This window comes from Lynx canadensis, chromosome C1 (genome assembly GCF_007474595.2).
Source record: "Lynx canadensis isolate LIC74 chromosome C1, mLynCan4.pri.v2, whole genome shotgun sequence".
NCBI classification, from domain to species: Eukaryota; Metazoa; Chordata; class Mammalia; order Carnivora; family Felidae; genus Lynx; species Lynx canadensis.
In genome coordinates, this window is record NC_044310.1 from 186,933,636 (window position 1) to 187,170,920 (window position 237,285).

General features: G+C 38.6%; 4 protein-coding genes and 1 pseudogene across 11 annotated transcripts; 2 read left to right on the top strand and 3 right to left on the bottom strand.

Annotated features, from left to right (window-relative positions):
- Positions 1–14,890: 14,890 nt before the first annotated feature.
- LOC115520939 lies at positions 14,891–15,354 on the bottom strand (annotated as a pseudogene).
- A 16,337-nt stretch (positions 15,355–31,691) lies between these two features.
- CASP8 (caspase 8) lies at positions 31,692–57,461 on the top strand. Of its 6 annotated transcripts, none has more exons than XM_030325758.1 (10): positions 31,692–31,796; positions 33,319–33,438; positions 42,108–42,446; positions 47,125–47,230; positions 48,042–48,180; positions 48,289–48,333; positions 48,730–48,794; positions 50,508–50,649; positions 54,192–54,693; positions 55,825–56,310. In XM_030325758.1, exons 3-10 carry the CDS (start codon positions 42,142–42,144, stop codon positions 55,958–55,960), a joined length of 1,440 nt encoding a protein of 479 aa, XP_030181618.1. In that variant the 5' UTR covers positions 31,692–31,796; positions 33,319–33,438; positions 42,108–42,141; the 3' UTR covers positions 55,961–56,310. The 6 variants fall into 6 exon arrangements, with proteins under 6 accessions (XP_030181618.1, XP_030181623.1, XP_030181620.1 ...); XM_030325760.1 differs by lacking the exons at positions 31,692–31,796; positions 33,319–33,438 and adding exons at positions 34,164–34,278; positions 36,662–36,720; XM_030325763.1 differs by lacking the exon at positions 33,319–33,438 and having other exon boundaries at positions 31,694–31,796.
- Positions 57,462–59,516: 2,055 nt separating this feature from the next.
- On the bottom strand, positions 59,517–103,754 carry FLACC1 (flagellum associated containing coiled-coil domains 1). The gene is made up of 15 exons (XM_030326178.1): positions 103,288–103,754; positions 95,542–95,680; positions 93,068–93,142; positions 81,542–81,590; positions 79,893–80,026; positions 78,565–78,658; positions 76,825–76,886; positions 75,212–75,309; positions 73,854–73,906; positions 72,112–72,211; positions 70,248–70,351; positions 65,064–65,126; positions 61,835–61,924; positions 61,594–61,703; positions 59,517–59,637 (listed from the first exon to the last, which is right to left on the bottom strand). Exons 2-15 carry the CDS (start codon positions 95,652–95,654, stop codon positions 59,517–59,519), a joined length of 1,266 nt encoding a protein of 421 aa, XP_030182038.1. The 5' UTR covers positions 95,655–95,680; positions 103,288–103,754.
- Positions 103,755–116,342: 12,588 nt separating this feature from the next.
- TRAK2 (trafficking kinesin protein 2) lies at positions 116,343–182,200 on the bottom strand. 3 transcript variants are annotated; one of them, XM_030324105.1, is made up of 17 exons: positions 181,922–182,200; positions 180,550–180,662; positions 153,758–154,047; positions 148,234–148,428; positions 140,709–140,785; positions 138,866–138,982; positions 137,629–137,838; positions 136,673–136,751; positions 135,075–135,205; positions 134,328–134,402; positions 133,138–133,275; positions 130,538–130,617; positions 129,795–129,998; positions 127,587–127,885; positions 125,988–126,236; positions 123,986–124,091; positions 116,343–120,335 (listed from the first exon to the last, which is right to left on the bottom strand). In XM_030324105.1, exons 3-17 carry the CDS (start codon positions 153,846–153,848, stop codon positions 119,657–119,659), a joined length of 2,730 nt encoding a protein of 909 aa, XP_030179965.1. In that variant the 5' UTR covers positions 153,849–154,047; positions 180,550–180,662; positions 181,922–182,200; the 3' UTR covers positions 116,343–119,656. The 3 variants fall into 3 exon arrangements, with proteins under 3 accessions (XP_030179965.1, XP_030179963.1, XP_030179964.1); XM_030324103.1 differs by lacking the exon at positions 180,550–180,662; XM_030324104.1 differs by lacking the exons at positions 180,550–180,662; positions 181,922–182,200 and adding an exon at positions 163,651–163,766.
- Positions 182,201–182,343: 143 nt separating this feature from the next.
- STRADB (STE20 related adaptor beta) lies at positions 182,344–218,682 on the top strand. Its single transcript, XM_030324107.1, has 12 exons — positions 182,344–182,546; positions 185,568–185,665; positions 190,701–190,781; positions 206,444–206,543; positions 210,636–210,757; positions 213,302–213,410; positions 214,460–214,583; positions 215,778–215,949; positions 216,246–216,350; positions 216,502–216,746; positions 217,364–217,406; positions 217,875–218,682. Exons 2-12 carry the CDS (start codon positions 185,654–185,656, stop codon positions 218,007–218,009), a joined length of 1,248 nt encoding a protein of 415 aa, XP_030179967.1. The 5' UTR covers positions 182,344–182,546; positions 185,568–185,653; the 3' UTR covers positions 218,010–218,682.
- Positions 218,683–237,285: the final 18,603 nt, after the last annotated feature.

Sequence of the window (237,285 nt, forward strand, 5' to 3'; positions counted from 1 at the left end):
CCACACTTTTGTGGGTCCATTTCTGGGTTCTCTATTCTGTTCCATTGATCTGAGTGTCTGTTCTTGTGCCAGTATCATACTGTCTTGATGATTATAACTTTGTAGTATAGCTTGAAGTCTGGGATTGTGATGCTTCCTGCTTTGGTTTTCTTTTTCAAGATCGCTTTGGCTATTCAGGATCTTTTCTGGTTCCATACAAATTTTAGGATTATTTGTTCTAGCTCTGTGAAGAATGCTGGTGTTACTTTGATAGGGATCACATTGAATATGTAGATTGCTTTGGGTAGTATGACATTTTAACAATATTTGTTCTTCCTATCCAGGAACATAGAATCTTTTTCCATTTCTTTGTGTCTTCTTCAATTTCTTTCATAAGCTTTCTATAGTTTTCAGTGTATAGATTTTTCACCTCTTTGGTTAGATTTATTCCTAGGTATTTTATGGTTTTTGGTGCAACTGTAAACGGGATCAATTCCTTGATTTCTCTTTCTGTTGCTTCATTGTTGGTGTATAGGAATGCAACCGATTTCTGTGCATTGATTTTATATCCTGCCACTTTGCTGAATTCATGGATCAGTTCTAGCAGTTTTTTGGTGGAATCTTTTGAATTTTCCATATAGAGTATCATGTCACCTGCAAAGAGTGAAAGTTTGACCTCCTCCTGGCTGATTTGGATGCCTTTTATTTCTTTGTGTTGTCTGATTGCAGAGGCTAAGACTTCCAATACTTTGTTGAATAACAGTGGCAGTAGTGGACATCCCTGTCTTGTCCCTGACCTTAGGGGGAAAGCTCTCAGTTTTTCCCCATTGAGGATGATATTAGTGTTGGGTCATTCATATATGGCTTTTATCATGTCGAGGTATGCTACTTCTATCCCTACTTTCCTGAGGGTTTTTTATCAAGAAAGGATGCTGTATTTTGTCAAATGCCTTCTCTGCATCTATTGAGAGGATCATATGGTTCTTGTCCTTTCTTTTATTGATGCGATGAATCACATTAATTGTTTTGCAGATACTGAACCAGCCCTGCATCCCAGGTATAAATCCCACTTGGTCGTGGTGAATAATTTTTTTAATATATTGTTGATCTGGTTGGCTAATATCTTGTTGAGGATTTTTGTATCCATGTTCATCCGGGAAATTGGTCTATAGTTCTCCTTTTTAGTGGGGTCTCTGTCTAGTTTTGGAATCAAGGTAATGCTGGCTTCATAGAAAGAGTTTGGAAGTTTTCCTTCCATTTCTATTTTTTGGAACAGTTTCAAGAGAATAGGTGTTAACTCTTTCTTAAATGTTTGATAGAGTTCTCCTGGGAAGCCATCTGGCCCTGGACTCTTGTTTTTTGGCAGATTTTTGATTACTAATTCAATTTCCTTACTGGTTATGGGTCTGTTCAAATTTTCCCATTTCTTCCTGTTTTCAGTTTTGGTAGTGTATATGTTTCTAGGAATTTGTCAATTTCTTCCAGATTGCCCATTTTGTTGGCATGTAATTGCTCATAATATTCTCTTATTATTGTTTTTATTTCTGTTGTGTTGGTTGTGATTTCTTCTCTTTCATTCTTGATTTTACTTATTTGGGTCCTTTCCTTTTTCTTCTTGATCAAACTGGCTAGTGGTTTATCAATTTTGTTAATTCTTTCAAAGAACCAGCTTCTGGTTTCATTGATCTGTTCTACTGTTTTTTGGTTTTGATAGCATTGATTTCTGCTCTAATCTTTATTATTTCCTGTCTTCTGCTGGTTTTGGGATTTATTTGCTGTTCTTTTCCCAGCTCATTAAGGTGTAAGGTTAAGTTGTGTATCTGAGATCTTTCTTCCTTCTTTAGGAAGGCCTGGATTGCTATATACTTTCCTCTTATGACTGCCTTTGCTGTGTCCCAGAGGTTTTGGGTTGTGGTGCTATCATTTTCATTGACTTCCATATACTTTTTAATTTCCCCTTTAACTGCTTGTTTAGCCCATTCATTATTTAGTAGGATGTTCTTCAGTCTCCAAGTATTTGTTACCTTTCCAAATTTTTTCTTGTGGTTGATTTTGAGTTTCATAGCGTTGTGGTCTGAAAATATGCATGGTATGATCTCGATCTTTTTGTACTTACTTAGGGCTGATTTGTGTCCCAGTATATGGTCTATTCTGGAGAAGGTTCCATGTGCACTGGAGAAGAATGTATATTCTGGTGCTTTAGGGTGAAATGTTCTGAATATATCTGTTAAGTCCATCTGGTCCGATGTGTCATTCAAAGCCCTTGTTTTCTTGTTGATTTTTTGATTAGATGATCTGTCCATTGCTGTGAGTGGGGTGTTGAAGTCTCCTACTATTATGGTATTACTATGGATGAGTTTCTTTATGTTTGTGATTAATTGATTTATATATTTGGGTGTTTTCACATTTGGCGCATAAATGTTTACAATTGTTAGGTCTTCTTGGTGGATAGACTCTTTAGTTATGATATAATACCCTTCTGCATCTCTTGATACAGTCTTTATTTTAAAGTCTAGATTTAAAGTCTGAAACAAGTATGGCTATTCTGGCTTTCTTTGTTGACCATTAGCATGATAGATGGTTCTCCATCCCCTTAATTTCAATCTGAAAGTGTCGTTAGGTCTAATGTGGGTCTCTTGTAAACAGCATATAGATGGATCTTGTTTTCTTATCCATTCTGTTACCCTATGTCTTTTGATTGGAGCATTGAGTCCATTGACGTTTAGAGTGACTACTGAAAGATATGAATTTATTGCCATTATGTTGCTTGTAGAGTTGGAATTTCTGGTGGTGTTCTCTGGTCCTTTCTAATCTTTGTTGCTTTTGCTATTTATTTATCTATCTATCTATCTATCTATCTATCTATTTATTTATTATGTTTTCTCCCTTCAGAGAATCCCCCTTAAAATTTCTTGCAGGGCTGGTTTAGTAATCACAAAGTCCTTTAATTTTTGTTTGTCTGGGAAACTTTTCATCTTTCCTTCTAGTTTGAATGATAGCCTTACTGGATAAAGAATTCTTGGCTGCATATTTTTTCTGATTCAGCACATTGAATATATCCTGCCACTCCTTTCTGGCCTGCCAAGTTTCTGTGGATAGGTCTGCTGCAAGCCTGATCTGTCTTTCCTTGTAGGTTAAGGACTTTTTTTCCTTTGCTGCTTTCATGATTCTCTCCTTGCCTGAGTATTTTGGGAATTTGACTATGATATGCCTTGTTGATGGTTGGTGTTTGTTGAATCCCATTGGGGTCCTCTGTGCTTCCTGGATTTCGATGTCTGTGTCTTTCCCCAGGCTAGGGAAGTTTTCCACTATGATTTGCTCACATAACCCTTTTATCCCTATTTCTCTGCCTTCCTCTTCTGGGACCCCTATGATTATGATGTTGTTTCCTTTTTAATGAGTCACTGATTTCTCAAATTCTTAAATCGTGCTCTTTTGCCTTAATCCCCCTCTTTTTTTATGCTTTGTTATTCTCCGTAAGTTTGTCCTCTATATCACTGATTCTCTGTTCTGCCTCATCCATCCTTGCTGCCACGGCATCCATTTGAGATTGCAGCTCAGTTACAGCATTTTTTATTTCATCCCAACTAGGTTTTACTTCTTTTAACTGCACAGAAAGGGATTCTAATCTATTTTTGACTCCAGCTAGTATTCTTATTATCTTGATTCTAAATTCTGGTTCAGACATCTTGCTTGTATCTGTTTTGGTTAAGTCCCTGGCTGCTGTTTCTTCTGCTCTTTCTTTTGGGGTAAATTCCTTTGTTTCATCATTTTGAAGGAAGAAAAGGAATTAATGAGGTAAAAAAATTACAATTAAAAATATTAAAATTTAAAAATTAAACACACCCACACACAGACACACACACAAAATCGAATAAATGATGCTAGATCCTAAGTGTCTTTTGGTCTGGGTGTTGAAAGGGGCTTGATAGATTAGAGAAAAAGGTGTAAAGAAGAGAACAAGGAAGTATTTTGAAAATTTGAAAAAATGAATACACTGAAGTAAACTAAAATGAAATGATGAAAGTAAAAAAGAATTTGAAAAAACTTACACAAAATTAAAAAATGTAGTACAAAAAATTAAAGAAAAATATTTTTAATAAGGATTCAAAATAAAAATGAATTTTTTCTCTTTCTGTTCAAGAAAAAGAAAAGAAATAAAAAAGAAAAAAGGAAAAAGGAAACAGAAAGAAAGAAAATTGAATAGATGGACCGGTGAACATACTGAAATACGACTGAAATTACTTTGTTTTCCCCTAGAAGTCAAACTATGAAGCGCTTTATAGTCCATAAACTAAGCAGGCGGAGAGACTTGTGTTCCTGAAGAGCGAGGTTGGCCCAGTTGGGCAGGGCTTAGTGTAACGGCTCTGTTTTCCACTAGATGGCGCTGCTTGGCTTACTGGGTGGATCGTTGTGGCGCTTGTAGGTCCATATGTGCATGCGCGGGAGCAGTGAAAATGGCATCACCTAGCTACCCAGTCTCTAGTATCAGAACTCTGTTCTCCCTGATCAGCAATCATGCACCTGTCCTTTGTCTTCAGCTTCCGTCCACTCCCCGCTCTTACACAGTCCGTGACCAAGTCCCAGGCAGCACCTCCGTCCTGAGTTTTGTCTCAGATGTGGCTGTTTTTCCTGACCCCTTACCTCTGAGGGACTGTGGCTTTGACCCGTGCTGCCCCTCTGCAGGAGGGTCTCACAGAGCAATGGCTGGGTGCCGGCCACACCCAGGAATGTTTGTGGGACCACGTTGCTGCCAATGCCCAGAGACTGCCGCTGGGTGCCAGCCTGTCCCAGAAAAAGTTCGCGAGATAGTGTAGCAGCAGCATTTCAGGGATTATGGAAAATTACAACCCACATCTGGCACCAGGCTTCACCTTTAATGACCTTGTTCCAGCACCAGCAAATATGGTTGTTCTCCCAGGTCCACTGGGGCCTTGCTTTTGGGGGACCCACACAGACTTTACCAAGTGTCCTCCTAGCAGGGAACCGCCTCTCCCCGTGTGGCCTGAAGAACTCTGGACTCCACTCTGCTCCTGGGGATTCACCCTTCCCACCAGAGCACCACCAGGTATCGAGTTGTGGAGTTTCAGTCTCTGCCTTCTCACTGTTTATAGTCTTTATGGAATTTAAACCATCTCCTTTCTCCCTTTTTAGTTCAGTCCCTGCGGCTGTTTCCACTTTTCCACTTTCTCTCCAGCTGCTTTTGCGGTGGGAGGAGGGGGGGAAGCTTTTCCCATATTCCACCCCCCCCGCCCCCGTCTCCATCCTCTCTCTGCATGCAAAAGCGGCTCCCTGCCCTCTGTGGCTGCTCTCTTCCCCAGTTCACCTCTCTGCACTGCATACCTGCTGAATTCTGTGGTTCAGGTTGTGCAGATTGTTGTGTTAATTCTCAGATCACTTTTCTAGGTGTGCAGGATGGTTTAGTGTTGGTCTGGCTGTATTTCATGGACGCGAGATGCACAAAAAACTTCTATGCTGTTCTGCCATCTTGGCTCCTTCCCCCTCAGCTAGTATCTTTATAATTGTAGTTTTAAATTCTAGTTCAGACATCTTATTTATGTATTTAAAAATTTTTTAAATGTTTATTCATTTTTGAGAGAGAGAAAAAGAGTGCAAGTGAGGGCGGCAGAGAGAGAGGGAGACACAGAATCCAAAGCAGACTCCAGGCTCTGAGCTGTCACCATAGACAGCTCAAATTGACAGAACCATGAGATCACGACTTGAGCTGACGTGGGACATTTAACCAACTGAGCCACCCAGGCACTCCTTATTTATGAATGTATTGATTAAAGCTCTGGCCGTACTTCATTCTGTTCTTTCTTTTGGGGTGAATTCCTCCATCTTGTCATTTGTCAAGAGAAAAAAAAAGGAAGCTAGGTCCTAGGTGTGTTTTTGTCTGCTTGTTAAAAGAAACTAGATCAAATATATATAATTTAAAAAATATTAAAAATAAATTTTTAAAAATTGCTTTTTCTGCATCCCAAGAGGGAAAAAAAGAAACACAAAAGAAGCTACATCCTTTTTACCCTAGAGCTGAAGCTTTGTAGCACTCTATGATCAATAGAGTTGGTGTGTGCAAGAGGTTTGTGGTGGTCTTCTGGAGGTGAGGCCTGCTGTGCTGATTCTTGGGTGGACTTGCCCTAATGGAGATGCACCTGTAGGGTGCATGGGGGTGGGCAGAGCTTGGTGTAAGTGGCTCCAGCTTCCACTTGGTGGCACTGTTTTGCTCACAAAGTCTGTCAGTGCTGATGAGCATGGTGAAAATTGTGTTGCCCTGCTCTCTCCTCCTGGAGTAGGGAGCTTGCACCTGCAACTCTTCAGGGAGCCCTGGCAGAAGAGCAAATAATCACCTCTCTTGTGTCCCCAGCATCTGCCAGATCCCTGCCTTCACCCTTCTGCATCTCAGTTCTGTCTGCCAAGTCGCACAGTACTCCTGTGTTTTGTCTCAGGCATGTGGCTAGGTTTCAAAAGTCCAAATTTTAGAGATTTGCGCAACACAGAGCCGAGCAGATCCTCTGGGGGAGCGACTTGCTGTACTGTGGCTGGTTTTGGCTTGTCCCAGAAATTGGTTGTGTGACTGCACAGAGCTTTAGAGTTTATGGTAAAGCACTGCAGAATGCTGGCACCAAGGCTCGCTGCCCCCAGCCAACATCCCCATTCCTATGTTAGTGACTGAGGCAGCTCATTGGTGCCCACTGGGTCTTTTGCTCCCAGAGAGGCCATTTTACATCTCCCAAATGCAGCCCAAGCAGGGAAACTGCTTCTCCCGGTACAACCTAGGGGATCCTCAGACCATGCTGCCTGATCCTGGGTCTCCCTCAGCCCTTCTTCCCCAATGGAACATTGCTAAGACCACCAGGTGTAACTCTGGTGATGGTGCAGACCTCCAAAATTTCAGGGTTTGTACTCCACTGTTCATAAAAACTTGCAGTATCCAACCCTTCTCCTTCTCCCAGTCAGTGGTTTTGGGGAAGAGTTTTTCTTGTGCAATTCGCTGTATGCACTTTCACTCTTTCTCTCTCTCTCTTTCCCTCTTGCTCCTCTCTCTGTGATTAGGGCTCCCTCCACATTGCAGTATCCACTGCTCTTCTCTCCTCCAAATCAACTCTCCACAGCTCCTACCTTCCACAATGTGGCAGTTTTTTCACTTCTAGTTGTGCATTTTTGCTCTCTCAGTCCTCAGATTGATTTCTTGAGTGTTCAAAATGATTTGATATTTATCTAGCTGTGTTTGAAGGATGAGGCAAACCTAGGGTCTTCCTCTGCCATCTTAATTCCTCTGCCATCTTAATTTCTCTCCATGTTGGTTTTTTTAAATGTAAAGTTTTCTTTTCTTTACTTTTTCCTTTCCTTTCCTTTCCTTGTCTTCTTTCTTTCTTTCTTTCTTAAGTGGGCTTCACCCCCAATGTGGCTCTTGAAGTCATGACCCTGAGATCGAGAGTCACGTGCTCTACTGACTGAGCCAGTCAGGTGTCCCTAAAAGTAAACTTTTCATTGAAATATTACATAAATACTGAAGATGCACAAGAGTCATAAATGTATAGTTTAAATCATTTTGATTTTTAAGCGTATTTTTTTTCACTTTCTTTTCTTCTCCAAATCTAGAGTTCACTTTTTCCACCAAGTACATTGTTCCCTGTTTTAGTTTGGGGACAAATTAATAACAGAGACTGAGATTATCTTTGCCAATAGTTTATTTAACACAGGTTCACTATGGGAATTTCACAAGCCAATAATAGCATACAGGATAATATCTCTTAATAAGCCAATAAAGAAATAACATACTCCAAATTAATGATAGTTTAGTCACATTATTGCTTCAGGCAAGGGAGATGAAAGGGAGAGACTTCAAATGTAGTTGAGGTGTACCTTTATTCAAGTTGGTACTAGGGAGGGACAGAGTAGCCAACTGAAAGCTGACATCTACCTACCATGGCAAAGGGTAAAAGTCCCTATTGGTAGAACATGTCCCTAGGGAACATTGGCATTGGTATTGGTGGATAAGATCACTGCTTGGTTTTCACCACTGCTGGTAAGAGTTGCCTTTATTGCAGCAGGAACTAATGCCCCAAGGTCTTTGAAGCACTTTTTAGTTATTTATTTATTTTTATTTTTTATTTTTTTATTATATGAAATTTATTGTCAAATTAGTTTCCATACAACACCCAGTGAAGCACTTTTTAGATTAGCAGAATCATCTTGCCCAGAATGAACCATCTCAGTCCTCACAAACTCTCAGTATTTAAAGTTTAAATGTTCTCTTGCCATAGTTGCTTCCTCAAATGTTTTAGTCCCCAGCAACACTCCTCAGGAGCTGAGTTACTGAGTGCTCAGTACCACAGATAAGATAAGGATATCCTGACACAGCTTACGTCAGTTTTATTTTTTTTTGTCTTTGCCATAAATAAATGGATTTGAAATCATATCAAACCAATCCACAACATCCCCTAAGAAAGTATGCTAGTTGGTAAAGTCTTTAGCTTATTTGTGCATCAATGGGTGGTTCTGTCATCTGGCTTCATCCTGGCTTAGAAAGACAGAAGTTAGAGTTGAAAATAATACTCTTTGGTTCTGTGCCAAAGCCACCTGTGGGCCAGCTCTTTTTGATGATGAAGCAACAGCGTTAGATGTCACGCATGACAAGAGTTAAAAGGTTAGCCTGGGAACAATGGAAAGAGGCATTTTGCATTTTCATTAAACAACTTTGGGAGCAGCCTGTGGGGTCCTGAATAAACATGTAAGAAGAACTTGGACAATAAAGATCTAGGCTGGAGTAGTCAGAGCTGGCTTCCTGGAGGAAGTGGATAGTGTTGTCTGGATTCACACTTTATTTTTCTTTTCTTTTCTTTTCTTTTCTTTTCTTTTCTTCTTTTCTTTTCTTCTTTTCTTTTCTTTTCTAAGATTTTATTTAAATTCTAGTTAACATACAAGTACAATATTGGTTTCAGGGGTAGAATTCAGTGATTCATCACTTACATGCAACACCTAGTGCTCATCATAACAAGTGCCTTCCTTAATGCCTATCACCCATCCTGCCCATCCTCCACCCACCTCTCTCCATCAATTCTGTTTGTTCTCTATCTTTAAGAGTGTCTTATGGTTTGTTTCACCTCTCTTTCTTTTCCCCCCTCCCATATGTTCAACTGTTTTGTTTCTTAAATTCCACATATGAGTGAAATCATACGGTGTTTGTCTTTTTCTGCTTGACTTATTTCACTTAGCATAATACACTCCAGCTCCATCCACATCATTGTAAATAACAAGATTTCATGCTTTTTGATGGCTGAGTAATATTCCAGTGTGTGTGTGTGTGTGTGTGTGTGTGTGTGTCACATCTTTTTTGAGAGAGAGAGTGAGAATGGGAGAGGGGCAGAGGGAGAGAGAGAGAGAGAGAGACAGGGAGAGAGAGAGAGAAAGACAATCCCAAGCAGACATTACACCCAGCGTGGAGTCTGACATGGGGCTTGATCCCATGACCATAAGATCATGACCCGAGCTGAAATCAAGAGTTGGACACTCAACTGATTGAGCCACCCAGATGCCCCCATATCTTTTTTTTCCATTCATCAGTTGATGGACATTTGGGCTCTCTCCATAGTCTGGCTATTGATAATGCTGCTATGAACATTGGGATGCATGTACTCCTTTGTGGATTCACACTTTGGAGTATCGGATGGAGAGTGTTCCAAGATGGGGCAACAAATAACAGGGGGGCAAAAATGAGAAAAGTGGGTGGAATAGCATGATATTATCAAGGACCCAATGCTGAGCTGGACTTGAGATACTGTAAAAAAGAGCCTTGAGAGGGCTTGTGGTGTCTTTTGGGAAAAGCAGAGAACTTGTTCTATTTGAAAAAGGTCCCTTGAATGTGTGGACTATCACTTAAGTATCCAAAGGTTATTTATGAGGTAATTTCAGGGAATAGTCACTCCCATTCCCACACAGGGGCACTTGAACTTTTATTCTCTTTTCTCTTCTGAAATGCATTTCTCCTCAACTATTAGGTATCTTCATCTAATTTCTTTATTTTGTTGCCTGATGTTTTTCACTTTTTGGTTAATAACACACCTTTTTTAGGAGTTCATAGATTCCCATCAGCTTACTTTTCTGTGATGTTTCCTCCTTGAATCTCTGGTATCTTGGGCTGATTGTGCTTTGGTCTTATTTGCTTTCCCTTATGATCACATGTTTCTGTTTTCCTTCCGTCCTGGCTTGGCAATTTTCACCCTTTTTAAGCAAGAGAATCCTACCAGTTCAAATGTCACCAGTAATGGGCAGTGGCAGTCATTGCCCCATTGTCTGTGAGCTTACTCTTATGAAGCTCCCACTGCAGCAAGAATTGTGAAGCTTTTGACATTTCCCTGGTGGCTTCAGATAGAATCTGGTACAGCATTTGCCTATTGATAATTGAACCCAAACACATGAAACTAGGCTTTCTTCTGCTTTTCTTTCCAATACCAGCTAGACCCTACTCTCAGAGCAGTGGGGAGACTTTTGATCCCTTTTAGCCTATTTACTTGTCTCTCTTGCCTTCCTGAGAAGTGAGTCCATAAATTTTTGCATAGATATTCCTGAGGTCCCCATATTACTGAAGCCAGGTCTGTTTCTAGCATGTGGGAGGTAAGGCTTAGACCTGCAATGTTTCATAAGCCAAACAGACCCATTCCTACTATGTAAAGAATTCATATACCTAACAAAGCCAATACTTCACATTCATTTAATAAGGGGCAAAATAGATGAACAGTCAATTTATATACAAGAAAATTTCTGTTGTTGAAGCAATTACAGGATATAGAAAAAGAAATTTTTTCCAACTCATTTTGCAAGGCTCAATTAGCCCTAAATCTACAACCACCATGTAAGCAACTTTTTAGGAAACTTAGATAAGAAAATCTTATAATCAACACCAAAATTTTTTTCCTTGATAATTTAATACCCCTTCCTGATTAAAAAAATACTAGGGAGCTTAAGTTGAAAAGAAGAATCTCTAACTTGATAAAAATAATTGTCAGATCCAGATGGCCAACAGACACATGAAAAGATGCTCAACATCATTCATCATCAGGGAAATGCAAAAGAAAATGACAATGAGATATCACCCCACACCTGTCAGAATGGCTAAAATAAAAAACACAAGAAACAACAAGTGTTGGTGAAGATGTGGGAAATAAAGAACCCTCTTGCGCTATTGCTGGGAATGCAAACTGGTGCAGCCAATTTGGAAAACAGTATGGAAGTTCCTCAAAAAGTTAAAAATAGAACTACCTTATGATCCAGTAATTGTACTACTGGGTGTTTATCCAAAAGATACAAAAACATTAATTCAAAGGGATACATGCATCTCAATGTTTATAGCAACATTATTTACAATAGCTAAATTATGGAAGAAGCCCAAGTGTCCATCGATTGATTAGTGGCTAAAGAAGATGTGGCATATATATATATATATATACACACACAATAGACTATTAGTCAGCCATCAAAAAGAATGAAATATTGCCATTTGCAATGACATGGATAGAGCTAGACAGTATTATGCTAAACAAAATAAGAGAAAGACAAATACCATATAATTTCACTCATATGTGGAATTTAAGAAACAAAAAAAAAATGAGCAAAGGAAAAAAGAGAGAGAGAGACAAACCAAGAAACAGATTCATAACTATAGAGAACAAACTGATGGTTACCAGAGGGGAGGGAGGTGAGTGGATGGGTTAAATAGGAGATGGGGATTAAGGAATGTACTTGTCATGATGAGCACTGGGTGATGTATGGAATTGTTGAATCAACATATTGTATAACTGAAACTAGCATAACACTGTCAACTATACTGGCATTAACATTAAAAAAAATAACTGTCAGAAACCTAAGTAAAAAATCATACTAGGAAAACTTTGTAGGCATTCTCATTAAACTCAAGAACATGATAAAGTTTTCCACACTGTTCTGGAGGACCTTGACAATTTAATGATCTAGACAACTTAACAAGTTAATTTAACATGTATATCCAGTGTAGGGAGGGCAGCTTACCTGTGCTCTTGAAGAGGAAAAGCCTTTGTAATTGCATATGGCCAGGCCTGAAAGATCACACATAGGATTTTGGCCTCAACTCTATCTTTTGATTTTTTACAGCCCAAGGAATAAACATAGACTATCCCATCATGGGCCTGAATGAGTCAGATTTTGAGGGACTGTGTTAAGAACCAGGTAATTAGTCTGAGGTCAGAATCAATACCACTCAAAGGAGGATGATTGCACTTGCCTAGAGGATTAAATGTAATCATGAACCTCAATCATTGCCAAGCTAGGGCAAGATGTCCCATATTCCATTTGGGATTACTGTAGAGATCCTGGAGGTTTTTTTTCCTAAGGCTGGTGATGGATTGTTCTATTCTGCCAGTCTCATTGATCCAGGTACAACACAAAGTGCCAGCAGTTGCACAGACCTCATCTTGGCTGGCTATAAGGAGTCAAGAGCTATGTAGTTATCCAACACTACTTGGGCCAAGGAACTGAGACTGATATGTTGTGCTTTGAAAGCTGAAGTAGTGCCGTTGATGACCTCAGGTGGTTCCTGACCCTTTCTGATTGAAGGACTCTGACAGTAGAAATAATAACTTGGAGTTGGTAATGCCTCCTGGTAAATCTCCTGAGTAACCAGAGTCTGCCTGGTTTTGGAGTTTCCATCCTAGTTGGTGTAGTATGATATGTCTAGCCTGGGTTGGGGGGAGGCTGTTTTGACTATTTATAAGTTTCTTATTATGAAATGCATGCTTCATTGCTAGGAGGAAGGCAGGTGAAGGCCTGATATTTACTAAAGAAATAACATTCTAAAGGGGTGCAGAAAGTGCTGTGAGTGGGCAGAGTCCTTGAATAGAATTGAAAAGTCTGTGTAAGTTGGGGCATGTGTAGAGGAGAAGGCCTTCACTACTGAGGTCAAAAATAGTCCCAGTGGTGGATCCCAGGTCTCTTTGCCAAGATGTTCCTAATGTCCCATTTCTGACAAGTTGACACCTAGGGAGACATTTTTGCGCTTTCAGTGTCAGATTCAATTGCAGCAATACTTTGGGTTCAGAGTAATATGGTAGGAGTACCTGGGGTAACAGAAAGGTCCATATTTAGAGAAATGCCCATTTGTAGTATTTAGCAGCATAGCAGTCAGATGCTTATCTATGTGGTCAGGTGGTGGGTGACACATCCAGCAATTTGTCAAACGTAGGACAGGGAAAACTTCCTGGGATGAGCGTGGCAATAAATTTGGTGATATGGAAGTCACACAAGCTACTCTGTGGCAGAGGAGAGAGGTTAGATTTTCATCTCTCCCTTCTGCATAACCAAGCTCATAGGTCCAAAGGGGCTCACATCCTATCAGTTGGAGGGACTTCTCACTGACTATGAAGCAGGCAGTCTGTTCTGTACCATGAGCAAAGCTGACACCATTTACCCATCCCCCAAATGAATCCCAAATCTTCTGGTTTGGATCCTCTTGTGACTCAACAAAAATTTCTATTCTATATACAATACTCATTCCATGGGGCTACTAGGGGCAAAGTGGCAGGGCCAACTTAAGGAAAATATTGGGTTAAAAATGATAGGTTAATGGAGATTCTCTTCAAAGACCTTGTAGACAAAGACCCATGCTTTGTACCCTGGAGGGTAAATGAAGAAGGGGCTACTGACTCCCACTCCTTGTTTAATTTCTCTTCCAAATTCCCATCTATGTGAGTCTTCAGAAAGGGGTTGAAGGGAATAGAAGGACCTTGCACTGTTCCTCACAGAGACCAAAAGTGTAAAATTAGAGGAAAGGGCTAAACAGCCTGATCAAACATATGGTGCAAATAACAAGTGCCCTTTCAGGAAATTGCTGCCCTGAGGCCCAGACTTCTCCCCTGCTCACCCCTCACCATAGTACAGCCTGGGGTTATCTTACCCCCTCCTACCAGCTGCTTAAGCCTGTCCTTTAAATGTCCATTAAAATGCTCAATCAGCCCTGTCACTTGGAGATGATATGGGGGCTTGGAAGCTCCATTATATGCCACATGATATGTGGCTTTGGGCTGTTATTAGATTCAGTGTGCTCAGGAAACCTGAGGAAGAAACAAATGTGGGCTTGTAGGTCCTGGATAGTGTGGCCTGAGTCAATGGAATACATGGGAATGTCTAGGCCAAATCCAGAGAGTGTCAACTGCAGTCAGGATCCAGCAAAACCCTCTGGATGAGATGAGAGGTTCAATATGATTTACCTGCAACATCTGACCCATTGGCTCAGGAATATGTCTCTGGGCAGGGTTTTTTGCCTTGTCTGTGATATGGCAGTCAGGACAGCTTTTCTATGCAGTTTCAAAGTCTTCTGAACACAGTCCATGTGTGTAGTCTTAGTCTAGTGTGAATTCCCATGGGCCACCCTCTCATGGATCCAGAATCCACAACATCTGCTTGTTCTGGGGTAAAGGACATTTTAGTTCCTGTGTTTAGTTGACAAGCATGGTTTGCCCATTGGTTTATGTTTCTCATTGTCAGGTTAGGAGGTGTTCTGGTGAACATCTATGTGGGTAACAAAAAGCATATTAAGAGCAAATTGATCTTTATCCAAATGTTTTGTTTCTACAATGGGGCTTATTTTATATACTAGTTTGAGGCTTGCCAGTGGCCTGACCAAATAGCCAGGCTGTTAGCACAGCCCATAAATCAATGAAATATAGTAGGACTCTTTCACTGAAGAGGACTAGAGAGCCATCCATACTGCATGAGGCTCTTCCCATTGTGCTGAACATTCCTTCTGCACTTGCTAAGGGACAAAATCTTTCAGGTTGGAAGTCAGGTGCACTGTCTTCTAGCCAGATAGAAGCTAACTGTAAAGGACCATCAGTGAACTAAGTCCATGCAGTTCTGAGAGGTTGGTTTTTTTTCACCATAATCAAAACTTTATTGAAAAACTGACACCAAAATAGGAGATGACTATTGTATACCTTACAAAATTAAACATAATTACATTATCTTGGTAGATTAACTGGAATTATTGAACTGATAATGCTTTCTGCAATATAACACAAATTCAAGAGGTTGTGTGATCATTAGTGTTGCTTTCTTCCAAATGAACACCCTTCTGTGAGTCTGGCCTTTCCTTACGTTTGTTGGCACAACACTGTTGAACAGCCCACACAAAGAACCACCATCTGAGCATGGCTTAAAACTGTGGTAATCTTGTAGCTACCTGGGCATTTTACATCCATAAAATAGGAATTTGAGCTTTGAACTAGCCATTTCTTTTTATGTTTTTTCTTTTCCTCTTCCAAGGACGGGTGGAGTAAATCTCTAGCCAAAGTCATGTTGATCCTTTCGCCACCCCAGCCAGTCCCGATCTCTAAGGCGACACCCCTCCTGAGAGGTCTTTATATCTGGGCCAGTGGCTCCTCTACCAATATGCCTGGTGGGCAGAGGGGGATTCTTGAGACCATTTTATTAGTTGTGAGGCCCCAAGTGGCCCCAAGTGGTTTTGTCCACACATGTATATACAATTTCTACTTTACTACGGATGATCCTGAGCCACCCATACCCAGCAGTTTGAGACCTCTGCTCAGACTCACAACATGATTTGGATTTCTGGTCTTAAGATTATTTCACAGCTATGGATCATATACTTAGTATCCACCAATATCCAACAACAGGGCAACAATTATCTCTCAAAGGGTGTGTAATTTTTGGCCAAATTCAGGAGCTCATGGGTCCAAAAGCCCAACAAGAGCTTATGACTTGTAGCAGTGTCCTTTTGCCATAGGCTCCAATTCACAAGTGGGGAGGTTGCTGAGATCTGTAACTCAAATGGAATATGTGGTTCTGTGTGGCCCAGATTACACCTGAGAATTTCAGTGGGGTATTAGGACTTTGTATTTATCTGAGTTAATAGCCTAACTGTGTTGCCCCATGAAGGTCAACAGGATGTTCAGTCCTTGCTGTGTGGTGTCCTTGTTTGGGCCCACCAGGAAGAGGCATTAAGAAAGCCTCCAGGAACAGGGCTTTTTCCAAATCATGGCCTACCAGTTGATGGTAGATAGCTGGGGAGTTTAGGTGGCCTTGTGCAATGACATTAAAGATACGTTGTAACTCATTTCACATGAAGGAAAAATAATCCTGATAATCAGATGGAAAGATGCTGAAAAAGGCATTTGCAATGTCAACTGTCACATACTAAATTCTCTCAGCCTAGTCAGTAGCCTCTGTAGCAGTCACAATGTCAGGTATCATCAGTGTAAGGGCAGTGCTATGGCATTCAGTCACCTGTAATCAATGGTAAGTTTCCAGGCATCCCAAGTTTTACACAAAGACAGAGTATTGAATGAAGAGTCTCACAGAGCACTTTGGCTTCCTTAAGCTCAGGCAGCCAACATTGTTTTGGGGAGACAAGAGCACTAAGTGCTGGTAGTTGGGCAGATTCATGGTCTTCTACATGCCCCAGTAAGATAGATTGCTCTAACAGTAGCAGTTCCTATCTAGATAGAGGGTGAAGATGATTGGGGATACACAGAGACAATACATCAATACCATTAATGTATTTAGTAGTGAAGGTGTAACAATGGAGGTTGGTATGGGATCAAAAGGACCATCCATAGTTGGGCTTGGACCGAGGTCCTGATGGTAGTGGCTTCAGTTCCAAATCCAGAGCACATTGTCTGTTTGGTGGTCAAATTGGTGTCAGGGGTTGGGAGACCATAGTCACCAGTGCATCAGTATCTAAAAGACCCCTGAAGTGAAATTCTTGCCCATTTTCTCATCAAACTAACCTTGCATATGGCCTCTAGTATCCCCTGAGGACAGAGAGACTTCATCTAACCCCTAATCTTGTTTACTTTTGAAAATGGAGAGGTTTGGGTAAAAGCTTCTGGGACTCTATGATTCATCTAGGTCATCAGGAGGGATAGAATAGTCTGTATTTGTCATAGATCGGTCAGCATGAGATCCTCGTGGTCTGTCAAGCCCCCTATGGCTTGCTGCCTGCTCATAAGTTCCTTGGTGCCTATCCATCAATTTCTTCTTTTGAGACCTAGTTATTGAGTAACCCAACTCAGAGATCTCTTAGGGAAGACCCTCACCTGATTGTCCAGATCATTTTTGCCTTTCTTTCTGTTGATCAAGTTGTGCTATTTTGGTAGTAGCTGCTTTTTCCATGCCTGAGAATTTGTCAGTTATGATCTGAATTGTGTCTCAGATCAATTCACCTGACCTCATGAGGAGGTTTAATTGGGTTTGGAAACCAGCAGGAGAGGCACTAACAAACCCAGAATTCTGAGTATGGTTAACAGTGTTGTCATCTGCTATTCAAAATTCCTCATTGTACATCCAAGGAACCATCAGGATAGGAACCACTGCTTGGGTTTGGAGTGAGGCATGGGCCTCCAGCTGCCACAGCAGCTGCCACAGATGTTGGGCAGGGATCTCCTCTGACACTGCCACTATGGCAAATAAGCTGTCACTGCTGGTGTGTGAATTGGGCTATGTCCCTGCTAGTTTTCTGGTTGGCTGCTCCTTTCTCAGACCTTTGGCCAAACAGAGCAGGTTTTTCTTTTTGCTGTTGTTGTTTCTCTTTATTTTGTTCTATATAAGAAATGTTCATTGATGGTTCTATATTTGTAGCCCTGTCCAGTTCTCAGTCTGGCATATATGGGAGATAAAAGAAAACTTACGGGATAAAGCACAGAGTGTCCTTTTTCAAACCTCGAGACCTCTCCCTAGTCTGCTACTTTTTTTGTACCTCTGAGAGTCATTGTGTAATTGCTGAATTATCCTCAGGGTATTTGGCTACACTTGGGGAAGAGCAGGGAAGAGTGAACCTATGCAATTGTGTCTCAGAACTCAAAGTTCCTCCTCATTTTAACCAAGAAAAAATTCAAACTGAATCACATTACAAGGGCAGGATTTTTTTCTGTGTCCATCTCTGCTTTATACCAGAATAGTATCTGGCTTATAATAAAGCCTTCTTCCCCCACATAATAACAAATAATATATATATATATATATATATATATATATATATATATATATATTTACCCTACCCAATGAATGAATGTCTTAACTGGAACCTTGGAAGAAAAATAAGACACTGAATGAAAAAAAAAGCATATCATCACATACTCATTAAATATTTGAACTGCAGGTATATTTTCTTATTTTATTTTAGAGAGAGAGAGAGAGAGAGAGAGAGCACGAGTGGGGGGGGGGCGAGAGAGAGAGAGAGAGAGAGAGAAAGAGAGAGAGAGAGAGAAAGAGAGAATTAAACAGGCTCCATGCTCTGTGAGAGCCCGACACAGGGCTCAATCCTACAATCCTGAGATCATGACCTGAGCTGAAGTCAGGAGTCAGACACTCAACCTACTGAGCCACCCAGGTGCCCCTGGACTGCAAGTATTCATAATGATTGGCTAGTCTAACTCCCTAACTCCCTTATTTGGGAATGTGGACATTAGACTGAAAACTGAATTGTGCAACACAGACTCAAGATGGGGTACCTCACTTTCTGGCCTGTGCTCTCTCCACTTTGCATCATGGCCTATCCTGCTGCCATGGCATAGAAAAAGGTGTGTCTCATTTACTTCTTGGGTCCTCACTTTCTTCACGTTGATTTGCTGGGTCTGCTTTGCTTGTGGAAATTTCAGAGGCTGTGTTCATAGGGTATGCTAGCCAAATGTTCTTTATTTGACTTTCATTATATTTTTGGAGGAGTTTCTTGGCAAGAACACATCCCAGAAAGAAACACCTGCATTTGCCCTCTGGTAAGGTTTATTTAGGATTGTAAGAAGGAACCGATTTATTCTAGAATTTCCTAGGCTGGTAGCCTCTGGGACATCCAGAAGATACTTTTCCTTGAACTGAATATGTATAAATTACACGTTGCTCTTGATATCAACTGAGAATCCAGTTGAGTTCTTGTAGTTTTCAGGTTGAAGGTCCTTCCTTCTGGCTCTGTCCTTTGCCCTCAGCTCCACTTTCCCCCAGGGGTTGCTGGATTTCTCAGAATTCCCTTGCACAATAAATTAATGAATAACAGCCTCAATTTTTAAGGTCTAGATACCCTACTTTCTTAGTCATGGTAATTACTTTTCTCTTTTTCCCCACTATTTAAATAATTAACAAGATAAAGACAAATATCCAGAACAACGGGTTCAATTAATTTGTTAGAGTGGCTCACAGAACTTAGGGAAACACCTATTTATGTTTACCAGTTTATTAAAGAATATGATAAAGAATACATATGAACAGCCAGATGAAGAGATATATAGGGTGAGGTCTGGGAGGGTCCCAAGCACAAGAGCTTCTGTCTCCATGACATTGGGATGCATCACCCTCCTGGTGTGGATGTGTTTGCCAGCCTGGAAGTTCCCAGAACCGCACTACTGGGATTTTATGGAGTCTTCCTCATGGCATGATCAATTGTTAAGTCCATTTCCAGTCCCTCTCCCCTTTCTGGAGGATGGGGGAGGGGGTGAGACTAAAAACTCCAAGCTTCTAATCATGGCTTGGTCTTTCTGGGGATAGGCCCCCACCCAGCAGCCCACCCAGAGTCACCTCATCAGAACAAAAGATGCTCCTAGTGCTCATAGCACTTAGGGATCTCTAAGGTTTTAGGACCTCTGTGCCAGGAACTGGGGCAGAGACCAAAATATATGTTTTCTAGTACCTCACAGATGGGGACATGGCTGAATGAGGTGGCTGTGACAATGATCACAAGTGGCAACATTATCAGTTTAGGTTTTCAGCTTGAGTGAATCTGTCCGTTAATAGTCACCTCAAGGAAAGATGCAAATTTTCCCTCAGAAGATCATGTGAAGGTTTTTCACTTCAGAGCTATGGCATCAAATGGGGCTGGGCTGCAGAGGAGATGCCAGCCTGTTTTCTGGTGACTGCCCTGTGTGTAACACCCCTTCTTGTTATCAACGCATCTTGGAGATTGCTCCACATCCTAACATTTCTTCCCCTGTTCGCTGGCCTGCCTTCGTGCTGCTGAGCAGAGGCTCTTAATTATTTTTTTTTTAAGTTTGTTTTTATGTATTTATTTATTTAGTGCAAGTGGAGGAGGGGCAGAGAGAGAGGGAGAGAGAATCCCAGGCAGGCTCTGCACTGGCAGTTCAGGGCCCAATGCAAGGCTCGAGCTCACGAACCATGAGACCATGACCCAAACTGAAGTCAGACACTTAACTGACTGAGCCACCCAGGTGCCCCTGGAAGCTCTTAATTCTAAAACATCCTAGCCTATCAGGTTTTGCCTTGTGGTCAGTACTTTTAGGTCCTATAAGAGCCTTCGTTTACTTCAGTATCAGGAAGATATTCTCTTAGGGTTTCTTATAAAAGCTTTATTGCTTTCCCTTTCATATTTAGATTTATGATCCATGTGGGTGTGAGTTTTCTGTAGGAAAGAGATAAAGGCTCATTTTATTTTTATACAGCTGGATCTAGTTGATCTGTCATTATTCAATATAAAGATTATCCTTTTTTCAATTTACTGCAGTGTCATCTTTATCCATTAATTAGGGATCATAAATCTGTGAGAACTTTTTTTTTTTTAAGTAATAGACTTTTTTTTAAGGAACAGTTTTAGGTTTATAGAAAAATAGAGCAGAAAGTACAGAGTGTCTATATATCTCTTCCCAGACTCTCTCTCCACACACTTTCCTCTATTACTAACATCTTGTATTAGTGTGGTACATTTGTTTACAATTGATGAACCAATATTGACATATTAATTTTTTTGATTGTTTAAATTTATTTTTAATGTTTATTTCTGAGAAAGAGAGAGAGAAAGAGCATGAGTGGGGGAGGAGCAGAGACAGAGGGAGACACAGAATCCAAAGCAGGCTCCAGGCTCTGAGCTGGAGAGTCAGATGCAGGGTTGGAACTCAGAACTGTGAGACCATGACCTGAGCTGAAGTTGGATGCTTAACTGACTGAGTCACCCAGGTGCCCCTATTATTATTAACTAATGTCCATACTTTACATTAGGATTTAGTCTTTGCAGTTATTGTGCACTTCTATTGGTTTTGTCAAATACAAAATGTCATGCATCCACTATCACAGTATCATATAGAATAGTTTCACTGCCATAAAAATCCCCTGTGTTCCACCTACTCATCCTCCTTTCCTCAAGTTCTAGCAAACACTGATCTTTTTACACCACCCCACCACCCCACCACCCCAAAAACTAGTGTTTATTTTACTGATTGGCCTGAACTCACTGGCCTACCAATAGGAACTGCCTTTATTTTTCTTGTATCACTTTATTTATTTAGAGAGCATGTGAGTGGGGGGAGGGAGAGAGAGGGAGAGACAGAATCCCAAGCAGGCCCTGTGCTGCCAGTGCAGAGCCCAATGTGGGGCTTGAAGCCACGAACTGTGAGATCATGACCTGAGTCAAAGTCAAGAGCTGGATGCTTAACCGACTGAACCACCCAGGCACCCCAATTTATTTATTTATTTTTAATTGAAGTATAGTTGACACACAATGTTACCATCTTCTCTTCTACATTACTTTCAGTGATGGTATGAGACATCTCCTGTGACAACCCTGACTAAACATTGGGCAGATCCCACAGTTTTTGGTTCTCTTTTGGTTAGAAGAAAGATATTATTTAGTAATTATGACCCATTTTCACCTACTAAAAATTTAGTTCAGATATTCTAAAATTTCCATCTCAACAGAAGTCAAAGGATCTCCATTACCTTTAGCTCAAGGGTGAGTCCTGGCTAGGGGACCTTCAGTAGGGGAAGGGACTTTTTTCTTTGTCATTTCAGTCTCCACCCACTCCATAGTTTCTGGCACCCCCAGAGTGGTGCAGGGGGACAAGGGAAAGAGGCAAAAGTCATTCTACTTAACTGTAGATCTCTCTTGGCAGTTGATGTCTACTGTCATAACAGGTATCCAGGTTCTGACACATCACACACAGATGTGTGGGGAAATTCCAACTTTCCACAGTTACAGTGGAGTTTTTGAGTTAATACAGAATCCTGCTCATCACAATCAAGCTCCTAGCCATAGGGATGACCTCCACAATATCAAGGATCTGGCAACCAGTTATTCTGGGTGGGATCCAACCAGAGATTTTGAGCCAGGCAACTTTTGTCCAATAAGAAAATCCTGAATTGTACCTTATTTCCTTCCTAGCTTCCCTCTGCTGAATAGTGGTAACATCAATAATTTTCTTACCTTCTTCATGTTCCAAGTCAGATGCAGGCAGCAGTCTGCATGTTCCTACCGCTCCCAAATACCAGGGATTGCAAGTGAGACTCTTTCAAGAACTTTCTCAAAGCATTCCACTTCAATGGGCTTACTGTAATGGTCCTCTGAGCATCTGTGGTTCATCAAGCCTTCTGTTAGGAAGTACAGTGCAAGTCTTATCTTCTTTCAAGCACCCTGATCAATTTAAGTATCTAATAAAAAATTGAACTTTGCCCCAAAAGAGGGCTGACTTTTGCCTTTGGGAGGTAATCTCTGTGACTTGTAATGTCCTTTTCTTCCCTGGGGGAGCTGGACTATGCCAGAAAGTTTAAAGATGTGATTTATGGTGGGGGCTTTGGGTATCAGCTCAATCTCCCAGAAGGACTGGAGAGGCAGGCAGGCTGATCACCACAGATCCCCAGTAAAGACTCTGGACACCAAGGCTCAGATGAACTTCCCTCAATGGCAGTATTCAGTGCATATTGTCACATCTCATCGCAGAGAGGAGTTAATGTTCTCCATGACTCCATGGGGAGGAGACAACTGAAAAGTCAGCTTTTAGAATCCTTCTGGACTCTGCCTCATCTGTCTCTTCCCTTGGCTAATTTTAATCTGTATCCTTTATAAGATACACACAATCACAACCATGTAATAATACCACAACCATGAATATAACAGCTTTCAATGATCAAACCTGAGGGCATTTTGGGGAACCCCCCTAAAGGTACAATTGCATCAGAAGTGAGGGTGGTTTGTGGACAGTTGCCTAACTCTGTTGTGGTCCCCCCACTCCCCACACCACCAAGCCATTGACTCCACTTTCTGTGGATACTGATTGGATGTTCCATAAATTTAACTCAATTCTGACACTACTTACCTGAAGATAGGGTCAGATCCCACAGGTTAAGGGCTCAGTTCCACAAGACTGCTCCTCCCACCTTCTACTTCAGTTGCCAATAGCAAGTTCAAGTTGTTACCTGTACTTCTGACTGGTTATAAACTGGAGGTTCTCACAATCCCTTCTTTAGGTCCAACTGACTTGTTAGAGGAGCTTACAAAACCCAGAGAAACATTTTACTTACTAGATTGCCAGTTTATTACAGAGGATATTAAAGGAAATAAATGAACACCAAATAAAGAGATACACAAGGTGAGGTCCAGAAGGATCTTAAACACCAGGACTTCTGTGTCCATGGAATTTAGGGCCTGACATATGGATGCATCTTCACTAACCTGGCAGTTCTTCAAACCCCTTCTTTTTCGGGTTTTTATGGAAGCTCCATTATATAAGTATGAATGATTAGATTATTGGCCTTTGGTGATTAATTCAAAATTCAACCTCTCCCTCCTCCCCAGAGGTCAAGAGGTGGGACTCCAACTCCAACTCTCTATTCATGGTTGGTTCCCCTGTCAACCAGTTCCCCCATTCTTAGGGGATTTCCAAAAGTCATCTCATTAACTAAACTCAGTTGTGGTTGAAAGGGGTTTGTTACGAATAACAAGACATCCATTTCACCATTATGGCTCTGACGCAATTTCAGAACAAATGAAAAAAGACCAAATATTATAACAAAAGAAGCTCTAATCATTGTTATCAGAACTTCCAAATGTTTTGGGTGCTGTGAGCCAGGAAGAGTGAATGAAGACCAAAGTATATATTTATTATAAATCATAACATCATACTAACTTTACACTAAGTATTTTTCCCCATCTCCTTCCTTACTAGGACACCGTGGACAAGTGCAAGTCCTTTCTGTCCCACTGGACCCCCTCTTACCTATGCTTCAGTTGTCCTTTGTTAACCTTAAAAACAAAACTGTTATTTTACCAGCAAAAGATGGGTTTATTCAAGAATAGAGAAGTGCAATCCAGAAAAAGCAAGCTATAACAAAACCATAGGCAAGTCTGCAGAACAAAGGAGAGAAACACTCTTTTATGGAGGAAAGGGGGGAAGTTGGGAGGGTCTTTATAAACAAAGAGCCCATTGCAGTAAATTAGGAGTTAGGAGTACAGTGGCTTCTCATTGGCTGAATTGTGACAGTCTCTCATTGACTGGGCTGTTGCTGGGGAAGGAGGAAAGCCTTCCTTTCTCCTGCTGTGGTGGTAAAGTAATATCCATGTGCAAGATCTTTCTCTACTTGTTGGATTTGCAGTTAACAATGTGTAGTAGGGGGTGAGAGCTCTCCCAACCTGCTGACTGCATTCTTTTTTTTTTTTTTTTAAGATTCCTAAGTTTCATGAGATTAAAAAAAATTTTTTTTTAACATTTATTCATTTTTTTGAGAAACAGAGCGTGAGCAGGGGAGGGGCAGAGAAAGGGGGAGACACAGAATCTGAAGCAGGCTCCAGGCTCTGAGCTGTCAGCACAGAACCGAACTTGGGGCTTGAACCCATGAACCATGAGATCATGAACTGAGCCAAAGCTGAACGCTTAACCTACTTATCCACCCAGGCGCCCCCTGACTCCATTCAGAATGAGGTTCCCTTTTGTTAATTTTCACACCTTCTGCTCTGATTTTCTCTCAAGGAACTTCATCTTCTGCTCCTGTAGACTATGCAGAATGGGATTGAAAATGTCAGAAAAGCAGTGTGGCTGTTTTAAGGGTAACTGCAATTTGTTTTAATAAGGTATGGTAAGACATGCAGATATGGAAATGACTGTCTTGAGGAGAGAGTTTATATTCATGGATCCCAAGACGAGTGGCACACTATTTGGGTCCACATGGAAAAGCACCAGCTTGGTCAGGAGGCAGAGGGAGTGAGGGGGAAATGCAGGCATATTGTGATTTCTTAGGCAAGGAGTGGGTGAGATAGGGTAATCAGGCTTAGGATGAATTTGTTTCCATAATTTCAGTGAGCCCTGGAATATAAGGGGCTGTCCCTAGTCATTTGGTACCTGGCCTAGAGTATTAGGGCAGGGGAATAGTGGCCTGGAGTAAGAGATCTCATAAAAGAGGTGGTTGGGGATATGGACTCCGGGTTAATTGATTTGCATATGAAAGACTTGCTCACAGGCAGCTCGTTTGCTCTCTCTAGGAATTAACTAGCTCTGGGAGCGGCAGTCTTTCCAGGATCAGCAAGGCTTCAAAATGTCAAAGCATCAAAAGTACAAAATAAAAGACATGACTAATACGTTGTCTTTTCTTATTACTATGAGGATGTGTTTAGCATATCCTCTATTATTTGGAGATACAACTGTCCTGACTTGTGGATATTTTGCTGAAAGTCTGAACTATCAGGAAAATTTCATTTACTGCCCTTGCACAAAGAAAGAGGAAACAACAGGCCTGGCCATGATACTTTGCATCTCCTCTGATCTGTCCTTGGGGTCTTTCCTGACACTGTAGAGAAGGAAAAACTTTTCCCCTTTACCACCCCTACCTTCTCTGAGTCCCTGAAAACTAGACCAATAAAAGACAGATGAAAAAGAGGAAAAACAGTTTATTAATGCATCAGAGCACACCAAGTGGGAGAAATCTCTGTGATGGGTAACTCAAAAAGGTTAAAACTTGGGCTTTTATAGCATCTCAGCAAAGAATATTATGTACAGAAGCGATAAAACAAAGGCAAAGGCTTTTAGGCTTCTAAGAGCAGCAAACTGGGAAGGTAACTCTATGGAGCAAACTAAGTTGGTGCCAACTTTCCTTCTTTTTCTTGGTCATAAAAATTCCCTGGGAGAGGGGATTGTGGCCGTTTTCATTTCTCAAAAGTTTCTACTTTTAATCAGATAAGGGATGCTCCAGAAGTCTTCTTTCTTCATCTGTTGATTCTCATTTGCCTCTAACACAAAATAATCCTTACGCCAAACGGGCATATTTTGGGGTGGCATGTTCTGATCTCCTATATGTCGTGTCACATGAGAAGTGACTCATTTTCTCAGAAACCAGAAGTTTGTAAAACCCTATGGTAAATTACAAAAGAATTAATTTTATAACCTAGCTTCTATGTCTACTCATGACCTTTTCTTTTTATTTTCTAACACAGTTAACTGTCACTGGGTGTTTATCCAATGTTTGTTTAATAATGAGTGAATATGAATGTTACCAACACCTCTAATATGTTATGTAGAATGAATATTATCAGGACTCTTTCATTTAATCTCCTTCTGAATACCTTTAGAGAAAAGAAAAAGTCTAAAAGAAAAAATAACATGCCGAACCCTAGTGGCAGAAGACCCATTTCTAAAATCTAGCCCTTTTGCTCACAAACTGCCACTGATTGTGAGTGAATCAAACAGCCACAGCTCCCAGGGTCAGCCTCAGGGTCAACACGGCATTTTTACTCTTCAGCATTGTTGTTCTAAGAAGCCAAAATGGGCTTCAGAGTTCTTAAGAACTCTGACTTAAACGCACATTGTCCCAAGCGGTATTAAACTTTAGCCTAGATGCAGAGAGTGGTAATAGAGGATTGAGGTGGTTCATAAAGTACTGATGTGAAGAGAGCTACAAGATGGGTTTAGATGAAAAAGTTGTAGAACACATAAACGTTTATACAAATATGCAAATCATTTGTGCACAAACTAAAGTTAAGGTAAATATATGTTTACTTTTGGTTTTGTATAGAATATCCCAAGAAAGATAAATAAGAACTACATTAACCCTCCTAACACAGCACACAGATAATACAGAGTTATCATTCTGGTTGAATGTCTGTTGAGAGCAGGATTTGTAGGAACAGACTATGGACTCTGAGCCTGAGACAATACCTCTGGGGGAAGAAAGAGTGTCCTGTGTGGGGGAAGATACCAAACACACACTTTGCCTTCTTGACAGTCTCACCTGGGGCTTGCCTATGCCTGCACAGTAGCTGTCCTACTGAGGATGTGTATATTTTTATTATTTTCACTAATAGTTTTGAGGGGAAAAAAAATCATTGCCCATTTAGAAAAAATGAATGCTTTGCAGTTGTTACTATTACAGATGTTCTTGAAATCCTTCTATATTGGGAACAAATAAAATGAATGTCCTTTGTGGAAAGTGAGAAATGACTTCTTTTAAAATAGAGAAAATATATGTTTTGGAGAACAATTCACCCATCTATTTTAAGAAGCAGTCGCTAGGGCTGTATGTAGATGCAGGAGCTGTGTAGGCCCAGCTCAGTCACTGCATCTTTCTGAGAGCTTCAGTTTCCTAAATGTTTTTGTAACACCTGCTCTGCCTGCCTTGGACCAAAAAATGTGGTTACCGACAAGGATCAAATGAGATAAAGTAAGAAAATGCTTTAAATTAAAGAAATTTAAATTTAAATTTAAGGAAACTGCATTGTGCCTAAAGAATATATTGTTATGTCATTAAAAGTGGCTCTTGGATTGTGGTGATGGTTGTACCGCTATGTGAATGTACCTAATGCCACTGAACTGTACACTTAAAAATGGTTAGGATGGTAAATTTTATGTTACACATATTTTACCATAATAATTTTTTTAAATTTTTTTTAAGTTCTTTTTTTTTAAAAATTTTTTTTTAACGTTTATTTATTTTTGAGACAGAGGGAGACAGAGCATGAGTGGGGGGAGGTCAGAGAGAGAGGGAGACACAGAATCGGAAGCAGGCTCCAGGATCTGAGCCGTCAACCCAGAGCCTGATGCGGGGCTTGAACCCACGAACCATGAGATCGTGACCTGAGCCGAAGTTGGTCGCTTAACCGACTGAACCACCCAGGTGCCCCACCATAATAATTTTTTTTAAATGGCTCTTGACATTTGTCTGTAGGGTTTGAGGTGCTGCATTTCTTGGGAAGCAAGACAAGGACCCTCACCTTGTCTAGGCTCAGGCCTTCAAGAAAATATAGAAAAAGTTAGGTTGATGACATAAATATTGGCCCAACATTGACCTCAGTTTCCTCCTTTCTAGATCAGTGGTACATATTCCTCTCTGCAGTAGTTTCTTTTAGAAAGTAGAGGGGGCAGGTATTGGTAACCAGCAAGTTGCAGAATATACATATTGAAATCAGTGACTATAAACTCTTCCGTCTGCCCATGACTGTCTAATCATCTCAATATTGAAACAAAAATCAAAAGACTTAAAATCCCAACTGTTAAAAACTTTTAGATAGCTAGTTTTAGATAGCTAGTTTTAGTTTTAGATAGCTCGTTGAAGGGAATGAAATAAATTGATTGGAATGCAATCTCTTTTCCTTTCTCTTACCACTCCCTAAAAGGAGTCTAGCGCCAGAGCCAAGGCTGGCTGCCAGAGCCAAAAAGGGCTAAGAGGTGGGGTGCCTGGGTAGCTCAGTTGGTTAAGCCTCAGACTTCGGCTCAAATCATGATCTCACAGGTTTGTGGGTTTGGGCCCACGTTGCGCTCTGTGCTGACAGATGGCTCAGAGCCTGGAGCCTGCTTCAGTTTCTGTCTCTATTTCTCTCTGCTCCTCCCCTGGTCACACTCTGTCTCTCTGTCTCTCAAAAATAAATAAAATGTAAAAAAAAAAAAAAAAAAAGGCTAAGAGGGGTCCACAAACCAGACCGCCTGGACTGTGGGTCAGTTATATACAACTTTTTAATAAAGAAGCAACAAAAGAATATGCACATTCCAGGGATTTTTGTTTCGTGGTTAGTATTTGTCTTTGACTAATGTCCTCTAGTTCAAGTCCGGATCAATGGCAAGGGTGTGCTTCAGTTACTTGAAAGGAAAGGAGGTTAATCCTTCTAGCCTTTCTTAGGAAGAGTTATAGATCCAAATTTGCTTTTAGCAGATTAGTAGACATGAGTCTGGAGTAGGCCTTCAGGTGGGAGCTGAGATTCAGGAAGGTGGAAAGCACTAAGGCAAGCTAGGCTGTCCTTACCCTGCCCTGGGTGGGGACCAGCTCCCCCAAGCCCTGCTGCAGCTGCAACATTTCCAGGTCTCCCAGCTTCCCTGGGACAAAGGACCATGCACATTACTCATTTTGATACAAATAATCACACACACACACACGTATCTCAAGATTGAAGTGAGAAACTAGGTAAAGCATGTGAATTAATAATGATCCTTATAGATCACAGCAAGAGTTTAACCAGCTTGAGGTTCACATTTCACTTGTTAGTTATTCATCTTTGTTTTTAGCAAAAGCTAAGACTGGGAGACCCTAGGATCAATACTTTACAAATGACAATGAGACCTCTTGAGTCATTCTCAGCATAGCCCCCTGGATATTTCCAGTAACTCATCCATTTCTAACAGGCAGGGCCTGATTGCAGACAGGGGTGGGGGGGAGGAAGATGAGCCCAAACTCTCAAGTGAGACATTCCTGAGTTTGTGTTCTGGCCCTGCCATTTGTCAGCTGATTGACACAGAATTCTTTCCTTATCTGTACTATATGTCTAATAATTCATACCCATTATACAGATGTTGTGAACTTAAGTAGCAATGGTAGGAGATGTTTGTTGACAACTGTTGAACTCTTAAATGCTTGATCTGTTTTATCCCTTGTGATTCTGCTCAGTTAGGAATTCCAAAGCTGGGGTCTGAAGATTGGTATATTTTTAAACCTCCCCAGTTAATTCTCAGATCAGTTGAGAACCATGGTGGGGTATTAATATTTAGACAATGATTAACTGCTCAGGGTCTGAGAGATTAACAGACCTCATTCCATCACCCACTAGCTGTATGCACTCGGCCAAGTCTCTCAACCCATTCAAGCCTCAGTTTCCTCATCCATAAAATGGGAGCAAAATATAGCATTCACTTTTGAGAATTGTTCAGAAGGTAAAATAAGTTAGGCGACTTATTTTAGGTTAAGTGACTAACCTAAAGTTAGGTGACTATGCCTGGCATGCACAAAATGTTTGATAAATGTTAGCTTGTGCCATTAGGCCAACTCACTTTTCTTAGGTGACTGAGAACTCAAAGACCTTTTGACCTTTGTGCATAAGTGACTCTGTTTTAGTTTAAATTTATTGCTCTTCCATCTACATTGTTCATTTCAAATTCTAAGTGTTAGGGAAGGCAGACTAGTATGTTACAGTGGAAAAATCCTTGTGTTTGGTCCAACAAGATTGAGTTTGAATCTATGTATCCATTTGAGCCTCATGGGAAAACAATCTCCTCCATTGTGGTGAGAATTGGAGATAATTCATGTAAAGGGTACAACATATAGGTATTGCATTATTGCCAGCGTTTTGGTTCTAAAATGCACAAGATTTTGCAAAAGGGAAGAAAGCCCTTAAAAAAATTCAAACAGGAAACAGAGGGTGAGAAGGAGATAGAGGATGAGGAAACCCCTCATGGGGTTTGAAGCTCCGAGTCCTGGGGGACAAATCTCCATGTTACCACCACTCCGGGCTTAGGGATGGAGGAGGCACTGGTTACTAAACCTAAGAGCATGGCCAAGGAGCAAATAGTGTTGTTATCCCTACTCAGGACTGGGCCAGACCCACCTGTTTCCTTGTGCAGGATTTCCCATTTCAGCTAGAGGCTGGCTTTGACCCTAGAAGAGCCTCTGCCATATGAACTCATGGGTGGTCTATGGTTTCAGCATTGAGATTGGAGAACAGAGGGACAATTCCTCTCCCTGGACTTCTTGAGAAGGAGAGTGACATTTTACTTGATACAGGCAGTCTTAGACTTATCTTTGGAAATTACAGGGGTTATTAATACTAAATGTAGTCAATGTAAATGCTTCCCAATAAAACATGCCCAACTTCTAGGTGCAGCAGCAGGGAAATTTTTCCCTTCTTCCCTTCTAGGTTCTTTGGCTAGTCTAATAATTAAATTGACACAGATAGATTAACAAGAGAAGAACAAATTTAATTTCATACCTATGGGAGTTCGTAGAAATATCAGACTCAAAGAAATGACCAAAACAGGCAGCTTTTATAACTTGTAGGCAAACAATAAATTTGTGAAAAATTGACAAGAGAAAGAAGTTTGGGATTGGAGTAGTAAATTGGTGAGGAAATAACAAGGTTTGCTCATTCAAACTTCTCAGCTCTAAATTCTCTGTCCCTTGTAAGGATAAGGATATCTTTCTACCTCCTGGTACAGGGAGGGTACCTTTCACATGACAGATTTATATCCTGCTTTCAGGGGGAAAAGGAGGGTCAAAGAGTCTTTCTTGCATTGATTATTTCTTAAGAAAGTCTAATTAAAAATAATCCATATGCAAAGTGGTATATTTTGGGGTGGCATATTCTGCCCGCCCCCCTCACTAACCAGTTAGTTCAAATGGTGACACATTGTCTCCGTCCCTCTTCTGAATGGCTGGAAATGGGGCATCTGTTCCTTTAAGAAACACTTCTTCTTAGAGTGAGTCATCTCTGTCCTCTTGCTTTAGGAATCAAGTTTATTTTCTAATTCTTTCTGTTGAGGAATTTTCTTTTTGGCTTGCCGAATACCAGATGCTGCTCTTGTCCCTTGTGATTTTTTTCAAGCCTTGCTGAATTTGCTAATAAGTTCTGAATGGCGAGAACAGGAAGTGAATCCCCTGGGGAGGCAGAAAGTGGAGTTATCGAAAGTAAAAGAAAACTTCTTCCTGGAGGTGTTTCCATCCCCACCCCCCCTCATCCCCACCCTGTTTCATGGGAATTTTCTCTGGTTGTGTGGAAAAGCCTTAGGAATTTGTATGAAATTAGGCAGTTCAGGGGTCTTGGCATCGGCACTTGGTGACTGCGATGTCGCTGGGACAGGGTGGAGCAGGTGAGTGGCTGGTACAGAGGTGGCTTCTGAATACCATGTTTCCGGGACTCACTCAGGGGGCAGAGTGGGCACACCTCAGGGTGCTGCCAGGGCCCCAGACCTCTGAGCAGGGTTTCCCTCTGAACCATAGCCTGTGGCCTTGCTACTTTTCATTCCTGAAGGATCTCCAATTCCTCTGCTACATTTCTGTTCTTAGTGTCTCTCCCCCCCTCCCCCGGCCTTGAATACAGACACAGTGTCTCTTTCCTGCTGGGTCAGTTTGGAGATTCATTTTTTTACCTACTTAATTTGTTTTCTTTTCTATTTGGGCAGAGGGTTGAGTTAATTGTCAGATTCTCCCCTGCCCTGTTCTAGGTACTCTCTTCCCATTCCTCTCCCACCCCACTTCCTACCCTCCCTACTGCCTCCCAAAGGCTGCTCTAAATCTTTTGATAATATCCCTGACTTGATCTGTATCTTTGCAAAACATATCATTGTTTTGTGTATATACCCAATTTCTTAACTATGAACTGGAACTAGTACATAAGTTTCCTCATCATTAAATGGGATTCATACTACCTCATGAGGATTCAAGGAAATAATACAAGTTAACTACTTACAACAGTGACTGGTACTACTAAATTCCCAGGAAGTATTAGCAATTATTACTAAGTATTAGTATTATTTAAATTGTATTTTGCTCGTTCTGTTTCTTTTTTTAAAGAGCAAGCACTCTGGGGCACCTGGGTGGCTTAGTCGGTTAAGCATCCGACTTCAGCTTAGGTAATGATCTCACAGTTTGTGGGTTCAAGCCCTGCATCAGGCTCTTTGCTGACAGCTCAGAGCCTGGAGCCTGCTTCAGATTCTGTATCTCCCTCTCTCTCTTTCCCTCCCCCGCTCGCACTCTGTCTCTCAAAAATGAATAAATGTTAAAAAAATATTTTTAATTAAAAAAATTAAAAAAATAATAAAATAAAAAGCAAGCACTCTGGCACTTGAAATTCTAGGTTTTGCCAGGTCCCACTTTCTAACTCCTACATACTATTACATGATGGATAGTGTTCACAGTCCTATAGAAGGACTACATAAATTGCCCACCAATCCTCGGGCTGATCCAACCGGCAAACCTTGGCCAATATCTGATAGGTACAAAGTGGGTATCATGTTGCTTTATTTTGCATTTCTCGGGTCATTAAAACTTTTGAGCATCACCTTGTACACTTTGGCTGTTTAAGCATCCCTGTCAAGGAACTCCATGTTCATAGCCATTGTCCCTTTATGGGGTTTCTTCTTCTCCTTGATTTGCAGGAAATATTTGTAGGTTATAGATATTGCTACTCCTGTGGCAGGTTCTGGGAACACAGGCATGAGAGATATGGTTCCTGCCCTTCTGAAGCTCACAGCCTAGCACAGGGACTGGTCACAAAACAGTGGAACAAATGCTGGGGTGGATGCTCAGAAAGCATCAAGAATCAGGGAATACCTCCTAGGCTATGATTGAGCTACTAATAGGATTTCCCTCTGTTCTTATGTTCTCACTCAGACTTTATGGGCAGAATCAAATGGTAGTGAAGGGCATCGATATTACCACGGCAACTGTACCTAGCCCTCTACAGGTGAGAAGGAACTTTCAGATACTTTGTGTAATCCGCTCAGCCCTAAGGTGAGTCTCTGCCTTCTGAAAGCTTATATTCTATTTGGGGAAAGAAAAAGGAAGGGAAATGTTTGATTTTTTTTCTTCTTTTAACCTCAAAAAACATTTCAACTGACTCACAGCAAAAAGGCTGGGCTAATGTTGTGTTTTGTTCAGTTATATCTCCAGGGCCCAGACTATGGTAAGGACCCCAGAATTCTTCTCTTTGGTAAGGTCATCTGGGCCTTTCAGGTGAAGGGCCTTTGATTCTAGAGTTTTCTAGGCTACTGAGGGTGGGGTCTGGTGGCCTCCTGACCCATGAAGGTGATCTTTGTATTCTGTGTAGATGGGAAACCAGGAGAGTTAGCTGTGGGGGTTAGCAGACCCTCTCAGAGCCATGATGAGGGCTTTGCAGTTATCAGATCTCTCAGAAGTGCTCAACTGATATTTATTGAGTGAAAACATTAAAATCTTCATAATGAACCCCGAAAAATCTGTGAATTCCTGAAATATGGAAAGAAAGGGTTCGTAGTTATCATTCAGTCCAAACTTTCTCATTTTGGAAGGTGGTAATGAGGTCCCAAAGGCAAAATGACCCATCCAAAATCTCGCAGAGTCAAAGCTCAGGGGGCCAGGTTCCCCACCCAGCCCCCTGTCCCATGTTCCTCTAGGACTCTTTTGAGCTCTGGGAGGAGGTGCTACTCGGAGGCGAGTCGGCCTCAGTAAGCCTATGTGACTCAGATATTTCAAAACAGGAAGTAGAGCGAGCTGTGCCTCGTTCTTCCTCAGTTCTTTCTTTAGAAACATCAGGAAACAGGGGTCTGTGAAGAAGCTGCTGCCACTGTGAGGGTCCCAGGATTCGCTTCTTTGGTAAGGTTGGTTGGGCCTGCAAGGAGAAAGGGCCTTTGATTCTGGAGTTTTCTAGGCTGCAGAGGGTGGGGAAACCGCAAGAATTAGCAAGCAGTCCTTTTGAGACCCACGGTGAGGGCTCTACAGATTCTAGATCTCAAGGCCCCCTCCAGCTTAGGTTCGGTTTTTCTGGAATGATCCAGGTATAACTATACAGGGAACCTCATCCTTAATCAAATTGTGACATAAACAGTGGTAGGGTTGGGACCCTGGAATGAGATCACACCATCTAAGTCCAGGTTCTAGCACATACCGGTTTGATTTATAAGGTTCTGATCCGTTCTGTGCCAAAGTGGATTTATTAAGAATTCCTGGTTTTGTGTTTTGGGAGGTTTTTTTTGCCTTAAATTTTTTTTTATTATTTTAATCTTTAAACATATTATGATTACATGCCTTTTGTGGTTACATTCCTTCACTGGCTTCCATCTGCAAGTAGAATAAAATCTAAATCTTTGCACGGCTTGTCATTGAAGCCCTCAAGTGAGATGTTCAAATCTGAGCTTTCCACCTCTCTTACTAGCTTCTTTCTAAACTTTTTATTTTTTTACAATAGTAACATGAAGATGATAATACCAATTTCTTCAGAGGCTTGTAGTACAATGAGTCAAAAAATATTTTTATGTTTATATGCATATGTTATAAGCGCCTGTATATCATAATAAACATTTATATCAAATACTCTGGGACATAAATTTATCATTGAAAATATTAAAGATACTTATATGTTGTATAATACAAATATACTTACGTGGATTTATTATTTAACAGATATTATATAATCAAAAGTAAAAGAAAACTTCCTGAAGGCCATTCCTTTCTTCTGGCTTATATATATTATTCATGAAAATATTCAAATTTATGTATTTCATGTATGTATATAAATACATTACATATATGCATTTATACACACACACACACACACACACACGTGAATATAGTTGGAAGGAAACCAAATGTAACCAAAGAGTTATCTAAATGGTGAGTTTCTAAGTAATTTTTCTTTTTCTTTTTATACTTTTCGGTACTTTCTCTAAGGGGTAAGTGTGACTTTTACTATTTTAAGATCAGAAAAATACAATGATAAAAGTTCTTTTAAAAATATTACTGTAACAAAGTTTCTAGCTCCTGATCTTATGTGGTAAACCTAGGTCCCATAAAACAAGGACCATCCCCCAGTCCCTGTATCTACCGATCTCAGTGTCTAGAGGTGGCTTCTTGGCCAGTAGTGTAAAATTCTGTTGCAGCTGATTCTTTTCCAGGCACTATGACTAGAGAGATGTATGACCTAAACAAAGACTGAATATTATGCCATAGTGTGTCCTGTAAAACCTTGGCCAGAAAAGAAGCCTCTCCAGCATTTTTCCAATGAACTCTCCATTTTGATGTGATGCAAAAATCATTTAGAAAGCATTGTCTAATTATTGCAAAGATAAGAAAATGAATGCGATGAGGCAGCTACAGAGGACAGGAGCCAAGGGCCAATCATATTATAATCAACCTCAGGTCATCCTGGCCTTGTATTGTATGATTATTATTATTTATATACTGTCAGAAAATGCTATTAAATATGTAACAGACGCCTTAAGAAGGCTTCAGTAGTTAGTACTTCTAGGAAATTATTGTAAGAAAATAATCAGAGTTGTATATGGAGACAGACATTTTAAGATCTTATTCTATATGTAAGCAGAGACTGTTATATAAATTATGGCCCAATCATATGATTAGGTACTTGACAAATTTTAAAATCCGTGCAGTAGAAGAAAAAATGAAGATATCAAGATGTACTTACAATATTACCATTGGAAATATCCACTTATACCTCAGAAATATGGTATGATAAAATACAAGGGAAAATATAAATACGTAAAATATTTGGTAGGAAAGATAGTAAAATATTAGATAAAATATCGATTATTTCGATATTAAAATATTATTGTCTTTGGATGGTGAATTATAGACAATTTTTATTTTCTTTTTTATCTTTTCTGTATTTTCTAAAATGAATATAATGAGCATTGTTATCAAAAAATTTGTAGAGGGAAGAAAAGAGATTCTGCTTTCATTTGATTCTTTGGTTCATTTGACTGTGTAAAATGAGATTTTAACAGTGGTTAGAACTGATAAAATTTTTAAGGACATTGGAGCTAATGGTGCTAAACAGGGCTGGACCTAGTTTAGATCCTTTCCAACTTATGAATGAAAATGAGTCTTTAAGAGGTGATTTTAATTTAAATATAAGTTCTTGTAGAATAAGTAATACATGCACCTAGTAAAATCCAAACCGTAAGCCTTATTTTCTGCCTACCCCCTGGCTTCGTCGTCCACTCCACCCCTGGGCGTCTAGTTCGTCTCCTCTGAGGCAAACCGCTGAAGCAGCTGCTTGTGTATTCTATTCAAAGATCTGTGAGTACACAAATCCATGCACCACTTGATAATACATTGTATAGATCTTCCCATTCTTTAAAAATATCTGAGTAGAGTTTCATTGAGCTTCTGATATTGATAAACAGTTGTTTCTGCCCTTTTGTTCTTTCAAGCAGTACAGACATGAATAGCTTTGTACATATTTTTAAGTACATGGCGTTTAAGCTAATGTAGGAAAAACTCCTAGAAGTTAAATTGTGAAGTCATTTTATATTTTTACCGATATGACCAAATTACCTACCTACCTGTTTTTATTTCTACCATCTCGCAACACTGTGTATTGCAAGTTTTGTACCTCACCAATTTGGCAGTTGAAAAATGGTCTTTTGTAATTTCAACTTGCTTTTTTTTTTTTTTTCTTGGTGAATGAGGTTGAATACGTTTTCAAATGTTTGAAAGCCATTGGTTTAAAAAAATAAAGCCACTGGTACTTACTTTTCTCTGAACTCTGTGCTTATGATGCTTATGAACTGTGTGCTTACCTGTTTATGCATTGGATTGGATCTCTTTATCTCTTTTATCTCTTTTTCAAAAAAAATGGACTTACGGGAGCCTTATTTTAAGAAAATAGGTCCTTTTTCTACTTTTTTCCCTAAGTGCAAGATTTATTAATTTTTAAGTTTTGCTTGGCTTATTGTTACAGGATATTTTGGTTATTATTTAAGGACATTTATCAACCTTTATTTGTTGGTTTCCAGGTTTTCTGTTGTACTTAAAAAGGTTCTTCACCACGGCATGATTATTTTAAAAAATTGTCCTGTATTTCTTTCCTGAGTATTTTAATTTTTGGGTTTGAATCTCTGGTCCATCTGCAGCTTATTTTAATGTAAGGAGTTCAGTTATGGTCCATTTGTTTGTTCTAGAAGTCTGCCCAGTTGTTTTAACACCATGTGTTGAAAAAGACACCTAAACGTGGATAGCCCTTTCTGTAGTATGTTTGGCTTGGCCATTTTTCATTGTTAACTTCTAATTAACACATTAATTTCTAATTTCATTGCTAACTTCTAAAAAAAGAATATGGACTGCACTATTTCTGCTCTTTGGAAATCTCACATTAAGATTTTCTTTGTGGACAATCTTCGTGACTATTTGATACGTGTTTGTTTTTTTTTTTTTTAATTTTTTTTTTCAACGTTTATTTATTTTGGGACAGAGAGAGACAGAGCATGAATGGGGGAGGGGCAGAGAGAGAGGGAGACACAGAATCGGAAACAGGCTCCAGGCTCTGAGCCATCAGCCCAGAGCCCGACGCGGGGCTCGAACTCACGGACCGCGAGATCGTGACCTGGCTGAAGTCGGACGCTTAACCGACTGTGATACGTGTTTGAAAGGACGTGCATTTGCTACTGGGAGGAAATACTGTTACAGTTTGTCATTTGTACCACCTGGATATTCCAGTCTTCTACTTAGTCTATTAGACTTTTTATTTTCTAAGAAGGGTGTGTGTGGAAGTTTCCTTCTCCTTTGGGGGCAAATAAGGTCTCTGAGTTCTCTTAAAGCTCTTTTTTTAACGTTCAAGTTCTTCTAATACGTCTTTTCTTTCAAGAACACACATGTGGTAGTGCCGCTCCTCTCCCTGGTCTCCTTTCCTGGTTAATCTGCCCTTGGCATCCCAGACAGCCTCGTTTCCTGCTCCTCCTTCACTTACTCTCTTACAGTACCTTAAACCCAAGAACACACCCAAGTGTTTTTACAGTAGTTTCATTTTCACAGACACTATCTGCATACATTCTTCATAACATATTACAGGAAAAGGGCAATTCTCCTTCCTCACGTCTTCACCCCCAAGTCCTAGTTTTCTCCTTCATTTCCCAGAAGAAACTTTTGAATTTGGTATGTCTCTTCCCAGAACCTCCTTACCTTTTTCTTTTCCGCTTTTGTATGTGTATCTGTAACCACTGAAAGTGTAATAGTATTGTTTTGAGTATTTTTTAAAAAGTGGATGTATGATTTTTAAACATTTTTAAATGTTTATTTATTTATTTTGAGAGAGAGGGAGAGAGAGAGAGAGGGCTAGCACAAGCACCAGAGAGAGGCAGAGAGAAAGAGGGAGATAGAGAATCCCAAAACGGCTCCATACTCTGAACTGTGAGATCATGACCTGAGCCGAAATCCAGAGTTGTCTGCTTAACCGACTGAGCCGCCCAGGTGCCCTGATGTATGATTTTTTTTTTAAATATTGCAATTTCTTTTTCTGTTTTTTTTTTTTTTTTTGTACTGTCATAATAACACATCTTGGATAGCTATCGTTTTTATTTCAGAAGATGGAGTACATTTTCTTAACTGCTGCATAATATTCTGTAGTATGACCATACCTTGTTTTATTTAGACATTTCTTTATTGATGGACATTTGGGGTGTTTCCAGTTGTTCAGGGTTACACATTGTGTGGTGGTGACACTCCATGCACATATCCTGTTTAGCACACGTGTGTTTCTATGGAGTGTGGTTTAAGGAATGAGCTTGCTAGTTTGTTCCCTTATATATCCAGTGAAGTTTGCTGCATTAAAAAAAAATTTTTTTTTAATGTTTTATTTTTTGAGAGAGGAGAGACACACACACAGAAAGTGAGCAGGGAGGGGCAGAGAGAGGGAGACACAGAATCCAAAGCAGGCTCCAGGCTCCAAGCTGTCAGCACAGAGCTCAACACGAGGCTCGAACCCATGAACCCTGAGATCATGACCCGAGCTGAAGTTGGACACCCAACCGACCGAGCCACTCAGGTGCCTCTGCTGCATTTCGAACATATGCTGTTAGATGGTGGGTATATATTTAAGATATCTTTTCTAAATAAAATAATTTTCATGATAATTGATTGCTTTTGTGAAAGATGGAGGCTCTGGAGCCTTTGTGAATCCAGTGCAAAGTGTATCTTCCTAAGAGATTTCTAGTTTCCTGAATCAAGAAAACTTGTCTAAACAAGGATGTAAGCCCTGGGGCGCCTGAGTGGCTCAGTCCGTTGAGCGTCTGACTTCAGCTCAGGTCATGATCTCACAGTTTGTGGGTTTGAGCCCCGCGTGGGGCTCTGTGCTGACAGCTCTGAACCTGAAGCCTACTAAGGATTCTGTGTCTCCCCCCCTCTCTGCCCCTCCCCCACTCATGCCCTGTCTCTCTCTCAAAAATTAACATTAAAAAAAAGTTATAAACAATAATGTAAGCTCTAGGTTAAAAGGGAGAAAAAAGGTTTTGCCCCATAATTCCAATTCTAAGAGTGAGGTAATCAGAATTATGCACAGGATATATAAAAAAGCTTCTCAATACAATATTATTTTTAAGAGTAAAGAAATTGAAAATTCTTAAAATAAATTTCGAGACATCTGGATGGCCAACAGGCACATGAAAAGATGCTCAACGTCGCTCCTCATCAGGGAAATACAAATCAAAACCACACTCAGATATCACCTCACGCCAGTCAGAGTGGCCAAAATGAACAAATCAGAAGACTATAGGTGCTGGAGAGGATGTGGAGAAACGGGAACCCTCTTGCACTGTTGGTGGGAATGCAAATTGGTGCAGCCGCTCTGGAAAGCAGTGTGGAGGTTCCTCAGAAAATTAAAAATAGACCTACCCTATGACCCAGCAATAGCACTGCTAGGAATTTACCCAAGGGATACAGGAGTACTGATGCATAGGGGCACTTGTACCCCAATGTTTATAGCAGCACTCTCAACAATAGCCAAATGATGGAAAGAGCCTAAATGTCCATCAACTGATAAATGGATAAAGAGATTATGGTTTATATACACAATGGAGTACTACATGGCAATGAGAAAGAATGAAATATGGCCCTTTGTAGCAACATGGATGGAACTGGAGAGTGTGATGCCAAGTGAAATAAGCCATACAGAGAAAGACAGATACCATATGTTTTCACTCTTAGGTGGATCCTGAGAAACTTAACAGAAACCCATGGGGGAGGGGAAGGAAAAAAAAAAGAGGTTAGAGTGGGAGACAGCCAAAGCATAAGAGACTCTTAAAAACTGAGAACAAACTGAGGGTTGATGGGGGGTGGGAGGGAGGGGAGGGTGGGTGATGGGTATTGAGGAGGGCACCTTTTGGGATGAGCATTGGGTGTTATATGGAAGCCAATTTGACAATAAATTTCATATATTGAAAATAAAATAAAATAAAATAAAATAAAATAAATTTCGATATATCTGCATGCAAGAGATCAAGAAATAAATAAAAATATGCCCAAGAAGAATATTTAGGGGCACCTGGGTGACTCAGTTTGTTAAGCATCTGACTTTGGCTCAGCTCAAGATCTCACGGTTCATGGGTATGGGCCCTGCATCCAGCTCTGCATTGACAGCTCAGAGCCTGGAGCCTGCCTTGGATTCCGTATCTCCCTCTCTCTGTGCCCTGTCCCCTGCTTGTGCTCTCTCTCTGTCAAAAAATAAATAAATAAACATAAAAAAAAAGAATATTTAATAGTTGGGGTAAATGTTTATTCTAAATATTAAGTGGGGGAAAATAGATGTATACACCTAGATATGCAACCTGATTCTAATTTTTATATAAATATTTCTGTGTGTGTGTGGTGTGTGAATTATCATAACTCTGAGCATGTTATAATTTACCGTGTTTTCAATTTTCACACATACAAAAACCACTGATTTAGAAACTGAATTGAAAGGCTGACAGAGCCGACTTGGTTCATTTCCAGTCATGGATTCTTGATCAGCTGTGGCTGCTGGTCCTGAGGTCTTTGGGGCGCAACAATACATCATGTCTTCCTAGCACTATTATTTCAGTCAGACCTCATCACTTCTCTGGTAGCAGCTCTTCCCATCTATTCTCCACACTTTTATTGTCAGTCCCAGACTGGATGACATTACAGTCTTTTCTTAGTTCCCTGTCACCTCTAGGACAAAGCCTGAGACGTTGCCCCACAGTGTGAGGCCCTTTGTAACAGTCCCTGTTCACAGCTTCATCCCTTTTCCCACCACCCCCACCCCCAAATACTTCATGCTTTACTTTATTGAGCTCCTTGTGCCAGCCTGAATTGACTTGAACATCCTTGCCTCCATCTTTCGCATAAATTACTTCTTGCCAAGAATTGTCCTTTCTTACCTCCTTCCTGAAAGTGTCTTCCCTTTAGGAAGCCCTTCCCCTGGGCTGAGTTGGGCCTCTTTCCTCTGTATTCCTACTGTACCCTGGTCACAACTCTCTGACGGTTGGCTAATTTGTATATCTACTTTACAAAGTAGTGAGCTACTTGAGAACAGAAACTTGTCCCTGTGTTTTGTTTTTTGCTTTTTTGTTTTTTGCCTTCTGTCCACAGTAGAATATCTGATGTGTGGTAGAAATAATAGTTTTGATGAAGTTTTATTCCTCATCTGAATGTACTATTGTATTTTGTCCTAGGCTACAATTAACATTCTCCTGACACTTGACCAACATGGATTTCAGTAAATGTCTGTATAATATTGGGGAACAGCTGGGCAGTGACGAGCTGGCCTCCCTCAAATTCCTGAGCCTGGACTACATCCCACAAAAGAAACAAGAACCCATCAAAGATGCCTTGATGTTATTCCAGAGACTCCAGGAAAAGAGAATGTTGGAGGAAAGCAACCTGTCCTTCTTGAAGGAGCTGCTTTTCCGAATTAATAGACTGGACCTGCTGTTCAACTACCTGAACACCAGCAAGGAAGCGATGGAGCAGGAGCTTCAGATACCAGGCAGAGCCCAGATCCCTCCCTACAGGTGGGGAGAACCTTCACAATTCAGACACTGGGAGGTGTGGGTGCAGTGGACATATCTTTGTGGGCAGGGCTGATGGCAGGTGTCTGTGTGGTATGACTTTGGAAGTTCCTTGAAGATGTCCCACCAGGGTCAGATTAAGACATTTAGAGACCCTATATATAATTCAGGAAAAAAAGTTAAACCATAAAATAAAAACACTTTTGTTTCCAAAGTGAAATATTACCTATAGGTATGCTGAAATTAAAACAGACATCTTCTGGGGCGCCTGGGTGGCGCAGTCGGTTAAGCGTCCGACTTCAGCCAGGTCACGATCTCGCGGTCCGTGAGTTCGAGCCCCGCGTCAGGCTCTGGGCTGATGGCTCAGAGCCTGGAGCCTGTTTCCGATTCTGTGTCTCCCTCTCTCTCTGCCCCTCCCCCATTCATGCTCTGTCTCTCTCTGTCCCAAAAATAAATAAACGTTGAAAAAAAAAAATTTTAAAACAGACATCTTCTGAATGTTGTCTCTCTCTGTTCTGTCTCCTCTTTTGTTGCCTCTGCTCTGCCTCTGTCCATAGCATGTGCTTATTTTGCCTATTATTGGATAAAGCGTCACTACTTCTTACATGAAATCCCCCTCCTGCCTGCTTGTGGATGACTATGGATATTCTCAGTGGGGTGTTAGGCTTTTATTCCACACTGAAAGACTTGTATCACAAAGTTCTCCAATGAGGGGTGTATGCTGCCATTCTGGACAGGTCAGGCTGGACCCCACGAAGACTGTCTGGCCCCTGTGTGCTTAGCTTCTGCCAGGAGAACAGTGGAGACTTTGGTCGTCTGTCCTGCCAAACGCCTCACAGCTAGGCCTTTCCCCACCTGTGGGAGAGTGGGTACCCAGGGCTGATAACAAGCCATGTTCTGTTACCTCTTGATGAGTTGGTAACAGACTTTTAAAATAGAAACACATTACCAACTTCTCTATTTCAATATCCCCTCTGTAAAGTTCTTTTTAGCTTTCCTTCTGGAAACTTCTACTCAAGCCTTGGCTGTGGCCCATTTCTCAGTCTGTTCTTTCTTGTCATTAACAATGACATGTGTGACAGTAAGTCCTCACAGCCAGGGCTGAAAGCCACTATCTTCTACTGGCCTGTCTATTTATGAACACCCTGGTCCTTAATCTCAGAGATCTGAGATTCTGGCATGTTCCTTATCATATGTTTCTCTACTCGAAGCTTGAGCATTTTGAAAGAGAGATATTCTGGGTATACGAGTTTCCTAGGGATGCTGTAACAAACTACCACAGACTGAGTGCCTTAGTGCAGTAGAGACATTTATACACTCATAGTTCTGGGGGTTAAGAGTTTGAAGTCAAGGTGTCAACAGGCTTGGATCCTTTCAGAGCTCTAGGGAGAATCTGTTTTATGTTTCTTTCTCCCCTAGCTTCTGGCACTGGCAGGCAATCCTTGGTGTTCCTTGTCTTTTAGATGAATCACTCTAAGCTCTGTCTCCTCTCTGTGCCTGTTTGTTGGAATTTCCCTCTTCTTGTAAAGACACCAGTCATTGGGTTAGGGCATACCCTAATTTAGTGTGACCTCATCTTAACAAGATTACATCAGCAAAGACCCTTTTTCCAAATAAAGTTGCATTCCCACATCCAGGATGGGCATGAATTTAGGAGAAGCATTGGGGGAGGACATTATTTAATACTGGATAACTTTGGCTTAATGGAATTGTGACATCTCTATAACAATTTTTTCCATTAAGGCACAAATTAGTTCTAAAAACAACAACCCTAGAATGAGGAAAGCTGGAGAGTCTCATCTTAGGCCCACCATCTTGGTCTTCTGAAAGTTGCACTCCTTCTGCCACGTAAGCAAAGTTGAAGCATATTATCAATGCCACACAATGAGCTGTAACTCTCTGTTGGAGGGCTAAGAGTCCCTACAAGGGAGGATCTATCTGTTAAACTCTTTAACATGTTAGCTTGGGAACAAAAGGTCAGCACAAGTTCTACAGTTAATCATTGTTGGATGTTAGCCAGGAAATAAAAAGTATGCTAGTGTGGCCACTTTCCACTTATAAGAAAGCCCTAGACATTTTTATTTTCAAATTATAATTGCTACCTATAAAATAAGTATCTTATGAACTACCCAGATTTGTTTCTAGATGGTGATGGAAGCTAGTAAGTTTTAGTAATGAGGAAAGTAAAAGGGAAAATACTTTGTAATAAAGTTAAAAGGGACAGTAGCTTTTGATTGGACCTAATCTCAGCCAAACTTAGAAAGCTTTGGAGAAATACTTCTAGGGTAGAATCCATGAGAGGGAGGATGAAGCAGATGATAATACTGAGTAACTTCCAGTTCCACACTAAATTTATTTTCAGAATTTTCATTTTCTTTTTTTTTTTAAATTTTTTTAACCTTTATTTATTTTTGAGACAGAGAGAGACAGAGCATGAACGGGGGAGGGTCAGAGAGAGGGAGACACAGAATCTGAAACAGGCTCCAGGCTCTGAGCTGTCAGCACAGAGCCTGACGCGGGGCTCGAACTCACGGACTGTGAGATCACGACCTGAGCCGAAGTCGGACGCTAACCGACTGAGCCACCCAGGCGCCCTAGAATTTTCATTTTCTGATTTGAAGTTAGCATGTTTTTGTGTTAACGTTATTTTCCTTTACACCATAATAGTGAAAGGTTTTCTGAATTATTAAACATTCCTTTGTTCGTTCAATAAACATATCCTGAGAACCTATCATGGATTAAGAAATAATAATGCCTGGGGCACCTGGGTGACTCAGTTGGTTGAGCCTTTGACTCTTGATTTCAGCTTGGGTCCTGATCTCACTGTTGGTGGTGTGGAGCCCTGCAATGGGCTCCGCCCTGACAGCACAGAGACTTGTTGGGATTTTCTCTCTCTCCCTCTTTCTTTGCCCCTCCCTGGCTCTCTCTCTCTCTCTCTCTCTCACTCTCTTCCAAAATAAATAAACTTAAAAAAAGAAAAAAGAAACAATAAGGGTGTCTGGGTGCCTCAATCATTTGAGCGTCCAACTTCAGCTCAGGCCATGATCTCACCATACATGAGTTCAAGCCCCAAGTCAGGCTCTGTGCTGACAGCTCAGAGCTTGAAAACTGCTTAAGATTCTGTGTGTGTGTGTGTGTGTGTCTCTCTCTCTCTCTGCCCCTCCCCCATTCACACTTGGTCTCTCAAAAATGAATAAATGTTAAAAAAAAAAGTTAAAAAAAAAGAAATAATAATGCCTATTGTGTATTGAATACTTAGTATGTTGCCAAAGATTGGTTTAAGCACTTCAGATAAATATATTCATGTCATTCTCAATATATCCCAGTGGTATATAGAATTATCTACAAGTTTATAGGTGAGGGAAAAAGTACATAACATGTCTATAGTCACACAGCTCTGAGATGGTGGAACCAAGCTTCCAATACCTCAGTAGTCTGGGGCCTCTGCACTTACTGTACCTCATGACTCACTGGGCTTATGGAAACAAAAAGGACATGGACTCTGCTCTCAGGGGACTCAGAGAGCTTCATAAACAATTATAACATTGTGTGTAAACCTTCTGCTGTGGCAAAGGCACAGTGGGTTGAATGCAGCTCTGAAGACACTCAGGTGGTCCCTGAGCTGTTAGTGGATGAGTGGTTGGCTGTCTGCAGATGGACAAGGGAATGTGGGTGTGGGGAGCACAGCATAAGGGGTGAGGAGCAGGGCAGCCAGGTGTGTTTAAAGAGGAGATGAGGGTGGGTGGTGAGGAGTGGCCTGAGAAGCTGAAGGGTAGGCTGGGCTTCATAAAGGTCCGTATTCCAGAACCATGTGTTTGCCCTTTGTATGGGAGAGCACTGGCAAGTTTTAATTAAGGAAGTGACGATCCAGTTTGCATTTAAAAAAAAAAATTTTTTTTAACGTTTATTTATTTTTGAGACAGAGAGAGACAGAGCATGAATGGGGGAGGGTCAGAGAGAGGGAGACACAGAATCTGAAACAGGCTCCAGGTTCTGAGCTGTCAGCACAGAGCCTGACGCGGGGCTCAAACTCATGGACCGCGAGATCATGACCTGAGCTGAAGTCAGCTGCTTAACCGACAGCCACCCAGGCACCCCATCCAGTTTGCATTTTGAAAAGCATAATTTCCTAAGTAAAAACTTTTTTCTACTGAAACAAACTCTTGATTTTATAGTGAGGGACCAAGGAAAAACACACTTCACTTAACTGAAATGAACTGAATGACAAAATTAGTGGAACTTTAAATTATGTTAAGGGGAGAATAGTTGGGCATGAGTCAATAGCCTTCTGTGCCATCACAGCAGCCTCTTTGCAAGAACTCCACTCATAAATTATGTCATTAGCTATCTTTGTTTTAAGGGGAAGTGAACAGAATCAAGTCTCCACTGTGACTCCTTTTATCAAATTGGAAATTATTTATGAAAACATTTCTTTGATGTCTGTTTGTTTGTGTATATATGTATGTATGTATGTATTTAAAGAGCCCATGCACAAGCCGAGAAGAGGCAGAGAGAGAAGAGAGAGAATCCCAAGCAGGCTCTGTGCTGTCAGTGCAGACCCCCATATGGGGCTTGAACTTACGAACCGTGAGATCATGACCTGAGCCAAAATCAAGAACTGAATGCTTAACTTACTGACCCTAAGAAACCATTTCTAAAGTGTCTCCATTTCCCACCACAGGGTCATGCTTTTTCAGATTTCAGAAGATGTAAACAAATTGGAATTGAGGTCGTTTAAGTTTCTTTTGAGCCAGGAGATCTCCAGATGTAAAGTGGATGATGATATGGTAAGACCCGGTGGTTCACCAAGATTTGGTCCTGAGGTTGAGTCAGCCAGTGAGAACTGCTGAGACTGGAGAGAGGGCTAGTCTAGTAAAAACAACTTGGACTCTCACTTTTCAACTGGGGGAGAAGAAAAAAGTTGTCAGGTAGCAGTGTTGTAGATAGAATTCCTTTGTATACTGGGAAATGCTTCTCACATTAATTATCAGGAGCATGACAGAGTCAGGAGCTACAGAGGAAGATTGTGGAGGTACAGCCTGGTGTGGGACCTTACAGAGCCAGGAAAGACAGTGGTGAGCTGGAGACACCTTCCCACTTGTGTAGTCTCTGAAATCAACTGGGATCTGGAACTCTATGCGTGTGTATGCATGCGTGCATGTGTGTGAACGCGGGACTGGAGGTGAATCAGGTACCAGAGGCAGTGTTGGGAGAGAGACAGTCCCCAGGGCTGTCACCATGGAGACCAGGGTACTGTGTCTTAGCCATGCATCTCAGGCTGTTTCACAAACTTCACACGAAGGTGCCCACAGGTAGTTTCAGCATAGGGCTTGGGGCCTAGGGCCTAGGGCCTGGATGCCATCTGATGTCATTTCTCTATCTTCTCACTTCTGTCTGACTGATCCAGAAAACACAGAATTGCTTTTCTAGTGCTATGTGGGTTTTATAAGACCAGGCAGGATGTCCTCTCAGGAGGGTCAGCTTGGGAAGCTAGGGTGGGCTCTTTGTTTGGAGAGAATGGAATTAAAAAAAGAAAATCTAATCTAAAAGCCAGTATGTATCAATCCAGTCTTCCAACTTCATTTCTTTTCCTTTTAGAACTTGCTTGATATTTTCATAGAGATGGAAAAGAGGGTCATCCTAGGGGAAAGAAATTTGGACACTCTGAAAAGAATCTGTGACCAAATCAACAAGAGCCTGCTGAAGAAAATCACTGATTATGAAGAATTAAGCAGAGGTAGAAATAACTTGACAGCTGTGAATTAGCAAAATGTATTCTTAAATTGGCAAGTCCCTCTATGTCATGATTGTTTCTAATCAAATATGTGTTTATTTTTTAATTCAGAGGGAAGAATGAGCCTTCAAAGAAGTCCAGATGAATTGTCAAATGGTAATATTGGAAATACGGTTTTAAGACTTACTTAATTTACTATCTGACACCCCTATTGCCTCCTCTCCACACCTTTCTACCACATCTACATCTTAATGGTCTTGCTCTCCTAGTATCAAGAAGTAGGCTCAGTGCCTGCTTGTCACCTCTACACATTGAAAAACATAAAAAAGTTGTCAAAAGACATACACCTTGCAGCCCCAGTGTGGCAAGTTCGAAATAGATGAAGAGTTAGTCAGTAAAAAGATTTTTACTTATTCTGTGGACTGCAAGGATATTGCATTCAAGGCAGTCTGTGAATTTTCATTTTAAAGGGGACCTTATGATGTCCTGGGTGCTTTGTGTTTCTTTACCAAAGTATCGTCCCTGCCATGTCTCATTCTCCGTTGCTTGTAGGGGAGGAATCCCTGGCAATGATGGCATTATCGGACTCTCTAGAAGAACAGGACAGTGAGTCACAGGTATGGAGAAATCCCGGTTCCTTTTTTCTCTTCACATTGTAGATTCTAGTTCTTATATTCCTTAGCTTTTAAGCTTCTTAGATAAACTACTAAGGGGCAGACACTTGTGGGAAATTTTGAGAACTATAGAAAATTTTCACAAAAGGACAAATTTTAAAATGTTATTTTTTAAGTTTTAATGTTAACAAGTGTTGACATCTTATTTCAAAACCAAAGACAAAGGCATTGGAATAGTTGGTGGGCAGAGTAAGTGAGAAGCCTCCTATGCAATTCTTTCAGCAGCTGCCTCAGCCTGAGTGGGAGAAAGCTTTGGGGGGAAAAGTCTAGAAGGACTGGGAAAAGCAAGCTTTTCTTTTAGCTTGATATTTCAAAAACTGTTTCTAGTTAGTGATTTAGGTGTAAGCAGCAAATGCTCATGATCTTGCCGGCTCTATATTTTTGTCTCAAGGAGCCGGTGCATGAGTTGCCTTTCTAGACATAATTTCTTCGATTTATTAACCTTCAAAGACTCACCAGCTACATTCTGTTTCATTAGCCTGTTTCCTACTCTCTTTGGCGGGAAGCAAAGGAAACCCTGAAGGTTATCAGTCTAGTGGGAGACTTGAAAGTAAGCTGAGAGAGACCAGTTAAAAGTGGGCTCCTGAGCAGATTACCAGATCTAAGTCTGAAAATCAAAGAGTAACCAAAGTCATGTGGCACTTTGCAAATAGCAAAGTAAGTGTGGTCCCTATTGAACTGCTAAACGTACTAAGTGCAAGAGAGCTCTGGTAACTTGCACAAAGTCTTAAGGTTATTCAGTAGTAGAGCCAGGAACTTGAGCCCTTAGTGTGGAGCCCTTTTCTCTACCTCGAGGAGCTGCATAGATTTCCCAATACGTGCTGAATATCTCAGCACTGAGACAGCCCTGGGAGAGTCAGAACACAGGGCCATCTCTGACTGATGCTGTCAGGTACTAGAATCTGGATCCTGTAACCTGCAGCATAGCCAAGACCTGCCTGACTAGTGCATCTCTCTCCTCCAATTGCTGTGGTCCTGAGAGCCAAACTAAGTCATCGGCTTTCAAAATCCAGGAACCACAGAAGGGCAGACCCTCAACTGTTAGCCCAGAAACATAGATGAGTTGAATGGCTAGCCAAGGGAATCACAAGGTGACAGACAGGCAACCCAAAGACAGCATTAGGATGTTCATTCATTCATCAACTCCTGACAGAGTTTTCACAAATTAATAAATTCTAGGGTGGGAGGGAGGAGAAAGTGGGTGATGCGCATTGAGGAAGGCACCTGTTGGGATGAGCACTGGGTGTTGTATGGAAACCAATTTGACAATAAATTTCACATTAAAAAATTTAATAAATTCTAGTTCCTGGTGCAGATGTTAGCCACCTTGAGCGTAAACTAAAACAAATAATGAAAATATGCTCTGATGAAAACCATATTCATATATGTGCAAAGTGCTCAGGAGGCCCAAGTACTGGGACACTGATTTTACACACTAACTGTGGGGCAGAAGTCTGGGGAATCATGTGTCCAGAGAACAGGTGGAAACCAGTTCACCAGAGAAACAATGTCAAGTTGGGGTAGGGACATTGTAAGTACACTTGGGTCCCAGTTTGGCTAAGGGGACAGACTGGCTTCTTACTAGGGAGTCATCTATTCACATCTCAAGTGTTTGACCCACAGAGTCAGCTCCTGGGTTGGATTTTTGTTTTCCAGACATCGGACAAAGTTTACCGAATGAAAAGCAAACCTCGCGGATATTGTTTGATCTTTAACAATTATGATTTTAGCAGAGCACGGAAGGATGTGCCCAAACTTCAGAACATTAAGGATAGGAATGGAACAAACTTCGATGCAGGTACAGTAGGACCCTGAAAAGAAGTGAAATATTTCTAATACCTATGTTTTTATCAAAAGGAAAGAACAAAATTGTACCAACAGGGCCACATGTTTCAGAAAAAAAAATAGATATATTTCCTGGTGGAAGTGAAGAACATTCTTATGTATTCGTTAGTTTTCTGCGTTTGGTTTTTAATTTCTTAATTTCATTTTTTGAAGTGTTTATTTATTTTTGAGAGAGAGAGAGAGAGCATGAGCAGGGGAGAGAGGGGAGTACAGAGGATCTGAAGCAGGCTCTGTGCTGACAGCCGAGAGAGCCCGATGTGGGGCTCGAACTGACAAACCATGAGATCATGACCTGAGCCGAAGTTGGATGTTCAACTGACTAAGCCACCCAGGTGACCCTGCTTTTGTTTTTTTAAATTAATTTTTAATCAAAGTAATGTATCTAGGGTAAAATATTGAGTCTTAATAAAAGACTAATAATAAAAAGCAACAACAAGCTTTGCTTTTAATTCAACTAAACTAATACTGCTTCTGTAGAATGTATTAATTATTAGGTGTAAACATTGCTTTGGGATCAAGACCATATATAGGAGTTGCATTTATAGGGGCATCTGGGTGGTTCATTTGGTCAAGCGTCCAACTTTTGGTTTCCGGTCAGGTTGTGATCTCGCAGTTTTGTGGGTTTGAGCCCCGCATCAGGCTGTGCATGACAGTGCAGAGCCTGCTTGGGATTCTCTTTCTCTCTCCCTCTCTCTCTGCCACTCCCCTATTCATGCTGTCTCTTTTAGCTTGATATTTCAAAAACTGTTTCTAGTTAGTGATTTAGGTGTAAGCAGCAAATGCTCATGATCTTGCTGGCTCTATATTTTTGTCTCAAGGAGCCTGTGCATGAATTGCCTTTCTAGACATAATTGCTTCGATTTATTAACCTTCAAAGACTCATCAGCTACATTGTTTCATTAGCCTGTTCCCTACTTTCTTTGGTGGGAAGCAAAGGAAACCCTGAAGGTTATCAGTCTAGTTAGCTGTTAACTGTTACCTGTCTCTGTCTCTCTCAAAATAATAAACTTAAAAAAAATTTTAGGGGCACCTGGGTGGCTCAGTTGGTTAAGCGTCTGACTTTGGCTCAGGTCATGATCTTATAGTTCATGACTTTGAGCCTGCATCGGGCTCTATGCTGACAGCTCAGAGCCTGGAGCCTGCTTCAGAGTCTGTGTCTCCCTCTCTCTCTGCTCCTCCCCTGCTCGTGCTCTTTCTCAAAAATAAACATTAAAAAAAAATTAAAAATATTTTTAGAAGTTGCATTTATTAAAGTTGGGCTATAAGCGTAGATGAAATTGTCAGTCTTTAATAGAAATGGTCTTTTCAAATATTAAACTAGCCAGAAATTCTTTTGCTCAGCCTATTTAGGATAAGATTGAGAACTTATAGGTTAAATGAAAAAATAATTGGCAGCATGTGAAAATAGAAATGGTTACTACTAAAAGTGATAATAGAGATAATCCAACCCAACAACTGTATTTTTGAAAATGCCCTTAGCAGGGCCCTTAGTGTGGCTCAATTGGTTGACATTATGAGTCATAATGTCAGGTAATGATATATATTTTTTTAACTGAATAAAGTTTGGAAAATTAATGTAGGTTGATTTTAATCATCAAGATTCTGCTAATGGTCTCTGTTAACAGTTGTTTATTCAAGCAAATCCATTCTAAGATTTCAAAAGCCACAGAGCTGAAGTCCACTGACTGTATCACTCATCATCATATACCTTGGTATTGGAGAAACAGGCCTTTGATTTTCATTAATTTTCTGTTAAAACACTTTTATTAAAATAATATTTGATTGTATTTCTGGGTTTTTGGTCAAAGGGTAGGTGTAAATTTGCAGATCTCTAGGGTGAAAAAGTCTAGAGATCTAATGTATGACATAATGACTATAGTTAATAAGACTGTATTGAATACTAGTATTTCAGGTGAACTCATCACACACACACTCACAGTAATTAAGTATGTGAGGAGATATGTTATCAGCTTGACTGTGGTAATAACTTCATGCTGTACACCTTAAATATATATAATTTTTAGTTTTAAAAAAAGAATCAAGCAGCCTGAAAACGTTGAGAGACTTTTACTAGATCTTAGAGCACTAGGGGGAAAAATAATGTTATGCATATAGAAAACAAAGCAATGAAAAAATAATGCGATTACTAATTCCAGGAAAGAAAAAACTTAATAAGAAAAGAAGCATAATTAAGGTATATTTTCATCTTACTATTGATTCAACTAAAAGTTGTAAACAACTGGGGCACCTGGGTGGCTCAGTCAGTTAAGTGTCTGACTTCAGCTCAGGTCCTGATATTGTGGTCTGCAGTCCATGGGTTCGAGCCCCATGTCAGGTTCTGTGCTGACCCTCAGAGCCTGCTTCGGATTCTGTGTCTCCCTCTCTCTGCCCCTTCCCCACTACTCTCTCTCTCTCTGTCAAAATAATAAATAAACATCAAAAATTTTAAAAGTTGTAAACAACTGAATAAGAGTTCATACGCTCATCCTGTGGGGTGCCTGGCTGGCTCAGTTGGTTGAGTGTCTGGACTCGATTTTGGCTTCAGTCATGATCTCATGGTTAGTGAGTTTGAGCACTGACAGTGCAGAACCTGCTTGGGATTCTCTCTCCCTCTTTCTCTGCCCCTTCTCTGCATGTGCATGCACTCTCTCTCTCTCTCTTAAAATAAATAAACTTAAAAAAATGCTCATCTTCCATAATAGGAACTCAATACATAAGTTACATAAGGCTAAAATTTATAAAATAGTAAATAACAAAGTGCCCAAATTCGTTACAAGATGGAGGCTAATACCAAAAAAAAAAAGTAGTTAAAAGTTGAAAGTGGTTGCATTCGTGGAACATGATTGGGTAAAAGGGAGAAGTAGAAAAGGGATAGCTTTTTTGTAATAGGACTTTCAGTTCTACTTGACTTTTGAAAGGTTCATATCTTGCATTTTGGTAAACAATTTTTGAGAGTGCTTGAGATAAAATAAATATGGATCTTTTATTAAAAAGTGTTTTGGGGTGCTCCTGTGTGGCTCAATTGGTTGAGCATCTGACTCTTGATTTTGGCTCAGGTTATGATCCCAAAGTCATGGAATTGAGCCCTGCTTAAATTCTCTTTCTCTCTCTCAAAAAAATAAACATTTTAAAAAGTAAAATAAATTTAAAAATTTTAAAAATGTTTTTGCTTTTTGTTCTATGTAAGTAATACAATTATTATTTAGATTGGTTTGGTAGTAAGCCTATATAATAGCTTACCCATCTTATAGCCTAGTTGAGAAAAGACAAAAGGCCAACAATAGCACTCTCCCCTTTCTCATTTGCCTCAGGACTAGAAATGTTTTCTGCTAAGGGCAATAAATATTAGAAAACTATGGAATTCAGCCAGGTGATATAAATGGCCTTGCTCTTCAGTTCTGTTTCACATTCTTTATCTGATCAATGTTCTCTCTATTGGGCTGTGGTCTGGGAATTACTGTGGTGTAATATGACTTTTCTTATTTCACTTTTCAGAAGCTTTGAGTAAGACCTTTAGTGAGCTTCATTTTGAGATTGTGAATTTCAAAGACTCTACAGCAAAGACAATCTGTGAAGTTCTGAAATCCTACCAAAGAATGGACCATAATAACAAAGATTGCTTCATCTGCTGTATCCTCTCCCATGGAGACAAAGGCATTATTTATGGCTCTGATGGGCAGGAAGCCCCCATCTATGAGCTGACTTCTTACTTCACTGGTTCAAAGTGCCCTTCCCTTGCAGGCAAGCCCAAAATCTTTTTTATTCAGGCTTGTCAAGGGGATAACTACCAGAGAGGTATAGCTGTTGAGACTGACTCCGAACAGAAGGAAGACTACTTAGAAATGGACTCATCATTTCAGAAGAGATATATCCCAGATGAGGCTGATTTTCTGCTGGGGATGGCCACTGTGAACAACTGTGTTTCCTACCGAAACCCTACGGAGGGGACCTGGTATATCCAGTCACTTTGCCAGAGCCTAAGAGAAAGATGTCCTAGGTAATTTTTGCTTGCTCTGCCTTTCATTCATTTCTAAATTTCTAGCTATGGATTACATAGTTGTACTTTCCAGGTTAGTTGCAAAATGGGAGAGGGGGCAAGTGTTAATATCTTCAGCTCACAGATGGAAAAAAACTGAGGTACTTACTGCAGAGTTTCTTTTATTTAGCATCTGAAATGATAGGGTATCATAGAGCAGGGAATGATGGTAAAGTCAGCTCAGCTTTGTTTTTAGGTAGAACATGACTGAGCCAACTTAACTGGTTTTGGGAGTCTTCCAAGAAGGTACAATAACCCATTTCAATTTTTAACATCCTCCAACTCTGTCAAAGTTGTATAATAGCTAACCAACCTTAAACCCTCTTGGTGTGTTGTGGGAGATAAGTACCAAAGAGTAGAAACCCTTTATATTCCCACTAATTTGGCCTAATTTGAAGCCACAAAATGTGGGAAAATATTCGTCCTTCATTTATTATACCCTAAATGATGGTTTTGTAGTCACAGTTCACACAAATGCACATGTAATGGGTGAATAGCAAGAAATCTTCTAGCTCTATATCTCACCATGCTTTAAGTGTATGAAGAGTGGGAATTTCCCATGGTAGACAAAGGAGTGAATCATAACATCAACACCATGTTTTTCTTTTGTAACCTTGACTACGAATGAGCAGGTTGCCCAGCTGACCTGAGAAGAGAGGCTGGTGAGAAAGGGGTGGAGCAACTGTAGGAGACATTGGGTTTTCCCTTGCCCCAAAGTGATCATTAGATGATCACAGAAGCAATGTTGATCTGAGGCAGAGGATGTTTGGGGGGCACTGAAGCAATTATGGTGGCAAGTGACATAGTACATAGAAGAGTAAGGTACAAACAGATCAGGAGGGAAAGAACTCAAATCTGATGTTGACACCGAGGTTTCTGATGGTCAGTAGAGATCTTGAGTAAACCAAAGATAAGTTATTAAGCTCTGAAGCAACTCCTTTACCTGGAAATCTTTGATACAAATTAGTTTAGCAACTTATGATTTCCAATGCCTGATGTTTTGAGGGAAAGAACTGTCCCTGAGTACAGCAGATGAGAAGGGTTTGCCAGTGTTGTTTCCCCACAGATGGTCACAATGTTGTTGTTTTTCAGGGGCGAAGATATCCTCACCATCCTTACTGAGGTGAACTTTGAAGTGAGCAATAAGGATGACAAGAAAAACATGGGGAAACAAATGCCACAACCTACTTTCACACTGAGGAAAAAACTCTTCTTCCCTCTTAATTGATGCTGTTTAGTTGCATAACACTATGCTTAATTTATTTGTTAGTAAAATGCTGCTATCAGCTTATTTTTTTTCTTTTGGATGGCAGGAAGGGGAGAGAATGGAAGTCAGGAAAACTTAATTCCTATGCAAATTCAAGCCTAAACCTCTGGCTTTGCAATAATAACTATTGGAGATTGATAGCCACAGGCATGGTTTTAATTTTATTTTTGATTCAATTAAAAAGTTCCTAAAAAACTTACAGTAGATAAAAAATACAATAAGTATAAATGAAATGTAACATCATAAAGTTCAAAAGCAGTGGCAGAATGTTCTTTGTACATCTCTCATCTGCTTTCAACCTAGAATCATTTTTCTAAATGTTTGTGAGAGACACAGAGCATGAGTGTGGGGGTGGGGTTGGGCAGAGAGAAAGACACACACACAGAATCTGAAGCAGGCTCCAGGCTCTGAGCTGTCAGCCCAGAGCCCCACCCAGGGCTTGAACTCATGAACTGTGAGGTGATGACGTGGGCCAAAGTTGGGCGCTTAGCCAGCAGAGCTACCCAGGTGCCTCTCAACCTAGAGTCATTTGATTCCCTTCAAATTGTTAAGCATTAAATAAATAAAAAATAAAATAAAATAAAAAGGATGTTATTCCAAAGCTTTAACCTGGGACACAGAGTTAATGGTGGTGCAGAGATTTCATAAGGCATAAGAAGACTGGAAGTGGAGAAAGCAATTTCCCACTTGAGGACTCAGAATTAAGTGAATGTTGTTCAAGTATTGGGAGAGGATGTCAAGAAAACCATAATTCTCCTCCTTTCCGTGAAAGAACTAATTCCTCATTCTTGGTTCCTATGAGAATTTGTTAGGCTTACATTCCTGCTAACTGGGTGTGATTCTATGGGGCAGAATGTGAGGTACAACTATAAAAGGTGTTGTTAAAAAGGAGACAGTAGGCCCCAAATGGAGTCCCTTGTGCTAAACTCCATGTCAGCAAGTTAAGACTTAATACCTAACCAAAATGCAATTCCCCAGGAATATAATCTTTAGTCAATCAACATGGAATCACCTGGTTAGCACTGGTGAAATAATCCTGATTAACTCTTTCCATTCCCCTTAGGAGAGTGACCTAATTCAATTTGATCTTTAAATTTACTCAGTTGAATTTCTGTTGTTTAACAGTATGCAGGGGGATGCCAGTGACCTCCTCTCAAAGGTCACTGAGGGAGATTTTGTGATCTGACCCAGCTAAGAAAACAAACAAACGAACAAAAACCTACCTCATGTGTAATGCTCCCACATCCAACCTGAGCTCTTCTGGCATGTGTGCTGGGCAATCTCAGAAACATGTGAGCCTCCTCTCCTGAGTTATGAGGAAACCCTGATTTCAGACACCATGACTCTGTCTAGATTTAGATTATACAAAACTGAGGAATGATTTTCCTTGTTCTTATTATTTTAAGTACAATTAACCTCACTTTTGAAGGAACTGATGTTAATGGCATGAGTTTTATTTTTTGTACTTCCAGTCTCTCCCTTTCCAAGCCATCCTCTACACTAATTTATAAGTTTTTAAAAAATTTTTTTAACGTTTATTCATTTTTTGATAGAAACAGAGAGTGAATGGGGGAGGGGAAGAGAGAGAGGGAGACATAGAATCCCTAGCAGGCTTCAGGCTCTGAACTGACAGCACAGAACCTGATGCAGGGCTCGAACTCACGGACCTTGAGATCATGACCTGAGCTGAAGTCGGACGCTTAACCGACTGAGCCACCCTGGCGCCCCTGTAAGTTTTTTTAAATATAAATTTGAAGATGTAATTTCTTATGTTAAAAGCTTTTTTACCAATTGATTTGCTTTTGTTCTAACAATATTGTATCCCTTTCATGTATTTGCATTTGCTCTTTATGTGTTAATTCTAAATCTTTATAAACTTAAAAAAAAACTGTTTCTTTAAAGAATGTTTTTTGAATAGTATTTCTTTTCAATAATATTTTTAACATTATAAAATAGAATTTTAACTTACTGTTGGTTGGAGATTGTTTTGTTCATTTTGTGTTTGTTTTTTGTCATTGACCTCTCACAGGTGGAAAATGTTTGGATCATAGATATGTTTTACTTTAGTTCCCCAGTGTCGGCTCATACAGTTGTAAATTTTAAAAATTTATTGCCCATCTTTTCACGTGTCTGTTGGCCATCTGGATGTTTTCTTTGGAAAAGTGTCTATTTATGCCTTCTGCTCATTTCTTCACTGGATTCTTTGTTTTTCAGGTGTTGACTTTGGTAAGTTCTTTATAGATTTTGGGTCTGAGTGGCTAAAATTAACAACTCAGAAACAACAGATGTTGGCGAGGATGTGAAGAAATGGGAGCCCTCTTGCACTCCTGGTGGGAATGCAAACTGGTGCAGCTGCTCTGGAAAATAGTGTGGAGGTTCCTCAAAAAATTAAAAATAGAATTACCCTACAACCCAGCAATAGCACTACTAGGAATTTATCTAAAAGATACAGGAGTGCTGATGCATAGGGGCACTCGTACCCCAATGTTTATAGCAGTGTTTTCAACAATAGCCAAATTATGCAAAGAGCCCATATGTCCATCAACTGATGAAAGGATAAAGAAGATGTGGTTTATATATACAATGGAATACTACTTGGCAATGAGAAAGAATGAAATCCTGCCATTTGCAGCAATGTGGATGGAATTGGAGGGTATTATGCTAAGTGAAATAAGTCAGTCAGAGAAAGACAGATATCATATGTTTTCACTCATATGTGGAACTTAAGAAACTTAACAGAAGACCAGGGGGGAAGGGAAGGAGAAAAATAGTTTCAAATAGAGAGGGAGGCAAACCATAAGAGATTCTTAAATACAGAGAACAAACTGAGGGTTGATGGGGATTGGGGGGGGGGGAGAGGGGAAAATGGGTGATGGGCATTGAGGAGGGCACTTGTTGGGATGAGCACTGGTGTTGTATGTAAGCGATGAATCATGGGAATCTACCCCCAAAACCAGTTGCCTGCCCTGTGGGGATTTGAATTCTGATGATTGTTTAGAGAAGGTGGCAAGGATCATCAGACACTTTTTCCAAAATCATAGTATAGGGAACACGATTGAGAAGTGGAGCAGTGGGGACACATGTAAGAGAGAAAGGATTTTTGGAATTGAATCAACAAATTACATTTTTGCTAGGTAAATGCCCCAGGGGGACAAAAGGTGTATTTCAAAATATAGTCAATATTTAATAGGAACAAGTTCTTCGGATCAGTGTTTTCATAATGAAATGTGTAAATGTGGAAGAGAAAATAGTATAATACCCAGAGAAAGTTTAGATCCAGGTATAGGGAACATCACTTTACAATGAAGAGTCTTGAAAGCCTGTATAACTGAGATGAGAATTCAAACATTCCCAACCACTTAGAAGAAAGGAAATTTTGAAAAGGCAAAAGTAGAACCCAGGCAACCCAAGAACTAAACTCATAATATACATTTCTCAAGAAACTCTCACAGGAGTTGTCTAAGCCTATGGAGATGGTGTTCCTAACATCTTTTGTATTGGAGAACAACTTTTCTGCTCATAGTTCTTGTTTTTCATTGCTATCATCTTCTAAATTATCAGAATCATTCTCATACATAGAGAGAAACCTCCCAGATCGTTCCTTATAAATTTCTTCATTCTTCACAATTATTTTTTGCCTATAGAGAAAAAGAACATGTATCACTATAGACTCAAGGATAGAAGGGGATGTAGGATATCTGAGGGGAGAGAAATGTGGTTTCATTACTTCACTGGGGGCAGCTGCACACATTACTTATAGGTTTTTTTTTTTTAATGTTTATTTATTTTGAGAGAGAGAGTCCCAAGCAGGCTCCACGCTGTCAGAACAGAGCCTGATGTGGGGCTTGATCCCATGAACCATGAGATGATGACCTGAACTGAAATCGAGTCAGACGCTCAACCAACCGAGCCACCAAGGCACCCCATACTTGCAGTCGTTTTGAATTTAATGAGAAATGATATTTAGGTTACCAAATTCTCAAATGAGGAATATTCTGCTGAGGGGAAACAGAGTATGCCATCCCAATATACCTTGCATATTGATTACTTGAGTTAAAGTTACTTAAGCAACAGCCAGTGCAAGAAAGGCATTCTGACCCTCTTTGTTCCCCTGAAAGTAGGAAATATATTTTTCATATGAATATACCTTCCCTATACCAGAAGGTAAAGAGATATCCCTATCAGCAGAAATAGGGAATTTAAAGCTAAGAAGTCTGTATACAAAAAACCTGGGTGGCTTAGTTGGTTGAGTGTCTGACTTGGGCTCAGGTCATGATCTTGTGGTTTGTGAGTTCAAGGCTCACATTGGGCTTACTGCTGTCAGCACAGAGCCCATTTCAGATCCTCTCTTCCCCTCCCCTGCCTGTTCTCTCTCTCAAAAATAAATAAACCATTAAAAAAAACCCCAACAACTCTGTTACTTACTTACTAATTTAGTACCCCAACCCCAAACTTCTTTGTCTTGTCAATTCTTTACAAATTTATTGTTACTTTGTCTAAAAGGTATAACTGCCTGATTTGTTCACTTCTTTGAGTCTCATATTTTACTGAGCTCCTATACATACAAAATTAAATTTGTTTTTTCCTGTTAATCTGTTTTATGCCAATTTAACTATTAGATCAAAGAACCTAGACAAGAAGGGATAAGTTTTACTACCAAATCAATACAATGAATAACTTCCCTTTATTGAAGTATCTACCAAAAATTTATCCCAATGATTTAAAATGCATTTCCAGTTAACAGTATTATTTCTGACCTAAAGTTGACTTCCACATGAACTAAACGCAGATGTATCTAAGTGTAAACCACTGACACCTAAACCCATAACCCCTCAGGGGACATGGTAAAAACTCAGAACTCAGATGGGTTGTTACAATAGCTTCCAATCGTTCATTCATTAAATATTTATTAAATATCTCTTAAAGATTCCAACTGTATGACATTCTGGAAAAGGCAAAACTACAGAGACTGTGAAAAGATCCGTAATTTCCAGGAGTTGGGAGGGGAAGCAAAAAATGAATAGGTGGAGGGCAGAGGACTTTAGGGATTTAAAATTTATTCACAGAACTGAATAAACTCAAAGACCCTCAGATAGGGGCATCTGGGTGGCTTAGTCAGTTGAGTGTCTGACTTTGGCTCACATCATGATCTTGCAGTTCACGAGTTGGAGCCCTGCATCGGGTACTGTCGGTGTGGAGCCTGCTACAGATCCTCTGCTCCTCTCTCTCTCTCTCTCTCTCTCTCTCTCTCTCTCTCTCCTCCCCTACTTACTCTGTCTCTCTCAAAATAAATAAATTAATTAAAAAATAAAGATCCACAGGTAAATTTCATGTGCTGTTTTGGATAAAAACTAAGATGTAATAACGGAGAGGAGTCTAGACACATGCCCAGCACCACTTCAGATGAACTGTCTGTCCTTAGCAGGTGACTTCCGTGGCCAGGCTTTGAATGACTATTTCCCTACTGGAAGTGCCTGTGCCTTGACTTTATTAAGAAATACCTGGGTTCATCTTCATATCTATTCCTCACCCAAACTCCCTTCCACTTTCTAAAGATAACTCAGCCATGTCTTTTTGAGCAGCATCATGCACACCTTAGATGAATGTTTTCTTCTGTCAGAAGCTGTATGGTGTATTTAAACTTTTCTTCAGTCTCGGCAAGCTTGGTCTGGAGTGTTTTCTCCAGATTTCCCACTGTAGCTTTCTGAAAGACATGTAAATTTTAATTGCTCTCTTTCCCAAGCCAGAGTCATCCAGAGCAAAGCTACATGGCAGAACCATACAGAGACCTGGATTCCTCTGCACAACCCTATCCCCACTCCAGCCAGGACTCACCTCTCTCTGGAGTTCCATCTGGGTTTGGTAGAGGGTTGTGTTAAGTGATTCTAAGATAACAGATTGTGCATTCAACTCTTCCTCCATGACCTGTTTAAGAAGACAACAATGTCTATCTATTTATTCTCTTCTGCAGGGTGCCTGGACTAGAATGTGAAGCGTCAACTTTAGCTACTCCTTCTCCTTCACTGTTCAGTCACTGTGCCCTCTTACTTCTATCTCCTTTATGTCTTGCCCATCTATATCCTCATATGCAGACTCACTATCACTGCCCCAGAGCCAGCCCTCACCAGAGCTCCCGTGGTTGTCACAATAGCTACCAATCATTCATTTATTAAACAAATATTTATCAAATATCTACTCCAGATTCCAACTATATGACATTGGGGAAAATGCAAAACTATAGAGACAGTAAAAAGATCAGTTGTTGCCAGGGATTGGGAAGGGAAGCAGGGATAAATAGGTGGAGGACAGAGGAGTTTTAGGTAAAGAAAATATTCTGTATGATATTGCAGTGGTGGGTACATGGCATGATGCATTTGATAAAACCTATAGAATGCATAACACAAAGAGTGAGCCCTAATGTAAACTACGGACTTTAATTAAAAATGATGTATCAATATTGGTTCATCAGCTGTAACAAATGTACCGCACTAATGCAAGATGTTAATAATAGAGTATATTGTATGTTTGTGTTGGGGGGAGGATATGGGCACTCTCTGCACTTGTTTAATTTTTCAGTAAACCTAACATTGCTCTAAAAAATAGCCTTTAAGAAAAGTTGGTTTGAGAGAGAGAGAGAGAGCACGCTAGTAGGGAAAAGGGGGCAGAAGAGACAGAATCTTAAGCAGGTGCTGTACTCAACACAGAGGTCATGACCTGAGCAGAAATCAAGAGTCAGATGCTCAACCGACTGATCCACCCAGGCACTCCTTAAAAATAGTCTTTTAATTAGGAAAAACACCTACTATTATAGGCACTAGGAATATTATGATGAATAAGAAAAATATAATTTCTACTCTTATGGAGATACACCCTAGTGAAGGGGATGAAAAAAATTAAATAAAAGTCAATAAAATAATTACAATAATAAATTAAAAACAAACCAAGGATGAAGATAGAAGATGCAGTGTTAGTGTGGGGAAGGGATAAATGTGGAATCTACTACATTAGATAAATGCTGAAGAGACAATAAAAATGATCCAGATGGCTCTGTGCTTTCAGATGTCAGCCTCATTTAACTCCTACATGTCTTCAGAGCTCTTCCCATGGAATAAGCATCTTCTCAAGATATAAACTAGAGAGGTACCATCTCTCACTGTATTTGCATTGTACAAAGCACTGTACTAGGTCATTTAGCATTCTTTTGTTTGCTTATTCATTCAAAAAAATCAGCTGGTATTTACTAAATGTCTGTGATGTGCCAGGTACTGTTCTAGAAACTGGAGATTAGTGGTAGAAAAAACAGACAAAAATCTCTGCTTTCATTCATTGAGTTTATCAGGTTAGACAGTTATAAATCTGTATAGAGGAGCGCCTGGGTGGCTCAGTCAGTTGAGCATCCAACTCTTGATTTCAGCTCGGGTCTTGATCTCACAGTTTGGAGAGCCCCTCATCAGGCTCTGTACTGAGTATGAAACCTGCTTAAGATTCTCTCTCTTCTTTCTGTCCCTCTTCCCTACTCATGTGCTTGCTCTCTCTCTTAAAATAAATAAATAAATAAATGTAAAAAATCTGTATAGAAAAATAAAACAAGGAAATGGAAGTGTTGGGGAGGGTGTTAAGCCTTTAAATAGAGTGGCCCTTCAGAAATGGCGTTTGAACAAAACCAGAAAGAGGTAAGGAAGTTAGTTGTGTGGATATCTAGGAAAGAGCTTCCCAAGAAGAGTGAATGTCAAGTGCAAAGACCCCAAGTAAAGGATCCTTGACTGTTAAAAATACAGCAAGGAGTCCAGTGCCATTGCAGTTGTGTAATGAAGGGGAAGAAATAGAAGGAGATAAGGTTAGGGGAAAGAATCATGAGCACAGAGCAGGTAGAATAATCCCCAGCCTCAACACAGGACTGGGAATAGTTATATTCCCACCAACCAGAGTACACAGAGTATTGGGTAGACTACTCAGAAGGGTATTATCTCTGTAGGGGGGAAAATTAGCCTTAAACTAAAGACTGCTTTAACTTAACTGCATCCCAGAACAAAGTCCAACAATATTTAAAGAAATACAAAAATATTCAGCACCCAACAAGGTAGTTTGCAATCCACCTTTTTGGTTTGTTTGTTTTGATTACGCTTATGCTCAAGGTGGGGGTTGAACTCACAACCCAGAGATCAAGAGTCGCATGCTCTATGGACTGAGCCAGCCAGGCACCCCCCCGCACCCAACAAGGTAAACTTCACAATGGCAGGCCTCCAAAAAAAAAAAAAAATTACCAGGCATGTAAACAAGTGAGAAAATATGACCACAAATGAGGAGCAAAATCAATTAACAGAACCAGAAAGGAATGATAGAATTAGTAGACAAGCTCATTAAAGCAGCTATTACAATGCACTGGGTTTTCCTTGCTCCAAAGCCTATCTGTCTACCATGCAGGACATTGAGGCTTGTTGACCCAACAATGCTGAAGCCTTGCCTAAGCTCTAAGATATAATTCCATGATTTTATAATGGCTAGTCTTTTCCCAAACATGTCCATTCTGGATCCTAGTGTAAGAAGAATCAGAAGGCAGTTCATGGGTTTGAACAGTTTCCCTTCAGGTATCTCCCACATGGAAGTGCCATAATTTGTCCCAGAAGAACAGAATTCTTTGAGGAAGCTGTTGGGGTTGAGGCACATTTGGAATATCAAGGAGAGGCTTGGAATTAGAGTTCCCAGGGTCAGTATTGTACTTTTTAGAGCTTAAGGGAAGAATTTGGTATTTTACAAATCAAGACTCTTTTGTGGTTTGAGCCTTACTAGAAATGGAACGCATTTGACACTGAAGACCACACAGCATATTGCTCATATATTTGCTCAAATTGCTCTAAAAAAACACAAAGGCTCTGTTTTACAAATGACTTTGTATTATAGTTATAAAGTTCTATTTGACTTGTTGAATCCAGCAAACTCAGCTTTGGGTCTTCCTTTTGTTTTGTTTTGGAAAATTATAATAGATTCTATTTTATTGAGGGTATATAATTTTACTGGTGCATTTGTAAGATGCTAATTCCACAAGAAAAATGAAAGAGCTTACCTGTTTGGTCTTTCTCAGCTCCTCTAATTGCAAGGTGTCCTTTTCATGTTGTTTCAGTAGCTCCTAAAAACAATTTTATTCGGAAAAGGTCAGCACTGGGGTTTCTGGCACTTCTTTCAGAGACTTGAGAAAGCCAGAATAGGATTCCAGAATGTAGTATTCACCAAAGTTTAGATATTGGTGTAATGAAGCACACATTTAATTTGTTGAAGGTAAATTTTGAAAATCTTAACTTATGTGCAATATATATATATGTTTAAATATATATTATATATAAATATATAATATATAAATATATATAATATATAATATATAATACATAAGATAAAAATATATAATATATAAATATATATAATATAATATATAAATATATATTATATAACTCTATATATATTTTTTAAAACTCAAGTTAGTTAATATACGGTGTAGTCTTGGCTTCAGCAGAACCCAGTGATCAATCTCTTACATAGAACACCCAGTGCTCATCCCAACAAGTGCCCTCCTTAATGCCCATCACCCATTTAACCCATCCCCACACCTATGTCCCCTCCAGCAACCCTCAATTTGTTCTCTGTATTTAAGAGTCTCTTATGGTTTGCCTCCCTCTCTGTTTTTATCTTATTTTTCTTTCCCTTCCCCTATGTACACTATACACACACAAAAAATCAAAATGGATGAAAGACTTAAATGTGAGCAGGAAACCATCAAAATCCTACAGGAGAAAGCAGGCAGCACCCTCTTTGACTTCAGCTGCAGCAAGTTCTTATATGACCTGTCTCCAGAGGCAAGGGAAATAAAAGCAAAAATGAACTATTGGGACCTCATCAAGATAAAAAGCTTCTGCACAGCAAAGTAAACAATCAACAAAACCAAAAAGGCAACCGATGGAATGGGAGAAGATATTTGTAAATGATATATCGGATAAAGGCTTAGTATCCAAAATCTATAAAGAACTCACCAAACTCAACACTCAAAAAAACAAGTAACCTAGTGAAGATCACAATTTCAGACTTTAAGCTACATTACAAACCTGTAATCATTAAGACAATATGGTATTGGCACAAAACAAGACACATAGATCAATGGAAAAGAATAGAAAACCCAGAAATAGACCCACAAATATATGGCCAACTAATCTTTGACAAAGCAGGAAAGAGCATCCAATGGAAAAAAGACAGTCTCTTCAGCAAATGGTGCTGGGAAAACTGGACAGTGACATGCAGAAGAATGAACCTGGACCACTTTCTTACACCATATCACATCAACAAATATTAAAAAGACACCATATTTTCATCAAGGACTTTGTTGTTAATGTACATATTTAATATTGTTGAATATTCATTTATCCACAGATTTATCTTTATATTCAATGCAATCTCAGTTAGAATACCAGCAAGCTTTCTTGACAAACTAATTCTGAAATTTATGTAGAAATATAAGTGATTAGAGGCACCTGGGTAGCTCAGTCAGTTAAGCGTCTAACTCTCGATTTTGGCTCAGGTCATGATCTGACAGTTCATGGCATTTGGCCCTGCATTGGGCTCTGTGCTGACAGTCCAGAGTCTGCTTGGGATTCTCTCTCTCTCTCTCTCTCTCTCTTTTTCTCTCTTTCCCACTTGCGCTTTCTCTCCCTTCTCTCTCAAACACAAATAAATAAACTTAAAAGAATGTAAATGATATAGAAGAGTCAAAATAACATTGAAACACAAGAGCAAAGCTAGATTTTTACTCCCTGATTTCAAGCTACAATAATTAAGATGATGGTTGTCTTGGCCTTGGTATGGACAAATAATTCAATGGAACAGAACAGAGTCTATTCCCCCTCACCCCACCCCTCAAAACACAGCAAAAACATCACGGCAACTTAATGGAGAATGGAAAGTTTTTTTCTATAAATCATGCTCAAACAACTAGATACTTATACAGAAAAAAGTGACCTATGACCTCTATCTCACTCTATACATAAAAATTATTCAAAATGGATCACAGAATCATAAAAATTAAAATTACAAAGCTTTTCAAAAGATAGAATATCTTTGTATCCTTGGACTAGGCAACAATTTCATAGAAAGGACACAAAATTTTCCTGTGAAAAGGAAAAAATTAATAATTTGGTTTTCATCAAAATAAAAAAATTCTGCACATCAGAAGACAACATAAGTAAAATGAAAAGGCAAACCACAGGCTAGGAGACAGTATCTGTAACACATATATCTGACAAGGAACTTGTATCCATATTATGTAAAGGTCTCCTACATATCAATAATAAAAAGATAAAGAATCCAAGTTTTTTCAAATGACAAAAGACTTAAACCAAAAGACTTAAACATTTCACAAAAGAAGACATATAAATTGTCTGATAAGCATATAAAAAATTGCCCAACATAATAGTCAGGGAAATTAAAACTGTAATGAAATACCATTTCATACCATTTCATACCATTGGAAGGGTCAAAATTAAAAAGGATGTCAATACTAATTGTTGATGATAAGGAGCAACTGGAATTCTCATAGATTTAAGGTGCAAGAGTAAAATGATACAACTACTATGGAAAATAGCTTGGTATTTTCTTATAAAGTTAAACCTATAACTACCCGAGAGACCAATAATAATACTGCTAGGTATATACCCAAAGGAAATGAAAGCTTGTGCCTATGGAAATATTTGTACAAGGGTGGTTACAAAAGCCTTAATTATAAAATAGGGAGGACAAAAAACGGAAACAACCCAAACCTCCAAAAACAGGGAAATGGTAAACACATTGTGTGATATTCCTACAAAAGAATACTACTAGATATAAAAAGTAAGAAATTACTGATATAAACAAAAAATAGATAAATTTCACAGGCACTGTAGTGTGGAAAAAGAAACTATATACAAAAGAGCATACACTACATGATTACATTTATATGAAACTTAAAAACAGGTGGAACTAATCTATGATGGGAGGAATCAAAACAGTGGTTGTCTTGGGTCAAGTTTTGAGGGAGATAGGGCTTAACTGGGAAGGAACACAAGACTGATTTCTGGATTGCTGAAATGCTCTAGATTTTTTTTTAAATTTATATCCAAGTTAGTTAGCATATAGTGCAATAATGATTTCAGGAGTAGAATCCAGTGATTCATCTCCTACATATGACACCCAGCGCTCATCCCAACGAGTGTCTTCCTTAACACCCCTTAACCATTTAGCCCATTCCCCCTCCGGTAACCCTCAGTTTGTTCTCTGTATTTAAGAGTCTCTTACATTTTGTTGCCCTCCCCGTTTTTATGTTATTTTTGTTTTCCTTCCCTTATGTTCATCTGTTTTGTATCTTAAATTCCACATGAGTGAAGTCATAATGATATTTGTCTTTCTCTAACTGACTAATTTCACTTAGCATAATACACTGTAGTTCCATCCACGTTTTTACAAATGGCAAGATTTCATTCTTTTTTGATTGCCGAGTAATACTCCATTGTATATATATGCCACATCTTCTGTATCCATTCATCTGTCGATGGACATTTGGGCTCTTTCCATACTTTGGTTGTTGTCGATAGCATTGCTATAAACATTAGGGTTCATGTGCCCCTTCAAAACAGTGCTTTTGCTAAGTGTAAATTATGCTTCATGAGAGAGACAGAGAGAGTACCATTTACAGATTCATAGTCAGCATCATTGGAGAAAAAATAGAAGAGAGGAAAGGATGCATGCAGATGATCAACTCTCTCCCCACTAGAGGAATTGCTACTTCTTATTCAGATGTCTGAGCTCTCTATACCCCAGAAGAACTGGACACACTGCACAGCATGTCCCACACCTACATTACTGTTTTGCTCAGTTATAGTGAATGTCAGAAATGGGCTTTTATTGGTGAAATTAGTGTTTTTTTAATTAGCATGATAGTTGGAAATGTACTCTTAAAAATGGAATATTGAAGGTAGATACTATTTAAATTTTTTTTTTTTACATTTTTATTTATTTTTGAGAGACAGAGACAGAGCACAGTGGGGGAGGGGCAGAGAGAGAATGAGACACAGAATCCGAAGCAGGCTCCAGGCTCTGAGCTGTCAGCACAGAGCCCGATGCGGGGCTCGAGCTCACAAACTGTGAGATCGTGACCTGAGCCAAAGTCAGACACTTAACCGACTGAGCCACCCAGGCACCCTGAAGGTAGATACTATTTTAGAGACACTGTCCACTTTGCAAGAAAAAAGTACAGGAATCTAACAAAGCCTATAGCCTACACACTCAGGAATGGTGTCTAAGGTTTGATCCCTAAATGGTCCTGTGTCTGCTTAGGAGGAGCTCCAGCTGCCAGATGCTGACTACAGTGGTTACAGAATCCTACCTCTGTACTACCCTTGCATACACCTCTGATGAGTCTTTCATGTACCTAAAAGTTCAGAGAGCTGGTGGTATAACCACTTGGGGCCTGCTTGCTAGTAATGCATGTTTATTTAGTAAATGTCTGTATGTCTGAGACCTGTTTTCACTATGATCTGGCATCAGTATCAAGGTTGTAGGGGAGTGATTAACAAGAGTAGCTACATTTTAACCCCTCTAACTTTTGTTTTTCTTTCAATGTTTATTTATTTTTGAGAGACAGAGACAGAGAGTGAGTGGGGGAGGGGCAGAGAGAGAGAGGGAGACACAGAATCTGAAGCAGGCTCCAGGCTCTGAGCTGTTAGCACAGAGCCCAACTTGGGGCTCAAACTCACAAACCGTGAGATCATGACCTGAGCCTAAGTCCCATGCTTAACTGACTAAGCCACCCAGGCGCCCTTACCCCCTCTAACTTTTAGATAGATCCTCTTAATTACTAAGAGCTATACATGACCAACTTGCTTAGTTTAGTTTGCTACACTGCCCTTTCTCTTCAGCTACAGTCAAGAATGAGGAGGACATTCAGAAACTGGGAAAATTTGGCAAAATAGGGAATTTCACGTTTTGTATGTGTTTAGCATTCTGTTATTTCCCACTAGTTTCAGTTTTCATTCCACAGTGACCCTGTGGTAAGACCATGTAGATAAAGGACAGCAAGACTGCCAGTCTACTTGCATATATTTCCAAGGAAGCTGGGAAAGGAAGAATATGCCCATAAAGGCAAAATTGTGCCTAATTACAGAGGCACACCTAGGAACCAGATGTCCCACCTAGGCTTCATGCTCAACCACTCATGTGCTTTGGGCTAAGTTACCTCCTTCTCTCGATTGAAGTTCTCAAAGACGGTACTGTAGGAGTCATTTATTTTCTTCTTTTCTTCTTCTGACTCTAATTCAAACCTTTTTGTCATATTATGTTCTGGGGGTGAGAAGAAATTATGTATATGAGTAAATGTGGGGAAAGCACATGCAGAGAGAAACTGAGAATATCTGAAGGTAATAAAAATTCCAGACTGGGTCAAACTCAAGTTCCTTTCAGCCTGTCATTCAGCCTCTGATGCTCACCTAGAAATGCTTGGGAATCAGGTGAACATGGTGGCAGTTTTCAGTGATATCAGCCATATGGTTTTACTCCTAATGTCTCTGATTTTTGTGTGTGTGTAATTTTAGATCTGTTGCTTATTATTTTGTCCATTCCCTCTGCTGAAGTAACTACGTTTTCTTGGGTATTCTTACCTTAAAATATAGCTCTTGACTAATGTGAATTTTCCAGCAATAAAATTTATTCTGTACTTAACCCTGGGGTAGAGGAAGGCTTAAAATGTTTCTGGTGCAGGAGAACTTACCAACTGAGCCCCAAAACCAAAGAGGAGAAAGGAGGGGTGAGGGGCTGACACAGATTTCTTCTTCAGCTTCATGGTGCTGGGAATTATAGGGAGGCAACCCCTAGGCTCATCCTGTGAATAAGCTGGGAATGATAGGAGGCTACCCCTAGAGGGCTGAGCTACACTATGCACAGCTGAAGTCTGCTCTTTCAAAATTGGGTGTAACATCTTACTTAGATTTTGAAAACATGGGATGAGTGTGGTATGGGTGGCCAGAAGTCTGGAAGAAGACCTGGGTTATGTTACACCAGGCTTCTGAGTAAAGCCTCAGATAGGTGCAGCTCCTCATTCCTTTCCTCACCCTTAGTTCCAGGGTCTTCATGCTGCCTTCCTGCAGTCAAGAGTCCCGACCAGAGTGGGAATAGCCTTGAAGATTAACTTACCCAGGGAGTTTCTGCATTTAAATGAGTAATTTGTTGAAAACAACCAAGTTTGATATGAACTGGGGTGAGGTAGGATGTGGTATAGGTTTGTAGAGGCTCCACTCCTACCTCAACCAGTCCTCTAGGTCAGGGAGCAAAGTCTCCATAAATTCCTTTCTTCTTTTTCCACTTAGGAAGATGCTTGCTGAGGGTAGGAGGCTCATCCATAACACACTTTTTTTAAAGTGGGCTCTACTCCCAGTGTGGAGTCCAACATAGGGCTTGAACTCACAACCCTGAGATCAAGACCTGAGCTGAGATCAAGGGTCGGACACTTAACTGACTGAACCATCCAGGGCCTCCATAAAACACTTTCTATGATCCAAACTCTGTGCTAGGTGTTGGAAATACTAAAAATATATAGTAGTATATAAATGTATCAAATCAACATGTTGTACTCTTTAAACATATGCAGTGTTATATGCCAATTGTACCTGAAAAATGGAGATCCTCTGGGGGGATATGGGAATACAGAGGCTCTCAGTATGATTGTGTTGTCACTCTCCCAACAAGTGAATATTTGAAACTCTAATTCCAGAACATTTTTCTGGAAATTTGGGGTCACTTGTATCTGGGTAACAAGTCAATGCTCCTACAGATGTCCCAGAGCTTGTTCCAGACCATGATGGCTAAGCTTGGAATTGGAGAGCTTTGGAAGGTACGGGCTTATACCCTCAAATAGCTGAGTTTTATAAAAGACTCCATCCTTGTTGTCACTTGTTGAAAACTCCATGTACTCTTGATTCAGGAATCCAGCCCTGTGGCCATCACCTTTAGTGAATCTAAAGCTGATGTTCTCAAGCTAAGACCAAACTTAATGGCAGGTTTTTTTTGGTACACGTGCCATCAAAAAGAGAAGTTCTTGTACTCACTTTGCTGTAGCAAGATCTTTTCCCGCTCCAACTTCTCATCCTTCTCCCATTCTGCCTTCTTCTTTAACCACTTATCTTCCATTTCATCATAAATGCTGTCCTGCAGAGGTACAAAGGCACTATGAAAAGAATCCTGGAGAAGACTGCACACTGGCTCCAGGCACAGCATTGGGCCCTTTAAAGCTTCCCTCACTAGAATGCTTGCTGGGAGTCCCTCTGTGGGTGGTTGGTGGGAGTAAATTCTAGCCCAGCCCATCCAAGGGCCTGTAGAACCCTAAAGTCAAAGGCAAGTTCTGCATGTGTTTGCCCCACTGGAACTGGGTTTCCTTTGAAGACAGGTAGGACTCCCCTGCTGCAAATTCACATGTCAGCTCCCTCTGAATCATGAATCACTTATCAACAGCCCATGAAGAAACAAGGGAAATGCCTAGTAGTTAATTTGAACACTTAGAAAACAATGGTATGTTTTTCAGACAGTGTCTATTTTTAACTCAGCAAATCTAACTTCCTTTGTGGGTGAGGTTAAATAAGCCTAACCTGATGCCAATCCTGTTGGTTGGTTCAGACTTCATGGGGGTGGGACTCCAGGAGGAGGAAGGCCTAGGACCTGGATGCTGCTAGTAATGTCTCAGTACCCTGACCTCCTTTTTTTCCCCAGGCTAGCAGCATAACTCACACTGGGGCCAGACATCAGAGCTCATTTGTAAGTGTTTATGGCCATTTAGATAAAGGTTCTCGTTTATCATTTTCAAGACTGGTGGGCAGCTCAGTTTCCATAGAGGTCAAACTCTCTGGAGAGGTACAGACTGAAGCAAACGTAAGGGGCAGCTTACCCACACATCAGTCTGATGCTTCTCCTAGGCTTTGCTCTAAGATGTTTTCCCTCACTGTATCAAGATACATCTTGAAAAACAAGTTTTAGATACAAGCTCGAAACTGAAACTGTGGATGGCAAATAGAATTTCAGAGGTGGTGCTGGTGCTTGACTTGGTTTCCTTCTTTAAGGGGGTGGTCAACTGTCTTTGTTTGAGACTGAGTTGTGTCCCAGGACTCTGAACTTTTGATGCTAAAACCTGGAAAGTCCTGCGCAAACCACAACTAGCTGCTCACCAATAGGATGGGGGTTTGCTGCCTCAGCCTGTTCATTCCTCATCTCCTACTCTCTCATCCCACTAAGAAGAAATCATGGCCTGTTTCCCCAGGCCTCCCTCAAATTAGCTGATTCAATGAATGAGTTACATTCTGAGATGGCTAGAGCATCCCAGGCCCAGCTGGTGGGGGTGCAGTGAGAGTCTTTTTTGGACGGCAATTTGGCCAAATGTATCAAAGGCCTTTAAAATGTTTATCCCTTTTGGCCCTGCACTCTACTAAAATCAAAGATGTTACAAAGTGCAAATGCTAACAGCAGATTGTCTTGCGGTGGTAATTCTCTTTTGTTGCTGTTGTAGTTGGTTTTTGTATTTCAATTTTTTAGAAACCATGAGCAGGTATTACTTTTGTAATTACAAACATATTGGTCAGTGGGCTTCTTTAGGGACTGGGTGACTGATTCACACATGGAAGCCACCACGGTCTGAAGGTCACTCTTCTCCCTGGGTGTACTTAGTGCCACCTAGAACCAAGGATGCTGGGAATCTGAGGAAATTATTTTCTAGACAAGAGCTGTAGATTCAGCCTGATGTCATCAGCCAGGAATGAGCCTTGCCTCTTACTTTCATAATCCAAGGAGCTCTGAATCTCACCTGATACATATGAAACATATTCTTCAAATACTTATACTCCTTTCCCATTTCATCTGGACAAAAGGAAAACAACAGGGTCATCATTATTCCTCTGAAATGAATGTTTTCACACTCAAGTGTGAGCTCTCCTGTACTCTTCCTCCATCTCCAACTCATCCTCTAGGTGCTAAAACCATGTTGCACCTCAAGAATAACCCTGGAGGCTTATTATAAATCCAGACGCCTGTCTTCTTTTCCTACTCCCCACCTCCACCCAGCCAAACCCACTGGATTCAGGTCTCAGAGGAGAGGCCTAGTGTCTGTGGATAATATGCTTCTCAAGTGATTCTGATGCATACCAAATGTGAGAACTAATCCCTGGGGGTAAACCTACATCTGTGGGGAAAAGAGGAGCAAAACCTTGTAGTATGCACCTGCTTCCCTCTTTTTAAAGCAGTTTTATTTATTTTTTAATGTTTACTTTTGAAAGAGAGAGAGACAGAGTGCAAGCAGGGTGAGGGGGCAGAGAGAGAGGGAGAGAAAGGATCCAAATCAGGCTCTGTGCTGTCAGTACAGAGTCCAATGTGGGGCTCAAACCCACGAACTGTGAGATCATGACCTGAGTCAAAGTTGGATGCTTAACCACCTAGGTGCCCCTGCTTCTCTCTTTTTAAAGCAATGTTTCCAGTGTACACTGATTTTGAAAATGATACATGTTTTCTTTAGAAAATTGGAAAATCAGCAAGCTATAAATACCCTCTTTTTAAAAAGTAAGGCAAAATAAAGGGAGAAGATTATAGAATTTCTCCTTCTCCCTATGGAGATTAGTCTATAATCTCAGAATTCTGAAGGATACACATTTTGCCCTTCCCGAGGACAGCATAAATAATGGGATAAATGGCCAACACAACTCTTATGCATTATAAGGCCATATAAATCATAGTGTGCTATTATAATATAATGAAACACCACCATTTTACAGATGATGTAACTTGCTGGATTACAATAATATTATATTTGTAGAGTTAAAAATATATTTTAAAAAGCTGCTTTCACATTCTTATCTCTCTGATAAAGGCAGGTATTATAGTCCTCAATTCTTAGACAGAATAAATGAGACTCAAGGAGATTAAGGACTTGCTCAGATCCTAACACTTGGTTGCAGGCCAGTCTATCACCTGGGCATAGGAGGGACACTGATGACATGGTTTCCCTCTTTTCAGTTTCATTCTCAGTCACTCCCTGTCTCTGAGCTTCAGGAGGACATCTGGAGAGCATAGTCCCAGCCCATCCATGACCACGGGAGTTCTTTGGTCCTAGACCCCCATGGTCAGCCTCTCACCCTTCCCCAGGGTCATTCTCCCCAGTCCAGACCATACCTAGTTTTTCTTGGGCAGCCAGCTTCTCTGCCTTCAGTGCGGCTTTGTAGTTGTTCTCCAAACGACTGAGCTCTGCTGCGTGAGCCTCTTTGAGCTCTCTGTGTGACCCCGGGAGAAGGCCACAATCAGTGAAAAAAAGTCCAGAGCTGAGCTGTTACACTCAGTTGATCCCACCTTTCCCCATCACACAGGCAGTTGTGGGCAGCCTGCAGGGCCTTCACTTCCTGACTCATTCTCCTGGCATCCACCCAAAGAAGGTGAGAAGACCCATTTTTACCAACTATTATTTTGAATGGAGCTGGTGGAGACCATAGACTCCTGTGCTAATAGCACAGTATTTGTTTATGGCTGTTTTGGGAAACTGTAGGCTGCATTAGCATCCAGGATAATTTAAGAGCCCAGGGTCTTTTCAGCCTCCATTCCAGGGGGCAGAAGCTGGCAGTGTTCAAGATGAATGTCAAAAAGAAAGGCTATATGAGCTGTGAAGCCAAGAGAAGACATGGAGGAACATTAAATGCATAATAGTAAGTGACCAAAGTCAATACATAAAGCCTACACACTATATGATTCCTACTATATGATATTCTGGAAAATGCACAGCTGTGGAGACAGTAAAAAGATCAGTGTTTGCCAGAGGTTAGTGGGGAGGGAGGGATGAATGAGCAGGGCACAGAGGATTTTTCAGGGCGGTGAAACTACTCTGTATGATACAATAATGGTGGACACATGTCATTATACATTTGTCAAAACCCATAGGATGTACAACACCAAGAGTGAACCCTAATGTAAACTATGCACTTCGGGTGATGGTAATTTATCAATGTAGGTTCATTGATTGTGACAAATGCATCACAATAGTGCAGGAGTTAATGATTACTTGGGGTGTGCAGGTGTGGGGTCAGGCTGTCTGTACTTTATGCTCTATTTTACTATGAACCTAAAACTGCTCTAAAAATAATGAAAGCTATTATATAACAAATATGTTACTTATTTATTATAATCTTTTGGAAGCAAGTCTATGACTCAGTGAGGGATACTTCTCTCTGCTGGGACTTCTGAGGCTGCTCTGGTGCCCAGCAGGTAGCCTGGAAGGAGGTTTTGAAGGTTTCCTCACCCACATAGGCAACACACTTCCTTTTACTTCCCCTTGGCTTGTCTTTGTGGCTCTGGCTCCTGCTCCTCCCATACCTTCTTCCCATTCTGCCCAGGTCCCGGGAGTAGCCAGGAGAGTAGAAATGACAGGACAAAAATGAGGAAGAGAAAGAGGGGGGAGGAAGTGAAGAGGCAGGGGAAATAGGAGGAGGCTGGGCTGAGAACAATAGTTGTCTGTCACAGAAATCTCATAGAGAATGAAAACTGGCTCTCCTCAGCAATCAACAGAAAGGGAGATTATACTTGAAACAAAGTAATTGGATCAGAAAGTGCAAAACTAGGAATGACCTTCTCTGTGCTACATTTTGGTGGCTTCACATCAAACCATCTTGCCCATTTCCCCCATCCCCACCTACCCAACTCCATTTGGCACTATCTGAAATCCCAGTGAAACGAAATCTTGCAAGGAAGCAAGAGTCTTAGGGCCTTCAGCACACAGGAGCTTGTGCTAGAACGCTTACCTGTTTTTGTTTTCGAAGTTCTGCTGCATCTCAGCACAGCGGACAGCCATTTCATTGGAGAGCTGGGAGCAACATGGCATTAACGATATAGGATCAAGGATCCCACTCCCACTGCAGTCTGCAATTTCTGAGAAGCCTTCACGTTCATAGGGTGTGCTCTACTCCCCACACTCTCTTCTTTGTGTTCTCCAATCCCAGAGAGCACATCACTACTCAGGGAATGGAGCAATCCTTGCCTTGGTCTATTGCTGTTTGGTATGTAATCAGTTCATAATGTTGGTGTACAGAAACCATCTCTTTCACTAACTGGTTTTATAGGCAGGTCTGGTCTTTTTGCTGGACAGCAATCTCTAAGATCTTGGTCTTTGGATTTCTTTGATACATAATTCAATTAAGTTATCATCTATTGAGCAAAGAGCTTGCCCTGGAAGAGCCAAAGAGGCCCAAGACTCAAACTCCACACTTTCAATGAACTTAAAATCTGGTGTTAATAAAGCCTCTTTGTCAGAAAGGTATGTTACCGCAGGCAACATTTGCTCATTTCCAGGTGACCTTCCATTTTAACCATCAGATTCCCTGGTTAGTGTCTCAGGAGGAAAGGACACTTCCAGAACAGTCAGCACCCACTGCAAACTGAGACAAAAGGGTTCAGGGCTCTCCCTGTCCCTCTCTGTCTACACACTGGCAGCCAGCACTACAGCCTTCCACAGGGTCACACAACAATTTGGGATGTTCACAGGTGGGAGAATTTTAAGTATCACAATATGAGGTCCCTGCACGGAAATAATCTCTAAATAGGTCTTTAGCAGGGCCAATGATTCAGTGAGTGAAAATGTGCATTTTGCAACAATAATCCACCATTGATGACTGATCTCATAGAACTTATTTAACTTCCTGAGCCTTAATTTCCTATCTGTAGAAGCAGACCACAAACCTGGCAGGGTTTTCAGGTAAATATAGTAATGAACCAACAGTAGGGGAGGTCTCAGTGTGAGTCACAAGCCAGGTCACTGTAGGATTCAGACACATCTGGGGCATGTCAGAGGGTGAGGGGTAGGACTGGTGGGAAGTCGACCTTCACAAGTGGGTTTCAATAACAACAGGCAAGTGGGATGTGGGGGAGGCTGTTTCTGAGCATTGCTCTGGTTTATCACTCCAGCCCAGGCCAGCAGGCACCCCTGCTTGAGGTGGGGAAGAAGAGACTATGATAAAGCAGATGGTAAAATCTAAAGGAGTTGTCACCAAAATCCCCAGGAAACACAGAGTGCAGACTGATCTCAGCAAATTCTGAAGTGGTTGTTTCACAGCAACAGGAAGTGCGTACTGAAGGGTTCTGGGTAGCTTTGAACCACACTGAGTGCATTAACCACACTATTGCCATTAGGAAGAGACTCGGCACCCTCTGAAGTTTAACTCTCCACAGCAAGCCTGACGTGAGATGGCTGGCACCCCTTGGTGTGGTGAGTTCAGTAGCAATGTACACACTGCAGGCACATAAAGAACTCCTGGAAATTGACTTAGGCTTTGAGAAAAGATTTAAGTTCTTGCAGTCATGGATAAGGATGGAGTCAGAGAAATCCTACTGTGTAGCCACAGTCCTATCTTCAGAGCTGTCACCTAGACAACATGGCTCCCGCGAGTAAAGCGCTTGGCATCTTGCCTGGAACATAGCAGGTGATCTGAAAAAAACCAGTCTTTCCCCTACCCATAGAGATGTCAGCTAACTCAAGGATCACTCACCAATTTCTGGGCAGATTGATGGTCTCTGTTCATTTGCTCAATGATCACTGTCAATTCTGAGATCTGCTCTTGCAGGTCAGTAATGATATCAGTCCTATGGGACAAGGAATCCTTCTATCATCCACAGAGCTTCCATTCTGTGCCAGTCAGGCACCTCCCTGTACGTGACTATCTCTGGCTTGGTGACAGTCAGGCCATGTTCTGCATCTGCTCCATCATCATGGGGGTCATGGGAAGGGTGGAAGAGTAGTCTGGGAGAAGGAATTAGGCAGCAGGGTGGTTGAGCCTCAGATCAGACCTTTTGGGTAAGCTAGCCTGCAGTGGGGGGTGTGAGTAGGTGGAGGAGTGGATTGGTTACCCGTTGAATAGAAGGGGAAGAGGAATATGTCAGAGATCTATCAGGGTTTGACCTTGATTCAGTAATGACAGTTGAAATGGAGGAGGAAAAATTCAGAGGATTAGGAAATGGGAAGGTGGGAGATGGATTGATGCTGACAGTGAATCATAGACAAGGAATGGCCCAGACACAGGACAAAGAGGGGATTTCAGAGCATGGCTTGCAGAATAGATAACAATTTTCTGTGTTTCTGGGTTTGGAGCCTCCATGATGTCTGTAAGTTATTTAGCTCTATTTGGTTGAGCTGGAGTAGACAGGGTGGCAGGTAGTGACGTGTGCAGTGCAGCAGAGATGGTCCTCCATTCAACAAGGTGAGGGAACAAGAGAGAGGATGTAGGAGGAGACAAGGAGAGAGAGACATGAATGAGAGATCTAGGAAGTAGAATGGATAAGATGTGGGAGCTGACTTTATATGGCATTGGAGGATAGAGTGGGTAGGGCCTGAATGACAGAGAGGATGCACTGTGCTCAACTGGGGTAGACTCAGCCAGAATCTTCCATGCTATGCCTCTCAGAAGCATGAACTGAGTGACATCTTTGGGCAAAATGAGAAAGAGATGCATACTCAGCTCCCCAAAAACTCTGACTTTACTCTTACTTTACACCCTCCAAATTCAGACTATTTTATGAATATTTCATCTGTTCATCACCTCTAAGAATAATTGCTTTCCTTTAGTACAAATTATACTATACCCAATCACTTTTCAGGTCAGCTGCCTGACCTGACCTTTGTCCTGTTTCAAATGGGATCAGGGCAGAGAGATGGGTGTGGAGAGGAGCAGCACAGGGATGAGGAGTGAAGTGACTTTATAGCACCTTCAGAACAGAGACCCTGTGCATTGGGCATGGAAGTTAGGAGCTTCTCCTTGAGGCCAGGCCAAGCCCAATAGTGATAGCTCTGAGGAGCTGGATATAGGTCCAAGGGCATTACCTGGAAATCTGGACTCTGTCCATGATCTCTGATTGCGACCGCTTTTTCTTATCAAACATTTCATCTCCCAAGGTGACAGAAATCTGCTCCCTATTTCGAATGAGGCGATAACCAGGTGACACGTTTATCACTTCCTGGGCATCAAGGTGGAAGGTAAGATAATATTGCAGACCTGGAGTGCAGAGATTCCCCCAAATCTTCCACTAGAGTGCTACTCACATCTTAGACACAGAGACATGAGGTGGGATCCCAGAGCCCAAGTCCCTCCTGTGCATTCCCCAGTTACCACTCACCCTCATACTCCAGCCCAGATTTCTCTCCTGAGATCTGGTCTCAAGACTCAAATGGTTCCTGGATGTTCCCAAAGACCTCTCAAGCTCAACATGTGCAACCCTAAATGCTGACACTTCACTCGGCACTCAGCCCCAAGCCCTGCACCTCGTCTGCATTCTCCACACAGCCAGAGGCCAGAAGGCAGTCAGACACCACGGAAATTGCTAAGTTTTGGGAATTAGACAGGCCTGAGTTCAAATGCTGGCTCTGCCACCAACTATAGTTATTCAATATCTGTGTGCCTCAGTTTCCTCATTAGAAAATTAGGGTAACTCTTCCTCAAAGGGCTTTTATGAGGAAAGCCAAAATAACAGGAGAAAGTGTCTAGCACGGTTATGAAAACAAACAAACACATCTATTTTAGTCAGTTCTTCCTCTATTCCCCACTAGACCCAAGTCAGAAATCTGGCAGGGCTACCAGCCTGCATAGACCAGGATAAGATTGTGCCTTCTAGGTTGTGTAGGGCACCCCTAAGGCAACACAAGTCCTGTCTTTGTTATTGCCTAATTGTATCCCAGCTTCATCTTCTCCTCTCCACACTCCTGCCCCTGGAACAGCCCAAAGCCACCCTCCTCTTTCTCTTTGGCTTTGGCCATACCTGCCCAGCTGGCCTCCCTGCCTTCATTCTGGCTCCCCTAAAGTTCATCATCCTCTCTGTCTGGAGGGCAATAACATTTTTGGTTTTTTTCCTGACTGTTAAGGAAATGCATGATCCTTGTTTAAGGGGAAAAAAAGAAAATAGATAAAAATCCCATAGTAAAAAGCACCAGTATTATCCCATCAGACAATGTTTTTTCTAGAATGTAAATCTTACCTGGTACTGTGCCTGTGTCAGACCCATGAAGGTTCCCAGACACTGGAAGGATTAGGCCCAAACTCCTAGGCAGCTATTGAGATCTTCCTGGGTTTAGTTCCCATCTCTTTCTCCAGTGTGGTCCTGGCCCTGCTCCCTTCCTCTGTTGTCCCTCCATTTGTGGGTTCCCCAGTGTGACAGTGGGGGGTTTCTGGCACGTGGGCATGAGCTGTACCCTAGCCTGGACTGGTGGTCAGTGTCTGGTTTCCTTGGCACAGTCTTCTTGCCATGCACAAGGCAGTAGAGAGTGGCAGTTACATGCCCTCTCTGAGGTCTGGCTCAGCTGAGTTCAAGTCCTTTTTCTGCCACTTACCAGTTACGCTATGTGCAATAACGATAGCCCCTCCTCATAGGATCATTGCAAAGATCCAATGAGGTACGTACATGTAAAAGGCCTGTGCTTGCACAAAGTAGGCACTCAGTAAATGTTAGTCCCGCTGCCCCCTTCATGTTTTTACTCACATAAGGTGGTTTATTGCTCTCCTCTTGTTTTCCTAAATGGAGTTTCCCTCTGCAAGAGAAAGACGTGCTCAGAAAGCAACCAGGGAGCAAAGAGAAGTTCAAAGCTTAGAAGCTGCTCCCTGATCCCAATTGCTCATCTGTAAAAAGTGACATTACTGGGATGATCTCTGAGGCCCCTTTCAGCTCTGACATATTCTACTCAGGAACTAAGGAATGTTCAATGGTCCCGAGATCATCACAGGTCCCTGTGATAAAAAGGCAGGAAGTAAAAAAGTGGGGAGTTGACTATCATGCCTATTAGAACCACTCCTAAAATAAGGGTCAAGAGACTTGGCCTGAGAATCCAAAGGGCTCTCCTATGTTGCATAATCTCAAATGAGCACACTAGTGACATTTACATTGTCTGCACAAAAGCCTTTCTTATTTGCACCAGAAATTAGTGATATGGGACCCGAAATGGTCAGTATCATAAATTCAGGATAAGTAAATGGTTAATCCTGGTCATTAGTTGTTGTTTTCAGGTGTAGAAATGTGAACATATCAGGTATCCAAATATCAAGCGTATTTGTAAGGGACCTCACCTGGAAAGTTGAAAGATTGGAATAAGAGTAAACAGTTTCTGATATGCTGACAACAAGACTAGTTAGGCTTAGGTATATGAAGCTAGGGCATTTTCCCTCTGCTTCAGCAAACACTAACACCCATATACATACAATCAGGCCAACTGCTGTGAAAAGAAACAACCAAAACTGATCTAGGAGTTCCATTTTCCCTATGATCAAAATAACCACAATATCTTTAAGGGTTGTGGAGTGGTTACCAGGGTGAGACTGTTCCAAAGTCAGCTGGGTATGGGGGTGTGGGGTTGAGAGGATTTTTCTTGGTGGAGGCAGTTCTACCTTGGCTAATAAAGTCTGGTTTTGATCCCACATCTCCCACCCCCCAAATGAGGCCTCCAGAGAGGAACTGAAGACTCCCTTGAGAAAACTAGCCCAAGGATTTGGCTACTGTAGATACTATTATTTTAAATGGCGAAAACATGACTCTGTGTGTTAAAAAACAGACATGCGTGCACCATATACTTTGATAATACAATGGGACTCATATGTAATTGAAAAGATTTAAAACCACTTAAAATACAACTCAGTTCATAGCAACCATATGCTCGCATTCATAAACCAGGAACTCTTTACAATGCTAATTTTGTTTACTTTCTCTGAATTTAGGAAAGCCTTGGGGTGGTGGTGGTGGGGAAATCACTGAGTAACCTGGATCTCTTTAAAAAGCTGGCCATGGAGACAGAGAGGAAGATGGAGGCATAGGAGGATGCTGGGCTCACCGCGCGTCCTGCTGATCACTTAGATTCCACCTACACCTGCCTAAATAACCCAGAAAACCGCCAAAGGATTAGCAGAACGGAGTCTCCAGAGCCAAGCGCAGACGAGAGGCCCACGGAAGAGGGTAGGAAGGGCGGTGAGGCGGTGCGCTCCACGGACTGGTGGGAGGGAGCCAGGGTGGAGTGGCGGCCCGCCGGCCAAGCAGAGGCCCCAAGTCTGGCTTGCAAAAGCGGAGGGGCAGGATGGAGTGTGTTCCGACAGCAAGTGGGACTTAGCATCTGGGAGGTCATAAGTTAACAGCTCTGCTCAGAAAGCCGGAAGGGTGGAGGACAACGGGAGGGAGAGTTGCTGAGCCCCCGGACGACAGAGCTCAGTTTGGCAGGGAATAAAGGTGTTTGCCAGCGCCATCTCCCTCCCCCATCCCCCAGCCAAAATCCCAAAGGGAACCAGTTCCTGCCAGGGAACATGCTGGCTCCGCCCAAATGCCCAACGCTGTGCTTCTGCGGAGCCACCCCTCTGGCAGCTGGTCTGACTCCCTCCCGCTGCCACAGGGCCCCTCCTGAAGTGTATCACCTAAGGAGAAGCGAGCTAAGCCTGCCCCTCCTGCCCCCGTGCACCTTGCCTACCCACCCCAGCTAATACGCCAGATCCCCAGCACCACAAGCCTGGCAGTGTGCAAGTAGCCCAGACGGGCCATGCCACCCCACAGTGAATCCCGCCCCTAGGAGAGGGGAAGAGAAGGCACACACCAGTCTGACTGTGGCCCCAGCGGTGGGCTGGGGGCAGACATCAGGTCTGACTGCGGCCCCGCCCACCAACTCCAGTTATACACCACAGCACAGGGGAAGTGCCCTACAGGTCCGCACCACTCCAGGGACTATCCAAAATGACCAAACGGAAGAATTCCCCTCAAAAGAATCTCCAGGAAGTAACAACAGCTAATGAACTGATCAAAAAGTATTCAAACAATATAACAGAAAGTGAATTTAGAATAATAGTCATAAAATTAATAGCTGGGCTTCAAAACAGTATAGAAGACAGCAGAGAATCTATTGCTACAGAGATCAAGGGACTAAGGAACAGCCAGCTAAAAGATGATATAAATGAGTGGCAAAATAAAATGGAGACGACCACGGCTCGGATTGAAGAGGCAGAGGAGAGAATAGGGGAATTAGAAGATAAAATTATGGAAAAAGAAGCTGAGAAAAAGAGAGAGAAAAAAAATCCAGGAGTATGAGGGGAAAATTAGAGAACTAAGTAATGCACTAAAGAGAAATAATCTGCGCGTAATTGGTATTCCAGAGGAGGAAGAAAGAGGGAAAGGTGCTGAAGGTGTACTTGAAGAAATAATAGCTGAGAACTTCCCTGATCTGGGGAAGGAAAAAGGCATTGAAATCCAAGAGGCACAGAGAACTCCCTTCAGACGTACCTTGAATCGATATTCTGCATGACATATCATAGTGAAACTGGTAAAATATACGGATAAAGAGAAAATTCTGAAAGCAGCTAGGGAAAAACATGCTCTAACATATAAAGGGAGACCGATAAGACTCGTGACGGATCTCTCTAATGAAACTTGACAGGCCAGAAAGGAATGGGAGGAAATCTTCAATGTGATGAACAGAAAAAATATGCAGCCGAGAATCCTCTATCCAGCAAATCTGTCATTTAGAATAGAAGGAGAGATAAAGGTCTTCCCAAACAAACAAAAACTAAGGAATTCGTCACCACTAAACCAGCCCTACAAGAGATCCTAAGAGGGATCCTGTGAGACAAAGTACCAGAGACATCGCTACAAGCATGAAACCTACAGACATCACAATGACTCTAAACCCATATCTTTCTATAATAACACTGGTAAATGGACTAAATGTGCCAACCAAAAGATACAGGGTATCAGAATGGATAAAAAATAAGACCCATCTATTTGCTGTCTACAAGAGACTCATTTTAGAACTGAGGACACTTTCAGATTGAAAGTGAGGGGATGGAGAACTATTTATCAAGCTACTGGAAGTCAAAAGAAAGCTGGAGTAGCCATACTTATATCAGACAAACTAGACGTTAAATTAAAGGCTGTAACAAGAGATGAAGAAGGGCATTACATAATAATTACAGGGTCTATCCATCAGGAAGAGCTAACAATTATAAATGTCTATGTGCCGAATACGGGAGCCCCCAAATATATAAAACAATTACTCACAAACATAAGCAACCTCATTGACAAGAATGTGGTACTTGCAGGGGACTTTAACACTCCACTTACAACAATGGATAGATCATCTAGACACACGTTCAATAAAGAAACAAGGGCCCTGAATGATACATTGGATCAGATGACCTTGACAGACATATTTAGAACTCTGCATCCCAAAGAAACAGAATATACTTTCTTCTCGAGTGCACATGAACATTCTCCAAGATAGATCATATACTGGGTCACAAAACAGCCCTTCATAAGTATATAAGAATTGAGATCATACTATGCATACTTTCAGACCACAATGCTATGAAGCTTGAAATCAACCACAGGAAAAAGTCTGGAAAACCTCCAAAAGCATGGAGGTTAAAGAACACCTTACTAAAGAATGAATGGGTTAACCAGGCAATTAGAGAAGAAATTAAAAAATACATGGAAACAAAAATGAAAATACAACAATCCAAACGCTTTGGGATGCAGCGAAGGCAGTCCTGAGAGGAAAATACATTGCAATCCAGGCCTATCTCAAGAAACAAGAAAAATCCCAAAAACAAAATCTAACAGCACACCTAAAGGAAATAGAAGCAGAGCAGCAAAGACAGCCTAAACCCAGTAGAAGAGAAATAATAAAGAGCAGAAATAAACAATATAGAATCTAAAAAAACTGTAGAGCAGATCAATGAAACCAAGAGTTGGTTTTTTGAAAAAATAAACAGAACTGATAAACCTCTAGCCAGGCTTCTCAAAAAGAAAAGGGAGATGACCCAAATAGGTAAAATCATGAATGAAAATGGAACTGTTACAACCAATCCCTCAGAAATACAAGCAATTACCAGGGAATACTATGAAAAATTATATGCCAACAAACTGGACAACCTGGAAGAAATGGACAAATTCCTGAACACGCCGTACTTCCAAAACTCAATCAGGAAGAAATAGAAAGCTTGAACAGACCCATAACCAGCGAGGAAATTGAATCAGTTATCAAAAATCTCCCAACAAATAAGAATCCAGGATCAGATGGCTTCCTAGGGGAATTCTACCAGACGTTTAAAGCAGAGATAATACCTATCCTTCTCAAGCTATTCCAAAAAAAAAAAGAAAGGGAAGGAAAACTTCCAGACTCATTCTATGAAGTTAGTATTACTTTGATTCCTAAACCAGACAGAGACCCAGCAGAAAAGAGAACTACAGTCCAATATCCCTGATGAATAAGGATGCAAAAATTCTCAATAAGATACTAGCAAATCGAATTCAACAGCATATAAAAAGAATTATTCACCATGATCAAGTGGGATTCATTCCTGGGCTGCAGGGCTGGTTCAACATTCACAAATCAATCAACGTGATACATCACATTAATAAAAGAAAAGATAAGAACCATATGATCCTGTCAATCGATGCAGAAAAAGCATTTGGCAAAATTCAGCATCCTTTCTTAACAAAAACCCTCGAGAAAGTCGGGATAGAAAGGAACATACTTAAACATCATAAAAGCCACTTATGAAAAGCCCACAGCTAACATCATCCTCAATGGGGAAAAACTGAGAGCTTTTTCCCTGAGATCAGGAACACGATAGGGATGTCCACTCTCACCGCTGTTGTTTAACATAGTGTTGGAAGTGCTAGCATCAGCAATCAGACAACAAAAGGAAATCAAAGGCATCAAAATTGGCAAAGATGAAGTCAAGCTTTCGCTTTTTGCAGATGACATGATATTATGCATGGAAAATCCGACAGACTCCACCAAAAGTCTGCTAGAACTGATATATGAATTCAGCAAAGTTGCAGGATACAAAATCAACGTACAGAAATCAGTTGCATTCTTATACACTAAAAATGAAGCAACAGAAAGACAAATAAAGACACTGATCCCATTCACAATTGCAGCAAGAAGCATAAAATACCTAGGAATAAATCTAACCAAAGATGTAAAAGATCTGTATGCTGAAAACTATAGAAAGCTTATGAAGGAAATTGAAGAAGACATAAAGAAATGGAAAAACATTCCATGCTCATGGATTGAAAGAATAAATGTTGTCAAAATGTCAATACTAGCCAAAGCTATCTACACATTCAATGCAATCCCAATCAAAATTGCACCAGCATTCTTCTCGAAGATAGAACAAGCAATCCTAATATTCATATGGAACCACAAAAGACCCCGAGTAGCCAAAGTAATTTTGAAGAAGACCAAAGCAGGAGGCATCACAATCCCAGACTTTAGCCTCTACTACAAAGCTGTCATCATCAAGACAGCATGGTATTGGCACAAAAACAGACACATAGCCCAATGGAATAGAATAGAAACCCCAGAACCAAACCCACAAACATATGGCCAACTAATCTTTGACAAAGCAGGAAAGAATATCCAATGGAAAAAAGGCAGTCTCTTTAACAAATGGTGCTGGAAGAACTGGACAGCAACATGCAGAAGGTTGAAATTAGACCACTTTCTCACACCATTCACAAAAATAAACTCAAAATGGATAAAGGACCTGAATGTGAGACAGGAAACCACCAAAACCCTAGAGGAGAAAGCAGGAAAAGACCTCTCTGACCTCAGCCGTAGCAATCTCTTACTTGACACATCCCCAAAGGCAAGGCAATTAAAAGCAAAAAGTAACTACTGGGACCTCAGGAAGATACAAAGCTTCTGCACAGAAAGGAAACAATCAACAATACTAAAAGGCAACCAATGGAATGGGAAAAGATATTTGCAAATGACATATCAGACAAAGGGCTAGTATCCAAAATCTATAAAGAGCTTACCAAACTCCACACCCGAAAAACAAATAACCCAGTGAAGAAATGGGCAGAAAACATGAATAGACACTTCTCTAAAGAAGACATCCAGATAGCCAACAGGCACATGAAAAGATGCTCAACATCGCTCCTCATCAGGAAAATACAAATCAAAACCACACCCAGATATCACCTCACGCCAGTCAGAGTGGCCAAAATGAACAAATCAAGAGACTATAGATGCTGGAGAGGATGTGGAGAAACGGGAACCCTCTTGCACTGTTGGTAGGAATGCAAATTGGTGCAGCCACTCTGGAAAGCAGTGTGGAGGTTCCTCAAAAAATTAAAAATAGACCTACCCTATGACCCAGCAATAGCACTGCTAGGAATTGACCCAAGGGATACAGGAGTACTGATGCATAGGGGCACTTGTACCCCAATGTTTATAGCAGCACTCTCAACAATAACCAAATGATGGAAAGAGCCTAAATGTCCATCATCTGATGAATGGATAAAGAAATTGTGGTTATATACACAATGGAGTACTACGTGGCAATGAGAAGAAAGAAATATGGCCCTTTGTAGCAACGTGGATGGAACTGGAGAGTGTGATGCTAAGTGAAATAAGCCAGCAGAGAAAGACAGATACCATATGATTTCACTCTTACTGTGGATCCTGAGAAACTTGACAGAAACCCATGGGGGGGGAAGGAAAAAAAAAAAGAGTAAGAGTGGGAGAGAGCCAAAGCATAAGAGACTCTTAAAAACTGAGAACTGAGGTTGATGGGTGGTGGGAGGGAGGAGAGGGTGGGTGATGGGTATCGGGGAGGGCACATTTTGGGAGTGGCACGGGGTGTTGTAGGAAACCATCTTGACAATAAATTTCATATATTGAAAAAAAAAAAGCTGGCGATGGATTTAAGCTTATGTCTTTTTTTGTTCTTCGTAGATCTCGTTGAGCAAACGGAGACCTTCCACAGTACTGCATTCACCTCTGAACTGCTCCAAGTGTCAGAGTGCAGCTCCTGGGTACTAATTTTGTTGTAATTGTATTTCTCACTCTGAAAAGTAAAAGGTATGGTTGATCCAGAATGATTCTCCTTGACTCCTTTTTCCCTTGTCAACCTACTCAGATTACTCTGATTACACTAACCAAAGTTTGATACTTCATTGATGTCAGTCAAAGCACTTCACATTTTCTCATTTAATGAATTCAATGAGTGGTTAATGGATGCAAACCACAGTGCTCCATACTAAGAGAAATGGAATGAGATGTGATGCTTTTTATTTAAGAAGAGAAAAATAGAGGCGCGTAAATACTGAAATTAGAAGAAGAAAAAGTTAAGTGCTACAAAGAATTGCAGATAAAGCAATTTGCCAACTGTGTCTCCCAGGACAGTTGAGAGCACTGGGCCTACTGCCATTTTTCAAGGCTTCTGAGAAATTAAAAAAAAAAAAAAAGTTACCCAAACATGGTTAAAACAGTTATGTTGTAGTTCATATTTAAGAATTAAGACTTTCGAAATAACAAAAAGTACATTGTATGTTTGCAAAAGAATAAGAGGATTCACAAAAAGGATGTAATTTACAGAGGCCGTATGTTTGTGACTGGAGGCCCAAGTTAACAGTTGGCTGGTGAACAGATTCTTCACGTCCCCATTTGTGGGTCATATCAGTATCTACCCGAGCCCCTTCCTGATGGTGAGGCCATCCCAGCTGCTCCGTTTCCCAGCCTCAGTCAGTGCTGACTCAATAGGACATAGAGACTGGGTGATGTGGAGTCCCAGTAGGGTCTCACTGGAAAGTTATAAATACAATGAACAGGTCTTTGAATTGTAGGGGCCCCAGGTGGCTCAGTAGGTTGAGCGTCCGACTTTGGCTCAGGTCATGATCTCATGGTTCGTGAGTTCAAGCCCTGCATCAGGCTGTGTGCTAACAGCTCAGAGCCTGGAGCCTAATTCAGATTCTGTCTCTGTCTCTCTCTCTCTCTCTGCCCCTTTCCTGTTAGCGCTTTCTCAAAAATAAATAAACATTAAAAAAAATAAAAATAAAAAAAATAATAAAAGTACCCACAAAGTGTTCCTCACCATATTGCAAAAGACTAGGACAGTGTTAGCAGGGGCTAATTGGCGGGCAGAGTGGAGCTGTGGTGTGAGTGATGTTGCTCCCAATAAGAGGTACTGGGAGACTGAGACCTTGAGCTTGACCATTAATATGGGTCAGATAAGACCCACAGGTGTGATCATGCCAGCAGTGTGCTGTCACACAGAAGGCAGGCACTAAGGAACTGTTTCACCTACACAGCCATTCAACAGATCCCTTGTTATGAATGGATCCCACTCCAATCAGGCTTTATCACCACTACCATTGACACTATGCTCTTCATGTCACTGATGACCCACAGGCCACTTGAACTCAACAGTATTTCTTGGCCCTCATCTAATTACTTATCAGCAGTTGTTGACACAGATAATTAGAATCCTCCTTCTTGGAACATTTTTGTCATTTTCCTTCCAGGATACCAGGTAGATGATTTGTCATCTACCTCACTGACCACTCCCTGTCATTCTCCTTTTCGGGGTTTCTCCAACCTCTCAACATTGGAGTGCTCTGGGTCTCCGTTCTCCCACCTCTTCCTACCTCTGGCTCTACTCCCTGTCTTGGAGATCTCATCTGATCTGAGGGCTCTAAGTATCATGTATATGCCAACGACTGTCAAATGTATATCTGCAGCCCAGAGCTCTCTCTCAGACCCACTTATCCAACTGCTAACTTGACATTGCCACTTGATAGTAAGAAGCATCTTGAACTTCCTATGCTCAGCTCCTGACAAATGTGTACCTCCCTGCATAGTCTGCCCCAATCGCAGAAAATGGAAATTCCATCCTTCCTGTTGCTCAGCTCCAAATCTTGAAGTCATCCTTGACCCCTCTTTTGTTTTGTTCTCATACTTAACACCCAACCCATTAGCAGATCCTACCGGTTTCTACCTTCAGAATATATCCCCAATGGGACCACTCCTCACCACCTCTGCTATTTCTACCAGGTCAAAGCACCATCTTCTCTTGCTTGGGTCCTTACGATTACATCTTAACTGGACTCTGCTTCTACCCTTGGTCACTGTAGTCCATTCTCAATGCAGTAGCCAGATTCATCCTTTTGCAGGGTCAGGTGGCTCAGTTGGTTAAGCATCTGACTCTTGATTTTGGCTCAGGTCATGATCTCACAGTTTGTGGGATCGAGCCCAGCACAGGGCTCTGTGCTGACAGCGTGAAACCTACTTGGGTTCTCTCTCTCTCCTTTCTCTGTCCCTCCCCTGCTCATGCTCTCTCTCTCTCAAAATAAATAAATAAACATTAAAAAATTAAAAAAAAAGATTAGTCATTTCCAAGTGCAAGTTGGATCATGTCACTCTTCTCAGAACCCTCTGATGGCTTCCCATCTCTTATGGGCTAAATTGTGTCCCCCCAACATTTATATGTTGAAGCCCTAACTCCCAGTACCTCAGAATGTGACAGTATTGAAGACAGAGCCTTACAGGGGGATTAAGTTAAAATGAGGCCATTATGGTGGGCACTAATCCAACCTTACTGGTGTACTTATAAGAGAGATAGGACACACAGAGAGACACCAGGGATGTGCATACACAAAGAAAAGACCATGTGAAGGAGCAGAAAGTAGGTGGCCATTTGCAAGCGAGGGAGAGAGTCCTGAGAGGAAACCAACACTGTGGGCACCTTGGTCTTGAATTTTAGTCTCTAGTACTGTGAGAAAATAAATTTCTGTTGCTTAAGCCACAGTGTCTGTGTTTTTTTTCTGTTTTTTTGTTGTTGTTGTTGTTGTTGTTTGTTTGTTTGTTTTGTTATGGCAGCCCTATAGGCTGTGTCTTTCAAAGTAAAAGCCAAAGTCCTTATACTGGTAGCAAGCTTTACTGTATGAGTTTCCTATTGCTGCTGTAACGAATTACTACAAGCTCAGTGGCTTAACACAAAACCAACTCATTATCTTACAGTTCTAGAGGTCAAAGTCTGGAATGGGTCTCACTGAGATAAAAAATTAAGGTGTTGGCAGGGTGATATTCCTCCTGGAGGCTCCACAGGCAAATCTGTTTTCTTGACTTTCCTGTTCTTAGAAGCTTCCTGTGTTTGTAGCGGCATTTTTTTCTCCATCAAAGCCAACAACTGTATCACTCAGCTTCAATTGTCACATCTCTTCTTTCATGAATAAGGACCTTTGTGATTACACTGGGCCCATCCAATAATTCAGGATGATCTGTCCATCTCAACGTCCCCTGATTAGCAAGCATAATTCTATCTACAACCTTAATTCCCCCTTGATGAGTAATAGAACAGAATCATAGTTTCCAGGGATTAGGATGTATCTTTGGGGGGCCATTATTCTGCCAACTACATTCATCATCTCTGCTACTTCTCTGACCTCACCTCTCCCCATTCTCTGCTCACATCCTCCACTCCTGCCACATGGGCCTCTTTGCTTTCCTGGAAAAGACCAAATGTGCCAAGCAGGTTCCCACTCAGGGGGAATTTGTATTTGCTGTTCCCTCTGCCAGGAGTGCTAGTCTCAGATATCAGCAGTCTCCTGCTGCCCCCTTTACATAAGGATTTTCCCTGAAATACCCATAGAAAATAACAACCCTGCCTTCACTATCCCCTCCTCCCTTTGCCTGTGTTATATTCTACATAGCACTGGGATGCACTGGGATGTATTAACTTCTTTATGGTCATTTCCCCCCTAGAATGTAAGCTCTGGAGCAGGGACTCTTCTATGTTCACTGCTGTCTCCTGGCACCTGAAATAATGCCAAACAAATAGTAGGGGCTCAATAAATATTTTCCAAATAAATTGAATACACAGATACATGCCTAGACTAAGTTATACTTCTAAGCTTAACAAAATATGGATAAAAATTTAATTTATGAATAAAAATAGAGCTGCCATCTACCAAAAACCTTAGACATAGAACAGTAATCAGTAAAAAGGTAAGCCACCACCATAAATGCCTGGGAGTTTCCCCAAGGCTCTTTGCCTATGACATGCATCATGTATTGTTCCCTTTTAGGGCAGGAAATAGTGGCTGTCAGGGGCACCCCTAATTGAGAGCTTGTTTGTTGTGACTTTGAAAGTGGGTGCAGAGCACCACACAATTTGCATGCAGGATCTGAGGTTTGGGGGAAATCATTGTAGGTTCTGGTAATTCCTTCCCCATGAACATAAAAATACTTACTTTGGGGCAACAACAGGTTTTGCTGTGGGTTGGACACAATTTTGTTTTTTTGCAGCTGAAGGAAGAGGAGTTAGCCTGAAAATGCAAAATAGATAACAAAAAAGAGAAAATTAGAAATTCAGAAACCTGTTTTAGCATTCCCAGATTAGGTAGATGCCCATCATGACCCCAAAATGGGAATACATGCTCTGACTGCTGAAATCTTTAAAGTCAGGAAGGTCTTGGGGAGTCTCTAGAAGAAGACTTGAGAAGGTTCATTTCCCAGGGGACCCTGGGTTGGCAGCTTGTCCCCCAGAGCCCAAAGCTCTTTTTCTCCCGAGGGGGGCTATCAGGTCCTTTCTTTGGAAGCTGACCTTTCCCTGCTGCACAAACTCTGAGATATTCTCATTTATTTTTATTCTTTCTTTCTTTCTTTCTTTCTTTCTTTCTTTCTTTCTTTCTTTCTTTCGAGAGGTGCAGGAAGGGGCAGAGAGAGATGGAGAGAGAGAGAGAATTCCAAGCAGTCTCCATACTGTCAGCACAGAGTCCAATGTGGGGCTCAAACCCACAAACTGTGAGACCATGACCTGAGCCAAAATCAAGAGTCGGATGCTTAAACAAGTGAGCCACCCAGGCACCCCTGAGACTTCCTCATTTAAAATGACACTGAGTCCGAAATTAGAACAAGCAATCCTAAAATTCATATGGAACCACAAAAGGCCCCGAATAGCCAAAGGAATTTTGAAGAAGAAGACCAAAGCAGGAGGCATCACAATCCCAGACTTTAGCCTCTACTACAAAGCTGTCATCATCAAGACAGCATGGTATTGGCACAAAAACAGACACACAGACCAATGGAAGAGAATAGAAACCCCAGAACTAGACCCACAAACGTATGGCCAACTCATCTTTGACAAAGCAGGAAAGAACATCCAATGGAAAAAAGACAGCCTCTTTAACAAATGGTGCTGGGAGAACTGGACAGCAACATGCAGAAGGTTGAAACTAGACCACTTTCTCACACCATTTACAAAAATAACTCAAAATGGATAAAGGACCTAAATGTGAGACAGGAAACCATCAGAACCTTAGAGGAGAAAGCAGGAAAAGACCTCTCTGACCTCAGCCGTAGCAATCTCTTACTCGACACATCCCCAAAGGCAAGGGAATTAAAAGCAAAAGTGAATTACTGGGACCTTATGAAGATAAAAAGCTTCTGCACAGCAAAGGAAACAACCAACAAAACTAAAAGGCAACCAACGGAATGGGAAAAGATATTTGCAAATGACATATCAGACAAAGGGCTAGTATCTAAAATCTATAAAGAGCTCACCAAACTCCACACCCGAAAAACAAATAACCCAGTGAAGAAATGGGCAGAAAACATGAATAGACACTTCTCTAAAGAAGACATCCAGATGGCCAACAGGCACATGAAAAGATGTTCAGCGTCGCTCCTTATCAGGGAAATACAAATCAAAACCACACTCAGGTATCACCTCACGCCAGTCAGAGTGGCCAAAATGAACAAATCAGGAGACTATAGATGCTGGAGAGGATGTGGAGAAACGGGAACCCTCTTGCACTGTTGGTGGGAATGCAAATTGGTGCAGCCACTCTGGAAAGCAGTGTGGAGGCTCCTCAGAAAATTAAAAATAGACCTACCCTATGACCCAGCAATAGCACTGCTAGGAATTTATCCAAGGGATACAGGAGTACTGATGCATAGGGGCACTTGTACCCCAATGTTCATAGCAGCACTCTCAACAATAGCCAAATGATGGAAAGAGCCTAAATGGCCATCAACTGATGAATGGATAAAGAAATTGTGGTATATATACACAATGGAATACTATGTGGCAATGAGAAAAAATGAAATATGGCCTTTTGTAGCAACGTGGATGGAACTGGAGAGTGTAATGCTAAGTGAAATAAGCCATACAGAGAAAGACAGATACCATATGGTTTCACTCTTATGTGGATCCTGAGAAACTTAACAGGAACCCATGGGGGAGGGGAAGGGAAAAAAAAAAAAAAAAGAGGTTAGAGTGGGAGAGAGCCAAAGCATAAGAGACTGTTAAAAACTGAGAACAAACTGAGGGTTGATGGGGGGTGGGAGGGAGGGGAGGGTGGGTGATGGGTATTGAGGAGGGCACCTTTTGGGATGAGCACTGGGTGTTGTATGGAAACCAATTTGTCAATAAATTTCATATATATAAAAAAAATAAAATAAAATCCATTAATCAATGTAAAAAAAATAAAAAAAAAATAAAAAAAAAATAAAATAAAAAAAAAATAAAATGACACTGAGTCTAAGCAGGACTGGCAAGAGCAATGTGCTGCCAACAGGCTGGCTGGGAAAGCTGTGTAAAGCTAGGCTTTCTGGCCTTCTTGGTATTTTGTTGCCTAGTTGATTATTTGGATATATTGAAGAGAAAGAAGGCTGCAAATGGAATTCAAGGGCCCTTGTTCTACTCCATCCACATAATCCTTACTTGGGCTTCCCTGTGGAGGTCTTGCTTGGTGGCTGAGGGGTCTTGATTAGCTTCTGTGGTCCCAAGTTCCAAGGGTCCCAGCAGGTACAGTAGATGAGAGGGTTGGGGTACATGGCAGGAGCTGCTAGATCAGGAGGTCCTGGTTGAAGTGGGAAAGTAACTTCAGAGAGTTACACCATTCAGAGTCAAAGCAATGATACTTAAGAGACAAATTAGGAAGGACCCAGCAAAAGCCCAAAGCACACATGGTAAATTCTGGGAGCTGTTGATCTGGTGCAGGGTCTTGACTATGGAATAACATCTCACTCCTTGGCACCCACTGGACTTGACTTGAAAGCGATTTAAAATTTGTCACCATTGAGTGCATACTGTGATCCAAGCACACAATAAGTGATCAATTATTGTTATCTCAATTTTACAGATGAGGATACTGAGGTTCAGAATGATCACAGGGGTAGCAAAAATCTCCTAGGCCCTTCTTCCATCAGGCCACATTAGCTCTCACTGAAATGAGGAGAAATCCCTACAGTAGATCTTGCACAGAACTTCCTGAAAAATTAACTCTGTTACTCAAATTACAGCGCAAGTGAATGTCTCAATTTCTCATCCCTGTTCACCTGCCCGAATTATAGATCAAAATCCTTCCTTCTTAGCTCCATGAAAACAAAACCAAAAAATCCCTATTACAAAGGTCTGCGTGAAAGACAACTATCAGATAAACATGGAAACTTGACCACATTTGTTTATTTTATTTTCCAGAACCCCACAAAAATGATAGTACAAGATTGTGAGAGTAGAAAAAATATATTGGTCTCTGCCCCCAGTTCCTGATACAGGGCTCCTGAAAACCTTGTGAATCCCTAAGTGATAAGAGCACTAGGAACATCTGCTGTTCTAATGAGGCAACTGTGGGTGGGCTCTGGGATGGAGGCTGGTCACCAGAAAAACCAAGACATGTTTAAAAACTTGGAGATATCAGCCTCAGCCCCTGCCCCTATCTTCCCAGGAGGGGAGAGGGGCTGGAAATGGAGTTAATAACTGATCATACCATGAGGAAGCCTCCATAAAACTCCCAGCAGTATGGGATTCAGTGAATTTGGGGTTGGCAAAGACATCCACACTCAGGGGGATGACACACCCTGACTCCATGAGGACAGAAGCTCCTATGCTCAGGACCCTCCCAGACCTCACCATATGTATTGCTTCATCTGGCTGCTCATCTGTATCCTTTATCATAGCTTTTAATAAACTGGTAAATGCAAGTAACTGTTTTCCTGAGTTCTGTGAGCTGTTCTGGTAAGTTAATTAACCCAAGGAAGGGTCACAGAAACCTCTGATTTCTAGCTTATGGGTCAGACACACAGATGACAACCTGAATTTGCGATTGGCATCTCTGGTGGGGGTGGTGAGTGCAGTCATGTGGGACTGAGTACTTACCTGTGGTATCTGGTGCTATCTCCAGTTAGAGGGGGTCAGAATTGAGGTAAATTGTAGGATACCCAGTTGGTGTTACAGAGAATTGCTTGGTGGGGGGAAAGCCCACACACATCTGGTGTCACAAGTGTTATGAGTATGGTAGTCATGAGAGAGCAAAGGAGACACACAGGAGGAAGGACTGGCTTTTTTCCTAATTCAAGGATTAAAAGAGGTTTAATTTGACAAGAACAGGGAGAGTGGGAAAGGAGATGGAATTGCACAAGGGCTGTCCATGCAAGTTTGACACACTAACTCCCCCTATCAGCACACCATAGGAAGATGCAGCCTACACACCTGCAAAATGGGTATGAACCAGAAGGGGCCAATTCCCACAGTGAAGGCCCCCAAAGACTCAGGACATGGAACTGATGGATTACTGGATAACACTGACAGACCTCTGGCAGATCTGTTGGAGCACGTAGTAGGCAGATAATGCACCCTCCTCCCAGACATGTCCGTGCCCCCATCCCTGGAACCTATAAATATGTGCAATAAGAGGACTTGCAGCTGTGATTAAGTTAATGGTTTTGAGAAGGGAGATTATCCCAGATTATCTATGTGGGCCCAAGGTAATCATAAACCTTATAAAAGGGAGGGTAAGAGTCAGAGAAGAGAATATGATGGTGGAAAAGGAGGTAGGAGTGGTCGTGGAAAGGCCACAAGTCAAGGAATGTGGGCACCTCTAGAAGCTGGAAAAGGCAAGGAAATGATTCTCTACTAGAGCCTCCAGAAGGAACCAAGTCTTTCCAACACCTTGATTTTATCCCAGTAAGAGCTATTTCAGACATCTCACTTCAGAACTAGTAAGAGAATAAATTGCTATTGTTTTAAGCCACTAAATTTGTTACAGAGCAGTTGTAATAGGAAACAGAGCAATTGAGGTGATATTACCAATAGAAACATAGAAACCTGGGGTGCCTGGGTGGCTCAGTCAGTTAAGTGTTCAACTCTTGATTTCAGCTCAGGTCATGATCTCACAGTTTGTGAGATTGAGCCTGGAGTCAGGCTCTGCACTCAGAATGGAGCCTGCTTGGGATTCTCTGTCTCCCACTCCCTCTGCCCCTCCCCTGCTCATGTTCTCACCCGCTCTCTCAAAATAAATAAATGAACATTAAAAAAAAAAAAAAAGAAGAAACAAAGAAGCCTAAGAAAATAAAAATTATATAATGACTCTGGGTTAAAAAAATATTATGTGAGAAAGTAAACATAGTTATAGTAAGGTACACTCTCATATATATTAATATAAACACTTGATAATTACTTTTAAAAAAGTTAATTGTGACTAAATTGGAAGAGCAGAGGAGGGAATGGAGGAAGGATATATAAGTGCTAAAACCTCATCTACCACACCTGGAAGTCAACAGACAATGTCTAAAGCTGAAAAATTAACAAATGGGGTGAAGGCAATTATTCAGACATTAAATTCCAAAAGAAATAGTTACAAGAGCTGAAAATAGTTGCCACTAAGGAGCGTGATGAAGAGTAGAACTGAGAAGTGAGGGGCAGGGGGGTGGTGGCAGAAACTCTAACTTTTCATTAATAAACTTGGAACACAATTTAAATTTTAAATGTTATCAGTGGATTATTTGATAAAAAATAAAAGCCAATGACAAAAAATGTTAGGAGAACCAAGAGACCAATGGAAGGATTACAATGATAGCAGAGTTCACTCAAATTTCCAAGTCAGTGACTGGTTTCCAATAGTATACTAGAATAAATTTGCTTAAGAATCAACTGAAAAATGAAACAAATGTTTTTCTGTAACATGACTGATACTTGAGAAACCCGGTTATATGGCCTAATGATTTTAGAGCTAAAGGGAATCATAACTTGAGTCCATTATACAGATGAGGAAATTGAAACTCAAAGAGATGAAGTGATTCCTGGGCCACCTGTAAATGCTTATTTAACAACAAAAATACTTACAGACTCTTGCTGTGAGCACTGCGCTAGATGCTGGGGAATATGTAACACTTGTACTGTGCCCTTAGGGAACTTGTGGTCAGGAGGGTAGCCATCAGAAAGGGAGCTAAGTTGGGTATGTAAGCTGGTGCAGCCACTCCGGAAAACAGTATGGAGGTTCCTCAAAAAACTAAAAATAGAACTCCCCTGTGACCCAGCAATTGCACTACTAGGCATTTATCCAAGGGATACAGGTGTGCTGTTTTGAAGGGACAAATGCACCCCCATGTTTATAGCAGCACTATCAACAATAGCCAAAGTATGGAAAGAGCCCAAATGTCCATTGAGGGATGAATGGATAAAGAAGATGTGGTATATATATGCAATGGAATATTACTCGGCAATCAAAAAGAATGAAATCTTGCCATTTGCAACTACGTGGATGGAACTGGAGGATATTACACTAAGTGAAATTAGTCAGTCAGAGAAAGACAAAAATCATATGACTTCACTCAACAGATGAACATAAGGGAAGGGAAACAAAAATAATATAAAAACAGGGAGGGGTACAAAACATAAGAGACTCATACATATGGAGAACAAACTGAGGGTTACTGGAGGGGTTGTGGGAGGGGAAGTGGGCTAAATGGGTAAGGGGGACTAAGGTATCTACTCCTGAAATCATTGTTGCACTATATGCTAACTAATTTGGGTGTAAATTTAAAAAAAATAAAAAATAAAACAAGTTAAAAAAAAAAAGAAAGGGAGCTGAGTGAGCTGTGCAGAGACTTCGCCTTGGAAGAAAGACAGGATGTGCAGGTGGAGGCAGGTACAGGACGGACTGGGTCCTGGTGCTTGGTGGCACTAAGGTCAGGGCTAGAAAGGAGGCCTCCTAGAAAGGAGGCCAAGAGACTGGGTAAACAGTGAAGGCCTAAAGACCAGATGACAAGGCTACCATATGTAACTGTTTGCATTCTGCTGTGCATGGGGACCTAGTCAGGAGATCTCAGGGAGACAGGGTCAGGGAAGCAGTTGGGGTGGAGCGCCCTAGCCAAGAAGATGATGCCACAGGGGCTAGGATTCAGGGCAGAGTCTGAAAGGAGGATGCAGCGAGAGCAAGAGGTGCTTTGGACCTTGTATCTGCTTTCTGCGAGGACAGGGGCCAATCGTGAACTTGGAGGACTTAGCGGGAGTTCCTGGCACAGGAAGTGAGAGTCTGAGGAGGCCAGCTCCCAGCAACTGCCTTCTTTATTCAATTTCTTTCCTGCCCAACCGGACTGTATGGTTCTTGAAGGGCAGGACTCCACTATGTCATTCTCTGTGTCCCCATGGAGCCTGGCAAAGTGACTTGTCCACAATGGGTACTTGATAAATATTTGTTGCCTAATAAACTGAGTGGCTGTAACCACAGGGACCGAGTCAACAAGGAGAAAGGAGATCCACAGATAAACTGCAAAAATGTAATCACTTTTACAATGTTATGGATAATATTAAAAATTAGAATTAAAAAAACAAAATGATTGGTAAATTATTGAAGAGTAATGGAGTTTTACACAGATTTTAACTGATTAAAGCCTGTGAGAACGTGAAGAAATGCTTAAGAACAAAGATATTAAGTGGTATATATGCAATGGATACAATTACATACAAGTATGTACCTATATGTACAAAAGCTAGAAAATAATAAAAAGTGAAAATTGGGCTAGAATATCAGGATTATGTTTTTTTCTCCCTTCCCAATTTTGTTAATTTGTTTTTTATTTTAAAGTTTATTCATTTTGAGAGAGAGAGAGAGAGAGCAAATGGGGGAAGGAAAGAGGGAGAGAAAGAATTCCAAACAGGCTCCGACATGGGGCTTGAATTCACAAACCGTGAGATCCTGACCTGAGCCAAAATCAAGAGTTGGATGCTTAACCAACTGAGCCACCCAAGCGCCCCCCTCAACATCCTTTACTAAAATTTTCCTTGTGTTTTTGAGTCAGGTGGGCATGATTTTGCATAACAGCTCCTCTGCTCCACTGCTTGTGGGACCTCAAGACATTTACTTTTACTTTTCTGAGTCTCAGTCTCATTTGCAAAATGGGGACATGGAAGTTCATGCCTCACTGGGCTGTCATGCACAAGAAATGAGGCCATGTCAGAAAAGCTCTTGGCACACTGCCTCGTACACATTAGGTTCTCAAAACCTGGTAACTGAGTTTAGGAATATTATAAACCCTAGTGATTTTTTGTATACTGAAGCTTTTATCCCTAATATTTGGAGATAATAGGTTTATTTGTGTGTGTGTGTTAAATTGAAATGGGCTTACTGTAAAGAAAATCATAATACAGGAAAGCCTAAGGGAGCAAAAATTATCTGAAGTACTAACACCTAGAGATGACCACTGAAAATATTTTGGTTAATAACTTCTAGAATTCTCTCTAGACTAAAGAAACAGACTTAAATAATGGGAAAAACTATACATGCATTCTATATATGCATGAACTTCTTTTAATGTCAATAACTGTAGAGATATCTTTTTTTATAGATTTAAAAAAATGTTTATTTTTGTGTGTGAGAGAGAGAAAGCAGGGGAGGGAGAGAGAGAGAGAAAAAAAAAAAAAAAGAGAGAGAATCTCAAGCAGGCTCCACACTGCTAGCACAGAGCCTGGTGGGGAGCTTGAACTCACAAACTGTGAGATCATGACCTGAGCCAAAACCAAGAGTTGGACTCTTAACTGATTGAGTCACACAGGCACCCTGATGTATTGTCATTTTTTTAAACTGAAGTTTACTGTGGAGAAATTTTTTAAATGCACAAAAGTAGAGAAAACAGTATAATGAACTCACCCATCATCCATCATAAATTAGCAATTTATGGCTAATCTCACTCATTTATACTCAGTCCATTCCTCTAATAACATATTATTTTTAAATAAATTTAAAACAAATCCATAATTCAAATTATACTTAAGGCAAATCTATAAAACAAGTCTAAGATGTATTTCTATATCATTATGGTTGTGTGAATTTCTATCCTACAAACATATCCATTTATATTTTTAGCCAGTTTTGTATTGATGAACATTTGGGTGTTGCCTTTTTTTTTCTATCGTAAACAATGCCTTGGTGTATATTCTTTTGCTTTTAAAAAGTACAGGCCTCTCCTTCCAAACACTTATAGGGATAAATATTCAAAATATTTAACAACTAGTATAGACATGGCTATTGAACAATCAAAAAAGGCATGGCTATAGGGCTGGAACAGGGTCCTGCAGCACTCCACTCCTACCCTTGTGCCAGGCATTAACCTTTGGTTGCCTAATCATGAGGAGGTCTGGGGGTACCAGAGGAGGAGCTGGAGCAACCAAGGTGGCAAGGAGGACATTTGAATGGCTTGGAAAATGTATATAGTTGATCCTTGAATAAAAACAGTTTGAACTGTGCAGGTCCACTTATACGCTGATTTTTTCCAATAAATATATTGGAAAATCTTTTGGAGATTTGTGACAATTTGAAAAAACTTGCAGCTGAACCATGTAGCCTAGGATACCAAAACAAATTAAGAGAAAGTTAGGTATTAAAGTAAGACTACAGTATATAATACATACAAGATAAAAATATATCTTAATTGACCGTATGTTATGGGTAAAGCTTCTGGTCAACAGTAGGCTGTTAGTAATGTTTTTGAGGAATCAAAAGTTATACCAGGATTTTTGACTGCATGGGGGTCAGTGCCCCTATCCCCTGGCATTGTTCAAGGCTCAACTGTATATATATCCAGTATGGCAGTATTTTAATATTTCAATGACTACATACCAGCTAAACATCAGCCCTCTACTTCCAGTACTCTCCCACGAGGAAACCACTGTTAACAGGCTTTTTTGAGGCGTATACTTCCAGAAAAGTTCTATGAATATGAATATATATGTACATAAATATATTATACATAAAATCTCAAAAAAATTTTACATAAATCAGAGGTATACTTTATATACTACACCATGTATTTGCTCTTTTTACATAACAGGATATCTAGTAGCTATTTCCGTATCAGCATACGTAGATCTACTGTATCCACAAGTGGCTTGATGTTGCGTTGTAAGGTTTTAAGACTATAGAGGGGTGTGTGTGTGTGTGTGTGTGTGTGTGTGTGTGTGTGTGTATCTATGCAGGCACACCCATGTGTGATGTAGGATTCTTTCTCCCTATTCTTTTCCTTTCCTGTATTTCTCCTTGATGATTTTACCCAAGGCTCAGGGGACTGAATGTGTCAATTGGTGATACTGTAGTCACCAGTGAGCCAGCTGAGCTTTCAGAAAGGTCACTGGTTAGTGCTAATAACCAGACACAGAAAGTATATAAAACGACTTTTCCAAAGAGCTTACCTGGAACTTCTCAAAGATTTGTTTCTCCCATGTGGTCCTTTTCCAAGTCAAGAGTCTTAAAGACATCACAATTTTATAGAGAAACTGTTTCTCATCGACATAAAATTAGCATTCATTTTAGATGAAATCCAGAAGTTCCAGAACTTGAGACTTTGGTTGTTCCAAGTGACTGAAATGCCGAAACAGAAAATCCGCAGTACGTGTAGGGCAGACAGACAGACTTGCAGTGAATTCAGTCAAAGGCTTTTACAAAGGCTGAACGGGCGTCAGCACAAATTTTCTTTCTAAAGACAGTCCGGTTTGAATCTTTCAGTATTGCCATGAAAGTCAAACTAGAGGAGAAAGTCAACCTTTCATTCAGACTCTCTTGACTTGGGCCTTGAGTTGTGAGATTTGTCCTTGGGAGATGGCAGGTGAAGGTTTGTTTCTTTTATTGCTATGGAAACAGAATGGCAGCACCTCATTGGCTCAAGCACTCAGCTCTTAAAAAGAAGGCTGGAGAAGCAGCCAGCTAACAAATTCTCTAAGACACAAGACAAAATATGCTTCAGATATACTTTCAGAGGGGGGCACCTGGGTGGCTCAGTCGGTTAAGCGTCTGACTTAGGCTCAGGTCATGATCTCGCAGTTTGTGAGTTCAAGCCCCATGTCGGGATATATGCTGACAGCTCAGAGCGTGGAGCCTGCTTCAGATTCTGTGTCTCACCTTCTCTCTGCCCCTCCCATGCTCATGCTCTGTCCCTCTCTGTTTCTCAATACGTTAAAAAAAGAAAAAGAAAAAAAAGTAGGACGCTTAACCTATTAAAAAAAAAAAGATATACTTTCAGAGGAAATAGAATTAAACTGCACTCCTAAACTTAATTGGCCTATGGCAGTAGTTGCCAGACAGGAGGAGGGTTTTATGTTCTTCTGTCATTTGCTTACAGAAACCTAAAACTCTGAAGTAGGCAGTTTCTTTTTTGAATTTCAGGCTTTGAAATCTGTGAAAGTATAAATCCCCTAGGGCAGGAATCCTTTTCAGTTGCCAAGGAGTTCGAAATTTTTCCCCCTTAAGTTTTCCTAAGCAGAAAAGCTGCTTTTTCTCATTATAAGAAAGAAATATGCCTGCTTATGATAGACCAGGGGCTTTCATTTTTATTCTACTGCAATTCACTATAAGAAATATATTTTACATTTTATGATAAAAAGTTGCATGAAATAGTACCTTTATTACATGCTATTCTCATCTATTTTTTTCTTCAATTTAAAATGAAAGCTCATTATAAATCCATTTGATTGATTTCATGATCCACTGTTAGGTCACAACCCATAGTTTACAAAACATTGTTATACATTCATCCATTCATTTGACTTCACATTTATTATCTACTGTGTGCCAGGTACTGTTGTAAGGTGTGGGGATATATTCAGTTTGTGTGCCCACAGAGCTTAGAGACTAATGGGAAAGCAGATAATAAATTCAATAAAAGCACAATGAAACTTAAGGGCCTCACCAGATGCAGTGGAAGTGTACAGCAGGGACTTCTAATGAGTCAGACAACAATTTTAGTCACAGAAGGGATTTGATTAGTGTTGCATATTAGAAAGATCAATTTGACTGCAATGTTGAGAAACAATTGGAGAGGCCAAGTCAGGAGGCAGGGAAACCAGTTAGGAGTCTGTGGCAGTGGTCAAATGAGAACAATGGTGGCTTTGGCTGAGGGAGCTGCAGTAGGGATGGAGAAGGGAGGAGAAGTAAGACTTGGTGATTGATCAAATGTCACAGGAAAAAGGAGGAGGCAATGATGGTTCATGGGTTTTTAGCTCAAGCAATTGAGTAGATGGCAGTGCCAGTTTATTGAGATGAGAAAGTCTCGGGGATAAACAGGCTCAAGGGAACAGATCATGACTTTGGGCTTGGATATGTTGAGTTTGAGGTGCCAGGGAGAAACTCAAGTGGTGATGTCCATTACAGAGTTTGTTCCATGATTTGGGAGTTCAAAAGAAGAGTCTGGGCCAGAAACACTTTAGGAGTCTTCGGGGTAGATTTAAAGGAAAGGGATGGATGAGATCACACAGGTAAAGGGTGTAAGAAGAGAATAGGTTCTACAACAGAGCCCTGAGAAATATCACCAACACTTACGACAGTATTTCTTAAAGCTAAGTTAGAGTTCAAATGTGTATAACCATCATTTGAATGAAAGAAAAAGGTTCATTAGTTTCATGAAACATGAAGTGTGTAAGTAGTGCTACCAAATTGATGCATACTCAGCAATGTCATTGGAGAATTGGGCATTTTTCATCTTTCTATCATGCCAATCTCAGTGTGTCAAGCACCATGGGCAGACTAGATGGAGACAAACTTCAAAAACAAAGAGGGAGGGAAAGAAGTTACAAAGATAACAATGAGTAGATTTGACTCATCTGGTCAAATCCATCTCCATCTAGAGACTGGATTTACTTCAAGTCTGTTTGTGTGAAATTTTATATTCAAATGCTTTCCTACAATAAAAAAAAAAGCAGGATTTGGGTCTTGTGTAGAGAGTGGCTAACAGCAAAGATACAAAGGAAGCAGGCACAGAAGGAAGTCACTTGACTAGGCCAAGGCTTAGCACTAATTACCACTACTTTAGGATTTTTGTTTCCTCCTTTCTTCTCTTTAGACATGAGTACAATTTTGTCAGATTCAAAATAGCAGAAGGGAAGGAAATGAAGGCTTTTAGGGACTAAGTGTTAACTGCTCTTTTCTTTGACTTAATTTAGGGAAACTGTGGCATTGCAAAAAAGTCTCTTTCCAAAGACCCAGGAAGGGGACTGATGCTAAGAACATTCTCAGTAACTTTCCCCAAGCAATGCTCCTTATTATTTGGAATGGAGGTGTAGGAGGCCAGAATATCAACAGTATAAGAAAGTAGACGTTGAATAAATGAATGAGAGAAACTGTGACTTAAGAATCCAAGTATATCATCAAAATTAGCTTGCACACTGGGTTGGGAAACGGGCCTTGTGTGATGCTGTAGCCCTAATGAAGTGACAAAAGTGATCAGCCAGTGTGTACTTAGAGGCTTTCCATTTGGGTAGCCCTATTTGTGGCTTTCTGAGAATACTCCCAGTGTGGAAAAGTCAGTGTTCTTTTAGGAAGCTTATCATTATCTCCAAGTTGCTCAATTTCCTTTGATAATTTCTTGTCTATCAAGATCTCATTTTAGGGTGCTAAGTTCCACTGACTCATTCAGCTTTTTCCAAGTGGCCCCTCACCAGGGAGCCACAGGAATTATATAAGCACCTGCAGTGCCACTCTCACATCTAGAAAGAGGGGCCACCGCCCTGAGCCCTGGGCTTTAGAGAGTTCTGCATATCACAGGTATACCCAAAAACCTGAGTTTATTAAAGAACACATAGGCACTTGATCTGCAGCTCAGCGCTGGAACAGCAGGACCCACAACCCAAACATCTGTTGTTCTCATCAGTAACATCATTCAGGATCCAGGGAAATGCTTCTCCACACCTCTTGTCCTTTCTCTTCAAAACAAAAGATGACTGTGTCAAAATGCTATTTGTCTTTCTTTGTCTGCCTTATTTCCCTTAGCATAATACCCTCTAGGTCCATCTATGTTGTCCTAAATGGTAAGATTTCATTCTTTTTTTTTTAATGGCTAATATTTCATCGCATTCTTTACCCTTTCATCTATGGATGGACACTTGGGTGGTTTCCATATCTTGGCAATTGTAAACAAAGCTGCAATAAGCAAAGGATGCATATATATTTTCAAATTGGTGTTTTCATTTTCTTTGGGTAGGTACTCAGTAGAATTACTGGATCATATGGCATTTCTAATTTGTTGAGGAGCCTCTATACTGTTTTCCACAATGGCTGCACCAATTTATATTCCAACCCACAAGACATGAGGGTTCCCTTTACTCCACATCCTTGCCAACACTTACTTCTTTTTTATAACAGTCATTCTGACAGGTGTGAGGTGATATCTCATTGTGATTTTGACTTTCATTTCCCTAATGACCAGTGAGGCTGACAATCTTTTCAGAGAAAGGCAAATACTATATGATTTCGCTTATCTGTGGAATCTAAAAAACAAAAGAAACATACAAAAACAGAAACAGACTCATAAATACAGAAAACAAGCTGGTGGTTGCCAGAGGGGTGGGGATGTGGAATGGGTGAAATAGAGGAAGGGGATTAAGAGGTACAAACTTCTAGATATAAAATAATCATGGAGATATAAAGTACAGTATAGGGCATATAGCCATTAATATTGTGATAACATTGTATGGTGACAGATGATGACTACACTTCTGGTGAGCATTGTATAATGTATAGGATTGTCAGATCACTGTGCTGTATGCCTAAAACTAATATAATACTGTATGTCAACTACACTTTGATAATAAAAATTTTTTTTTTTAATTTTTTTTTCAACGTTTATTTATTTTTGGGACAGAGAGAGACAGAGCATGAATGGGGGAGGGGCAGAGAGAGAGGGAGACACAGAACCGGAAACAGGCTCCAGGCTCTGAGCCATCAGCCCAGAGCCCGACGCGGGGCTCGAACTCACGGACCGCGAGATCGTGACCTGGCTGAAGTCGGACGCTTAACCGACTGCGCCACCCAGGCGCCCCAATAAAAATTTTTTTTAAATACTAGGAAAGTTTCTGGTTTGTGCTGTTGCTAAGGTCAGAGACAGACACTGCTTTGGAATTCAGGAGGGATGAGGGCAGTAGTAGTGAGGTGAGAGGAAAGGTAACTTGTAGAAAGTTCTCAGCAGGGATGCATAGATTCATGCATAATGAAATACTATTTTCCAGTGGTGCTGAGCACCCATTTTTCACTTCTTTTAATGTTTTCATTTATAATTCCACAGGTACTTATTTATTAAAGCAATACTTGGAAGACTTGCATGTTGTGACTGAAGAATATTTTACAATATGAAGTCTGATTACCTTAAGATTTATGTATACGTATGTATAGGCCTAGATATAACACAAAAAAGGTAGGGTGCTAATTCTTCACATTATTGTGTGGAATTGTGTGGATCTAGAGATTCCCTTGAAAGATGGTGAAATAGCTTTTTAAGTGGTAGCGAATTACCTAACATTATTTTGTAAAACTTCCTGGCCCTTTGTTGTAATGCTTAAATGTAATGTAAAAATCTTACTTTTAAACAACTTTGTGATTTTTCTAAGAAGGCAAGAAAAATAAATTTTATGGAATACTCTTTAAATTATTTGACTTTTGTATTTTTCTCTAATCTCACATTACATTTGGTGTGCTTTACTTACATTTTCTTAAAGAATAAAACTCTTCATGCCTGCCAGCAGCTGTATTTTGTCATATTTGCCAAAAATGCACAGCAACATTTGTTCCTTTGAAAATTCTATGGCATTTGGGGCCTTATTTTATAAAAACTAATGAAAAACAAAACTCACTACTAGCATAACTCCAACTTAATATAGTAAAAACAGAGATGGAAGTCAACAGAACACCCTCAATTGTTGCCCTCATCAGAAGGTTTTGGGACTTAAACGCATCTACTGCTCATCATTTGTGAAAGAAAACAGAATTAAAGATATTGGGAGGGATGCCTGGGTGGCTTAGTTGGCTAAGCGACCAACTTTTGATGTCAGCTAAGGTCATGATCTCACGGTTCATGGGATCAAGCCCCATGTTAGGTTCTGTGCTGACAGCATGGACCCTGCTTGGGATTCTCTCTCTCTCTCCTCTCTCTCTCTGCCTCTCCCCTACTCAATCTCTCTCTCTCTCTCTCTCAAAATAAATAAACTTAAATAAAAAAGATGCTGGGGATATCACTAAATTTTGTATCAAAGAAAAACAAACAGAAAAAAATGTATCAAGGAATTAGAGATTCATACTTCATTTACTTATCATAAAATGCTCAGAATTCTAAATGGATATAAAATGCATTTTTCAAAAAAAAAACCCCAACAATTAAATTGTGATAGAGAAAAGAGAACATTAAAGAACTTTTCTATCAGAGTCCAACAATTTTCAAATTTAGTTTTTTGGAAATAGCTTTTCTTTTTTCTCTTTTCTTCTTCTTTTAAAGTAGACTCCACACCCAGTGCAGGGCTTGAACTCACAACCCTGAGATCAAGACCTGAGATTGAGTCAAATGGTCCACCGATGGAGCCACCCAGGTGCCCTTTTTCTTCCTTCTTTCCTTCCTTCCTTTCCTTTTTCTTTTTTTTCTTTTCTTTCTTTCTTTCTTTCTTTCTTTCTTTCTTTCTTTCTCTTTCTCTCTTTCTCTTTCTTCTTTTAAGAGATAGAAGTTTATTGAATACACTGCAAAGGAGTGTTGGGCATGACATCAAAGGAGAGACTGTCTGCAGTGAGGCAGTGGTGAGGAGTCACAGTTACAGGGTGAAGTGAGGGAGTATGGGAACATACGGAATTTTCCCTTTTTTTTGGTAATCTCAGGGACCAGTGCCTGGTAATTGATCAGTTAGGGCCTATGGCTATTTCAAGGTGGGATGCTTAATGAGACTCTGTGCATTCAGCTTGGTGATTGCTGTGAGCCCTTTTGCCTTGCTCAAGCTGTTCCTAAAAGGGGCCTCTATATTCCTCCCTGATAGACTGACAATAACAAATCTTTGGCATTTGGGTGGTCTTATCTTTAGTGGCTTCTTTCTGCTAAATGAGGGGCACTGAGATGTCTCTACCTATGGGTCAACATTGGTCAGTTGGGAATTTATATGTAGGAATTATGAAAGGCAGAGGCAGCTGAATCCAAGGTAGACAACATACATGAATTTCTGAGTAGAAAGGGTCATTTGTTGGCTTAAAGTTAAGGCAGTGAAGGAATCTTGGCACCAGGTGGAGAGACATCAGAAAAAACAATGAAATAAGATTATTATTATTATGAGAAAGGAAGCCTGAATAAAAGGCCTTTGATAGTTGACCAAAATCTTCCTCCAGTCCAGGAGTTTAACCAATTAAAGAAGAGACAGATTGATCTTTCAAAGTGCCACTTTGAGTATTCATGTCTTCTAGTAATCCTGTCACATTAATGTGGTAATCTGGCGTAGCATAACATTCTGTTTTAATAAGGCAGAATAATAGAAATAATAGGATAATAGAATAAAGGAATAATAGATTCTTCCATGACATGCAGTCAGGATATCAAGGGCCATTTGGTTTTGGAGGGCTACCTTTTGAATTTATTGGTGATGGCATGTTGGGCTTAGTTAAATGTGGCCACCGTATGTTTGGCTAAAGCCTCTTTTTGCAATTTTATATCAATAGAGGCAGCTCTTGGGACAAATAAGGCTAAGGGAGCCCTCTTTATTTGATGTCTAACCTTAGCAATATCCCAATTATGAGGAATCACTGGCAAGTGGGAGACCTGTCTGGGGGTATTGGCATCCCCAAGTACATCATCCAATCCAATCACAAGGAAAGTGGGGCCATCAATTATTTCCATAAGTCCATATTTAACCCCATGGAGTGGAGACCATTCTGGCTCTTAAGGAGCAATTTTGTCATCCCAGACATACAGAATTTGTTAAGGTGATAGTTGGGTTAAACAATTCTTAGGGAGTCCATCCCATTTTCCAGTTGTTCAAATAACCATATGCCCATTATTCTGTTATTATCCCCACAGAATAACAAGCATGAAGACTGTCTATACATGAGCTATTGTGACACTTTCTCTGAAGTTTATCTCAAGTTGTCTAGCTTAGGTAAACAACAAACATTTAAAGACAATCAGAACTAGAATTCAACATCTGCAGAAGTGTTATTAAAATATACTTTCTCTCTAAATTCACACTTATTTCTAGAAGTAGTCAAATCAAGACTAATTCATTTAAGAAACAAGTCCAATTTTAATGAACTTGGCCTAATTATTTACATAAGCTCAGCAAGAATAGAGATTGATCATATAGACCTTTTTAAAATTTGCTTTGCTGGAACTTTTCTATTTTTCTTTTTTAAAAAAATGTTTATTTATTTAGAGAGACAGAGAGCATACACGTCAGCAGGGTAAGGGTAGAGAGAGACAGAGAGAGAGAATCCCAAGCAGGCTCTGTGCTGTCAGCACAGAGCTGGACGTGGGGTTTTGATCTCACGAACCATGAGATCAAGACCTGAGCTGGAATCAAGAGTTGGTTGCTTAACCAACTGAGCCACCCAAGTGCCCCTGCTGGAACTTTTCATAAGGAATCTTGAGATTGAACTTTTAATGCACTTTTTTTCCCACTACTTTTCAAAATTTATTTTTTAAATTTACATCCAACTTAGCATATAATGCAACAATTTCAGGAGTAGATTCCTTAATGTCCCTTACCCATTTAGCCTATCCCCCCTCCCACAACCCCTCCAGTAACCCTCTGTTTGTTGTCCATATTTAAGAGTCTCTTGTTTTGTCCCCCTCCCTGTTTTTATATTATTTTTGCTTCCCTTTCCTTATGTTCATCTGTTCTGTGTCTTAAAGTCCTCATATGAGTTAAGTCATATATTTGTCATTCTCTGACTAATTTTGCTTAGCATAATACCCTCCAATTCCATCCACGTAGTTGCAAATGGCAAGATTTCATTCTTTTTGATTGCCGAGTAATACTCCATTGTGTATAATACTCCATTGTGTTTATCCATTCATCCATTGATGGACATTTGGGCTCTTTCCATATTTTGGCTATTGTTGATAGTGCTGCTATAAACATTGGGGTGCATGTGCCCCTTTGAAACAGCATACCTGTATCCCTTGGATAAATACCTAGTAGTGCAATTGCTGGGTCGTAGGGTAGTTCAAGTTTTAGTTTTTTGAGGAACGTCCATTTGGAACCATTTTCCAGAGGGGCTGCACCAGCTTGCCTTCTCCCCAACAATGCAAAAGGGATCATCTTTCTCCTTATCCTCACCAACATCTGTTGTGGCCCGAGTTGTTAATGTTAGCCATTCTGACAGGTGTGAGGTAGTATCTCATTGTGGTTTTGATTTGTATTTCCCTGATGAGGAGTGACGTTGAGCATTTTTTCATGTGTCGGTTGGCCATCTGGATGTCTTCCTTGGAGAAGTGTCTATTCATGTCTTTTACCCATTCCTTCACTGGATTATTTTTTTGGGGGGGTGTTGAGTTTGATAAGTTCTTTATAGATTTTAGATACTCACCCTTTATCTGTTATGTTGTTTGCAAATATCTTCTCCCATTCTATTGGTTGCCTTTTAGTTTTGCTGATTTGAACTTTTAATACACTCTTGAAGCCAGAAGCCAAGCCAAATACTTGCCATCAGACATGCCTGCAATACCTGTAGATTTGGGCAAATTCCCCTTCTTGAGATCCCCAAAATATCCTGAGGCTCCTGCCTCTGCCAGGAAGTGATGTTCCTTACTTACCTGATAAGGCTGCTGAGAACTCTGGAAGCAAGGTATCAGGCCAACATTCCCATGGGACTCTACTGGCTTCATAAAGTCAACCTTAATTCCTTATAGCAGTCTGGTTATATCTGAGTCTATGCATGTCTCTTGCAAATATGACATTCCAGTGAAAGCCTTGGTAATATAACCAGTGTTTCCAATGGTGTCTTGTTGCAAGGAGAATAGATTCTCATTGAACTTATGCAACTAATTATAATTGCTATGGAACAAAGAATACTCACCGAGAGTTTCTGAATTTCAGAGGGTTCAGGTAGGGAGAAGAGTTAAATGTTTCAATTTGTCCTTAAAGGACTACTTTATCACATTTCTGTAAGTCATAGATATTTTAAGAGAAAACTTTCTCAATCTGGAAGAGCAAACATTAGAGAACTAGCAATGCTTCAAACAAAAATCACAAAAACTATAATCTTCCATAATTCGTTCAGTCCCATGTTATTAATTCTAGTTATTTGGATGCAGCTTTTTTTGTTAGTTCTGGAAATTCTTACCCAGTTCAGTTTTACAATCTTAAAGATATCAAATACCTGTACTTGTCCCCTGAAAAAGTCCTTTTCATGAATTTCTTTACAGAAAAAACTCATTTCACAAGAGCATCAGAACAATAACTATAAATGACAAAAAAAAACCCCACAAAACCTTAGAAATGGACATGGTTAAAGATCTGAGAGTTCATTATAATGCAACTGACACGGAAATCCAGTTATTTCTGTGGCACAGAACATTTCAATACTTCAAGTAATGACCTTATGACAGAACATATTAAAACTTTAGGGATTTTATGTAGTTTCTAAGACAGTTATAGCATTTACCCATACAATACAACCTAAGGCTTAACATCATTTATTTGACAGTGCTTCCCAAGTAACTTAGCATACCAAATAAACAAGCCTAATTAGTAAAAAACAAAAACAAAATAAACCCACTTCATTTACAACTTAAACCTATGGGAAGTTTATTAAAAACCCTTAGAAAGTTTTAAAGCACATACCAAACAGAATTATAGATCATTAAAGAACTGATAAAGATAACAACATAAAAACTTTGGTTTTCTGGGCAGCTAAAGAAAAGAAAAAAACAACTTTGTTTCATTTTCTTATCAAGAGCAGACCAACAATCTGAGGAAACTTTGTCTTCTAACAGAAAAGGAGAATTTTAATCGCCTACCAGTGTACTTTTAAAACCCATTCATTTCAACCTTAGTTTGTCCTGACCGCACATAAAATTCTTTTCTAGAGCTTTGACTTCACAGATCCTCTACAACTTTTTTGCATTCAGATTTTTGTCCTAAGTCTTTTCTCTCCAAACAAGTAGTCTCATTTTAGGACAAAATTACCTTCTTTTTCCCCTAAACAAAAACGTGTTCTCATTCCTTATACCTTTCTTACATGTCTCCTACTTTCCTACACAGAGTTGCTTTCCTTATCATTTCCATCAGTCTTAATTACATACAGCAGAATTCTAATTCTTAGAACTTTAGTCTCCAGTGAAAACTAAATAGTAACCAGTTGTGAACTATTACATTAGAATTCTTTAGACTGGCAAATTTATAAATATATTTCATGATTTTTAGGAACATGCATTTTTCATAGTACAATCTTTTTTAAAAGTTTATTTTTATTTATTTTGAGAGAGAGAGATAGACAGCAAGCATGGGGGAGGAGTCAGAGAGAAAGAGAGAGACAGAGAGAGAGAGAGAGGAGAGAGAGAGAGAGAGAATCCTAAGCAGGTTCCATGCCACCAGTGCAGAGCCCAATGTGGGGCTCAAACTCATGAACCTTGAGATCATGATCTGAGTTGAAGAGTTGGATGCTTAACCAACTGAGTCACTCAGGTGCCCCCATAGAACTTTCAGTAAGAAACAAAACATGTTTTCCAACAGACCCAAGTATCTTTAGTTTCTCTGTAAGAAGAAATCAAAAGCAGATAAACCTATATTTAATAACAATTGCTTTAGTATTCTACCTTATTTGGAAAAGACTTAGATGTCCAATGAATTCAATTCAACTTATCATTTAACTTAGCATACCTCAAAGTATCAGGTTTGATAGCCTTCCACAGGGTCAGATGGCCATGAAACCAAGCAAGACACATTCTACAGTTATTGAAGAGATTGGGATTTGGGGACAATGCCATGAAGTCTTGAATACGTGGGACTTTTGGTCATTTGGAGGAATTCCAGCAAAAGAGGTCAAGCTGGAAAATAGTATTATATGAAAGGATTCCATGAACGGGTCATACCTTTTGATCTGGGAGTTTTTATTAAGGCCAGGAAATATTACATAAAAAAGATGAGACATTTTTCTCAGGATTTGGGTGTCAAATTTATTCCAGTTCTTAAGAATATAGCCCAAGGGTGAGTCCAAAGGGATAGAGGGGGGTTTGTCTCACAGTCAAAAAGACTGACTGTTGATTCCCAAAGGGGTGCTCCACCACAGGGAATGGAGCTCCAATTCGTGGTCACGATTTCAGTTAGGGCATCCCAATGACCTGAAAAAGGACTGGACCTTAAATGGGGCAACCGACTCTACTGGGGTGTTCCACCAAGGAGAGGGTTGCAGCAAGGGGCAACAGCAATCCCTGCTGGGGTGTTCCTGTAACAGAGAAAGCTGGACATGTGGTGGCCAGTTAGGGTCAGAAAAAAGGAGAGGGAAGGACTCACCATTCAGATGCACAGGAATATGTTTTGCTATAGATCAAGATGGCAGCTGGATCTGTGGGAACAAAAAAGGGAGGGGGGAATTCCAAAATAAGCAAGTTGGGAATAGAGACCTAAGAAGAGACAGAGTTGGGGGAGAAGAAAGGGGTCCATTGCCCTCACAGGCACCAGCAGCCTGACTTGTTCATCCTCACACCTTTAGACCATACCAGGGAGTTGCCCTGGCCAGATATCTTCAGTTGTCTGAGGAGTACTAGGGTTAGACGACCAAAGGGCTAAAAAAGAGAAAGGAGAGGGAGGGAAGGGTCCTTATGAAGGACAAGAGGGAAAATCCATCACTCTTTTGGGCAAGGACAGTCCAGTGGGCTCCCCGTGGGTCTTCTGATCCTCACTGAGGAGTAACCTCTGCCAGAGGAGGTTGTCAGTTTCCCAAGGGGTACTAGAATTGGTCCACTGAGGAGGGAAAGTCCCGAGAAATTCCTAAGGAATCCAGTAAGAGTCCTGGGCCAGCAGAGGCTCACCAAATATGGGGTGCTACAATTGGGTGGGGCCAGTGGCATGGGCAGTGAAAGCATTCACCCAAGGCAGAACAAAAGAGAAAGAAGTTAACTGAATACACCACAAGGGAGCGCAGGCAGGACAGCAAAGGAGAGACTGTCTGCTGGAAACAGTTTCTAAATAGCTAAGAGTATCAACAGTAAATTGTGGACTATAGGAAAAGAATTGCTTTGGTCTTTTTCAAATTAAAGATCTGCAATGATGTTTTGTTGCTGTTACTTTGCTAAGGAAACAATATGGCATATATAACACTCCCTTTATTCTTTTTAAACATATCTCAGAAAATATAATAAGACCTATTTACTACATATGACTTATAATTGGTTTGTCTTGTATTGCTTTGGCAACAGAGGTTGTCTTCTGTACCAAAACCAACATAATGGAAAGGAAAGCCTCAATGCAGGATAATCTGTGAAGAGCACTGGGACAAAAACACCAAAAGACAAAAATTTAAGAAGATATTCATGTTTATTATTTGATTTACATTTGACAAAGCAAAGGTAGGTGCACAAAGAGCTGTTTGACAAAGTCAAGCCCTAGATATCAAACAACAGAATTTCCCTGGCTGCCCCAGAGGGCACTTCCAACACCACTCCTGGGCAGCTGTGCTCCACAATGCAACCACTCAGCTGTAGACACTGTGGTGTTGCACTTGGGACTGCAGGCCTGTGGGATCTGACATCAAAGGGGTGGGCCATTAAACACTTGAGAGCTCTAGTTCCAGATGTCAAAAGTCAATATTAGTAACCAAGTATCAGAACGGTCAACAACAACAACAAAAAAATAGCAGACTTTGAATGAATACTGTACAAAATACACCTTTTATAGAGAATAGGCTCTTGTTGTGAGCTGCCTCTTATTTCCTCCCTTTGCCAAAGTCTGTTCATTCATGTCAAATCAAGAACACAGAGTATAAAACTTAAAAAAAAACCAACAGCTACTTTAACGATGGTCATGAAGTTCTCCCTAAGACCAACGCCTAAGGCTATTACATAAGATTTGAGATCATCATAATTCAGGGAAACTTTTCATTCTGAGCCCACGAAGGTATCCCTCCTATAGAGAGTAGGATACTTAGAAATACCTGAGGTATAATCACTGAGAATCTTCCTAAAGGAGAAAAAAAAGATTGGAGTTTCTTATATTGGCATAAAAGTACATACACAGTTGATACAGAAAAACTAAAATGTGAACAGTACTCAAGTGTAACAGATAAAGTGAGGAGAAACTTACTACAAGGCTCCAGGTCTTCTTCCTATAATTTGCACACTTTTGTTAGAATAGAGATTCTCAGGCTGTACCAAAAATGATTTTAGATGGAATCTTTAAAAACAGTAAAACCCAATTTCAAAACATTCATTTTTAGAGACAAGCATGTGCCAGTATACAAATCATTATGTTTCTGGTGAAACAGTAACATCAATCTAGTTTTCAAAAACTGAAACTTCAATTAGATGTGCTTATTTGGCTGTGAATATGCCCTCACCCTGCCTCCAAAATGATCATTTTAGCATCAGTTATTAAAAAAGTATACTAATTATACAGAACACTCCAAAATCTAGCTTAGTTTACAGCTATTTATATAGTATACATAAATCTGATAATTTCATAACTTTGTACTACTCTCTGGCTGTACATTTGCCCATTTCCCGATGTTTCTTGGAAACTGGTAACAGCAAGATTATTTTCTTAGAGAATAAATAAAAAGCTTTAAGAATTTGCTAAAATAAGCACCCCAGAGTTATTTTATGAAGTAGAACTCAAATACTATTTTTTAGAAGTGAATTGGAATATTCTGGAAATTTACACATCTTTAAACATGGAATTCTTCTGGTTAATGCCTACCACATTCAGGGACACTTATGTTCACTTATGGGAGACCTGCTAGAATCCTTTCTGAACATGTCAATGTAAGGTCTGCTGATGTCAGCATGACTAACAAAAGGGGAGAGAAGGCGGAAAGGGCACTTTCACTTTTTGTTTTTAAGAAATTTAGAAAAGTTTTATTAAGCTTCTAAAAAGCATGGTAAACTCACACATTCTTACCATGCACACATGTGGGTTTTTCTACCCTTTTGAACACACAGCTCTTTATGTAGGAGAGGCACCACAAGAGGAGAAAGTAAGGATCCTCTGCAGGCATGAGAATAGGTGTATGTATGGGAATCAGAGCAAGACTCTCATCAAGAATGCTTCACAAAACTGCCTTCCGGTTAAGTCAGAAGTAAGGAGCAAAACATTTGCAAATTAACCATCAAAAAGATCACGTAATATGCCTCCCATTTTTAATAACAAAATAATTAGCCTCCACCCTCATCTCTTCTCTATCATGCCTTTCATATAATGGTTTTTTTTTTTCTGAACTGTACTGCCTAGAGAAAGCCATGTCATGATGAGGAATAGGCCTTGATTAGCGACAGTTTGTAAAACAGATCTGTTTCTTCCCAATTCACAGCCTTGTGTCACACTGATGAATGCTGAAACCGAATTCCCGAGTTTCACTTTGCCATTTCATAGAATCTGTACAAAAAAAAAAAAAAAAAAAGATTCCCAGAAAAAAAGCAAAAACTTTGACTTCCCCATTAAAAAGTTCATTCTCTAATTCTACAGATACCAAGAAAAAGACGATGTATTTTAATTTTACAGTGAAAAAAAACCACAATCTCAAAGCAAGCACCTGGGTTTTACTTCAGCTTATAATAATTTAATATGCCTGAGAAATTTTGTGCAAATACATGTCATCTTTAATGAAAAATATGCATAGCACTTTGGAAAAAGTTTAGTTGCAACTAACTTTACTTACAAAAAAACGTACAGACATAAATACACAACATTCCCTAATTCCTATTGATTGCACTTCTGGTTTAACCTCTTCCAGTCTCCAAGGAAATTTGAAAGCCATGTAATTATGTTCATATTTCTTGGCCACTGTACTTATCTAAATAAAATATTTTGAAAACAAGTTTCCTTGGTTCCAACTTACCCATATTTTCCTTCTTAAAGGACATCATTATCCCCCAATTCATGTTGTTTTTTGGGAGGTGTTGTATAAAAATACAAATTTAAAAATGAATTTTTATTAATCACAAATACAAAAGGAATTTGGGTGGTTTGGGCTCCCAGTGGCTCAAAGGCTTGAAAACAGAAAGCAAAAAGAGAGTCTCCACTATTCTGATTTTATGAAAAAGATAAAATTCCTTTCTTGCTAACGCTGTGTACATACCATTTGATGGATATGTAATTTATCCAGACATTAACAGGGTAAAACATAAAAGCATCTTCCTTGTCTCAGTAACAGACAGGGCTTACCTCAGCAACCCTGCAGTACAGCTTTTTATAGGCAATGGTCAAGGCTTCTCCCTTTTTCTTCCCATCTCCTAACCTGGGTTCTTCCTGCTTTTGTTTACTAGGAATAAATGTTCTAGCAAGTTTAGTATCTCTGGCATATTTCGGTATTACTGAATTTATTGTCTAGTCACTTTTTATTTTCAAGATAGGAACATTCAACTGAAGGAGTATATTAAACCTTTCTTCCTTTTCTGCCTCCAAACACTCATGACTCATTCATCTATACTTGCAATTTATTAGACCTCATTCATTAGGGGCTCATCTCAATTCTGTTTCCATTCTTCCACTTCCCCTTTCCACATTCACAATCCTTCTGCAACATTCCTTATCTCTCAGTCAGACCAGACTACATGTATCAGTGCAAATCTATCCTTCATGTGCTAATTTGTTTAAGAGATCAGTTAATTGCTGAACTTCAGTCTTCCTTCAGGACATCCATTTTTGGCGAGGATGTGCATACAGGCGTGCCAAAGCTACCCATCATGACTGGAAGACTCTGATTCCTCCTCAGTCCACTCAATAAATTGCTACCTGAATTTAAATAAATAGCAGAGTCTGGTCTTTGAAGACCAATTTCTGCCTCTCGGCTTCTTCCATTTTCCTGTGCATTAGGGGTTTTGATTACTCTGGCTATCCCCAGTCTCTTCAGCCTGTCCACTAAGTTCATCTTCAACTGGCCAACATCAGGAGGGTTCCGGGAAGGTCTCAAACCATACATCTCCTGGAGGAATGTTTCAGCTGGTCGGGAGGCCAAAAAATTTTCAGAGAGATGCACTCGAGGCTCAAAGGGTAAAGGAGAAGGGCAGGGTGAGTGAGATGGTGAATTTGGTGGTGTGGAAGGAATAGCCAGGGATTTGGGGACAGGCTGGAAGATGGCGTTCTCTGAAATTGGGCTGTGATACACTTTAGCAGAAATGCCTCGTTCCTGTAGAAGTTTGGCCAAGCTCATGGTGCTGCTGAATGTTATAGTAGAATCTCGTCTGTTGGTAATAGATTCACCAATGCTGAGTCTATAGGACATAGCAGGAGAATTCACCGCTGTGTTTGATGAACTGCTACCAGTACTTCCACAGGATAATGAAGGGAACCCAGAACTTTGAAAAGAAAGAAAGAAAGAAAGAAAGAAAGAAAGAAAGAAAGAAAGAAAGAAAGAAAGAAAGAAAAAAGAGGTTTAAAAATAAAAGTAATTTCTAAACAGCATTTAAAGTAATCACATTAGTTATCCACAGTAAATATAGAGGCACAGGCAATGTATCAATAACAAAAACTCTGTGGAAAGATCTGAAGAGTAAGACTTTTGATGTTACTTCAATGACTGGTTAATTATTTGTAATTTGTAACAATGAAACATACTTCTTTTCATAGGTTATGAAAAAGTTTACTGTACTCTAACTTTATTCTTAAATTTTAATTCAAAATATATATTTTTGGGAATATGACTAAATTTTATGATAGAAATAAAAGAAATTAGGGCACCTGCGTGGCTCAGTCAGTTAAGTGTCTGACTTGGCTCAGGTCATGATCTCACGGTTCGTGAGTCTGATCCCTGCGTCAGGCTCTGTGCTGACAGCTCAGAGCCTGGAGCTTGCTTCGGATTCTGTGTCACCCTCTCTCTCTGCTCCTCCCCTACTCACTTTCTCTCTCTCTCTCTCTCTCTCTCTCTCTCTCTCTCTCTCTCTCTCTCTCCCTCCCTCCCTCCCTCCCTCAAATAAATAAACATTTAAAAAAAGTTTAAAAAAAAAGAAATAAAAGAAATTAAAATATTAGTCATTCATTGGTTGATGACCATTTGGGCTCTTTCCATAATTTGCCTATTGTTGAAAGCACTGTTATAAACATTGGGGTACATGTGCCCTTATGAATCAGCACTCCTGTATCCTTTGGATAAATTCCTAGTTGTGCTATTGCTGGGTCGTAGGGTGATTCTATTTTTAATTTTTTGAGGAACCTCCACACTATTTTCCAGAGCAGCTGCACCATTTTGCATTCCCACCAGCAGTGCAAGAGGGTTCCTGTTTCTCCACATCCTCACCAGCATCTGTTGTTTCCTGAGTTGTTAATTTTAGCCACTCTAACCAACGTGAGGTGGTATCTCAATGTGGTTTTGATTTGTATTTCCCTGATGAGCATCTTTTCATGTGTATGTTAGCTAATTGACAATAAATGATATTTAAAAAATAAATAAATAGACAATAAATTATATTTAAAAATATTTCATAGAATTTACCTGTGGAGCTGAAAATAAAATAAATAAAATAAAATTGAAAGCAAAAAAACTTTAAAATATTAAAGGAAGTAAATTTCAGAAATTTTTACTACTATATCCATTCTATAAAGTGAAAGACACCAGAGACAACAATCCATAAATAAATAATTCTCTAACCTTTTAGAAAATACAATCTTTTATATTAAACCTAAGACGCTCTTCTAAAGAGAAATTTATTTCCTTTTAATCTTTCAATTTTATATTACTAAAAACTAATAAAAGTTGAAATGATTAAACTTCCATTTTTGGGGCGCCTGGGTGGCTTAGTCGGTTAAGCGTCCGACTTAAGCTCAAGTCATGATCTCATGGTTCATGAGTTCTAGCCCGTGTTGGGCTTTGTGCTAACAGCTTGGAGCCTGGGGCCTGCTTCAGATTCTGTGTCCCCCTCCCTCTCTGCCCTTCCTCTGCTCATGCTCTGGCTCTCTCTCTCAAAAATAAATAAACATTAAAAAAAAAATATTTTTTAAATGTCCGTTTTCAAGAATGTTAATTCCAAACAAAAGTAGTATAAGGATACCCATGGAACAAATGTTTCTTAACCTTGACTTAGAACATATGTTTCTTGGAAAATAAAAATAATTAAAAGCTTTAACAACTATTAGAAACTTTCTTATTTTATGTTTTGTTAGAAAGGAAGAAAAAAACTAAGAAATCATGTACTCGAGGAAATGGTGATAGAATGGAGAAGCGACTTCTGTAGACAATTTTCCTCCCTTAAGCAAATGTTACCAGTATTTAATAGACAAACTTTCACTTAACATAAAATACTCAGTATATCAAGGTAACAAAATTCTAATGATTATGAACAAAATTATTAAAATTCATAATTTATTAATGAACTTTCTAAAGTACCAACTAGTATAAAAGAAATAAACTAAAAACATATTTGGCTTCTTGATTAAACAAGTCCAACTAAGAATCTCTAATAGGATGCCATCTACAGACTATTCCTAGTTTTCCACCTCCCTGTCCCTACTTTACTGTAGAACTGCCAGTCCTTTCCCAAACTGTACACTTCATATGATGGTATCAACTTGTATTGAGAGTCTTCCCAGGAACCAATTCTATAAACTTGTTATCTTGTTGACTATAAGAACAAAGTAGAAAAATTGCACATATGCCTGTTCATTACAGACTTATACTGAGGTCTTTATTGGATGAAAGCCAAATGCTTTGCGAAACAATTGATTTGCTCTTACATACCTTGTAAATCATAATCTTATTTCCCTCTACAATGGCAGCTAGAAAGTTAAGACTCAGATACATGGTTCACACTAGCAAGTATATAAGACTTTATGTTACAACTTGTATACTAATTTTATTCTATCCATTTTATATCCTTACCTTTGATTCCTCTTTGCTTCATTTTTCTCCTCTACTTCTAGTTAACATTATCCCTGCAATGTTCTCTATACCTTTGAAAAGTACCTTCAATTCTTTTGGGAATTGGTGGGCCAGAAATAGCAGCAATATGGCTGAATAAGATCCCTCAATTATGTGTTAGAATATTCATGTTCTAGCCTGTGTAGTAAATAATTTGGCCTTGCCCAAAGGGTTCTGGCCTTTGCCCTCAAGCTTCTGGAAAGTAATCTATGCCATGTCTGATAGAAGTGTCTTTGCTCAGGATGAAAGCTGGCCACACTAGATCTTGGGGTGAGCCTGGCCACACCCAATAGTTTTAGGGAGGGGACTAGCCATGCCAGAGAGAACAACCATGTGGTTTAAGGTGGGGACTTTAGGTCACTGGATCTGGAAGTGAGCTCAATGGGTAATCAATCAATGGGTAATCAATCAATCAACCAATAGACTATGCACTAAAGCCTCAATAAAAAATTTGGACACTGAGGCTTGGGTAAGCTTCCCTAGTTGGCAATATTCTGCATGTACTATCACACATCGATGCTAGGAAAGTAATAAATCCTAAGGACAAGGGAAACTTTTCATGTGGAACCCTCCCAGACTCTGACCTATTATATCTCTTCTTTTGGCTAATTTTAACCTATATCCATTCCCAGTAATAAATAGCAGCCATGGGCATCATGTTTTCAGAAAGTTCTGTGAGTCCTTCTAGCAAATTATGAAACCCGAGAATGGTTCTGGGAACCCTGTGAACTTGCAAGTGGTGTCAGAAGTGAGGGGAGTCTTGTGCTGAGGACTAGTCCCTCAAATCTTAGAGCTTGGCTTACTCTGGGCTGCAGTTGGGTCATTTGCTACCTTTCTGACTTGGACCAGTTACCTAGACTTTCTCTGTCTCAGTTTTTCCACTTACACAATACATACTCACTTGCCCTGCCACTTTGAAGAGTTACAATGATCAAAGGAGAAGATACAATGTGAAAATATCCTAAAGACAAATGATCATAGAACATTAATTAAAAATCTGAGATTTACATGAAAGTAATTTTAAAGGTAAATTCATGAAAACAAAGTTTTCAAAAGGAAAGAAATTTTAGGCCTCAAATTGCCCAGACCCCTTACCTGGGGGTAACCTGAGTGATATCAGAAGGATGCAATATCCTACAGGTAGTGAAGGTGAATGTCGAGTTTGTGCATGACAGACACTTTCCTGGGTTTGAAGTTGCAACTGAAGTAGAGATTTTTGTGGAATCAAAAAAAATTGAAAGACTAGGTTAATAATGTAAGACGTTCATCACTATTAATAATATAGCATTAATCAAGGGTATTTTGTACAAAAACCACTAAATTTGGAAATGAAATATACATATTGTATTAGTATCACCTGGCTAGTACATAGTTGAATCCTTCAATACTTTAAAACTGTAATTTAAAGGGATTAAAAATAGCTTGGAAATAAGAAAAAAACACATTCTGAAAAAGTACATTAACTCCCCCGCCCCCAACATCCCAAACAACATCTAGTCAGTTCAATCTTTCTAGTCAAACTACTCCAGCAGTTCTCAAAGTGTGGTTTGCAGATCCTTATGGGAATCCACAGGTCAAAACTACTTTCATAGCAACCCTAAGATGCTATTTGCCTTTTTGACTGGGTTGGCATTTGCATGGTTGGTACAAAAGCAATGGTGAGCAAATCTGCTGACACCTTAGCACAAATCAAGGCAATGGCACCAAGCTATGTGAATATTTTTCACTGTTGTTCACCCACCATAGCAAAAAAAAAAAAAAAAAAAAAAAAAAAAAAAAAAAAAAAGCAGCCAGATTCACACAAGAACGTCTTTGATGAAGCAGTAAAAACTACTTATTAAATCTTGACCCTTGTATCCTAAATTCTGTATGATTAAATGGGAAGTTAGTATTAAGCACTCTGCTGCATACCAAGATACAATGGTCATCTAGAGGAAAAAGCACATGGGCAATTGAGTTGAAATTTTCTCATGGAACACCATTTTTAACTGAAAGAACAACTAACAAACTAGTTATTCAGACTTGGCTATGTGGCAGAAATTTTCTTGGAAATGAAGGTAGTGAGCCTGTCTCTTCAATAAATAAAAATAGCTTATAGGATTTGCTGTCACTTGCACTTTCAAGTGAAAATTCAAGTTTTGCAGAACTTATATCCATCCCTGGGAGCTTTAAAGCTTCATAATAGTAAAAGACTTATCTGATGACATAGGTGGTGATAGTAATGTAATTTTAATATATTATATAATGAAATATGTTAACATTTAGAGATGTGCATAACTCAGAGAACCAATATTTTCCAAATGACTAGTGCATGAAGTTATAAAATCATGCATGGGTAAAAGATGCATTCAAAGTGTAGGATAGACCAACAGACTTTAATGTAACAAAGTATGATAGGTTTTTGGATTCCATATTGCTACAAAGAAACTGCTACTTATCAAGTTTTGGTGTAATATCAAAAAAATATTCACAAACACCTGAAGGGGTTATTAAAATACTCTTTCCTTTCATACCTACACCTCTGTGTGAGCCTGCATTTTCTTTATATTCTTCAAGCAAAGCAACATACTATAATAGACTGAATGTAGAAGCTGTATGAAAATCCAGATATTTTCTTTCAAGCCATAAATTAGAGGCTTACAAAATTGTAAAACAATACCTTCTCACTATGTAAAGGAAAGAGCTATTTTTCATAAAACATACTATTTGTGTTAGCATGTAATTATTATTTTTAAATGAGTTAATAAATATTTTTATAATTTCTCAGTTTTGATTTCTCACATGGTAAATATCAATAGATACAATTCACAAAGACAAGCTCTCTGGAATTCTCAATTTTTTTTAAGGATGTAAAGAGATCCTGAGCTCAAAAGGTTTATGAACCACTGACTGAATTGATCTTTCTCTCTGCCCAATCTACTTATGCAGGCTGGTTAAGAAGTAGAATGAGAAGGGCCACTATTGCTATAGATTTCTATTTTCTTATGTTAAAGACTGAGTACATTCCAGTTAGATTTAAATCAAGGTAGTCACGCGACCATACCGTTAAGTCAGAATGCAAAATTATTGGACTACATTCACCAAGCACTATTCTTACCTGTAACTGGACCACTAGCTGAAGTAATGGGTGGAAGGAAGATTCCTGTTACTGGCTTGGATATTGAAGGGTTCTGTTCCACTTGAAAAGTGATACCTTCCTCTTCATCCTCTTCTAAATCTGAGAGGTGATAGATGGCATCCTTCGGCAATTGGGTAAAGCCTTTAGTGATGACACCTGGTCGTGGGTCAAGAATGGTTCCTAAATTTGGTTGAGCAAGCTGCTGCCAGTGGTGCAAAGTTTGTGATCCTGAACGTGCAAGGCCAACAAACAAACAAACAAACAAACAAAACAACAAGGTATGCTTTAAATTTCCCAACAAGTATTCAATCTTGACACAGAGGCTAAAATTATAATGTGTGAAATATTAAGGCTAACAATAAAACTACTTATTCGGTCTTAATGTTTTGGTAAAATTTGTATGAAGTTCTCTGTGGAAGACTGACAAGATGCTAAAGGTATGAACAATAATCTTTCAATTTCAAAAGTTAACTTTAAAAAGGACACCTAAAGCAGGGGTGAAAAAGTCAAGGCAGCACCCTTGAGAGGAACTAGGATGCTGAGGTAGTGATGAGAAAGAAGATATGCACCTCAGAGGTGGGGCTGTATTTTCCCAGGTGAACAAAAATCAATACTTTCTTGGCTTGAAACTACGCTTATGAACTTTGAAGTCAAAAGCCAGGCTCCTACATTAAAAGACACCTGAATTTCAGTGTTTTGTTTTATTTTTTGTATTCTTCCCCATCCGGCTCATGACTCTCCTTTCCCCAGGCTCTTCAGGCAGAGTAGGAAAGTGAAGGAGATGCTAAAAGGAAGATATATCCCTATGGTTCTTATCTATGAACTCTGGCAAATGACCATCCCAAGCACCTGCACGAGATGCAATGTCTAATTATGTCACTACAGACATTTCATCCTAAGGGGGCAACTCTGACAAATACCTGAACTGATCATTAATGAATAAAACTAACTTATAGAACCTTTGAGTTTGAGGGTTCCTTATAGATTACCAACTCAAAATTTTGTCTAATGCAGACTCTTTTATGATAATAACAGAATCATTTGAAGGTAATCAATATTCCATAAAACAAATTTATTTTGAATTCAAATTCTATCTTAGGAGAGAACAAAAACTGAAAAGAAATTAGCAAAAACTGGAAAAACAAAACCATGCAACCCAGACACACACATCTCTAAGTAAATGACACTTCCTCGGTAAGGAACTCTTTTTTTGAATAGAAAGGTAGAGATAAAGTATTACACCTATATTATTTTCATTTATTTATTATATCCCGTTTGTTTTACCATGAAAACTGCCATCAATGATATTTCTTAGCTAAGGACAAAAGAAAAGACTGCTCTTTCTCCATCACATTTATATTAAAAAAATACTGATGAATGATGATGGGAGAATGCAGATCTCTGCACACACTTTTTCCACAAAGTACTATAATACACTGTCACACAAATGAGGTTTAGGGATAATAAAAGTATCTCTTGTACATAGTCTTCTTATAATTACAATACAAGGTTTAATTCCAGGAAAAGGAAAGGCTAATAACCAACAGGGCTTACAAATGGCCCTTATTGATTTATTACCTTCAAGGGGCTTGACAATTTGTAATTTCTCAGGCATAAAACCTCGAAGGCAACTGGCACTGCTGAGGTCTGTGATCTCTGACTGGTCGGTGCACAGAGAGGCAAGGCTCTCTGTGGGGGTGCCACAGCCACTAACCCCTTCTTTCTGGTCAGCCAGAACCTGGATCTTCCGTTCCCATTCTTCAGCAAAGAACTGCTTCTCACTTAAGTAGTTCTGTCGCCGCAGACTAAGGCGATGCAGTGCTGTAGCCAAATCACTATCTTCAGAGGGTCCTGGTTGACCCAGCTTCTGAATGTTCCTGTGGGAAAATCATTCACTGATTAGATCTGTAAGGGTAAGGTTGAGAAGCACAACCTAGACTTCTCTTTTCTACAATAGTGAATGTTTGAGAAACTGATTAAATTCAAAGCATTTTTTTCCTAGATATCAAAGTGTTTTTCTTAGGTGTCAATAATACAGAAATAATAACAATAAACCAAAATCACTAATACTACATGTCATTTTTTATGGATCATTTCAAGCAACTTCAGATAAATAAAAACATACTGGTTATTATGTGGTGTTTACTAATTTTTCTATTTCACTTAAAATTTTTTTGGAGTACAATTAACATACAATGTTACAGTAGTTTCAGGTGTATAATATATTGATTTGAGAACTATAAACATTACTCAATGCTCACCATGATAAGTATAGTCACTTACTTATGAAACTACGGATATGACTATATAAATTGAGTTCAGGTAGCCAGAAAAATAAACATTATCACATTGCATTGAATCTATAAAACCATTGATTGCAAGAGGTACCATTATTTTATGTACTACTAAGAAAGAAAAAATGCAACCCATTAAACTATGACATGCCATTAACTGCAAAACAAACAATTTCAAAATATAAAATGTGAAAAAATTTGCTTTAGGCCATGTAATCCTCCACGAATATTGTAGAACATTTAAAAAAAAACCCAAGATTTGTAAATACTATATTTTCATAGTTCTGTAAACACATTTGTTCCTTTTGCATATTTTTGAAATCGGAGGTATCTAACAATTGATATCAAAAGAAAGAGTAGCAAGCCAAACTGTAGTTGCTCCTGGCTACTCTATGTGAATTCACAGAGATCTGATTGTTGATCTCTTCCTAAGGTAACTATGATCAACGACACAGTATTGACACACAAAGCTACTGTAGGTACAAACTGAAATACAATAGAAAACCCAGGATGAGAAATCTTTCTTTCTTTTGAAACACAAATATTTTTATTTTTGAACCAAAGTGTATCCATGGACCAAATCTGTAGTTTACAGAAATGTGACCCTACAACAGTGTGATGTGACCAATACCTTCATGTGGAGTGACCCTGGGCAACCTACATAGTGAGTTGAGCCTCACTTCCCTCAACTGTAAATTGAAAAGGTATAGTACCTACACTACAGGGTTGTTGACAGTATTAAATAAGATTTAGCTCCTAGTCCACAATGAGGATTCAGTAATGGTAAAAACACCACCACTACCACCACCACCACTACTACTACTGATAGCAGCTAATACTTGTTGGGTATTTGGTATGTCCTAGGATAGATTTCTGCATTAGGAAGATTTCTCTCAGGTACAAAATACCTATCTTTCGAAAGCCTTCAGGTGAATTTCCAGTAGTGCTGTTTAATTTCTAGTTATTTATAATTCAATAAGATGAATTAATGAAAGCTGGAAAAAGTCTAAGTTTAAACAAATAGGAAGTTAAGAGCAACCTACTTTTCCTCAATAGGTATTCAAGTTTATTGTTTATCCTAAAGGCACCAAAGCAGTTGAGATTATGAGCATGGGTTATGAGAAAGTGTCACTGATGCTATATGCATCAGTGCCAATGACCAAACAGATTCAAAAAAATCTGACTTAGAACATGAAGATTTAGATTCAAACTTTGCCACACTGAAGAAGAAAGTAGTAAAGAATTTTACACTTCAATGCAACTTCTGTTTTGAATATACTTAATTAAGTGTAGCCTTTTTACTCCAAAAACTTTTATGAAGTCAATGATCCGTCTTACAAATAATGCTATTGGGCATCATTACTGAATGAAAACTGACAGTTCCAGAAATTCCTTGGAATAGCACAGAACAATGCTGGAATATAAGTATGGGCATCTGGTATGTCAATGCCATAAGAAATACATGATAACTGCCATGATCCATATTTCTTACTCTGAAACCTCTTCTGAGTTGCCCCCCTGGTTCAGGAGGGTTTTGTCCTCTGTTTGTTGCAAACCAGACTCAAAAGGTTTTGCTGTCATGATGACACTTGAACGGTTGGACCCTGGAATGGGCAGCAGAGTTGGGAATGGGATAGAGCGGCCCCGTGTGTCATTGGCAACCTTGACAGTATCAAATACCCGTTTCTGTTGGGCTCTGTCAAAAAAGAAGTAGTATTCATTATTGCCACTGTCTACCACTGGAGTGCTTTAGAAAAGAGACACGCGTGTACAATTCATTGAAAATAAAACTACCCCGACTAGCCTCTAAATTTTAAGAGAAATTATTGGAAAATAAGCTTCAGAACAAGAGAACACTCTCACAAATGTGAGCACTATTGAGCCTTGGGGCTCAATTGGTTAAATGTCTGACTCTTCATTTCAGCTCAGGTCATGATCTCATGGTTCGTGAGATTGATCCCCACATCAGACTCTGCACTGGCAGTACAAAGCCTGCTTGGGATTCTCTCTCCCTCTCTCTTTCTCTCTGCCTCTCCCCTGCTTGCCTGCTCTCTCTCTAATAAATAAACATTTAAAAAATATGTAAAAAAAACCCCAAATGTCAGCACTATGAGAAAAAAACTGAATACTAAGCAGATTTACAACTGAATTCTCAAAATACCTATCACTTTGGATTGTGGCTTCTTTTTAATTCCATCCCAGTGCCTGGGTAACAATACATGTGATTGTACTTACTTTTGTTTGAAGAGAGAAGATTCCTCATCCAAACTCAACTTTTTACGCATGGTCCCCTCAATCTCAGCTGCCAGGGATTCCTAAGAAAAAGAGTGTGAGATTCCTATACTGATTATGTAAGAAGACGGTTAGGAGAAATGGGTTATCCTTACATGAATTAACAGAGTCTCCAGGGTCCAATACTTTTGGTGTTAACAATAAAAGAAAACACAAGAAAATAGGCACAGGCCAAAATGCAAAGAAAAAAAAAGAGGCATTTTGGAAATGTAACTTTTAAACAAGAACCAACTTCTTTTTCATGATATCTTTTTACAGGCGAGCAGTGGGAAAAACCAATATGATAAACAGAATATATTACCTACGTAGACACAAAAAACCAAAAGATCTGAACGGCTATAAACCAAGATGCCAATAATAATTCTCTGGAAGTCAGGATTTGACAGTATTTCACAATTTCTTTTTGCTTCTCTGTAATCTCTAACTTTTCTATAATAAACATGTATGGCTTTTATAATGTAGACAAATCATTAAAGGAAAAATAAGCAAGTTTTCCTTTTCCCTGGTCAGAGATGAGGATTCAACTGGCATGAGTGCCATGCTCGGTGAGGCTGGGCTGACAATGGCTAGAATTGGAGATACTGGTGTGAACTCATGTTTTTAAATACATGTAGACAGATGAACATAAATATGGATTGGAACATAGATATGGATGTGTTTCAGTGGGTGTATGCATGAACATACATATATTTTCTAGCTCTATCTGCTGAGAGGGACTAGAAGTAATGATACTCTAGTGGCAATGGATACACAGGACCCAGATCTTGAATTCTAAATATCATTCCTCATTAAAACTAACCAGACCTCCTTGGAGAAATGGTTGACTCCAGGACTGGGACAGGAAAAGGGCAAGATGAACTTAAAGGAGATCATGCTGGCCATATCTGGGACAATTTAAGTATCAAAATAAAAATTAGTAATAATGGACTGTAATCCATTGACTAAAATAGGAAGAGTCCATACGGACATAACTAAATGAACAAATGAATAAATAAATGAGACAGAAAGGTTCTGACAAAAAAATGTTGATTAATAAATGTTGAAAAAATGATGGAATTAGAAAGTCACCATTTGGCAATCATCTTAGTAAAAACTGAGTCAGATATGAACCATCCCTAGGTGTTAAAATTAGCAGATAAAAGTTTGCTGAGAAAAACAGGATATTTAAATAGGTCTTAAAGTATCTTCCCACAAAATAGTAACTTTGATCACTTGGCTAAGGTAGCATCTGCCAATTTTCATCATTGTAAAGTTAATTAGCAACATTAATTTAATTAGTTATCAATTAACATTAACTTTAGAATAGAAAAAGTTGGCAGACACTACCTTAACTTAGTAAAGTTAATTTAACATCATCAGTAATGGGATAAATAGACAATGTGAGCCTCCTATTACAGTGTACTGAGAAGAACATGGCATTATTTCTGCCAAAAATAAATTGCCTGAATCTAATCATGAGGAAACATTAGACAAACCCAAACTGAGGACATGCTACAAAGGTAATGAAAGGCATGTAAAACAGGCCTTTTGAAACAACCAAATGCAACATATCCTTCAAAGGATATTGTTGGGACAACTGGTAAAATTTAAACTTAGGGCTCTGTGGATGAGATGATAGTATTGTATATCAATGACAGTTTTCTGACTTCGACGGCTGTAGCGTAGTTATATAGGAGTGTCCTTGTTTATGGTAGCTACACACTGAAGTATTAGGAGTTAATAGGGTGTCTCTAACTTACTGTTAAATGGTCCAGAAAAAATATAACAGAATGATATGGCAAATGTAGTAAAATGTTAAAAATTGGGGAATCTAGATGAAGGATATATGAGAGTTTTTGTACTATTTTTCTAATATTAGTCTAAGTTTAAAATTATTTCAAAATAAAAAGTTAAAAACCAAAGTCTTGCTCCCATATTCTTCAAAAAATTACTATAATTTATAGTTTCAGTTTTTTAAAATATTTCACAGAATTGCTTATAAGTATTTACAAACTAGACTGTTAAAATAATTCTTTGAACTAATATTATAAATTCTGGCATAGACTCACAAGTTTTCATTAATCTCTTTAATTCAAATAATACTATATATTGATGAATTAAACAAACATGAATCCTGCCCTCATGGGGCTTACACTCTAACTAGCATGAAATATACCAAGAGACTTGAGATCTGTTGAAATAGGTTTTAGATGTTCAGAGTACTATTTGAATAAGTGGCATGTGGTGGGCCTAGGGTAAGGATGACCCAAGTTTAAGTAGCTCTATGGTACACAGACCTAAACCTAATTTCCTTAGGGTTCATCTCATATATTATAATAAACCCGGAAGGTCATCTATTAGAAGAAAGGCTACCATAAGTAAGAGTATTAAGGTAGATGTAAATATACAAATTAAAGCCTAAATGAATAAATGACTTCCAGAAACAAGGACAGAAACAAATGTTCTCAAGATACTTTATACCACCAGAAACCACATCACTCTCAGGACAATCTAATCTTAAAAAGTTTCCTTAAATATGTAACATCTTTCCCAGAAAAACTCACCCCAGAAAAAGCTCCATATGACTGTGAAAAGTAAAGATGAGCAGCAGGGCCAGATCTACTACGAAGTTCCTTTATTTCCTCTTGGGACTCATGTAACATTCCCAGACACTCCATATTCCTGTCTTGTAACTCATGCAGCTGAAAAAAAGGATGGTAATTAGTGTACTTCATTTCATTCTCAAAATGACAACAGGAAAATAAACCCCATTGGGATAAGTATTAATTTTATCCAGAGGGCTAGATAACCTCATGAAACAATTTCAATACAAAGACTCCAAAACAAACTAAGCAAGGAGAGTGTATACATATATATTTCAAGTCACCAGAATTAGGGATGTCTTGGCCAGAATTATACATAAATATGATTCCCAAAAAATCTGAAATGTAGCTGAAGTAATCATAATTATTGTCAATTCAATATTTAATGCTTCAAACCCTTAAAAAACTTATAGAGGAAGAATAACAGCTATGGTCAAGTTAGGTTTAGTATAATGTTAGCTATGCATATTTTTAAATGTCACTCTGAAGTCTGTAAATGACAAGATCAAGCCTACAAAGTATTGTATATGATGCCAGGGTGGTCAATTATCCTAAACAAGTAGTTTCTTCTCCCTTATTTCAGAATCTTCTTTATAGTTAGATACATAAGCATGGTAAAGAGTACACAATTTTCAGAGTATTTCTTCAAGTGTGGTGTGTGGAGTGGATCATGTAGATTCTAGACCCTTATTCTAAACCTACTCAATTGGAAACTTTTAGGGCTGGTGCCTGGGAGTCTCTATTTAGGACTCATTCTGCCAGGTGATTCTTAACGTATGCCAGGGAACCACCAAATTGTATCTAATACATAGAATTTTTATTTGGATTGAAAGCAAAAGATTTTTGGTATTTCTTGACATATTTGCAAAAACACTTATTAGAAATTATTTTAAAAACTGTTGGGTTAAGGTAAACTGGTAAAAGGGTCACATATTCCTACAGAATCTTATATCTATTAATCAAGAAAGATGTCATGTTATTAGTTTTAGGGACAGAATTTTTAAATTGCTTTACTTCTTAGATCTCATAATTTAATCTCTTGCTATTTAAAATCCAGTAATTACCTTTAATCATTCTTACTCATGAAGATGAAACAAACTCTTCATTCTTCTCCCCACCATATTACACAAGATAAAGGAAGATTTGATTACCTCCATTGTCAGTTGTCTTTGGGCATCTTTGGAAGCTTGTAGGTGAAGTCTCAGTTCCTCCTTCTCAATCACATGCTAACAACATTTTAAAAGAGACAAGTGAAGCCTTTCCATGTAAAGTACAGGCTACTCTCTTTTTTTTAAAGACATCTTTTTTTTTTTAACATTTATTTATTATTGAGAGACAGCAAGAGACAGACCGTGAGCAGGGGAGGGGCAGAGGGAGAGGGAGACACAGAATCTGAAGTAAGCTCCACGCTCTGAGCTGTCAGCACAGAGCCCGACGTGGGGCTCGAACTCAAACCGCGAGATCACGACCTGAGATGAAGTCGGATGCTTAACCGACTGAGCTACCCAGGCACCCCTTTTAAAGACATCTTAAGAGTGTCTGTCAGGGGTACGGTCTAGAGACCTATAAAAAGCTAACCCTTCAAAAGCCAAATGAGAGCAATAAAATGGGCAGAATACAAAATCTATTAAGGTATTCAGAGGACAATGATCATTTGTCAATAATTCACATCACAACTTTCTAAGGAAAATCTAACCCCACCTGGCCACGAGAAATAGTAAGTTGAAAGTAGTTATTCATATTTCACGACACAGAAAGACTAGAACAGTAATCAGACTAAAGCATTGTAAAGGGGTAGGGAGTGTGTTTATTTTGCTTAATGTATCTAGCACTTAGCAGAGTGCACGGTATGAGGCCAATGCTTAACAAACATCTGTTGAATGAATGAATGAACCTACTTCTTTAACTTTATGCTGAAGATCAACAATTTGAGACAAGAGAGAGGAGATCTCTTCTTGGTACCGAATCAGTTCATCACTCTTCCCAGATAATTCTTCAGTCATTCTGGACATTTGAGCATTTGTTTCACCTGGGAAACAAAACAAAAACTTAAAAATTAATATAAATGTAGGGTAGGTGTTGGCAAACTATGACTTGTAGGCTAAATCCTACTTTGTAACAAACACTGGACAACATTATGAATGGATTTTTCTTTAACATTAATTTAAAAAATAAACCCAGATAACCAAGTAGAGGAAAATAAAGGTCCTTCTGAAATAGGCTAATACTGAGAACTGAATAGGAGGCAATGAAGCTAAAAGAGATGACTTGTAAAGGCAAGCAAGCTAAAAGTTTTGCCTCAATCTTTTTCTTTATGAGGGACAAGAAGGCTGAAAAGAGATAGGTGAATTATATATGTTTGCAAGTACCAAGGCATAATCTCATTTATGTCTTTCAGAACTCTTCAGGGACATCAATAAAATCTCATAAACAAAATTAAACTTAACAAATTTAACAAAGGAACATTTCAAATGCAACAGTCACAATCTGTTAAAGCTATGGAGATGTTTCTGTACAAGAGAGACTTTCTGGGATACCTAGCAAACTGCGTAAAGCCTCTGAAAATCCTTCTAGCCTAGCATTCTGACAGGCACATGAAATAGAACCTTTAGAATTCCATGCAGGAAGGAAATTTTGCATATAAAAATTCTGACATCAAACTCAAGTGGCAAAACTATTTCTCAGTGTTATATACAACTATTTTAAAATTGACAGAAGCTCTATAACAGTTCAAAGGATACTATAAGGAGGCAGGAGATTGGGATCTAAGCTCTTGGGAAAGTCATTTCCTTTTTGTTTTTTAAAGTATAAAATGTGAATAATGGAAGTGCTGATGGAGAAGATTCAACTGAAATTCTTTGTGGTTCTCAAAAATTCTGTTACTCTAAGGTATTACATTCTGACACCAACAGCCCAGACGAATTGGTATCATGTATCATATCTTCTCTTTCAACATAAAATGTTATAGATTTACAGAGAAATTATGTATCTTTCTCTAGTAAAGCCTACCTTTTTCTGATTTATTTTTAAAAATTATTTTAATTAATAATACATCAAACCAAAATATGTTCCTTCATAGACACATAGTTGGCACTCAATAAATACTCATTGAAGGTAAAGTTTTATGCCATCATTTAAGCCCTGGCTCTCCCACTTACAAGTTTTCTAACTTTGGCAAATCATATTCTTTATAGGACTATTTCCCCATTGACAAAATAAAAGCTTTGGCTATTTCCACTCTACCATGCTATAACTGATAGAAATATAGGCCTTTCTTTAACAGTGATGGCAATGTGAAATAAAACTATTTCTTAAAAGTACATATGGTATTTTGCTTAGAGTTGTGGGCTCAACATGATATTCCAAGACTGTCAGTAATTATTTAAAATTGTTTCTTGAGATGCCTCTACTGAAATCATTGATTTAACTTCTGAATTGGTGAAATGTCATCAAAGAATTGCCCAAAAACTATGAAAGAAAACGCATTAATACATACGAAGTTCTTTAACACAGTCATTGACAAGTTGTTGTTCCTTCTCTTCATAGGTAATAGTTTCTGTCTTTATGTGACAAGCCTTCAAGAAAGAAAAAAATCAGTGTGTGATAATATCTTCCAATACTTGACAGTATTAAATTAAAAAACCTTTAATTCTCATCTGAAGATAAAAGTTCACCAGCTGAAAAGGAAAAATAAAACCCAAAAAGCTTTATCTAAAATAAAGATATGGGGGGGCATCTGGGTGGCTCAGTCAGTTAAGTGTCAGACTCTTGATTTCGGCTCAGGTCATGATCTCACAATCGTTGAGACTGAGCCCCGTGTTGGGCTCTGCACTGAGAATGGAGCCTGCTTGAGATTCTCTCTCTCTCTCTGTCTCTGTCTCTCTGTCTCTGTCTCTCTTCCTTACTGTCCCTTCCCCACTCATGTGTGCTCTCTCTTCCTCTCTCTAAAATAAAAAAATAAAAATAAAGATATGGGACAGGATATGACAAACATCTCCCCCTCATTCCTCTCAGGATCTTTGCACATGCCTACTCATTCTCTCTGATGCCTCCCCTCCACCATACTTTCCTGCCTGGCCAATCCCTAGTTTCAGCTAAAATGTCATTTACGTAGGACTTCGATTCTCCCCCATTACACAAGTTCAGGAAACCCTGTAATCTTCCAACATAGTTCTTATCACAGTTATAATTATTTAGTTATTTGTGTAAACTACCTAACATATATATTCTGTGCTGTGGCTTTCTCTATTTCATCTATCAGTTTGCTATTATCCAGCTGTCAATGAATGGGATCTAAGTGACAATGAAAGGCAAATACACATGCCTTTGCTATCACCTCCTAATTGGAATGTCAATAGCAAATCCTTAGTTATGCCATATTTTGCCTCAATACATGGACCTAAATCTTACAGCCTTTAAGGTACAGGAAAGTGGGAATTCGGTTGAATGTACCTTGGATCGAAGAACCATATTCTCCTCTTCCAGTTCCTTGAGTTTTTCTTGTAGCATGTCCAACTGCAACAAACCTTGAGATAAGCTAAAGGACTCATTGAGCCGAAGAGGTGTAGAACAGCTGGAATCAGTTTCACTCTCTTCAGAGGCAATAGAGACAATTCGAAGTAATTCATCTTTCTTGGACAGCTCATGCTGCAGTTGATTAACCTGCACATCAAAGGGCTTGATTTACAAGATGTTCTTTATTTTGCATTATTTACATGTAATATAGCTTTTAATTCATGGAGCAATTGTATCTCACCATAAAATAAAATTATAAAATCAGCTGGTAGATTTTATTGACTAAGGTAACAAGTGCTAAAAAGAGAATAACGAACCTCACATACTTCCTAAGATATAATGTTAGAGCATTAACTCCACAAAGACAGCTTTTTCTGTACTAGGTGAAAAGCCAATTTTTATATTCTATATAAATAGGAATGTAGGAGGAAATTTTCACATAAGATAATGATATATTCACAGTTAAAAACAAAACTGAAGAAGCTTTCAAGTGTCAGAATAGACCCCTCCTTCAAATTCTCATCCTAAAGACTTACACTTTAAAGCTTTTAAGTATAAATCTGCGTGACTTCTAGAAATAGTTCTAGAAACTATTTTTAACACAAAGGCTCAAATGTTATTAAACATAATGGCATTTATAAAATATTAATGAAACCAGATAGTAACAAATTAAAGGAAATTTGAAAAGTAACCATTCAAGTTAATAATAAATTGGTTCTCACTAAAAAATATTTACTGCATGAAATAAATATATTTTCAAAATTTCCTTTTCTTCTTGTTTGGGTTTCTGAAAAAAGATGCTTCATTTGGGTATCTATTATTTAGGGTTATTTTTTCAAAATAAATTTAAGATAAGACCACACAGAAAGTCTACACAAAGGGATGAGGAAAAAGTGTTAGAATCTTAGCAGGGTGACACATGTATGATAGGTACTGAACACAGTACCTATCATATTTTTTTTATACTGACTAAGGTAGAGTCACTTGAGTACTTCTCTGTACAGTAACATTTAATTTCTCTACTGGTTAGTTCAATGGCTGACAACAAAGTTAACATGTACTGGTGTTATTTATCTACCTATTGTTATCACTTCAGGGGCACCCAGAAAAATAAACTTTTCTATTGTCCAGCAACTAATTATTTCATGCTATAAATACTTGATCAAAGACTTACTTGATCAAAGGCTTGTCCCAGTTGCTCCTCCAGAGCTTCATTCTGCTCAGACAAGACATGGTTCCGTTTTAAGAGAGCTTGTCCAATTCGAGCAGCTAGTTCCAGATCACGATCCCTCTGTTAAAATACCAAACACATCTTTTGAGTACAAAAAAAATTTAAATGGCAGTTTAGAAATTCTGCAATTTTGTTCACTCACAAGGAATGTCCCAGAAAGCATCAAGATTCATTTTAATGTCCAGATACCACAAATAAACACAGGGCTTGACACACATATAGTGTTTAATACACACTGGTCAAATGGATGACGGCCATAGTAACAAATGCAAGAGGGCATTTTTCTTCCTGATATCAAGTGAGATTTATTTTATTTTTTAGAGAGAGCAAGCAGGGGAGAGGGGAAGAGGGAGAGAGAGAATCCCAAGCAGATTCCACACCCAGTAGGGAGCCCGATGTGGGGTTTGATCCCACGACCCTGGGATCATGACCTGAACTGAAATCAAGACTCAGATGCTCAACTGACTGAACCCCCCAGGCACCCCTAAATCAAGTGAGATTTACTGATCACCCTATTAATTACTCAAGAAACCCAACCTTTAAATTTATGATTTTGGGGAATTAAAAAATCAATACAGTCTTTAGAAAATGAGGATAGGGCCTGGCACACAGTGAAAGCCCAACAAATATTTGTTGAGCATTTGTCTATTGGTAATGACACAGTACATATGTTGAAAAAAGTTCCAATTATGGGAAAGCTTCTATGCATTCAGAGCCAGAGGCTTAGAGGAAAGCATAATCAAGAGCCCTACTGTCAACTGTTGCAAGAATGATAATGTGAGATAAAAGAGGGGATAGCAGACTAGAAATTTTGAGGTTACAGGTTCTGCTAAAACATAAAGAAGGGAGTCTAAAGAAGTTGGTGGTAATGATGCAGGGAGGCCTATAGAACAGCCAAGCAAACCAAGAGTTACTTGTCCTAAGCAGATGGTGATACTTAGCAAGGGTGTAGGAATCCCATCTATGCGTTGGTGGTGAGGACTGTATCCTGTAGGATGAAAACTGTCAATATACACCTAGCTACCTTATATATGAGCATGGGTTCCACTTACATTAATCACTGTATACAGATAGAATTAAGCCTCTATCCTTTTGCTCTATAATACATGAAAAGAGGCAGATGAATTATCTCCAAATTTTCAAGGCCCAATGTATCTCATCTTCAATATAGGTTAAATGGCATACACAAAATCATTCTAGGGAGCTGGGGGGGAGAGGGAAGAAGGGTACTTTAAAGAGAAAGACAGTTTCAAGACTAACTGAAGTTGCAGTATAAGAAGATACCTCTAAGAACGCCATTCGGAAGAGATACACTATATATTAAAAATGTCACGGACAAAGTGAGCTCAAATAATAGTCCAAACTGAAAGTAAAAAAGGGAAGATGATGCAAACTGCTGGTATTGATTTGCAATGGAGCTGCTTCTTGAATGGGCTGCTCTGCTCCAGGGTAACAGCAGGAATTTATTAAAATAACAAAAAACAAAAAACAAACAAAAAAACCAAAACACCATCAACTTTTTTTTTTTGATAGCTTTTCTAGAATAAGAAAGTCAGCATCATTATAATAGCAACAACAAAAATTAAATCCTCTGCAACGTCATAACAATAAACTTTAGGAACCATTCTACTTTGGAATGCCAGCTGTTCCATCTGTAACAACCTTATACAAAACAACCCGGAACAAAGACATCCTCCTTTTTCATTTGATGTGCAAACTTGATAGATGTTAAATGATCTTCAAGTTTTAGCTTTTTGTACTGGAGAAAGAAAAGATATATTCTTACCTCTGCCAGGAGGTGTGTAACCATGTCGATGTCATTGTAAGTTTTGGTCATCTGCTCCACCCTGTCTGTGCCTAGAACTGAGACAGTTTAAAACAACTGTTTATAGGATTTAGAAACAACAGAGAATTTTAAATATTCATAATAGTTGAAAGATCACAACAACCACCACCACCACACCAGGCTTTTACAAAAGTGCCTTTCAGGAGATTAAAAATATATGTGAAAATAGAAAATAGACACTCAGAAAACAGACCAACTATTACAAACAAAATATATATCATACAATGAATTAAAAAAGTATCAAATGATCATCAGGCAACCACTTCCTATCTCTTCCTCCCTCAATAAGATTAGAACTTTGGTCCACTCACATTAGGGACTGTGGCCCTGAAGAATGGATTAAATCACCAATTATTTTACACCCTAATCTAAATTAAAGTTCCTGAGGGGTGACTTAGTGAGGGGTTATGCTATTACAAATGAATTTAATTAGAATTCTGATGTGATTATCTTCAATATCTATGATCATCTATCATGTGAGCTAAAATCAATAAACAAGGAATAGGACTTGTAGGACTTTTTATAGTTCTGTTATGAGGCATAATCCTTTTTAGTTTAATTAATGATAATCTCTATCATATCTAGGCCTTTGCTATAAGATAAACTGTATAATACACTATTACTTGCATAATTTAAGTCCAGTAATTCTGCATTAAATTCAGGAACTGTCAATACATTGCATATTATAGCTCCAAAGAGAATGACAAATATGACCCCAATGATTCCACAGTCACAATAAGCAATACCTTTAAAAAAACCCATTTTTTTAAATGTATATTTTATTCTTGAGAGAGACAGAGCACAAGCAGGAGAGGGGCAAAGAGAAAGGGAGACACAGAATCTGGAGCAGGCTTCAGGCTCGGAGCTGTCAGCACAGAGCCCAATGCGAGGCTCGAGCCCACAAACTGTGAGATCGTGACCTGAGCCGAAGTCGGATGGTTAACTGAGCCACCCAGGCACTCCAATAAGCGATACTTTTTTAAGCTAATGATGCTTAATAATAATAAAAAGAGATCTTATAATAAAAGAGAGATCTTTTCATTCTGGAGTGCATTACATGAAACAGATCTGTGTTTGATTTAGACTGATTTTACAATTAGTTTGCCTTGAAGTGTGAAAAAATAAGAGGCTTTAAAGAAGAAGTGCTGAATTTATGGATTTGAGTGAACTTGAATAAGTCACTTAACCCTTCCAAAATTCATATTCTGTATTTATAATATAGAGTTAGTAATAACACTCATCTCACAAGGTCACTAGGAGAATGAAATACGATAATGTAATCAGCAGTATTAAAATACTATTAAGTGTTATACTTCTGTTTACAGTTACTACTCTTAAACACATCTGGTATGTGTGAAATAGCCTTGATTTAAAATTTTCTGTAAATAATGCACTGTATTGGCAGCAGATACTATGATTTAAGTCACTTGTAGTTCCTTAGTCCCATCTTAACCTTTAGGTTGCCCAAAAGACACCATTAGACATGTTTTACTTTTATTTTAGCTTTTTATTTTTCTTCCTGGCAAAACTGCTTAAAATGAATCTGAGAACTACCTAGAGCTTAATTATTAATGACAGTTTTATTCTTAGGTAAAAGTAAAACAAAGTGCTAGATTGATAGTGATATGAGATAGAAAACTAAAAAGATCTGGATAGAAACATTTTCACCCCACAAGGATTTATATTTACAAGTAGAAAAACTGGCTCTGTAATTTAACCACTGGGATACGGGAACAGGCCCACGGAATCTTCATAATTTACTTGCAGTGTGAGGTCTCCTCTACTTCTGGCCTCAATAATAAGCTAAGGGAAAAAAATCAAACCATATCTATGCTCTAAATTATTAACAGAAAACTAGCCAATGATTGCAAACCCAAATGTAATCCAGGGTGATAGGTCTATCTCTAGACTCTAATTTAATTGATTTAGAGGAGTCCCACAGCACACACAGTAAGTGAAAGATGCCCAGGTGTTCTGATGTGGAGTTAGCAATAAAAACTACCAATTCAGGAGTAACACTCCAAGCAAGAACTAGGAATCCTAGAGACTCAGTTAAAAAAGTTTTTATAAAACTAATTTAAACAATATATGACATAGTTTATGTTATATGATTGACCAGAGTTGAAGATAAAGTGGTAATTTTATTCTGAAGTAAAACCAGTAAGTTAAGGATGTAATAAAGAGCTATGAGCTACAAGTCACACATGAAGAAACAGGAAGAGAAAACAAAGGACACAGTAATACAGAAAAGAAATGTATAGAATAAAACATATTTTACTGAGGAGAAACTAATAATAGTGAGGATAATAATGGGATGATAACAACTCCCATCTCACAAGGTCATAAGAAAAAAATTGGGTCTGCTCATTCTCAGTAATGGGCTCTGCACCATGCTGCTGTTTCTACCACAGTCCTACCAAGATCAGAAGGCCTTTATCTGATGAAATACCTAGTATCCATCTGTGAATGCAAGTTATAAAACAACACAGATCCCAATTTTGTTTTTAAATCGTGAGCATATCTTATACACATTGATATAGAAGACAGGCTGGAAGGATACACATTAGTGGTTATCTCTGGGTAGGGGATTGGTTATGGTTGATCTCTTGTTTTCTTTCTTTTGCTAATTTTCCAAGAAGATAAATGTTATCTTTGCAATAAAAAAATAGCAGCTCTTATTCAGAGGTTTCAAAAAGCAAAAATGAATTTTCAAATGCCTAAATATTTATTATGGTGATGAAGTTAGATAATGCAACCAGGATTCTACAATTTTTGTTTTATTTTTATTTTTTTGGATTTTTAAAAAGTTTTTATTTATTCATTTTTGAGAGAGAGAGAGAGTGAGCGCGCAAGCAGGGGAGGGGCAGAGACAGAGGGAGACAGAGGATCCGAAGTGGGCTCTGCACCGCTGCACAGACAGCAGAGAGCCAGATGCGGGGCTCAAACTCATGAACCATGAGATCATGACGTGAACCAAAGGCAGACGCTTAGCTGACTGAGCCACCCAGGCGCCCCGCCAATTTTTGTCTTATGTGAAACAGTCTATCTACACTACCGAGCCCCAAAGGCTGGGGGCCACCTCAATTACACAGAGCAGCTCAACTGGTGTCAGTCACAAAGCATACAGAAACACAATGAATTCCTCTCTGCAGCCTTATCAGTTTTGTCTTGTCTTCTTTAACACAGTACTCCTGGTAGCTATGCCACTTGGGAAGATTCCAAAAGTAGGGCAAAGCTCTTAAGTTTACTCTTGGCATTTAGGCAATGCAACTAAATGTTTCCAAAGTGATAGACTAAATCTTCACTGCAATTCTTCGACTGAAAATGCAGAGCCAATATGACTGATTTTATTATAATCAATCCTATTAAATCTTATTTTCCCTTCAGTTCTCAGCTGTTAAAATAAAAATGTTATGTGGTACAAAAATTAGCAATGTTCCTTTTTTCCAGACATGAAATTCCTAACTCTCTAAAAAAAAAATTATACATTAGTGGGGATGATAAATATTTTTACTGAACAGTCTTGCAACTTGGTTTTATAAAAGTTAATTAACATTCAACATTTTTGGTATAATATTTGGAGAATTTAACATTCCTGAAAAAAATACTGGAGGGGGAATATACATAAGTCCTTTACCAATCCTTACTTTAAGTTCTAATTCTGCATAATTTCACATCAACCACCCAATCTCACATTTTTCAGGATGAGAAGGGCCAATGTTAATCTATTTCGATATCTCTGTAATTTATATGAGATGGTGCTTGATATTTCTGTCAATGTTCCTTTTCAAGGTCTAAAGTTTTTACCACAATTACTGAAATTCAAAAAGACTCCTAGGGGTCCCTTGGTGGCTCAGTCAGTTGAGCATCCGACTCTTGATTTCGGCTCAGGTCATGATCCGAGTGTTGTGGGATTGAGCCCTGCATTAGGCTCCGTGCTGAACGTAGAGCCTGCTTGGGATTCTCTCTCTCTGTCCCTCTGCCCCTTTCCTCTGTTCATGTTCTCTCTCTCCCATAACTAACTAACTAACTAACTAACTAACTAACTAACTAGACTTCTAATCTCTCCAACCCTCTCACAGCAAAAACTCTAAAACAAAACAACAAAAAGCAAAAATGAAATACACACCTCCCACATGGCATAGTAAAAGCTGCAGAGCTCCTGATAAGTACAGACAGGTCTTACAGTTTTAACCCCAAATAAACAACTGCTGCTCTTGGTGTATACTACAGATAATATTTCTGCAATACAAAAAACTGCCTTCAAAAGAACTGAGAACAAAGAGAAGGCATCTGATGATATGTACCACCTACGACAGCCTTTTTCAACAGGGTTCCAGGTGAGAATTAAGCCCTACTGATAATGATTTGAGTGAGACAATTTTCTCAATTCTTCCATGGATAATACTCAATAGATGTCTTGAGGCATATGAGTTAATTATTTTGTGGAACTGGTTGAGAGTAAATATAAATCTGCTAACTTCCATTATCTGACTTATGGTTAATGCTTCCCGAACATTATCGGTTATATTTCATTTCCTGACAGTATAGTCATTTTTTTTTAAGTTCTGTGCTTTATTTTTTTTAAGTTTTATTTATTTAAGTAATCTCTACAGCCCAAATGGGGCTCGAACTCATGACCCTGAGATCAAGAGTCTCATGCTCCTCCAACTGAGCTAGCTAGGCACCCCAGATTAATAATTTTTGAGGGCAGACCTTGAGGAAAAGTATAACGTGCCAGCCAGAAGTAATTATTTCTACAACCTTCTTTCTCTACAAAATTGTACAACCTCCCTAATTCCTTAAATCCTCCAATTAACATCACTGTGAAATGGCCACATAGCTTTGGTTGACAATGCTTTATACTGGTGGTTCTCAAATCTGCGTGTGCATCAGCACTACCAGGACTTTTAAAACACAGACTGCCGTGCCCAGTCCTAGAATTTCTGGTTCTGTAGATATGGGGTAGGAGCCCAAGAATTTGCATTTCTAACAAGTTCCCAAGTGATGTTGATCTCTTAAATAAAACTTATAAAGCTAATCATTTCCCCCAACCCTTTTTCTTACACATTAGAAAGTGGTACAGGTGATCCCTTATTCCCAAATAAAAAATACTCTGAAAGGCAGATCAGTTTCTATTTTTAGCCTTAACATGAACAAATGGTACTTTCTGTTATGATGTGTTCTGACTTTACTGCTTGCTCCACAGCTCACTCTGGGTCTCTCTCTTAATAAAGTTAAGAAAATCCTGAAATGACCTGTTCTGCATGCAAAATATTCTGTATCTTAAACTTTTCATATGGCAGGGAGTAGGATGGAATCATTTTTTGGACCCACCCATTGCTCCCAAGTGTTCTATTTTAAAAGTAAACAATCTCTTCCTGGTTTGGTGGGGGCTTCAGAGAACAACCAGTATCCTTTCATCCATGTGAGGTAGGCTCACAACCCCAAATCCTGCCCATGTTTCCCTCTGAATTTATTTTTCTTCTCACAGCTCTTTCAATTTCTTTGTGTTACGGAAGTTTCTCTGCCTGGGCCACCTCTTTTTTATTAGTTGTTAAAATTCATTTTAATGAGTACAAGTATCTACTGGCATGTGAGGGAAGTATGGATTAGAAGGGGCTGGAGTAGCACCAAGGAGCTAAACCCTAGGATGGCCTGTCAGGGTACATAATAATTATTCAGAGCCATGGATCTTGATATCTTAAAGGGACAGAAAACTGCTAGAAAGGGTCAGAGAATGTTTTATATCTTGCTTTTTAAAACATTGGTCAATTTGCTAAATGAAGTAAATCACTTATCTTTTATATTCATAACATACAAATTCATAATGAAGTTTATTTATATTTGAATGAACTATTAACCCAAAGAATTGATACTTTTAAAATAACAGTGGAATTACAGTACAGAGATAAAGTATTAGTGGACCAATTATAATCATAGCTTATTTGCTTCATGACCTTAAGTATATCATATATAGTCCAATTTTCAAATTGCTGAAGTGAAAATAGTACATTTAGAATAAGGGAATCTGTATCATCCTATTAATCTCGAGTTTTAAACTGCTCCCTTGAATACTATGGTTTGCTTTGTATAAAGTCCTGAAAACCCAAGTATTTTAGAATTTGATTATCATTTATTTTCCAAAATTTATTTTTATTTAACATTCTAAAAGTAACTCCGTTAAATCGTGATTTAAGACAGCTTTCTAGCTACAGTTCCATCCTCTTGTGGCATATATGACAAAGAAAAAGTAAACAAAGGGGCACTTTCTGTGCCACTTTATCAAAATAGTGACAAAAACTAAATTTATCCTGATGAAATTCCAGTTTGAAATTTTCTCACAAATCTAAAAATGTATGGAACAAAGAGAAATGGAAATAAAAAATAAGTACTTTTCAGAAATTCGCAAACAACTTCTCAAACTTGAAAGTTAAGAAAACCTTAAGAACTTTAATAGTCAGCTACTTATAAGAATTGTTGAGGAAGAAATAGTTTTGAGTTTCTTGATATTCCATTTCAAGTTTAAACAATGTTTATAATTTTTTTCCTGAGTAGTACGTAACCTGGTTCTAGGAAAACTACTAAAAGCAAGTTAATGATTACTATAAAAATGATTACTAAAAAAATTATTATGAAAAATGAGCATTTCACAACAATCATTAAAAACACTGAAGCACTCACTGGGAAAATGTGTAGGAACTGATGCAATGTCATATGTAACTCAAATGAAAACAATTTTATCAATTTATCAATTTATATCAATATAATTTATCAATTATATCAATGTTGAACTTATAGACTTTTCTTATATATCCTAACAGCTACTATGCACATATTTTTATAGTGAATGAATAAAAAAAAGTCAGCTCAACCTGAAAGCAGATGTTTGGAATGAAGTCAAAAGCAAAAAGGTCTCCATACTTTAATTATTAAAACTACTTATGTATCCAAAAACTATGCTTCTTAATGACTGACACAGTTTCTACGACTGTGTTTAACAGGAAATATAAAGTCAAAAAGCTGATGGCTCAGTATATCAAACTACTGATATAATAAATGCTTTGAGATATAAAGGAATTTTAAAATTTTAAATTAAAATTTCAACTACTTTTTTTTAAGTTCCTTTTTCTACTCAGTCTGAGAACAGTATCAAATAAAAGAAAGAAGAAATGGAAATATCTGAGTATGCTTGCAACCACAGACACTCAGAGTTGTAAAGAATGACAAACCTTCTACATTCAGACGTAACACAGAATCATCTCTTTGTGTTGTTAAATCAGTTTGAGTTCAAGTAGGTACACAATGAACAATGGCTAGGAATGCTTTTAAATGCTTTTTAAATGCTTTTAGATGACTTTTTAAATGCTTTTAAATGACTTTTAAAACTTCTTAAAAGTCAGCACCAAGATACTTATCATCTTTATTTCAATGGACAAAGTCTAAAAGGCTAAAAAATACTCACTCATATAATGGAAAGTCTCTTCAGCAAGGACTGGAGAGAGGGCATCAGATGCATGCTGCTGCTGGTGTGGGGACCGAGTCCAGTCTTCATTTTCATATAGAAATAGAGAGTCCACTCTTAGCTTATACTGGGGTAGCTGTTCTTCTAGCAGACTTACCAGCTCAACTTCAGGGAGATCCTCATTGGAGCAGACATCTAAAGAGGAGATTCCATGTAAATGAATCCAAAATATTTCAATTTACTAGTTACAGAGAAAATATCAGTGAAATTAGTTTCTAAAAGTAGGATAACCACAGAAACACTAGTCGGGATAATTTCTCCAATGATTTTTACTAATATATGCTGGTACTATATAGTTGGTCATTCTCTAGCTTTTTTTAATATGAAAACTTCTATAGCAAAAATAATACCATGAATTTTAATTATAGTCTATTTAAAAATATACTGCCTGGGTTGCTGGAGGGGAGCTGTGTAGGGGGATGGGCATTAGTGAGGGTACTTGTAATGAGCACTGAGTGTTACATGTAAGTGATGAATCAATCACTGGGTTCTACTCCTGAAACCTCTACTACATTGTATGTTAACTAACTTAAATTTAAATAGATCAATTAAAAAAAAAAAACAGACAGTTCAAGAAAGATACATATATATATATTGCTTGGTGAATATAACTATGTTTTTAAAATTTTAAATGAGTTTGGACACATTTCATATTTCCTCCTTATCAGTCTATTTAAATTTTTTTTTTTTCAACGTTTATTTATTTTTGGGACAGAGAGAGACAGAGCATGAACGGGCGAGGGGCAGAGAGAGAGGGAAACACAGGATCGGAAACAGGCTCCAGGCTCTGAGCCATCAGCCCAGAGCCCGACGCGGGGCTCGAACTCACGGACCGCGAGATCGTGACCTGGCTGAAGTCGGACGCTCAACCGACTGCGCCACCCAGGCGCCCCATCCTTATCAGTCTATTTAGTGTTGCTTAAGAGATCTGACCTCAAATAAATTATATACTTGGGAGAAAAAGACAACACAAAACAACCACCAGAAAATAGCTAGTTCAAAAGGAATAAAATGACATGTTCTTTAATAAGAGAATTTAAACTCTGTGGGAGTATTCTTTAAACTTTAGAAAAATTATATTTCAGTATATTCTCACAGCAGTTAGACATAAAAAATAAACATTTATTGGCTAAATGTTAACCAGTAATATTAACATTTCAGCAGTGTTCTAGCACTAGTACTGGAATAAGTACTTTATCATTTTTATTTTATTTTTTAAATCTTTTTTTTTTTTTCAACGTTTATTTATTTTTGGGACAGAGAGAGACAGAGCATGAACAGGGGAGGGGCAGAGAGAGAGGGAGACACAGAATCAGAAACAGGCTCCAGGCTCTGAGCCATCAGCCCAGAGCCCGACGCGGGGCTCGAACTCCCAGACCGCGAGATCGTGACCTGGCTGAAGTCGGACGCTTAACCGACTGCGCCACCCAGGCGCCCCTATCATTTTTATTTTAAAGATGTACTACATTTGAAGTCCTGAATACCTTTCACATCACTACTCTCTCACCCACACACCTCTAGCTACTTCCTGCATATACATCTCTGAACACACTTGGCTTCTCTGCCTTTATTCTGTGTTTGCTCCTGGCTTCCTGTTCCAAATACGGCCCATCATTTAACACTTGCCAAATTTAGCAGTTTACCAAAAAAGTAAACCTATCCCTTTTAACATGCTTAAAATAGAGAAAACACAGGATGTCATATCAACCCTCACACTTTATAAAGAGATCTGATATTTCCTTTGTGGGTAGTATAAAGAAACATATTCTAACTCTGGCAAAAAACAACAAAGTTCATTTTAAGAAAACATCTTAAAAGAGTAAATTTCTACAACTTGACCTTAACAATAACAGTTTAATAAATCAAATATGAGGAAGTTAACAATACCACATACCCCATCACATACCCCTCTTTACCCAGGACAAGCAGTGACTTCATAATCACAAAGATGAGATATATAATCACATAGATGAGGTACATTTAACTTTAAATATGGTTCTAAAGAAGCTCTCAACCCTTAGCAGATCTCTTTAAAAGCCCTAAAAATACAACCAAATTTTATTACTACAAATTCCATGCGATTATCCAATTTTTTCCTGCCATAAATATATCACATACAGATAGTCAGTGTAATACTCACAGGAAGAGAAGTTGACTATAAATACATGCAGACCTAAAAACAGGCTTGTAGGCAATTCAGGGGTATAATGGAAATGAAGAACAAAATTTAGCATTCATTAATAGAGCCATTATTTCCTAGAAATTGTCTTTTAATATGTACTAATGAAATTCTAATGAATTATTTATGAATTCTAATTATTATTGAATTCTAATGAAAATTTAAGGTTACCAATTCCCTACTTGCAAGAGGTAATTTTAAAAATGAGTACACATGGGTCACCTGGGTGGCTCAGTCAGTTAAGCATCCGACTCGATTTCAGCTCAGGTCAAGATCCCACGGTCATGTGACTGAACCCCACATGGGGCTCCATGCTGAGCATGGAGCTTAAGATTCTCTTTCTCTCTCTGTCCCTCTCCCCTCCTCTCTAAAATAAAATGAGTATACAATCAAGGTTTAGTAGGCTAAATATCCTTGACTAGCTCCCCCTATTTGCTTCTGTGTTCCTAATAATGTGCTATTTACTACTCTCCTGCTTATCCTCTTTTCTTTTTCTGATTATACAGTCTTTTTTTTTTTTTCCTTAATTCTCAAGTTATTTAACATACAGTGTTAGTCTTGGCTTCAGGAGTAGATTCCAGTGATTCATCACATATAACACCTGAGCTCATCCCAATAAGTGCCCTCCTTAATGCCCATCATCCATTTTCCCTACCCCCATAAACCCTCAGTTTGTTTGCTGTATTTAAGAGTCTCTTAAGGTTTGCCTCCCTCTCAGTTTTTATTTTCTTTCTCCTACCCTTCCCCTATGATCATCTGTTAAGTTTCTCAAATTCCACATATGAGTGAAATCATGTGATATCTTTCTCTGATTATCCAGTCTTAACAATTCCCTTGCTAACATTTATCTTTCAAATGTCCCTTCCATATGCCAAATTCTTTGTAGCCACATTGTGTCCATTTAATATCAAGGACTCCTCTTGTTCCTCTTTTTTTCAACGTTTTTATTTATTTTTGGGACAGAGAGAGACAGAGCATGAACGGGGGAGGGGCAGAGAGAGAGGGAGACACAGAATCAGAAACAGGCTCCAGGCTCCGAGCCATCGGCCCAGAGCCCGACGCGGGGCTCGAACTCACGGACCGCGAGATCGTGACCTGGCTGAAGTCGGACGCTTAACCGACTGCGCCACCCAGGCGCCCCTAAATATTTTTTTTTTTTCAACGTTTTTATTTATTTTTGGGACAGAGAGAGACAGAGCATGAACGGGGGAGGGGCAGAGAGAGAGGGAGACACAGAATCGGAAACAGGCTCCAGGCTCCGAGCCATCGGCCCAGAGCCTCCTCTTGTTCCTCTTGAAGAGCCTCAAAACTGGTTTGCTCGCATACACTCAAATTTTCATCTACATCTTCATATCTACATTATGTCACTCTCCTACACAAGGCGAAAAGAGGTCAGAATTTCATCTAGCCATTGTAGAAAACCCTTATGAACAGGTGGGATAATCAGTAAAGATCTTAGGCCATACCTACTGGTAGTAGGATTAAATTAATGCTAGAACAAAGCATATTACAGTATGATCTAAAGTGTGATCTAGAGACCCACATAACAAAGATTAAAAACAAGCCTCAACAAACTACAAGAGACTCTTAAATACAGAGAACAAATTAAGGGTGGATGGGGGGGTGGGGGAGAGGGAAAATGGGTGATGGGCATGGTGGAGGGCATTTGTTGGGATGAGCACTGGGTGTTGTATGTAAGCGATTTGACAATAAATTATATTCATAAAAAAAAAAAAAAAGGCCAGGTCTCAAAAGGATCAACTTTATCAGCATGTAACTTTAAGGACACGCCAGAACAAATTTTAACACTCTTCCAAGGAAGACAACAAAATCTAAACATTTAACAATGTAACATTCAAAATATTCAGTATTTGGTCAAAAATTACTAGATATGCAAAGAATAAGCAAACTGTAATCCATTACCAGTTGGAAAATGAACCAATAGAAATAGGCTCAGTAATGACAAAGATGATAAAAATAGTAAACAACAATTTAAAAACAGCAATTATTAATATGCTCAAAGATTTAAATTTTTTTTTAAGGTTTATTCATTTTTCAGAGACAGACAGAGCATGAGCTGGGGAGGGGCAGAGAGAGAGGGAGACACAGAATCCGAAACAGGCTCCAGGCTCTGGCTGTCAGCACAGAGCCTGACGCGGGGCCTGAACTCACAGACAGAGAGATCATGAGCTGAGCTGAAGTCAGACGCTCAACCAACTGAGCCACCCAGGCACCCCTAATATGCTCAAAGATTTAAAAGGAAAACATAAACCTGATGAAAAGAAACAGAAGTTATATCGATCTTTATAAACCCTGAGTAGAACTAGAGTACAATGTCTAAATTGAAAAACTCACTGGGTAACATTAACAGATTAGACATTCCCCAAATGAAAAGAACTGAGGTAGACTTGAAGGCATAGTAATGGAAACAATCGAAAATGAAGCATTAAGAAAAAAAAAAAAAACTGGGGGGAAAATGAACAGATCATCAGTGATTTGTGTCACAGTATCAAGCAGTCTAACATACATGCAATTGGAGTTATAGAAGAGGGGAGATATCACAATAAAACTGAATAAAAATTTGAAAAAAACTTTGGGTTTGGATGGACTTCAGAATTTTTTGGAGTTTTAGAAAGGTAGTGCTAAGCATCTACTATACGATATATAACATCACCAACTGGTTTTGTAGCAGCACCCCATATTTAAATACATTAATACACATTCAGCAAGCAAATATTCACGCTAAGTGAGATAAATCTAGAAACAGCTACACAAGTCAAGCTTTGCGGACCAATGAATTTAAGAACCAAAGTCTAGAAAAAACTTTGAGTATTCAGAGTTGTTTTGATTTGGTCTTACAGACAAGGGCTTATGGGCCCATACCCATGTTTGAATAACCTTTATGTCCTGAGAGCTTCTTAAGTGCCTAAATGTTGTCACATGCTTGCAAGGTATATAAATGCAAGCAACTCTTTCCTTGTAGGGATAGGAAGATATGAATAGAAAGGCAAGATGGGAAGAGAGTAAGTATGATGCAGTTCCTTCTGACCAGGGCTCACATGGTACAGAAGAATCCAACATAGATGACACAGAAGACACAAGGCAGATTTTGATAATTCAGTAAGGGCCTAGGAGAAAGAAATATTAATTCAGTGGATCTCTCAGGAGATCAGGCTGGAAAGCGAAGCCAGGGTTTCATCATGGTAGATCTTACATACTAGACTGAGGCATCTGCATTTTATCCTGTAAGGAATAGCACTTCAATATTTATTAAACTGGACTCACCAGTGATACTCTCTGAGTCTCTGTGATTGCTATTCATGAGGTTTTCTTCACCTGTTGGTGATGTAAAAATGGCATTCTGTGATTGACTCATGCAGGATCCTTTCTTGCTTTGGTTGATAAGGACAGCTTTGGTGTGTATCAGAGTAAAGGAAATCCATCAAGCCATTCAATAATGAAATGGATCTGGTCGTATAGATATTTTCTTTTAAACAGATTTTTTCTGATGAGTCAAATGACATCTGTAGCAATGAGTGCTCTCATGTGATTATCATACTCTGGCGAGTCATGACCTAAAACAGAACACATCAAATGACTTTAGAATTCAGCATGCTCTTTAATAACAGTTCAATTACCTGGAATCTCTGTCATTAAAAATGTTTTCCTAGTGATACATACAACATGGATAAATGTCAAAATAATTATGCCAGATGAAAGTCAGATAAAAACAAAATATATTGTTTATGATTCCATTAACATAAAATTCTAAAAATGTGAGCCTATCTATAGCAACAAAAAACAGATCAGTGGCTGCCTGGGGTTGGGGGACAGATTTCCAAGGGCAGGAGAAAAGCTTTGGAGATGATGAATATGTTCATTATTGTGATATTTGGTGTTGGTTTCACAATTATATATACATGCCAAAAGCTATCAAATTATTCACCTGAAATATGTGCAATCTAATAATAAATTATAATAATGTTTAAAAAATTTAATGATACTCAACTGTTTAAAATAAAATAATACTAATACTACTACTAATAATAATTATAATTATTTTTGTGAAGTCTATAGCATATGTAGAAGTAAAATGTATTATAGTATTACAGGCCAGGAGGAGAAAAATGAAAATATACTGTTATAAGGCTTTTATATTGTATGTGAAATGGTAAAACATTATTGAAGGTAATCTGTGATAAGTTAAAGCTATATACTATAAACCTGAAAGTAACCAATAAAATAACTCAAGAATTACAGATAATAAATCAACAAAAGAGATGAAGTGGAATAATATAAAATAGTTTCTCAACTCTGGCACTACTGGTATCTGGGGATAATGCTTTGTCATGTGCATTGCAGGATGTTTAGCAGTTATGCCAGCAGAATTTTCTCCCCAGACCTTCTCTCAGTTGTAACAACCAAAAATGTCTGCAAACATTGCCAAATGTCCCCTGGTAGGCAAAAACATTCCCAGTTGAGAACCAATAATATAAAATATGCTCAACCTTACTATAACTAAAATAAATAAAAATGTAAACATTTTTCACCCATTAGATAAGCAAACATTAAGTTTTATTATATTCATTGTTGGAGAGGGCATGGAAAAAGCAGCACTCATACTGTTGATAAAAGTGCAAACTGGTACAAACTTTTAGAAAGGCTATTTGGCAATGTATACCAAACTTTTAAGTGCACATACACTACAATTCAACAATTCTACCACTATGAATTTATAATGTGGTTATATTCACAAAGTGTATCAAGACGTAGGCACAAGAATGCACATGTGGTTATTTTTTTAAAAGCATATGCACACAAATGTAAAGAAAATATCCATAAAGAAATGGTTAAGGGGCACCTGGGTGGCTCAGTAAGTTAAGCATCCAAGTCTTGATTTTGGCTCAGGTCATGATCTCACGGTTTGTGAGTTCGAGCCCCGCATTGAGCTCTGCACTGACAGCTCAGATCTGGCCTGCTTGAGATTCTCTCTCTCCTTCTGCCCCTCCCCGCTCTCTCTCTGTCTCTCTCAAAAATAAATAAATAAATATTAAAAAAAAAATTTTAAGTCCAATAAAAAAGAAGTGGTTTAATAAAGATACATACCAAGGAATGCAATGCATTAAACATATGTGTATACTTGAAAAAAACAACTGTTATCAGTTAGGGAAACTATTTAATACTGATTATAAGCCTAGCTTTATATCAAAAGACAGTCTCTACTAAATAGTCTCTACTTAGCAACTTGCAGCTTCTATTTATGGCTAATTCATTCCCATGCATACTATTTACAGGCATTGTAAACAAGAGTCACAATAGGAACAAAATAAAGGCATTAAAAGAAACTGAAAAATGGTCACTGAAGTAGATACAGAAGCGTTCTCAGTAAATGCTAGGCAAAAGAGTTTCAATGATGAAATAGGCAACAGAATTAAACATTACAGAAAAGGCAAAGGGGAAATTTGGTTTAAAAAGAGGGTGCTGAGACCATAGAATCAATGTTAACCTTCTAGAAACCAGTTCAGCCACAAAGTTAGGCCCAGGGCCAGGCTGCAAGGAGTCAGGAAGTGAGGTAGTAAGAATGGAGTTTACTGAGTACAGACCAAGATTTCCAACACCCAGACTTTAAGGTTTACATGGACCAGTAAAATTTGGAAAACTTCTGTGATTATTGGCATAGGGTTGCCTTTTTTTTGAAAAATACATTGTGTAAGGAAAAAAAGACATAATGGAATAAACAACTCCTTCCCAAAAAAGGAGTTATAATTTTTTGTTGACATAATAAAAATTTAATTTTTCTATTTGAATTCAGAAAATTTTAATAAATACAAATTTAAAAATTCTATACTAAAAGGCAACCTACAGAATGGGTGAAGATATTTGCAAAGAACATATCTAATAAAGGATTAGTATCCAAAATATATAAAGAACTTATACAATTCAACACCTAAAATACAAATAATCCAATTAAAAAATGGGCAGAAGACATGAATAGACATTTTTTCAAAGAAGACATACAGATGGCTAACAGACACATGAAAAGATGCTCAACATCACTCATCATCAGGGAAATATAAATCAAAACTACAATGAGATATCACCTCACACTTATCAGAATGGCTAAAATATAAAACACAAAAAATAACACGTGTTGGTGAGGATGTGGAGAAAAATGAACACTTGTGCACCGTTAGTGGGAATGCAAACTGGTGCAGCCAGTATGGAAAACAATATGGATTCTCCTCAAAAAATTAAAATTAGAACTACACTATGATTTAGCAACTACTAGGTATCTACCTAAAGAATACAAAAAGACTAATTCAAATGGATACATGCATCCTGATGTTTACAGCAGCATTATTTATAATAGCCAAATTACAGTAACAGCCTGTGTCTATCGACTGATGAATGGATAAAGAAGATGCGGTATGTACACACATACACACACACACACACACACACACTGGAATATTAGCCATAAAAAAGAATGAAATCTTGTCATTTGCAACACGGATGGAACTAAAGTATTATGCTAAGTGAAATAAGTCAGAGAAAGACAAATACCGTATGGTTTCATTCATATGTGGAATTTAATAAACAAAACAAACGAGCAAAGGAAAAAAGGGAGAGACAAACCAAGAAACAGACTCTTAACTACAGAGAACAAACTGATGGTTACCAGACTGGAGGTGGGTGGGGGGATGTGTTAAATAGGTAATGGGAGTAAGGAGTGCACTAGTGATGAGCACTGAGTGTTTTATGGAAATGCTGAATCCCTATATTATACACCTGAAACTAATATTACACTGTATGTTAACTGGAATATAAATAAAAACTTAATTCCCACCAACAGTGTAAAAGTGTTTCCTTTTCTCCACATCCTCGCCAACATCTATTGTTTCTAGATTTGTTCATTTTAGCTATTCTGACAGGTGTGAGATGGTACTTCATTGTGGTTTTGATTTGTATTTCCCTGATGATGAGTGATGTTGAGCATTTTTTAATGTGTCTGTTAGCCATCTGGACGTCTTCTTTGGAAAAGTGTCTATTCATGTCTTCTGGCCATTTCTTCACTGGATTATTTGTTTTCTGGGTGTTGAGTTTGGATAAGTTCTTTATAGATTTTAGATACTAACCCTTTATCTGATATGTCATTTGCAAATATCCTCTCCCAGTCCATTGGTTGCCTTTTAGTTTTGTTGTTTCCTTCGCTGTGCAGAAGCTTTTTATCTTGATGAGGTCCCAATAGGTCATTTTTTGCTTTTGTTTCCCTTGTCTCCAACAGGTGCAGTCACTCTGGAGAACAGTATGAAGGTTCCCCCAAAAGTTAAAAATATAACTACCCTACGACCCAGCAATTGCACTACTAGGTTATTTATACAAAGGATACAAAAATGATGATTTGAAGGGGCACATGCACCCTAATGTTTATAGCAGTGCTATCCCCAAAGCCAAATTATGGAAAGAGCCCAAATGTCCATCGACTGATGAATGGATAAAGAAAATATGGTTGGGGTACCTGGGTGGCTCAGTCAGTCAAGCCTCTGACTTCAACTCAGGTCATGACTCATGGTCTGTGAGTTTGAGCCTCGCATCAGGCTCTGTGTTGACAGCTCAGAGCCTGGAGCCTGCTTCAGATTCTGTGTCTCCCTCTCTCTCTCTCTCCCCACCCCCTCACTTGTGCTCTCTCTCTCCCTCAAAAACAAGTAAACATTAAAAAATTTTTTAAAGAAGATGTGGTATACATATATAATGGAATATTATTCAGTGATCAAAAAGAATGAAATCTTGCCACTTGCAACAACATGGATGGAACTGGAGGCAATTATGATAAGTGAAAGAAGTCAGAGAATGACAAATATCAGAAAATCACTCATGTGGAATTTAAGAAACACAACAGATGAACATAGGGGAAAGGAAGGACAAATAAGATAAAAACAGAGAGGGAGGCAAACCATAATAGACTCTTAAATATAGAGAATGAACCGAGGGTTGCTGAAGGGGAGGTGGGCAGGGGGATGGGCCGAAGGGGTGAAGGGCATTAAGGAGGACACTTGTTGGGATGAGCACTGGGTGTTACATGAAAGTCATGAATCAATGGGTTCTACTCCTGAAACCAATACTACACTGTATGTTAACTAACTTGACTTAAAAAAATCAAAAACAAAAAAATAAAAAAACTTAAGACAGCAATCTGCAGTGGCCAGTGCAAAATGAAGTAAAATTCAAAAGTATTTCTTTAGGTATTTTGATTTTAACTCCAGCTGTCAAAAATTCATTTTCATATGCAAGATCAGTCTATTGTATGCAATTGAATTCTTCCCCATGTACCTTATTGTCCAAATTGCCATTCCTAAATCAATCACCACAAAGGAAAAGGAATGAAAATTGGATCAAACCAATAAAGATTTGCCCACTCCCATACCCTGAAACTGGGAGGAAGAAGAAAGCAAACTCTGAAATATATGACCATCAGGTATTTGAACAAAATCTTAATTAGGGGTTCTGCCAAAAAAGAAGTGGGGGAGGGGATAATGATTCGTCAGTAGGCAAACAAAAACTTTCTTAAGTCTTTATGTTACATATAATCTTTACCAAGGTCTTTTAAATTATAATACTCCAGAGACCCAAATTTATAGATTATTAACCCGGCAATGTATTTTTAAAAATAGAATGGTAATGCAAATATAAGAATAAGCATGCTAGTGTATAACAGGCTATCTAGTGCAGGGTAAGCAAACTATTGCCTGAAAGATGAATTTGGCCTGCCCCTGAGATAAGAATAGTTTTTACATTTTTGGGACGCCTGGGTGGCTCAGTTGATTGGGCAACCGACTTCGGCTCAGGTCATGATCTCACAGTTTGTGAGTTTGAGCCCCATGTCGGGCTCTGTGCTGACAGCTCAGAGCCTGGAGCCTACTTCGGATTCTGTGTCTCCCCCTCTCTCTACCCCTCCCCTGCTCACACTCTGTGTCTGTCTCTCAATAATAAATAAACCTTAAAAATTTTTTTTTAAAGAATAGTTTTTGCATTTTTAAATAGTTGAAAAAAATCAAAGTTATAATGATTCAAAATGTGTGACAATTATATGTAATTCAAATTTCAGTGTCATAAATGAAGTTTTACTGGAACACAGCCACACTCACTTATTGATAAGTGATTGGGCTTTCATGCCTCAGTGGGAGAGCTTAGTAATTGTGACAGAGACCTTATAAGTCAGGCAACACCTAACATATTTACTCTCTGACCCTTTACAGAAAAAGTTTGCCAATTCCCGATCTAGTAGTAAAATAATTCAGGGATTAAATAATCATCTGTCTAAATCAATGATTTCCTAGATCAACTTCTTAAACAGGGTTCCACCCTACATTTAGATACTTATAATTAGATCACTACTTCTTGAAGAATTTCAGTAAAGAATAGACTTTTATTTCCTACACTTACAAGTGTATTTAAAGTTATTTCAATTTATAAGAAAGCATTTTTTAAAAAGTAGTAAGTTACAAATTTGCATGTGAAGAAAGAAGTAGAGAGGAAAGGAAGATAAAAAAGGAAGAAACAGAGGGAGCAGGAGGGAGATGAAAAAGGAGAGAATAGAAGCCAAGTGCCTCTCATACTGGGCCAAATTGGTTTTTAAACAGAACTATGGTTCTTAAACATATTTTAATCAAAGACCATTGTGAAAATCTAATGATAACCTTGGGACGTTCTGCCTGCCACTCTTACCTACTAGGTGGTTTACTCTTATTATAGCATTCCTACTTTTTCTGTTTTTTATATTTACATGTATCACATAGAAACACAGACACAAAAAAACTGTGTATAAAGTTCAACTATGGACTCCAGATCTTTGCTCTGGAGGATTGCTTTTTAATTAGTTTTGGAGGTGGTGTTAATTGTTTAGCCTTAACTCTTCTATATAAGAATAAAGAATACCAAGTTGAATACAGAACTAAGTCCATCTTCAGAGTCGTGCAGGAAGAATCTAGACTTCCAGGGCAATCCAGGAACCTGCCTAACCAGAAGACTGTGTACCAGATCAGAGATGATCTGGAAATGATATGTTCTTTCCGATGACTCTTTAGAGCTAAGGAAATAGACCCTTTGGATGTGCCCTAGTCTAGATCTGAGTGCCTCAGTAGGATTAGTTTGGAGTAGCAATGCTGAGCATAGAACAATGTATGCACCTTGGCATCAGACAAACCTGAATTTTTATCTTATTTACTGGTCTTCTGGCCCTGAGCACATTATTTAACAGTTCCTCATTGTCAAGGTGGGAGTAATAATTTACTCTTTATAGGGAGGGTCAGGTATGAGAACTACATAAAAAATAGAAATTCCTAGTTTGGTACCTGACATACAGTAGACACTAAAATGCTCATTCCCTTCAGCTTCCCCTTTTGTTTGGGCCTAAAGAAAAGATGATGTCTTCTGCCTAGTATTTCTTAAATTTCTGGCTCAACAGCCAACTCTGAGCTCAGAATAGCTACCCTGTTTAGACTACTCTATAGTCTAACGATTGAATAATCTTCATATATAAAGAGAAAAGGACTGAGCAATAAAGTGACGGGTGCCTTATAAAGCAGGACAACTGAAGAAGATTTTTACTGAAGTTCATTCCTTCAAGGATTCTGGGGAAGGGATGTTACAATAAAAGTCTTAACTATAACTAGTATCTTTATTCATAGCATAGAAGCTATATTGGTTTCCTACTGCTGCTGCAACAAATTACCAAAAATTTAGTGGCTTGAAACGACACCAGTTTGTTATCTTACAGTTCTGGACATCAAAGGATGAAGTGGTTTCAATGGGCCAAAACCAAGGTATTGGAAGGTCTGTGCTTCTTCTGAAGGCTCTAGGGAAGAATCCATTTCCTTGTCTTTTCTAGCTTCTAAGTCTGCATTCCTTGGCTCAGGACACTTTCCTCCACCTTCAGAGCCAGTAGTAGCAAAGCATCTTCAAATCTCTCTGCTTCTACTGCTACAAAACCTTCATCAAATCACTCTCTACCTCCCTTGTATAAATATGGACACCTATGATTACATTTAGGACCCAACTAGAAAATCCAGGATAACCTCCCCATCTCAAAATCTTTAATTTAGTCCCTTCTGCAAAATCCCTTATGCCATATAAGGTAATATTCACAGGTTCCAGAGTATTAGGATCTGGGTCTCTTTGACAGCCATTATCCAGCCTACTGACAGCGGTTAAGAACATGGATTCTGGATCTAGGCTGCCTATATTTGAACCCCAGTTCCACCACTTACTAGTTGTACGACCTTGGACAAATTACTTAATCTCATTTTTTTCACCTAAAAATGGACCTAATAACAGGCTCTATTTATTTGGTGGCTATGGGGATTAAGTGAGTTAGGAGAGGATAGTATTAACACCCACCTCAGAGAATCAGTTGGGGGAATTACACAAGTTAATACATGTAATAGAACAATGCTTTAGAATAGAGTAAATTCTATGCAAATATTAGTTACTATTTCTATCATTACTAAATGGTACTACTTTAGTATCATTAATAATATTATTGTTATTGTGCCTTACACAAAGTTGGGAACAATGTAAACCATACTTGTGACACTTAATGGCATTTTTCTCTTAACATAAGAAATCCCATTTACTGCCTGCCCTCTAACAAGTGATGTCAGTTTAGTGACATTTATCATTTTCCTTTCTAAGAAAGACTGCAGAATCAGAGTTCTAAATGTAGTAGAAACTGCTGGCAAACTCTGGCAAGCACAAACAACACATTTTCAGTGCCCTTCCTCGTTCGTACAACATATTCTTAGTATCTCCTTGAGCACCAACTATTTTTTATGCTCCATTTTTATTCACTCTTTTCAGGAACAACTTCAATGCTTTTCTCTGATCAACCAAACATGCATTATTTAACAAGAAGCCAACCTTTATAAATCATGCACATCTAGGAGAAAATAAAGTAAAATAGCCAAGTGACTTACTTAAACAAGAATATGACTTAAGAAGAACAACCAAAACATGTCATTGATGGGGATATTATTGGAAGAACACATCATGGCTAATGACTTAGTTTAGCCTAGCCATGGAAACTAAATGGTCAACAGTGTGTGCCTAAATATAGGTTCTGTGCCTTAAAAAAAATCTTGCTACTTCCTTAAAACAGGATATGCTGGCCAAAATAGGCTTACAGAAAAGACTAAAACAATTCAGAGAAACCTCATCTCAACAAAAGCACAGAGCCTACAATTAAAGTAAACAAAAGATTTAACAAACACATAGGGGCTATTGGGTGGCTTAGTCAGTTAAGCATCCGACTCTTGAATTTGGCTCAGGTCATGATCTCAGAAACTGTGAGATCAAGCCCTAAATCAGGCTCCATGCTGACAGTGAGGAGCCTGCATGGGATTCTTTCTCTCCCTTTCTCTCTGCTCCTTCCCACCCTCAAACTAAACATTAAACAATAAAAAAAAAAAAAAAAAAAAAAAAATTTAACAAATACTTAAGTTAGAAATACACTTTAAAACTTTACTATACAAATAATACTTTGGGGATTAATTTAGAGTACATGTTGTCTGCTTATTTGCATGGAGAAATGGGAAGAGTGCCAATCACCATCAGCAGGAGCTCTTTTAGGCAGCAACAACCCTAATCCGGTCTAAAGATAACCTGTATAATTTAAAAAATAAAATAAATTTACTATATTTATACATTAAATAGATTTTTGATGCAGATATGCACTAATTTTAATGTTGTCCAGCTACATCAAAGGTAAGATTTACCAAAAAACCCATTAATTTTAAAACCAGGTCTTAAATCACAAAAAAAGACAGTATGATTGCTTTAGTATAACAGTTGAAAAAAGGGGTGGGGTGTCACCACCACAATCCATCCTGAAGAGTGAGTAGCAGACCTCACAAAGGCAGAGACCACACATCAACACCACGTCTAGCTGGACTGATGTGCCCCAGTATATTACAATCGGCTATATTCAGCATAGCTATCCTACCAGCAGTTGTAAAGTTCACCCTTAGGAAACAGGAATTGTGCCCAGCAAATATTTTGTATCCCCCCTTTTTTGGTATCATCTCTTTTTTTTGTATCCCCCCCCCCTTTTTAGAGATCTTTTTTAGATTTAAAGATCAGTAGGATTTTCAGAATATGAAATATATGGAGGCAGCTCTACTTACAAACAGGTTGGATTCCAAAGGCTGTTAAATCCATTGGTTTAAAAGCCCAAAACCATAAGTGAGATTCAGGTTTATGGGCTCTGCATTCCTTTCTACCTGATATGATACATTTTGGGCATTTTTTAAAAACTTCTCTGTTTTGTTTACAATAAATATTTGCTGAGGCAGACAAACCCCCGCCACAATCTCTACCAACAGCAGAAGGGAGGGAACTTCTGGCAGCTAAGGAATCCGCACCAGAGCTTCACCTGCAGATAAGGAAAAACCCATGGTGCCATCTGTGGTTTCTGATAAGTTTCCACAGAAGCACTTGCATTCACCATGCTTAGCCTTTAAATTCTTAAATTCCTAACTTTAAATGAATTAATCTTTGAATAAATAAGTAAAAAGGCATCCCACTTTAGCAATCATCCTCTGCCAAAACAATTTCTAATTTTTTTTAATGTTTATTTTTGAGAGAGAGAGAGAGAGAGACAGGGCATGAGCAGGGGAGGGGCAGAGAGAGAGGGAGACACAGAATCCAAAGCAGGCTCCAGGCTCTGAGCTGTCAGCACAGAGCCTGATGCAGGGCTTGAACCCACAAACCATGAGGTCATGACCTGAGCTGAAGTCAGATGCTTAACTGACTGAGCCACCCAGGCACCCCATTTCAAAAAAAATTTTTTTTTCTAATGCAAAACCATTTCAAACATTCACATTTCTTCACCTTTTGCTGTCAATAGCACAGGCCCATCTTTTTTCATGGAATTGTCTTTCAGAATCATTCTTATTGTCTAATCATATGTTTAATATGTGTAATTTTTGCACTTTCAATTTTTTTTACACCATTTCTACTTTTGTGTCCATCAATCTACCACTAGCACTGCTTTTAGGGACGAAATGGAGTTTGTATCTACTTTTGAGATACCTCAAAAGTATCTATATAAAACAAACATGCTAAAAATAACAATAATGGCTGAGTTGAAATGACCATCTGTTTGTGATCAGCAGAACTGAATCTGCTCTGGGGCACACTCTGTCTCTAGCCAGAAAGTTCTTGAATTATACATTTTAAACAGATGAGTTTGTGTTTAAAAAATGTAGAAGAAAGTAAATCTACCATGCAAGAACAGGGTTTTCTGTCCTGTACATTTAGACATGTAATTTGAGATGTTACTCATGCTTGGCATTTCATTTCAAGCCAAATATTAAAGGTCTGAAGGAAACTTGAGCCTGATATCTTGTTTGCAAAAGATAATGAATTTATATTCTTTGAAGTAAGCTAGCCCAAACTACTGAAGTGGAAAGGAATACTATTTCTCTGTACTTTCCTCAACAAATAGTGAATAGTGAATAATGAATAGTGAATGGGTAACTGCTCATAAGTATCTGTGATTCATCAAGGTCTTTAAATCACTAAGAGCTAAAACCACCACAGCAACACTGAAGGTTTCCTAGACAAGGAACCACTTGTGAGTCAATGATCAATTTTACAGAAGAGCAGCCACACTATACAACTGTGGTTGCACACTGCATACTTTACCTTTTATAAAGTTAGGCAAATGATCCAAAAGCAAAAAAATAGTAGGGGCTTTTTCAAGAAAGCAAGGTCTAGTCATTATCAGAGCCATTTTGTTTCATATTTCACATCTATATCCTCATCCTCATAGCTAATCATAATAGCTCATCAAAGTACAATGACAGTTATCAAAATATGAAACCAATCATGAGGAAAATGTTAAATCATGCTTCCAAACATACTCTTTAACAAGTCATAAAAACAGGATTTAAAAGAAAGCATTAAAAGATAATATTTTATGATGTTTAAATAAAGTTTACCCATCTGGAAAATTCACACATCCAATGTGCTGGAGTACCAACTATGGCATCTAATAAAAGTTATTGCTATCATCAGATATTATTTTCAAATTCTGAGAAGTATAATATTAAACATGTTAGTAGACGTGTTTCCCTTTCCTATTGGCCTTAGGATGAATTACATACGTTGGTATTCAAAAGTTAAACAGCACCTTTATATTTGTAACGGACTATGAAATAACATATACTACATAACCCATTTATTTTTACAGATTTTTATTAAAACTGAATCTATACTTAGATAACTTAATTCCTCTATGCCTCAGTTTCCTCATTTATAAAACTGGGACAATAACAGTACCTATCTTATTGAGTTGTTATGTGGATTAAATGAGTTAATATTTATTAAAGCATATGTTAACAAACTTAGGTTTGCAAGCATAATTGGTTCCAGAAACATGCTTGTAATCCAAAGCACTCAAAAATCAAAGTGAATTTCAAGAACCATTGGTTCAGTTGTGATCATGTGATGTTCAGCATCACATACTTCTCATATTGCAAGACATTGTTGTTTATCAAGTTAAAATTTATTAGAAATGTTTGCTAGTCTTATGGAACATTGGTAGAACAAGTTACTCACAATCCAATGTTATATTGTACTTGATACACACTAAGAATTATTTATATGTTAAATATAATTTAGAAGTTAAATTGATGGGGAGGTAGAATTATAAAATACAAACAATACCATTTCATGATACCTGGTCATCTGGATGTAGAAGAATTCAGATCAATTCCTACCCTTCCATATTGTTGACAGCTCTATTCTCAAAAAGTACATGCTCTTATAAAAAGCATGGCTACATATCTCACCTGGAACTGCCACCTAGCAATAATTCAGGAGTTCTAACAATTACTCTTACCTAAGGTAATCCTTTCTTATTACTAACTACTAGTGTTAGGGAAACTCTTATAAAAATTTCCCTGAATAAAATGCTCATGGTGGGAATGCACGGTGGGAGTATAGCCATTAGATATACCATAATGACATTTACACAATAAATTAATTTTTTTCTGCATTAAACTTATAAACACATTAAAATGCTTGCCTGTGGGTTAGAAAGTGAGGGAAACTTGGAGCAAGGTAGGAGATAAAAGGGAAAAAATTTAAAACCCAAGGAAGCCCTACTGCTCTTTCAGAAGGCAGACTACTTCTCATATAATTATAATCATGTCTCTTCAAACTCTATCTGAAATCCTATGTCCTTTCAAGAGAGCACTATTTTCTCTGTCTGATCTGGCAAGAGCTACACAATGTTAGACAATATATCCAATTCCAATATTGCAAAAGCTTTTTCAAGACAGGGTTTTCTTATAATTTCTAAGGTGTGGAGACTGCGTTTAGTATGAATTAGTTAAATATTTAAAAGTTTGGGACCCCTGGGTGGCTCCATCGGTTAAGTGCCTGACTCACAATTTCAGCTCAGGTCATGATCTCGTGGTTCATGGGATTGGGCCCTGCATCAGACTCTGCACTGACAGTGTACAGCCTGCTTGGGATTCTCTCCCTCTCTCTGCCCCTCCCTGTTCGCTCGCTCTCTCTCTCTCTCTCTCAAAAATAAACTTGTATTTAAAAAAATAAATATTTAAAAGTTTGATAAATGGAGAAAATAAGATTTACTAAAAGGGTTATTATTATCACATTACACCTAATAAGGTACACATTTCATCATCTTACCATATGATAGCAGAGCTCCTCTTAGGAAACAAATAGCTTTTGTTTGGGAAAAATACATGGAAAAGCCACTTGTGGAAGGTGAGGACTTGCAGCATCAAAAGAAAGGCTAAGATGCTCTACATAAGATTAGGGAAATAACTGTTTTTTCTTCCTCTGGAGAGGGAGACAGAAGCCAGATGGCAGTAGCTCAGAGGCCACAAGAACACCAGGAATTTGCAGATATCTTAGGGAGGGTTTTGCTTCCCCATAACATGAAATTAAAGGTTCAAGACAACTATTTAGCTTTTAAAGGGTCTGTCTGGACACTCAGCTGACATTTGGGTTACAGATACATTAAAATATTTGTTCACAACACAAGAAACAACAGGGGTTTGCAAGGATGCGGAGAAAAGGGAACCCTCTTACACTCCTGGTGGGAATCTAAACTGGTGCAGCTACTCTGGTGAACAGTATGGAGGGTCCTCAAAAAGTTAAAAATAGAACTACCCTAGGATCCAGCAATTACACTAGGTATTTACCCAAAGGATACAAAAATACAGATTCAAAGGGGTACATGAACCCTGATGTTTACAGCAGCATAATCAACAATGGCCAAGCTATGGAGAGAGCTCAAATGTCCATCGAATGATGAATGGCTAAAGAAGAGGTGGTGTGTGTGTGTGTGTGTGTGTGTGTGTGTGTATAATGGAACATTACTCAAACATCAAAAAAAAATGAAACCTTGCCATTTGCAACAATGTGGATGGAGCTAGAGAGTATTATGCTATAGTCAGAGAGGCAAATACCATAATTTTATTCATGTGTGGAATTTAAGAAACAAAACAGATGAACATATGGGAGGGGAGATAAAAACAGAGAGGGAAACAAACCATGAGAGACTCTTAAAGACAGAGAACAAACTGAAGGTTGCTGGAGCAGGTTGGGTAGGGGATGGCAAGATGGGTGATGGATATTAAGGAGGGCACTTGGTATGATGAGCACTGGGTGTTGTATGTAAGTGATGAATCACTGAATTTTACTCCTGAAACCAATATTGCACTGTATCTTAGCTAACTAGAATTTAAATAAAAATTTGAAAAAGAAAAAAAGGAAATACATTGTTCCTGAAATAAACTTTTATAGCCCCCCAAAATAATAAATACAATACAATACAATACAATACAATACAATAAAATATTTATTCACAAGAGCAGTTGGTGTCAAGAATTTATATTCTGGGATTTTAATAAAATCATCATAGCTATAATATTTTAAAGTCTTTTTTTAACAGAAATTTGTGTCCTTTTGATTCAAATCATGATTCAAATCATGATTTTTGATTCAAAAATGAGTAATGCAGAGTAAATGGCATAGAATTTGGGATTCCTGTTCTCTTAACCAAAAATGGGGGAAACACCTCGAGCAGAGACATTTTATACAACAGCTTCTAGATTCCATTGGTACTATACCACAAAAGTATATATACTATATTTCCAGAACCAAATACATCCTTACCCAACAAATCAGAAAGTATATTCTTTCAGTGTTGATTGGCAATATTTAAGCTGTAGATTAAATCAAGAGATATCATCATCTGAAAACCTACAAACAGTTCACAGAAGATTAAGAAATGAACTGAACAGATGTAATCATGCTGGCAGACTTAAGAGTATTATTGTATAATCTGCTCTTCAGGACTTATCTTCAAATAAAATAGCTAAGAAGACCCCTTAAACACCACTTTAGCATAGCAGTAAGGTAAATACAAATTTTAAAAACAGAATTAATTCAATAAGAGGTAGAAACCTGTGTCTTCATTTCTCTTTGTCTCCTCTAACAATCAAATGTAAACTTGCTCTTGGTGACTTAAGATGATCCTAAATCCTTCAGTTATTTTAAACTTATAATAAGGCAGCCGTTTCCAAAAGATGCCAAAAGAAAAAACTGTAGGTACTACAGTTCTTAAGATCAACAAAGTAATCAGTGGCACCAGGACATGCACATGCAATCTTATATGACCAGGAACAGGGTGTAACTTAAAATGGGAGTGGTCAGAACAGAATATTATAAACATATTTATAAACATATATATTTCTAGAATGATTTCTAGAATTCTACATATCTAAGACATACAACTTTTTCAGTAATGTAATTCTGCTAAGCAAGGAGATGTTCAAATTACATTGTGGTTTAGATATTAGTCATCGTTTTCCAAACCAGTTGCCACAATTAACTCTAGGATTTCAAAATAAGGTTATCTTTTGAGGGAGAACTGACATGCAATGGATGACTCTGGTTTGCCAATGAAGTTCAGGTAAATTTTTTGAGCTATGGCTATTATCTGCCACTCAGGAGACAATGAGATTCTGAGCCTGACAGGCACAGTAAGTAGGCAGCTGAGAAAATTTCAGAACCGTCTTTCTCTACATGCCTTACTAATAGCTAGTAGCCCCTGTTCTTCAGGATTTTATCAAGCCCCTCTCCTTTCTCTCCTAAGGAATCTCATCTACTTCAAAGGCCTTAATTTCTAATTATATTATAATTACTTCCCAAGTCTCTATCTTTAGCCCAAATTGGTATAGGACTTTAAACCACAACTCTAAACATCAACTTGTAATCAATACCATAAATTCATCACAATCCAAAATGAACTTATATCCTTCTCCCATGAAACCTGTTTTTTCCTGCTTTACTAATTAGTTAATATTATCAGTTTAACTGATCAGTAGAGCCAAAAATCTAAGAGTCATCTTTCTTCTCTTCAATTCCTTCTTTTCATGTAGTCACCTGTCCCTGTCTACTTATTCTCCAAGCCTGTTGCCATGGCCTTAGTTCAAGCCCTTCTCTCTCTCTGGCTACTGCAATAGCTTTCCACCTGGTCCTCCAGCCTCAGCCCCTTCTACTGTGAGCTAGTGTGGCCTACTGCTACTCAGCCCACCCCTCCCCATTCCCTAAGCAGATTGTTCCGTATGCTTCAGATGTCCTCCATGTCTAAGAGCACACAAAAACACAAAACTTGTGTTAACTTGGCTTCTCCTACAAATTTTCCTATAAGAGAAAAATACAGTTTGTAAACCAAAACATACAGTTCACTTGATAGTTCTACTGTACATTAATGGCAGACATTCTGGCTTGTTTATTCTTCTTGAGTGAGTTTGCTTAGTGTGTCTTTTCCTCCAGATCTATCAACTCAGAGTACACTGAGAAAACTTCAGTTTCTAGACTTGAACAATTGAATAGGAGACATCACTGCCCTGTGAGACTTTTCCTGAGCAGATACTATCTTCTTTTGACAGTGAAAACAAACCAACTTCTATGTTAAATTCATGAATTTGCTGTAGAAAATAACAAGTGAAACTAGCACTATAAAATTTTCTAAGATCAGCTGATAATGTTAAACAATTGATAATAAAGACACAAGAACCTTCTGTGTTTCAAATGAGAAACACATGATAAAGAAATATATTCTCAATTTGATCCACATTCAGTCTTTCCTAATAATAATAGATCATACTGATGGAGTACTTATTATGTGCTAAGCATTGGAATAAAGGCTTTATGCACATGATCCCTTTTAATCCTCAGAACCCCAAGATGTGAACATTATTATTGTCACCATTTCATAAGCAAGAAAACTGAAGCTTAGAGGTTAATTAACTTGCCTAAGCTAGGATAATGTCAGAATCAAACCCAAGACTATGTTTTCCAAAGCTGGGTCCTCCAAACTCTTGAGCTCTACTATCAAGAGACTGGGAGTGTGGGGGACAGTGAGCATGTGTAGTTTGAGAAATTCTCCTTCTCCACTCCACTAAAATTAGTGGAATATAGACCAAAATAAATCCTTATTCCAATAAATTAAGTCTACCTATATCTTGATATCTTGCATATGCCAGGCATTCAATAAATATTTATTGAAATGAATGAATCAATCTCTAGTCAAGTTATATCCTTGCCTTCTGTAGTAGGGACAAAAACGAAACTACATGAGAAACCTAAGACTGTCAGAGCACTTGAAAACTGAGAGCTTTCTTAGTACAATTTACAAAGTCTATAAAGGTTTCTCATGAGTTTCAGTAAGAGATGTTAGCTATGGACAGGACTCTATCAATGAAGCCCACCAGTTACAGTGAAGTTGCAAAGTGCCTAGAGATGAGTTTGACAACACTGTGGCAAAACCCACAAAACCTTTAATAATGACCCTCTCCCCAAGCTTTCTTATTTTAAAAACATTGGTAGTAAAATATTTTTCCCCTAAAGTTAAGGCATGGTAATGAGAAAGTCCAACTGCTATGGGAGTGGGGGAAAAAAAGTCCTTAGAACAGACTAAAAAGAATTTGATGACTCAGGGTCATTACTATGTCCAGCAATCACTATATTATAATATAATGACTACAGCTGTATCCTCCAGGATTACAAGCTTTTAAAAAGCTCTTTCTTCCTACAATAAATCGTCAGAAAATGCTAATTTTTTGGAGATTGTAACTCCACTTCTCATTTTCTTTTCCCCCTCACTGTGAGGCTATTACACTTTGCCATTGCAGGGTGCCTCTCTGCTTTCTAACTGGCTGTTGGCTGAGAAACCAGACAACCAGGTTATCAGAGAACCCAGAAGGTGTCTCCTTGAGACTGAACCCTAGGACCTGTTTTTCTGCCCTTGGCTAGCTCCTCAATTACCTCTTTCTTTCATCCCTCCAGCACTGGGATTTAGTTGGCTTGCTTCTCTTCTTTTAGCACTATTGTCAAGTGTTTTTCTCATCTTGGTGTCCTTTTTTCTTTTCTATAGGCTGGCTATGAATACACTCTGTCCCTTCTTTATTGAACCCCAAGAAAAGTATAGGTTCTTCTCTCTTTTGTGAGAATTTTACTGTTAATTGCTATTAAGAAATACATAGTGGATTACAAACATGGAAAAAATGGTTTAAGAATTCTTAAAATTTTTCATGATTATTTTACTCTTTTTTAAAAAAAATTTTTTTTCTAATGTTTTTATTTATTTTTGAGACGAGAGAAACAGAGCATGAGTAGGGAAGGAGCAGAGAGAGAGGGAGACACAGAATCCAAAGCAGGCTGAGCTGTCAGCACAGAGCCCGATGCGGGGCTTGAACTCACGGACTGTGAGATCATGACCTGAGCCAAAGTTGGATGTCCAACCGACTGAGCCACCCAGGTGCCCCAATTATTATTTTACTCTTTAATCAGTATTTATTGACTGCTCTTCTTGGATGTTACCAGACTATGTGCTCACTATCTTCCTCACTATAACACTGTGAGCTTTTTGAATGATGGTATTTTATTTTTGTATGCCCCAAAGCTAAAAGCAACAGACACATAGTAGGCTCACAATACATACCTAGCTATAAGCTTAAAGATTAAAAATGTCAACACACTGAATTACAGAAGTAATTTAACGAATAAAACTGATTAATACATTTCAGTCCAACGTCAATTAAATGAACTGCCCTGAAAAATTAAGCAAAGATTGAACATTTGAAAGAAAACACTGTATTTGCTTTATGAAAAACTCTATATGAGGGGTGCTGGGGGCTCAGTAGGTTAAGAGACTATTGATTTCAGCTCAGATCATGATCTCAGTGTCATGTGATTGAGCCCCTCCTTCAGCTCCACACTGGGCTTGGAGCCTGCTTAAGATGCTCTCTCTCCCTCTTCCTCTGCCATTCCCTGTACTCCTCCCTCTCTCTCAAAAACAAAACAAGACAAAACAAAACAACAACAAAAAACACCTCTATATAAGAGTTTGCTGTTAAAAGGGTGATTTATCATTTTTATAGCAATAATGCAGTACCCACTTTTCTTGTAATAACGAAAAAGAACTAGTTGTCAGTTTCAAGGGAAGCTAAAATGGAATCTTTGGCTTCTTGCTTAGATTTATTATGTTTTCCACTAATAACATTTGCAGCTGTTTATGGATACATTTAAAATAAGCCCCACATCAAATGAAAATGATCAAATATCTTCTTAAACATACAACTGCTAATCTAAGTCTTGTTTGTAGTCTTGAATTTGTGACTAAAAATAAAACAAAGGAAGTTAGTGGTTTAGCCTAGTACTAGCTAAAGAGCTAAAAATGATTGAAAAGAAAAAAATTTTTAAGTTGTTATGTGCTTTAGAAACAGTAGTACCATCTCAGGGACAGTTTAGTTGGTTTCTAGTCTCCATCTCTTCTTTTCTTCCTTCAGACAGAGAATGCTCTTTCTTAACCAACAAACTTGTCTTTGTTTTGATTTATATCACTGGCCTGAATAACCTCAAAGCACCAGACACAACATGCCTAGACTGAAAGCAGTAAGAGTAGAAAGCAGAGCTTTGGCACTTGGGACACCAAACATGCATTTACTTAAGTGATGAATTTTTGAGAAGTCTTTTCTAAGTTGACATGCATTTTAAATATAAAGAAGTAGTTAAGTTCTCCTGGAAAAGTCACAAAACCACGTGGAATGGGGCTGCTGTAAATTTAGTCATCAACCATGGATCTCACATCATAGGCATGCCCTCCATTATCCTCTTAAATGTCCTTTTCTGAGGCAGCTCCATACCACATCTTTGACATTCATCTCTGAACCCGTCTGTTCTCCATCCTTCTTACTTTTATTCCTGCCACCAATAAATCTATATCATCTATAGCTAGATTTCTCTCCAAACTCTGAGAATTAAACACAAGCATAACCTCAATCATGCACTTGCACACTTGTTAATCAGAGTATAAATTAGCAATTCTCTTAGAAGAACTGGGTGGCTGGAAGACAGAAGTGGGAGAGAAACTTATTTTACAATTACCTTACAATTTGTCTACCATATGTATATGCTCACCGAGGTATAAAATATTGAAACATATGTTACTTAAAAGTCTCTACTCCTGCCTTCTCTAAACTTTGCTCCACTAGTTATCCCTATTCAATAGCAACCTCCTCCTTGGTCAATTATCATGCTCAAAACCTTCCACTTTGCTCAAAACCTTTAAAAAAAAAAACAGATAAAATTTAAAATTTAAAATTTCTCTTCTTCAAGACTCTGGGTTCCCCTCTAGCTACTGCTCTCTGTTCTCAGTCAAGTTTCTTCAAAGAGTATTTACTCTCTTCCTTATCTTTTATTCACACCTCAACCCCACTATAATCTGGTTTTTCCTGAAACTGCATTCTCTTCCGTTACCAATAGGCCCTGCTTACCCATCCAGTCATGATTTCTTAGTTGTTATCTTAGTATCTCTTGTTCAGTAGTGTTGACCACTCCCTACTTAAACTTTCCTATGACTTTCCTGAAGTCTACATCTTAAAATGAATGCACTTTCTCAAATCCCTTCATTGGATCACCCAGCTCCCTCCCCTTGATCCTTAAATGCTGGTGTTCCCCAAAGTTCCAAATGTGACTGCATTCTTTATTGCTGCTCTTGTTCATTTACCTTTGTGCAAACCAACCACTACCTCTGCAGTGTTAATAACTCCAAATCTGGCTCTTCAGACTAGACTTCCTCAGCTCCACTCAAATTTCTCACAGGCTGATTATATTCCCTTAAATTGATCCACTGAACAGTAGTAGATGCCTTCTTTCTCTTATCTTCCACATCCAATCCATTACCAAATCCTATACAGTCTAATACCAATATATGCCTCAAATTTGCCCACTTTTCTTCATCCCCTCTTCTGTCATCCTAATTCTACCCATCATTAGCTCTTAGTCTGTGAACCAGCCTCTTATAACAGGACTCCATGCTCAACTTCTTGCTCTTTGTCTCTGTAAGGCAACAAGAAAAATGTGTTAAAAACTAAACTCCTTTGGAGTGCCTGGGTGGCTCAGTCAGTTAAGCATCTGACTTTAGCCCAGGTCATGATCTCACGGCTTGTGGGTTCGAGCCCTGTGCTGACAGCTCAGAGCCTGGACCTTGCTTTGGATTCTGTCTCTGTCTGTCTCAAATATAAATAAACATTAAAAAAAAAAAAACCCACCCTAAACTCCTTTAAAAAAAAAACAAAACCTAGGATAAGATCCATACATCAAATCACAGTCTACAGGGTCTGGCCTAGTCTGGCCCCCTGACTACTTCTCTTCAATCATCTTGCACCACTCTCCTTGCTTATACTCAGCCACAGAGACACAACCTTGTCATTTTTTTTTTTTTTTTTAATTTCCTCATCACATTCTCTCCTATCTCTGGGCCTTTGTAACTGTTCACTGTACCTGTAATACCCTTTCCTCTTATTGTTTATATGGTAACTACTTCTCACTCTTCCAGAAAAATCATCCTCAGGGAGAAGTTGCCAGTCTACCTCATCTAAAGTAGCCAGCCTCCCCTGCCATCTTTATTTTCTAATTCAGCATCTAATTTGTTTCTTTCACAACATATATTACAATTTACTTTCAGGAAGTAGTCTTCCAGGAAGGAAGGGGGAGGGGCTACCTTCTCCCTTTCTTCTCTCTTGATGATCAGAATGAGTAGATAATGGTAGGAGCTTAAGCAACTCAATACTAATTTCTGGTTGAAATGAACTATTAACTGAACTAGTGGGTGAATTCTTTCACCATGAACACACATATCAATTTTTTTGTTACACACATAGTGAAACACTCTTAAATTAGACCCTTAACTATTCCTTCCTTATTGTCAGAAAGCTTTCTAAAGAGAAAGAACTTGAAGTTTGGCAAACGCTAATGGATATAGACATGGATAAGCTTCAAAGACCTCAATGATCCTTACAACATGAATTAGTTCCACTTCTATACCACGAGTTAACTTTGTATGCTCATTTTCTAGCACAAATAAATCATAATCCAGGGTGTTTAAACAGGATATCCCAAGGTTATATGAATCAGTAACAAAGCCAGGAACATTACATATTAAGAAGCTAGTTATAGAAGAAATTTCAGTAAAATGACCCGAACTAACAAGTGGTCAATCAGCTGCTTATTGGACAGTTTTCAACAAATGCCTCTTGAATTAAACTAAAAGACAAGAGAAAAAAAGTGGTATATGACAGCGTCTGACCTAAGGGAGTTTAAAGATCTAAAGAAATCTAAGATCTATCAGGGAGAGCTCTAATGAGCTCCATGATCTAGATTAAATCTAAGATTTCATGATCTAAGATAGCTAAGAAAAGAAGATAACACCACCAGATAATAAATATCTAATGAGTATTAGAACAGAACTGTTCTACATATGAGTCAGTGGGGGGAAAGCTCTTTTTGGCTGAAGTGATCTGGTTTCACACAGGAGTAAGATTTAAGTAGGTTCCTCAAAGATGGAAGGTTTTGAACGGTGAGAAGGGGAGTGTCCAGTAGGTAAAAGACAAAGAAAAAAAAAAAAAGAAGAAGAAGCCCCAAAGCAAACAGAAGATGGAGCCAGTTGGGCAGCAGTGTATAGACCAATTTAAGTAAGACTGATTATGGGGAAAGTACTTGGAACCTTAAATTTGGCAAGTTCAGATTAAGAAGTCTGAACTTGATCCTATAAGGAACAAGTTTCTAAATGAAAGTGACGACTGAGGGGTGCTTGGTTGCCTCAGTCGGTACAGCATGCAACTGAGATTTCGAGCCCCATGTTGGGTGTAGAGATTACCGAAAAATAAAATCTTAAAAAAAAAAAAATGACATTTAAGAAATAAATCTGGAATCAGAATACAGAATAAATTTCAAGGATAGAAAAATTTGAGATAAAAATCATTTTAAATGTTATCAAATTATGCCTGGATTATTGTAATAAAGGCATAAATGAGGTGAATGGGGACAGTAAGAGGGATTTGTGAGACACTGAAGACAGGATTTAACTTATGAGTTGGGACTAGATGAGCTTTATCCTCTCCTAAAAAATAATTACATCTAGCATATACCTCAATCATTTGACTTCAAACCTCACAATTTTCATTGCCCCTCATTCCCTAAGAGCTCTCCTTCCCAGGCAGTTGGTGTCCCCCCAACCCCCAAACTGGATTCTCCACCAACATAATATAGCCCAGACAAAACAAAGGATTCTCTTTACCAGCTCCCTAGACACACCAAGAAACCCTCAATCCTGTAACTTTGTTCATGCAATTTCTTCTACCTTTAATATCTCTTCTCCTTCTACATATTCAAAGTCTAGCCATTCTTCATACCCCAGTTCAAATGCCACTTTTTCCCAGTGCCAGTTTTCCCCGAAGCCTCAACTTGAAATAAGATTACTTCTGAATACTCTCCACTTCTCTCTAAAACATTTTAACCATATAATTATTCCTTATCTCCTCTGATAAACTATATACTTCCTACAGCACAAATAACCCAATTTATTTTTTTTATTACTCCCTCCTTTCATAGGTACTTGAAGATCTTGATAAATAACATATGGTAACATGTAGTATAATGGCTAGGAGCACAGACTGTGAGCACAGGCTGAGTTTGATTCTAACATTTGCTATGTGATGATGGGTAAGTTACTCTTTTGTGCTTCAATATCTTTACGTATAAAACGGAGATAATAATGGTAGATATTTTATAAGGTCATCAGAGGAGTTGGCTTAAAACAGTGTAAGCCCCATAAAACTGTCTATTAAATGCAGTGGGCAAATACTGAACATTCTGTGGTATAAAGCTTTATTTATTTACGGAAAGCAAAATGTCAAAAGTAAAGCTGGTCTCTAGATACAAATTCTTCCTAAATCCTCCCATGTTTGCCCTAAGGGTTAGCTGTGGCCTTTAAAATCTTCCTTAACAATAGTTCTGCTTTAGTTTGACACTTCAATACTGCAAGAAAATATTTAGTTCAGCTTCCACCTAATTGATCTCCTTGCTTCCAGTCTTATCCTCTTTAATTCATCCTCCACAAAGTTCAGAGTAGTCTTTCTAAAATGCAGATCTAATGTTTTTCCTCTGCTACAAACCCTCTCCATTCCATCCTCCTTAGGATAAAGTTCAGCTCCTTAGCATTTCATACAAAATCGTCTTAATATGGCCCCAGCCTAATCTCCAGCTTCATCTCTCAACACTTCTTACCATGAAATCTAATCACCTGGCACACCTCAAAGGCTTTTTGTATGTCATTCCTTTTGCTAGAACATCCCTGCAGTAGTTTGCTAGGACTGCCATAACAAAGTACCATAGACCGGGTAGCTTAAATGAGAGAAATTTATTTCCTCACAGTTCTGGAGGCTAGAAGTCGAATATCAAAGTATTGGCAGGCTTGCTTTCTCCTGACACTTGCAGATCCCTGCCTTGTGAATGTGTTCTCATATAATTTTTTTTCCTCTGTGCACACATCCTTGGTGTCTCTTTTTGTTTCCAAAGTTCTTCTTCTTATAGACACCAGTCAGAATGAAATATGACCCACCCTAAAGGCTCCATTTAACTCAATCACCTCCTTAAAGGCCCTATCTCCAAATACAGTCACATTCTGAGGTTTTGGAGGTTAAGACTTTAACATATAAATTTTGGTGGGGCACCATTCAGCCCACAACAACCCCTTCTCCTTTTCTTTGTCCAGGCTTATTCCCATTTGTTTTTCCAAGACTGGCCCAAGCCTTCCCACCCCAGGTAGATTTCACTCCCTTTCTCTCTGTTCCTATAGGACCTCTGCATGTTGCCTTCTGTATACTGCTATCCTATTAATACACTATCACAATTGTGTCTTTCCCTCTTCAGACTGTGTTTATTAAGAGCAGGGGCTAAATCCCTAGCACAGTGTCTGGCCCATTGAAGATATTTAATAAAGATTAGATTATTGAGGGAAAGTAGAAGAAAGAATAAGGACTTTGAAGAAAGGCAAGAGTGGGTTCAAATCTCAACTGAACCATTTATTCTTATATCTTTGGGCAAGTCACTAAATGCTGAACTTACATTCTATCTAAGGTAGTTGTACAGATAAATGATCTAATTATAATAAAAACACCCAGTTGTGGGGTTGGTTCACAGAAGGTGCTCAGTAAATGTTAAAGATTTCTGAGCATGCCTGGGTTTGATATCCAGTTCTATCACTTAGTAGATGAATGACCTTGGGTATGTTAACTTATCCTCTGCTTCAATTGCCTATCTACAAGAACACCACATAATGCTATTGTGAGGATAATATAGGTAAAATGTTGACCGATATCTAACACACAGTATTATAAAAATGTTTCCTATTATTACATGAGCACTGCAGATCTGAAAAAACATGACTGGAAACCATGAATAATTTAGTCCCTTCATTCACTAAGTCATTTTAAATGTATTATTTTAATGTCTCAGATTTCTTAACTCAAGAGGATGGTAACTAAAGAGGGTAGAAAACTGGTACAGATGATATAAAGAGCTCAAAGTAATCAAAAAAATACATATTACTATCTGTTTCATTTCTTATATTGGTGTTTAACATTTTCGGTATTGATGTGAAATTTTTAGGAAACTAGTTTTTCTATTCTTTGTGGCTACTGATGTTAACGATGATTTTCAGAACAGAATAACACTCTGGCTCATATTTTCAAATGTAGAATCACTAAACCTTTGAACTGGAAAGAACCTCTGAGATGAAAATCCAGTCCTATCATGCCTTACACAAGTAAACTGCACTGGATTTGGAATGGGCTTTTAGGGTCTTAATGAACAGCTCTTCGGGGGACAGGAATGGTAAACAGAGAGAACACTTTGTTCAAAACTAGTAAAGCAGGGGTTCAGAACCTATTCTAGATATTCCAGGTATGTAAGGAACCAGTATTAGGAAATAATGCTGGAAAATAGTTTTTAATCATCCAACCTTTAAGGCGAGTAATTTCTGAAGTAGGTACAACTTACCTGACCTGTAACTTTGAAGCAAGGCAGATTCAGGTTTGAATCTTCGCTTGTTACATAAACAAAATCTTTGAGCCTCAGAGTAGCACAATAAGGTTATTATAGATTAAGTGAGTGAATGTATGTAGAACTTATGACTGGTGTGCCTGGCTGATTGAAAGGACAGCTGACTCAAACACAGGTTTTAACTGCAAGGGTCCCGTTATATACAGATTTTTTTTTTTTAAATACAGCACAGTAAACGTATTTTCTTTTCCTTGTGATTTTTAAAAACATTTTCTTTTTGCTTTTTAATGTTTATATTTGAGAGAGAGAGAGAGAGAGGGAGTGCAAGCGCGCAGGCGGAGGAGGGGCAGAGAGAGGGAGACACGGAATCTGAAGCAGGCTCCAGGCTCTGAGCTGTCAGCACAGAACCCAACTCAGGGTCTAACCCACTAACCATGAGAGCATGACTTGAGCCGGATGCTCAACCAACTGGGCAACCCAGGCGCCCCAACATTTTCTTTTTTCTAGCTTACTTTATTGTAAGAATACAGCATGTAATACATATAACACAAAACATGCTAATCAACTGTTTACGTTATGTTCTGGTCAACAGGCTGTTAGTAATTAGGTTTTTGGGGAGTCAAAAGTTATACCTGGATTTCTGACTGTGCAGGGGATAGGCACTCCTATCCTCCATGTTGTTCAAGGGTCAACTATACTCAAATGTTTGTTCTTTTTTATGGCTCCTTCAACAATGAATAAAAATCTGTAAAAAAAAAAAAAACAACACTATCTTTCATACATGTGATTGCTGAATGTCTGAGACTTGTTGAACATTAATTTTAAAAATAGAAAGCTGGAAAAACTGCTGAGATGATAAAGTGTCTTTATCCCTGCCCTTTCTCACCACCAAATGTCCTTCACAATTTGTTCTGTTTGTTCTGAGGTGTCACGTCAAGGCTATTAACAGGCTATCTGGAGATCACTGTAACTCAGACTTCCAATTCTATGGCAAAGATTTGAAGGTCAGGACAATTTTTGCTGAAATATCTATTTTTTTTTTAATTTTTTTTTTCAACGTTTATTTATTTTTGGGACAGAGAGAGACAGAGCATGAACGGGGGAGGGGCAGAGAGAGAGGGAGACACAGAATCGGAAACAGGCTCCAGGCTCTGAGCCATCAGCCCAGAGCCTGACGCGGGGCTCGAACTCACAGACTGCGAGATCGTGACCTGGCTGAAGTCGGACGCTTAACCGACTGCGCCACCCAGGCGCCCCTGAAATATCTATTTTTTAAAAAAACTGGAAGAGTCCATATCATTTTATTCCTATGATCCATTCTAGCTTGGTGAATTTCCAGTGAAAAGTTACTGCTCCCCCCCCCCTCCACGGCGTAGAAACTGCAGGTTTTAATAAAAGGTTCGTGGGCAATTAACTGAGATCACCATTATTATTATGACCCAGAACTCTTTTAACTGTTTAGATTATGCTGGTACTAAAAACGACATCTGCCAATATCTATTATCTATGCTTGAAACTAAAGTTAACCATTTCTTTTCAAAGATATGTGGTATCTGGCTCAAAATCAATCTCAAGAAAAGCCCAAATCAACACAGAAAAGAGCTCTTTGCAATATCCTCTCCTTCCGCTCACATCACAGATGGTGACCGAGGCTTAAGGTTTAACGTCCAGGCACTAAAGCCGCTCATCACTCAGGGATGGGGCTCCAGCTGGATGCTCTCCGACAGAGAATGATAGATGCTGCCAATCTTCAAGAGGTGCAGCTGGGGTGAACCCAGAGACCAGAGCCCAGCACCCATCACTTCGCACCCACACTTAGGAAACAAACCACTTCCCACCGCGGGGCGGGGACCCGGCGAAGACCCAGGCCTCCGATATCCAGCCTCCTGTTCTGTCCGCGCGTGACCTCAGAGGACCGAGGGAAGCTCGGGGCTGGGAGGCTCCTGCGTTTTCAGGGGAAGTTGGCAAGGGCAAGTTCGAGTCATGCGCGGGAATGTTACTCACAGGAATGCCCCGACGTCCTCCGTCCTCCGTCCTCCGCCCGCGCTCCCTCAGGGAAAGGATCTAAACCGGTAGCAGCCTGAGAGTTGCAGCCGAAGCGGCCGCCGCTGCCAGTAACCGCCCGGGCGTGGCAGAGACAGGCGAGCGACTTCACAACATCATCACTCGGCGACTTCGGTTTTGCAGCGACGCCCGGGTCCCTAACTGCCCCACACAATTGGGGAAGAGCGAAGGAGACCCATTCTCCCAGCAGCCTCCACGGCCCCAGCGCACGACCTGTCGGGAATTGTGGTTTCGTGTCCGCCCGCCCCTGCACCCTTCCAAGTTGTTGCGCTTCGGCCCCGCCCTCAAGCTACAAGACCCCGCCCCGTGGCTGCCCAGCCCTGGGGCGGGAGGCGGGGCCGCGACCCTGGGGCGAGTCCAGTCCGGGCGGACTGCCGGGGGCTGGGGCAGAGTTCCAGGCCCGCAGCCCCAGTCCGGGTCGCGCCGCCTTGCTGCGCCCCGCCGCCCGCGCTGGGAGCGGGTCTTGTGCGCTCGCCGTGCCCCTCGGCCAGCTGGGCTCCCGGGGCCAGCAGGCCTCGCACCGCTGGCCGCCTGAGGAGAATCGCTGGTTGTGGTCGCCGCCAGGGTAATAAGGGGAGGCTGGGCCGGGCAGGGGAGGGTGTAAGGCCCGGTCGGGGACGTGAGGGAGCGCGGCTTGGTCCGCGCACGCCTTGGGAAGCCGGAGGCTAGAACTCGCCGCCCCGCTTCGAATCGAAGCCCGGGCAGCCGGCGGAGCCGTGGCTGGATCCGGCTTGCGCGAGCGGCCCCTGAGCCGCCGGCCGCCCGCTGGCGGAGGCACCTGCGTGCGGGGTAGGCGGTGCTTGCCGGATTTGACCGCGCCAGGTGCGCAGTGCGCGAGCTGCGCGAAGTGCACTCTTCCAACCTCCGCCCCCGCCCCCTCCCCCGCCTCTCACCTTTGGCCGAGCTCAGGAGCCTGGAGGAGTTTCCAAACTGTAGACAGCCTTTGGCCCGGGTTTGTGCACCACTTTCTACGAGTTCTCTGTCAAGATCCCCCAAAGCAGGACTCGGAAGGAACCTCTTGGAAAATTAAATGCTCAAGCTTCGTTTGGGTCTCAGAATTTAAATCCAACGTTGTATTTTTCCCTTGTCGGTTTGTTGTGTCAAATACCTTTTTCCTCAAAACTTGGTCAGGATTTGTGACACAGCGTCTCCCCGGTACAGAGTCTGTCTGGCGCACAGTAGGCGCTCAGTAAATATTTTTTGAAAGCATGAGTCACGGTACTAAGTTTGGAAAATTTTACGGAGTTGTGCGTGCGTCGCTATAATTTTTAAGATTTTATGGGTTCTCAAGATCCCTCTGAAAATCACAGTAATTTTAAGGCTCAGAGTTAAATCTGGTGTTTTTTTTTTTGCATCCCCTGTAACAATGGCCTCTGTTGGATGCCTAAATTAACTCAAAATCCAAGTTCTGTAAATAAATGTGACCTATGATTCTAACAAATTGTTAACCTTTGATATGAAAGCCTTCAAGTGATTTTATAATGGAGCAGGTTTAAATTACTTATAAAACGTTCCCCGATTAGCTTGTTAGATACAAATGCAAGGGACCACATTGATGTACTTGTAATACATTTGGAAATACAGGTCTCAAGTATTTCTTTAAGGATTTATATTCATATCTAGTGAAAGAGCATGCAAGGGAAAATTATGACAGCAAATCTATTCCCCACTCCCCTTTACTAGGTGCAGCTGCTGCCTTGACCTCAAAATGTCTTGTAAAATTATCTCTTAATCGTCTGCATATCTAAAGCAGAAGCCAGTGAGATTAAACCACCCCAAAGGGCAACTCCTTTAGTACTAACTGTTCTCTTAGATTGTGTCAGTTTCTTCTGTGTTTTTCTGAAATATAGATAATGTAATGGATTTAAAATTTTTTTTTTATTATTTAGAACTTACATGAAGTGGAAAAAGCAAGAAACAAAATCCTGATAACCAGAAAATTCAGTTAATCACGACATCCTTAATCTTCCTGCTAGTGGGAATGTAAACTGCAAGTGGTCAGGACCTTGTCTGCCCTGATCACTAGTGAGTGTCCCCAGTGCCTGACCCATGGCAGCCATTCATTAAACACTTGTGGAATGAATACTTGTCTGTTTCAGAGTAACAGTGTAATGACTTTCTACATATGTATGGTTTCTTCATTTATTTGGATGTTTCCTTAGAGTTGATTACTAGAAGTGAGAATTTTATTGGATCAAAAGGTATGAGTATTATCATGGTTATTGAAACATTGCCAACTTGCTTTGCAAATAAGCCTTTTTGAACCACCACCAGTAATATTTGATTGTACTTTTTGGAGCATCCATTCAAGCTCTTATATTGGTAGTGTTTGGTGGTTAGGAGCCCTTTCAGTCATTTGATCTCCATCACCCTGGAAATTGGGCAGGGTAGATACTGCTTTCCCCCTTTTGTAATACAGCAAATGCCACTGCCTTAAATTGATGATAATGAATGGCAGGTGACAAAATAATCCTACCCTTTCAGGTTTTTCTTCCTCCTGTTCTCTGCTTTTGGTTTGTAGTGAATATCCTGAATAAATTCATATCTTTCCTTAGCAATTAAATTGGATACTGCTCCACTATATCTATTGTTTATAAAATCTTATTTTTCTTTTTAATTTTGCTCAGATAGTTGCAGATACCCTGAGTAAACTTGGGGACTTTATTAAAGTGAAATAACGAACCATGATTTAGAAAAAAGAGGTGATATTAGTTAGGTGTAAAGAACACCTAGCACTAGGAAGTTTAGAACATTGCCACCCTTTCTATTCGGAAAAATCTGGAAAGTTTTGGTGGTTTCTTTAAAGCTCCTTGAATCCAAAGAAGTTACTATTTTAAACTTCTGAATCTGTTGTAGAGTCTTCATAAACTATTGAGATTAATACTCTACTAAAGAAAGTGGACAGGAATTATTTGTGTAATAATCTGCATATCATATTTGTCAAATTCCAGGAAAAATAGAATTGAAAACTAAGAATCATAAGGTAAAAAATATTCAACCTAAAGAAAATATTATTTTTACCTGAAAATTGAAATTTCTTTTTTAAAGACATGGCAACGAAAAAATGTTACTGATTCGTAGTGTATTACTAATCCACATCCTTTCCCAAATTTGCTTGTCATAGACCCCAAATGATTTAATAGGTAATTAATCCAATCAGGAAGCTTTGGAACTGTCAACATTTACTTTTAAGTGGAACCATTGGAAATTCTTGGGGTGTATTTGTAAGTGGCACCATTTATGTCAAATGTGGGTCCAACATTGACTTTCCATATTGCTTTCACATTTGCTTCGGGTTCTTAAACAAAAAAGTAGTACAGAAAATATAGGTGAGGAGAGATGCAGGTATATTGGTCAATGGAAATATTCAGAATTTCCCTTCAACTTCACTCTGCCTTTCTGTTGTGATGTCAGATCCCAAATACTGTAGTGTTCTGTAAACAGAAATGCTCTTTAAAGACACTTTTCAGGAATGTCTGTAGTCCTTGTGTCAAAGAATAGCTGCCTTTCATGTGGGATTATAACAACTAGTTCTTAAGGATCTTTCATGTACATCTAAATTATTTTGCTTTTGTTTTTATAATAGGATATCTCTTCATCTTGAAGATAAAGCAAAAATCTTTTTCTGAAATAGATGGATTTTTGTCACTTCCTGTGAACTAAAACGATTCAATGTCTCTTTTGGTAAGTTTGTATTAACGTAGCTCTAATTTTGTGCTATCAGAGTAGTTAGATGCACAGCCATAACAGAAGGCATGTTCTAATGGGATATTGGATATTATTATGCCCTGAGATGTTATTTTGACCAGAATGGCTTCTGGTCTTAAGAAATGAGTTAAATTCCCATTGAGTTTTTGTTGCTAATACTTTGCTTATATATTCATTATTCTTTTCCTTTGTCTCATACCCATTTTTCTCATGTACTTTTTTACTGTACTTTGCTTATACTTTACTAATACTTTGCTTATATACTTTGCTAATATATTATTCTTTTCCTTTGTCTCATACCCACTTTTTTCATGTACTTTTTTACTGTACTTAGATATGCCTCTCCCATCCACTTAGCTATGCCTTATCCTTTAAATATTTCAAAAATCCCTTTTATAAATTTCCATTAGACCAAAGGCAAGCAAAATAGTAATTAAAATAAGCCTCTTAACAAGACAAAAAAACCCATTTGGATCAATGTATGTGATGTATATAGATTCCAACTTGTTTTTGTTTATAGTTGATCCATGGTATCTAGATTGAAAACCAAGAATCATAAGGTAAAAAATATTCAACCTACAGAAAATATTATTTGGATTATTTGGATTAGTTTTAGGTCTTTCATCACGTCTTATATAGAACATAATACAGTATTTGATTATATTAAAGCAGTGATCTTTTTAAAAAGTGATGGATGCATTTGTATGATTACTTGTAGTATATAAATACTTTCATATATTATATCTCTTTCACTCTTCAAAATTGTGAGTGATTGGCAGGGCAGGTGGTATAATCCTCATTTTGAGTCTGGCCCAAGATTGTATAGAATTAGAGCCAAGGCTCAAACTCATATCTGCTAATCCACTCCATCATTTGCCCAGTCTGAGAGGCAGAACTATGAGGAAATACAGAATGCATTTGTTGAATTTATTGTATGATTTTTTTGTTATATGGAAAATATGGAATGCATTTACTTTATTTTTAAAGTTAAGCTTTTCTACTTAACAGGGAACTTTATCTAGGAAGTACATGGGGTTAAATACCTAACCTCATTTTCTAACGCAGGGATTGGCAAAGTTTTCTGTAAAGGGCCAGATAGTATTTGTATGCTATAAGGTCTCTGTTACAAATTACTTTTCTGTTATAGTGTGAAAGCAGTCATAGGCAATATGTAGATGAATAAAAATGAATGAGTCAGTGTTTCAGTAAAACCTTATTCACTAAAATAGGTGGTGGGTCAGATTGACTTGTAGACCATAGTTTGCAGACCCCTGCTCTAAAGGATTACGTAAGGTTAACAGTTTTATATTGATTTGTAAATTGGATGAGATGTGAAAGGGTATTTGATAGATGAAGATCCTGAGATTTAGAGGGCTGTGTCCCAGGGTTTCTAAATTTTGGAATAGGAATATCTTAGTTATTCCATTATTCCATAATTATGGGTTTTGTGAAAACTAATATAATTTAATAATGGGTGGTTTAAATTTGTTCAATTGGTTAATAATTTTACATTTATTCTTCCTGTAATGATGAAATATTTAGAATCCTTTGAATCAAAATATTCATGTTATTTTCCTAAATGAGATATTTGTGCGGCTGAGATAAAGTTGATGTTTTTACTTATGAAGGATTCCTCCCCATTCAAGTTTTACCCTCTGTTTGAGAGCTAAGAAACAGTGTTTTCAAAGGAGCAGCATAATTAAAATATTTTCCTTTAGTTTCTCTTTTAGGTATAACTGCTTTTCACTACTGTTATGGTAATGGGTTAAAAATACATTAAATTAGGGGCGCCTGGGTGGCGCAGTCGGTTAAGCGTCCGACTTCAGCCAGGTCACGATCTCGTGGTCCGGGAGTTCGAGCCCCGCGTCGGGCTCTGGGCTGACGGCTCAGAGCCTGGAGCCTGTTTCCGATTCTGTGTCTCCCTCTCTCTCTGCCCCTCCCCCGTTCATGCTCTGTCTCTCTCTGTCCCAAAAATAAAAATAAAATCTTTAAAAAAAAAAAAACAAAACATTAAATTTTACATTAAAAATATTTTGGGGCAGCTTCTGGATGCTTTTCAATCATTTTTCCTGCCTAAAAGACCTTAATATGTAGAGTTTTCATGAGCTATTATATTCACTAGCATTCATTTGAGTCAATGTGGATATAAAAAATGTTTTGAAGGATAAGCTATGAGTGGTTTATGATTTTTATAACCTGGGCAGCTAATGAACATGCTAATATTTTTTAGGAGAGGTCAGCAAAAACATTTTGCCTTATAATGTTGGCTGGTTTTAGCTATTTTCACATTTATAGTGATCATTTTCTTGTGCTGTGAAAATTCTATATAAAGAAAATTAAATGGAGGTCTACCATATTTTTTTATAAAATGTTTTCTATATATAAACCAAAAAGACAGATCATGACTCTTATTTTGAAAATAAATTAGGGTCAATATAAGTTTTAAAAAAATATGCCCAATATGTCCTAAATTAGCTTCCATCAAAAAAAAAAGTGATGCGGGGCGCCTGGGTGGCGCAGTCGGTTAAGCGTCCGACTTCAGCCAGGTCACGATCTCGCGGTCCGTGAGTTCGAGCCCCGCGTCAGGCTCTGGGCTGATGGCTCAGAGCCTGGAGCCTGTTTCCGATTCTGTGTCTCCCTCTCTCTCTGCCCCTCCCCCGTTCATCCTCTGTCTCTCTCTGTCCCAAAAATAAATAAACGTTGGAAAAAAAAAAAAAAATTAAAAAAAAAAAAAGTGATGGAGGTTTTTTAGAGAGACTTTTTTATGTTTGAATATATTTTGATAACTGTGTTAGATGTGCTCCGAAGACTACCTCCAGGTCTGGTGATTTGCTAGAAGGAGTTGGAAAACCTGGTCATGTAGTCATACTTATAATTAAGATTTATCACAGCTAAAGGATACCAAGCAAAGTCAGCAAAGGAAAAAGGTACAAGGAGTAAAGTTCAAAGGAAACCAGTCTCAGGCTTCTAGGAATCCTCTCCCAGTGGAGTCACGTAGGATGTGCTTAATTCTCCCAGAGTAATGTCAACATGTGTGAAGTGTTGCCTACCAAGGAAGCTCATTAGAGACTTATTCTCAGGCTTTTTATTGGGGGTTGGTCATGTAGGTACCTTCTGCTAGCAGGTTAACAAAATTCCAGACTTCCAGGAAAAAAAAGCAGATATTCAGCATAAACCATATTGTTTATATGGTTTAAGCACATGATCCGTTCTTATCAAGGAATGGCGGGAACCCTCCTTGTTCCCAGATACTAGCCAAGGATCAACTTTGCAAACAAGCCTTTTCTAAAGATAGCAGTTTTAGGTCTGCTATGTTAACTCTTTTCTTCACAATGGTGTTAATGATTATTGTGAACAATTCAGAGTAAATGTTATAAAATATATGTAAATACCAAATACATTATGTATATGGCCTAACTGGTAATAACTATCTTCAAAAACTTTTATTGTCCATTGTATTCACTCTAGACAATCCAATAGAAAATTTTTAAAGGAAATGTTTCTATAGTTAAAATTGACATTTTTAGCTCCTGTTCTCCAGGGGCAAATTTTACCTAAGACTGGAGATTTAGATCAAATTATTGTGATAAAATTGATAAGGTATACAAACTTCAGGAATTTGTCTTAAAATAATCAGTAAACTGAGAAAACTGAGAAAATGACTAGTTTGATTAGTGAGAAATTCTGGTGTATTTTAAAGGAAGTTTGATTATTTTTAAGTGACTACAAAAAAAAGTAACTACAAAGAGGTAGACATGGGAGAGCTTATCTTGAAGACTCATTTGGTATTAGTACTTTACTGTTCATGTACAAATAAATGTTAATGAGATGCTAGAAAATAATTTATTGTAAAGTCTCTTTCATATAATTTGTTTATATTTTTCTTTTGACATATATTTTCTTCCTAAATAAAATAAGGCCAGCTTTATGCCACTAACAGATGATAAATCATATAGAGGTGTTACATTTCTTTATTGGCAAGATGTGATAGTAGGACCATGGGTTAAAATGCAAGAAAAGGTAAATTGTGATAATGGAACTAGAACTAAGTCTCCTACTTTTTTTTTTTTTTTTTTTTTTTTTTTTTAGAAGGAGAGAGAGCTTGCATGCATGCACAAGCTGGGGAGGAGCAGAGGGAGAGAGAGAATCTTAAGCAGGATTCATGTTCAGGATGGAGCCTGACACAAGGCTCCATCCCATGACCCTGGGATCATCACCTGAACCAAAATCCAGAGTCCAACAGACTCAACCGACTAAGCCATCCAGGCTCTAAGTCTTCTACTTTTAATTTGCTTTCAGTTGAAGTAAGATGTTTATCACCTTAAGAAACAAAATTGGTTTCAAATACATTAATTGTATAGTTTAATGTGGATAAACATGGCACTTAACATTTAAGAAAGAATCTGAGGGGGGCGCCTGGGTGGCGCAGTCGGTTAAGCGTCCGACTTCAGCCAGGTCACGATCTCGCGGTCCGGGAGTTCGAGCCCCGCGTCAGGCTCTGGGCTGATGGCTCAGAGCCTGGAGCCTGTTTCCGATTCTGTGTCTCCCTCTCTCTCTGCCCCTCCCCCGTTCATGCTCTGTCTCTCTCTGTCCCAAAAATAAATAAACGTTGAAAAAAAAAAAATTAAAAAAAAAAAAAAAAGAAAGTGAGGATTAAAATAAAATTGATTATAATGAGTATAGCAGTATAACCTTTAGCTAAATGTTCAAAACTGCAAAGATGATGAAAGGGTTAAAAATGAATAGCAGCAGTAAAAATGAATTGATATTATGACCCCCAGAGGTAGCACCAAGTAAAATTATAACTTGTCTTCTGCATACCCAGCTGCTTTCCCATCTCTCCCATACTGAGGACCTCCATGGTATGGATCTTGACTTCAATTCCAGGTTCTTGCATGCTGCCCTTTGTCTCTGCTCCTCACCCTAGTCATCAGACCTTTATATTCACATGTCACCCCTATTGATCTTATGACTTATTTTTCACTGATTTAATGCATTTCTAAATTTCCAGGATTGTTTCTGCACTTCACGAACACAAGTTGAATCACTCAGACCTGAAAAACAGTCTGAGTCCAGTATCCATCAACACTTGGTAAGAAAATAGTTAAGTACAATTAATATTCCTCCTTTGCTTTCTGTAATATCATATTGCAGAATGTAATTCCTATTTTCCAATTCTCTTTTTCTTCACGGTATCTTTTACTGTTTCTTCTTCCTCTACTTCTGTTATTCTCCAGAAGTCTGCAGTTGGCTTCTTCCCTAAATAGGCTCCCCCTAAGCAGTCTCACCTATTGATAGGCTTCAGTTGCTACCTCAGATTTTTCTTCAGGTCACCAAGGGACTCTGGCATCAAGCAGTACTGGTGATTCTCAAATTTTTACCTACAACCCCACACTGTTTCCTGGCCACTAGATGTGTCTATAGAATGCCTCCAGTTAGACTTTTCATAGGCATTCTCTATGCAGTTTGAGTAAACCCTTAGAATATCAAACTTCTCTGATCCATTGGATTTCTTTCTTTGGCTAATGAAAACCTTTCTACTAAGTCGCCCTAACTGGAAACTGAGGTTATCCTGACACTTACCTCTTCCTCACATCTAGTTATACAGACAGTCTCTTCTGTCTGTCTCTGAAATGCCCTTGAGTCCATCTCCTCCTTCACCTCATCAGTGCTACTACCTGAATCTCATCGTCTCTTACCTGGACAGTTGCAGGTAGATGCATTGCCCCTAGTTTTCTAGATAAACCTCCTCTCATACTCAGATCAGTATTCAACACTATGACCAGTAAGGGGCTTGCTTGTATGTGTCACTTTACAACTTTAAAACTTTCATTGGTTTCCTGAAACCTATGGGATAAAGCCTAAACTTTTTAGCATGGTTTAAGGACTCTTAATGGTGTGGAATATATCTAATTTTTGAGTTTCCTTTCTTGCTACTGAATCTTAGTGCATACTCTTTTTTTTCTGATTGAAATACTTTCCTTTTTTTTCCTCCAAAATTCCTCCTCATTTGTGCAGGTGGGCGCAAGTATCACATCTTTGAAGCCTATCCTCTTGTACTTTTTATTCCATTATGCTTCTACAAACCTTAGACATTCCCAGGAAATGATATTTATTACATTGTCTCACAATGATTGATATATATGTCTAAGTATAACATGATTCCCATAAAACAGGCATCCTTTCTTTTTCATCTGTATCTCCCCAGGGCAATGCCTGATATATTAAATAATATTTTTAAAAACATGCTTGGGAATAAATATTTCTCTGGGGTCCTTTCCTCCTTAATCCTTACTTTATTCTGCAGTTCTTACTATAAAATGGAACGGGCCTTGCAAATGCCATGTTTCCTACAAAATCAAGCTATCCCAGTTATTCTTGTTTATATATGTATCTTGATCCTATTTCAGTTCTCTTCATTTTCCTCATTTCGCTTTTTAGTCACTAATATTCTAAAGTCTTTTAGTCTGCCTTTTTATAAAATAGGATATAGTATCCAATCCTAATTTTCATTTAAGTATTATCCTTCAGATTGAGTAGTGTTCAGAGTGCAGTGTCTGCTGTTATCCCCTTGCTGTTACCAAGAGAGAGGTCTTACACTCAGGATACTTCCACAGGTGCTGCTGCCCTTTTTCTTTTTTTCTTTTTTTTTTTTTGGCCTGGTGCTAAAATACGTATTAACATAAAATTTATCATCTTAGTTATTTCTAAGCGTACAGTTCAGTGGTATCAAATACATTCATAGTGTTGCACAGCCATTGCCACCATCCATCTCTATAACTCTTTTAATCTTATAAAATTGAAACCATGTGTCCATTAAACAATAACTCCCAATTTTCCCTCTCCCCAGCTCCCGTCAACCACCATTCTGCTTTGTTTCTATGATTTTTGACTACACTGAGTACCTAATATAAGTGGAATCATACTGTATTTGCCTTTTTGTGACTGAATTATATTTCATTTAATGTCCTCAAGGTTCACTTGTGTTGCAACAAATTGTAGAATTTCCTTATTTTTTAAGGCTGAAAATGTTCCATTGTGTGTATATACTACATTTTGCTTATCCACTCATTTGTTGATGGACACTTGGGTTGCTTTCACTTTGTGGCTATTGTGAATAATGCTGCTATGAACACGGATATGCAGATACCTCTTTAAGACCCTAATTTCAGTTCTGTTTGGTATATACCCGGAAGTGGAACTACTGCATCATACATATGGTATTCCATTTTAATTTGGAATTTAATTTGGAAACCATACTGTTTTCATCGCTGGTTCTACCATTTTACATTCTCACCAACAATGCATAAGAGTTCCAATTTCTTTACATTCTAACCAACACCTCTTTATTTTCTGTTTCTTGATAGTAGCCAATGTAATGGGTGTGAGGTGGTATCTCGTAGTTTTGATTTACATTTCCCTAATGATTAGTGATGTTGAGCACCTTTTCATCTTATTGGCCACATGTGTGTCTTCTGTGAAGAAATCTCTATTCAAGTCCTCTGCCCTTTTTTAAATTGGGTTGTTTGCTTTTTTGTTGTTGAATTTTAGGAGTTCTATATATATTCTGGATATTAACACATTAAAAGATGTCTACAAATGTTTTCTCCCACACTATGGGTTGCCTTTTAACTTTGTTGATGTGTGTTTTTTGATGCACAGAATTTAAAAATTTACACAAAGTCCGCTTGGTCTGCTTTTCTTTTTTTACTTAAACCTTACATCTTTGCTCTCATATCCAAGGAATCATCTCCAAATCCAGTGTCATGAAGCTTTTGTCCTATGTCTTCTAAGAGTTTTATTGTTTTAGGTATTAAATTTAAGTCCTTGATTGATTTTGAATTACTTTTTGTGTATGGTGTTAGATAAGGGTCCAACTTCATTCTTCTGCATGTGGATATACACTTTTTCTAGCCGATTTGCTGAAAATACTATCCTTGCTTCATTGAATGGTGTTGGCAACCCTTGCCGAATGCCATTTGACCATAGATGTGAGGGATTATTTCTGGGCTCTCTATTTCTTCCATTGGTTTATAGTTCTGTCTTTATTTCAGTACCATGCTGTTTTGGTTACTATTGCTTTATAATAAGTTTCAAAATCAGGAAGAGTTGGTCCTCCGATTTTATTCTTCTTTTCAAGATTATTTGAATCATTCAGCGTCCCTGAAGTTTTAATAATATTAAGTCTTCCAATCAATGAACATGAAATGTGTTCCCATTTATTTATTTATGTATGTCTTCCTTAATTTCTTTTAGCAATGTTTTGTAGTTTTCATTGTACAACTTTCACTTCTTGGTTAAGTTAATTTTTAAGTATTTTATTGAAATTGATTTCATGATTTCCTTTGCAGATTAGTCATTAAGCAGGTCCTCTGAATTTTTAGGAAGTTACTAAAAAATTTAACATGAACAAGAACCTGCCATGATTTTTTTTTTAATTCCAGTGTACTTAAAATACAGTGTTAATTACTTTTAAGTGTAAAATATAGTGCTCCAGCAATTCTATACGTTACTCAGTGTTCATCATGATAAATGTGCTCTTAATCCCCTTTACCTGTTTCACCAGTCCCCTGACCCACCCCCCTCTGGTAAACATGTTTGTTCTCTATATTTGAGAGTTTGGTTTTTTGTCTCTTTTTTTTCTTTGTTCATTTCTTTTGTTTCTTAAATTCCACATTTCAGTGAAATAATATGGTATTTGTCTTTCTCTGACTGATTTATTTTACTTTGCAGTATACCCTCTAGATCCATCCATGTTGTTAGAAATGACAAGATTTCATTCTTTCTTATGGCTGAATAATATTCTGTGGTGTATATATAGCACATCTTCTTTATCCATTCATCTATTAGTGGACACTTGGGTGTCTTTCATATTTTGTCTATCGTAAATAATGTTGCAGTAAACATAAGGATGCATATATCTTTTTGAATTAGTGTTTTCATATTCTTTGGGTAAATACCCAGTAGTGGCATTACTGGATCATATGGTAATTCTTTTTTTAATTTCTTGAGGAACCTCCATAGTGCTTTCCACAGTGGCTGTACCAGTTTGTATTCCTACCAAGAGTGCAAGGGGTTCCTTTTTCTCCACAACCTTGCTAACACTTGTTTCTTGTGTTTTTGATTTTAGCCATTCTGACAGGTATGAGGTGATATCTCTTTGTGGTTTTAAATTGCAGTTCCCTGATTAGTGCTGTTGAGCATCTTTACATGTGTTTGTTGACCATCTGTGTGTCTTTGGAGAAATGACTCTTCCTGTCCTCTGCCCATTTTTAAATAGGATTATTTGTGTTTTGAATGTTGAGTTATATAAATTCTTTATATATTTGGAGATGAACCCTTTAATGGATATATCTTTTGCAAATATATTTTCCCATTCAGTAGATTGCTTTTTAATTTTGCTGATTGTTACCTTTGCTATGCAGAAGCTTTTTATTTGGATACAATCTCAGTTTATTTTTGCTTTTGCTTCTCTTGCCTTGGGAGACATATCCAGAAAAATGTTTCTATGGGTTAATATCAGGTAAATACAGTGTTACATTAGTGTACTACCTGTGCACTCTTCTAGGATTTTTACAGTTTCAGGTCTCACATTTAGGTCCTTAATCCATTTTGAATTCATTTTTGTGTATGGTATAAGAAAGTGGTCCAGTTTCATTATTTTGCATGTAGCTGTCCAATTTTTCCAACACTGTTGAAGAGACTGTATTTATCCCATTGCATATTCTTGCCTCCTTTGTCATAGATTAACTGACTAATCATGAGTTTATTTCTGGGCTCTCTATTCTGTTCCACTGATCTATGTGTCTGTTATTCTACTAGTACCATGCTGTTTTAATTACTGTAGCTGAGAGTGTGATACTTCCAGTTTTGTTTTTCCTTTTCAAGATTGCTTTAGCTATTTGAGGTCTTTTGTGTTTCCACACAAATTTTAGGGTTATTTGTTCTAGTTCTATGGAAAATGCTGTTAGAATTTTGGTAGTAATTGAATTAAATCTGTAGATTGCTTTTGGTAGTATGGACATTTTAACAGTATTGGTTTTCCCAGTCCATTAGTATGGAATATCTTTCCATTTTGTCATCTTTAATTTCTTACATCAGTTTTTTTATAGTTTTCAGAGTACACGTCTTTCACCTCTTTGGTTAAGTTTATTTCTAGATATTTTTTAATGTTTATTTATTTTGAGAGAGCACATACACGTGAGCAGTTGAGGGACAGAGAGAGAGGGAGAGAGAGAATCCCAAGCAGTCTCCATGCTGTCAGCACAGAGCTTGATTCAGGGCTCTGTCTCACAAACCGTGAGATCATGACCTGAGCCGAAACCAAGAGTCAGGTGCTTAACCAACTGAGCCACCCAAGCACCCCTATATATTTTATTATTTTTGGTGCAACTGTAAATGGGATTGTTTTTTAAATTTCTGTTTCTGCTATATCATTTTAGTGTAGAGAAATGCAACAGATTTCTGTCTGTTGATTTTGTGTTCTGTAACCTTCCTGAATTCTTTCATCATTTCTAGTAGTTTTTTGGAGTCTTTAGGGTTTCTTGTATGTAGTATTATGTCATCTGCAAATAGTGAAAGTTTATCTTTTTCCTTACCGATTTGGATGCCTTTTATTTCTTTTTGTTGTCTGATTGTTGTGGCTAGGACTTCCAGTACTATGTTGAATAAAAGTAATGGAAATGGATATCCTTATCTTGCTCCTGATCTTACAGGAAAAGTTCCCAGTTTGTCACCATTGAGCATGATGTTAGCTGTGGGTTTTTAACATATGGCTTTTACTATGTTGGGATGTGTTTCTCTAAACCTACTTTGTTGAGGGTTTTTATCATGATTGTTGTATTTTGTCAAATGCTTTACTGCATCTATTGAAGTTATATGGTTTTTAATCTTGCTCTTTCTTATTGATGCCATGTATCACATTGATTTGTGAATATTGAACTCCCCTTGCATCCCAGGAATAAATCCCATTTGATTGTACTGAGTGATTTTTTTTAAGGTATTGGTGGATTCTGTTGCTGTTATTTTGTTGAGAATTTTTGCAACTATGTTCATTGGAGATAGTGGTCAATAGTTCTCTTTTTTTGTGGTGTCTTTATCTGGTTTTGGTATGAGGGTAATGCCGGCCTTATAGAATGAATTTGGAAGTTTTCCTTGCTCTTCTTTTTGTGGAACAGTTTGAGAGGATAGGTATCAACTCTTATTTAAATGTTTGCTAGAATTTGCCTGTGAAGCCGTCTGGCCCTGGACTTTGGTTGAGAGTTTTTTGATTACTGATTCAGTTGCTTTGCTGGTAATTGATCTGCTCAAATTTTCTGTTTCTTCCTGATTTCAATTTTGGTAATTTATTTGTTTCTAGGAATTTATCCATTTCTTCTAGGTTGTTCAATTTGTTGTCATATAGCTTTTCATAATATCCTCCTATAATTGTATTTCTTTGATGTTGGTTGTCATGTCTACTCTCTCATTTGTGATTTTATTATTTGGGACCTTTCTCTTTTCTTTTTGATAAATCTGACTAAAGGTTTATTTTTGTTGACTTTTCAAAGAACCAGCTCCTGGTTTCATTGTTTTATTGTTTTTGTTTCTATATCATTTATTTCTATACTAATCTTTCCTTCCTTCTGTTAAGTTTGGGTTGTTCTTTTTCTTCTTCTTCTTCTTCTTCTTCTTCTTCTTCTTCTTCTTCTTCTTCTTTTTCTTTTAGCTCCTTTAAGTGTAAGGTTACATTATTTGAGAATTTTTTTTGCTTCTTGAGGCAGACCTGTATTGCTATAAACTTCCCTCTCAGACCACTGTTGATGTATCCCCAAAATTTTTATGTTTGCATTTTCATTTGTCTCCATGTATATTTTTATTTCCTCCTTGATTTCTTTATTGAAAGAATTCAATAAAGAATTCATTTTTTAGTACCACTCATTGTTTAGTACCATGTTATTTAACCTCCATACATTTGTGTTCTTTCTTATACTTCTTGTTTCATACAACTGTGGTTAGAAAAGGTGCATGATGTGTCTTTGATATTATTGAATTTGTTGACACTTATTTTGTGGCCTATTATGTGATGTCTTCTGGAGAATGTTCCATGTACACTTGAAAAGAATGCATATTCTGCTGTCTGAGGATGGATTGTTCTGAATATATCTGGTAAATCCCTCTGTCCAGCGTGTCATTCAAAGTCATTGTTTCCTTATTTATTTTCTGTTAGATGATCTGTCCACTGATGTTAATGGGGAGTTAAAGTCCTCTACTGTTACTGTATTATTATTGATTCGTTCCTTTATGTTTGTTAATAATTGTTTTATGTATTTGGGTGCTTCCATATGGGTGCATAAATATTTACAATTGTTATATTTTCTTGTTGGAGTATCCCTTATGTTATTATGTAGAATCCTTTGTCCCCTTAGAGTCTTTGTTCTAAAGTCTACTTTGTCTAATACATGTATTGGTACTCTGGCTTTCTTTTGATGGCCATTTGCATAATAAATGTTTCTCCAACCCCTCACTTTCACTTGCATGTGACTCTAGGTCTAAAATTCTTCTCTTACAGGCAGCAAGATGGGTCTTGTTTTCTTATCCCTCCTGACACCCTATATTTTTTGATTGGAATGTTTAGTCCATTTACATTCAAAGTAATTATTGATAGATATAAATTTATTGCTATTTTGTTACTTGTTTTGTGGTTGTTTCTGGAGCTTTCCTCTGATCCTTACTTGTCTTTTTCATGTTTGCTGATTTTCTGTAGTGATACATTAGAAGTCTTTTCTTTATTCTTTGCTTATTTATTTGTGGGTTTTTTTTTTAAATGTTTATTTTTGGGGGCACCTTGGTGGCTCAGTCAGTTGGCCGTCTGACTTTGGCTCAGGTCATGATCTCATACTTCATGAGTTCAAGCCCCGTGTCTGGTTCTGCATTGACAGCTCAGAGCTTGGAGCCTGCTTCAGATTCTGTGTCTACCTCTCTCTGTCCCTCCCTCACTCACTCTCTGTCTCTCTCTCCTTCAAAACTAAATAAACATTAAAAAAAATAATATCTAAATAAATGTTTATTTTTGAGAGAGAGAAGTAGAGATAGGAGGAGAGAGAGAATCCCAAGCAGGCTCCATGTTGTCAGTGTGGAGCCCAACATGGGGCTCAAACCCATGAACCGTTGGACCATAATCTGAGCTGAAATCAAGTCAGATGCTCAAGCAACTGAGCCACCCAAATGCCCATATATGTGGTTTTTGATTTATGGTTACCATTAGGTTTGTTTATAACCTCTTCTTCATATAGCATGTATATTAAGTTGCTGGTCATTTAAGTGTGAACCCATTCTTTTCTCCTCTCCTCCCCTCATTTTAGGTATGTGTTATTTTATATTCTTTGTGTGTGTGTGTGTGTGTGTGTGTGTGTGTGTGTGTGAGTTCTTTGATTTTTTTCCAGAGATACTCATTTTTACTTCTTTTGTGTTTCTTACCTTTATACCATCACTTTTGGTCTCCCCTCAACTCCACTCAGAGTCCCCTTTAATACTTCTGGTAGGGCTGGTTTAGTAGTCACAAACCCCTTTATTTTTTTTTTTTTTGGAGGTTGTATTTTACTTTATTTTTTATTTATTTTTTTAATATAATTTATTGTCAAATTGGCTAACATACAGTATGTACAGTGTGCTCTTGGTTTTAGGGGGTAGATTCCCATGGTTCATCGCTTATATACAACACCCAGTGCTCATCCAAACAACTGCCTTCCTCAGTGCCCATCACCCATTTTCCCCTCTCCCTCACCTCTGCATCAACCCTCAATTTGTTCTATGTATTTAAGAGTGTCTTATGGTTTGCCTCCCCCCATTCTGTCTGTAACTATTTTTCCCCTTCCTGTCCCCCATGGTCTTCTGTTAAGTTTCTCAAATTCCACACATGAGTGAAAATATATATCTATCTTTCTCTGACTGACTTATTTCACTTAGTATAATACCTTCCAGTTCCATGCACATTGCTGCAAATTGCATGATTTCATTCTTTTTCATTGCCAAATAGTATTATATATATAAACCATGTCTTCTACATCCGGATGGCCAACAGGCACATGAAAAGATGCTCAACATCGCTCCTTATCAGGGAAATACAAATCAAAACCACACTCAGATATCACCTCACGCCAGTCAGAGTGGCCAAAATGAACAAATCAGGAGACTATAGATGCTGGAGAGGATGTGGAGAAACGGGAACCCTCTTGCACTGTTGGTGGGAATGCAAACTGGTGCAGCCACTCTGGAAAACAGTGTGGAGGTTCCTCAAAAAATTAAAAATAGACCTACCCTATGACCCAGCAATAGCACTGCTAGGAATTTACCCATGGGATACAGGAGTACTGATGCATAGGGGCACTTGTACCCCAATGTTTATAGCAGCACTCTTAACAATAGCCAAATGATGGAAAGAGCCTAAATGTCCATCAACTGATGAATGGATAAAGAAATTGTGGTTTATATACACAATGGAGTACTACAGGGCAATGAGAAAGAACTAAATATGGCCCTTTGTAGCAACGTGGATGGAACTGGAGAGTGTGATGCTAAGTGAAATAAGCCATACAGAGAAAGACAGATACCATATGATTTCACTCTTATGTGGATCCTGAGAAACTTAACAGAAACCCATGGGGGAGGGGAAGGAAAAAAAAAAAGAGGTTAGAGTGGGAGAGAGCTAAAGCATAAGAGACTGTTAAAAACTGAGAACAAACTGAGGGTTGATGGGGGGTGGGAGGGAGGGGAGGGTGGGTGATGGGTATTGAGGAGGGCACCTTTTGGGATGAGCACTGGGTGTTGTATGGAAACCAATTTGACAATAAATTTCATATATTGAAAAAAAATAAAATGAAGGGGGCTCTGCAAAAAAAAAAAAAAGTCTTCTTTATCCATCAGTTGATGGACATTTAGGCTCTTTCCATAATTTGGCTCTTTTGAAAGTGCTGATGTAAACACTGGGGTACATATGCCCTTGTGAATCAGTACTCCTGTATCCTTTGGACAGATCCCAGTAGTGTTCTTGCTGGGTTGTAGGGTAGTTGTATTTTTAATTTTTTGAGGAACCTCCACACTGTTTTCCAGAGCGGCTATACCAGTTTGCATTCCCACCAACAGTGCAAGAGGGTGGTTGCGAACCTCTTTAGTCTTTGTCTGGGAAACTCTATCTCTCCTTCTATTGTGAATTATAGCTTTGCTGGATACAGTATTTTTGGCTGCACATTTTTCCCATTTAGCACTTTGAATATATCATGCCACTCCCTTCTGGCCTGAAAAGTTTCTGTTGAAAAATCTCCTGCTAGCCTTATGAGTGTTCCCTTGTAAGTTACTGACTTCCTTTGTCTTGCTGCTTTTAAGATTTTTTTCTTAATCACTGTATTTTGCAAAGTTAATTACAATGTGTTGGTGTTGGCCAACTTTTGTTGATTTTGATGGGAATTTTCTGCTTTCTGGATCTGGATGTCCATTTCCCTTCCCAGATTAGGAAAGTTTTCAGCTATTATTTTTTCAAATAAATTTCATCCCCATTTCTATATCTCCTTCTTCTGGGATTCTTATAATATAAATGTTAGTCCATTTGATGGAGTCACTGAGTTCCCTAAGTCTATTCTCATATTACATAATTCTTTCTTTTGTTTAGCTTCATTGTTTTCCATTACTTTGTCTTCTGTGTCGTTAATTTGTTTTTCTGCTTCTTCTAGCTTCGTGTTCATTATGCATCAAGCATGTTTCAAATCTTGATGATTATACTCTTCATCTCTGATGTCTCGCTCTTGTATTCCACTCTTTCCTCAAGCCTAGTGAACATCCTTATGAAAGTTGCTTTAAATTTTCCATCAGTCATGTTACTTATATCAGTTTTGCTTAGGTTTCTGGCTGTGGCCTTACCTTGTTCTTTCATTTGGAAAAAATTCCACTGTCATTTTGTCTAAATCTCTGCCTGCTCATGTGTGTTAGAAAAGCAAGTTATGTCTCCTGCTCCTAAAGTAATGGCCATGAATAAGAGGTCATGTAGTGCCGAGGGCCTGCCACTTCAGGAAATGTCTCTAGTATGTGCTTCATGCGCTCTGCTGTTGTGTTCTGGCTGCTCTATTCTTCAAGACAGTCATCTGCAGAGGTTCTCCTTGCCTAGTATGGGCAGTGTTTGGTCTCTGGCCTGAATGTGGCAACTTTTAACTAGGTGTACTCTGGTCTGCTTGTGAAATGATACCTGTCACCACCTCCGCTGGAACTGAGGCCCTGCAAAACTCTCCTGTCTACCCTATGTCTTTTGATTGTAGTGTTAACCCATTTACATTCAAAGTAATTACTGGTAAGTATGTACTTTTTGCCATTTTGTTACTTGTTTTACTGTTGATTTCGTAGTTCTCTGTTCTTGTGCTTTTTTTCATGGTTTGATGGCTCTTTTTATATGGTCAGATTCCTTTATTTTTTGCTTATTTATTATAGGTTTTTGATTTGTGGTTACTGTTAGGTTTATATATAGCAGTCTATATTAAGTTGATGCTCGCTTAAATTTGAATCCTTCCTAAAAGCAGTAAATTTTCACTCTTCTCACCCCTACCTTTTATGTATTTGGTCTTATAATTTGCATCTTTTTTATTTTGTGAGTCCTTTGACTAATTTTTATAGAGATAGTTAATTTTACTGCATTTGTGCCTCCTTTTTTTTTTTTTTTTTTTTTTTTTTTTTTTACTCCTGCTTATGGTCTTTCCTTTCCACTGAAAGAATACCCTTTAACATTTCTTGTAATGCTGGTTTAGTGATGATAAATTCCTTTATCTTTTGTTTGAGAAACTCTTTATCTCTTCTATTCTGAAGAAATAGCCTTCCTGGATAGAGTATTCTTGGTTTCAGTTTTTGTTTTTGTTTTTTTCCTTTAGGACTTGGAATATATCATGCCACTTGCTTCTGGCTTGAAAAGTTTCTGCTGAAAAATCAGTTGATGGTCTTATGGAGTTTCTCTTTTATGTAACTGTTTTCTTGCTCCTTATAAAATTTTCTTATTATCACTGCCTTTTGCCATTTTAATTTTATGTCTTGGTGTGGACCTCCTTGGATTGATTTTGTTGGGGAGCTCTCTGTGCCTGCCTGGATTTCTGTTTCCTTCCCCAGATTTGGGACATTTTCATCTATTATTTCTTCAAATAAATTTTCTGCCCCCTTTTTCTTCTCTTTCTGGGATCCCTGTAATGCAAATGTTATTGGGCTTGATGGTATCACTGAGTTCCCTTAATCTATTCTCATCTTTTTGCTGTTCAGCTTGATTATTTTTTATTACTCTGTCTTATAGGTCACTGATCTGTTCTGCCTTCTCTAGTCTACTGTTTATTCTTTATAATGTATTTTTAATTTGAATTATTATGTTCTTCATCTCTGTTTGGTTCTTTTTTATATTTTCTATCTCTTTGTTGAGGGTCTCACTGATATCCTCCTCTCTTTTCTCAAGTCGAGTGAGTATCTTTATGGCCATTACTTTAAATTATTTATCAGGCATATATAACTTATCTCCGCTTTGTTTAGCTCTTTTGCTGACTTTGTCCTGCCTTTTCATTTGGAACATATTTCTCTGTCTTCTCATTTTTTCTAACTCTCTCTGTGTTAGGAAAGTTAGCTGTGTCTCCTGCTCTTGAAAGTAGTGGCCATCTGAAGAAGAGGTTCTATAGTGCTGTGCAGTGCAGTGTCCCCTCTTCACTAGAAACAGGTGCTTTAGGGAATGTCTCCTATATGTGTTTTGTGCTCCCTCTTGTGGGTAAGCTGTGTTTGCCTTTAGTCCAGTGATCTGCAGTGGTTCTCTTTTCCTGTTGTTGGCAGGTTTTAGTCCTTGTATTTTGAATGGTGAGTTTGAGGATGCCTTGGACTTAAGGTGGGTCAGGGCTATGGTCATACCAGACTGCAGGGTGCTGTCCCAGTGTTGTCCCTTGAGAAGCTTTTGTGGGTGGGTGGGGCCTGCAGTCAGACCAGATGTTTGCCCCCACCCACTGCTAGGCTCAGAATCAGAGTGGTATGTGTGGTTCTCTTCCCCTCTCCCTACAGCAGGAGTCACTTTGGAGTGGTACTGCCTACTGTCTGGGCTGCTTGCACAATGCCATGCCTGTGACACTACCTTGGATGGACTCCTGCTGAAGTCAGGTCTACAGGAGAACATGGGGGTGGGGCACGCTGTTAGTGAGCTCATAGGAGAGTGTTCTTGTGGGTGTCCCATGTCTCTAGTTTGGGGGTTGGGGAGAGAAATGGCACCTCCAGCTCTTTTGTTCTTGGGTAAGTCTCCTAAAATTCCTGCCCCTCTAGAACATCTTCAGAAATTAGAAAATAAATCTTTCTATATACCACAGGTGTTTTTCAAACTACTACTTTAGTGCCTTATCTCAGTGTGATTGTTATGCTCTGGCTCTCCCAGAGCTGAGTCTGCTGATTTTGAAATTATCAGGTGTCAAGCTCCACTGATTGACAAAACTCATGAAGTTAAGCCTCTCTGGTTTTCAAAGTCATATAATGTGGGGATTCATTTTCCCAGTGCTGGTCACCCATGCCTGGTGTGGGGTCTGCTTCTCTCCTTTTTTTTTATTAAAAATAATTTAACATTTATTTATTTTTGAGAGACACAGAGAGACCAGAGTGCAAGCAGGGGAGGAGCAGAGAGAGAGGGAGACAGAGAATTTGAAGCAGGCTCCAGGCTCTGAGCTGTCAGCCCAGAGCCCAATGCAGGACTGAAACCCATGAATTTCGAGATCATAACCTGAGCTGAAGTTGGATGCTTAACCAACTGAGCCACCCATGTGCCTCTCTCCTTTCTCCATGCTTGTGTCTTTCCCTCCTGCAGATAGTCTTGTGGGTCAGTTTGGTTCCAGACCATATGTCTGCACGTCCTACCATTTTTTTTTTTTTTTTGATGTGGTCTCTTCTGTACAATTAGCTGTGGAAGGTCCGTTCTGCCAGTCTTTAGGTCATTTTCTGGGTTATTTACACTGATACGGGTTATTTAGCTGTATCTGTGGGATGAAGTGAGCTTAGGACCTTCCTACTTTTATCATCTTCCCTTGAACACTGACCATGCCATGATTTTTGCTTTCTAATTTTCTAGTCATCAAATCAAAAAGAGAAGTGAGCTTAGTTTAGGATGATTTACTCGTAGTAAACCTATACTGTCTTCTTATGATTACCATGTTGTTTTCTTAAGTATCTATAATTCATCTATGTAGTAATTTGATTTTAGACTTTACTGGGCAACTGCATCAAGGCTTATTACCCCTTTGTAGTTTTCACGCTTTTTTTGAAAATTGAGTCAATGTTTTACTATTTTCATTCTTCTCAGTTTTACTATATTTGCACACTTAGTATCCTAGATGTAATTATGTCTGGCCTGTAGCTTTGAACTTATTTAAAACAGTTTTAGACTTCAGCTACTTATTTATAACACATGTGCCCCTTCTATTTTAAAGAAGACTATTTCCTTAATCAATGAGATGGAAGCAAAGAAAAGGTTGATTAGCCTGATTTTAGTCCATTATCTGGTAACCTATTGCCATTTTTTTTCAAGCAGTGAACTGTAAGCTTCAGTTTATTCTGTGATCTAGCCTTCCTGACAGGCTTACAGGTTATTACTTTAAAATTAAAAAAAATTGTTATATGTTTTTCTATCTCTTATTTGTGTTCTTTAAATCTGAGTTTATTTGAAGGTCACCTGTTACAATGAAATAAAATTGATTTATTTAGATTTTTTTTCTTCATTAGGATTAATTCTAATTTTAGTCTTTCACTCCTCTTGAACAGTATTCACCTTTATTCATCTTTAGCTGTGAGCTTATAATTATATTTTTTGTGCTCTTTTAGAAGTTTAGGGAACATGTAGAATCAAGGATGTAAAAAGTGGTCAGTACAATTCCTAACACACAGTAATATCATTTCTAATCCCACATTTCCTTATCTCTATCTTGGAGGCAGTAATAAAATTGTTGCCACCTACCGATGCCTGTCAATCCTTCCAAGTGTCTTTTGGAGTGCTGTGTCTTTTGGGAGGTCCTCTTCACTATCATATGACACGAGTGGTATTGGCCTCTTCTCTCTTCTGTGTACATGTCATTTTCACTGCCACTGGGATCTGGTGCAAACCTAGAACTCTGACCCTAAAGCACCCCCATGAGACCTCATATTGGTATTCGGGAAGTCTGTACCCTATTCTTCCAACTCTTGGGGTTTATTTTTCTTTCTGATCTCCCTTCTGATTTATTCAATCTTGTGAAAAACTTCAGCAATTTTAATAGGCTGCAATGTGGAAATTTTTCCTTGAATTGTTAATACCTCCACTAGCTGAGTCAGGTACCTGTATGTGTAATAGATACAACTGGCAACCACTTGAAGCAAGAGTAAAAGTATAGAATATTCTGGACAGGTCCCTGCATTTCTACCCTTGATGTGTTTATTAGATAACCTCAGGAATTAACAGCCATTTCTAGCAATTCCTAAAAGTGCTTACTGGAAATTGTGCAGGAAACTATTCTTTGCTACCTATAAATCTGCTTTTCCCACCCTGTCCCCCTTTACGTGCTGATGGCTTTTTAACTAACCACTTATTAGCAATTGTAAACTCTTCTTAGATTTTGAAACAGTGTCTTAAGCCACCCTCCAGTGCTTTCCTAATGAGCATTGTGTTTGAAACTAAAATATCAGTATTTTATATTAGGGTAGGGGACTAAAATGGGGAACCAAAAAAGTTTATTTTGTTTTCCTCTTTTTAAAACAATGCAGGTTGATGAGCTACCCTTTTCCCAGTTGCCTTCATCCACTAGAGCCAAGGATGTGATCTGTTCCACCAATGTTTCTCACTATGAACTCCAAGTGGAAATTGGTAATTATCCTGAATTGATCCTTCATTGTTAGAAATGAAATTGATGGCACAAAGATTATTTTGTAAGTGGGTCTTTTTCTGTTGTCACCTATGTTAATAAGGCTACATGTTAATTGTGTCAGTCAGATGGATCTATTAATTTTATGTCTTCCCTAAAATAGCAGCCCCAATTTTCAAGATTACTTTCTAGAATTTTTACTTTTTCACTCAAGTATTTTTAGAGAAGGAAGACACTAAGTAATCTAAATATTATTTGTGTCTTTATTGTAGGAATCTTCTGATTTTATGTCTATAATTTATACTGGGTATGAAAAATCATGTAAATCTTTTTAGTCACAGTCTTTTAACCAAGTTTCTTTTAACTTAAAAACTTACCTAGGGTCACCTTAGTGGCTCAGATTTCAGCTCAGGTCATGATCTCACAGTTCATGAGATTGAGCCCCAGGTTGGGCTCCACACTGGGCATGGAGTCTGCTTAAGATTCTCTCTCTCCCCCTCTGCTGATACCCCTCCTCTAGTCACACCTGCATGCACTCTCTTTCAAAAACAAAACAAGACAAAACAAAAACTTACCTAAAACCCCATTTATAGTAAACACCTTTCTCAGTTAAGTTTGGAACAAGATGAATTATTGTTTATAGCCATATACATGTGAAATTTTTGCAGTGAATATTCAGAAACATCTATTAAACATTGCAAACAGATACTCTGTTAGATGCTAGGGATATAAAACCATGTAAAACACTTGAGGAATCCATATTCTTTCTGGGAAGTTGAACACATAAGATAGCCTTGTTTATGTACTAGAGAGTACTGAAGTAGAGATGTGTTAAGTATTACAGGAACAGAAAAGATGAAACATCTGACCATCCATCTTGACTACTGTGAAAGTCGCAAGAAAGATCGCAAAAATGAGCTGGATTCTGAAAAATGAGGAAAAGTTTGCTGAATGTTCTAGTCAGGGTTTTTGTTACAAACAACAGAAAACAATCCTGACTAACTTAAGAGAGGAATTTTTTGAACAATATTGCTAACTGACAGAATTATTGGCTAGAGAGATAGACTTGGAAGAAGCTAAGCGAAGCTGCGTAACTAGAACCAGAGCCAGGGCCATGGCCTAGGAACAGCCTAGTTAGTGTATTACCTGTTAGAGTACTTATATCCCAGACAGTGGAACCCACTGCAGGAAGTTCTGACTGCCTCTGCTTCTGTTTGTCACTAACTCCATCCTTCAGTTAGCTAAGCATAGGTCATTGATGTTCACATGGCAGGGTCAAGGAAGCCAAGAGCAAATAAGGATCTGACCTTTCCTAAAATAGCACTAGTGGAAAATGCCCCCAAATTAGAATGGACATTCAGATGATGTCAATTCAAAAAAGGTAAAAACAGAATTACTTCAGTAGATGACTGAGGAAGAATGGTTAGAGGGGAGCCTAAACAACCCCCCACTCGTTGCCTACGAGAGTAGGCAGTGGTCGGAGACAAATCTAGAAAGGGAGGTTTGGAACACCTGTGAAAGACCTCATATGGTGTATTTACAAGTTCAGACTCTCATCCCTCACAGCTTACCCACTTCATTGCTCAAAGCATTTAAGCCACAAGTTTGGAATTTATTCCCTCTGTGCTTGAGATACATTGTGGAACAGTGACAATGGTAATAAATAATACCATCTAACAGGCACTGAGCTGAACATTTCATGTGTAGTTTTTCATGTCAGCCTTTTACCACTCCTATTTGGCTGATGAAGATACTGAGCCTCTGAGAATTCAAGTAGCAATCCTACAACTAGTGATTTTAAAGCAAACCTTTCTGACTAGAGGGTCTAAGGTCTCAGGTGCTGCACGGTAGTACTCTTCTAGTGATAAAATGCTGAGTTCTAGAGGGAAAACTGGCAGCAATTCCAGGCAGCAGTCTGGAAGATGTAGATAGTGATTTACAACTGGAAGTATCATCCATATCACCTGAATCTTTAAAAATTGCAATGCCTATATCCCATCACAGACCTAATGAATCAAAATTTCTGGTGAATTGGACCTAGGTATAGGCTTTTGAAGTAGATCCCCCAGTAATTTGGGAGCATGTCTTAGTTGAGAATGTAGAACATGATAAGGAAGTCACCACATTTGACCAGCAAAGGAGGACAGGACTTGAACTAAGGCAGTCATACTGACACTGGAGTGAAAGGGATGAATTTGTGGTTAACTTCATTTCAAAGATAAGTGGCAGAATTTGGTGACTGTGGAAAGAGAGAGGAACTAACATTTATTAGATGCCTATTGATAGGTGCCACTCCAGGTGTTTTATATTTTAAAAACTGGTGACACCAAATGCTGTTGAGTATGTCAAGCAGCTATAGCTCTTATAGATTGTTTGTGGGATTAAAAATGGTTCATCCACCTTTAAAACCAGTTTTGCAACTTCTTATAAGGTTAAATATAGGTGACCCAGCAATCCCACTTGCGAGTATCTGCCAAAGAGAAATGAAAGCATATGTCTACTTAAAGAATGTTTTCGCAGCTTAATAGTCACCAAAAACTGAAAACAACCCAAATATTTATCAACTTATGAATGGATAAATAAATTGTGACTTGTCCATAGTAATGGATTATTACTCAGCAATGAAAGAAGCTATTAAAACAACATGGAACAGAGGCGCCTGGGTGGCGCAGTCGGTTAAGCATCCGACTTCAGCCAGGTCACGATCTCGCGGTCCGTGAGTTCGAGCCCCGCGTCAGGCTCTGGGCTGATGGCTCAGAGCCTGGAGCCTGTTTCTGATTCTGTGTCTCCCTCTCTCTGCCCCTCCCCCGTTCATGCTCTGTCTCTCTCTGTCCCAAAATAAATAAATAAACATTGAAAAAAAATAAATAAAAATAAAACAACATGGAACAAACTCAAAAGCATTATGCTAAGTAAAAGAAACTAGACACAAAAGACTATACTCTTTATGATACCATTTATGTGACAGAAATGACATCAGTGGTGTAGGAATTGCTGATTGTATCCTGTTGTTTGAATTTGTCATAATTTGTTTATCAGGTCACAATTTTAGCCATTATAACAGATATGTAATGGTGTATCATTGTGGTTTTTTATTTGCATTTCTCTATCTTGAGCATCTTTTCATGTGTTTATTGGACCTTCCTATATCTTTTTTTGTGGATTGCCTATTTAATCATCTGAATATTTTTATTTAAGATTTTTTTTAAGTTTATTTTGAGAGAGTGTGTGCTCACGAGGGGGAGGGGACAGAGAGAGAGAGAGAGAGAGAGAGAGAGAGAATCCCAAGTAGACTCCACACTGTGAGCACAGAGGCCAACATGGGGCTCGAACCCACAAACCATGAGATTGTGACCTGAGCTGAAATCAAGAGTCAGATGCTTAACCAACTGAGCCACCCAGGCACCTCTGCATATTTGTTGAAATTAAAATACAATTTTTGAAAGAGCAAGTGAGTGAGCTCAGAGAAGGGGCAGGTGAAGAGAATCTTAAGCAGCCTCCACACTCAGCACAGAGCCCGATATAAGGCTCAGTCTCAAGACTGTGAGATCATAGGGTGCCTGGGTGGCTCAGTCAGTTGAGCATCTGACTTCGGCTCAGGTCACGATCTTGCAGCTCGTGAGTTTGAACCCTGCGTTGGGCTCTGTGCTGACAGCTCAGAGCCTGGAGTCTGCTTTGGATTCTATGTCTCCCTCTCTCTCTGCCCCTAACCCACTCGCATTCTGTCTCCATCTCTCTCAAAAATAAATAAACATTAAAAAAATTTTTTTTAAAAAGACCGTGAGATCATAACCTGAGCTGAAATCAAGAGTCTGACACTTAACCAACTGAGCCACCCAGACACCCCAAATCTTATGCATATTTTAAAATTTAGTATAAGTTTGTATAGAATTGTAAAAATTCTATTGGTATAGAGTTGTAAGAATTTTTTATATATACTGGATGTAAGCATAGTTAATACTTTCAGTCAGTGGCTTATCTTTTCGTTTTCTTAACAGTATTTTCTTGAAGAGCAGTTTTAAATTTTGATGTTGTCCAAATTGTCAGTTTTTTTCTTCTTTGGTTACTAACGTGAGTTTTACATCTGACTGTAGGAAGAGGATTTGACAACTTGACTTCTGTTCATCTTGCCCGGCATACTCCTACAGGAACACTGGTGACTATAAAAATTACAAATCTGGAAAACTGCACTGATGAACGCCTGAAAGCTTTACAGGTAACAAAATGAAAAAAATGATTTATTTAATGTCTATTTGAGGAGATTACATCTGTAAGAATTTTTTTTACCAAATTAATATTTCTTTCTGTTAGAGGAAGTTAGATTTCTTTCTTCTAATGAATATGCAAGTACAGAATTGGAAGGAATACTTGGAATCCAGATCCACAGAAGAACAAATATTTTCAAACTTTGGTAATTACTGTAAATTCCTTCAAACGAATATCATATTCAAAATGCTGGTCTGCAGATTTACAATAATCTTAGCCCAATCACAAATAGTCAAATGAGGAAATAGAAAAAACAAAAGCATACAGTTTCCTTTTCATCCAGCTAAGTAAAATTAACTTCTGAATGAATAAATTTTAACAGAATTGCATTTTAGGAATATTATAATACCATTTTCATTGTCACTAATTTTTTTTCAATTTCAAATTAAAAAAAATTTTTCAAATTTATTTAAATTCAAGTTAGTTAACATACAGTGTAGTACTGGTTTCAGGAGTAGAACCCAGTGATTCATCACTTACATATAACATCCAGTGCTCATCCCAATAAGTGCCCTCCTTAAAGCTCATCACCCATTTGGCCCATCTCCACCGACCTCCCCTTCAGCAACCCTCAGTTCTCTATATTTAAGAGTCTCTTATGGTTTGCCTCCCTCTCTGTTTTTATCTTATTTGTCCTTCCCTTCCCCTATGTTCATTTGTTGTGTTTCTTAAATTCCACATATGAATGAAATCATATATTTGTCTTTTTCTGACTGATTTCTTTCACTTATCATAATTCTCTCCAGTTCCATCCACATTGTTGCAAATGACAAGATTTCATTCTTTTTGACTGCCAAGTAGTATTCCATTGTGTGTGTGTACCCAGGCACCTCTGCATATTTGTTGAAATTAAAATTTTTGAGGGGCGCCTGGGTGGCGCAGTCGGTTAAGCGTCCAACTTCAGCCAGGTCACGATCTCGCGGTTCGGGAGTTCGAGCCCCGCGTCGGGCTCTGGGCTGATGGTTCAGAGCCTGGAGCCTGTTTCCGATTCTGTGTCTCCCTCTCTCTCTGCCCCTCCCCCGTTCATGCTCTGTCTCTCTCTGTCCCAAAAATAAATAAACATTGAAAAAAAAAATTAAAAAAAAAAATTTTTTTTGAAAGAGCAAGTGTGTGTGTGTGTGTTTATGTATGTATGTTGTGTATATATACATATAAATGTATATATATATACACACACACACCACATCTTTATTCATCAGTCAGACATTTGGGCTCTTTCCATAATTTGGCTATTGTTGAAAGCTCTGCTATAAGCATTGAGGTGCATGTGCCCCTTCAAATCAGCATTTTTGTATCGTTTGGATAAATAGTAGTGCAATTGCTGGGTCGTAGGGTAGTTCTATTTTTAGTTTGTTGAGGAACTGCCATACTGTTTTCCAGAGTGGCACTAATTTCAAGTTTTTATTTAAATTCTAGTTAGTTAACTAGGGCGCCTGGGCAGCTCAGTCGGTTAAGCATCTGACTTCAGCTCAGGTCATGATCTCATGATTTGTGGGTTCGAGCCCTGTTCTGGGCTCTGTGCTGACACCTTGGAGCCTGGAGCCTGCTTCAGATTCTGTGTCTCCCTCTCTCTCTTCCTCTCCCCTGCTCGTGCTCTTTCTCTCAAAAATAAATAAGCATTAAAGAACATAAAGTCTAGTTAACATATGGTGTCATATTGGTTTCAGGTGTAGAATTTAGTGGTTCATCACTTATATATAACAGCCAGTGCTCATCACAAGTGTCCTCCTTAATGCCCATTGCCCATTTAGCCCACCCCTCCCCTCCATCAACCCTCAGTTCTCTATAGTTAAGAGTCTCTATAGTTGAGAATTTGTCTCCCTCTCTTTTTTTTACCCCTTCCCCTATGTTAATGTGCTTTGTTTCTTTAATTCTACATATGAGTGAAATCATATGGTATTTGTCTTTCACTGACTTATTTCACTTAAAATAATACACTTCATCTCCATCTATGCTGTGTCACTAATCATTTTTGATATAAAGAGGGAAAGCATTTTTTGATATTGTCCTTATTTTTAAAGTATTTACATGTGCACATGTATATTGCACAGAAAAAAAGATTGAAAGAAATTATGCTGAAATGTTAACAGTAGTTCTCTCTGAGATTTAGTGTTAGAAGTGATTATCTTCACAGTTTTATGTATTTTTAAATGTTTCTATTTTAAGAACATAGTATAGATGTTGAGAGTATGACCTCAGAAGTCAGACTGAGATCACATCTCACTTCTATTTCTTTTGTTGATTATACGCTCTCGGACAAGTTGTCTAACTTATTTCTACGTTTCTTATTTCCTATTTCTCTCTTATAAAATAGGAATGATCATATGACATACTTAATGTCTTGTTGGTGAGATTTAAAGAAATGGCAGCACCAAGAACAGTGCTTGGTATCAATAAATTCTGCTGAGTGTTAGCTGCCACCTCTACTGTTATTTTCATCACAAGGCAAAAACAAGTTGTTTTAAATGTCTTGTCTCTTGTGTGTTTATCCTAGAAAGCAGTGATTTTGTCCCACTTTTTCCGGCACCCCAATATTACAACCTATTGGACTGTTTTCACTGTTGGCAGCTGGCTTTGGGTTATTTCTCCATTTATGGCCTATGGTAAGAAAACTTGTCTTACATAAAATAACTCAGAGTTTAGTGTGGAAGCCATACTTATAAGGATGAGTGGGATCTTAGATTTATGATTCACTACTTTTAATTTATAAATCTGGTGGCCAATTCTAGATTTCATGATAAATTTCCATATCTGGTTCATGTTGACCTGATGATCAATGAAACTACTACTGCTTCTCCAAGAAGTGTGTGCCTTTGAACAAGCTCTCTCTTCCCTTCAGTTCCCTGCCCTTCTGTCAATGGAGAGCCACTATAAGTCTTTAAGCAGAATGTTTTTTCACCTGTGCACACCATCTCTGTCCCTATTTCTCTCATTGTAAACTTACTTTATTATAGTATAAACATCTGTGTGTGTACCTGTCTCCTTTCACTGTACTTCAGCTTCTTGAGGGCAGGATCATGTATGTATTTTTCATTTTGGTTCTCATACAGTTCCTTGCATAAAGTGTTCAATAATTATATTGTACAAATAAACAAATGGATTCTAGAGCTTTTATTTTTATTTTTTATTTTTTAAAATATAATTTATTGTCAAGTTGGCTAACATACAGTGTATACAGTGTGCTCTTGTTTTTGGGGGTAGATTCCCGTGATTCATCGCTGACATAAAACACCTAGTGCTCATCCCAACAAGTGCTGTCCTCAATGCCCATCACCCATTTTCCCCTCTTCCACCCCCCCCCATCAACCCTCAGTTTGTTCTCTGTATTTAAGAGTTAGAGCTTTGATCTTTAGGATAACTTTGATGAATTGCCTCTGGGTCTAAAAATATATAAATACAGTATTTTTTTAAGTAATACTGAAAATTGTTAATTCTCTTTTCTAATCTCTAGAGTATCATTAGAAAAGTCTTTTTAAAGATTCTTGAAGGAAAACTACCTTTGCATAGGAAAGTAGGTAGACTCTAAAACAGGTGTGTGTGTGTGTGTGTGTGTGTGTGTGTGTGTGTGTGTATTTATAGTTGAAAAGAACATTTAAAACATAGCTAGAAGCAAAACCAATGTTCAGTTAAAGATTTCAGGTGTTTCTTTCAGGTTCAGCAAGTCAGCTCTTGAAGACTTACTTTCCTGAAGGAATGAGTGAAACTTTAATAAGAAACATTCTCTTTGGAGCAGTGAGAGGGTTGAGCTATCTGCACCAAAATGGTTGCATTCACAGGTATTTATTTATTTGTATTTTAAAGAAAGAAATCATTTAAGGAGCTTTTAGGAAGGAGCAGTTGAGTGTTAGGAGAGATAGGAAACTCATAAGTGAAAATTGAGAGAGGAAGGGGCCAGTAGTAGTAAATGCTTATTACATTTTATGGTCACTCACCAAAAATGTTCAGACCACATCCTCTTTGCCAAATGCTGTGCTTAGTGTTCTGGTGGAGAGCCTTTCCTGGTGGAGTATAAACTTATAAACTCTATGTAATGGGATCCTTGCTGTCTCTTTTGTTTGCTTTTCTTAAGCATATAAAGAGCTGCTTTATCTGCTTTATAGCTCTATGTCATATTTACAAATTTATGTACAAATTGGAACTAAACCTTTTGTTAATTTCTTAAATATGTTGTAGCACTTTGAGATTATCATACTAAGTATCAGTTCTCTTGTTTTTAAACTATAGATGCAGAACTAATTGACTGAACATTAAAAACAATGCTGTTTTAAGATATACTGGGACGTTTTTCTTTTTAAATTATTTTTAAAGTTCGTTTCAGTCTCTTTAAAGCTTGTTTTCTTACTATTCATTTTTAGGAACATTCTGGTTAACTGTGAGTTCTAACAGACCGTATTCTAATTAATCAAGGTTTTACTACAGTTAACCAGACTCCCTTAGTTTCCAAATTCAGTATTTTACTGAACAAGGCTCTTTTATAATTTATTTGAAAAAAGAAATTTTTATGTAAGACATATATTTATAAATGATGTTAATACCAGGGGAGGCTGCCTTTTATTGGATAATGCTGCATTTAACTTTATATTCTAACTTTATGCTTCAAATATTACTTGATTTTTTTAGACTTCTCCTTGGGTATTTTACAGCAGTATCCTAAAATAGTGAAATTAGTAATGTGATTCCATTCCAAGTTTGAAAAAAAATATTATCACTTCCAAACATGTAGCTGTCAGTTGTATTTTCCCTTGTTCTAATGCTATATTAAATAGTTGAAAGGATTCCTAATTCCCTGAATATTTTATATGTGTGTATGTATATATGTATATGTGTGTGTATAAGCACACTTACATATAAGCGTGCTGTTTTATAAAGAGTATTTAATTTCCAAGAGAATACATGGATTTGTTCTGACCAGATTTTTATTCTTCATTGGCCAATTTCCTAGTATTTAGGATTGTTTCTTTTTGTTCTAGGAGTATTAAAGCCAGCCATATCCTCATTTCTGGTGATGGCCTAGTGACCCTCTCTGGCCTGTCCCACCTGCATAGTTTGGTTAAGCATGGACAGAGGCATAGGGCTGTGTATGATTTCCCACAGTTCAGCACATCAGTGCAGCCGTGGCTGAGCCCAGAACTACTGAGACAGGTCAGGTGTGGCCTTTGCATTGGGTTGTCTGTGCATCTTGAGTGTCTTCTGAGCTTGACTAAAGGACAATTGTGCCCTTAGATTTGGCTTGGTGAATGGCCTACTGCAAGACTTTTCCTCTTTCTTGTCAAAATTATTGTTAGGGATTTTAAAATGTATATACCATATATTAGGTATATCTTGATTTCTCACCTAATGAGTTTTTTCCATTGTTCAACATCCTTTCTCAAAAAAACACAGATATATAACTTTGTATTTTATTTTCACTAAAGGACTTCAAATTAATTGTTCTACAGGATTTACATGGATATAATGTAAAGTCAGATATTTACAGTGTTGGGATTACAGCATGTGAATTGGCCAGTGGGAAGGTACCTTTCCAGGACATGCATAGGACTCAGGTAAATGCTACTAAAATCCCAAACTAATTTCCCTTCATAAGATCCCTTATATTCTAGATAATTTCTGTTAAAATGTCTTTGCTGTTAGAATCTTTATTATTGTTTTAACATTTTCCCTGAAAAGGGTGAAAGAAACTTTTCTTTCTTTTAGATGTTGTTACAGAAGCTGAAAGGTCCTCCTTACAGCCCATTGGATGTCAGTATCTTCCCTCAATCAGAATCCAGAATGAAGAATTCCCGATCAGGTGTAGACTCTGGGATTGGAGAAAGTGTACTTGTCTCCAGTGGAACTCAAACAGTAAATAGTGACAGATTGCAAACTCCATCCTCAAAAACTTTCTCTCCTGCCTTCTTTAGCTTGGTACAGCTCTGTTTGCAACAAGATCCTGAGAAAAGGTAATATTGGCCACTTCTAAATAGCATCAAACTTACATGTTTTATTTTTTATAGAAGCTTTTCAAGTCTCTTTTCTCAATCTTTTGATCAAAAAACTATAATCTAGAAAATATCAAAACTAAAAACAAATAGAGGCAATGAGCAAATGGGAATAATACTGAAGTCAGAAGACTTGGGCTCCAATCTCAGCTGTATCATTTCCTAAGTCACCTTGTAAAAATCAGTTCATCTTTCTGGACATTAACTACTGTATTTATGTTAATACATTTTAGAAAGCTCCAAGCAGTACAAAAATGTTGTTTCTGTGTAACAATAGTGTAAATTATTACATAACTATACATTAATGTTAGTACTTTAAGATGTGTCTTATCTTTTTTTAGCCCCGTAATGCCTAGCACACTTCCTTATAACTAGTAAGTGCCCCATAAATGTTCTCTCTCAATTCTTTCCATTAGTCAAGGTTAAAGTTAAGAATTGGGCTTCCTGATATTTCTTTTTCTTTTTTTAGTATTGAGTTTTATAGCTCTGAATCTAATTTCTAATACTTTTTTACACCTAAAAATACACAGTCTAATACGACGTTCTATTTTTTTTTATAACATTAAAAAAAATATCAGACCATCTGCAAGCAGTTTATTGTCCCATGTGTTCTTCAAACAGGTAAGCTGATATATCTTCTATTGTCTAGATATTTTTAGTTACTGTTAAAAATTCATTTAATCTTGTTAGCTTAAGGGGACAGTTTGGTAACCAAGATTCTTAATAATGACTTTCTTACCAAAGTAAAGTTAAAAATACAAAAACTTTTGTAGTAGTTCAATTATAGGCTTTCTAAAATATTTCCATTTTGCAAAACAAAATGAATAAAAAACAATGTCATTAAATGTTACTATACCCTCAGCTTATATTTTGATTAGAGACAGTTTTTTATACTGGCTAGAAATGATGAAGGGGAAAAATAATTCTGATAAAAATCAGTTTATTTGGTTATTACTTCTTCCTGTTTTCGGATGATCAAAGGCATTATTAGTGAAAATACCTAAAAAATATTTTACACACTTAACATGACTTTTTAAAAAATCATTTATTGCTGACATATGTACCAATAGCTTTGAGTTTCTTTAACAGATGAAAGAAGAAAGCCAGGACTCAATACTTACACTGTTGCCTCCTAAGCCATCAATAGCACTGTCTCCAGTGTCACGTTGGACTGAGCCGGAATGTGATTTTCCTGATGAAAAAGACTCAAACTGGGAATTCTAGGGCTGCCAAATCCTATATGTCCTAGATACTTGACACTTTCTCTCTGCTACTTTTCTTCTGTATTGCTAGGTACAAATACTAGAATTATACTTGAAAATACCATTGTTGCACTGGAGAATCTATTGTTTAAAACCACTCTGTTCAAAGAAGCATGAGTTTATATCCTCTTTGGTTAACTCACAGTTCTATTACAACTCCAGAAAAACTTCAGAATTATGAATCTAGTTACATTTAGTGTCCTCTGTTCTCATTTTTTTCCCCAAGCTGTGACTAATTCCTCTTCTTGATTTTTGAATTTAAGTTTTGAGCCATTTAATTTTTTCAGCATTTTGTTGCCCTCAGGGGAATGAGCCCTCAGAGGACAGTGCTTCCAAGTACACTTTTTACTTCCAGATTCTCTAGCCTTTTTGATCAGCTATTGTTAGACCAACAGGCTAGTTTATCCTGGCATCAAAACCCTTTTTTGGTAGAAGGGAAAATGTTTATACTTCCCATATTATTCTGTTAAATATCAAACTGAGCCTCACTCACATTAAATGATAAAGAAGTGGTAATTTGTGCTTTTTTTTTTTTTCATTTTTAAGAGGCTAAAGTGACACTTTTCTACTTATGTAAGTTATAGATCCTAAATTCATGCACCCTGTGGGAGCTCAATAAAGATTTATTAAATTGAGTTTATGGTTTTTTTCTTTGTGATTTGACAAAGCTAAAACACAGATTCTAATTTGTGTTGCCAAGGGAAGCCCCTAGATTATTTACATAATGTAAAGAATTGGAGACGACCTGGAATTTATTCAATGAGGCAGAAGATGTTCTGACCCTTTATAGGACTATTCTTGCTGCGGTAGGGGATACAACATTTAAGGGCATAGAGATCTTAATTAATGGTTTTACCTTATTAGCAAAAAAGAGATGTATCTCAAGGAGTATGTGGTACTCCTTGTGGTAAATTGGGACCTACCTTAGTTAATGGATTTTCTTAAAATAATTTTTACTGTAATGTTAAATAAGATTAAGATGATTGTCTTAAGACTAAAGAATTAAAACAATGAGACAAATAATGTAAAAATGAATAGACAATTTGAAACACAAACCTTTTTAGGTTTATTGGCCAGATCACCTCAAGAATATTTAGGTTACTCCATCAAGTAAGCCATGAAGACCTGCCAAGGTAGAGGAGGGAAAGGAGATGAGTACCAGTTGAGGCCTGAGATCACCGGTAGTTGTGGGGGCTATAGGTTATTCCACTAACCTCCTCCTGTTTCCTCCAGGTAAGAGAGGCTCACAGGAACTATAGAGGAGGTTCTGAATCTGGGTGGAGAGTTGATGTTAGTGCAAGAGATGGAATCTGGAAGCCCTGAAGCAGTGCCTCTCAGATCTCCTGTGAGTGTATCAGAGTTCTCCAAGAAACAAAACTAATAGGATATTTATTATAAGGAATTGGTTACACTATCATGGAGACTAACAAGTCCCAAGATCTGCAAGGTGAATGGGCAACCTAGAGACCCAGAAAAATTAATGATGCAGTTCCAGTTCAAAGACTGGTTGGCTGAAGACCCAGGAAGAGCTGATGTTTCAGAGTCCACAGGCAGGAAAAAGCTGATGCCCTGTTTGAAGGCAGTTAGGCAGAAGGAATGATCTCTTATTCAGGGTAGGGTCAGCCTAGTCAACCTTTTTGTTCTGTTCAGGTCTTCAACTGATGAGGCCCACCCACATCAAGAGGGCAATCTTCTTTATTCAGTCTACAGATTTAGATGCCAATTTCATCAAAAAAACTCCCTCACAGAAATACCCAGAGTAGTGTTTGACCAAATAAATGGGCACCCTGTGGCCCAGTCAAATTGACAGATAAAATTAGTCATCATAATAGATATTGATAGCATCACCCTGAGATCACTTGCCTTAAATTTTGCACCATAGACTCCTTGCTGTATTAATTTTCTATCTCTGATATAACAAATTACCACAAACTTAGTGGCATAAAATATTATAAACTTATTATCTTACACTTCTAGAAGTCAGAAATGTCAAATGGGTTGATAGGGCTACATTCCTTTTAGGGGCCATAGGGAGAAATCTGCCTTTTCCAACTTCTAGCAACTACCTACCTGCCTGCCTTTGCCTCACGAACCAGCATTATTATTTGGCTTCTGTTCAGTGATCACCTCTCTGACTGACCCTTCTGCCTGTCTCTTTTGAGGGCTCTTGTGATTGTATTGGGCCTACTCAGAAAATCCAAGATAATCTCCCCCCATCTCAAGATTCTTAATCACAGCTTCAAAGTCCCTTTTGCCATGTAAGGTAAAATACAGGTTCCTGAGATTAAGATGTTGATATGTTTGGGATGGGGACAGGGGAGTCATCATTCTACCTTGGTGTCTAATGTCTTACATGTCTAATCTCATCTTGGTGTCTGCTTTCTGAAGAACCAAACTAGTACAGTCACCTTAGTTAAAATGCCCTCCTATGATCTTCTATAGTACTTTCCCCAAACAGCACTTACACAACTCTGTATTTGTATATTTATGTCCCCAGTAGACTGTGGACTCCTTGAGAATATGGTCTTATTCACTAGTATATTCCTAGTGTTTAGCCAAGTGTTTGGCATATTGTAGACATTTAATATTTAAGGAATTCTTCCTTGAATAAAGGATAAGAGGGTTTTTTGTTTTTAAAAAAAGACTTGAAAAAATTTGAGAGATGTCTATAATTTTGATTTCTATGGAAATTTTTGACTCTTGGTATGTTACAGTATTGCCATTATAAGTTCAATGAGGTAAAGGGATTTCAGTTTCATTTAGTAAATAGTTCCTTTATTACAAGCCAGGTCAGTACTATTGGTCAATTGTCAGCTCTCAAATCCATTTATTCACTCTTCCCCTGCTGTGCTTCATTGGGAATAATATTTCCTCACACTCGTACTCTCTGGTTTCCAAGGAGGCAGGAGTGACAGATCAGAGCATAAGAGGAGACAGAAGAAATGTGGTATTTCTCACCTTTTGTCCCACTTCTCTGTTTCTTGTGGTGTCTCTGGTAGCATGTGTATCTTCTTTGTCTTTTGGCTTTAGGACTCTGGTAACACCACTTCTTGCTGTCAATTCCATCTGATGGTATCATTTCCTGCTCTTGCTAATCTTTGGATTGCTTCACCATCTCTTTTGGTTTCTTAGCCTTGGTTCCATCACCCATGAAACCAGTTCCCTGTGTTCCTTCTACTTGAAAGATCCAGAGTTACTTTCCCAGTTGCATGCTGAATGATACACATACTAACAGCCTTGAGGATAACTAGAAATTCTTGGTCTCACCCCCCACCCCCGCCCAAAATTACTAACTTGATTATACCACTAAATGAGTGATCAAGAATCTATTTTCTATTAGCCAATTCATTTAAGCTCCATAGCCTTTATGATTTATGTTAGAAAAAATTGAAACTGACAAAAATTCTATAAATTGAAGTTTTTCTCAAGAGTGAACCAAAGTTTGACAAGATCCAAATATTGTATTGGAGCCTGGGAAGATGGTTGAGTACGAAGAGCCTAAATTCAGCTTGTCCCATGGATACATATGGATAGTAGCCACATCAGTATAACCCAGAAAACAACCCAAAGACTGGTAGAACAAGCTTTCCACAGTTAATTGCATAGAGGCCACAAGGAAAAATGTAGGAGGGGCAGAGATGGGGTCATCACCCAAACTCTTGGTGAGAGTAACCACAAAAGAAAGGGACTCCACAAGTACAGAGAAAGGAGAGGACCAACCACACAGCAGGCCCCCCAGACAGTGATGAATCACCTCAACATCTGACTTTGAAAACCAATGGGGCTTAACTTCACAAGTTTTTACAATCAGCAGGGCTTACCTCCTGGTACTTTGGCGATCTTAGGGCTTAGCTCTAGGAGAGCCAGGGAGCAATAGGGACACCTTAGCAAAAAGCCCTGCTGAGAAACAGCATAGAAGTAGCAGTTTGAAAAGTACCTGGGTACACAGCAAAAAGATTTGTTTACTGATTTCAGAACATGTGCTGAAGGGTTAGGGATCTTTAGGAGAGTTGTTCAAGAACAAAAGAGCTGACAGGAGCCATTTCTCTACTGCCCCCCAGCTTAGATTACTGGACACTTGCAGGAAACAGCATGACCAATCTCCACCTAGCTTGCTAACACACCACACTCTACCTGTGCTTTCTCCTGTGGCTCCACCCCATCCAATCTGTCCCACTTACCAAGAGTCCCTTCAAAGTGGCTCCTGTGATTTCACATCCTGCAAGCAGCCCCCACAGTGACCAGTGCCACTCCAAAGTAATGACAGAGAATTTTTAAAGCAGCAAGAGAAAAGAAAACAGCTACATACAAGGGAAACTTCATAAGGGTATCTACTGATTTATCAGCAGAAACTTTGAATATATAATATGCCACTTCTGGTCTGCAAAGTGCTGAAAGGAAAAAAACCTGCAATCAAAAATACTCTACCCAGCAAGATTATCACTCAGAATAGGAGAGATCAGGAATTTCCCAAACAAAAGTTAAAGGAATTGTCACCACTAAACCAGCCTTGTAAGAAATGTTAAAGGGAATTAATCTTTCAGTGGAAAGAAAAACTATAAACAGGAGTAAGAAAATTAGAAAAGGAAAAAATTCCACAGGCACATACAAACATAATAAAGGCAGATAAATCACTTATAAGACCAGTAGGGAGGACTTTTGGCAAAGATGACAGAGTAGAAGGGCCCTAAACTCACCTGTGCTGTGTATATAACCAGATAATACATCAGTGTAACCCAGAAAACGACTCAAAGACTGGAAGAATAAACTCCAGAACTAAATGTAGAGAAGAGGCCACATTGAAGAAGGTAGAAAGGGTAGAGACATGGAGGGGAGCTAAACCCTGCAGGTCTGGCTGCCAGAAGGAGAGACATACAGGTGCAGACAAGGGCAGAAAACAAACTATCAAATCAGGGAGGCTGCACAGCAAAGACAAATCACCGTAGAATTTGGCATTGAAGACTAGAGGGCTAAATTTTGTGAATTCTTACAACCAGCAAGACTTAAAACCTGCAACTTTAAGAATCAGCAAACTTGGCAGAGGCAGTTAAGATGGCAGAGTAGTAAGGGGACCCTGAGTTTGTCTCATTCCTGAAACACAGCTATATCAGCATCAAACCATTTTGAACACACAGGTAATTGACCTGAGGATTAATGCAACAACCTGTATAATTTGAGAAATCTTGGCAGATGAAGCAATTACCCCTAGAGAAAGAACAGGAAGAAATGGTGAGGGATTTAATCAACAAAGATGTAAGTAAGATGTATAAACTAGAATTGAAAACCACAATTATAAGAATACCAGCTGGGGTTGAAAAAAAGCATAGAAGACACCAGAGAATCCTTTTCTGCAGAGATAAATGAACTAAGATAAAAGAGAAAGGGACAGAAGGTTTTTATAGCTGAAAACTTCCCTAATGTGGAGGACACAGACACCAAAATTCAAAAAGTACAGAGAACTCCTGTTAATTTCAACAAAAAACCAATTACCAAGGCATATCATAGTCAAAGTCACAAAATACACAGACAAGGAAAGTATCCTGAAAGCAACAAGGGAAAAAAAGTCCTTAACCTCCAAAGGAAGACAGATCAGGTTCACAACAAATCCGTCCACAGAAGCCTGGCAGGCCAGAAAGGAGTGGTAGGGTAGGGGCGCCTGTGTGACTCGGTTGGTTAAGCATCTGATTCTTGACTTTGGCTTGGGTCATCTCAGAGCTCGTGGGTTTGAGTCCCACATTGGGCTCTATACTGGCAGCGTGGAACCTGTTTGGGATTCTCTCTCTCTCTGCCCCTCCCCAGGTCTCATGCTCATACTTTCTCTCTCTTAACATAAACTTAAAAAAAAAAAAAAAAGAATGGAGTGGCAGGATATATTTAATGTGGTGAATGGGAAAAATATACAGCCAAGAATTCTTTATCCAGCAAGGCCATTATTCAAAAGAGAAGGAGAAATAAAGAGCTTCTCAGACAAAATCTAAAGGAGTTCATGACCACTAAACCAGCCCTGCAAGAAATTTTAAGGGGGAGTCTTTGGAGAAAAAACAAGACCAAAAGGCCAAAAGCAACAAAGACTAGAAAGGATCAGAGAACATCACCAGAAACACCAACTCTACAGGCAACACAATGGCACTAAATTCATATCTTTCAATAATCACTCTGAATGTAAATGGACTGATTGCTCCAATAAAAAGACATAGGGTATCAGAATGGATAAAAAAGAAAGATCCATCTATATGTTGCTTACAAGAGACTCATTTTAGACCTAAAGACATCTGCAGATTGAAAGTGAGGAAATGGAGAACCAACATTCATGCTAATATATGTCAAAAGAAAGCTAGGGTAGCCATACTTAGGCAAACTAGAATTTAAAACAAAGACTGTAACAACAGATGAAGGGCATTATATCATAATTAAGGGGTCTATCCATCAAGATCTAACAACTGTAAATATTTATGCCCCCAAGACAGAGACACCCAAATATATAAACCAATTAATCACAAATATAAAAAACTTATTCATAACAATACAATAATAGTAGGGGACTTTAACACCCCAATTACAACAATGAACAGATTAAGCATAAAATCAAAAACAATGGCTCTGAATGACACACCAGACTTGACGGACTTCACAGATATATTCAGAACATTTCATCCTAAAGCAGCAGAATACACATTCTTCTCTAGTGCACAAGAAATATTCTCCAGAATAGATCACATACTGGGTCACAAATCAGCCCTCAACAAATACAGAAACACTGAGATCATACTGTGCGTATTTTCAGACCACAATGCTATGAAACTTGAAATCAATCACAAGAAAAAATTTGGAAAGACCACAAATATTTGGAGGATAAAGAACATCCTACTAAAAAAAAAGAAAAAGAGGGAGAGTGCCAAACCATAAGAGACTCTTAAAAACTGAGAATAAACTGAGGGTTGATGGGGGGTGGGAGGGAGGGGAGGGTGGGTGATGGGCATTGAGGAGGGCACCTGTTGGGATGAGCACTGGGTGTTGTATGAAAACCAATTTGACAATAAATTTCATATTAAAAAAATTAATGGGTTAACCAAAAATTTAAAAGAGGAAATTAAAAAGTACATGGAAGCCAATGAAAATGAAAACATGACAGTCCAAAACCTTTGGGATGCAGCAGAGGTGGTCATGAGAGGGAGGCATATAGCAATCCAGGCCTTCCTTTTTTTTTTTTAATTTTTTTTTCAACGTTTATTTTTGAGACAGAGAGAGACAGAGCATGAATGGGGGAGGGGCAGAGAGAGAGGGAGACACAGAATCGGAAACAGGCTCCAGGCTCTGAGCCATCAGCCCAGAGCCTGATGCGGGGCTCGAACTCCTGGACCACGAGATCGTGACCTGGCTGAAGTCGGATGCTTAACCGACTGCGCCACCCAGGCGCCCCATTCCAGGCCTTCCTAAAGAAGAAAGAAATGTCTCAAATACACAACCTAGCATTACACCTAAAGGAGCTGGAAAAAGAACAGCAAATAAAGCCTGAAGCTAGCAGAAGAAGAGAAACAATAAAGATTAGAGGAGAAATCAATGATATTGAAATTAAAAAAAAACAAAACAAAACAAAAACAGAACAATGAAACTAGGAGCTGGATCTTTGAAAGAATTAACAAAATTGATAAACCTCTAGCCAGATTTATCAAAAAGAAAAAGGAAAGGACCTAAATAAATAAAATCATGAATGAAAGAGGAGAGATCACAACACCACAGAAATACAAGCAATAATAAGAGAATATTGTGAGCAATTACATGCCAACAACATGGGCAATCTGGAAGAAATGGATAAATACCTAGAACATATAAACTACCAAAACTGAAACAGGAAGAAATAGAAAATTTTAACAGACCCATAACCTGTAAAGAAATTGAATCAGTGATCAAAAATCTCCCAACAAACAAGTGTCCAGGGCCAGATAGAATTCTACCCAACATTTAAAGAAGAGTTAATAACTATTCTTTTGCAGCTGTTCCAAAAAATAGAAATGAAAGGAAAACTTATAAAATCATTATATGAGGCTAGCATTACCTTGATGCCAAAATGAGACGAAGACCCCACTAAAAAGGAGCATTACAGACCAATTTCCCTGATGAACATGGATGCAAAAATTCTCCACAAATTATTAGCAAATCAAATCCAACAATACATTAAAAAAATTTTTCACCATGATCAAGTGGGATTTATTCCTGGGCTTCAGGGTTGGTTCAATATCCACAAATAAATCAGTGAGATACATCACATTAAGAAAAGAAAGGATAAGGACCACATGATCCTCTCAATAGATGCAGGAAAAGCACTTGACAAAATACAGCATCCTTTCTTGATAAAAACCCTCAAGAAAGTAGGGGTAGAAGGAACATATCTCAACATCATAAAGACCATATATGGAAGACAAACAGCTAATATCATCCTTAATGGGGAAGAACTGAGAGCTTTCCTCCATAGATCAGGCACATGACAGGGATGTCCACTGTCACCACAGTTGTTCAACACAGTACTGGAAGTCCTAGCTCCAGCAATCAGACAACAAAAAGAAATAAAAGACATACAAACTGGCAAGGAAGAAGTCAAACTTTTACTCTTCAGAGAAGACATCATAATCTACATGGAAAACCTGAAAGACTCCACTGAAAAACTGCTAGAGCTGATACATGAATTCAGCAAAGTGTCAGAATATAAAATCAATGTACAGAAATATATTGCATTTCTATACACAAATACTGAAGCAGCAGAAAGAGCAATCAAGAAATCGATCCCATTTACAATTGCACCAAAGCCCATAAGATACCCAGGAATAAACTTAATAAAAGAGGTAAAAGATCTGCTTGCTGCAAACTATGGAAAGCTTATGAAAGAAATTGAAGAAGACACAAAGAAAAACATTCCACGCTCATGGATTGAAAGAACAAGTATTGTTAAAACGTCCATGCTACACAAAGAAATCTACATATTCAATGGAATCCCTATCAAAATAACACCACCGTTCTTCACAGAGCTAGAACAAACAATTCTAAACTTTGTATGAAACCAGAAAAGACCCCAATAGCCAAAGCCACCTTGAAAAAGGAAACCAGGGGCGCCTGGGTGGCGCAGTCGGTTAAGCGTCCGACTTCAGCCAGGTCACGATCTCGCGGTCCGTGAGTTCGAGCCCCGCGTCAGGCTCTGGGCTGATGGCTCGGAGCCTGGAGCCTGTTTCCGATTCTGTGTCTCCCTCTCTCTCTGCCCCTCCCCCGTTCATGCTCTGTCTCTCTCTGTCCCAAAAATAAATAAACGTTGAAAAAAAAAATTTAAAAAAAAAAAAAGAAAAAGGAAACCAAAGCTGGAGGCATAATTCTGGACTTCAAGGTGTATTACAAAGCTGTAATCATTAAGACAGTATGGTATTGGCACAAAGATAGACACATAGATCAATGGAAAAGAATAGAGAACCCATAAATGAACCCACAACTTATGGTCAATTAATCTTTGACAAAGCCAGAAAGAATATCCAATGGAAAAAAGATAATCCCTTTAGAAAATTATGTTGGGAAAACTGGACAGCAACATGCAAAAGAATGAAACTGGACCACTTTCTTACACCATACATAAAAATAAATCTAATGGATGAAAGACCTAAATGTAAGACAGAAACTCATCAAAATCCTAGAGAACACAGGTAGCAACCTCTTTGACCTTGGGCACAGCAACTTCTTACTAGGCATGTCTCCAGAGGCAAGGGAAACAAAAGCAAAAATAAACTATTGGGACTTCATCAAGATCAAAAGCTTCTGCACAGCAAAGGAAACAATCAACAAAAACAAACGCAACAAATGGATTGGGAAAAGATATTTTCAAATGACTTATCTGATAAAGGGTTAGTATCCAAAGTCTATAAAGAACTTACCAAACTCTAACACCCAAAAAACAAATAATCCAGTGAAGAAATGAGCAGAAGACACAAATAGACATTTTTTTTGAAAGAAGACATCCAGATGGCTGACACATGAAAAGATGCTCAACATTACTCATCATCAGGGAAATACAAATCAAAACCACAATGGGATACCACCTCACACCTGTCAGAATGGTGAAAATGAACAACTCATGAAACAACAGATGTTGGAAAGAATGTACAGAAAGGGGAACACTTTAGCACTGTTGGTGGGAATGCAAACTGGTGCAGCCACTCTGGAAAACAGTTTGGAGTTTCCTCAAAAAATTAAAAATAGAAATAACCTATAACCAGCAATTGCAAGACTAGGTATTTACCCAAAAGATACAAAATGTTGATTCAAAGGGAGCACATGCTTTGTTTATTAGTGGCATTGTTTATTAGTGGCATTGTCAATAATAACCCAATTATGGAAAGAGCCCAAATGACCATCGACTGATGAATAAAGAAGATGTATATGTCTACAGTAGAATATTATTCAGCAATCAAAAAAAAAATGAAATCTTGCCATTTCCAACAATGTGAATGGAACTAGAGTGTATTACTATTACACTTAGTGAAATAAGTTAAAGACAAATATATGATTTCACTTATACGTGGAGTTTAAGAAACAAAAATGAAGATAGGGGAAGGGAAGGAAAAAAAATAAGATCAAAACAGAGAAGGAAGCAAACCATAGGAGACTCTTAAATACGGAGAACAAACAGGTTTCCTGTAGGGGAATGGGTAGGGGGATGGGCTAAATGAATGATGGGCATTAAGGAGGGCACTTGTTGGGATGAGCACTGGGTGTTAAGTGTTAAGTGATGAGTCCCTAAATTCTACTCCTGAAACCAACACTATACTATATGTTCATTGACATGAATTTAAGTTAAAAAAAATTTTTTTAATATAAGAAACAAAAATCAGAGAGGAAACTGTGGGGGAGCCCTGAGGGTGACAGAAAGTTGAGTCCCCATACATAAAGAGACAGCATGACAAACAGCTTGTAGAGACATAGATTAGAAGCAATAGTTTGAAAAATGTCTGGGGCATACAGGAAGGAAAGTTATTGACTAATGTCAGAGTACAGCAAGGAACTTTTCCAGGAACAAAGAAAGGAGATGGTAGGCACCATTTCCCTCCCCCATCCTCCAGCATAAATATGGGAACCAGCATGGCACCAGCATTCACTGCCTAACTTGCTTATACTGTACCCTGCCACCCTCCTGCCCCAGTGCTTCCATGGGTCCTGCCTCTTCTAGCCAAGCCTGCCTCAGTCCTGGTGCTGCAGCTGCCCTCCCCCAGAAGACCAGCATGCAAACCTTGCCAACATTGTGTCTCTCGACTCTGCACTCTGTGGCACCTTGGTCTCAGTGGCAACAGCTGGTCACCTCCTGAGGAAGATTCCTGTACCTTGTTAAAACTGCATTTTCCCTCCCCAAGCATGCTTTACAGAGGTGCCTTGTGTGCCCCAACTTCCGCAGCAGTGCATTTCTCCTGTGGAAGAAGACCAGTGCCACCTTGTTAAAAGTGACACCCAGCCCACTACTCTGAAGAGCAGGAGACGTAGCCAATTTTCCTACCACACAAAAACACACAGAGTTAGACAAAAGGAGGAAACAGAGGAGTAGTCCCAAATGAAATAATAGAGGACAAAATCACAGCAAGAGACCTAAGTGAAACAGATATAAGTAATATGCTTCATAGATAATTTAATGATCATAAAGATACTCATGGGACTTAAGAGTGGAGGGCATCAATTAGACAACACCTAGATTAAAATACAGAGATGAAGAGCATAATAATTGAAATTAAAAATACACTAGATGGAATAGCAGGTTAAAAGAGGCAGAAGAACAAGTGAGTGACCCAGAGGACAGAATAATGGAAAGAAATCAAGCTGAGCAGGTGAGAAAAAATTATGTAACATAAGAACAGACTTAATGAACTCAGAGACTCCCTCACGCATAATAACATTGGCATTATAGGGATCCCAGAAGAAGAAGAAAGAGAAAAGGGGACAGAAAGTTTATTTGAAGAAATAATAACTGAAAATTTACCTAATTTCAGGAAGGAAACAGAAATTCAGATCCAGGAAACACAGAACCTCCCCCCCCCCAACAAAATCAACCCAAAGAGGTCCACACCAAAACACATAGTAATTAAGATGGCAAAAGGCAATAATAAAGAATTTTAAAAGCAGAAGAAAAAAGTTACATACAAGGGAAACCCCCATACAGCTATCACTGTTTTTTTCAACAAAAACTTTGCAGGCCAGAAGGGAGTGGCATGATGTATTCAAAGGTCTGAAAGGGGAAAAGTCTGCAGCCAAGAATACTCTATCCAGCAAGGCTATAATTCAGAATATAAAAAGAGTTCATGGTCACTAAACTAGCCCTGCAAGAAATGTTAAAGGGTACCCTTTTGGGTGGAAAGGAAAGATCATAAGTAAGGGTAAGAAAAGAAGGAAGCAAAAAAGCAGTAAAAAATAAGTATTTCTGTAAAAATCAGTGAAGGGACTCACAAAATAAAAGGAAGCACTATACCATATACCTAAAATGTGGGGAGGAGAGGAGTAAAGAATGGGTTCAAAGTTAAGCAACCATCTGCTTAATATAGACTGCTATATGCAGATGTTATTTACAAGCCTAATGGTAACCACAAATAAAGGAGTAACAGATATGCAAAAAATAAAGAGAAAGGAATCCAAGTATATCACTTATAAAAAGCCAACTTATGTTTAAAGAAAAGAGTGAGAAGGGGCACCTGTGTGGTTCAGTCAGTTAAGCATCCGACTTCAGCTCAGGTCATGATCTCACAGGTTGTGAGTTTGAGCCCCACATCAGGCTCTGTGCTGACAGCTCAGAGCCTGGAGCCTGCTTCAAATTATGTCTCCATCTCTCTCTGCTCCTCTCCCCACCCTCTCAAAATATAAATAAACATTTTTAAAAAAATTTAAAAAGAAGAAAGCAAGGGAAGAAAGGAAGAGATCCACAAAAATAAACATAAAACAAATAACAACAATAAATACATACCTGTCAATAATGACTTTGAATGTAAATGGACTAAACACTCCAATAAAAAGATATATAGGGTGCTGGAATGGATAAAAACACAAGACTCATCTATATATCCATACCTAAAGACACGTGCAGATTGGAAGTGAGAGGATGGAGAAATATTTATCATGTAAATGGATATGAAAAGAAAGCTGGAGTAGCAATATAAGTATTGAAGACAAAATTGACTTCAAAACAAGACTGTAACAAGAGACATAGGACACTATATTATCATTAAAGGAAAACCCAACACGACATACAATTGTAAATATTTATTCAAACAACATGGGAACACCCAAATACATAAAACAGTTACAAATATAAAGGAACTGACAGTGATACAATAATAGTAGGGGATTTTAACACCCACTTACATCAATGGACAGATCATCTCAACAGAAAATCAACAAGGAAAGAGTGGCTTTGAATAATCCACTGGACCAGATAAATTTAATAGATATATTCAGAACATTTCATCTTAAAACAGCATGCTACATATTCTTTCCAAGCACACGTGAAATATTCTCTAGAATAGATCACATGTTAGGCCACAAAACAAGTCTCAACAATTTCAAAAAGATCAAAGTTATACCATGCATCTTTTCTGACAACACACAATGAAATTGGAAATCAACCACGAGAAAAATTTTGGAAAGAACAAAAATATATGGAGGTTAAACATGCTACTAAACAATGGATGGGCCAACAAAGAAATCATACAGGGCATAAAAAATGTATGGAGACAAATGCAAATGAAAACACAATGTTCCCAATTCTTTGGGATGCAGCAACAGCAGTCGAACAGGGAGGTTTATAACAATACAGGCCTACCTCAAGAAGCAAGAAAAACCTCAAATAATCTAACCTAACAAAAACAATAGAACAGATCAACAAAACGAGGAGCTGGTTCTTTGAAAAGATTAACAGAATTGATAAGACTCTAGTCAGACTCATCCAAAAAGAAAGAGAAAGAGAGAGATATAACACAAAATCAGAAAGGAAAGAAGAAATAACACCACCACCACCACAGAAATACAAAGGATGGTAAGATAACATTATGAAAAAATATATGCAAACCAACTGGACAACCTAGAAGAAATGGATAAATTCCTAGAAATATCTAGCCTACCAAAATGGAAACAAGAAGAAATAGAAAATTTGAACAGTGGGATTACCAGCAATGAAATTGAATCAGTAATCAAAAAATTCCCAACAAACAAAAGTCCAGGACCAGATGGCTTTGCAGGGGAATTTTACCAAACATTTAAAGAAGAGTTAACACCTATTTTTATCAAACTATTCCAAAAGAAGAAGAGCAAGAAAAACTTCCAAATTCATTCATTGAAGCCAGTATTACTCTGATACCAAAATCAGATAAGGATACCACAAAAAAAGGATAATTGTAGGCCAATATCACTGATGAACATAGATGCAAAAATCCTCAACAAGTATTAGCAAACCAAATGCAACAATACATTTAAAAAATGATTCACCACAGTCAAGTGGGATTTATTCCTGGGATGCCAGGGTGGTTCAATATTTGCAAATCAATTAACATGATATATCACATCAATAAGAACAAGGATAAAAACCATATGATTATTTCAATAGAAGCAGAAAAAGCACTTGACAAAGTACAACATCCATTCATGATAAATACCCTCAATAAAGTAGGCTTAGAAGGAACATACCTCAATACAATAAAGGCCTTCTATGAAAAACCCACAGCTGACATTAAACATGATACTCAATAGTGGGAAACTGACAGCTGTTCCTTTAAGGTCAGAAACAAGACAAGGATGTCCACTCTCACCACTTTTATTCAACACAATACTAGAAGTTCTAGCCATAGCAATTGACAACAAAAAGAAATAAAAGGTATCCAAATCGGTAAAGAAGAAATAAAACTTTCACTATTTTCAGATGACATGACACTTTATATAGAAAACCCTAAAAATTCCACCAAAAAACTAGAACTGACAAATGAATTCAGTAAGGTCAAAGGATACAAAATCCATGAACAGAAACCTGTTGCATCTCTATACACTAACAATGAGACAGCAGAAAGAGAAATTAATAAAACAGTCCCATTGACAATTGCACCAAAAATAAACTTAGATATCTAGAAATAAACTTAACCAAAGAGGTGAAAGGATCTGTACTCTGAAAACTATAAAAGACTGATGAAAGAAATTGAAGATAACATAAAGAAATGAAAGACATTCCATATTCATGGATTGAAAGAACAAATATTGTTGAAATGTCCATGTTATCCCCAGAAATCTACGATGTAATGAAATCCCTATCAAAATACCACCAGCATTTTTCACAGAGCTAGAACAAACAATCCTCAAATTTGTATGGAACCATCAAAGACTCTAATTGCCAACAAAATCTTGGGAACAAAACAAAACTGGAGATATCATAATTCCAAATTTTAAGTTTTATTACAAAGCTGTAATAATCAAAACAGTGTGGTACTGGCACACAAATAGACACATAGATCAATGGAACAGAATAGACAGTGCAAAAATAAACTCATGATTATATAGTCAATTAGTCTTTGACAAAGGAGGCAAGAATAAGCAATGGGAAAATGACAGTCTCTATGACAAATGGTGCTGGGAAAACTGGACAGCTACATGCAAAAGAATGAAACTTGACCACTTTCTTACACCATACACACAAAAATAAACTCAAATTGGATTAAACACCTAAATGTGAGACCTGAAAACATTAAAATCTTAGAGGGTAACATAGGCAGTGATCTGACAGTGCAGTAACAGCATGTTTCTAGATATGTCTCTTGAGGCAAGGAAAATAAAAGCAAAATAAACTATTTGGACTACATCAAAATAAAAAGCTTCTGCACAGCAATGAAAAAAAAAAACCTAAAAGACAATATAATGAATGGAAAAAGATATTTGCAAATGACATATCCAATAAAGAGTTACCATCTAAAATGTATAAAGAACTGATACAACACAACACTCCAACACTAAACAATCTAATTAAAAACAGGTAGAAGATATGAATAGACATTTCTTCAAGGAAGACATACAGAGGGCCAAAAGATACATGAAATGATATTCAGCATCACTTATCATCAGGGAAATGCAAATCAAAACCATAGTAAAATATTATCTCACATTTGTCAGAATGGCTAAAATAAAAAACACAAATAAGTGTTGACGAGGACATGGAGAAATAGGCATACCTAGGCACTGTTGGTGGGAATGCAAACTGCTGCAGCTGCTATGGAAGACAATATGGAGATTTCTCAAAAAATTAAAAAAAGAACTACCCTATGATCAAGCAGTCTCTGTACTGGGTATTTACCCAAAGAATACAAAAACACTAATTCAAAGGGATACATGCACTGCTATGTTTATTCCAGCATTATTTATAATAGCCAAATTATGAAAACAGCCCAACTGTCTATTGATAGATGAATAGATAAAAAAAGATAAGGTACATATATACAATTAAACAGTATTTAGCCATAAAAAAGAATGAAATCTTGCCATTTGCAATAACATGGATGGAGCCAGAGAATACAATGCTAAGCAGAATAAGTCAGTCAGAGAAAGACGAACACCATATGATTTCACTCATATGTGGCATTTAAGAAACAAAACAGAGGGGGATAAAGAGACTAAATAACAGAATCTTAACTATAGAGAACAAACAAATGGATATCAGAGGGGAGGTGTGTGGTGGTGGTGGGAGTGAAATAGGTGAAGGGGATTAAGAGTACACTGATTTTGATGAGCACTGAGTAATATATGGAATTGTTGAATCACTATATTATACACCTGAAATGAATATAATACTGTATGTTAACTACACTGGAATGTAAATTTTAAAAAACAGAGGTTAAAGCACAAAAGTAGTAATATCAGTTACATCCATAAGAATCAGTCAAGGGATTCACAAAATGAAAGGATATAATGTATGATACCGTATACATAAAACATGCATGGGGGTAGTAAGCATTTAGTGCTTTTAGTATCAGTTCAAAGTTAAGCGACCATCAACTTTACATAGATTGGTATATGCTTAGGATATTATATATAAACCTAACAGTAACCACAAATCAAAAATCTATAACAGATAAAAAGTAAACAGAAAGGAATCCAAGCATGTTACAAAAAAAAAAACCCATCAAACCACAAAAGAAGAGAGCAAGAGAAGAAGTAACAAAGAACTAAAAAAAAAACAACCCTAAAACAAGTAACAAAATGGCAGTAAGTACATATCTATCAATAATTACTTTCAATGTAAATTGACCAAAAGCTGCAATCAAAGACATAGGGTGACTGTATGGATGAAAAAGCAAGACCCATCTATATACTGCCTATAAGAGACTCATTTCAGATCTAAAGACACATGCAAATTGAAAATGAAAGGATGGAAAAACTTTTATCATGCAAATAGAAGTGAAAAGAAAGCTGGGGTAACAATATTATATCAGACAAAATAGACCTTAGGAAAAAAAAAAGACAAAGAAGGACAATACATAATCATAAAGGGAACAATCCAACAAGAAGATATAATGACTGTAAATGTTTATGCACCCAACACAAAACTACCAAAATACATAAAGCAACTATTAAGGAACATAAAAGAAGAAACGTATATAGCAATAGAATAATAGTAAGCAACCTAAACATCCTACTTAAGCAATGGAGACATCATCCACATAGAAAATCAACAAGAAACAGTGACTTTTAATGACACATTGGACCAGATGCAGCTAACAGATATATATAGAACATTTTATCCTAAAACATCCTTTGCAAGTGCACATGGAACATTTTCCAGAATAGATCACATTAGGCCACAGTCTCAACATATTTGAAAAGATTGAAATCATATCATACATCTTTCTGACCACATGTTATGAAACTAGAAATCAACCACAAGAAAAAATATGGAAAGAACACAAATACATGGACATTAATTAACATGCTACAAAGCAATGAATGAGTCAACAAAGAAATCAAAGAGGAAATAAAAATATACATCAAGGCAAATGAAAATAAGAACACAATGGTCCAAAATCTTTGGGATGCAGAAGAAGCTGTTCTAAAAGGGAAGATAATAGCAATACAGGCCTACCTGGAGAAGTAAGAAAAATCTCAAACAACCTAACCTTACACCTAAAGGACCTAGAAAAAGAAGAACAAACAAAACCCAAAGTCAATGTTAGGAAATAATGAAGATTAGAAGAGAAATAAATGAAATCAAAACTAAAAAACAACAATCAATGAAACCAGGAGCTGGTTCTTTGAAATGTCAACAAAATTGATAAATCTTTAGCCAGACTCATCAAAATTAAGAGAGACAGAGAGAGAGAGAGAACTCAAAACTAAAACTGAAAGAGGAGAAATAACAACAACACAGAAATACAAAGGATTATAAGATAATATTGTGAAAAAGTATATGCCAACAAATTGGACAACCTAGAAGAAATAAATAAAGTCTTATAACAGTATAAACTTCCAAAACTGAATCAGGGAGAAATAGAAAATTTGAACACAGAAATTACTAACAATGATATTGATTCACTAATCAAAAAACGTAAGTCCAGGACCAGACGGCTTCACAGGGAAATTCTACCAAACATTTAATGAAGAGGTAATATCTAATCTTCTCAAATTCCAAAAATAGAAGAGGAAGGAAAGCTTCCAAATTCATTCCAGGAAGTCAGTATTACCCTGATACCAAAACCAGATAATGACAGTATGGAAAAAAAACCTAAAACTACAGGCCAATTTCTCTGATGAACATAGATGCAAAAATTCTGAACAAAATATTAACAGATGGAATATAATAATACATTTAAATAATCACTCACCACAATAAAGTGGAATTTATTCCTGGGATGCAAGGTGGTTCAATATTTGCAAATCAATTGACACCACACATCACATTAATAAGAAAAAGGATAAAAACCATATGATCAACACATGCAGAAAAAGCATTTGATAAAGTACAATATGCATTCATGATAAAAAAAAACTGTCAACAAATTAAGTTTAGAGAAACTTATTTCAACATAATAAAGGTCATATATGAAAAACCCATAGCTAACATCATACTCAATGGTGAAATGCTGAGAACTTTCCCTCTAAATTCAGGAACTAGACAAGGATGTCCACATTCACCACTTTTATTCAACAAAGTACTAGTAGTCCTAGCCACAGCAATCAGACAACAAAAAGAAATAAAAGGT

What these genes read in the sequence shown, in the direction of transcription:
- TRAK2 (XM_030324103.1), bottom strand. Translation starts at nt 153,848, where the DNA reads ATGAGTCAATCACAGAATGCCATTTTTACATCACCAACAGGTGAAGAA. An exon ending in TGGGACAAGCCTTTGATCAA is followed by an intron (nt 137,839 to 138,865) that starts GTAAGTCTTTGA and finishes TTTGATGTGCAG; the next exon opens with GTTAATCAACTGCAGCATGA. An exon ending in CATATGGAGCTTTTTCTGGG is followed by an intron (nt 130,618 to 133,137) that starts GTGAGTTTTTCT and finishes TCTTTTTCTTAG; the next exon opens with GAATCCCTGGCAGCTGAGAT.
- STRADB (XM_030324107.1), top strand. An exon ending in CCAGTATCCATCAACACTTG is followed by an intron (nt 190,782 to 206,443) that starts GTAAGAAAATAG and finishes AAAACAATGCAG; the next exon opens with GTTGATGAGCTACCCTTTTC. An exon ending in CAAAATGGTTGCATTCACAG is followed by an intron (nt 214,584 to 215,777) that starts GTATTTATTTAT and finishes TTTTTGTTCTAG; the next exon opens with GAGTATTAAAGCCAGCCATA.
- CASP8 (XM_030325758.1), top strand. Translation starts at nt 42,142, where the DNA reads ATGGATTTCAGTAAATGTCTGTATAATATTGGGGAACAGCTGGGCAGT. An exon ending in TTATGAAGAATTAAGCAGAG is followed by an intron (nt 48,181 to 48,288) that starts GTAGAAATAACT and finishes TTTTTAATTCAG; the next exon opens with AGGGAAGAATGAGCCTTCAA. An exon ending in CTAAGAGAAAGATGTCCTAG is followed by an intron (nt 54,694 to 55,824) that starts GTAATTTTTGCT and finishes GTTGTTTTTCAG; the next exon opens with GGGCGAAGATATCCTCACCA.
- FLACC1 (XM_030326178.1), bottom strand. Translation starts at nt 95,654, where the DNA reads ATGTACCCCAACCCTCTCATCTACTGTACCTGCTGGGACCCTTGGAAC. An exon ending in ATATGTTTCATATGTATCAG is followed by an intron (nt 72,212 to 73,853) that starts GTGAGATTCAGA and finishes GTACCTCTGCAG; the next exon opens with GACAGCATTTATGATGAAAT. An exon ending in AAAGATCTTGCTACAGCAAA is followed by an intron (nt 70,352 to 72,111) that starts GTGAGTACAAGA and finishes TCTCACCCCCAG; the next exon opens with AACATAATATGACAAAAAGG.